The sequence below is a fragment of the Emydura macquarii genome, unplaced genomic scaffold (assembly GCF_026122565.2).
Source record: "Emydura macquarii macquarii isolate MOO-44397 ecotype Brisbane River unplaced genomic scaffold, CSIRO-AGI_Emac_v2 contig_1483, whole genome shotgun sequence".
Lineage (NCBI taxonomy): Eukaryota > Metazoa > Chordata > Testudines > Chelidae > Emydura > Emydura macquarii.
This window is the reverse complement of record NW_027131620.1, coordinates 21,856,988-22,145,345: the sequence shown is the minus strand read 5'-3', so window position 1 is coordinate 22,145,345 and position 288,358 is coordinate 21,856,988. Positions and strand designations below refer to the sequence as shown.

General features: G+C 49.3%; 2 protein-coding genes and 2 long non-coding RNA genes across 16 annotated transcripts; all 4 read right to left on the bottom strand.

The window, feature by feature from the left end:
* Positions 1–51,653: 51,653 nt before the first annotated feature.
* Positions 51,654–71,442, bottom strand: LOC137157193 (uncharacterized). The gene is made up of 3 exons (XR_010921028.1): positions 71,194–71,442; positions 52,134–52,245; positions 51,654–52,036 (listed from the first exon to the last, which is right to left on the bottom strand). It is a non-coding gene; the product is annotated as an uncharacterized lncRNA (long non-coding RNA).
* Positions 71,443–78,474: 7,032 nt separating this feature from the next.
* On the bottom strand, positions 78,475–87,056 carry AAR2 (AAR2 splicing factor). Of its 2 annotated transcripts, XM_067554441.1 has the most exons (4): positions 87,014–87,056; positions 85,519–86,321; positions 83,073–83,302; positions 78,475–80,936 (listed from the first exon to the last, which is right to left on the bottom strand). In XM_067554441.1, the coding sequence occupies exons 2-4, from the start codon at positions 86,273–86,275 to the stop codon at positions 80,769–80,771; spliced, it is 1,155 nt and encodes a 384-aa protein (XP_067410542.1). In that variant the 5' UTR covers positions 86,276–86,321; positions 87,014–87,056; the 3' UTR covers positions 78,475–80,768. The 2 variants fall into 2 exon arrangements, with proteins under 2 accessions (XP_067410542.1, XP_067410541.1); XM_067554440.1 differs by lacking the exon at positions 87,014–87,056 and having other exon boundaries at positions 85,519–86,616.
* Positions 87,057–91,593: 4,537 nt separating this feature from the next.
* On the bottom strand, positions 91,594–246,187 carry EPB41L1 (erythrocyte membrane protein band 4.1 like 1). Of its 12 annotated transcripts, none has more exons than XM_067554429.1 (24): positions 246,111–246,187; positions 231,660–231,709; positions 157,166–157,374; positions 152,604–152,768; positions 136,556–136,660; positions 136,379–136,421; positions 134,723–134,798; positions 133,906–134,124; positions 133,227–133,314; positions 130,769–130,921; positions 130,154–130,251; positions 128,454–128,629; positions 125,964–126,112; positions 124,608–124,643; positions 121,721–121,912; positions 119,310–119,408; positions 106,526–106,924; positions 104,596–104,706; positions 103,510–103,590; positions 103,118–103,180; positions 101,512–101,607; positions 100,449–100,529; positions 97,206–97,322; positions 91,594–95,095 (listed from the first exon to the last, which is right to left on the bottom strand). In XM_067554429.1, exons 3-24 carry the CDS (start codon positions 157,352–157,354, stop codon positions 95,087–95,089), a joined length of 2,745 nt encoding a protein of 914 aa, XP_067410530.1. In that variant the 5' UTR covers positions 157,355–157,374; positions 231,660–231,709; positions 246,111–246,187; the 3' UTR covers positions 91,594–95,086. The 12 variants fall into 12 exon arrangements, 11 of the variants coding, with proteins under 11 accessions (XP_067410530.1, XP_067410529.1, XP_067410528.1 ...); XM_067554428.1 differs by lacking the exon at positions 246,111–246,187 and adding an exon at positions 245,148–246,003; XM_067554427.1 differs by lacking the exon at positions 246,111–246,187 and adding an exon at positions 245,278–246,003.
* Positions 246,188–248,874: 2,687 nt separating this feature from the next.
* On the bottom strand, positions 248,875–268,533 carry LOC137157395 (uncharacterized). The gene is made up of 4 exons (XR_010921111.1): positions 268,458–268,533; positions 267,798–267,952; positions 252,351–252,446; positions 248,875–249,265 (listed from the first exon to the last, which is right to left on the bottom strand). It is a non-coding gene; the product is annotated as an uncharacterized lncRNA (long non-coding RNA).
* Positions 268,534–288,358: the final 19,825 nt, after the last annotated feature.

Genomic DNA, 288,358 nt, shown 5'->3' with positions numbered 1-288,358 from the left:
TTTTACACTTCTCTTCAGCTTAACGGAACCATTCTCATGTGTAAAGTGATTTAACACATGAGTCTTTGCGGGATCAAGGCCCTGTATATATTTATACAGCACCCAGCACAACAGGGGTCAATCTCACTTGCAACCTCTGGCTGTCACAATAATATAAATAATAATAATACATATTAATTAATCTAGATTTTAGGTGAGGATTCCTTTATTTGATCATGTTCAGCTGTCTCATTTTTTTTCTGGTAAAAATAAACTACAGTAGGCCTGAGACAAAGGCAGTGGGCCTGGGCCAGAAAGAAAGTAGTTTCCTGGAGGGTCTTGAACATGTCCCTTCCAACCCAAGTTCTGCCTGTCTAACATCCTGGAGACCCAGGTGACCTGTGAGGCACTGCATCCTCCCAGCCTGGTTGAGGGCTGCCTGCTGGAGGTGTCTGTAACTTTCCTGCAGCCACCAGGGCAGACTTAAAGTTCTCACTCAACCAACTTTATTGGAAACCCCCTGGTTTGATTCTACAGCTGGCGTCAGGCTGCCCAGTCTGGATACCTTCCATCAGCTTCCTCAGGAGAATAATCTACTTTTGAATAGGCCATTTGGAGATTTTTTCATCATATTCCCTACCTCTTCTCCTACGATATTTGGGCTATCTTATGGGTAGTCCTACTGATACTTACTTTTCCAGTTACTTTAAAGGTGACCTGCAAAAAATATTTTTTTAAGTGGGCTTATGTCCATTTTTTTTGCTTCTCAGTGATGGATTAATCAACCTGAAACATGTGTGGGTTGTGGGATTTTTCTACTTGTGTTTTACCTTAAGACCAGAAGACTAGAGTTGGTATGTCTGTTAGAGTCTCATATTATGTTTATACCATGAGTTCACACACTTTAGCTGAGGAGTCAGCGATGCTGACCATTTAGCAAATATGTTCCTACTCCAGCATGTTAATGCTTATGTAACCTTAATGACTGACAAAAAAAAAAAAGGGGGGGAAGGGCGATACAGTGACTAGAGTCCCATCCCCTCCCCTCCAACTTGTGACTCTTGTGGTTTCCTAGTTCTCCAATTACCAGGCTAGCTGGGACCTGAATTGCTAATGCAAAAATAAGCATGAAAAGAACCAACATTTACTGCTTCTTTTATTGCTCACAAAGAAACAAACAAGGACACACACATTTTTCCCCATTTGCAGATCAGTTTTACAGCAAAAATGAGGAGAGAAATAAACTCTTGAAATAAGGATCACTTTTATGAGTTCCCCGAAGACCGGCGAGATTCCTGAGGACTGAAAAGCAGCAAGCACAGCAGCTAGCAAGATCCCTGAGCTATCACAGGCAATTAGCATAACATCAGTGTGGAGAAAAATCAAGAAACTTTAGAAGCTATTTTGTTAAATGAATTGAGAGAAGAGCATATTCAGAGGCATAATTTGATTAAAGGCCACCAGCTTGGGTTTAGGAGACTAGGGCCTTTCTCTGACATGCTTCCAGTTCCACGTGCAGGGCCAATTAGACAGGCAGAATTGCAGGCTCTCAATGCATGGATGAGACAATGGTAATCAGAGGAGGGATTTAGGTTTATTAGGAGCTGGGGAACCTTTTGGTGAATAGTGTGGAGAAAGTGTATAAAGAAGGGTTATTTACACCTTCACATAACACAAGAACTAGGGTCACCCAACAAAGTTAACAGGCAGCAGGTTTAAAACAAAAGGAAGTATTTCTTCATGCAACTCAGTCAACCTGTGGAACTCATTGCCAGGGGATGTTGTGAAGGCCAGAAATACAACTGGGTTCAGAACAGAGTTAGATAAGTTCATGGAGGATAGGTCCATCAATGGCTATTAGCCAAGATGGTCAGGGATGCAATTCCATGTGCTGGGTGTCCCTAAATCCAGAAGCTGGGATTGGACAACAGGGGGTGGATCACTTGAAAATTGCCCTGTACTGCTCACTCTGTCCGAGGTATCTGGCACCAGCCACTTGTCGGAAGACAGGACCCTGGGCTAGATGGACCATTGGTCTGACCCAGCATGGCCATTCTTAGGTTGTTACTTACGTTACAGCCTGCTGTAAAGACACAATTTCATAGCTTCTCAGGCTAGGTCCAAAAATTAACTCTCAGGCATTATGAAAACCTAATAGAAATAGCATCTATTCTTGGTTTTTAAATTCAGTTAGAACCAGGTGTCACAGCTCAGGGCAATCACACCTGGATTCCCCCTCCATGGTCCAGCAAGGACACCACTCAAAAGCTTCCTGTTTTCCAACCATCACCTCTCGGGCAGAGATTCTCTCTCTCTCTCTCTCTCTTTGCTTTTCTCCTCAGAGGCTATAGACAGCGTAATTGCACACACTTTTATGTTACCCCCCCCAGCTTTTTCTAAGTAAGCATATTTATTCTTAAGGTAAAGCACCACAGAGAAAACATTAAAAACAATAAAAGAACCTACACACATGCCAATAAGCTTACCACAGATCAGCCCCCAGTCTCCACAACAGCTCTAGTCAGTGTCAGTCCTGTCAACCTTTCCCTAAGGATTGGGGCCCTGCCCTTTGGACATGAGTCATTTTAAATTGAGACTATTTATCCAAGAGTCCTTTCTTGTCTGGTGGTTCTCTAGAGAACACTTTGACCCAGTATAAATGAGCCTCTCGAGATGGTGGTAGCTCTCCAGATGTGAGGCAAATTCACTCAGGTTGTAACACCACCCGTCACTGTTCTCAGTTCCGGGAGGGTTGTGTTCTCCCTCTCTCTTGGAATTGCATACAATCCCCGGCCCACAATGATCCATCAACTTAATTCAATAAGGTTTGTCCAGGATATTGCAGGAAATTGCCATAGCTGTCACAGCAGGATCTTCATTACAGTTCATTATCTCTTTGCCATGCTGGGATCCCACAGCACCCAGAAGCTTGCTAGTCAGTCACTTTTTATAAAGCAAATAAAAAGACGTGGCAAAATGTTCACAAGTGCACAGGTTACAAAAGTTCCTTCGGCTCCTAACTCACTGAGGCACTTTTGCACACTGTACTCACGGTCCCTGCCCCAAAGATCTTACAGTTGAAGGTCACAATTCAAGAAAGGATTTAAGGATGTATTTAAGCGCTGTCCTAAATAGTCATGCTCTCCTGAACCAGGGCCATAGTCTCTGATCCTGCAGTCAGACCCCTGCTGCAATGTCGGACACCTGTACAGCTTCAGGATCTGGGCCCAATTTGAGACCTAGTCTAACAAGCCGGGGTAACAGTATGGGGACATGCATTGAGACAATACAAGGGTTAATAACAAAGTAATCAGAAAATGGTCATGTGACAGGGCTCCGCTCACTACGGTGGCGCCTCCTGCTGGCCGCCTCAGGTATTAACTCTACCAGCTGGTGCACCTTCTCCTGGTGACGCCTTGCCTGTGGTTGTCACTGCCTGCAGACCCACCTCAGTCCAAGTCCTGCAGTGTCCTCTTCACCCCTCGGCCCGCCAGCCACGTCAGGGTCTCCATTTTATACCTCCATTCTAGAGTCCAGTCACTCCCCCAGTGGTGCCAGCACCTTCTTCGCCCTCGCCTCAGGGCCTCAGCCTGCCAGCCCTAGCAGCCAGCCCGGAGCAGGCAGCTGACAGGACGGAACCATCAGTCGTCCCCCCTAGAAAGGGAGGGCTGAGGTTTACGACCATGGCCAGCAGGGGAAGCATTCCCCCAGGGAGGCTAGCACCCCAGCTCATCTCTTCCACCTGCAGCCCTGCCCCCTTCCCACTCGGCCCACCCATTGCCATTTCCCCTACCCGCTCGGTCCCCCTCCTCTCTTCCACACCCCCCCCCCCAGCAGGGAGCGACAATGGGGAGGGGCTGAGCAGGGAGGAGCAGAGGAGGGATGTGGCGAGCAGTGGCAGGGGGCGAGCAGGAGAGGAGGAACTCATGTGGTGAGGGCTGGGGGGCTGGGTGAGGAGGGTGGGAGGAGGGTCACGGTGAGCAGCGTTGGGGGGCGAGTGGGGGAGGAAAGGAGGGACACATGCAGCAAGCGACGGGGGTTGAGCGGGGACTAGAGACACGGTGGAGGGGAGGCCAAGGAGGGGTGGGGTGTGGAAGAGAGGAGGGGGAGGACACAGTGGCAAGAGGGCCTGAGTGGGGGAGAGGGTGGAGCTGAGGCCTGGGGCAGAGCAGGGGCGGGACAGACTGTGGGCAGGGCCACAGGAGGACGAGGGGGGAAAGGGAGCTAGCCTCTCCAAGGGAAAGTTTCACCCGCCGCCCAAGGGCCGGGTCCTTTAAAAATCATCAGGCCCTTGGGCAATTGCCCCTTTGCTCCTCCCTCCCATTGGTGGGCCTGGCCAGGAGCACCTCTTGCTCCCCTAATCCTGCCCAGCAGGGCCCTGACCAAGGTGCTAGCTTCCCTCCACCTGCAAGGCATCCAATCCTCCCTCCTGGAGCTCCAGGGAATAATGACCCTACTGCCTCCTGCAGCTCTTTTTATATAGGCCTGCTGGGCCATGATTGGCCGCTCCTCACAGCCTCTCTCTAATTGAATGCTTCCTGTGCAGCCTTCCTAGGACTCTATTAACCCCCTTCCTTGCCAGTGTGGAGCAGGTGCCCCATCACAGGTCACCGCTGGCAAGTGAACATCTGGATAGTTCTGTTAAATGGAGAGAATCAGATTTTTAAAATTCTGTCTGTTTCAGTAACCAGCATGGGTTCTTTGCGAGATGGGTAAGAACCTCTCTCTTTTAAAGACATGATTTTCATTTTAACAATGTCCCTTTAACTAACTTGTTGGAGTTTTGTATCTTGGCTGCCATAGTAGACAAAAGAGTTGTAGTGGGTGTTGTTATATAATGTACTTGAAGTGTCACAAAGCATTTGGCTTCGTGGGATGATTCTCACAACTGGAGTGCTAACACTGATGGGTGAGATCTCCAGGGGAAGAATAGAAAGGGAGGACAAGATGGAGGGGTGCTGCTGCATGTTAGAAGTATCTGCAAAGCCAGTGCAATACAAACCAATGCTGAAAAAGCTGGCTTAAAGAAAAAAGAAAAGAGGAAATCACAGTGAAGATCTGTTAAAGCCATAAGGACTCAAGAAGAATTAAAATTCCCTGTAGCATTTATACTGAAATAACAGACTATTGCACTCGTGGGGGAACTTCAGACAGCAGCCAGGCATCACAGAGATTCTCATGTACGTAGAAAATAACTCCAAGACCTATAAGTAGTAAATCAAACGAGGGAAGAAATCCGCCTCAATCTACTTGTTATGAATGGGGAGGAGCTAAGTGAGACCGAGGGTTACAGGGAAGCTGGGTGCTAGGGACTATAACCACTTTAATTCAATATACCAAGGAATAGGGTTAACAGAACTCAGCAGTATCAAGACACTAGATTTCATGAAAGCACATTTGGAACCTCGTGGGTGTGTTACAATGGGAAGAAATATTACAATTTATAAAGACTAGAGAAGCATCCTAATCCTACACCATAATTTAGGAGTAAGAGCTGTCAGCTGCCACACACCTCCTGGAAGTGGGAGACCCAATGCAACTACACAGGTGACATAGGCTAAAGGCTGCCATTGGCTGTGTTCCAAACACACATGCGCACACACACACACTCAAGCAGGGCTGGCCTTAGCTCTCTCATGCAACCAATAGGGCTACTCAAAGCTCGGGTACAATAGGGCTACTCAAGACTACCTTTTTTCTGCTCGGGCCTGCAACCCATGTCTGCCAGCCAAAGCACCAAATGGATTACAGGACAGGCTTCCCACTCTCAGCATGGGAAAGATGGTTCCATTCCTTCCCTCTCAGCCGTTGTGGGAGGGTCTCCCCAGAGGCTGCAGAGCCTCAGACAGGGGTGGGGTCACCACCATCAAAGTGGGAATCACAGACTGCCAGGAAGGGACATGGAGAAGGGTGGGGAAAATTGTCCAGCTGCAGGCAGGCAGAGGCCTACATGGGCCCCACGAAACCTAAGGTCAGTCCTGCACACACCAACCTTTGCTAAACTGGGAGCCAGGTGGGTACTCACTTCGGTAATTCCAGAGTTCCCCAGTATGGCAGGCGCTCCAGGAGAGATTAGGGGGTCTCTGTTTCCCTTTGGAGAAGGGAGGAGGGGAAATGAATGAAACCAGGCCATTGTGGACCATTGAGTTTGAATGGCCATTCCTTTCACAGTCCCATGTGGCAAAAGAAGCTACCGGAGTTGTTCTTGCAATGGGGCGGGCTGATGGCTGCAACTCACAATGTGGCCCTTAAAGCAAGGCAGGGCCTGGATACATCCCCCGAGGGAGGTACACCTCTTCAGTTAACCCTCTGGCAATGCCCTTTTTACATAAGACTTGGAGGCACAAAGCCTGATTCTCCATCACTCTGCACCATGTGCAGTTATTTACACTAATGCAAGGTGGGTGGACAATTCTATCAAATCCAAATGGTAACAGACAAGGAGCAGAGCAATGGGGAATTAGGCACCCAGGATTGATTCCTTGGGTCGTCCATACGCTGGGCCACTTTGAAATGGGATGCAGGTACATTCTCTCTGTCCCCATCAAAAAAAGTTAAAGACAATTGTCACTTAAAAACGACAGAACTTTTTTCCTTTTTTTAAAAAGGACATTGACTATAGAGCCAGTATTTAAGAGTGGAACTTTTAAAGAGACTAAGGGAGTTAGGCACCCAAATCCCACTGGAATTCCATGGGAGTTGGGAGCCTACATCACTTAGGGCCTGTCTTCATGCCAAAAAAGCCTAGAATAGGTAGGTTAAACCACTTTGGAAGTGAGTTACACTAAAGCAGAATCATAGTATCCACTGGGGCAGTTAGTGTGAAACAGCTGTTTCACCTTAAATTCACACCCTAGCTATTTCACATGAACTTCCCCATGAATTCCTTATGTAGATGACCCCTTATACAGGGCTAACGGTGTCTTCCTACATGAATCCATTTCTGGGCCACATTGCTCCCCCTCTAAGTGCAGATGCCTGGTCTCTTTGGGGCTAGTCTAATCTTTCTACATAGGAGAAATGCCTTAGAGCACTCTCTATTCCCCCATGGCATCTGTAGGATACTCAGCACCCTGGGGTGTATGTGTTCCATGCATGTGTTCATGAGTTCTCTTTCCCTAGAGAACTTGCTATTTGTCCTGAAATGATTTCCCCTTTCTAGGGCCTGAGTCAACTCCCGCTGAAGGCAGAGAAAGGATTTCCATTGAGTCTGATGAGTGCTGGAGCAGACCGATAGCTCGGAGAGACGACTTTAACTCACCACCTAATCAAATCAGTTGTGGATTTGTACAACTTCTGTTTCTAGTTATCCCTGTCTGTTTTTACAGACTCCATCATTTCAACCCCTCAAAATATAAACAAGCCCATAAATCCAGATTCCATATAAAAGGGACTAATCAGGCCAGACATTAAGGCTAGGGGAAGGAAAACAGACTTTTTAAAATTACCTTGCCATTTTTACGGACAGTTGTGGGTTTTTTGGGGGGTATTTTTTGCCTTTACTGGCAGTCTGTAAATGTACTGAGATTGGAGCTGCCTGCAGAGGATCCAGTGGATTAAAGAAGGCAGTTCAGTTGAGTCTTTTGCTTCTGCAGAGACTATTTTCCCCACTCATTCTCACCCCAACCCCAGCATCTTTGAAAGAGGTATTACCCGGCACTATGGTCTGATCTAAAGTCCATTGAAGATTTCCATTGACATCAAATGACTCTGCATCAGGACCTGCATCTTGATGCAGCCTTTTTTTTGAAAAAAAAAACCCCCAAAAAACCCACCTTTTTTTAAAAACACAGAATCATAAAAATGCCAGGAGCCCCAGAAGTCTTGACTACACTATGGCACTCACCACCACTAATGCTGATTTGAATAACTTCTTGAAACTTGTTATTTAACCCTTGCCCTCCTACTTGCTATCGGTCTCGGGGTATGCAAGCCTTCTATGGCTCTCTTATGATATGTGTAAGTAGCCACAGGCTGAGGCTAAGGAGTTTAGGCTGGGAGCATCAAAAGAATCTTAGGGAATTAGATGCCCAGATCCCACTGAAATTCAATGGGATTTGGGTGCCTAACTCCTTTTGGCTTTTGAAAGCCCAGCCTTAATTCCCTTACTTTTGTCTTTAGTAGAGCTCGCTGACATGTTTCAGATGAATGGTTTATTCACTGAAACTGTTTTTTCAGTCAAACTATTCACAAATTTCCAATCACAAATCACCAATTTGTTTTGGCTGGGAAAACCTTTGCCCTGGCCAGTTTCAGAAAGTCATGCATCTGTATCTATGTCCTTAGACCCTTTAGCCAAATGGTACCTGCAAAATAAAAACTCATTTTCTTACCAGTTCTACTCAATATCATTGTCCGCATCCAGAGATGGGTAATGTAACCTTGCTCTGTTTGGATTCTTATGAATTAGGCTTTGTATCCCTAATGCACAGTCCTCCTTAGTGGGCATGTCACTAGATCCTTTGGAATCTTTGAATTATATAGCGACTTCCCCACTTTTGCACCCAATCGGTCCTTCCTTTATAGGTGACAGCCAGTGTTACAACCCTCCATTGAGTCCTCACTTCCACCAAAGCTCAGCTTCTCTCCCATAGCCAGACATCACCAGCATTCACCTTTCAGACTCTCACACTGGCAGAGAAACACTTGCAGTGTTGCTTTTTTTGAAGCTACACTGGGGTAAAACTGATGCTCCTTGTACGATCTTTCATGCCAGTGGAAAGTAGAACTATTATTCCCTGCTCATCCACTCTGAATGGGTATATAGAAGCCCATAATCTGCAGGGCAGGGGAGAACCAGACCCAATCCCGTCCCCTCGCCTCTCTCCACTGCAGATCACATCTTTCCCCACCACCACTAAGAGCTCCTGTCATCATGCCCATGTTACACCTAGGTCTCCCCCCGTCAGCTCAAAGCATTGCAACTCTGTAACCCAGGCCACACCACCTTGGAAGGGGATATGTTACAGCATACAGGCTCAAGTTTTGGATCAGGCACACGCAGTGGAGGAGAACGAAAAGGGGAAAGTTTGAAATTCTTGATACATATCAAGAATGAACTACCAATCAGGGGGATCCTCATTCATTTCTAACACCACTTCTACACTAGTGTCAGTGGGAGAGGAAAGCTCATGGGACTGCACCAGGATTCAAGCCTTCTGCACTGATCTCTCCTTTGCAGTGATCAGCAGTAAGATTTTAGTCATGCTAATTTCTCCAGATTCAAGGGGGTGGGGAGAAGAGGGATGGTTCAGTGGTTAGGACACTAGCCTAGAACTTGGAAGACCTGGGTCAAGTTTTGTGCTCTGCCACAGACATCCTCTGTGACCTTGTGCAAGTCACTTAGCCTCTCTGTGCCTCCATTCCTCAGCTGTACAATGGGGATCTTAGCACTTTCCAGCTCAGGGGGTGTTGCAAGAATAAATATATTGGTGAATGTGAGGTTCTCAGATGCTACAGTCATGGGGGCCACATAAACACCTATGACAGACAGATCCTCAACGTAACCCAGAGTATTTATGAAAAATGGTAATTAAATTATAGTCAAATAATTTAAAACAACAACGATAAGGAAGTAGTTGTACAGAGCCCTCCTGCCTAAAGCTATTATAACCACAAGTCTGGTTCACGTTGGAGTTTCAGGAGGACATTCATTTGCCTTTTTAAAATAAACACACCAGTAGCACTTGGAAGTTTCTAATATGTTTTGTGGGTGGCACTGGAGAGGTGTGTGCATCTGTATGCGTGTGTGAGAGAGAGAGAGAAGAAGGGGTGCACATCTATCTGAGGAATGAAGTGTTCATTTGGCGGGGGGCTGTGTGCTTTAATTACTAGATTCATACAGTGGTCCTGTACAGCACATCAGCTTTTTCCCAACTCCATGAATGGCCTAGAATTCTGGCATAATCCCAGGAAAACAACAGAGGGAAATGGATTGCTACCCAACCGAGGTAAGATGAATGGGTTACATATCCCAGCCAGCGACTACCTGCTTAGCATATATATGAAAAAAAGCCATTTGAATGGAAAATGGCCTGCTGTCCTCTGCCCATCTATGCTGTGCAGTAGAGCTCCTGGGCTGCAAGTGCAGCTCTCTGTGGGGAGTCAGACACAAAGCCCTTCAGCTACACCTTTGTCTTGGTGGCGCTGCAGATCTTTGCCTCTCACCTGGTCACCCTAGCATCGCTTGGAGTGTAATAATAATAGACTAGCTGTTCTGAGACAGAAGGAACTAATTGCATCAGGGGGTTCTGTGACATCGTAAGCAGTTCTTTATGATGCCACCAGCGCACTTGAGATTCAATTAAGGCCACGTGTCTCATCCTGGCTCATTTGCTGTTTCTTCCCACAGTGTATGGGCTGGAGAATGTTTTTTTTTTTTTTTTTTAAATTAATGCAATAACTACATTAGCAATGATTGAATGCCGGGCCATATTCTGTTCTCATTCAGACAGGTGTAAACCCAGATTAATTTCCTGACTACAATGGAACTATCCCTGATATACACCTGCATAGAAGAGAGCAGAATCGGGTCCAGTTACTGTAAGAGATAAGGTTAAAGGATTTTAGTTACTTTCAAAGATAGATAAAACTGTAACAATACACTACATCTGTAGAGGATCCCAAAGCACTTTACAAATTACATATAAATCACTTCACCTACCTCTGGGGTGGGAGACAGCAGCTGTTTGATGGCAAACGGTTTAAGATAGAAAATGGAGAATATAGTTCCCAGACAGCAATGTGGTAAGAATTAAAGAAGGCAGAAGGTAGATACTCAAGTTGGCATTTGATCAGGACACTGGGACCAAGGTTAGTGCCCTCAATTCTTGCAAAAAGTGCCATTTAATCTCAATTGGGCTGTGCCTCCAGGTTCCACCTGCTCTGTAAGTGTGCGAGACGTGACAGGTGGGATGTCTTCAGGTTTGGCTGAAGTCACGTGTGCTGATGTAATTGACATGCCTGAACTCTGTTCAGGGGAAGCCTCAGTTCTTAGATCTGGTGTCTCAGTCGGGCTTGTTACAGGAGCAATAACATGGTTCCTGAGATAACTACCTATCTCTAGGACTCATGGTAGGTGCATTCAGCAATCAGATGGGGGCCAATATTTTCTTACTAGCCACTTGTGATAAAAATATAATGGTTTCATAGGAGCAGGCTGTCTAAAATGACAGCTTTTACGTCAGGATTTGAGCCAGACTGCTCATCACTCAAGGCTTAGTACACTGCCCAGGCATCAGCAAGTCACCCACCTCGACTCCTTCCAGCTGGCAGCAATGGTCACACTTTCAAAGTTTGGAGGAAGGCCTCAGAGTCATCTTCTGGGCCCAGCTTTACCAACCCAGGGCCTGGCCTGCCTGAGCCAGGGCACATCACTGTGAACCAGGCTTAGAGCTTATTGGGAGCACATATTACGGATGAGGTCATAGCAGCACTAAAGCAAGCTGGGAAAACAGCCATGGTGGGAAATCAGCACTCAGGCTACATCTGTGGCACAGGGCCTCATACGCAGGTCTGGAGAAGCCCCTCTGGGTCATCAAGTCCAGGCTCCTGATGTTGCAGGGAACCCAGTCATATAATCCTGTTAATGAATTTATCAAGCTTCATCTTAAAATAAATTAGGTTGTGTGGCTTTTCCCGAACCTCCCTCCTTGATGATTAGAAACCTGCTTCACATTCCCAGCCTAAATTTATTCCTGGCCAGTTTCTCCCCATTTTTCTTGTGCTGACATTGTCCTTTAGCTTCAATAGTTCTTCTGCCTCCCTGAAGAGTACCTCCTGATGAGAGCCAACAGATCCCCTCTCCGCCTGCATTTTGCTATGCCTTGTCTACTCTCATAAGAGAGGCTGTTAGGATGAGCAGGGGAATGCAGAGCCTTTCTCTGCTCCTGTTCCAGTTGAAATTAGTCTTTCTTGAACACAGGTGACTAGAATTGTCCATAGAAATGTAGCACTGCAGAAGAGTGATCTCCAGCCAGCGTGCCCCTTTGTGGCTGGGCATGGAGGAGCAGGCGGTCCTCCTCTGGCTTCTCTCTGCCTACTGAAACTCTGACCCTGCACTGGGCTGCTGCTTCTCATGATTCGGGCCTCTGGCCAGGTTACATTCTTCTAGTGTAAAAGAGAGTCCCAGGGAACAATAGTATAATGACCTTACACCAGGTCTTAGTCTGAGCTGCATGGTTCTTACACCCCTTGTATCAGGCGCTGTCACGCCACCTTCCTTGGTGGCTGTTAGGGGAACCCAGGCCCTCCTTCTACTCCAGGATCCATCCAGGGACCCAATAACAAAGAACTAAGGTCTGCTCCTTCAGACTCCTGGCTTGCTGTTCTCCTGGGGTATTGCCTACCGCAGCATGTCTCTAGGCCATGTTCCCCAGTTCTTTCCTGGGCTCACCCTTTCCCAGGCTCTTCACCCTTTCCCAGGCTCGACAGCGTTCTTTCCTGCTCTGGTGCACAGCCCCACCTCCCAGAAGCCTGGCTCCTTGTTTGCCTTTCCTGAGGCTTGCTCTCTCCTGAAACCCTGCCTCCCTGGTGTCTGGCCTTTACCAAGGCTCACAACAGGAGCTCACTGCACTCCTGCCCTTTCCCAGTGCCTTTCCTGGCCCCTTGCCATAGCTCCCTTCTCAGGAGAGGATCCTGAGGCGTACTCTCCCCCCAGGGCCTTCTACTGCCCTGAAGTGCTTCCTTTATTAGTCACCCCACTCCTCCGTAATTCAGACACCTAATCCTAAACTAGGCCTAAACTAGGCTTAAACCAGTTGGGCCTAGTCCTAAACAATATTCAAGATGTGGGCGTACCATGGATTTATAAAGAGACAATTCAATATTTTCTGTCTTATTATCTATCCCTTTCCTAATGATTTCCAACATTCTGGTAGCTTTTTTGACTGCCGCTGCACATTGAGTGGATGTTTTCAGAGAGTTATCCACAATAATTCCAAGATCTCTTTCTTGAGTGGTAACAGCTAATTTAGACCCCATCATTTTATATGTATAGTTGGGATTATGTTTTCCCATGTGCATTACTTTGCATTTATCAATATTGAATTTCATCTGCCATTTTGTTGCCTAGTCACCCAGTTTAGTGAGATGCCTTTATAACTCTTTGCAGTCTGTTTTGGACTTAACTATCTTGAGGAGTTTTGTATCATCTGCAAATTTTGCCACCTCACTATTTAACCCTGGTTCCAGATCATTTCTGCATATGGTGAACTGTACTGGTCCCGTCCCCGAGGGACACCACTATTTCCCTCTCTCCATTCTGCAAACTGACTGTTTATTCCAACCTTTGTTTCCTTTCTTTTAACCAGTTGCTGATCCAGGAAAGGACCATCCTTCTTATCACAGGACAGTTTACTTTGCTTAAGAGCCTTTGGTGAGAGACCTTGTTGAAGGCTTTTTGAAAATACAAATACACTATACCCATTGGATCACCCTTGTCCATATGCTTGTTGACCCCCTCAAAGAATTCTAGTGAGGCACAATGTCCCTTTACAAAAACCGTATTGACTCTTCTCAACAAATTGTGTTCATCTATGTGTCTGATAATTCTGTACTTTACTATAGTTTCAACCAATTTGCCTGGTACTGAAGTTAAGCTTACTGGCCTGTAATTGCCAGGATCGCCTCTAGAGCCTTTTAAAAAAATTGGCGTCACATTAACTATCCTCCAGTCATCTGGTACAGAATTTAATGTGATAGATTACATACCACAGTTAGTAGTTCTGCAATTTCACATTTGAATTCTTTCAGAACTCTTGGGTGAATACCATCTGGTCCTGGTGACTTATTACTGTTCAATTTATCAATTTGTTCCAAAACGTCCTCTAATAACACCTCAATCTGGGACAGTTCCTCAGATTTGTCATCTAAAAAGAATGGATCAGGTATGGGAATCTCCCTCAAATCCTCAGCCATGAAGACTGATGCAAAGAATTCATTTAGTTTCTCTGCCATCTATAGAATGTGTATCTGAACACCCATATACTCACACCATCCCTTGCAGAACAATCTAAAAGGTTAGCTGTTATCTTTCTCATCACCATCACCATAACCATCCTCATCATCACCAGTGGTCATCATCCTAGCACCTCCCAAGGGCTACATTACTCTCTCCTCCAGCACACAGGCTGGGATACAGTTTTTATGACATGTGTTGCTGCTGCCACTATGCCTAATGCATATTCAGTAGGGTGTTGTTTTCCTTTTCTTTATTTGTATTTTGTCACCATGCTAATGTGTGTTTGGGTGCCCTATATACTATAATAGGTTAGTATATTAATGATCTCAACTTATTATCATATATGTCAATTCGTTGCCATGGCACTCTTGTGGTCAGACATCTGCAGATGTTCCTATCCTAAAATATCCAAAAGCATATTCCTGTGACTGCCTGGGGTCCTTATGTACAAACTTCCCCCTTACGCACTCTATTCCCAGTTCCCCAAGACTCAGGGGTGACCGTTGGGCCATTTATCTTGTGCCAAAGTTCATAGACCTCAAACCTTATGCTTACTGCTGAAGCCAATGTCTTAAAGGCCTGTCGATTCCTTGTGTTACTGCTAAGTAAAATAAATGCTGACACTAGCTCTATGGGCTACAGCAAGCAGTGCCATGGGTGTAAGTACCAAGAAACTCTCAGCACGTCCGTGGAGCCAGTTGCAGTTTACACTGGGTAACAGAGCAGAATGTGTCCCTCTGGGCCTCAGCTCCCTTATGTGTGAAAGGAGGCCATGTCCAAGGTTGTGTGTGCAGTCCCTTGCGGGTGGCCCACTTTCACCAAACTGGCTCTCCTCTATTCAACTCACATTAAGCCAGTCCATCAGCTTCACATAAAATGAATCAATTAACCCCTTGAGCCCCAGCACTGCAGTCTTCCCATTGTTCCTTGGAGGCAGGCTGGGATGGGGCTGTTGCTTCTGTGCTGTCCTAGGCCTTTGTGCCTCCCCTTCTCTCTCTTTCTGTCTGCCTTTACAGCTCAGCTTGTTTTTCTTTTTGCTCTGAGCTGTGGGGGCTTTTCTCCAGGACTAGCAATTCTGGCAGCTGGACGATGGTCAACCCGGTTGCCTGTGAGTGGGGCAGGCTCTCTTTTGTCTTCTGCCCGTGTTCTGTATGGGGTCTGTAAACCTCATAACAGTCCAATAACACTCACCCACTGGTCGCACCTCCTAGAGGTCTCACAAGACTTGTTTTGTTAATTGTTGCCACATGCTATATATTTTCTGGACAACATTTTCAAAAGTGCCTAAATGATTTAAGAGCCTAAGACAATGAGAGAAATTAGGCTCCTAAGTCACAAAGGCACTTTTGAAAATTTTACCCAAGTATTATGATTGAGAATGACCAATGGTGCTTTCAATATGCTCTGTATTCTTTCGTCTGACTGTGTAAGACATCGCCACTCTCTCAAAACATCCAGCTATCCTCTTGAAACTAAGGCAGTGATACTCAGACCTCAGGGGTTCAGGAGCCAAATTAGTGGTCTACATTACCCAAAAGAGCCAAAGTCATGTGAATTCATGGTTTCATTTGCTATTTATAATAATATATAATTCTCATAGCAAAATGACTGACCATGTATTGTTTTATCAACTATAGTTGGTTAATAACATAGTAAAAGCCTCCCGATTGGTTAATAATTAAATCACACATTGTTTAACTATCATGTGCTGCAAAGAGCTGCAGGAGACACATTAAAGAGCCACTTGTGGCTTACAAGCCTCAGTCTGAGTATCCCTGCTTAGGGGATCCCCAGGTACATTAGATCTGCATCGCAAGCTTCTTAGTGGATTGCATGGAATTGTCTGTTCTTCACCTGGCCTTTCTTTACCACTGGTGCCACCTGATTGTGCAGGGCTAGTGATGAGTCAAACAGAACCCTGGCATTTTGCAACACTTTGACAAATGGGTGGGATGCTGCCTTTGATAGAAGAGAGGATAGAGTCCTGGTCAGTTTTTCTAAGAGTGTTTCCTACTCCCCAGCAGCTTCACTCTGGTGTTGTCTGAGCTGAGTTTGATCCAGTCCCTCTTCCTACAGGTGCTGATCGGTACCTAGGCACTGCAATGTCCTGGACATGCTCTTTGTAATGGGATATACGACTCGGAGACAGCAGTGTATTGTTGGCATCTCCCCATCTCTTTCAGTGCTCTCATATGTATATGGAGCAGTAGGGTGGGGAGAGGAGGTGTCTCTGTGGGACTGTCCAGGGCCACTGGGAAAGAAGAACTGTTGTCCATCAAACCTCTACGGGTCCTGTTGGAATTGAATGATTGGACCCATTGTAGTTCTGGAAGGTCTGCTCCAGCTACACCGTGTAAGCAGGTCATCAATATCCTGTAATCAACTGAATCAAGAGCTGCTGAGAGGTTGAACACGAGTGAGATGTTCATTACCACGTTGCAGGCCTTACAGTAACAAAAGCACATTGCAATAAACAGCTGCAAATTATAAGGCATAAATACAATCACAGAGACAAGACAAACCACTGAAGAAAAGCAATAGCAATCAGCCTGGGCCATTAGACCACCTCCCCTGCTGCCTGAAGCATGAGACTTGCAGACATCCCTCCAAGGTATCCTTGTATTTTCCTTAGGCTGATGAATAAATCCAGCAGGCTGATCTCCCACCCCCTCCATTATTTATAAACGAGGTGTTTTTCATCTGCGGCAACCTCAGCTCCTTTCCACTTTACCAAGCCTTCATTATAGGAGTTCAAAGATTCCCCCTCCCTGCCCCCACAGACATACACACACACACCTTCCTCATAATGAGTCTTTCAGCAGCAGAACGAGCACTAGACACCCATTTCTTGAACATATCGGCTCCTAGGCCTCAGTGGGGAATTGTTCAGTGAACAGGAGTGCCGCAGAAGTCACTTTTTTCCTGCCATTTGTTATTTGTGGCTGGAAGTATCCTTGATGAAGGGATTCATCATTCATGAAAGGCGACAATCACACTCAGAGTATGCAGACCTTGACTGAAACTCCCAGCCTGGTTTTCATGTCCACTGCTCTCCCTTGACTCATTCTGGCAGAGAATGGTCTTTAAACCGGGCAAGAAATTAAAGCCCTGATTTCTGATCCAATCCAAAGCCCCTGGAAGCCAGTGGAAAGACTCACAGTGACTTCACTAGGCTTTGGATTGAGCCGTCTGTTGAAGTGCTGAGCCGCTCTGGCGAGGTGATGAGCCATCTCAGCTCACCGTGACGTTCATGGGACTACATGCATTAGTAAGGGTTGTAGGGGTCCCTGGAGCCTGCTCCTGCTCCTATAGAAGTCAGGCGCAAAGCTCTGAGGCAATCAGAATGTACTGGTGATGGGGATCATATACACGCAGGACCTAGAAGGACAGATGGGATTGGGCTCTTATGTAAGAGGAAGTCTTTACCTTATGCTTGACAAAAAAGTCTTCTGATCAATCTTAGTTCGTCATCCCTCTTTATATTTCTCTGTCCGAGCTCACCATCTCTACTATACACCTTGTCCCTATCTCTCAGACAGCCACGTTCCTCTCTTTCTCCCCTATGTCAACCCAGCCATGTACTTCTTTTTCTACAGATCACTGTCCATCTCTTCTTCTCTTTTACCCTCTTCTCCCTTGTTTCTGTACGTCTCTTATTTCCACTTGAGACGGGAGAAATATTTAGAATGAAATGGAAAAATGCTCTCAATCTGAGTTTTTTCATCCTTCATTATGAATGCAACAATCGTCCTGTGTTCATGACAGATTTGCCAAATGTTGCAAATATTTTTGCTCAGAAATGTCCCTGTTTCCCATTTATTAGGGGGAAAATATAATGTATGTTTTCAGATGTTCTCAGTGTGGAAATATCCATTTTGCAGAACTTTGTGAAACAGCCCAAATTTCAAGAATAAAAATCCCTGAAATGGCAAAAATGTGTGCATGAAATTTCACAATTAAAAATTATTCCACTTCCACACAGCCTGATACCCACCTCTTTGGATCTCATCTCTCTGTTTAATACAGTCAGGTTCAGGCATTCAGGAGACAAAAGGCACTAACTTTATTAATCAGAGACCTCACCAGCCCTCCAGACAGATCCTGCCAAAGATGCATCACTCACATTCCTGTAGCTCACAGAGAGAGCGCTCTTCCCTCTCTTGGTGAGATCCTTATTTATTGCATCACAAATGAACCATGAAAGCATCTTTAATATGTTTCCACCTACTGATCAACGACTATAGCTATTCATTCTCTGTCTAGCTAACCTTGTACCTGTCTAGCTGTTGTCTGTCTGTATCACTATTGTATCTGCCTAGGTAATGATTTACCTTCCTGTCACTTTACCCAGAGATTTGTCAGTGTCACAGACACTTAACAAAAGTGTGTGTGTGTGTGTGTGTGTGTGTGTGTAAAAACACCTCATTCTGTTATTCATCATTTCCTTGGCTGCTATCATGTTCCTGGACAAAAGGATGCAATCCAAAGATTTGTATTGACATTTATGACAATCTAGGAATTAACTATTGGGGAGAGTCAGGACCATTCTGGGATCAGTCCATGTTTGTTGTCTCACATCTGATTTGTTTAATTTGTGTTGATTGTGGGGAGTTTGTCTAGACAGCTGCTGGATTGTGTGGCTCAGAAGCTCATACAAGTCAGAAGAGAAGCAATCAAACCATGCGAAAAGCTGGAGAGCGAACTCTAACGCATGTCACAGCTGACATGAAAACAAGCAGGGTGGGGAGAAAGTCAGTTAGCTGCAGCTCTTGTGAAGAACAACAACCAGGAATGTCTGAGAAACACCCATCAAAATCCAACATGCCACAGGAACGGTCTCACATCAGCTAAGCAAATCAACCTTCTGGCCCTTAACATCACAAATAGAAAGGGCTTTGTCCTAGAAAGCTGTGAAAGGAACCAATCTGTCAAAAGAATCAACTGCCAACATGGAGCCAGATCTTGAGCCCCTTCCTCCAGGCCACACAGCGAGCAAAGGCTGAGTGTGTCACGCTGGACTGAAGCTGTGCGGCTAGGTGCTAGCCTGGAATACTGGAACTTTGGGTTCAATTCCAAGCGCTGCCACAGGCTCTCTCTGCATCCTTGGGCAAATCATTTAACTTCTCTGTGCCTCCAGCTGTTCCATTTACTCTGCAAGCTCTGCACCAGTGACCATCTCCAATGTACAGTGCCTAGCACAATGCAGTTTCAAGCTGAGTTGAGTCCTCAAGGTTTTACTATAATACTGGGTGCTGTAAAGTGCCACTTACTTAGTTTAAAACAATGCTGTCACGCTGGCTAGATTTGGGGGGGGGGGGGCATTTATTGTGTTGTTGAACATCAATATGTCAAAATCATAATAATTCATGTGAGATATGCCATGTCAGGTACCATTAGAAAGGCTAGAATGTGCTAAGTAAGATGATAATGTTTATGTTCATGTGTTATATGTGGAATGGAAGTTATGGATATGTTTGATATATCTGTATTTCAAATTGTGCTGTCTCCACACAGGATGGCTGCAGCACTAGCCTGCTTAATGGCCCATTAAGAAATTCACAGGTACAAAGGGTCCAGGGGGAGAAGCCAGGGATATACCTGATGAGTCACCAGGACTTACTCATGTGACTCTGGACTCCTGTAAAATTCCACAAGCAGCATGGCAAAGACCAAAGGATATAAAAGGCAGCTGCCCAACATCCATTTTGTCTTTAGTCTGCCTTCAGCCAACTACCTACCTCTGGATCAACTCATCTACAACTGAACTGTCCTCAGAGGGGGTGCTCCAGCTCCAGGGCAGGACCCACTGGCAGGACCCCTCTACCGCTGTGCTGTGCTGCTCTATCAATCAGTCAAGAAGTACAAGGAGCTGACGGCATGCCTAGGGCTGCCCACGTGTTCTACTCACTAGCACAGAATACCATGAAAACAGAAGGCAGACTGGATAGGTGACAAGTCCTGAACTGGCTCTGGGGTGGTCATGAGCCTTTTGAGCTGCTAATTCACTGGTGGAAGAGGTGCTTACGCAGATTGCTGAAACCCTCTGGACCAGATTTCTTAGACTAGGATCCTTACCTTTTAACTCACAGGTTAGATAGAAGCCCCTGCTGGCTAACGTCAAGCCATTGGTGTCAGGACTTAGTGGCTTAGTATTGTTTAAACCCTATTAATATTTAGGCTTCTTTCTTATCACTAGCTGATAGAAGATACGGCATTGCCATCAGCCCACCCAATGCTAGCCCTTCTAAGCTCTGCTCTGTCCTACCCCCATGAGTCCGGGAGACATCACAGTGCCAAGCTTCTACCTCTGAATCCTCTCATGGGAGAAGATGTGGGCATGAAGGGGTAAAGAGGGGGAGTAAGGGATGGGGATGGCGCTGAATTGCCCTGCTCAGAGCTTGCATAGATCTGCTATTAAAAATCAACTAGAGAGCAGGATCCAACCATTAACTAGTTATTACAGGACCATCTAGAAGCTCAAAAGAAAGATCAAGGCCTCCATCGCGCTAGGTGCTGTACATACACACACACACAGGGTACACATACACTGCCGCTGGAAGTGTCATTTTCAGTTCAGGTAGACGTACGCGCACTAGCTTTTATTGAACTAGAATGCTAAAAGTAGTACTTTGGCTGGGATGGAACAGGTGGCGGTTTGGGCAGCTGTCCAAGCACAACCCCATCCAAGATCCTAGGTCCGTACTCTAGGTGCTAGCCTGAGCCACTGCCTGTAGCTGTATGGCTATTTTTAATGTATGCTCCAGCTGCAGAAGAGATGTCCCCACAGGGAATGTGGGACAGGGGAAAGGCACTGCAGCCTGGAAAGAGTTAAAGGATCTTGGCTGGTCACATGGCTACTCAGGGCAGAGTAGACAAGAAAGGAAAGGGGGCACTTTTTTCCCCTCCTGGCTGGCTAAAGTGGCGAGAACCTCCCGGATCTATTGCCCAGTGTTGTCCGTTGATTTGCTTTTTGTTTTTGAGACTCTTTGAGAAGCCCTCAAGATAGGGCCTTAAAAGGACTGAGGCTTGGAGCTGTATTTCCATCCCTGGCTGCTGAGACCATCCATCAGTTTACCTGTCCCAGCCCGGAAGAGCTTACAATCCAAATAAGCAAGATGGACAAAAGATGCACAGACTCCAAAGCCAGAAGGGAGAGTGTGATGATCTAGTCTGACCTCCTGTATAACCCAGGTCAGAGAACTGCCCTCAAATAATTCCCAGAGCAGACCTTTTTGAGAACAGCCAGTCTTGGTTGAAAAATTGCCAGTGCTGGAGAATCAACCGGGACGCTGAGTAAATTATTCTAATGGTTAATTACTCTCCGTTAAAAATTAACACCTTTTTTCCCAGCCTGAATTTGTCTAGTTTCAGCTTCCAGCCATTGGATCATGTTACACCTTTCTCAGCTACACTGAAGAGCCCATTATTAAATATTTGTTCCCCACATAGATAATTACAGGCTGTAATCAAGTCACCTCTTAATCTTGTTTTTTGGTGGGCTAAATAGATTGATCTCCTTGAGCCTATCCCTATCGGGCAGGTTTTCTAATCCTTTAATCATTCGCATGGCTCTTCGCTGAACCCGCTCCTATTTGCCAACTTCCTTCTTGAATAAAGGTGTCTCCGTGCTACAGAAGGGGAGCGGAGGTCCAGAGAGAGATGTAGCGGCTTGTCCAAGTCCACACAAGGAGTTGGCAGCAAAGCTAGACATTGAACCCCAATCTTGTGAGTCCCAATCCACTGCCTTAAACACAAGACAGCCTTCCTCTTTCTGCTTTGGCTTTGCTTGGGTGGGAACTGAGTGTTATCTCACGCCACGTTCCTGTAGATTACTGATCTCGGGCTCATTCTTCAAGCAGAGCCTCTGGGACTGCCAGCTGGAGCTGGCTGGATTGTTCTGTGTTGTCCCTCTCTTTAAAGAGACTCATCTCACATGTGAGTCTTGGTAGGGATTTCTGGGTGGTAGGGAGACGGTGAAGGAACACAGCTCACCCCTCATTTCATGTCCCAGCACCCTCCCAATTAGAATAAGATGATCCTGATCCAAACTGAAGCCACGATGAGCAAAGCAGCCTTTAACCTGTCTCTAAAATATGTACTAAAAGCTGTATTTCTAGAGCACATCTCTGACCTCATTTGGTTCTGAAAGGCAATTTGCTCTTGCTTAGCACAGCAGCTTGGGAAATGAAAAAGCCAGTGACAGCCAGAGACAAGAATTGACTGGAACAAGCACTGCCGTAATCAGAGTCCAGGAAGCCAGGAACCTCTCAGCCTGGACTCTTGGGGCCAGGTGCAACTCTGGCAGGATGGTGTTCCAGCAGGGATGTGTCTGTCCTAATAGCACTGCTTTAGAGAACTGACTGTGTCTGACTTGACGCAGCTTGGGGGTGGTGGAAATGCCAGGGGAAGAAAGATCAGTTCTCATTTTTCACTATCAAATCCTCTCTCCATCCCACTATGAAATGATAAGGAAAAGGGAGTAGGATGCCACCTAGTCCCATTTTGCCTAGGAACACTAGTCTCCCAGAACTAGCAGAAATGTGAGATAAGATTGCAGAGCTCATGTTTGCTTTTTAAAATAAAGTTGAGTTTTATGTCACAAGAAGCCAAATAATTTGTTGCATTTCCCTGTGGATCTCAAAGCCTCTTATATACATGAAGCTTCCCAGCACCCTTCTGAGGAAGGTGGAAGCATTATCATCTCTATTTACAGATGGGGAAACTGAGGCACTGGAGTAGGGGTGGGGGATGAGTCGCCCAGGGTCATGCAGCAAGTCAGTGGCAGAGGCAGGAATTAGAACCCAGGTCTCCTCCTTCTGTGCATTTATCACTCCATGTTGCCTGGCTCTCCTGTGTACATAATATGGTATTGCTTATATGAGTGGAGCATGAAGGTTACCAGCAGTAGATAACGTACATCACAGTGGAACAAGGAAAGAGGCCCTCCCTGATTGCCCCTGGCATAAATAAGACGAAAGCATCACCCAGCAAATCAGAAAAACCCATGCAACTAGCAGCAGCGTGCGGAGAGAGGGGTGGAGGAATAATGTGCATGTCCAGCATGGGCAGCTGCCTTCTGAACTGCAGCAAAAGTCAGCCACAGAAGGTAAAGAACAAATACGTATGCAAGGCAGCAGGGCTGTGTGCGCCCAGGGTTAGGGCTGTGTGGATTCCGGCACCTCCTTTCAACCAGGCCCCCTTCCCACTGCCATGTGTCCTCACTGTACTTGTAGCGATGCTCCTGCCTGGGTCACCGGCAGGGACTGAGCCTGAGCGAGCAGGCCAGCTGAGAAAGTGCTAGAGGTGGTCTCGCCACTAGAGGGGGACACCGAGCAGACTGTGTTCGTCCCAGTTCCGTAGCCTGGTGCCAAGCGGAGAGCTGGGGTTTGGTAGCATTCGATCACTCATGGTGGCTAGGTGTGATGGGCTCCCCTGGGGCAGGGAAACATCAGGCTCAGGCCAGCTAAGTGAATTCAGTGATGGTAAAAGGGGCAGACTGACAACCCTTTAGATCTATGTTCCTGGATCGACCGCAGAAGAGGTACGGTGTGGGCAGCACCCCCCACCCCCCAACCGATGTGTCTCACTCTTGCATAGCAAGGACCGTGCCCACAAAAGATCCAATCAGTGCTAGCAATGGTGGCGGGGTTTTCTGTGGACACGTCTGCTGGGAATTGGTCCGAGACCCTGATTCCTTTTGCAGGACCCTCTAAGCACTCCTCGGAAGGCCAAGGATCCCAGACCCAGGCTGGACTGGGATCAGTGACCACGTGCTCCATAAGCTGCAGTTTTTAACCTCCTCCCACTGCACAGCTGGAAAGGAAACCCAGAGGGGTAGTGACCTTGTCCCAGACCTGCACAAGGAGCACATGGCAGAGCCGGGCTCTAAATGCCAAATGCCCTTCCTACTACCATAGCATGTAAAGGCCACATGGTGTGCTCCTGTTCTTCATGAAAGTAGTGGCTTCCTCGCTTTCCCAGTGGAACAAGTAGTGAGAGAATACAGCCGTGAAGGGAGGAAACCCAGCCCAGCCAGAGGAGGGAGGGGTGCAGGGAAGGCGGGCTGGACATGGTGTGTCAATTTGTGTTCACTGGCTACTCATCAGTCTTGTCCTCACCTGGCAGCCACAGTGTAAATGCCAGACCACAGCTGCACAGGGTCACGGGGTTGCAGCCACTCTACACAGAGTGGTGCCGCAGCCTGGGACCATGGAGTTCCAGTCTGCAGAGTGTGTCCCATCACTGAACATGAGGGCCTATGGAAAGGCTGGGTGAGAGATCTTGGGGGCAGCTCACCCCTGAACTGTGACAGCCCATGATCATTTCACTCGCTTCAATGAGCAGTCACCAGAGGATAATACATTTTTGTCATTGCCGGATTCAAAGAGCGTCCCAGAGGTGAAAAAGTCAATTGCCCATTGTCATTCCCACCAAACCATCCAGTCCTTTAAAGCACAAATATTCATATAGGGTCTTGGTTTTGTTACATCCATAGACACATAAAAACCAGTGAAAATGCTTTCTATTTAAAGGCCCTGTCTCTCTCTCTGTTCCTTCCAAGAGGATTCTCACATCATCGTATTGCACCAGAAGCAAGAAAAGATCCGAGTCACTTGGAAACCAAATCTGGATTTCAAACACTACACTCTTCTGGGTGTCGGGTTTCAATGCATTGTGAAGTAAGCAGCCATAGGATAAGAGGGAAGGTCCTCTCCTGGATCAGTAACTGGTTAAAGATAGGAAACAAAGGGTAGGAATAAATACTCAGTTTTCAGGTTGGAGAGAGGTAAATAGTGGTGTCCCTCAGGAGCCTGTACTGGGACCAGTGCTGTTCGACAGATTCATAAATGATCCGGAAAAAGGGGTAAACAGTAAGGTGGCAAAATTTGCAGATGATATAAAATTACTCAAAATAGTCAAGTCCAAAGCTGACTGTGATGAATTACAAAGGCATCTCACTAAACTGGGTGACTGGGCAACAAAATGGCAGATGAAATTCAATGTTGATAAATGCAAAGTAATGCACACTGGAAAACATAATCCCAACTATACATACAAAATGATGGGATCTAATTTAGTTGTTACCACTCAAGAAAGATCTTGGAGTCATTGTGGATAGTTCTCTGAAAACATCCACTCAATGTGCAGCAGCAGTTGCGTTGCTGCTCTAATAACCGGGAGATCATTCAGCAATGTTTGGTCGCCACGTTGACTGCATTCTTTGTGAATTCTCATTTAACAGAGTGGGCCGCATGAAGGCTGCCATGCTGCACTCCAGCGGCAGTCAAAAAAGCTAACAGAATGTTAGGAACCATTAGGAAATGGATAGATAAGACAGAAAATATGATAATGCCTCTATATAAATGCATGGTACACCCACACCTTAAGTACTACATGTAGATCTGGTCACCTGAATGCAAAAAAAGATATATTAGAATTGGAAAAGGTGTGGAAAAGGGCAACAAAAATGATTAGGGGTATGGAACAGCTTCCATATGAGGAAAGATTAAAAAAACTGGGACTTTTCAGCTTGGAAAAGAAACAGCTAAGAGAGGATATGATAGAGGTCTATAAAATCTTGACTGATGTGGAGAAAGTGAATGAGGAAATGTTATTTACTCCTTCACATAAACACAAGAACTACTGGAGGTCACCCAACAAAATTAATAGGCAGCAGGTTTAAAGCAAACAAAAGGAAATATTTCTTCACACAACACACAGTCAGCCTGTGGAACTCATTGCAAGGAGATATTGTGAAGGCCACAACTATAAAAGGATTCAAAAAAGAACTAGATAAGTTAATGGAGGATAGGTCCATCAATGGCTATTAGCTAGGTTGGGCAGGGACGCAACCTCATGCTCTGAGTGTGCCTGGCTTCTGTTTGCCAGAAGCTGGGAGTGGACGACGGGGGATGGATCACTCGATGACTGCCTGTTCTGTTCATTCCCTTTGAGGCACCCGGCATTGGCCACTGTCGGCAGACAGGGCACTGGGCTAGATGGACCATTGGTCTGACCCAGTCTGGCCATTCTTATGTTCTTAGATAAAGGGTGGCTTCAGTAGCTCAGATGCTGGTTTGGATTTTATCCCCCAGTCCAGGAGTGCTCAGATATGGAGTTTGGGGGGGGTGGGTGGGTGGGTGTGTGTTGTGTGAGTGCAGTGGCAGAGCTGAGACCAGACCCAGGAGTCCTGACTCCCATCACTAAGCTAACCCCCTCCTGGAAGGGGAAGGGTTGGTAGGGAGACTCTCCTCAGGAAATCTGCAACCCAAGAAATGTGAAGCCTCTGAAGAAACTTCAGAGAAACATCCCAACTTGCAGGTGTTTAAGTCTGCACTTAAACATCCCCTCTAGCTCCCGCTCCGCTGACTGGTGCTGCGAGGGGACAGAAGGCCTTTGGGGAAGCTCCTTGGAACCAGAGAGAGGCTCAAGCCGCAAAAATTCAGAACCAGGATCTTGATTTCAACCTCTCTCCTCCCCCCACCCAAAAAAAAAAACAAACCCTCATGGCTGCTTGGGTCTGGGGTTTGCTCTGACCCATCTCTGCTCACAGTAAGGTTCCCACCAAGCGCATGCAAAAATGGCTTTGGGGGCATTTCCCTAATAAGGATCTATAGTGTTTCAAAACGTGTGTGCGCATGTAAGACCTCATACAACCAAATCTCCCATTAATTATTAATTGTTATTGTTATTAGTAACTTGCATTGCAGCATCATCTAGAGACCCCCAGGATCCCATTGTGCTGCGCACTGAATGGGCAGAGAGTAGGAGATGGTCCCTGACTCAAAGTGCTTGCTGTCTAAACAGACCAGGCATACAAAGAGTGGAAGAAAGGGAAACAGCCTTCTTTAACTTTAACTCGCTTCACGGCACAGATCGAGCCATATCTGCATTTGCACAGTGGGTCACAATACCGACTGGGAACAACTATAATAAAATAATAATCATAATAATTAATAGCATACAATGAATTTGAGCAAAAAAATTGCCACATATTTTTCCCAGTTCTGGGTCACAGACGTTTCTCTTGCATATATGTTTGTTGCAGGGGTGGGGGGATGGCTGGGGCACAAATGAGGAGCCGTTTGGGTTTTGGGGAGTGAATAAATCAGGTATGTGCACACATGCATTTTTGTGCATGAGGCTAGGGGTGTGCAAATCAGCACACAGAACTGTCCAGATTTAGCTTTAGTTCCCTGACCCTATAGTCTGTTCCAGCCAACCTCTAAAGCCCCTGTAGTTTCAGACGGATAGAGTATCCTTCGCTCTCTAACTGGAGCCTGATCCAAAGCCCATTGAAGCCAACACACTTGTTGACTTCAGCAAGCTTTGCATCAGGCCCCTGTTGCGTGGCAACAGCTGTGTGTGGTTAGAAAGCTGTCACATTTCACCCCAGGGACAGCCGCATTTCACCAATTGGTCAGACAATCCCTGTATACAGCACCATGCTTGCAAAGTTCGCCAGGCAGATGGATATCACAGCTTGCTCCCTGGCAGAGGCCGTGTGCAGAGCACAGGTGGCTTCTGGGAGTAGTATTTTCACTTTTGCAGGTAACAGTATGACGTAAGGTAACAACCCCCCGAGCACTGAATGTACAATTTTCACATACCCTCTTCCCTCGCGGAGGGTTGAGCTGACACAGTGATGAGTTTGAAGCAGGAGATGCTTCCAGTGAATGAATGAGACAGCTAATGAATATTCATATTTAGCAAAGCGGATCACTTTCAGCTAAATTTGATCATAATACAGGGTAAATTAAGCTGCAGGATGAACACGTTAGAAATAAAGATGAAAAGAACACGCTGTACAGAGTCAGAAAAGTAGGATTAGCCAAAGTCTGACAACGTACACAAACAGACTAAAATAAAGTTCCTTTCACCCAGGAAATAATGAGAACTGGATCAAGGATCGCAGTGGGTTCCTATGGAAACATGATCTTTTTTATGTAAAAAAGGGAAGGGTGGGGAGAGTGCCTGGCAGATAAAAGATACGCAGACGGTCTAAGAATAGAGGGGATGTGCTCAGAAAGGGTTATATTTAACAAGACACCCTCATGTGGAGCGAAGGTCTGAAAGGGAAAGGAAGGATCCACTTCGAGTTTTCCAGGCAAAAGCAGCTCCGTGGCGGAAAGGCAATGGGGCCTCGGATTTGCTGGGGCTCTCCAGTGCTGGAGCTGTGCAAGTGTTCCAGCCCCGGGCGTGGTGGATGGAGGGTAAGCATCGTCTTGGACCCTGACAGCAAAGCCACCAAAACTCACCGCATGCCCCCGCGACTGCTGGGATGACAATGCTTGCCCGTCGCTAGCAGCTTTACGTGAAGATCTTAAAGCACTTTGCAAGGATTAGGGCTTAAATGGGGCCTAGGCACCATGCTGGTCCTCTGCCCAGGGGTGAACTTTCCCCATTGAACTGCACGGCCGAGAGAAGGGAAGTGTTCGTTAGCCCTATTTAAGAGGTCAGGTTAAGTTCTAAGCCATCTAGTTATCAAGAATCATGTTATAAGGCAATGAAACAATGGCAGAACCCAGGAGTCCTGGCTCCTAGACATATCCGCTAACCACTAGAGAGCAGGGCAGCATGCCAGCCATTTTTAGCTTAGGTTTGGAGAATCAGATTCTTGCAATCTAAGAGTCTAGAAGATTTGAGTGTTTTCTAGGGCACTTTTGTCAGGGCCCAAGCATAATTTTTTCAGGCCCAGTACAAACTTGTAACATGGGCCCCTTCCCACACACATACCATGGGGTTGCAGCCTGGGCTGAGCCCCCCAGGATCTCCCATGTGGGGTCCCTGACTCTTGCACTTATTAATGGTTACCTTTTCCTATTTAACAGAGCAGACACTCTCCCAAGGATAGAGGCTGTGACAGACCTGCTGGCTTTTAGTCGTAACCAGGATCCAGGTTTTCATGAATGTCCGTGCCCTTCAAGGGGTTTCCTGAGCAAACAACTAGCACATTTTCCTTCCTTATACCCCAAAGTTCATTGTCTTTGCACCCCAGACACATGACAGCCCCTGTGGCTTTTAGTCTCTGGTGCTCTCCACATTGACATGGAATGCTGATGTTGCTCCCATTGGGTGTGGCTTTACATTGCTTAATTACATCAGAGACCTAAGTGAACAGATGATTCCACATCCCCTTGTCTGGCAAAGCCCTGCCTAGAACACAGACTCTAACATGTTCAGCACATGCATGCAGCTCCTTACACACCAGCCATATGTACATCTCACAATGCTTATGATGCTCGGGGTGATATAAGCGTTCATTTGATACCTCCCACGACAAGTTGTATAGTAAATACTATGGCAGCAATGTGTTAGGCATAGTGAATCTCTCAGGCCTGATAGGAGCTGCTGACACAGCAGTGAACCTTCAGCTGGCTGGCACCAAAGGGCTTCTGTGCCATATCCATCAGCCCAGACCTCCTGACCATCCCTGGGGATAGGAAGGGAGGATTAACTAGATCAGATCTGTGCAGCATTTTGGAAAGAGAATGTGTGACATTATTGCCAAGTATTACTTACTCCCCAGGAAAGTTAATATGGCCCCCGCACATTAGTTACTGTTACTTGTGTTCTAGTTTCAGCTGCAGGCTGCGCCCAGACACACGTAAGGTTTTGTCTACACACAAAAGTTGTACTGCTTTAACTATCCCCTGACAGATAAAGTGGTACAACCCACCGAGGAAAGGGAACAAGCTATGTATAAGGCAGCTTTATAACTGCACCTACACTAGGGGTTGTACTAGCATCACTAGATAGGACTGTGATGGTTTTACCAAAGCCACATTGTTAAACCGGGACATAAGTGGATGTAGGCCAGGCCAAAACAGATGGGAGGGGAAACTGAGGCACATAGCTGTATGGTCACCCAGCAGACCACTGCCAGAACTGGGACTAGAAGCCCCAGGCCACCTCACTACCCACTGCGTTATGCTGCCTCTTCCAGCAGATTGCCTCATTCTCCCGGTGTGTTCTGCAGGAAGGGGACAGTTAGAGGCCTGTCCATCAGCCTGACATGAACAAGTCTCTGAGCAGCCCCTGCCAGATGAGATACGTTTCAGCTGGTGGAACTGGAGGCGGCTTGTCTGGGACTCTGTCGTGACTGTGCAGACAGGTGGAACCAAAGAGATCACAAATAAATCCCACGCACGCTTTTTTTTTCCCTATCAATAGTTTTGCCGGGTTCAGGAATTCTGGGCAGGTTCGTAGCAGCTGCAGCAGGGCTGAGAAAGCTGGTGAGATGACAGAAGAACAGAAAGGGTGAGCGAGGGGGGACCGGACTAAGGGGAAGGGGAACAGGTCATGAAAAGAGAGAAAATGCAATAAAACAGCAAGCTCTGCTGATAGACTGAAGGAGAAATGACCAGGAGCCTGGAGTGCTTTAAATCAGCCTGTTTCACAGGTAGAGGGGAGTCCCATCCCACCTCACTCCTCTGGGCAGGGGGACTGTTTTCTGGCACAACAGGCTTTGATCAGTTACTATAAAGAGGACAAAGTAATAGCTTTGTATAGCAGGGTCCAGTGATGGGGCACTGACGTGGGAGTCAGGAGAGCTGGGCTCTGACTGGGGACCACCCCCCCCACCTTTCTCTTGCCTGCTTAGATCATAAGCTCTTCAGGTGTGTTTACAACGCCTAGCACAATGGGGCCCTGACCTCAGCTGTGGCCTCCTAGGGCTGCTATAATATGAAAAACAATCAGCATGTAAATGATTTCCATGCTTGTTAAACTACAGAGCCTAAAATGGTGACCCACTTAGAGGATTGAGGCCTTGAGTGCTAGGGCCATAGACAGCTTTCATAGCACAGAAGAAGCCACAAGTGTCACGGATGTCAGCAAAATTTTGGATTTCCTTTGATTTCTGAATCCACCACTCATTCTTCAGTTCCCATGTTCTCCTCTTCACCTCTGACTTTGCTTGTTGATGTGCATTTTTCTTACTGGCAGAATTGATGTTGTTCTGCCAGGCACAGAAAGCTTTCCGTTTTCTGTCGATGAGACCTTGAATTTCAGTGTCATTTTCGACAAACCAGTCTTGATGTTTCCTGGTCTCGTATCCTATTGTATTTTCATAGGATAAGAGAACCGCTGTCTTGAGTCCCGTCCAGTGCTCCTTGACTCCTTCTGAGTGCTCTGTTGGTAATGTCTCACTCAGGAATTGCTGGAATTCTCTCTGCTTGAGTGGGTCCTTAAAGCACTCGATATTTATCTTGCATCTGATCTGCTTCCTTTGCATGCTACATATAGGAGCAATTCTGATGGACATGCATGAACGGATGAGGTGGTGGTCAGTCCAACAGTCATCAGTGCTAGTCATGGCTCTCGTAATCAGGACATCCCAGCGATCACGAGTCTGAACAACCATATAATTGATCAAATGCCAATGTTTTGATCTAGGATGCTTCCAGGACATCTTGAACTTGTTCTTTTGGCAGAACAGGGTATTTATAGTGACAAGTCCGTGTTCTACGCACTTTGTCAGGAGAAGGACCCCATTAGCATTTAAATTTCCAGAAACTTCTTTTCCAATAGTGCCATTCCAAAGTGATGAGTCTCTTCCCACTCTGACATTGAAATCTCCAAGAAGGATGATCTTTATCTTCCCTTGGGATATTTGAGAGGATTTGTCAAGCTGCGAGTAGAAGTTTTCCTTCATGATCCGGTCAGCACTGAGAGTTGGGACACATGCACTCATAATCGTCGCCTGTTGGTTTTTGGTGAGTTTCAGATGGAGAGTCATGAGGCGTCCATTGAGGCCAATTAGGAGTTCTGAGAGTCGGTTCACAAAGTTCGTTTTTGATGGCAAAACCAACTCAATGTATATGTGGCTCTTCTTCTGCTCTCCCTCTCCAAAAGAAAGTGTATCCTCCACCTTCTTCTTTCAGACTTCCTTCTCCAGCACATCGAGTTTTAGATAGAGCAGCAATGTCAATATTGAACTTCCTCAGTTCACGAAAGACAATTGCTGTCCTTCACGCAGAGCAATCACTATTTGCATTGTCCATTAAGGATCGTACATTCCAGGTTCCAAAAACCATTTTTGTTCTTTTGTGACCATGTAGAGGTGATCCCACTGGATGCAGTTATCCAGTCAGGAGTTGATCGAGGCAGACTATATTTAGGGCACCTTTTCTAGCCCCGTCCCCATGTGGGTGAGCAGAGTGAATCCTAAATAGGACTGCTCAGGTGTGGGTGCAGCTGCCAAACTGCTCTTACTGCTTCTGTCCTCGAGCAAGATGACTGAAAACAAACATCCACCGCCTATATGTCGGTCCGTGACTAGGAACTTCCAGATCTCACAATCCTGTCCCCGTCACCACTCGCCGATCGCCATAGGACTTTCTTGTTGTGCAGAGAAGATGTTGATTCCCATATGGAAGACACCCGTGTATGACTTCTTTTCGCGTGGGGATGTTGTCACACACCAACAAACACACAGTCCTTGACAGATAAGGGATCTGAGTTCAGTGGCATGGAATCAAGATGATTGGAGACCCTTAATCTGCTGCAGCCTTCATCCACCTTCACAGCCGCTAGAAAGGGGGTTCCACTTTTCTTCTGCCTCGTCCGCCATTGAAGTCTTCTTGGATCGCTTAATCAGGAACCTCCCCCTCAACCTTGCCACCATGGGTATTGCTGCCAGGAGCATGAATCTCTAGACAGCCTTGCTCTCAGGATCACTGGTACATGCAAGCCTCTCCACCACTACAAAGTGATGATCTCCAGAGAAGGACAGAGAATCCATCAATGCTTGCTGGAAAGAACATTTCCAGGATCTCCTGAACCGTGATTCATCGGTCGATGAAAATATGATAAATAACATCACGCAAAAAGCAATTAGAGAAGATCTTGGTTTGCCGCCTACCCTGGCAGAAGTCGGGAATGCCATTAGGAAAATGAAGAACAATAAGGCAGCTAGTGTTGATGGAATACCTGCAGAGATTTTCAAAGAAAGAGGAGAACAACTACACATCAGCTTCATGTCCTCATCCTTAAAATTTGGATCAAGGAAGAAATCCCAGCCAACCTAAGGGATGCCTTGATTGTTATTATTTTTAAGAAGGGGACAGAGTTGATTGCAGAAACTACCGAGGCATCTCCTTGTTGGTCACTGCTGGGAAAGTCATCGTCCTTATCCTCACCAACCACTTCCTTCCACTTGCAGAAGAAATTATTTCAGAATCTCAAAACAGTTTCAAATTATCTTGAAGAACTGACCTTCCCAACCAAGAATGGCTTCCCATAGCAAAGGAAAAAAGGCAAGAAAAGTCACTGAATACAATGGGTGCCTCAGCCTTATAGGTCTCCTACACCACAACACACACTGATACCCTTTGCCAACATGCTACATGATCCTGCTCCACCTGCTGCAGCTAGCTGCAGTCCATCAGAGTGCGTGGGGCTAGCAGCACACGTGTCATCCCCGTGGTGTCAATGGGACTCTTCTTCTGTTTCATGTGCGTGGGAGATTGGGTAGGTTGGGGCCAAAATGCAGAAGGAAAGGTACAAAAAGGTGCAACAGCCACACCCCTGTAAGTTCTCAGAGGGAGTTTGTGCTGGGATGCAATGAGGCTGAATGGGTTTAACAGGACTGGTACAGTGGTAAACGGGCAAGCCAGGACCATAGGATTGACAGACAGCTGGATTGTCCTCCTATTTACTCTGGTTTTACACCAGCATAACCCACTGAATTCACTGTCGTTACTCATCATTGACACTGAGATCAGGCCCTAAAAGTCTTGCATACCCCGGTTTGCAGAGGACAGGGGAAAGAGCCAAAGGGGCAGCATCTGTTTTCACCAATGGCGAATTTGGCTTTCCTCCACCTACCCTCCACTGAGACTAGTCCCCACCCCATGTATGAGTGTATGTACTGCTGCTACAGTGCCCTGCAGTTAGGCATGTTCCCTCCTTCACTGGGCTGGTGCAGTGGGCTGTCAGTCACATTGAGTGACAGCCTTTTGGATCAGGCGGTGGGCTGGCCTTTACTGCACTTCACTCCTTGATCTAGGGCTGGTTGGGATTTTTCTGGGGAAACAAGGCTGAAATAAATTCATTTATGTCCATCTCACTGTGGCTTTTCAGTAAATGGACCTTCTTGCACACATACAACAAGCACACAGCAAGGGTGCACGTAGCTGTACATATGTATCAATTGATTGATCTGGGTTTACTGTGTGTCAGTCTTTCCCATGGGTGTTGATTTATTTTGAAATCGCTGCCTATGTTAACAGTTTTGGTGATTAGTGTTGTGAAATGAGCGTTTTTAAAAAGCCGCGGCTCCGTAGCCAATGTGAGCAGCACTGTATAATTAGCATCCAGCCAGCCCTGGAAAGCTGCAGTAATCAACTGCAGGAGTGGGTGGCTTTGTTGTTTTAGACTCAGACACTGGCATTCGAGTTAGATTGGGAGTGCCACTGCATGAAGCAGTGACCAGGTAATTAACACAAGCACTCACTTGCATTTCAGCTGGGATTTAGGCACCTAAAGAGTCAGGTGTCTGAAACCCATTGAAATGCAGTGGGAATTTGGTGTCTAGCTCCTTTAAAAATCCCAGCCTAAAATACTGGTCAGCAATAGACACCGCCTAGCCCTACAGTTCTATCACAGCAGCCGCACAGAATACCCCAATGATAATTGTATGCATAGCATTATCTGCACACACGTGGGTACTGTTCCCAGCACAGAACATCCTCCCCCAGCTGTGCAAACGAGTAATTTTGTGTGTGTGAGAGGGTATGTGCTTGAATAAACACACTGGTGTGTGCATACAGTGTGCACCTGTATGGCTGTTTAGGGGCTTTAGGAGCGCATGCCTAGGAATGTTTTGAAGCAGGTGTATGGTTGTGTACATAATGGGATGGGTTGTGAGTGGGTGTGTGTTTGTGGACATTCTCTGAGCGTGCATTTGCCTCCATGGGTATTAGTTTGCTGCAGACGGGTGTAGCCTGGATGTGTTGTATTCATAGGGTGGTCTTGCAATGGGCTAATTTTTCACTTCACTTATAGGCCAGATCTTCAGGTGGTGCGATTCAAAGTAGCTCTGCTGAAGTCAATGGAGCTGTGCTGATTTGCACTAGCCGAAGATCTGCCGCATACAGTGGAATTCCAGAGTAATTCTACCAACTCCAACACGGTTACTCCTGATTCATTACAACAGTGTAATTGGGAGCAGAACCTGGCTCAGTATGTCTGAGCTGGTGTTGCCTGAGGTGTTCTTTGCCCAGTATAGGCCAAATTCTGCTCTCAATTACACTGATGTAAATTCAGAATCAGGGCCAAATCCTCATCCCACTGAAGATGCTCCCATTGACTTCAGTGCAACCGGGGTATGAAACCTGATCTCATTCAAATAGTCCAGGTTTACTCTGATATAAGAGAGCAGGATATAGCCCTATGTGACTATTAAGCGTGCAAGTTTGCTGCACTCATTGTAATGAGTGTCTTTGAGCGCACTAATGGTCAAACATGGAAACACCCACACCATTTACAGAAGAGCGATCCATGTTTCCAAATACAGGTGCCTAAGCTGTGCTGCCCAATCTGCATGTGGATGTACATCCAGGGCACGTCTGCATACGGAGTTACTTGTATGTGCGGGAGTGCAAATAGATTTGCGAGCACACTTCAGCTGCCGCTGCCAAGATAATTGTCCTGAATATATGTTCATTGGTTGAACCCCAAGTGGCGCACAGTTGCCCTGCCCAGATTCCAGGTTAATCCCAGAGAAAGTCACATGATGGAAATAGTCTCCATTTAGGCACAACTCCGCTCTCAGTTACACTGCCATCAATCTAGAGTAACTCCAACATTGACTTCAACAGCTCACAATCTGTCCTTGTAGGAGGACACTGCAATGTCTTTTCTACCTTCTGTACCCACATGGTATTTCCTCGAGAGACCTGAGACCATCTCTGAAAAGCGTTACTGCACCATAAATATTTATTAATCTATTCTTTATTTTAAGTAGAGGTTGGGAAAACAAAGGTGTTAATTATGTCTTTTCAGGAGCTCTCTGCAGTCAGGGGAAGGAAAGAAGTTCAAAGCGATTTAATGGAAGAATTGGCTGCAAGAGAATCTCCTTTTCTAAGTCAGCCTATCTCAGCTCATTTCCATTTATCTCCGCTTAGCAGCTCCCTGCTCAATCAACACCTCTGAAAGCTAGAGAAATGCTCAGAGGGTCTCACCTCTACACTTCCTAGATATTCTTTTCTTCTCTTCATCCTCTTGGGTTTTTGTACCGTTCTAATCTAAGACCGAATTTCTCTCCTCTCCCTGAGATTTCGCCTTTCATCAGCACTGAGCCAGGGTGATAAAGTGCGGAGATTAAAATCGATGACAGATTGTATCTGCTTAAGTCCAACAAGAAGTTTATGGGCCGCTATTGCGCTTCACACCGCAAGAGAGTCCTGGAGATCTCAGTATCAGTACGGCTTTTATTTATTGGCCTGTTCCCTGAAGTTCTCACGGAGGCAAAGCTGCCACTGGAGTCAGTGGGAGTTCACCTGAGTAAGGACAGAGTAAACTCTAAGGACCTCACACCGCTGCCCTTACTGATGCTGGTAGCACTTCCTTCTGCGATTGAACCTCTAACCCAAGGGCCGCTTTGGGTGGGGAGGATCTCAACGGGCCTGTTCATAGACCCAGGTGTTACTCAGCATCAATAAGGGGGCAACCTCAGGACCCAAACAAAGAAGTCAGGATCTGGCCTATTGGTTGTTCACAGCGTTCCAACGTTGGATTCTCAGGTTAGCCCTGGGGCTCCTCTGGCTGCAACTTCATCAGACAGCAGAGAATTTAGGGCAAGAAAGGACCATTATGGCCTCCTGCATAGCACAGGCCAGATAAACCCACCCAGGGAGCCCTGCCTGGACCCCAGTAACTTGTGGTTGAAAGCTACTGGACTTAGATCCACTGGCTCCACCCTCCTTCCACTGGTGGCCTGTGCTTGTCATAAGTCAGCTCTCCCTCTTGGTTCTCTTAGCACGTCTTGTGGGTCTAAAAGGCATCTGTCAAGCTGCCCACCAGCCCGAAGGACACTAATTCAGGCAGCACTAGGGCTGCTGGTGAGGTAGAGCACCAGGCCAGGAGCTAGGAGAACCTATATTCTGCCCCCAGCTCTGCTGCTGATCTGCTGGGTGCACAGTTACTCTTCCTCTCCTGAACTTAGTGAGAACTTTCCTGTTTCTCCCTGGCTGGGGTAATGAGCCCTGGCCTGTTTCCATCTGTCTTAATCATGGCTTTGGTAAGTCTCCCAGCTTCTTCCCCCTATCTCCTTCAGAAGGGTGTTCTGAAGCTCCACTGCCACATTTTGGAAAGTGCTTTGAAATCATTGGGTGAAAGGAGCCAAATCTGTGGTGCCCAGCAGAAGAGCTACTGCTCATTTCGGTTTTTTGGATTCCCTAGAGAATAGGGCCAGTCCAGCACACCGCATTAGAGCGCTGGCCCTGTAAAAGAGGGAAGCCACAGTGGCAGCACACTCAGAGAGTGGGCAGTATAGTGGAGGGGGTCCCGTGGATCAGTCCGTGACGTTTTCATTCTGTTCAGAATAGGGGCTGCATAGATAGCTTAGCAGAAGCACAAATGCCCAACAAGTTAGCATAAAACCCTTCCCTTACATACACGGAGATGGCTCATGGAGCCTACTGACCCGCAGTCACTGCTGCCCTTTGATTACAGTGATGTATAACAGGGGATTGCATGCAGGATGCTGCAGTCTATATCAGCCATATTATGGATGAGCCTGACCACGGGCCATATTGTAGAACTAGAAATAGAATGCAGTAGTCCTGAGCCCAATACCTCCTTAGCCCCAGCCACTAGCCTCATTCCCTATTGAGCCTAAAAGTCACAGAGTCATCCTCACCTGGGTCATTTGGAGAGCCACAGCGACGTGCAGTTGCTGATTTTCTGGTTCCTGGTTAGTAACAACTGGTAGAATAAGTGCTACATTAATTATTGCAGGGCTGCTATTTGCCCTCCAGTTTCATCAGGTCAGAACCCTGACGTGAGCAGACATCTGCTTCTTGGAATTCTTCCGAAGGCCAGCATTTCATTTATCAATCCACCAAGGCAGCCCCCATAGTCCCTAGCCACGCTGTTCTCTCCTGAGCCTGAGGGAGCAGGCAGGGGTGGGCCAAAAGGGGACATGTTGCACGTGGGCACTTAGGCCCAGATCCTCAAAGGGGTTTTGGCACCGCACACTCACGGCTTTCACTGGAAGTCCGAGGCGGAAATGGCTTTGAGGACGTGGACAAGAGGGCCAAGGCAATCCCACGCCGACGAAATGGCTGATGACACTGCCCTCTCTCGTCGGGCCACTGGCGCATTAAGCATTCAACTTGCTCCTGCTTCTCCGCCAGCAGAAGGGTGGCTGTCCCATCCCGCCCCTGCTTGGCACAGTGCTGGATGAGAGAGCTCAGTACAGCCCAGCATCTCCACTAGCATACAAGGACTTGGACTCCTCTGCAGGTCAAATTCCTGGCGGGGCAGAGGGAGCCTGCCTTGCAGGACAGCGAGAAGCTTCAAGTTCAATAGACTCCATTCTACAGGGAACCCCAGCCAGTGGCTCTTCAGTCCCTCCCTCATCTCGAGCTGGCCCCCTGCCAGCACCCATTGTAGGAGAGGGCTGCCAGTGAGTGGAGAAGAGGTGACTTTTGGGAGGAGCATTTACGCCTGCTTTCAGGCCCCAGGATGCTGCCAGCATGAGACAGAGGAGCCCTAGGCCTGCTCTAAGCAGGCAAATTGCACCACCATATCTTATTTCAGTAGGAGCAGGTAGCATGTTCATGCTCACACCCACCCTTCTGCTGTTAAATCAGTGTAGCTGCCCCACCTTCTAACTTGGGCAAGAGTTAGGAATGGTTGGCATTAAACTGACAAGCTTTCCATTTCCAGTAGAGGAGTCCTCCCATTGCTATCCCACAGTGCACCACTCTCTGAAGAACTGGCCTATCTGCATTCTGCTGCCAGGGGTCAGCATGACGTGAAGTCACCGCGGGTATTGAGAGTTCCTGCAAACCCCAGCAGGCCCCCTGCACAGGCTGTCAGCATAACAAACAGCTGCTAATGCTTGCTCGACCCTAAGGAGTTACAGCAGCGCAGTGTACGTTAGTATGGGTGTGGAAAAAACCACACCCCTGCCCAGAGTAGCTATGCCAACCTAGCCCCCAGTGTAGATGCAGCTATGTTGAGAGACAAGGGCTTCCAACAACGTCGCTATTGTCAGATGGGGAGGTGATGTTCTCACACCAACGGAAAACCCCGTTCTGTCTGCGTAGGCTGCAGCTACGCTACCAGGCTGTATCTCTATGGTCTCCATAGCGAAGACATACCCTAGTGCTGGAACATTTGCAGGCTCAGGCCCTTACAGATTTGGGGCCAGATTGGCATCCCCTTTCTCTCACTAATCAGCAGCAAAATCTCTGGGACCACACCCAGGAGTCACGGTTCCTGAATGGGAGCAAGGGGTTCAACATGTGGCCCTTAGGGCTTGTCTACACATGAAAGTCCCTCTGGCATAAGGCAGGGTGTGAAGTTAAAGCAGATTAGCTACTCCCAAATCAGAACAACCACACGTGGAGTTAGTCAGTCAGGAATGACTAGTCTGGAATAATTCCCCTTTGAGACAAGCCCTTCCTACAGCGGGAAGCCAGGGTGGGCAGACACTGCAAGGGAAGGATTTCCATGTAGCGCCAAAAGGCCTAGCATAAAACAGGAGCAGTGTAGAGATAAACCAGGCTTAGGCTATGGAGCAGGCATCCAGGAGACCTAAGCTTTGCCACAGAGTCCTATGGGACCTTGGACAAGTCACTTGTCCCCTCTGTACAATGGGGAGAAGCTACTCTCCCCACCTCACAGGGGGTGGGAGGATAAATACATTAGAGATTGGGAACTGCTCAGACACTGGGGTGATGGGGTCATGTAAATAGCATCAATATTTGGTACTGGGGGAAAAGAAAAAGCCCGGCCCTGAGTGCTGGGGTAGACGAGAGATCTGTCACTAGGCAATTTGAAAAGGAAGGGAGAAAACATCAGCAAAGCTTTCATGAAATCCACTTAGCGAACATGTCCAGGCTGTGCCTGAAAAGAAATGACAAGAGAAAAGACAAGAAAGCACCGAGGTCAGCGCAGGCAGCTGAAAGCAAGAGTTCAAGTGCAGTCATTGCTGAAAGATGTGAAATCCCTCTGGCAGCTCTTTCCATTCAAGGCCAGCACAGCAGAGGAAATCTCAAGAGGCTGCCGGTTTGGGAGGGCAGATTTTCCTTCACGTCTGAGAGATTGTGCAATACCACAATAAGACCTTCTGCATCAGAGATCCATCTAATCCACCCATAGCCCATGCTAGCTGCTTCACAAGAAGGTGCAGATGCAGAAACCTTGTAATGGACAATTTATCAAATAACCTGTCCAGAGGGGAAATTCCCCTCTCAGCCCCTGCTGACTGGCTTCTGCCCTGAGGCATAGCTCTTCTCACAAACGTTGGCCTGGTCTACAGTGGAAATGCTCCAGCTGTAGTCGCACCCCTGTAGCGCTTCAGTAGAGACTACCTATGCAGATGGGAGGGGCTCTCCTGTCGGCGTGGGTAATCCACTTCCCCAAGAGGCAATGGAGGAATTCCACCTGTGCCTATATTCAGAGGAATTCTAGAACGTGCCCACAGCTCTACCAGCCGGAGGTTCCCCATGTTCCATACTTATTACCTGCGTTTTATAGCCGGGGGGCAAGACTTTCAAACGCCTAGGCACTTAACACCCATTGAAAGCAACAAGCGGTAGGGGTGCCTAGACACTGCTGAAATCCCACTAGACACTTAGGTGCCTTTCAAAATCTGGCCCCGCTGCTGTGTGAAAGGGGGTACAGGTGTGACTTCCTGGGGGTTAGTTACTGGGGAAAGTGGGTTACGCTGCTCTGAAAGTCAATGGGCCTAGTGTGGATGGTCAGGCCCAAATGGACAGGCAGACAGGAGAGAACACAAACAGGGATTCACAACTTGCCTTTGGGGAGGGAGCTGCTAATTGAGTGCCTTGGACTCTATTGTTTTAAACTCTGAACGCCCTGCTTTCCTAGCTCATGTCAGCCTGCCGGCACCAGTGCAGAGCGCAGACACGAGGTGGTCTCTGTCACTTTCCTAGGGGTACCTAGGCCTGAGAGGCGCCTCACCACCACCTGCCCTTAGTGTGAGGAAGTCTTGTCTGTACCTGCTGTGGATCAACTCCCTGAAACCATCAGTCTCTGGCAACACTAGCACGGCTTCCAGGCTTCCATAGGCCTCACACTCTCTATAGGTTAGCAACAGGCCCACACCAATCCCCCTCGAGTCCTCCAAGCATTCTCTGTAGCATCCAGTCCCTTATCCATGGACCAACAGAATTGCAAGGCCTGCCACTCCCAGAGAACGGCACACACCAGTTTATTAGTTATATCTTAGAACACAACTTTGCTAAACACATTATGGGATTAGGGGAGACTTTAACTTCCCAGATATAGACTGGAGGACAAGTGCTAGTAATAATAATAGGGCCCAGATTTTCCTGGATGTAATAGCTGACAGGTTACTGAACCAACAAGAGGGGATGCCATTTTAGATTTGGTATTGGTGAGTAGTGAGGACCTCATAGAAGAACTGGTTGTAGGGGAAAACCTTGGTTCAAGTGACTATAAACTAATTCAGTTCAAACTAAATGGAAGGATTAACAAAAATAGATCTGTGACTACGGTGTTTGACTTCAAAAGGGCTAACTAAAAAAATCAAGGGAATTAGTTGGGGAATTGGACTGGACCGAAGAACTCATGGATCTAAAGGTGGAGGAGGCTGGGAATTACCTCAAGTCAAAGTTGCAGGAACTATCTGAAGCCTGCATCCCAAGGAAAGGGAAAATATTCATAGGCAAGAGTTGTAGATCAAGCTGGATGAGTAAGCATCTCAGACAGGTGATTAAGAGAAAGCAGAAAGCCTACAAGGAGTGGAAGATGCGGGGGATCAGCAAGGAAAGCTACCTCTTGGAGGTCAGAACATATAGAGATAAAGTGAGAAAGGTCAAAAGACAAGTAGAGTTGGACCTTGCAAAGAGAATTAAAACCGACAGTAAAAGGTTCTATAGCCATATAAATAGGAAGAAAAGAAAGAAAGAAAGAAAGAGAGACTGCTAAGCACTGAGAATGGGGTGGAGGTTAAGGATAATCTAGGCATGGCCAAATATCTAAACAAATACTGTGCCTCCATTTTTAATGAGGCTAATGATGAGCTTGGGGATAGTGTAAGGTGGCTAATGGGAATGAGGATATGGAAGTAGAAATTACCACATCTGAGGTAGAAGCCAAACTCGAATAGCTAAATGGGGCTTAACTGGGGGGGCTGGATAATCTTCACCCAAGAATATTAAAGGAATAGCACATGAAATTGCAAGCCCGTTAGCAAGGATTTTTAATGAATATGTAAACTCAGGGGCTGTTCCGTATTACTGGAGAATTGCTAACATAGTTCCTATCTTTAAGAAAGGGAAAAAAGTGTTCCGGGTAACTACAGGCCTGTTAGTTTGGGATAAAATACAACTTGGCTTTACAAAAGATAGATCGTGCCAGACCAACCTGATCTCCTTTTTTGAGAAGATAACAGACTTTTTAGACAAAGGGAATGCAGTGGGTCTCATTTACTTAGATTTCAGTAAGGCATATGATACGGTTCCACATGGGGCATTATTAGTTAAATTGAAAAAGATGGGGATTAATGTGAAAATTGAGAGGTGGATAAGAAACTGGTTAAAGGGGCGACTACAATGGATCATACTGAAAGGTGAACTGTCAGGCTAGAGGGAGGTTACTAGTGGAGTTCCTCAGGGATCGGTCTTAAAAATTGAGCTTGATAAATTTATGGAGGGGATGGTATGATGGGACAGCCTAATTTGGCAATTGACTGATCTTGGACTACTGGTGGTAGATATGCCAAAAGCCTATGAAGGGATGCTAGCTGGGGTGGGTTCAAGTTCCTACAGAGAATTCTTTCTTGGGTGTCTGGCTGGTGAGTCTTGCCCACATGCTCAGGGTTTAACTGATCGCCCTATTTGGGATCAGGAAGGAATTTTCCCCCAGGGCAGATTAGCAAAGGCTCTGGGGGGTTTTCACCTTCCTCTGTAGCATGTAGCTCACTCACTGCTAGATTCTCAGTACCTTAAAGTCTTTAAACCATGATTTGAGAACTTTAATAACTCAGTCATAGGTCAGGAGTCTATTACAAAAGCGGATGGGTGAGGATCTGTGGCCTGCATTGTGCAGGAGGTCAGACTAGATGATCATATTGGTCCCTTCTGACCTTAGAGTCTTAGTCTATAACACTTTGATACATTTATAGTGAAAACCAGAGTGAGTTTATCATCAAAAGGAGAGAGATTCAAGTGATCGTGAATAAGAACATGGGAAAAAAATGGTTGCTACAAAACAAACTCATAACATGTTTTCTAGAGACTAAGCTTAACTAACAAGGCATTCCCATCTCCCACAAGAGAACTTACCCCCCCATTCATTCCAAGATTTGACTGAGACCCCTTCTCCTAAGATCAAGCCCACTAACAGATTGTCCTCCCAGACTGAAGAAATAAATCAGGGTTCATCTGCATCTCCTAGAAATATTCCCCCAAACCATTGTTTTAGTTTGCAAATACCTCTCTGACCCAGGGCTTGTTTGTTCCCATGTGCTGCTTTCATATTGATTTCACATCCCTCCATTAGCATTTGACTTGTTATGGAAATAGACCTTCATTGTAAAGCTTACAATACTTCATTTACATGTAGCCAGAGAGAGAAATATTTTTTACTTCCTGTCTGGTGGAACTCTAAGGCATGTCACCTTACATGCTTTAAGAACATATGCATCTGTACAAAAATTAACTCCTTAACTATCACTCATACATACATTTTGCAATGATTAAGAGGAACAGTGTGACAAGCTTTTATCAGAGACCTTACATGACCCCTTCTGGTGAACCCTTGGGATCCCTGTACCCTCTGCCAGTGAGCACCGAGAGGTCCTTGGGTTACACCAGCCTACCCCATTCAGAAGGTTGGTAGCTTCACTCTGCACAAGTCCAGCCTTCAGCGTGGCTTTCCTGATCAGTCCCAGCTAGACCTCATTAGCTTTAGTCTTGCCTCTAGCAATGAAGATGTGACTGGCAGAAGTGAGGAAGGGGGCATGCATGGTGTAGGATAGCTGATAAAGTGGGCTTCTGGCTACCAATGCCATTTGGGAGTCTCAGAGCAATGATGGAGTCTAGCGAGAACCTGGAATTGGCTGTTTTTAAATCCCGACACATCAAGCAAGATAACAGGGAGATAGTAAAGGTTCCAGCCAAATCATTTCCCATTTTCTCCCCCCTGGACTCACAGGCTGCACTGGGACAAACCAAAGCCAAGCACGGTGTTTAGCAAGTCAGTGCCTAATGAGATGGGAATTAATGAGGTCTGTCTCTATGCATCGTCAAGGGAGCTAATGGATCCATTAATTCTGGGAACACGCTTTAACAAGCTTCTCTCTCCAGAGGGAAAATGGTGGGGGACTTGTCATAGCTTGACATAATTTGGTAAGCAAAAAAGTCCCACACATGCAACAAATGGAGCTATAAATCTCAGAGCCAGTGACTCTGGCTCTGAAACAGAACAATATAGAGCAACTCTAGGTAGTGAGAATAAAAGCTCCAAGTTCACTTATGAAAAGGCATAAGCTACAGAACAGCCTGAAGGTCCGTGTGTCCTGGAAAGATCCCCTCCATAGTCTTGATCTGGACTTTGCCAGAGGAATCCACCCCACTTTAATTCAGGTGCAAATTACAACTGCAAAAGGACAATTGACCCTTTGAAAGTTTAGCCTAGTATATGCTCAGCTGACCTAGCCCCAAAAGTGGGACTGCACCCAATTTGTACATGCAAAGCCAATGCTTTGGGGTCCAGAGACCAATTTTGCATGCGCAAATGAGGAATTTGCCCACCCAATGTGTGTGTGTACTGTACACCACCCAACCCACTGCTGTATATGCAATCAGTTCCCTGTGCAAGAGTGACCCTCTCTAGGCCTCTGGGCTCTGGTATAAAAGGGCTGCTCTGGGAAGGTCTGGGGGCTACGTTCAGCTCCAGAGGCATGATTTTATTTTCCCAAGTCAGTTACGAAATTACTGTTTGGGCCCTGAGTGTCTCTCTGAAGTTTGCCCATATAGATCTGAAATAAGCATTATCATTAGTCTGGACATGCAGCCCTTTGCATCATGGAGCCCAGTTCATCACCTCTGGACCTCCACTCAAGCCCATCATGTTACCCTACAGCCAAATTTTGGTCCATTAGGTTTTCGGAGAAGTGTGTGTGACAAATCGACTACAGCGGATTAACAACCCCCTGCTCGAAGTAAGAATTTTTAGTATGAATACAAATCCTGCAGTTGGATTCTGGAACTTGAGCCCACAGGGGGAAATCCACGTTCTCCCAGCCCTACCTTTTAGGGCACAACTCTTTATGGATACTTTTGGTTGGCCACCAGCTGCTGACTTTCTGCTGCGGTCCTCTTTTGCTAGTAGGTGATAGGACACGTGCTGTGCTGAGAGCTTCACTACTTCCTTCCGTCCCTGGTTCTTTGGGTTGATCGGCTCTGTCTGCATACTCTAGTTCTTCAGCCCTGCTCTGCAACGAGGACTTCTGAGGTGGCATATGCAGGACTGAATAGCTTCTGAGGGAGATGTAGCACCGCTCACCCCCCAGGTTTATCTGAGCGCTTCAAAACAATGGATATGGGCAGTGCGACTGTGTAAGAAAGTGGAACTGCCCTTACTTGCCCACCAGCAGCTTGGACAGCCCTGAGCATCGTTGAGAGGCAGGCAAAGTTGGCCAGGACATAAGGATTATCTTCTACCATTAACCAAAAGCATCATGGGATCTTTAACATCCATCTGGAAAGCCACCAGGGATGGGTATAAGGGACTGTCTCAGCAAGATGGGGTATTGTTGCTCAGCTCTGTACTCTGCAAGGTTTTGCTTTAGACCCTTTGTTCTGTACCCTCCAGGGATGACAATCTCATTTATATTGAATGCCTTTATTCTTTCAGGAGGAGGAGGACATTCATTCAAACCTGGACTTCTCCCAAGGAAATTCATTTGCACATTCCAGCCTGGCTCAGAGATGCTGGAATGCTGACAAGTCGCAGGACAAGGAAGGCTTTGAACATGGGAAAGGCAGTAATTTAATAGATCTGGAATGAGAGAGAAGGTGTCAGAGGTGAGGCAAAGCAGCCTGAGGCAGGTTGGAGGCTGATGAGCCCTTTAAAAAATAGCTTCATCTGAATTGATTCTTCCTAGTTACACCCAAGGCTGGAAAGCTCACAGTCTGCCATTTGTTACATTTCAGCATCCATAAGCCAATGGCTATCTGCAAACACCTACCTGAGTGTTGATGTCTGAGTGACCTAATTGATAATACGGAACCTATTTTCCCACTGATGCAAGAAGAATCCAATTCCCATTAGCAGCACTGGCGGACAGATGTAGTGGCACTATTGCCACTTTCACTCGTGGAGGCCCAAGTTCAAATCTTCTCCTAGGTTGTGAGTGAAAATGGGTTTGACGATTCTTTTGTCCTGGTCCCCATTTTTCTATTAGTAGAGAGCCACTACCCCTGTCTGGTACAATTCAGCAGGGCAATTCTTTTTCAGAGGCCCATGTGTGAGTGTGTATGTGCACGTGCGCGCGCACGCATGAAGAGGATGTCAGACATACCAGTATACAGTCCAGACCAGTGAATAGCTGTGCCACTCCTGCCCTCAAACCTGGGGTGCCCTTTACAACACCTTGCTGATGTAGCCTCCAACCCGGACTGCTCCAGCATGTAAGTCACACCCAGCCACGTCTGTGTGCGCGTCAGCCAAGCAGCCAGCCACCACTTTGACTCCTAAGAGCTTTAAAGATTACCAAGGGCTGACTCCACCACACTCCCCCCCAGAAACATATGACCTGTACTGCCCAGCCCTCTCCTGGACAGTACAAATATACTGAGTTCATTATTCCTTTAAGCCTTAAGGGAATAATACAAGCACAGCTTGTTACCCCAAATGGATTTATTCAGATACTCCACCTTGAACACACTGGATTAGATAAAGCAAGTTTGCTAACTACGAAGAGATAGATTTTAAGTGATTGCAGGTAATGAGGCATAAGAGTCAGGAATGGTTGTAAGAAAAATAAAGATAAAACCCTTACTGGTGCCTAACTATATTAGATTCAAAGCAAAGTTTTTTCACCACCTGCTTTCAACAGTCTTACTGACCAACCTCTTTAGGCAGGACCCTTCCCCCAGAGTCCAAAAGCTGCTTCCTTTATCTCGTCAGATGCAGTAAATGCGATGGGCAGAGAGAGAGAGAGAGAGAGAGGGGGGTGTCTCTCCTTTCTTTTTATAGTCCTGTCCCCCCTCTGAGAAGCATTTCCAGCTGGGAACAAGGTGACAGACAGTCTCTGTGGAAAGGAAGTCCAGGCTGTTTATTTGCTAAGATGTACATTTTTGCTCCTGCCCCACTTCCTGCCAAAGAATGACCACTTAGCAGACAGTGGTTTGTCAGCCTTGTTTACACCTGGCTGAGGCATCAGCTGGTCCTTTGTCTCTAACGAACTGGCTTAGCCGCTCCCCAGACTTATCTGGAAAACAGACTTTTGGTCATGATTTCAGCTTATTTTATAACTTCACATATTATGCTGCTACGTGTGTTTTGCCTTGATACTACTGATCAGCAAATTATGAGTTTTTAGTGATACCTCACAAGGCGTCTCTTATACAAACATTACAACAATAGTGTTGTAGGGCGTGAACACAGGGGTATCTTTTGTCCCAGTGCCATAAGGTAGTCCAGTCATGCAATGGTACAGCAATATGGATATCACACACGAGATCAGGGCCCCATTGTGCTAGGTGTTGTACGTACACACACACGACAGCTCCTGCCTCCACGGGTGAGACGGGAAACAGGCACAGAAAGGTGAAATGAACCAGCCAGGGTCCCACAGCAAGTCACTGGCAGGAGACCTGGCTCAGAATACCAGTTGGATGCTGTAGGCACTGGACCAGGCTGCCTTTGTTTGGAAGTATGGCAGATGGGCAGAGTTGGGGGGTGGGGGAAGCGGAGAAGATTAATCAGTGCCAGAGGCATTGCCCCCTCTCCTCCCCAAGTACTACTGTCCCCACACACAGCATGCTCCCTGGGTCACTATCTCCCCAGCAGGATGGGCCCCACGGTACCTGTGTGAACAGCCATTATTATGCGCTATGGTGCGGCCCTGGTGCTGAAATTGCTTTGGAGAGAAATGCGACCTTGGCCATACTTCAAAGGCTATTTTTCATCTGCAAAAATATCCAAAGGAGGGCAGCAGCCACAGGGAGGAGGGGAGAGGAGCAGCTGAGTAATGAGCAACAACTAACACTTTCCATGTATGCTGCACCTCTTGGCTCAGAACCAGCTGCCAGCGGGTTCCCAAAGCTGTGGGTGTGCATAGCTACACCCCCTGCTGGCAGGCACTATGCACTGCCCCGCAGGGGAGCTCTTCCATCAGCTGGTGTTTGCCTCCAGGCAGGCCAAGGGGGCTCTGGACTCCCCTTCTGTCTGTGACTGCTGCTGCAGGCTGAGGAAAAGGGGAGAACAAAGGGGCTATCCTTCCCTCAGTCTCGACTTCTCCCATGGGAGGAGAGAAAGTGCCAAGCCAGAGCAACAGTGAAGAGGCAATGCTAACGAATGGAGGACAGAGAGTGAGTTGATGGAGAGGGAGCGAAGGAGTAAGGGAAGCAACAGGAGCAGGAGATTTTCCCAAATGGAGAATAGAACCCAGGACGCTTAGCTCCCCATCGCTTGCTGTAGACACTAGACCCCACTTCCTTCCTTAAAGGAAGAGTCCCCATATCTCAGCTGGGTAAAGTCCCCCAGCTAATTCAGAGCACGGTGACCAGTGGGAACACAAAACACTGGGTCTTCTTCCAGTCTTACGTTGACTGTTGTGTCCCAGGTTTTTGGGCACCTGAAATGAATCAACTGTGCACAATCACTGCAGTATATACACAGTGCTGCCAGCTCCCACCAGATTTAGTGTGGTTTTTAAAACCCCAGTTCCTGGGAGTCATGTGAACATCTCATTTTTTGTTTGAATGAAAGCTAAGTTTCTAGCTTTCAGGATTGCCAAGGAAAGCCTGAAAAGGAGACCTGAGACCATCCTGAAGGCTCAAAAACCAGAATGCAAAGAAAAGAACCCAACATATACAATTTAAAAGAAAACTCATGATTTTTAAGCCAGTCTCAGAATTCCTTAAACACCTGGCATTTGTTATGCCAAGAGAAAGCAGATTTACTGACTACATTGTTTTACAGGAGTCTTGCCAGGACTATGCTCCCAAACTGTCGTCCTAGGGTGTACTTATGTAAGTCCTGGGGTGGATACTTTGGAACAGGATTTTATATGGTTGATCTGAAATGCTGGTCAGGGACTCAGACATCTGCTTGCTCATATGAGTAGAACCAGCAGGGAGCATCCTCTAAAACATTTGTCAGTGCTCCATGTGGTACAGCAAGGGATTTAGCACCAGATTCAGGAAAGTACTTAAACACGTGCTTAAACTTTAAATGCGTACTTAAGAGCTTTCCTATATTGGGGGCTTACTGATGCTGCATCCCTGGTTTAGCGGCTCTGAGGGGATTTTTTTCCACCACTATCAAATAAACATTTAAAAAGAAGAAAGAAAATGAAGTCCCTGGAGGGAGGTTGTGTTCTGGAGCTGATGTGTTTGGTTGTCTCACTTTCTGGTAGGTCAGGTTGCTGAAGTGCAGGTCATTTAAGGGCAGAAGGAAAAGTGTCTCTTCACTTTTCCACTAGAGAAACAGAAAAAACTCACTATCTCTGCAGATTTGCATAACTGAATGTTTCTCAAGAACCAAGGACAAGCCGCACTCATCTCCAAGCTGCTTGCCAAAGAGAACAAAGATGGAAGACAAGAGCAGAAGGGAATTAAAGGAAGCAGAAGCATCAAGCTTTTCTGAATGATTCAGAAAGACCTTTATAACTCGCCCTAGAGACAAGGCTGCCCCTAGGGCAGATTGTCCCACCCGTAGATGGGCCAAGAAAGCTACAGGCAGAGACAGTTAGGCTAAAACTGTAACCCTGGAGTGGAACCCAGATCTGATCCAGCCCTGGCTTTGCATTTATGAATCTGAAACTGCCAATCTCCAGTTTCACTAGCCCAGATTCATCCCTGCCAGAACTCCAGTGAGAACTGGAAAGACAGTTACACTGGAGGCAGCAGGGAGATTATACCAGGGATGAGTTTAGCTCAACACATGCAAACCGGCGTATTTGAGCACAGAGGCACGAAGCAGCTTCTGCAAGCAACTGCCCTGGCAGGTGCAGTCGCCCGTGGTGAAAGGCTTGTGGGACAGATTGGGTCCATGCAAAGAGAAGCGAGGCACTGCTGGCTATGGAAGAGAAGCAGCACCAAACGTGGCAGTGTAAGTCACTGGGGAGCATGTGTGTTACACAATTGTTCCAGTCCCCAGAAACAGACTCTGAGCTCAAACTGCAGCAGCTCATGGTTTTAGTGCTGAGGTTCCCGGTTCAATTCCCAGTGTATCAAGACGGCAACCAACACAGCAGCAGACAGCTGTCCTCTCTCCAGTGTGCTCAGTCACACAAGGGAGACCCAGTGGGCAGGGAAATCACAGCCCCCTCCCCAACGGCGGAGGTTCGGCCAGAGGACTAGAACAGGCAGCGCAGAGGGAATGGCTGCTTGCAGTCCAGCTAACCTACGTCGGTGCCGCCGGTGGCTCGCTGCAACACAGCAGCGGGTAGCAACAGAATCACCGCTATGCAGGAACTCCACCATTGCTTGTATCCACTGACCTGCCACCCATGGCAAGAGCCAGTGACACTCAGGTCCCCCAAAGCAACACACACAGCTGCCCCGGGTCTCATTCCTCACTGTCTTGCCCCCAGAGCTGCAAAGGGGGCGTGCCAGATGCCCCGCTCAGTCCGAGAGTGCCTGGCACCCCTTGCACACCAGGGGCAAGGCAGGTCCCATGGGTTTGGGAACAGGGCCACAGACTCAGCCAGACAGTTCCAGAGTAAGAGCTAGACCCCTAGCAGCCTTCACCAGGGCGTGTTCTGCTGCTCACATCCCAAAGGAAATCCTTGCTCACCCCTCAGCAGCCATGGAGGGCAGGATGCAGCAAGATTATGCACAGGGGCCCCTGGACATGCGGATTCCCAACTTGGACAGTACTTGCTAGCCATGCTGTACATGGGCACAAACTGTGTTTGGAGTCACCTGACTTTGGTCCAGTTGGCAAGTGCAGGTGAAGTGACATGGTCCAATTCTCTACAGAGGCCTTGGCGCAGTGAACTGCTCTGGTGCCGTATGCTTGAGACCATTCCCTGAGCAACCAGAGCTACTGCAAAGTCTCTACGCCTGTGCAGCTCCCAGCCTTGCAGCACAGGGCTACGTTGGGGCATGGCTGGTCCAGGGTGCTCCAGCTAGACTCTGCATCTTGGGGCCCATGGGAAGCAGAGCACAAGCTAGAGCAACCCTGGAGTCCCATCCCCATCCCCCCCGCCATGCCCCGCTCATTTTAATCACCAGACCCCCCCCTCCTATCACAGAGCCAGGAAGGAACTCAGGATCCTGATTCCCAGGGGACTAGACAGACTGGTGCACAGCCCCAGTAGCCAGAGAGCAGAATGGGGTCTTAAACACACCTTCCCTTCCCCACTCTGTGCCCCAAACGCAGGACGAGGGACTGAAAATCAGGGCTATAGCACAGAAGCAGGGAGCAGAGAGAGCTCCGATACTACCTTTGGAACAAAGAGGCGTCTAAGTGGATCCAGAAGCAGTTTTGTAGCTAATTATTTTACAAGGGGTTAGGTTAGGTTCATCATTAATATTAATGGTTTGTAAATTATGCATGTGCATGTAAGCGTCCCCCAGCGCGGCGTGTTTGAGGCCACAGCTCCCTCCTTCCCGTCTTGTTGCTCTTGGTTCTCCCTAATCAGCCTCCTTCCCTTCTCACAGGATCAGTGGCCATATGTCTAAATGCACCATCCTGTTAAGAAAACAAACCCAAAAGCAAAAATAAAAACATCCTCTCCCGTTCACGCAAAGTGGAGGGAAAGGAGCGGCGAGGAAAATTAATATTTCACCTTTCAACTCAGCCTCAGGGATTTGGGGAGCTGGCCTCCGCTGCAGACTGCTCGGTGGGTAGAACCACTGCACGAGAGGAGGGGACTTGACATGACAGGTCCGAGTGGGCTCCTGCATTAGGAGACAATATTATAGGAGCCCCAGCCTCTGCTGCCCCACTGTCTCTGTGCCCACACCCCATCCCCTCTAGCAGGGTTGTGGCTCCATCTCTGGTAAGTGGAAGAATGGTGTTTTACCCCTGGATTCTCTAGGCCCCCCCTCCCCGGGGCAGGGAGCGCAACCCTTTCCTCCCCCCGCACTTCTTGCTGTAGCCCTTCCCTCCCGTGGTGCCTCGCTTCTTGGATTCTGCTCCCATCTCTCCTTAAGGCTTGTACTAGCCAAAGCTGTAACATCCTATCACTATCAAACCCTGTCCAGGACTGGCTGGTACACGGTGTCCTCATCAGGCGGCAGCTCCACTGAGCTGAGCACTTGATTTGTCACAACTCAGACACCTTTTGTTGGTCCCTGTCTGTCACCCGCGCGAGCGGTGCTCACAGATTCAGTCCATCTCGGTGCATTCATGTGTGCCAGTGCCTCTGAGCCACCTGCCTGGGGCTTGCACGCCCATGACAGAGACTCGTGCTTTGAGTCTTCTGTGCGTGTTTGCACACTTGTGTGCATTTGCCCCTGGGCACATGGCTGTGCACATCCATGTCCCTGTGCATCTACACGGACCATCTGGGCTTGGACATAATCCACATGCCCTCACAGAACAGGCCTGTGCTCTGAAGCTCAGAGTCATTCGGCGTCTCACTGAGCAAGGCTTGGGCAGCACGAGTTGAAAGGTCTCTCGCGCACGGTCACTCTGATTCCCCCGGGTACGAGCAACCTTGGAGCATTTCCCCAGCGCCTGCATTTCTCCAAAAGATGGCTCCGTCCCCACGCACCTGGCACAAGTTCCCTAGGGCAGGGTGGGGAAGCAGTTTGCTGCCCTCTAATGTGAGATGCCTCTGTGCGGGGCCCAGGACTCCTCCCTGATTTCTCTGGGTTAGAGAAGGGATGACAGGAGATGGGCAGGGGAACCATCACTGAGACTCAACTACCCTCTGCATACACGGACCAGCCCCAGTTACTCTTTGGTTGGTTGGTGGGATGCTCATCATGGCGAGCACGGGGTGTTTAGATGGAGGATGAGTAGCAGCCATCTACTCACAGTCCTAACTCCTCAACATCTCCCCCCTTAGCAAGCAGCCTGCACTCAAACACCCTCCAACTCTCTCTTCCCCTCCAGAGCTACGGCGCGGTGCCCGGCCGATTCACTCCTTCGCAGCTCCTACTGCTCAGGTTCTTTCCTTGGGCTGGTGAAATAGCAAGAGGCAGGACCAAACCAGGGCTACCCACATAGCCCAGGAGCTTCTGACCCCTCTCAACCCTGCGGGATGCTCAGTCCTGGCTCTCGCCGAGCAACACTGCCATTTCCAACGTTACCACGGCACAAGCTGTTTGTAGGGCACAGACCTGCTTCTGCCTGCTGGGCAATGGCTGCTGCCACCACCACCACGATGTGTTACCCAGCTAGAAGAGGATGCTGGGTTTCAGTGTCATGACGCTGCCATCTGGGCACGGGCAGGGGTTTACTCCTTTCTCTAGCTAAGTCAAGGGGTTTGAAAAAGAGAATGGACGTAGGACATTCAGGAGGCATGGCCGCTCTAGCTCGGCATTTTCTCTGTGTAGAGAGCACCCCATCACCTGGGCACGGCCGAGAGAGAAGCTCTGAAATCCCCACATCAGTTTCCAAGGCTCGTGTCTTTGCCACTCCAGACTTCCTGCAACAGGATGCTGTGCCAGGAAGTGCTTGCGCCACATTCACTGAGCTCTCATCCAGGGCCCTGGATCCCATTCCCTGATCCCAGCACGAGTTCACATTCCCCCAGCATGTTGGGGAAGTGGGCAGCTGGGTGCCAGGACAGATTGTCCTAGGTGAAGCGCACACTTGGTGAAACCCCAGATTATCCAGCCAGGAAGCGCTAATGCTGACGAGACAGGCGTGGAGAACAATGACCCTTTGCTTTCCACCAGGCCACGGCAAGCAGGCCGAGGGAGGAAAAACAAACCGTGACAGAGTCAAATCCTGATGTAGGCTGCTTATGCAGAGACCCAGGCAATCAAAGGGAAGTGATGGCTGGGTGAAAAACACAGGGATGGCAGGGGAGGACAAGCACATACCTGGGGCTCGGGATTAGCTGGTTGGATCAAATGGAATAGCCACAATTCCTCACTTCCAACAGGCACCTGGATTAAAAACACCCATTTTCCACTCCTACAACCTGCATTTGATGCATCTCACAATCCACCAGGGCAACAGTCCCTGCTGCAGGGAGAGCCTGGACTGGCATAGCAGGAGGTACTGCAGGGCCACACTACAGCCGGGCGAGGTGCCCAGCACTGGAACAGAGGGTCTGGCAATGAGGACTGAGGTGCATTGGCAGAGCTGCGCAGGTGAACTGCATTCCCATACGATCCCTCCACTCTGGCCAGCACCATCCCCCTCTCACAGCCCTAAGCACTGAAGTCACAAAGTAAAATAAAACCCCTTTAAAAAAAAAAAAACAAAAACAAAAAACCCAGCAGCCGATACTGGGCCAAGATGCGTTCTCTGCAAGCCAGCCGCTGGTCCAAGATTTCCGTGGGAGGTGCACTTAGGTAACCAAGGGCAGGGTTTGGCCCAACATAGAAAAATCAATTTTTAGTCACAGATATGCAGCAGATCCACAAGTGGATGGATTATAGCATCAAGGTGCTAAGTGGAGAGGGGGGGTGACGAGGCCCCAGGCACTGAAGCGAAGGAGGCGAGGAAGATAGGAGACTGATGAGCGAGCCAACTGCAGTCACCTTGAAAGGTGCACACCCTGCCCTGGGGAATTACTGCAGGTGAGAGGCTGTCAGAGGGAAACAATCATTTGCTTCAGCTCGTTCGTCTGCTGCAAGCCTACAAGTGGATCTGAGGGATTCACGTCCACCCGTTTACACACAGTCCTTGCTGACGACCAGTGGAAGGGGATTAGTCAGCGCACTCAGAAGGCTATTTCTGTATGGCGTAGGTGGAGCAGCGCAGCAATTTTTCCCCAGGAGATTGTATTCTTTGCAGAAGTATCATTTTTTTAATAAAGAAATAAACATCCTAGCAATCCCTCCAGGTCCTCGGTTTTGCACAGGGGTGGTCCCTCCCAGAGGAGCCCTCAGTAGTTATCCACCAGCACAGGTGAGCTGGGTGTGGCTGCTAACTCCAGGCCTCTGGACAACATTGTCTGGCTAGGCCATCTCACTCAGATACTGACAGCTGCCAGTCCCACCCCAATTTTGCCAGATCCAGTGTTGACAGGATCGATGACCTGCCACATTGAAATATCTTCCAGGCTGACGCTTGGCCAGATTCAGTGCTGATGCAAACACAAGTGTGAGCAGCAAACCAGATAAGTGGCACTGATGGTGCCATGAAAATGGTAACTGGGGATATCAGATAACCCAGCGGGGAGGGAGGCTGCTGTGTCTCACACCGTCCTGCACAGTGTTTTCTCTTCTGCCTCCTTAGCATGGAAGTTACTAGGGAGGGTGCAAACAAGTGTGCCAAGTCATTCACGGTTACAGTTCTCCACCATTTATACCCACTTCCTGAGCCAAGTACGCCCACCGTGTACATCACCACTCAGCTTAGCCCAGCGGGTTCCACGGGAGTTGCACCTATTTACACCAGGTCTGAATCTGGCCCAGCATTATGTTTCATTACAGCTGGAAGTCTTTGAATCAGTCTTCGTGGGGGACACATCACCGGAGTCGCTTTCTTAGAATCAGGCTAAGCCAAATTAAAGACACAGTCCACACGCCCTCAGCGAGGACAAGCCCGAAGTTCAGCAGTGGAGGAGATGGACAAGGACAGAGCGGAGCTGGAGGGCTCCCACCGCGCCCCTGGGAACTAGACTGAGAAGCACAAAAGGAAGCTGCTCCTCGGAGGAGCTGTATGTTAGCACTGTGTCCAGCGTATGCTTTGGCAGCCACTCTTGGGTCTCACCTGCATGAGCTCAGGGCTTCCCTGCTGAGCATCCCTCCGCCCGGACTATTAACCCCATGTGTGCTGATGAAGCCAACTCACAGCATGAGGCATTAGTGGGACTTGTCTGTGCTTTGGTGCTGAAGGGCACATGGGCTTCTTGAATTCATGGAGTTACTCCACGAGCCAGGAGCTGTAGTAGGCTGTTCCATTAGATGGATTAGCCATCAGAAGGAGACAACACACACACTGTGCAAACACGTTACTCTGGCATGTGGTGCTCACCCGGCAGCCACAAGGGGGTCAGGTAGCTTAGTAAATTCAAACACCTGGTGCTCAGGGACCTTGCATGCAACCAGGGCATGGGAGCAGGCAAACGCACGCTGTGTATGGAGCCAAAAGAGAAACACACCGGGAGGGTCAGACCTTAGGCTGATGCCAGCCTGTTAGACTCATAGCTTTTAAGGTCAGAAGAGACCAATACGGTCACCTAGTCTGACCTCCTGCACAACGCAGGCCACAGAACCTCACCCACCAGCCCACTTTCGTAATGGCCTCTAACCTAAGACTGAGTTATTGAAATCCTCAAATCTTGGTTTAAAGACATCAAAATACAAAGAATCCACCAGCAAGTGACCCGTGCTCCATGCTACAGAGGAAGGCGAAAAACCCCCTGGGCCTTTGCCAATCTGTCTTGGGGGGAAAATTCCTTTCCAACCCCACATATGGTGATCAGTTAAACCCTGAGCATGTGGGCAAGACTCACCAGCCAGACACCCAAGAAAGAATTCTCTGTAGTAACTCAGAACCCAGCCCATCTAACATGCCAGCACAGGCCATTGGGGGATATATACTACTGATCTGGCCTCTGCTCGTGGTACTCTGTCTCTGTAGGGCTTGTGTGTTTTATTCTTCCTCAGGCTCTCTATTAAAGGTGCTGCTCCATCTCTCCATCCCGATGCACCTGCTTCGGCAGCACACAGAGCACAGGACGACATCTTTCTTGGGAGATCATGGGCAATGCAGGCCCAGGTGAAGGCAATGCATCGCTCAGCACATATCCCCTTGCAAATCACAGTTCCGGGCCAGCCTCTACGTCCGCCGGACCAGCTGCACAAGAGCACACTCAGTACCGAAGGGGTGCAAGACAGAACTTCCTCTGTGACGCACAATCAGATCTCAATTTTAACAGCTTGGCAGCAGCGGTGGGACCCGTGGGAGTAAACCCAGGCTCACACACAAGTGGAGGCTTCGCGTTGCTGCAAGTCCCAGCAGTCTGCGCCTCCCTCGCAGAGCTCTGGCACCAGACTGCCTTCCAGCAATGGAGGGGGAGGGGATTCGTGGCCCATCCTCCACTGCGCTGTAACCCATTACAGAAGCCCAGAGTAAAAAGGAAGACAGGTGCATGCTCCACATTCAGAACTAGGCAAGATCGGGCTTCCCTGAGCAGGTGCTGCTGGCGTGTGGTCCTGCAGTCACCCATGGAGACTTTGCTGCCGACTTCAGCGGGGGCAGCACAGCCCTCTCCAGTCAACCTGGAGGATCTCTCCCAAGCAAGACTGAGCACCCTGGAGCTACCTCCCTGCTAGCCAGATCCCAGTTCCATGCCCTTGAACATGCTAGTCTCTTCCCAGGCTCTGGGAGGAAGGACTGACCCCAGAGGAAGGCTACCACTTTACAGAGAGAGCATGGAGGGGCAGGATGGGCCAGATCAGATTCAGCCCAGCTGAGGATCTGCCCTGCTCAGTGCATTTCCATTTTGCCTCCTACTTAAAGCCCCAAATGGATTAATGTGGTGTTTGTTGGTCTTGCCATTTACAGGCAGAATTAGCATCATGGTACCTGATTTCATGAAGGCTCTCAAATTACTTGGCCCACCACTTCACAACTGCTGCCCGTGAGATGGAACATGGCATCTGTATGTGCTGCTTTGAGTTGCTGCATTCCACCCCAGAGACGGCTGCATCTCAGTCCTGGGATGTCAATCGGTAATGAATGAGACATCCAGTCACTCAGCCAGCATTTGTAAAGACACAGTGAAAGGTTACACGGAAGCTTGGAAGGGTCCCTTATGACATTTCCTGTGCTAAAATAAACAGTAAGGGAAGAAAACAAGGCTCCCAGTTGCAGATAGATGTTGGGCAGATTTGTATCCACAAATACAGGAAATGGAAGGAGGGCCATGTGACCAAGGAAGCATACATGGGAATAGCATGACCAGGTAGGGACAAAAATCAGGAAAGCCAAGGCAAAAAATGAGTTACAGCTGGCAAGAAACATTAGAGACAGCAGCAAAGGGTTCATCAAATATGTCTGACAAAAAAAAAGGAAGAGCAAGGGCAGTTTGGGTTTGCTGCCCACTGGAGAAGGTGAGCTGGTAAGGAAGATGATAGGACGGCAGAGCTCCTCAATGCTGACTTTGTTTCAGTCTTCTCACAAAAAACAACATGTGACTGGACAACTAGCGAAGTTACCACAGACAATAAAGGGGGCGGGATAAGTAAAGAACATTTCAGAGATCTGCTGACTAATTTGAATGAATTCAAATCAGCAGAGCCAGATGCTATTCGCCCAAGGGCAGTAAAGGAATAAGCTCAAGATATCTCAGAGCCTCTGGCAATAAAATTTACAAACTCATGGAAGACAGGAGAGGTCCCAACATAAGGGCTATGGAGAAGGGCTAACCTATTGCCTTTTTTTTTTTAAATAAAAAGTGAGAGAAAAAGGAGGAGCCGGGGAACTGTAGACCAGTCAGCCTGACTTCAATACCTGGGAAGCTACCAGAGCAAACATTCAGTTTGCAAATACCTGGAGGATGAAGGGGTAATCACTATCAGCTAGCATGGATTTACCAAGAACAAATCATGCCATATCAGCTTGATTTCCTTCTTTGACGGGGTAACTGGTTTGGTGGATAGGGGGAATGCAGTGGACATAATATACCTGGACTTCAGCAAGCCTTTTGACAGTCCCACATGACATTCTGATAAGCAAGCTGGAGAAATGCGAGCTCAACAGAACTACCATTAAATAGATACATAATTGGTTAAACAATTGCAAACAAAGATAACTATGAATGGAATGATGTCACATTGGAGGGAGGTCTCCAATAGGGTTCCACAAGGATCTGTTTTGAATCAGATGTTGTTTAACATCTTCATTAATGACCTAAGCATAGGAATAGAGAACAGATTGATCTAATTTGCAGATGACACAAACCTCAGGGGGGGGGGAGGGGGTTGTTACAAACACTGGAGGATAGAGCTAAAATTCAAAGGGATTTTGATAAATTGGAGAACTGGGCTGTAGACAACAGAATGAAATTCAACAAAGACAAATGTAAAGTGCTACACTGAGGGAAAGAAAACCAAATGCACAAATACAGAATGGGGGATAACTGGCTTGGCAGTAACACTGCTGAGAAGGATCTGGGAGTTGTGGTGGATCACAATCTTAACATGAGTCAGCAATGCAATACTTTTGCAAAAAAAATGCAATTTTAGATTGCATTAACAGAGGCATAGCATGCAAGTCACGGGAGGTGATGGTACCGCTCTACTTGGTGCTGATTAGGCCTCAGCTGGAGTGCTCTGTCCAATTTTGGTCACCAATGTATAGAAAGGATGTAAAGAAACTGGAAAGAATCCAAAGGTGAGCAACAAAGATGATCAGAGGGATGGAATGAAAGTCATGTGAGCAAAGGCTGAAGGAACTGGGTATGTGTAGTTTGGAAAAGAGATTGGGGGAGGGGGATATGATAGCGTTCTTCAGATACTTGAAAGGCTGCCATAAAAAAAACATGGAGAAAAGTTGTTCTCTCTTGCCACAGAGGACAGGGCAAGAGACAATGGGTTCAAACTACAGCACAGCAGATTTAGATTAAATCTCAGGAAAACTTCCTAACTGTAAGAACAGTAGGACAGTGAAGCAGACTGCCTAGGGAGATTGTGGAAGCTTTTTCACTGGAGGTTTTCAAAAGGAGGCTGGATAGCCATCTGTCAGGGATGGTTTAGTCACAACAAATCCTGCATCTTGGCAGGGAGTTAGACTAGCTGACCCTGGCAGTCCCTTCTAACCCTATGAGTCTATGAAAAGCTGACAATGATACACCTTTTCCTCTTGCTGATAGAGCCCCGTCTATCCTCACTTGTAAAAGTAAAACCAGCAGGAAAACATCATGCCTGTCTTTTTTGCAGAATAACCTTCTGAAATTAGCTTGCAGAGCACATTTTAAGTGGAAGGTGGGAGTGGGTGGTTCAGAAGCCTTTACCAGAGAAAAAGCAGGAGATTTATAGTGATGGGAGAAACTATTTTGGAAACAGAGGCCGTGGGAGGAGTCTCTCTCTCCCTCCAAACATAAATGGTTACCCATACAGTTTTGAGTACGACTCCTTTAATAACAAGGCAAACCAATCCTGCAAATCATGTGCCATGCAGATACAGCAGGGCACCCGCTACTTTTCCAGTTCTTTTGTTCTCTGTTAAATCAAGAGTAACAGCTGAGAGAGAAGCAGCAGAGACACAGGGACACTTCCTTTTCCTACCACGGGATTGGCCAATCTCCTTTAAAACCAGAACCCACTGGCCAGCAGCCCTGCTTCAGATCCTATGGTAAGTAGCTAGATTTTATAGTATGGACCTACTAGACCATTTGGTGGGTAGGGCTCTCAAGGACCTAGGAGACTTGAGGCCTGCTTTCAGCTGTGCCATTTACTCACAGCTCAGCATTGCCCAGATCTCTCTGTCTCAGTTTCCCAGTCTGTACAATGCAGATGGTGACGCTTAGCCTACCTTTGCGTGGGGCTTTGCGATCCACAGGTGAAAAGCACGACGCAGGTTTGCCGTGAACAGCAATGCTTACCTCCCCAGAATCCAGGCAGAATCCCAAGAACAAAACAGATCGAAGTTGATGATGCTGTTTGCTAATCTGCCAAGTGCCAAGCTCAGGATTCCCCTGCCAGAGCTGACAACAAAGCAGATGGACCAGAACCAAAAGAAAAAAGTCCCCTGCTCTGCTTAGGAGCACTCATCAGGGACTGTGGGGGACTCAGCTCTGTGTGAGATCCCCAGGATGTTAGCCTGAGCACATTCTCCTCTCAGGGAAACGGTGACTAGGTTTAGAAATGATCACCGCCCATGTATCAAGAGTGCCACAAGAACAATGCCTGCCCAACCTTCCATCTCTTCCCCGGCCACGCAGATCCTGGGGTTCATGGAGCACGCACGTTCAACCTCCCGTGCCTGTATGCTTGCACATCATGTTGTCAGGCAAGTCACTGGTTTCCTCAGCTGATCTCGGGAGGTTCTGAGCACCCACTCACTGCCCAGAACCAGCATAGGCCCGGTGCAAGCTGCAGGCACTCTGCAGCATCTAGATCAGGCCCCTAATCAGCCCCGTTCCCAGGCAGTGCAGGTGCAGTGACGGCATTTGCACACCACGGCCACGAAGGGACAGGAAATGGAGATGTTCCCCTGGGCCTGCGAGTAACAAACCTCCCTACAGCATGAAGCGAACGGCAGAGGGATTGGGCCGGGGAGTGCACAGGCTCAGAACAGCCAGTCATGACAGGGAGGGAACGAGATGGTGCTGGGCTCAGTCTGTGGCTATTTGGGGCCTGTCTGTCTTTTTCCAGTTCCCGAGGTGGAACCAGGGGATGGCCCAGCCCGACTGCCCGAAGCAGGCACTGCTCCCGCTGATGTTGGTGGGACGTTTGCTTGTGTGTAGAATCCACGGTAAGGGCCTAACATGGTCTGTACGTAGCAACCGAGGAGAAGCATCAGGTTTACTCAGAGACTGAGACCAGAAGGGACCACCAAGGTCATCTAGTTGGACCTCCTGCGTAAGACAGGCCGGAGAACCTACCCATGACCCCTGCCTGGAGGGTGATTGATGGGCCAGCGGCCGGGAGCTCTTTGAGGCAGGGACCATCGTTTTGCTCTGTGTTTGTAGAACATCGACTGCAATGGGGCCCTGATCCATGTCGGGGGTTTTTAGGTACTATGTCATGCGATTGCTACTAATAGGGACTGAACTGAAGGGTTGGGTGGGGAGATGACCCCATGGATTGTGACTATCATTGCCCCTCATCAAGGCAATGCTGGACACAAAAGTGTATGAGCCGCAGCAGGAAGCGTGAGAAGGAAGAGGGGGAGGGAAGAGATGTGTATGTGGTGGAGGTACGCCCCTCCATCACTGCTAAAGACACACCATCTCCCGGGCCTGGCCTTGCCGGGAGCAACCCGTCACTGGCCTCTCTTTGCCCTGTAAGTAGAAAATCTGCTGAAATAGGAACAGGAGGAGAGGAGAGAAGAGCTGGGATGTAGACGGAGGGAGAGCGATCTGGTAGGCATAAGCGCTTGTTCCAGATACTCGCCTTGTTCAGCTGCTGAGAAGGAAAGCAGGATTGGTCCACCAGCTCAGCGGGACTGGAGAGCTAGATAGAGGGAGTTCATGTGGGCGAGGGATCTAACGATAACTAGAGTAGGTTACAGCCGTACTCTGCTATTTTCCTTCCTTCCTGTTGTCCTTGCTAAACCCCTGCACTCAGCATGCCAGCTAGGGCCTGCTGTGCCTTCCCCAGGAAATGGAAATCATTAAATTCCAATACCGGGAAAGTGACACTCAGCAGACCTGACAAGCCCCAGTGATGTGAGCAGAGAGCACCTTCTCCAGAAGGAGTCATTCAGCATTGGCAGAAGAGTGTGAGTTTAACCCCCACTCCGCTGGGCTGCTCAGTGGGCAGCAGCTAGCTGGGAGGCTGGTATCAAGGCAAGAGCTTGCTACTGTGAGCATCCGCATTTGCTTGTGCAAAGCCCCAGTCTGCAGGGAGGGCAGTGGTGCTTTGCTTTTATAGAGCACCTTTTATCCAAAGGTCCCAAAGCACTGGGAAAGGGGGATCCTTGGGGCATGTGGGCACAGACAGCTTAGGTTACTGTCTATTACCCAGGCTGTTCCGAAGTGCTTTATAGACACAGATTTTGGCTGTGATCTTGCTGACAAATGCAGCAGCTGCAAGAAACTGGGATTCTATTTCTGGCCGTTACAGGGAACCCATCAGCACTGAACCTACTCCCCACATCTAGGGGACCTTGGCTGTGCAGGTGAGCGCTGCGGAAGGGAATGTCCACACCACAGTAAAAGAACTGGGGCTGGCCTAGGTCGGCTCACAGGCTCACGGGTTTCAGAAGGCTGCAGGGCTATAAAGCTACAACATAGACATTCAGGTTCTGACTGGAGCCCAGGCTTTGAGACCCTGCAAAGGTTTCTGCCCATACACGGGGGAGTTGTTACCTTCCTTGCTCCACACAGGGTCTCAGGGTCGTGTGCACTCTCAGCTGATGAGGTGCTGGGACTCCTTGTTACAAGGTGCTTATTTGTCCAGCAGTCAAACAGTTTAAAGATGTGACAAATTAACCATTTGTGTTGCCCTGTAAAAGTCAGGAGGGAGAAAGGTTGCCTCTAACCCACGTAGAGGCCTATGGTACCAGCACTGAACTCAGCCAACATACTACGCTTTAAGTGCAGGAGAATATATAGGGCACAGTACCCACGTTGGACATTAGCCCATGCTCTGCTCTAAAATTGGATCCAACTCTGATCAACCCTAAAATACAGGGAAGTTTGGACCTTGTGTTCCAGTCTGGGCCCCATCTTTAGTCTAAGAGAGCAAAGAAGCAGCTCCTCAGACGACACTTGGCCAAGTCTAATCAACATGAAAGCAGAACAGCTCTTGGAAAAGCCATCTATCTCCCCCTTTCCACTCTCTTCCAAGTGCCGGATCCCACTGCTGGTATGGGCTCAGGCCCAGAATCTCACCACCACCACCACCATGTGACACGCTAACGGTGTGCGGCGCTACAGTCCAGAAGCCAGGGAGGGAAAAACCACCACAAGTTACATTTGCTGAAGGGAAAATTTTTGGCGCTTCCACAGAAATTCCACTCGCAACAGCTGTCCAGCAAGATGTCAAGCGACACCACCACTCTCACCCAGCAGAACACCACATTAGAGCATTGCTCCATCAATAGTCTGCATGTAGGATAGTGTTTCCAGTGCGTTTGGAAAGCTGCCTGTTTCAAACTAACGCTTGCATGGGCATCGCACGTTCCAGCTTGCATCACTGAGGCTGTTCTGCTGTTCCTGCTTATGGAGATGATGCTCGGAGACCTTCCGAGTGCTGCCGGGCTTCCAGAAAGCCAGTCAGAGAAGTGGATTGCAGTCACTTGAACACATACAAAGACACAGGTCCTTTTCCAGGGAGGGCCTCTCCTGGACAGCGTTGCTACATATTGGACAGGTTAATGAAGCAGGTTAATGCACTGGCATGTGTTTGCTGGGATCTACCACTCAAATAAGCTCACAAGTGCAAGTGAGTAAATTGGGTTGCAGCCTATTTGTCCATGTAAAATGACACTCATGTAATTCCTGCACAGTGCAGCAGCATGATGGCACCATGGGGTCCCAGTAGACCACCCCCCCCCCTGTTCTTCTGTGTGTGTCCCCCCTCCAGTGCATTATTTTTTACTCAGTCCGTTGCAGCCGGGAAAGGCTAGAAGCTAGCTGGGACACGCAGCATGAAAATGGAACCTGACAGAAGCCAAATCACTTCCAACAAGCTCTTTGGTATTTATTCCTCACATCTGAATTTCAGATGCACCGTTACCCTCCTCCTCATTCCACTCCAGGGGGTTCTAACAAGGCCCCGTTATTAGTTCGGGTAAATAATGTGTTGTGTAGCTGAGATACAAGATGCAACAACTTTCTACCCCAGGGAGTGCAATAACAGAGCCTGACCGAGATTGGAAGCCGGGTTTTCAAAAGCATGTTCACTGGTTCCCAGGCTACAGGCGACAGCTTCCAGGAACACATCCAATAGCGCAAGTTCCACAATGGGAGGGATCTGCTGCCACCTGGCTACATTTCATTGTCACTTCAGGGAGGCTGGGGGATGCAGAGAGAGGTTTTGCACCACAGCCTTCCTGCACTGACAGCACAGAGGTTGGAAGGATTCAATGGGCGTCAGGCAAAGAACCCAGCCCAGGCTGGATGACCCACAGGAATATGCAGTGAGAAGCTATTAGCATCCCAGCTGGGAAAGACTGATACAGTGCCAGAGAGAGACCACAGAGACCCTCCCTTGGCCGCCAAGTGAAACAAAGGCCGATGTGTAGTTGTCTAGCTCCGCTCTTAGCTAGGCCAGATGACGACACCCCTGCTGCATTGTGTTTGGGTCAGGTGCCCTCTGCTGCACACCACATACTGGGGCAGTGTTTTGTTGGACAGGAGCTGCATGTTGGGTAGAAGGAACCTCTTCATCTTCAAACCCCCTGCCCCCAACTATGACGCAATCTGCTTTCCTTTCAGGTGCCACCAATGACACCCACCTTTACATCTCTTCATCTCACACAAACACCCCCAGGAGGAGGCAGTATGGCCTAGTGAATATAGTGCTGAACTGGGACTCGGGAGACTGGAATTCTACTCCTGGTTTGGCCACTGGCTGGCTAAGCATCCTTGAGCAAGTCCCTGTCCCACTCAGTGCATCAGTTTCCCCATCTATAAAATGGGGATAAAAAGGTACTTGCTTCCTTTGTAAAGTGCTTTGAGATCTACTGCTGCAGAATGCTAGATGTGCTTAGGATGATCTTCCAACTTTTCACCTCCCTCGAATTACTTCTTAAACTGCCCATCCACAGCACCCCCGCCCAAACAGCATAATTTTGCCTATACAGAAGCACCAATATACACAGTTTTCTTGACATCAAATAGCTGAGTCTGTGTAAGAAAAGTGGGGTTTTCAAAAGCTCTCAATTGAGCAAGCATTACTCCTTACAAAGCCAATGGGCATTTGAGAGCTACACCATTGCAAAAGCTTTTGAAAACCCCACCCCTCAGTTTATTTCAAACCCTCAAGACTATTGTACGGCTCTAAGAAACCACATAATCCCGTATCTGTAACCAGCGTCCTTCCTTGTCCAACCTCCTTGGTGTAATGTACATTCTCACGTACCACTCACACCCTTTATTTAGCTTGTCAGCTCTTCAGGGCAGGGACCTAGTCTTATTATTTGTATACTGTCACAAGGAGAGGTTCTAGCCAAGATCAGAGCCCCACTGTGCTCAGCGGTGGACAGACAGACCCCCAGTAAGACAGCCCGTGCCCTGAACTGCTGACACTCCAGGATACACAGAGTGGGAAGGGAGGCACAGAGCTGTAAGTAACTTGCCTAAGAGGCACTCAGCAGATCACTAGGAGAACCAGGACTCTAGTGGACTGGGACACTGGACACCTCTCGCATGCATTGGCCATGAAGTACCTAGCACACTTACAGGCATGATAAAACAGTAAGAGTATATCAGCTGCTCCGATACGGTGCTAATCTGCAAGACAACGTCCAGAGCATCTCGCAGCGATTCTAAGCTGCTCTGCCTTGATGTTCACTTAACAGAACATGCACTGGCTGATCAGGGTGTAGCAGTCAAAGCAGGGTCCTTAAATGGGGATTGAGAAGGGACAGCTGCTCATGAACAGCCAACACTTCAATAACTGAGCCATTTGCCATGGGAGGGGCCTCCTGACTGCCTGGGAAACCAGAGCGATAAATGGAAGGAGCCCCAGGCACTCAGCCGTCCACTCTCAGAGTCATTCATTCGGGGAACAGATTGGGATGGGGGAAATCAACTATAAAGATCTCGGGGCTAGAGACCAGTCAATAAGTGGTAGGATTCAGACAACCCTACACAAGCAGCGGGGGCGGGGGAGGAGATTAACATTAGGCTATGGCTTGCACACCCAGGGTTAGGTGTGGCCGAACGGGAGTGCAGCCCTATAGCATTAGACTCCTGGGTTCTGTTCCCAGTTTGTCCATTAACTCACTGGGGGAATCTAAGGGCTGGTCTGAAAGTAGGTGTTTTGCATCAGTGTAACTCAGTGGATTTAGTTTCATTGATGCAGCTCCCCTCCCCCGACATGCATACACCAGTCTAAAATCAGGCTTAAACTGGTAATTGACCACGTTAAGATACACCAGGATAGAAGCATGTCCGTGTTAGGGGTCCACCTGCAAGTAACTGCAGTGAATTCAAATTGGGCGAGTTGCACTGGTGCAAGTTTTCCAATGAGACAAACCTTAGGCACGCTGGGCCCGAGTTGCTATTGCCCTTCACCTTGCGAAACACCAGCGCGAAGGGAGCATAAAGCACCTACTATCCAGCTTTAGGAGCACAAGGTGCAGCGTGCTGGAGAATCAGCCCCCACGTTTCTACCTGGCCCTGGGTCTCTAGACATCAGCAAACTGACAGGAGCGATTTCCTTCCCCAAAGCCCTTTTTACAGCTTCTTGAGAGTCTCTTCTACCTACACTGTACTGCTCTTTAAATGAATTAAAGCCACTGGGATTATAATCCCCCATCCCACCCTCATACAACATCGTAAGGCAACTGGCCAGGGAGGAGAAGCAACCAGTCCAACTGTGTTAGGGCGGTGGGTCTCCAACCATCGCACCACTCGTAAACTTCAGACCGCCTCTCTTAGGGAATATTTTTGGCTACCTGCCTCCCACCTTGCGATGGGGGATGTACGTGGGCACGGCTGTTGTCTGCTGGACGGAATGTCAGACCTGCTCCAGGGTTTGTGGCCAGCTTGAATTCTAGGGTGGGATTTTCCCAAAATGTTCAGTGTTGGTTTAACTTTGCTTTCATTGACTAACACTTCAAAATCCTGCCCCTAGTGGCTGGAGACTATAAATGTTCTAATATGGAATTACCCGGAGATTCACTACTATGTGAAAGAGTAAAAGGCCTGAATATTGGAGGCTGAAAGTCATAGGTTTCTACTCCACAAGTTGTCAATTTAAACACACACAAACACAGAATATCTGGGCACGTAGGTGACTACAGATCACACAATCTTGTTCTATACATAAAATTGGCCAGTTCTCCCACAGGAAACATGTCCTGACACATGTAGTTCTTTAAATCACGGTTAAAAGCAGGTGAAAGGATGTTGTTTACTCTGTGGCAACCAGAACAATATATGAAAATAAACTATTAAAGAGAAAAGGTGCGTGTGAAAATATCACGGTCAAACCTTTGATGACTCACAAGGGGATACACATTAGAGGGTATTTGGAGGAGGCCCAGAGTTTGACGTGCTTTGAGAATTGTCATTTCAGCAGGGAAGATTCTCCAGATTAAGTATTTTAATTCCAATCTAAGAATCCACACCATTATTTTAAATAGGACCTACAATGCGCTGTACTTTGTTATTGTGCCAAGTCAGCTGAAAAGTAAGTTCCCTAACAAGCCTTTTTCCTCACCTCGTGTGAGATGACAGACGATGCTGGGGCATAAAAACATAGGGCCAGATCCTCCACTGGTGTAAATTTCATGCCTCTTTATACCAGATAATCATCTATCCCATAATTCCTTACATTTTGTAAAGATCTCGGTTATCAGCTACATAGAGAACGTACAGAAATACTCCAACCACCACCAACACACAGCAGCTAGTTACACAGAACACTGCAACATGCCACAACAATTTAGAGCTAGTAAAGAAGCATTCAATAGGCAAGGGAAACTGCAGCATTAGGGAGGCAGGATGTAATTAGTCACGTTAAGATTTGGCTAGGACACACACGAAGCAGGTCAATTTCACCTCTATTGAAAGTCATGCGGGGGAGGAAGAAATATTTTGCCAAACGAAAAGAACTGACAAAAATCAATGAAGACAGCCATTTTCTTTTTAAGTTTAAAAGCATGCCTTACAAAGAGCAGCGGATAATAAGAAAGGCAGAACACGTAACGCAGGAGCTCTTGACCTGCCTACTTCCGCCAAGGAGTGAAGTGAATAAAAACCCCATACGGAACATCAAACCATAATGATTATTAGCCTTGTTAAGAGAATAAGCCTGTTAAACGAACACATCTAGTCAGCATGAATATGTATCAACATGATGTACGCTGAGCACTTCTCCCAAGCGGATGCCCGCTAATGAAAGCAACCTATTAAAGACCCTGAATGAGCTTGCACCACAGCTGAGTAATATGTTTAACAGATCCCTGCTGGATTGCAAACAAAGTCTCTTATAAATGTTTGTAAGGCTCACATTGACGCTCCTCAGTAGAATTTAAAAAAGCATCATTTCAGATAAAGTGGCTGTTCAAAAAATACCACCACACACACAGATTTTGCTTAACCCACAAACAGAAGAGTTGCACAGGCAGGGCAAGTGTGCCTTTCCTGTGTCTGAGCCACCTTTTTCTCTTGAAGCAGTCAACCTTGCTGGTTGGCAACCCTGTCAAATCCTACCTAGAGACCAAATCCACCAGACAAGTCACACCTTTGGTGATACATACGGAACACTTGAATGGCCTCATCTTGCAAAGACTTATTGTGTGTTACTACCTTAAACATGTGCATGAGTAGTCCCTGGGCCACATACTCGATTAGTGGGAGTTGGTGCAGAAGTCATTGGAGTGACACCAGCTAAGGATCTGGCCCATTGACTTTAATGACACTACCCAGAAGGCATAAAGTTAAGCACATGATGGCAATCTTCTAAGAATCAGGGCCTGAGGCCCCTTCTAGGCTAACTTGCTAGAATGACTGGATGGCAGGGTAGGGCCAGTGTCTCCCAGCTCCATTTCCCTCTAGAATCTCACAAGACACATCTTGGTCCACAACCACCATAAGTACTTTGCCAGCCATGCATGCACATCTCTGAAGTGCAATCTCAGATACCCCTGCACCTTTAGGCAACTGTTATCTTAATAATAAAAAAACAGGATGTCTTACAATTCTGGCCTGTCCCTTCACTAAGATAAAACTGGTCACTAAGCCCATAAATAAGCAGATCACATTAAACACATTATTAATGGAATAATGGCACTTGCTGGCTTAACTATGTGCAGCCTGCTCTTGAACTTTTTATTTCTAAAATGGAATTTCCTAGAGCTAATAAAAGACCTGTGTTATCTGGACCTATCAGACTAGACAAGAGCAAGTAATTTAAGGGCTCTGACTCATCCAGTGTGTGTAGAAAATCTCTATAAAGACAGGTTCAAACAAGTGTAGATGGTGGAGTCTCTGTAACGTGAAGTCTTTAAATTGTAATTTGAGGACTTCAGTAACTCAACCAGAGTTCAGGGGTCTATTACAGGAGTGAGTGGGTGAAGTTCTGTGGCCTGCAATAGGCAGGTCAGACTAGATGATCATGATGGTCCCTTCTGGCATTAAAATCTATGAAATTGAAAAGCATGGGATAGTTCCCTTACAGGAGCCATGATGCAAGTGTTCAAAAAAATGAACAGTGCAGAAAATGCACATCAAGAACTTTTGTTGATCCTCTCCCATAAACACGAGAGTAAGGAAGATAACAGCCAATGAAATTTAGAGAGAGCAAATTCAGAACTGATAAAAATATATACTTTTGCATACAACATACTGTGGAACACACCACCACAAAACATCATTGAGGAAGAGAACTCAGTAGGAGTCAAATCTGTGTTTATGTAGCAGACGCACACAAATTGTAATATTCACATCAAGGCCAGTTTTCACTAGAACACTCAAAAAGGCATTTCTCCCTCAATGAGGACTATTTCCTTACTAAATTTCTAGACCTAAACATTTTGGTGTAAGGCTGGTTACAAATAAAATTCGATTATAAAACAAACAAAAAACCCACCATGAGAAGTATTTTCTGTCACTTTATTACCTAAAAATAACTGATTTATTTTTCTCAAAATTTCAGAAGAAAGATGGGGAAAGTGCACCCTCAAGCCAAGAGCAGACCCAGAAAATGTTAATCCAAAAGCTGGAAGTCTGTAAAGTTATGAGTAACAGAAAACCAAGAGGGTTTTAATAGAAACAATTAGGCAATCCTTGCTGTTCCTAGCCCTCCAATTATAGGATTAGCTTTGCATACCCAACATACATTCTTAAAAACAATCAGGAATGGTGCCCATCAGAGCCCAAATGAAGAAATAAATGCTCTTGCAGGGATGAAAGCCTGCAACCTACTCACCAGTTCCCAGAGGAGTTCTGTGCTGCTTGGAGATCAATTCCAATCCAGATATAGCTTCTTTTTTCTGCCCAGTAGCTTTTATTAAATCATTACTGAAGAACTGGTCCCTCCCACCTCTAATCAAAAGAAATGACTGTCTTACAGGATTTTACACTGCAACTGACACATGCATACAAGAGCTCTTTCCTCCTAGCTGACATAGGATCTGTGTTCCAGACCAAGTTTTCCATTAATAATGTAGTTATTTTCTTAGCAAGATGCACCTGCTCCCAGTCAATATACACAGAACCCATCCACCCACCAGCTGGGGCCATGTGTAATCAATGAACTAAATATGCAAGGCTTTTCCCATACAACTTACTTACACTGCTAAGTAGGTCCAGAGTGAATAAAACTGATTTTAAAAATAAATTGGATTTTTAAAATTTAAATCAGCTTTTTATTTAAATTAAATCATTTTCTTTTTTAAAATAAATGTATTTAAAATTAAATTTTAAACTGACATCCTGTGTTAAAGCCTAAACTTTCTATACTCTATTTAAATAAATAAAAAAATATTGTGCATCAATGAACTTTCCTCAAATTTTAATGAGTTAAAAAAGGTGCTTTTTAAAATTACATATAGAATCAAGGGAAAATGTTTAACTTCTGAGGTCAACTCAAGCTTTATAAATGCATTGCAGGGTCATGTATTGTATTAAGCATCTATATTATTTTGGAGCAAATATTGGTATTTACACTTCTCCAAATGAAAGTTCTTTCACTGTTTCCAGCTTGGGCAGAAAAGCTTTTGCCTTTAATTACTTCAGGCTTCAGTTTAGCTGCTAGGTGCAAATGTAGCATTGTTTTCATTTGGATTAATTTGTTCAAAGTTGAGAAAGGGATGGGGAGTTGAAGAAGCAGGAAAGCTCATTGTCCCCCAGCTGATTGCTAATCATAGATTGAAAATCTTTTAAAAATTCTACCAGATGTCTATCTGCACCTCTGAAACTCTGGTCTATGCTGACCAGAAACAACCCCCCAGTTTACTAACTTCAGTTAATACCACCTTTGTTTAATATATCTGTTAGTTTTAAATGCAAAACTTTTTTTTAAACTTATATGCATCCAACACATTTAATGTAGTTTAACTAATACAAAAATTTAAAATGTGCAGGTTTTGCACATTTCTAATTGAATTTATCTTAAATAAATTCCCAGTAAAAAAATCTTCACCTAATAAATGGAAGATTGAGTTATGCACTATCTTCTAATGTAACAAAAAATGTCATTATTAAGAATCTAAGTAAGGTATGTTAACATATATAATTGGTTAAATAAACAGGGTATCCTCCTGGCTAGCAAAAAGAAGTACCAAATGTACTGTAAAGGCTATATTTAGTTGCAATTCAAATGGCTATATCAACCATTGAGAGCAAACCTTTTGTTAGGAAAAGAACTAAAGTACAAATGCAAAACAAAATTATTTAACTGAAAGTTTCCTACTGTGACAGAGCCAGACCTGATGACTACAGGAGAGTAGTACAGGGGGTCTATATTAGCCCAGAAGGAACAAATCCCTGTTCCCTGGGTGATCCAGCTGGGGCTACTCTGGGGCAATTAGGCCAATTAGGCCAGCTGAGGCCAATCAAGGAGCTTGCCCCAGCAGTTAAAAGCCTTCCTGTCAGGCAGATGGCAACAGCTGGAAGGGAGGTAGGAGAAGAAGTAGAGCTGCCACATACTACAACCCCAAAGGTACCAGAGACAAGGGGAGGTACCTGTCTGGCTATGGCCAGGGACCCAAGGCACAGGCCTGAGGGAGAACTCTCCCCACCCAGTTCCAGGAAGCAGACTGTGAGCAGTAGGGCCAAAGACAGGTGACCCAAGGAAGGGAGTAAGTCACAGACTGGGCAGTTTGAAAACTACTCCACACAGAGTCCCTGTGACTAGGCCCCCCCATTCCCACCCAGGCACATCATTGTTGTAATCAAAGAGGGCACAGTACCCATGAGAGTGCTAAACAAGCTGCCCTCACCACAGGGGTGTCAGACGTGGGATTGAGCAGGGGGAGCCTGGTTCTGCCCTGGGCCCTGACTCAGAGACCCTGTGTGGAGTAGTCTTCAAACTGCCCAGTCTGTGACTTACTCCCTTCCCTGGGTTGCCTGTCTTTGGCCCCACGGCTCACAGTCTGCTTCCTGGCAGTGGGTGGGGAGAGTTCTCCCTCAGGCCTGTGCCTTGGGTCCCTGGCTGTAGCCAGACAGATACCCCCTCTTGTCTCTGGTACCTTTGTGGTTGTAGTATGTGGCAGTGGTTGCTCCAAGTCATGTAGCTGCTCTGCTTCTTCTCCTACCTCCCTTCCAGCTGCCGCCATCTGCCTGACAGGAAGGCTTTAAACTGCTGGGGCAAGCTTCTTGATTGGCCTCAGCTGGCCTAATTGCCCCAGAGTAGCCCCAGCTGGATTACCCAGGGAACAGGGATTTGTTTATTCAGGGGCTAATATAGACCTCCTTTACTACTCTCCTGTAGCCATCAGGTCTGGCTGTGTCACGCTACTTACTGATTTAAATCAAGTCACCTTGACTAGTTCCAGTTCTAAACTGGTCACCACACAGAGCTAGCCCTAGCAGCTCATGCCCCTACTCAAGTAATCTCCTGTCACCCCAAGCTGTTTTAGAGAAAGCTGGATATCAAACTCCCGGTTTGGGAATTGGAAGCAGCTGTGGACAGTAATGACCTCTTATTTCTTTCTTTAACCCCTCCCTAGTCTTATATGGAAAAGAAAGGGGTATTATCTAGAAGCAGCCAACTTCACTAGGTGCAAGGGGGAGCAATGTGAATTCCCAGTAGGGTCCCCCCATTCCATCCTCGTTCTTTGACTAGCAAAGAGGCTTCTGGGGGGAGTCTAGGGAGAAAGTGCTGTGGAGATAACTGTCCCCCCACCCTTCCATACAGGACTGGGGAGACCCACCCACAGAGCACCCTCTCTATCTAGAGATCCAGGGACACAGCACTGATCCTTCTTGCTTTAAGTGCTTGAGTTTTGTAGCCTTACCTGAGGAGAAGGATGGGTGAGTGGTTAGGCCTTGAACATGGGAGACAGCTTCAATTCTCTGCGCTGCTCTTTCTGCGTGACCTTAGGCAAGTTACAATGGGGACAATAGCGTGGCCTGCCCTCTGAGGGGTGTTGTGAGGATAAACACCTTAAAAGTTGTGAAGTGCTTTGAGATCTACTGATGAAAAGCATTGTATAAGAAACAGGCATTAACTGGTTTATTAAATTACTCTTTTGTGGGACAATTTTTCCAGGATGGGCAAACCATGGCCCAGAGGCCCAGTTCCTCCAAGGTATTTAGGTACATAAATCCATTAAAATCAACAGGAGTTAGACAATTAAATTCCTTTAAAAACCTGGCCCACAGACACTCAGTAACTGTCCTAGTCAGAGGCAGAGCTGCAACTGGCACTTAGGAGTCCTGGCTCCTAACCCTACCTTCCTACCACAAGACCATCATTCCATGTCACAGTTCAATGGAGAAAAGCCTTGCCTTCCTGTCACAGAGTTGAATACAAATTCCAGAGCCATCCAAGTGCATGTGGGGGATGAAGTTAACACTCCAGCTTCTCCAGGTTTGGCTTTGCTATCTTGGAAATTTTTAAGTATTTGAGAAAAAAATAACACTCAGCTCACTTTGTGCGTGAGGGGTTGTTTACAGAGCACTGCACGGGAATTACTCCCTTGAAATAGGTCTATTGAAAAGGCTGCCAGGATTCCAATGATGTTTTCTTGGAAGTTACCCCTCTGTCAGACTCGCCTTCCCCTCCCCCCAGCCTATTTCCTGGCTTTATAAATTTGAGAGCTGTCAGCAGCCAATTCAACTTGCAAAGATGCTGTGACAAATGCAAGCCCTGGCTCTTTGTTTCAAATCCCTGGAGGATCACAAAGCTCTTCCAGCTGAAGTTGATGCACACCACTGCAAACCAGAGATAAGCTCCACTGGGAAGCGAGCAAGGCTCAGCCCTGGCACCTGACTGGCAAAGCTTCAGCAGCATGACCTATTTCTGCAACTGCGGAGCTTGGGTGGCAACTTAAATGCAAACGTAAATGCAAAACTTTCCAAGCAAGTTAGCACAGAGGTAGGTGATCGAGGAAGCTAAATTGACAGAGCCAAAGCATCAGCTTGGGATTGATGTATATAGATCTGTCATATTGATTATGCTAGCCTATTTGGATTGTCTGGTAAAGTTGACTTGTGGCTCATTTACTATCTCTTAATGAGGCCCCTAAGGTGACAGGAGTCAATGTGACTCATAGATTAATTACATGCTACAGAGTGATCATGTTGTAGTTAGCCTCCCCCCCATGCTCCAATTCCACTGGCTAGTCTTACAATACATGCCTCGGTGGGCCAGAGCAGCGATGCAGGGTTACTGCACAGAGTCAAAGGCCAGTATTGTAATGTCAGAGGCAGAATGCGGTAAGAAAGCCCTGAATTGAGGGATGTGTATGGGGCATCAAGCAGTTCCCCCAGGGGGAGCAAAAAGAACTTTGAAATTCCAGTAGCTCACATCACGTTGGGACATCCATCCACAGCATGTACACTTTAAAGCAAGTCAAGGGGGTTAAATTCCACAGTGTAGGTGGCAGTTGGATAAGTTGGTGTATGATGACACTTGGAAAGTTTATTTTCATTCCTCTTTCAGAGGAATGGACAAGAACAGATCTCTGCTCTTCCTAAGGCTCTACGCTAACCATCCCTCACAAAAGGACCAGCTGCAGGCTCTGTTCAGCGCTACTCCAAGCACTGACCATAAAAGGAGAAAAAATTACTCTAGAAAGGTATGTGGATATAGATAGATGCTTTTTCTTACCCTCATCTAAGCCACGTAGGAAGATGGAGAGAGGTGATGGGGGGAGTATCAAAGGCACAAACGATAGTCAGGTGCTTAACTGCCATTTGTGCTTTTCAAAACTTCTTCCTAAAACTAAATATTTTTTAAGTTGAATCAAAGAGACAGAGCTTAAAAATATTTAAGTAAACAAGAATCAGAAAAGTCTGGAATTGAAACAAAACAAAAAACTGCAGGAAAGGCTAAGGTTAACGTTAACAAACAGAGAATACGGTTATACTGAAAAGGCTGAAGTTAATCATTAAGAAAAGGGCTACAAATTAACTACAAACAGGAAAAATACGATTAAAAGATTTTTGAAGTTTAAAAAGAGATTAGGCTTAAATATTCATACAGAATTTTAAAAATATGGATCTTCACCGTGACTTCTTTGCTTGTGTTTTACAACTTGTCCCCTCTCCTCATCCCACTTTTTAAACTCTTTTGGACAGGAGCAATCTCTTTTTATGTGTTTGTATAGCACCCAGCACAATGGCATCACAAAGTTGTTCAAGGCCTTTGGGAGCACTACTGTAATACAAATAATAATACTGCTCAGAAAGGAAGCTGGCCTTATAAAACAGCTTGGACAGATAAAACAGGCTAAATGGATGGATCACTGGTCACCACTGGCACAATAAAGAAATTGGCACCAATCCACCTGAAAACACAGAGACAAATGGACTTTGTTTTTCAGGCAGCTGGAGAGGAGATGGAAATCACAAAGGAAGCCTCATGCACACAGATGGGATGAGATGTGCAATTTTTGTCACTGTTCAATTACACCTGTCTAAGGAAACAGATTGACTTGAAGAGTGACAAGCAACATGAAAAAGGGGAAAACACTTTCTCCCATCTGCAAGGGGCCAGATCATCGTGACAGAGCAGCTCTATGGTTTTCTTCAACACAAATTTGTTTGACTTTTTCTTTAAATTTGCAGAGTCAGGGGGCCGAAAGCAGTTTATGACTTCAGATGCAGGAGGAGTATGTACAGGCTTTTAGCAGCAAGGAGGAACCACTGAATATAAACCTTTTTGGTCTAGCACACTACATTAGAAACAGAGTGAAATGGAAGATGAGGCAGCACCTGTCACCACTAGAAGTAGGCGTGTAGGGATCTGCATTGCCCAGGCACATCCTCCAGTCTTGTGGAACACTCAGGGTCATTGACAGTTCAGCAGCAGTCACTACAGAGCAAAAGGCGGCTCACCTCTCATTCAGGAAAGAGTGCATCACACCCTCCCCTGATTAGTAGCAGCAGCAACACAACTCATGGGACACACGAGCCATCACTTCTTTTCACTCAAGCACCTTTGGCAGCAGAACAGTGCTCCGGGCAGGCAGGAAGCCAGCACAGCCAATGGGGCACTGACAGTTCACGACACATGAAAAGCTGCTATCCTGACCCTACTTTTACTATATCAGTGTTACAAACTCATCATCTATTACACTTCATTAGTTTCCCATAACTACATACATACATAACGATGATCTGGGAGAGCAAGACTGCTACTGATCAAGTTTAGCTATAGCAGAAAAGACTACAAAAAAGTAGGTGGTAGTCACTTTTTCTTTTCTCAATTACTGGTGGAAAAATTGTTATCTGATCATTGCTAAGAGGTAAAAAAAAAGAGTCATTTTTAAAGTTATTACCAGCATGTAGAATAAAATCACATTAACACTAACAGGACGTTTTGATAACACAGCACAGACAACAGAATATTGTGCAACCTTAGGTTGTTCTGTATCCCTCAGTGAACGGGTTCCTACTGAGAACTGCCTTTCCCCATCCCTCTCAAGGCACCATATTGAGGCTTCCTTCCACATGAGAAGAGACAGGAGCTCAAAGTGGCCCTGGATTCCATCATTGCATCATCTCTTCAGCACTGAGCCAAGCATGCTGTTCCTGCAGCACTCCCAGGCCAGTGTGGATGGAGAAATCAGATATGGTTCTTTCGCTTGGTACTGCAGAGCACTATCAGGCCAGTGAAAACAAAAATAAAGTTCTCTATGATGAAAGCATTTAAACACTGATTATGGGTTTTTTGAGCACAAAATAGCTGCAGGGAGAATACCCCTCGTACATACAAGTATGTGAAGGATATAAACGTGCAAGGTGGAGGGGGGGGAACTACTGTGTGGTATAAGAAAGAGCACTTGGATTAATTAGATGAAATTGAGCAAAGGAAGATTTAGGCAGTAAAACTTTGCTAATGGTGCTACCTGTTAGACTAAAATTGTCTCCCCAGGACCTCAGGGGAGCCTCATTATTCAGCTCATTTAAACTAGACAGAACAAAATCACTAGATAAATACACATTAGAGAACAATCCTGTAATGCCGAGGATAGTGGATGAGATTGCACTTAACCAGGGGGGATTGACTTAAATCACCCAGTAGAAAGCCTTGATTTAAATCATCCATTTTAATCAACTTTTTCATTTGTACTTCCATTATTTTTTAAAAGAAAGGTGCATTCTTATTGGTGATATAACCAATATATAGTTATACAGGAGGGTACTCTATAACGATATACATTTATTTAAGCAATTATATAGCTTAATATTTTCAAATTCTTAATTGTACATATTTAGTATGTTAGAAAATGCTTATTTACTAGATGATTAACTTTTTCTCACGATTTGTATGAAGCTGTAATAGGATGACAACCGGAATTTTATTAAACTCAAAAACAGATTTCTCTCTCTCTCTTTTTCTTTTTTAAAAAAATCCACTTTAAATGCTTTGGATGCATAAACTTCTCTTATCAAAACATGTTTCACATTTATAACTAAATGATTTATTAAATAGAGGGATTAACTGTAGTCAATTCAATTAATTGGAATTAAATGGATTATTTCAGGTCAGTCTGGGAAAATTTTCAAGTATGCCAAAGTGAAAGTCACTGCAGCTTAAATTCCTACTTACCTAAGACTTCTGAAAATGAGACAGTCTCTTAAATTACTTAGGCTGACATACTGTGCCATATTTATAATGCTTGATCTGAAAAGTTGGACATTTCCCCCCGATTCTTTCCTTTATATAGAAAAAGCAGCCTTTAACTCAAAGTTTTTGATAAAGGCTCATGGATTCAGCATTTTTTTAAATTTAAATTATTTAAGAAATTATAAGTTTAGTCCTTAACATATTTTGTATTCAATTTATTTTCTTTTTTAAAATAAACTTGTTTAAAATGTTATTTCTATGACTGGTACCTGGTTATTCAAAGGCACAGTATCACATTTCCCCTCTCACAAACAAACAGTACTGTGCATCAGACTATGTTTACCTCCTAACATGAGCTGTCCCTGGGCGAGAGAAAAAAAATCATTGATACTTTACTTCAGGATGATGAGTACAATAACTGACACTGCTGTGGTACGGATGGAACAATAATAGACTAACATACACCTCAGCTAAAATAACACACACAAAAGACTGTAGGAATATTTTTGTAGGAAAGTAACATAGGAAGATTTATTTTGAACTACCATTGTGAAAGACTAATATGTAGGTTATCATGTTAGACATGCATACAACAAATTCCTGAAGAAGTCTAGCTGTCTAGAAAGAAACAAGCTAGTTGAACAACAGTAGGGATTCTTGTTTAAAAAAAAAATGCTGTCTTACACAGAATAAGAATTACATGACAACGATAGGAAATCAGCTAACACATTGCGAATTATTTTTATGGCATGTTCATTGCTCTAAATGAACATCACTGAGTCCTCACACGATTATAAAAGAGATGACCAGGGAGAAGCAAAAAACAGTTACAGGAAGATTTCCAGAGTCATAAACCACAAGGGCAGTCAGTGGAAAATCTGACCTTGTATCTCATGGCTGGTTTTTTGTTTTGAATACCAGGTGACCAATGCCCCAAAATTCAGTTGCTGGTTACCAAACTGTTCAGATTCCCTTGCACCAGGCTAAGCAGATTCAGTCTCTCTGCCACCGAAATGATCATGTTGCCAGTGTCTATATAAAGGGGTTATCCTACTCCTCCAATCTGGTTATTTTAGTGTCAGAGCTATGCAATAGGAGGATTTAGTAAAGAATATGTTTTTTCAATCACAACACGCTATTGCAAAAGTACAATCAACAGCATAATTATCTGACACACCATTTTCTGAACTGTTTCAGTTAAGACGCCCATAGATGAGAACTCAGATGAGTTGAGTGGAATTTCTCCATTCATAATGTAGGTACAGGCTGGAGTAGGATGTAGTGATCACAAGATAGTTCAACCTACCTCCTAAATTTAAAAGCATCAAGAGAGAGCACAGTTCCAGACTCTAAAACGCGAGTGCTTTCACATGGGGCTTCTTCAATCAAAAATGGCTAAGGCCACCAAACAGGCTGATTGTGTCCACCAAGCAGGAGTTGCAGAAGAGCTAAGGAAATACAAGTTGCCTGAGTACTCAAAGGGACCTTGGATGCACTGCATCGTGTTGATATATTCTGTCCTGATAGCTCCTAGAAAGATGCCCGAGAACACAGCGGAAGAGCTCTGGCCTCGAGACTGAATATGCAATGTTTCTGGGCCGCCCAGATCTGCCTTTATAGCAGGAGAAGGAATCGTCTGGGGATCACCACGTTCATTTCACAGGATGAGATACAGAATTCAGAAATCTGGCAAATTCTGGAAGAGGAAAGAAAAATAAGCTACAAAAAAACAACAGGTGCTTGGTTCCAAGAAAGCATTTCATTCAGTCCAATAGCACTCCTTCTGGTAGCTCCACTACCACTGGGGCACAGTCATCTGGCTCAGCCTCAAAGTCCCATTTGAATTTCTTAGTTAGGTGGGCTTTAAACTTTTCTGCCTTCTTCCTCAGCATCCTGTCAATGGCAGCACTGCAGGTGTAGGAAAAGAACACCTAAAAGAACACATTAGAAGTCAGTAAGATGATCACAGAGATGGCATAAAATGCATGTTTTTCCTGCCTTGACTGGGGCCAAAGTGCTCATCCATGGAGTGGGGCAGATTTAAATCTCAGGTTAGTCTGACTTGAGAGGAACTTTAGCTGCAGGGTTTCAGAAATGGCCATGGGGCTACAGGTGGCTTCTTAACAAGGCACTGCAGTCTCCATCTTCACATAGCCAAGATGAACATTGCCTTCATGCCACACAGACACCATTAGAAATATCAGCACTATTTAAACTTGATGATAGTCAGGGATTTGTAATCTTTGAAAGCAGAGGAATGAGGGGAGTTGTATGTCAAGTAGGGTACGCATAGAGTTAAACATATATGGTGGAATTTCCAAAAGAGTTGAAGTGATTTGGGAGCACAAATGCCATTGAAAGTGAATGAAACCTTTGCTCCTATGTCACTTATTTAGGCACCTTTGAAAATTCCATCCACAAAAAGAAGTCAACAGTGGAAGAAAAGGCTAGCTCAATCACTAGAGGTTGAAACCCAGTCTCTGAAACCAAAGGGCAGCCATGAGACAATATGTCTGAAGGCACCTGGTGCAGCTTTAAACAGCAATGATACAGGCAGTACGGCAGAGTTCTAGGTAGGCATTAGAAGTTAGCAGTGTGAACCTTGAAGATTTGAGACTTTGTTTTGTTTTAATTTAAAGGGCAAAGTCCAAGTTTCATGTGATCTCTTGAGACCAGTTTCCCACATGTAATGGTTTGCAACCACTAAACAGAAGGAGAGGTTTAGAAGCACCAGTCTCTTCCCTTCTAGAGAATGGGATTTAAATAGGATGGACACCTGTGAAAGCGGGAATTGCCCATACCACACAATTTCTGAGCAGCTGGCACCACAGGCTGAGGAGAGACGTAGGCCCAGACTGAAGTGCACTGATGAGGCTTTTTCCTCAGGAGGGAGCATGCCACAACGGTGTCCCCTTTGGCCCAGGAGTTTTAGTTTCTCACTGTAACAAATGCTTAAAAATAAAACCTCAAATATTTTAGGCAGATGAAACCAAATGCAGAACTAGCTGTTGCATGATTGAGAACTCATAGCATAAGTCACAGAGCATGAGTTTCTGACCCGGGAGTAGCACCAGGGGTGTGTGACCACCCTCTCTTTCTTTATGGCTAGCTGTGGAGCGGGTCCCCACAGTTTTGCCTGTTGTAACATGGGACCACAGTGTGGTTCTCCAGAATTTCCAGTGTCTTAGAGGACAGGCAGGATCTCCTAAAGAAACTGCCTTGGAGCCTGGAGAAATGGAGTTCCCTAAACAGCTGTTTGAAAATTCAAATTTCTAATCCTCATGTACGTTAGTCACCCCCTCAAGATCCTTGAACACAGGTAGCTGAAAAGACCCCTAAGAACAGATTTTCTAATGTCTCACACACAAATCTATTAACTTTTTACACATTCACTATTTTTCTGTGGCACTTCAGATGGTTATTGCAGATGTGTCTGATTAAACAGGACTTTCAGTCTCAGAAACCATCTCTCCTCCTGCTTGATCCAACTACCATGCTGAATTTGTGACACGGAACTCATTTCCACAGCAAACTAATATTCTAAGCCAAATAATTTCATTTCAGGATCATGCTGAAGGTAAAGCCCCTTTGGGAAAACCAATGTTATTCAAAAGAGATCTACAGACAGCAGGAGAAAAACACTGAAAACGAACGGAAAAGTTCATTGCTTTGTGTATAACTGTTTGCTTTTTCCTTGTTAATCCTACTGTGAAACTGCCTTTTCACACAGAAACATTAACAAAGTTCTCCTATAAGATCAGACTGGTGTTAAAAAGGGGACTACCAATAAGCTCATGGGGTTCTACATTTATAGTTACCTATTAAATGTGTTCATATACAAGTCAAAATGTTTTATTTCAATTTTGACCTTTTAAGATTTTAATTTGTTTTCACATTTTACTGTATATTAACTTACATTTCTAAATGGAAATGGTTTTGAAATAGAAAAACTAACCCCAACTCCCCCTTTCTGAATTTAGTTGAGTGTGGTTTTGTATGCCCCCTCATTTCTCATGAGAACCCTTATATTTCTGCTTCCTAAACCACCTGCATAGCTGGTAACATACCTGTAAGGTGCTGGTTAAAAAGTTGTCCTGGGAGACTATGTCCACAAAGAAGTCAGCTGGGATTTCGCTGAGCTGGTAGTACAGGACAGAAATGAGTTTGGTGTAGAGGACCTGATGCTTCCCTATGGCATCCTCTGATCTGCACAAGACATTCAGGAGCTTTTTCCAGTGCTCAAATGCATCATACACGTTCCCGATCAGAAAGCAGATGAAAGCGAACTGCAGCTCAGCTGGAAACACCCCGTCAAGGAAGGGCATGAAAAGAAGAGACAGGGAAGGACTTTAGTCATTCAGTCAGAAGTGGAATGGATGTGTATATTACTCTTGTGGACAATGTTGATTTTTGCATACACTAGCTGGGTTTGTCTTGTTGACACAAACAGCACCCTGTACTCCTGATGGCTACCTCAACAGTTGTCAGTTCTCCAAGCACTGACCGCTCCCAATCCCCTTGACTATTTGACTGAGAAGCAAGCATAGTACAAGCAAAGAGGACATGTCATAGCAATGACCATTAACCTTCTCATCATGACCATTTTCAAATGGAGTCTGAGAACAACGTCACTATCAAGTGACTTCCAGAGATTGTGTTGCGATGTTTGGATTGTCACAAACGAAATTGCTGCTGCCACTGTAACTAGACAGTGATGTGGGTACCACAGTATGAACACATGCAGACACAAGAAGAGCAATATATGATACTACGGGAGCAGACGATAATGTTTTTTTGCTGCTATAATAGTTTTGCTTTCTTAGGCCTGATCTATGCTTAAAAGTTAGATTGACATAGCTATGGTGCTTGGGGTCTGAAAAATTAATGCCCCTGAGAGCAGTAGCTATGCCAACCTAACTCCAGATTAGGTTAAATTGATGGAAGATTCCACTACCACTGCTTAGAGAGGTGGATTACCAACAGCAGTGGAAAAAAATCCCTTCCATCACTGTAGGTAGTGTCTACACTATAGCACTGCAGTGCCATAGCCCACAGTATAGATGTAGCCTTATTTTGCCCATCAGGGTTCAGAATTACCAGATGTTTAGACACTCACTTTGTCAATAGTGTCCCCTCATGCTTCTCACACAGCACTGGGAAATGTTAGCTAGCTGGGAAGGAGATTAGCTGTTTTCACCTCCTTGAACATTTCAGAATAAAGTTCTACTCTTTTAGAAGGTAGAAAGTTAACAGATGAAAAGACGAGGACAGGAGAAGAATTTCTAGTAAATACCAATCATCCAGGGTTTATCTTGAGGGTAACAGTGTCATCTCAGCTTGCTTTCAGAATCCTCAGTAGAGCTGGCATTAACTTGTAGCAGATGTTGCCATTATTTCCAACAGAGTTAGCAGCTAATTACAGCAATGCTATTGAGGGACACCAGCTGGTAATTTCGGATATGTCAGTAAATAATGCATGTCACATTGTTCGGTACAATGCATCCACTTTTTATTCACAGCTTTTCCTTACAACAATCCCCAAATCCTACCAGAAGGCGTCACCAGCAGTGCACAAGAAAAGGTTTCAACTTCCTAAACTCGTTTCTTCCCTGTCTTTTGGCCACTGCTGCTCTAATATGGGAGTGGTGGGGGAAAGAAAAGATGACCATATTCAAGATTCCCTGCTGCTTAATTATTTTAATGAAAAATGGAAGTTGTTAATAAATGACTACAGGTAAAGTTTTGCAGCAGTCAAAACCAACAGCTAGCTGACACTAACTCACCAATTTTTGCACGTCCCTATGATTTCCTATTTGTAGCAGCTTTGTACTTCTAGGATAACCCATTTTCCTTGTTCATAAATTAAATAATTCTGTTGACATCCCTCAGGCTGCATATAATGATTTCAATGCGCTGTAATTGCACCATCCAGCCTGTTCCCAATGATCACCTTTTTCAATCAAAATATGTGTAGACAAAGGGTGACGGTTTACTTCCTTTTAAAAAGCAGCATTTTTATTTCCTTAGTCAATAGACAGGTTACCAGCAGAGGTGGAAACAGACAATGTAAGATAGAGGAATGGACCCCAAGACCAATGTAAAAGGAACATCAGGGGAAAAGGGAAAACAGAGATTTCTATAGCAATACTGAGAGTTCCATGGCTAACATTCCACATGCTGCTCTGAAAATTCATCCACAGTAAGTTGCACAGTAAAGCACTTTTCTTTTACAGATCTCAAAATGCTTTATAAACATTAAGCCCCAAAACACCCTGTGAGGTACGGAATGTATTATCCTTGTCTTATAGATGGATAATTGGAGGCACAGAGAGGCTAAATAACTTGCCAAAAGTCAAAATGCTGGTTTATTGGCAAGAATAGAACTAGAATCTAAGTATTCTGATTCCCAGTTCCATACTATAGACTATAATGATTGCTGGACACCATTCCTGCTGCTAAGTGTTCAAGACTGCTTTGCAATGACTCAATTTTTGGGACAGCCTTTATACTCACCGAGCACATCCTGGGGCTGGCTGGAGTACTGCTTGTTAATCATTGTTTCCAGAGCATAGCTAAGGTCCATGCTGTGTCTGGTTATTTCCTCAGGACTAGCACCATCAGGATACATCTGCTTTGGCATCTCTGTGAACCGTATCTCAGTGCCAGCTTTCAGCTTCATTTTGGGCAGTCGGGCCAGGCCTTCTGCATAGCTCTTACACTCTGTGTCATACGGGGGCAAGTTCTGTTCAGCTCGATCTTTGGTGTGCTTCCCAGGCAAAACTGGCAGAACTTCTGCAAAGGCACAGATCTGTCCATTCTCTGGCTGCAGTTTCTTCATCACTGGTTCACTGATGAAGTTAGTGAGGGAGATCCATTTCTTGAGGGTCTCGTATGGGTAGGGCCCAAGAAACCTATCCATCTCCTGGAGGTTTGACCTCATTATTTCAGTCTCTTCTTCAGATGCTGGGGTGAGGTCCACTTCCTCATTGGATGAGTTCCAGTGCAGAATATGCAAGTCTCGCTGTTGCAGACATAAGAAGAAGCCAGTGCGAGGACCTGTCTCTTTGGTGTTGCACTTGTTGACAGAGCTATAGTGGAAGAAATGGATGCCTGGAGGGATCATCTTGACTCCCCGGAACCTGGGGCCCACATGCCATGTGTTGTAATCAATGCCAAACTCTGTCCCCTCAGGCATGTTCAAAATGACAACTGTGGCACCTTCAAAAAAGAGTCTCTTGGCCAGGTCTGGATCTATCTGCATCTCTGCCATCTTGTCTGCTGGTCCTTCTATTACTTCAGAGCGCTCTACCAGGAATCTAGGATAGGGCAAGCACATTGTATTTGTATTACATAAATACACAGGTGCTTCCATCGAGCATATTTTATGAAAACTTTCGCAAGTTAATGTAGCCTGATGCTGTACTTCTGGACTGCACACTCTCTGCGGCAGGGCTGTTTTGATATCTGTGGCTCACACAGTAAAGAGCAGTTAGTGCTTAATAAATAACAACAGATAGGTGCCTAGGCATCCAGACACAGTCTTCTGACCAGTCCCTGAACTCAGAGCAGCAATTCCCAACACACCATCGCACTAGCCAAGACAGGAGAAAATACAATGATATTTAGCAGCTAGACAAAGACAGCCCTAAAACATTACCAGCACAAGAACAAAATCTACTCACAGTCCTTCCCTCCCTGGCCCTTCCAGTAACGAGAATAGGAAAAGCCACAGATTACACACCTGGGAAACATACCCTGCCACAGCATGTCAGTAAATGAGAGAAGATTTTACAAGGTGGATTTATAAAAACATTCAACACAGAGAATTCCCCCCAGGCTTCCCCCCCCCCCCCCCCCGGGCATAACCCCCTTAGACCCTCGGCCTGCGCCCCCCGGGCATAACCCCCTTAGAGCCACGGCCTGCCGTAAACTCTCCCCCTCCCCGGTATAACCTCCCCCCCCGTCTAACCCCCAGATCCTCTGTCTGCCCCCCGACCCCCATACACACTTCTCCTCCAGGCTATAACCGCCGGCCTCTCCCGAGTACAAACCCCGCTTCTGGGGGGGGGTTAAATCTCCCCGAATTTGACCCCTCCTCCCCCGGACCCTGGGGGGGTTCCAGCTCCACTCCCCAGGCCCGCTGCTCACCCGAGCCGCGCGCCGTGTCAACTTCAGTCCCAGCCCCGCCCCCAGGCGGTGAGTGGCAGTCAGCGCCCGGACCGGGCAGGCCGGAAGTCAAGCCCAGCTACTTCCGCCGGCCCAGCGGGTCCCACTGGGAAAGCGGCCCGGGCAGCCCCGCGCGCCCCGGCACGAAGGGCCCCGCCACCCGCAGGAGCCTGGTGCTAGGTTTGCTTGAGCGAGGCGTTCTCACCTCCCGGGCCACTGACTCCCCCGCCTGTTCTCAGCTCGGGGGTGGGTGGGGATCCAGCGCATGCCCTGGCACCGCAGGCTGCCCGCGGCTGAGCCGGGCCGAGCCCCTCCCCGCGTGACCCAGCCCTCCTGGCGAGAGGGGGAATTGGAGCCTCTGTCCCGGGCCGTTTGCACAGCTGGGGACACGGAATCGGGCACCCCGGAAACCTCGCCCAGGCCCCGGGGTGTCTGTGTGGCTGGAGCAGGCCTCGCTGCGGGGGGGCGAGGCGAGGCCTGTGCGTGGAGCCCCCTCCCCCATCCTCCTCTCTCTGCAGGTCCTGCTCGGGCTCCGCTGGGGCGAAGCGCTTTCTGGCCAGGTTGCCGCCTGTGACACCCCCCCCCCCCGATTTTGGATTGCTCTCGAGGTCTTCAAACCCTGGGGTCGGCCTCGGTTTTCTCTGAAAACAGCACAGACCCTTCCCTGGGCAGGTCCCGTAAAGCCCCTGGGACCCCTTGCCCCACGGATTGCAGCCCAGCGCTCCGGTGCACGGCCAGGGCAGCCTGCGGTGAAGACCTCGCTACAGATACCCACTCAAGGCACTAGGAGAACTCCTGCCCAGTGTCCTCCGGCAGCGTGTCTCTGCACTTTAAAAAGGAGTGTCACACGTTACAATCAGACCGGCCCAGCCGTGCGTGCTGGTCTGCAGCCCTGAGCTGCTGCAACCCCTAGAATAAACTTGTCCACTGAACAAACCTTTTTTTTTTTTTTTTTTTTTTTTTTTTGGGCATCTTTTGATTTGGGGTTTGCCCCCTGTTGCCCTTGTTCCCCTTCATGGGCTGGGGATGCCACCAGAGCAGTGGGGGAGGGTGGGTGGAGAGATGAGAATATGGGAATTCAAATCCCTAAAACGACACATAGTATTTGTGTTCATCCCTTTTTGGGATGGGGGCAAGGACAAAGAGGTCTGCCAGAATACCTTAAGAGGGTCTAGAATTGCCTCGTTAATGGGTAAGGCCATTCTCAAAGGGCCTGGTGTAGCCAAAATATCAACATGGCAGGGTGAGGATCCTTTAACCTCCTCCACCTATAGCCCCAGGCTTATGGCCATCCTCTATAACAGGTCTTAATGGGCCTTATAGTCATCTGGGGGAGGCAAAAGGCCCCGAGGAGATTTCATCAGCAGAGGAAAAAGAAGCCAGTACAGGCCAAGGCTGCTCCTTCTCTACTCTCTTCCCCTTGCTCCTTCTCTACCCCTGCAGGGTCCTCCTGAACCCCCTCTTGCTGCTTGTTACCAGGCCCAGGCTCAGGAACAGGTAGTGCCTGGTGAGTAGGTGCCTCTCCAAGGAAACAGAACAGGAATGTCTCATGTTTGACCTAGAAACCAACAAGAAACACCAGAGATTCCACAAAGGCCGGTGGACGGCCTCGGTGACCCCCTCCCTCCCGCTATCACCTTGATGGTACTCCCACCGATGGCTCCTTAGCATGGTTGTAGTGCCTTAGTGGAGAGTAGCGAGAGCAACTCCAAGGCTGGGAAACTTAGAAGCCAACCTCCAATTCAGGGGCTGACGACTCTCCCTCTGCTGCCCAAGTAGGGGCTGCTCCCGAAGGTGCCAGAGGTGCCAGTGCTGAGAAGGAGAAAGATGCAGCGCAGCAAACCCCTTTGATGGTACTGACAGAGGTGCAGTTTGAGGCAATGGAGGTTGACACGGTACCGAGCGCTGATATTGCTGGCAAACCCTGTCTGCTGGCACCGAGTGCACGTCTCCCATACCGCCAGAGATACTAGCAGCATAATGCTCATCAAGCCTCTCAGTGCTGCAAACGCATGGTTGGTACCAGGACAGTCTCAGGATGGTGCAGTGCCACCGATGCAGGAGGTGCTCCCTCAGGTTTCAGACTCGACAGCACTGCCTCGGTGCCGGAATCAACGGTTCTGGCTTCTGCAGTACCAGAGAAGGGAAGTGCGTAGGTTTCCGCTGCACTCTACTCTTATCCCCATGCCTACGTGGCTTCGGTGCTGGCGACCTGCCATTCTTGGCAATCTGGTTAGGTCTTCTGCCTCTTAGATACTGGGGAGGATGAGCGGTATTGGGACGTAGGCAACAGAGGCGGCACACTGCTGCCGAGTCTGGGCTCTGACAGAGGTTTTAAGGCTGCCTCTATGAGCAAAAACTTTAGCCTGGCTTCTCTGCCTTTTCTTGTCCGTGGCTTAAAGTCTTTGCAAATCTGGCAACAATCCTGAATGAGTTTATAAACACTTCAAGCAGCTTGAATGTGGATCACTCACAGGCATCGGCCTAGCGCAAGAGACATAGAGCTTGAAGCCCAGTGACTGAGGCATCCCTCCATACCGAATAATGGCAAAAAAAGAAAACTTACACCCTCTGTACTGTAAGTACTACCACTATAAATCTAGAAATCTATCTCACTGATTTACAATGAACACACTGAGAGCACTTGTTAAGGCAAGCCAAGCGATTCCAATGACTGTCACGGGTGGTAAGAAGGAACTGAGGGAGTCGGGGGCCCGGCTTTCTGTTAGCATGCAGCAGCAGAGGGCCTTTGAGCTGCTCTAAGAGGTACCACTGAGGAAAAAATTTCTGACGACTGTGCAAGAGGTGCATGGACACTCAAAGAAGAACTACGTTGAACAAAGACTGAAGATTGTGAAGTTAGGGCTGAGCCATTAGAAAGCATATTTTAACTTTTGTTTGTTTGTAGCCCTTTCTGTCTGTATTCCTTATACCTGAACTCATTTAAAACCTGATTATTTGATTGAATAAACGTGTTCTATTTTTTTATCTAAACCAACCCAATGCTTTGGTTGAATAGCAGTGATTGTAAACTCCAGTCAAGGTATCAAGCTACTGCCTCTATTTCATTAAGCAGCAGTGAATGTAATAACTAGTCTGAGTGTTCCAGGAGAAAGGGCTGGACAATGCAGGGAGACTTTGGGGGAAATTTGGGACTGGGAGGTTTTGGAGTCACTCTGCAAACAGTAGCTGGGCAGTGGAAGCTGGGTGGAGGGGGTGGGACAGCATGCTGGCTGTTGGTGTCTGGGCTGTGACCGTAGCATTTAAGGCACCCAGAGTTGCAGTGCAGGTGGTTAGCACAACCCCATACTTGTCTGGGTTGGATTTCAGAATGTCACATCCACACAGCATTAAAAACACACCCTGACCATGGAACCATCTCCAAAATAATGTTTCAACATAAATATTGTTAATAATTGGTAGCATATCATTGACTTGGCTAATAGAAATCCACCTATGGCTTCCCATCATGCCGTCCATCCTAGTCCAATGGAGAAATGAAGACAAAACGTGCCCTTCTCCTACAAAGACGGACAGGATATTCCTTCCAGCCCACTCCTAATTCCCAAATGGATAGCAGTTTTACCCTTCTTCCCCTCACAGTGCTGATCTTCCTACAAGTTCACCCCTCCAAACTCTTCCTCCCAAGTCATCTCCAGGCTTGGATTCAGTTAGTACGCAATGGTGTGATGTACTGGCACCTCTCTCAAGCTACTACCCCGTTCTCCAGAATCTCAGCTTTCATAAAACTATTTCATTCCTCATATAAGAAAGAAGGTCACAGATCTGCACAACTTATTGTATTGTCTCATTCTGGTGCCACAGGTAGCTAGCATTTGTGAGATACCTCCATAGCCACCCCACCCCCACCACCGTCCAACCCCAACAAGAAGGAGCCTGACCTAAGAGCCCATGGACATAGTCAAGCCACACCAAGGGGGAACCACCAGCACTTTCATATTTTGAACATCTGTAGAATGTCTTGTAAGCAGCATCTAGGGTGACCAGATGTGCTGATTTTATAGGGACAGTCCTGATACTCGGGGCTTTGTCTTATGTAGGCGTTCTATTACCCCCCATCCCCGACCCGATTTTTCACACTTGCTATCTGGTCAGCCTAGCAGCATCTCATTGTGGTGACTTGTGTGGGTGGAGCTTATTTTGTGGATGGAAGCTTGGAAGAAAATTAGGAACCCCTTAAATCTCTGAATTAAATAGACTCCTGAATCGTCACCATTCTGCCCAGCCCAGAATGAATGGTCCTTGCTCTGCATCCTCTACCAGGGCCAACTAGGGGAGAGCCTCTCTCTCTCCTCCTCTCACTCAATACTGCCTCCAGGCATGCTTTCATCCTGTAAAGCACCTAGGCCTAAAGCTTCTCCATTGTCCTGGTCAGAGAAAAGTCAGTTTCAGGCCACAAGATGGTTGAGCATCAAACACATTTATTCCACTTTTATTGAATACAAGAACAGTGAGCACACACGCATACACCACCAAGCACTGAAAAAGAATATGACTGAAAGGAGTTAGGGGGGAGAAGAGGAACAGGGGAAGGAAAGGGGAGTTAGTGAAGGAATGACAGAGCATTGCAGTTGGTTGGTAAGGTGCTTTTCAAATAAAAATCATTATTATTATTATTATTATTACTCATGCAATTGCAGGCCAGTTTTGAAATGAACTTGCAGGTTTAGGGACAAACGGGCACTCATGTCTCCCACCCACTTCAATGGAAAGGCCCCCAGGAGAAAGCAAAATAGTGATTAACTATCTTAAATGTCAGCGATAGTGATGAATAAGGAGGAAGCCAAGGCTTAGAGCGGTGCATGGCTTCAACACTATTGCAAACAATATAAATATATAAAAAATATAAAAAGAAAAAGCTTGAGTCTACTGCATACCTGGCAAGGTGCAGATAATATATATCTAGAAAATCCACATCTTGCCTGATGAGCAAAAGGCTCATGGTTTTTTTTTTCCCCGTTGTCACCCATCAGACAAGCCATATGAGGAATCTAGAGAAATGGGTCCACTGTTTTTTAGCTCTGAACATGCAGGGCTTGATTCTGTTCTCGCTTCCCCTGGTTTTACAGCAGGGCAACTCCACTGATTTTAATGGAGTTCCACAGATTTTACACCAGCATGAGTGAGATCAGAATCAGGCTCCTGGAGTTTCAAAGTAGTCTCCAATTCAGTTTCAATGGGATCAGGTTTGTGCCAGCTTTGTTTGTTTGAAATTCAAAACGTGCAGAAGAACAGCCAGTGTGACGCACGGGGGAATTTACCCCCCGATGACAGCAGAACAGACAGGCTGAATGCCTTGGGAATGGGTCCTCTGGAACGGGGCTTTTCCTGAAAGCGCAAAGTGTTTTTGACAGCTGACATGGGTGTGTTTTAGAAAAAGTCTGTGTGCAATTGCATTCGCTCCTTTTTGGTGCTGGTGGGCGTTGTCCCTAAAGCAGCACTTTCAGGTAGAATCCAGGGAGAACACACGTTTGGATTCATCAGAAGCCTGCTGAAATGACCCTCCCTGGCACAAGTACATGAGTCAGCACTAATGTCAGGGAGCCTGTGCTCATGCCTTTAATGCTTACAGGAGAAATCCATGCGCCAAACGGAGAACATACTTTATGGAGACAGCAGAAGACAACTGGAAAGACTGAGGCTCACCAGAGACTCAGGCTTCCCTGCTATGTCAGGAAATTGATCATATGAGGTATGCCCACTTGATTCTAAATATTCTAGTCATCCGTTTTCAGTAGGATTCCCAGGTCCCATCATGGGGACGAGTGAGATGCGCTTCCTTTCTGGGCATAAAGTGTGTGTGTGTACACGTGGGTGGAAATAAAGGCAAAGATGGTGCAATGTTTGTGAGCCCTTCTATAACTTCAGGAGCTAGTGACAATTCCATTTAGAAATCAGTTTGGTTTTTTTGGTTCTAAGTCTGCCCTAACCGCCTGTCTCACACAGTGCCTCAGGCCACAGCCTGGGCCCAAAATCCCCACTCGAGAGGCAGCAATGGAGGAAACCTTTATCTAAATGCCAAGTTCTGATCAGTTGTGGGGAAAGCAGCCTCCCTGCACTCACTGCTGTCTCATCAGCATCTGCCTTCTGAGTCCTGGATGACTGGGCAATGCTATTTAGCCCTGCGAACCTGCTATTCTCTATACCGATGCACATTTATCACATGGTGTCTCCCCTTCCTTGTCAACTGCTGATGGACAGGAGGTCAACTCTAAGCAAGGGTACGGGTGGACAGTACCAAGGAGGCGAGGGATAGGGGGGAGCCGCCGTGTACTTGTCCCCCCCAGGACAGCTGTTGCACAGCCTACAGCCACCGTGGCAAAACGCCATCATGCAGCTTGCTGTGGAGTGAGACAGAGCAGAAAGGCCTACTTGCTTACCTCAGACATTTCACCCAAAAGCTCTTGAGCTGGGGTTCACAGAAAGAAAGCTAAAAAACAAGTGTCCTAGGCTAGGGGGATGGGGGGTTCACTGTATTGCTCCCTGAGCCCTTGTGCCTGGTTTTCAAGAACCTGCTGACAAGCCTGACATGATACCTCTCCTGCTGCTAGGACCCCAGATCTGAGGAGTCAAAGACGCCTAGAGGCTGGAAGCATGTGAATCAAGCAATGTAACCTTGAGTCTCCAAACCAACCTCAACATCTTTGGATTGGGGGCATGAGGAGATATTTTCATCTGATGCATTTTGGTAATGCTAACTGGATGTGGTCCATTCCTTCTTTCCCAGTCCCCCACCTGTCCACGTTGCTGAGTGGTCCCTTACCACCAACCAACCAATTACAAACACCATATACTGTATCACTACACCAACCCCTCCTGCCGCAGTGCAGATCAAGTCAGTGGCAAACATACCATACCCCCTCCCCCCAAAGAGCAGCGGCTAATGAAATGTTCCTGGTTCTCTTCTTGTGGGATATCAGTGTGATCGAAGATTTTCAGAGTATATCAACCACAGTCAATCAAACAATTATAATTTAAAAATGTCATCATCAAACTTACCAGCACAGTTTAATTATTTCAATATCGTTTCCCACCCCCCACTCCACACCCCCAGTTATATATAATATACATAACTTAAAAGCACATCCATATGAAACCCCTACAGACTGCATTTTTATAAATGAGAAACCATATACATATACTTTTTGTTTTGTTTCAAATGAGATCTGTTCTTAATTACCTTCGGCAGAACAAGAGATCAGACACGGGGACAGAGGGAAAAGGAAGGAAGGACAAGTGGGGGGAGGATAATAACAGAACCAAAAAATGATGTAACCAAACGAGCATGGAGTGGGAAAGAGGGGTGATCACCACACATCCCAAAGCAAAAAATAATTACAAAGTAATCAAACAATTCAATGGTTCTCTCTCTTCTTTCCTTAGGTGGGGAATAGTTTTGCATCTGCTTGTGGGTTGTTGGAGTTATTTTGTTTGCTGCTTTGTTGCAAAGCACGTTTCCTTTCCATTCAATGTGCAACAAATGAACCCATGAGTTGTGTATCCTTGAAATGTAACATGCAAAATGGTGGTTTATTGTACTGTTAATAATATTATTGTTGTTGTTATGATTTGTTTTTTTGTTTTTGTAATGAAGCCAGTCAATTCTTCAATTTGTCTGCAAAGGCTAAAGTAGGCGGTTGGTTTTTGTTATTGTTGATGTTGCTGTTTACAATTCACCTCCAGCATATAGCAGCAGTGCAAGGATGCGTTTTGTTTCCTGTATATATATATATAATATATTTACTATTCCTTTTTTTAAAAAATCTTGTCTCTCGCCATTAACGTTGCAGCCAGGACATCTAGGTCTCGTTGAGGAATCCAGCATGAAGGCCCCTTCTTCATTGTTCTCCAAGTTGGGTTTGACTAGAGATGCCAACTTCTATGAACATGGCGGTCAAGATTCCTGCACAGAGCAGACAGAAATGATTGATCATGGAGCATTTCCTTTCTCATTTGCTTAATATTATTTATTGGTTTATAAAAAGCTTCTTGCATGTATTAAGGCACCAGACAATCAAGCTGCAAACACAGGGGGATATATTCTACTCTCAGTTACGCTGGTGTGATGCCACTGAATTAAATGAGGTTGCATTGGTGCAAAAGTCCAATTCTTCAAGGTCTTCCTAAAGACACTGGCAGATTCTCCATTACTTGAAGTCATTACAGAAAGACTGGATATCTTTCTAACAGATGTACAGATTAGTGGCTGGGTTCTCTGTGTTGTGAGTTATGCAGGATCAAATGATCATAGTGGCCCCTTTCAGTCTTACACTTATGAAAGCAATTGGAATTGATGGCAAACAGCACCTTGCAGGATTGGGCCATGACTAAGGACAGAATGTGAAGGGATCGACATGATATTGTAGCCGCACATTTTCTAGCTTTCAGGCTTCCTTTATTGTCGATAAAATAATGATGCATCCCCTGCTATTTGTTTTTCCTTGTTTGAGTTCCCTGTGCTGCCTTATTTACTCATCATTGCTGTTTCCTTGTAGTTTCTATTGTGATGAAAGCTTATGTGCTGCTTAGGTGCAAAAACAAACCCCGCCCCCAAACATTTAAGACTCGACAGATCTTGTTTCCAGCTATCTCTGGTATCTGTGCCAATGTCTCTGAACATTCGGCCAAATTCATCTCAGATGCACGTCCTCTGAAGTTGACAGAGTCACACCATGGCTGCATTTGGCCCATTGCATCTATGTATAATAGAGTCTGTCAGCTTCATTTATGCTCTCAGGATGCCTGTTTAATGGATGACTAGCACATGGAATGAGATATTAATAATACCCATTTTTCAAAATTCCAGCCTCCAGTCCTGAAATTTAAAGCAAGATTTTCTAGATCAATTAGAAATAGAAAGAAAAACAAAAAAGCAGAGCCCCATTTTCCAGAAACGCCTGGAGTCTGTGAGAGTGCATCTATCTGCACATGTGAAACACACGCTTTTGCACTGGCAAATGGACATTTGCAAGGAGGCAACTTGGAAACTGGACAGGTTTTAAAAAAGCAATTTAAATAATTATTCCTGGTGAATGTAGTGCTGGGGCGTGGTAGCAGGCTGGCAGAAACTGGAGACTGAAGTCGTCAGTTTACCCACAGAATGGGCACTTGCAGTGCAGTGCTAAGTCAAGTTCTGCTGAGCCTCTCTGCTAAGACAGACAGCTAGGAGGACAATGGTATGGTGGGTTTGGTGATGTGGTCACAGGCCTTCTCCCAGCAATCAGATGGTAACATCCTTTGGTCACCATCAAACTGGGCTAGATTTGAACTGGGGACCAAGAGGTGAAAGGCTCTCTGGACCATCCCCAGTCCTCTGGGCAGGGCAGTCCAGTCCAATCCCCTGCAGCATACACAGGATCCATCTGCAGTGGCAAATGTAGGTTCCCAGAATGTACAAATAGGCTCAGTCACACACAGGGCCATTTTTGGAAGCCCTTTGCAAACCTGCCCCCTAGTGTCTAAGAAGGAAGATGAGTGAAGCATCAGACGCTGGGGAAATGGTGAAGAGAACTGGCAGCTAGCGGGTTCCTGTGAAGGAAATCTGAGGCTATTTGGAAGTGAGGAGCGGATGTGCAAGAAGAAATGGAATAAAACCGGGGCCCTGCAGTATGATCTTTGGAACAGTCATTGTGACAAACCGAGATAAAACCCTGAGCCCCTGGTGCAGCTCACAGAACTTCTTGGCAAGTAGCCAGGATAATTGTCCAGCAGAGCACTCCCCATGGCACGTCTCAGCAGTGTCTAGGAGCAGCTTTTTGAAAAAGCATGGCACTTATCTACACTATTTCCTACTGTAACTGCTATAGGAGAGATGCTCTGCCAGTATCACCACCATTGCTGTAAGAGGTTCCCTGCCTGTACTGTTGTCTATGTATCACATCTGTGAAGGACTCCCTGCTTGTACTATATATCAATACCAGTATATTGCACCAATGGCTGATGCCCTGCCTGCACTGTAACCTATATATATTGCACCAGGGAAAGGGGCTCTACCTTGTAATTGCTATACATACCTGAGGCTTCTTGTCCCTTTCCTCTGGAGATGGTTCTGTTTCTCTATAGACCACAGCTTTGGTTACCAGCATGTCAGGGTGCTGCAGTTTTGCCTCTTTGATTGCCAAAGCTAATGCCTGTGAAACAGACCAATGTCAGAGCATTTACCATGACGTCAGTTACATCTTTTGTTAACAGCCAACATTAGCATTACTTCTGGAACAAGCCACAAGCACATCAGAAAAGGGGCCCAGGGCATGTGAAACTACTCATGGCTAAGGTTGGGCACATAAGGAACTGGGTTTGGATTGAATTTTCAAGAAGCATAACCATCCCTGCAACCCCAAATACAGAGATTCAAAGCTGAATCTGTGGGTAATGATCTGACAGCACAACTTGCCTATTAGCTGACCAAAGATTGTAAAATCCTAGGATGTCCTATTCATCATTCCTTGCTGGATGGATTTTCTGTAGAATCTAGAATCATATGGTTAGAAGAGACGGCCAGGGTCATCTAGTCTAACTCCCTGCCAAGATGCAGGATTTGTTGTGGCTAAATCATCCCTGACAGATGGCTATCCAGTCTCCTTTTGAAAACCTCCAGTGAAGGAGCTTCCATTACCTTCCTAGGCAGTCTGTTTCGTTGCCCTACTGTTCTTACAGTTAGGAAGATTTTCCTGAGATTTAATCTAAATCTGCTGTGCTGTAGTTTGAACCCACTGCCTCTTGTTCTGCCCTCTGTGGCAAGAGAGAAGAACTATTCTCCATCTTTTTATTGGCAGCCTCTCAAGTATCTGAAGAACGCTATCACATCCCCCTCTATCTCTTCTTTTCCAAACTAAACATACCCAGTTCCTTCAGCCTTTGCTCACATGGCTTGCATTCCATCCCTTTGACTATCTCTGTCGCTCATCTCTGAATCCTTTCCAGTTTCTCTACATCCTTTCTATACATTGGGACCAAAACTGGACACAGCACTCCAACTGAGGCCTAGCCAGCGCCGAGTGGAGCGGTATCATCACCTCTCATGACTTGCATGCTATGCCTCTATTAATGCAACCCAAAATTGCATTTGCTTTTTTTTGCAACAGCATCACATTGCTGACATGTTAAGATTGTGATCCACCACAACTCCCAGATCCTTCTCAGCAGTGCTACTACCAAGCCAGTTATCCCCCATTCTGTATTTGTGCATTTGGTTTTCCTTCCCTCAGTGTAGCACTCTACATTTGTCTTTGTTGAATTTCCTTTTGTTGTCTACAGCCCAGTTCTCCAATTTATCAAGATCCCTTTGAATTTTAGCTCTATCCTCCCGTGTTGGCAACCGCCATCCTCCCCCAGCTTTGTATCGTCTGTTCTCTGTTTCTATGTCTAGGTCATTAATAAAGATGTTAAACAACACTGAACTCAAAACAGATCCCTGTGGAACCCCACTGGAGACCTCCCTCCAATCTGACATCATTCCATTCATAGTTACTCTTTGTTTGCGATTATTTAATCAATTCTGTATCCACTTAATGGTAGTTCTGCCAAGCCCACATTTCTCCAGCTTACTTATCAGAATGTCATGTGGGACTGTGTCAAAAGCCTTGCTGAAGTCCAGGTATATTATGTCCATCGCATTCCCCCTATCCACCAAACCAGTTACCCTGTCAAAGAAGGAAATCAAGCTGGTTTGGCATGATTTGTTCTTGGTAAATCCATGCTGGCTGCTAATGATTACCCCTTCATCCTCCAAGTATTTGCAAACTGAATGTTTGATACATTGCTCTAGTAGCTTCCCAGGTATTGAAGTCAGGCTGACTGGTCTATAGTTCCCCAGCTCCACCTTTTTCTCTTTTAAATATCAGCACTACATTAGCCCTTCTCCAGTCTTCCAGGACCTTTCCTGTCATCCATGAGTTTGCAAATATTATTGGCAGATTTCTTCAGTTTCTTCAGCTAGCGATGTAGAACATCTGAGTCTTCACCACTGAACTCTTAACTGAGGAACTTCAGTAATTCTTTGTGTTAAGCTAATATTTTAGATTCTGCTCCATTTAAGAGAATTTGTTTTTACATTTATTTTTTTTATGTACTTTGTCTTGTTGAGATTTTCTTAATGGTATTACAAAAAAAAACCCCAAAACTAGGAAGTTTGTCCTGGACCAATGCATGGAACACAGCTCTTCTGTCCAAGAGACGTGTGTCAATGTCTGCTACTCATTCACAAAAAGGGAGAGCTTCAACACTACGAATACATTCAATGGAAGCCACTTGGCATGAGATGGGCTACAGCGAAACTCCATAAAGGAAGAGATGGAAAGGCCAGGTTTGCTCCAGAGAGTGTTGCAATATGCAAATGGCAACTCCAGCTGTAAGAAACCTCTGCTTGTTGGAAAAAAACAAAACTTACTTGACTCTACGAGTGTCTACAATACAGCTGCAGGTATGCTCGTGTAGGTGTACCCCTGCTAGATGTACTCTAGCTAGCTTGCTAAACATAGCAGTGAGGACACTGTGGTGCGGGCCTCGGACTGGGCTGCAGAAGTCCAACTGATCCATCTGGGTACTTACTTGCTTGTACAGCCAGCACTGAAGCCCATGTGGTCACGTCCTCACCGCTATATTCAGTGAGCCAGCTAGAGTACAGCTAGGGCACTTACCGTTCGCACCCTGGGCTGCAGCGTGAACGAAACTTCAGTGTATTCCATAGCCTGACTCCTTGTCTGAATGTAATCCTTATTTTGAAATTATTTTTAATTGTGCTTGGCTTATGCATTCAGCCCACTCCCTCCCTTTGCGGTTAGAGTCTATTCTCAATTACACCTATGCCACCGCAGCAGCCGGGCTATGTTCACAGTCCAAACTGCTAGCTACACCCGAGGAGAACAATCATCTGCTGTTTCCTCATTAATTAAAGTGACCCAGATGGCAGACTCTCAACTGGAAGATGCTATTGGCCACTATAAATCAAAGGACCGTATTGTTTTGATTGTAGGGCCAAATGGGAATACCATCTTTCACATCACTTGCTCACGGCACAGATAGGCTTTACTGTGAGTGCAGGGCTTGCTGAACCCATATTGCACTGCCACCCCAATTGAGCCCCTTTTCCATACCCTGGATAGAATGAGCCATTCAGGGAAACAAGCACTCCCCAGCGATATCTGGGCTGTGGACAGACCAGCTTTTATAGCAGAATAGGAAATGAGCACAAGAAAGAACCAATACTGAAGGTCCCCTGACGGTAATGAATGGCCTCCCGCAGGTTTCCCTCCTACCTGGTCTTGATCCACATCTTCATCGCCCGTAATAATGATCCGCTTCTCTATTCTGGTCTCTGCAAACCCTCCTTTCACAGTCTGGAATGGAAAAGGGGGCAGGATGAGTCCACAGATTGGACAATTCTCATGCAATCTACACAAGATGCCTGCCCTGGAGGCTACTCAAGCTTCAGCTAGTGCAGATCACAGCTGCTGGATTGCTTTGTGGGAAGGGTCAAAGGGAACATACCGTGCCAGGGCTTCACAGACCGCACTGGCTTCCTGTTCACTTGGGGCTGCAGTTCAAGGTGTTGCAGTTGATCCTTAAAGCCCTACATGGTCGGGGTCCTACATTAGCTGCTGAATCTGAGCTCCTACCTCTCCCTGGGCGTGATCCCTGGAGCGGAGATCAGCTGATGGGACTTTTGCCCCAGTATCGGGCACCTGTGTGGAGGGCTCTTGGGCTTGGAAATGGCTCTCGTCATTGGTTTTGCGTTAGGTATAGTGGGTGGGATTTTCAACAGTGCTCAGCACCGACTTAACTCTGCTCCCAGTTGAATTAGTGGGAGCTGGGCCAATGCTGAGCACTTTATAATCCAACCTGACATGGACCATTTCTCTCTTCCTTGCTGTTTGGATGGCAAAATCCCCCCATTTCCTAGTAGATCTGCCTTGGCACTGATGTGTATAAATATATGACACACACACTGTGAATTGCCTTCCCTCCCAAAAGGTAGGGCACAGCCAAAAAGGGAAGAAACACATTGGCCCAAACTCACCCTGATGCTACTGGCCCCAAAGAAGCTGCATCCACTTATACCAGGGCAGAATTTGCCCCATTTACTTTACATGACAAAGGGCTCTTGGATGTTCAATTGCTAGGTAAATGGCGCCACTGCGGGACGATGCGTTGGCTGTTTCCAGTCAGTGTATGGAGCCATGGGATTTGCTCCCATGCAATCGGCAGTGCAATTCCTCCTCCTCCCCATGGAAGCTGCTTGCCTTAGGAACCTACAGTCAGCCCACAAGGTGCCATTTCAGAGATGTCCCACTCCTGACTTTGTGCCTTTGTCATTCTTACCTTGGTAACGTGGGTAGTGGTGGAGGTGGAGAGGGTTTCGGCGGTGGCACCAAATATGCTGGTGAGAACTTCCTTCCCAGCAGTGCTGCTGGCGATCTACAGAACATGCAAGGAACAGCTGTGTCAACAGGACAGAGGGCAGTGGAGCTCTGCAGGTGATGCTGCTTCCCCTAATGTGCCATCAGTGTGGGGCCCTGGGAGGATGCCAGAATGCCTAGGACCTCCCGGTTTTCAGGACACATCATTCAAACATCTCTATTCTTTCTTCATTCCTTTTCTCTCTTGTGCTGTGTCTTTCTGGCCTGCTCTGAGTTTGGCTCTGTGCTGTGCTATGCTGTGGAGGTTGGGAATTAGGGCTTGGATCACCCACCACCACGGCCTTTGTGCTTCTCGTGGTCCTTCCACATGGCATGAGTGCAACCAAAGGGAGAGCTGCTCTAGCAGGGGCTGGCCGAGTCCAGTCCAGTCCAGCCCTCCCTGTATGAAACTGGGAGCCAGCCCATGATGGGCAGGGGAAGAGCAGAAGGGAGTGAAAAAAGAGAAGTGGGGCTCTCAGAGCCAAGCTATTGCTCAGCCTGTGAAGAGCTGCTTGGCTGTCAGACTGTCTGTCTGCCGTGCGTAGGGCATGCCAGGCCAGAGAGAGGCTGTACTATGCTTACAACCGGTCAGAGAGTTTTTGTGGGGACAAGCTATCGTCTTGACAGAGCAGCAGAGAGGGCCCTTCCCAGTGGGGAATACAATCCCATTCCATTGCATTTGTCTGTTTTACATCCATCTCCAAACACAGATGAGTTAAGGACAGGTGCCATTTTCCTCTCAGTGTCTGGCCTGGGTTGCACCTCCCCCTTTCTCAGCTGCAAGCACCCCAAGTGTCTGGGCTCCTTTGGGACATAGGCCCTACTAAGTGACCAACCTAGAACAGGGGCAGCACCTGGGCGGACTTCACCCCACCTAGCAGTCATTCAGGGGGAAAGCAACTAAAAAAAGAAAGTGCTGCTCTAAGGGCCTGATCCTGCCAGGTGCTGAGTGCGCCCTGCAAATTGCTGACCATGGATGCCCATGGCTGTCAATGGAAGCTGAGCATCACCCCACAGGATTGGACCCTACAGGAGCGATCTGCAGCTGGTGCATGAAACTGACCTCACAGCGCTCCAGGCCCTTAGTGACATGGGACCAAGGGAGGCTGCTCAAGCAGGACTCCCCTGGCATCAATGGACCTTTGCCTGAATAGGAGATAGCCCAGGGAGCTCTCTCATCTGCATTCAATGTGTGCTTGTTCCGGGCACTAGAGGCCCCAAGCGGCAGATTCCTGGCCCTGCCTTGCCCTGCATACCTTCAGCAAGTGGGATGGCCAGCCTGTCTGCACCACAGAAATCTCTCAGCCCCAGGAGCTGGTGCTCTCGGTTCCCATGCTGGAGGAGGGCATCTGCACCCAGGAAAAGATAATGCAGCAGGTGTACGAGCCACCCACTGAGAGAGTCTAAACACCGAGCTAAGGGCCGGCTCCAAGGAGTGACATTCTGCAGCCAGCCAGCATCCCTGCAGCACCCCGAGGGCCTCTGCCCAGCACAGAACCCTGGGAAGCAGAAACGCCTTCTCGACTCACCGGAGATATGGAGCGAAGTTCCGTAGCAGGGCCTGCCCCCTTTCCAGGCTTGGTACTGTGATCCTAGATGAACAACATTACACTGGGGCATTGGCACAGACACAAGCAGGACAAACAGCTGACTGCCTCTGGGAGGGGAGCACCAGAGACATGGCAGATCTTTACACCTCTCCCTTCATTTGCTGGCACCTTCAAGTGGCCAGGGACAGAGTGTCCTTCCATCCCAGTCTCCAATGGAACAGCGCCCCCCCCACAAGTCCCCATCCCCCATCTCAGGGACGTCCCTCTCACCCAGCACCCGGGGATCAACCATCGAGGGAGGATGCAATTAGGTGCCACCACCCAGGGCCCCCAGAAGAAGATGGCCTGGTTCTGCAGAGCCACATGCTTACTGAGGTCGTTGATATGCTTTCTGTGGTGACGATGTGGGAGGTGGCTGTTGTCTCTTTTCTGTCTGTGATGCCCCTGTCGACCTGCCAAGGGAAGGGGAGACCCGGTGAGTCTGCGAGGATGCAGCTGGGTGGGGCATGAGCCAGCTGGAAGGCAGCACTTAATCTGCTTTGTCCGCACTTGCTGACAAAACGTTAGTGCCCTGGAGCCGTGACACACTGGGAGAGCCCTGGGGGTAGGGAAACCATTATAGGCCCCCCATGAAGGCAGTCTCCTGTGGGTGGAGCACAGCAGTCAGATAGCAATGCACAGCAATGCTGCACACCAGTTTAGGAGAGGACGCGAATCCTGTATTCAAGTGATATGTGCGGGAGGCAATGGGGTGTTGTGTGAATGTGAAAAAAGTGCTGTGGGTTCTTTAACAACCAGGAGTGAATGGGGCCTGATTTGATGTCCCTAAATAAGAAGAAGGCTCATCAGTCTTTGCTCCATCTACTTTGTGGTCTCTGCTGAGGAAGGCCTAGCATTTTAAAGGATTAAAAAGAACCGCACAAAACCAATCAGTACATTTTAAAAACCTCACCTGATCTAAGGGTATGTCTACATTATAGTGGCTAAGCTATGGCTCTGCATCTGGGCCCCTGTAGCACTACCCCTGTAGTGTAGATGCTTTCTACATCAATAGAAGGGTTTTTTCCATCAATGTAGTAAATCCATTTCTCCGAGAGGTGGTAGCAAGGTCGACCTAGCTGCGTCTGTACCGGGGGTTAGGTTGACCTAACTACATCACACAGGGCGTGAAATTTTTCACAGCCCTGAACGATGTTTGTAGCTAGGGTTTTAGGTGCTGATCAGGCCCCAGAAATGAATCCCATTTGCATGGCCAGGGGTCTCCAATCCTCGCAGGCTGGGAGGAAGAACCTGCGTGGTTTGCTTTTATTCCCCTGCACTCTGTAGATTTTGGAGGGGATTTCGCTGCTCCAGGCTGAGGCTCCACAGACAACATGGTGCTGCTCGCTCTCACGCTTTTTGACTGGCAGTGCCATGCCGTGGAGTAAATCTCGGGCAGGTGCAAAAGGGCAAGTCACCTGTGTTGTTTCCACCGTGGTGACTCTATGGTGCACGGAGACCCCTGGTTCCACCTTCTTCGTGCCAGTCACTGAGCTGACAGTCACGGCTTCTGTTTTCAGAACGGATGACTGCAGAGGGAACACAGCAAGTCAGCAACAGACTGTGTGAAACGATGTTGATTCCAGGGGTTTGGTTAAAAATGCAACAGCAATTTGGTACGAGCTGAACTGCGCCTCTTTCACCATGCTGCACGTTAGTATCTCCCTCCCTCAGTCCCTGGACCACAGTAACACTGGCTGGGAAGAGCTGTGGGTGCTAGCTAGGAGGCATGGGCTGCATTTGCAAGGGCACTCTTTTGGAGAACTGTAGGCCTCTTTACACTGAGAAGCAAACAGTACAGACCAGCATCTCCCATAATGCACACAGGCCCTGGGCAGGCTTCCCCACACAATTAGCCCGGGCATCCCAATCCAGAACTGACGCTCCTTCAGCGGGCCGTCTCCAGAGCAGGCTTCAAAGCATGTCCTGGTTTAGGACAAATAGCCACTCGAGATTGGAACGAGACCTACCAAACTCATTTCACTGGTGGCCTAGGGAAGATTTGTAATGATGGATTAGATTCACCCAAGTGGGTGCATGACGGGGTAAAAGTTACATCCCTGGAGCCAGCCTGACCCTCAGGGATGCAGGGCAGAGGGAGACTAACCTCTGTGGGACAGACACAAAGGTGGTGTGGCCAGCACCAGCCCATGCAGCTAGAACCCTGCTGGTGAAGGTTGCTTAGGGGAGGCAGTGATCCAGCACTCACCCACTTGCCCTGTCCATGCCCTTTCTCTCACTTTATGGGCTGTGCTAATCTCTGCAGGCCATCCTGGCAGAGGGGAGGTTGTAGCCATTTCTCCACCTCTGCCCAGAGTGGCACTGGGGTGAATTCTAGGCCCAGGTCTCCAGAATGTACTTTTCCCATAGCACCCATGTTTAGAGGATACTCTCTGAGCACAAGCTTCAGCTCAAACACCCTGAGGATGCCTGCGGAGAAGTTCGTTTAATTTCTTGGCCTCGGCCCTGCTTGAGTTTGGTCCTAAAGTTTGGCTCTGCAGGGATCTGGTGTGAATTTCTTTGGGTGGGAAGGGCTTGGTAAGCCGCACGTCAGTTACACACCATTCGGGAGCCTGGGCCCAAGTGGTGAAAAACAGGAACTCTATCAGGATGCTATTCTAGGAGGACAGGGCACTGGCAGAGGGGGCAGGCCTCCCCAGATTTCAAATGCAGGGATTTGGGTTCTGCACAAAGTAAGATGTACAAATGTGCTGACGATGGGAGGGACTCGGGAACACTGAAGGCCAGAAGACACAATCCATGGTGAGGAATTGTGGATGTGGACCCAGTTTCACCTTTAGTTTCTCCAGCAACTCCATGTGCAGTTTGTTTAGCCTATAGGAATCATCATAGACCTTTTTGCCATGTCCCACCAGCCCTTATGTAAGTTGCTCATCCCCCTTTATGACCACAGGTTAGCTGGCAGGACACGTTTCTTCAACACGCATGCTATTTGTTGAATTCATGCAACACAAAGAAACAGAGATTTTGGTTAAGAGACACACACCACCCACTCATACATACTGCTACAGTATAGGCAGCGTGGTAGCCAGCTAAACAAGTGCATTAAAAGACGACAACAGCTTTTTTAGTTAGGAGATACACAGACACACACAATATAATCATGCACCTGGAGGAGTCAAAAACAGCCATGCAAAACAGATGACAACATTCATTAGTGGAAGACAAAGACACTCCAGAGGATTTCTGGGTTGTTTGAAAGCTGGCATGCGCTTCCAAACAGATGCAAGGGGCATGCTGATCAAGGGATACCAGATGCCAAGACAGATAACACTGTGAGATGAGGACACAGAAACACAAGTCTTGTGGCATGGCTCCCCATTGTACCTCCAAGTGGGAAACTTCTGGTACATGGTGGGAGCCTTTCTCCCCTTCCTTGGAATCTTCTTCTTGGCCAGGAGCTGCTTTGTCAGCATCCTGGGAGGAAATCAGATCCTCAGCTTCCGTTTCACTCTTGTCTTTATCAAGCTCAGGCAGACTTCTGGAGAAGTCTTCAAAGGCTGTGCCATGGAAGTCGCCAATCACTGTGAAGTCCACCTCGGCTTCCAGGCTGGAGGTTGAGCTGACCGTGATGCTTGAGCACTTCCGCTCGATGGCCAGGTGGTTGTCCTTCAGGAAGACTGAATCCCTCTCCTGGTCTTGCTCCTCATCCCCAGTGTCGCTCTCAGGAGCCCTGTGACGAGGTGGCTTTGCTTTCTCCTCTGCGCCCTCCCTCACTCCTGCTCTCTGAATGAGACACAATGGCAGAGAGAGGCTAAGACTGTAAGTATGAAGGGCAGGCTACAGCCAACAAGAGAGAGGGTTGAGGAGGCTGGGGAAATGTCACAGGGAGGGATTCAAACACAATCAAGCATGAAAACTGAAATCTTTTTGACAGCAGCAACTTTGCAGGGGGAATTTATTTTGTCTGATTTGCAGAAAGGAATTAGAAAATAAATAATAATCATAATCATAAAAAAAGAAAAACAGTCCCAAAGAAATTCTGAGGCATGTCGCTGAGCCTGACGGAAGCAGACGTGTGCAAAACAACAGGTATGTTAAAAGACATTTATAAACGGCTCAGACTGCAATCTCATCAGGTGTCAGTAAGTTTGGCACCAAGACAAACAAGGAAGGGAAAGGGGGAGAGGATAAGAGTTTGAACGAAAGAAAAGAAAACAGAAAAAAGAAAAAAGCTCCATCGGCTGCATGGATTCAAGGAGAAGCGAAGGAGCTTGTCAATTTCACTGAGATCACCCCTATCGTTTTACATTCATTGTGTTGGGGCATCACTCTAGGTTTTATGTGCTCATTTTAATCCGATGCATAGGAGTAATGGTTAGCGTTCACCCACAAAGGCCCTGTGAATGGTACGGGACAAGGGATCACCCTGCAGGGGATCCTGCTGGGAGCTGAACAGAGCGCTTGTGTGAGAACCTGTCCGGACTCCGTAACGCTTCCCAAAAGTTTGCTGCACAACTGGAGTTGATCCCTTCAAGATTAGTCAGCTGCATGTTTAATCAGTGTAATTGACAATGAGATCAGAGCAAAGAGATAGCCTTCCTCTGCAGGCTCCTCTCGAATGACATACATACCTCTCAACTGTCCCAGCACAGGGTAAATTTCACCCCACCCTGCTTGCCACCTGGTTACTGCTCAGGAATCAGAAATCTGGGATTATTCATTATTTTTAAGTTTTGCTTTTTGCTCAAGGAACGGTTTCACTCTTCTATAAAGATCTTCCTCTATTAAGGCTGAACCAGGGGCGTGCGCAAGAACTTAAATTTGACCCCTTTTGGAGGGGCACATTCTGTGCCCTCTCCCCCTGCAGCCCTGTGGCTGGAGGAGCTCACTCTTCCTCCCCCTATCCTGCTGTGGCCCTGGAGCCAGGAGGAGCTCACTGTCCCACCCCCACACCCCCAGCGGCCCTGGGGCCAGAGGGGCTGACTCTCCCTCCACTCCACTGCAGCCTAAGGGCTGGAGGAGTTCTGTGTCCCCAACGATTATTGGGGGGCCTGGATCCCTGCTTGCCCCCTCTTGTGCTCACGCCTGGCTTGAGCCAAAGCCCACTGATGTCAATGGAAAGCCTTCCAGTGACCTTGACACGCTCAGGATCGGGCCCTCACAAAGTCAGAGATATTCCCCACTTTGTTCAGACGGTTCCAACTCGGTTGCCTTTTCTCCAGACGACTGGTAGATTGAGAGGTATGAGACATGGGGTCTCCAACAAATTCGTGAGGAGCATATACATATACATATACATATATATATGTCTGCAACAGGGGAAGGAGACAAAAGCATACAGTCCTCAGCTGGTTAAGGTGAGCTTTCATGGTTCGGTCAGAAGCAGTTAGTAAAACAGCACTGAGACCTGACAGACCACTGGAATAGCAGTCCTTAAACCCTCTTCTTTCAGGGTGGCTTTTACTGATGGGCCAGATAAATCCTTTTCTTCCCAAAATGGTTCCTGAGATTTGCTCTGGATTAGAGAAAAGGGTTAGTCTTTAGCAAGGAACTTCAAAAGGAACTGAGCCAGTGCTTACAAGAGCAGTAGAAAGCTATTTCACCCTCTAGCCACCAGCTTGCCAAAGAGGGGGGATGAGGGGGACTCACAAGCCAAGCAAGAGGGGACATCAAATTAAGAAGTGCAAGGGACAAGCTGGAAGCATAGGAATTTTGCTGCTAGGTGTGTGTGTGTGCGCGCGTGCGCGCGATATAAAAGCTGTCTGATCCTACACCCCCACCCCTTTGCTCCTGGGCATGAAGCACATGTGCCCAGTTTCATATTAGCAGCTGACATTCTCCAGGTGGCCAAACCGTCAGGAGTTCACAAAACAAAAGCTGATGGACCGACTGCCCAGCGGGTCTGCATTCAGCCTAGGAGCCAGGCCACATACACATACATAAAGGACAGGGAATGCAAAGCGGCCGTTCTCAGTCAATGGATGTGAGAGGTGCCATTGAACATGATCATAAATAAAAGAGCCACGCAACATGCTTATGAACTTTCCATTGGGACAGTTCATGGGAGGAGTTACCACAGCTTCTGTAAGGGTGATTTCACAGCCGGAGTCAGGAGAAGCAAGCCCGGTGTCATCTTCTCCTTCCTGCTCTGAATCCGTGGAAACATCTTCCTTCAAAGACGGAGGCTGGGAAGGCTTTCCTGTGGCTGCCCGTTGCGCAGGGGTTAGGTATCCCACACCGGACACTTTCCCAGGATGCCTGGCTCTGCCATCAGAGGCGACCGAGGGCGTGGGAGACATGGCTAGGTCTGTGGCCTGTGGCGGCTCTGTCTGCACCTCTGTTGGTTTAGATGGTCTCTTGGTGTCAAGAGCACCGTCCTGGGGCCGCTCTTGGGCCACTCTTTTTCGCTCATCTGAGACTTGGCTGCAAGCACTACCTTGTTCAAACAGCTTAATTTTAGAAGCCACTGAGGTTTTCTCATATATCACACTGTCATGTCCCAGCGAGCCCTGCCAGCCAGCGGTGAGGAAGGGTGAAGCCAGCTCCATGGGTGCCTCCTCAGGCTCCTGAGATGTGGCTTCCACCCCACCTGCAATGGACTTCAAGGGCCCAGACTCTGTTTTTTGTTTTCTGTTGGTAGGTTTCCCGCCTTCCGCCATAGCAACAACAGGCTGTGACAATTCTTTGTCCCCATGAGGTGATCCTCTTACAGGAGAACAGGTAGGGAAGGCTTCAGCTTCTTCTGAACGGGGTTTATCCTGCAGTGGCTTGTCTGTGGCAGGGCCTTTGTCCTGGGGTGGCTTATCTCCCTTTAAGCCTGTGTCCTGCAGTGGCTCGCCCACACAAGGGCTTTTGAACTGGTGTGGCTTTCCCAGAGCAGGACCTTTGTTCTTTTTCTCCTGAGGCGCCCCACCCGCCTCGGGGCCTGCATCCTGCGGCGGCTCACCCATGGTGGGGTGGCTTCGTTTCTCTTCCTCTGGACTTTCTCTGGTGCTGGGAGGATACTGCTGTGGGGGGCTCATAGGGGATGCTTTAATCTCTGCAGTTGCCATCTGAAGAACCACTTTTGACATTTCCTTTTCTCCCGGCTCAGTTGTTTCCCTTCCAGTCCCTGACACACTTAAAGTCGCTTCCCCTTTCCCCATATCCTGCTTTTCTGACCCTTTCAAGCCTTCTCCCAGGATGAAGCTTTCTGCTGCACTGTCCTTCTCGCCCCACTGCTGAGAGAGCTCTGTCTCTCCACCTTCCCTGGTGAGGGAACCGAGCGTTAATTCTGTCATCGGTTCTTGCAGGTCCTTTTCCCTCAATTCCTTCGCTAAAGAGCATGAGTTGGATTCACCTCCACGTTTTGTTTCACTGCCTATTGACCCAGCAGACTTCTTTTCCTCTGGTGCTGCTGCCTCTTCCTTCTTCTCTGCAATATAATGTCCTATAGGGTGTGTCTTCTTACTAAGCTCCAGAACCTTCTCATATTGATCTGATTCTATACCTGGTTCATCAGTCTCTGACTTTCCTTCACCACCTGCTGAGGAAGTGGGTTGGGACTTGTCCTTTCCCCTTACAGCTGTTAGGTCAGATGCTGGTTCAAGCTCAGAGCTCTTCCCTTTTTCATCTGAAAGGTCTGGTTTGGGTCCCAGTCCCTCTTTTTCAGCAGAGCAAGGCTTTTCTTCCTCTTCCAGTCTGAGATGGTTTTTACTGTCCTTTTTGTCTCCCTCTATAGCTCCGAAGAAGACGACCCTCTCTGCAGCTGAAGACTCTGTTTCATCATCACTAGACTCCACTTTAGCTCTAACACCTTCGGAGGTCGGGCTAGGTATTTTAGACTCTTCCTTATCTGAAGCTGGTGAGACAGACCCAGGCCCTGGCATGGTAGCCTTGCTTTCTTCCTTTGGAGGTTCTGGCCCAAAAGGCTCAGACCTTGGTCTTTCATCTGCTTGGGAATCTTCAGGTTGCTGACTTTGCTTGGCTTGGCTTTCCAAAGGGCCAGCTGGTTGCTCAAGTTCACTAGTGATTGCCTCTTCTTTTCCCTCCTTGGATTTCTGCTCTTCGCCATTCTCAGATGGCTGGCTTTCCACCTCCAAACGGGGTTCTTCTCCGGTTTCACTCTCATACACTTCATCCTCCCACACAGACTCAAAATCCTCTGGACTAGCGATCATTTTGGCTCTTGCACGGGTGTCCAGTTTCACACTTGCTGGCTCCTCTTGTGCTGCTGCTTCCTCGGCTTTCCCTACTGCAATATCCACTTTTGAGAAGCTCACACTTGTTTGCTCCTCTGAAGTACCTGCGCATACGTCTTCTTTCTTGGTTCCAACAGCTTTCTCTAGAGTGAGCTCTTCCAGCCTAGAAGTTTCTCTCTCTACAAATACCCAATGCTCTGAATCCTGTATTGCAATTGGAGCAAGAAGAGTTAGTATCAAACATAGTTTACCTAAATAGCTGATCACTATTTTGTTAAGTAACAGAAGGCTGCTATGCAATAAGAGCCTTGGCATTTACATGATACTGACTAAATCATTATCACTCATGCAACAACTGAGGCAGATGTGTGTATAAAGGCGCTGGCAAGTAACCATCTGATAGCAGGTATTGAAATCGAGGGGCCTGATCCTGTGCAATTGGTGCTGAAATCGATGGAATAGAGGGTGCTTAGCTTTTCATTGAGCTGGGCCCCTACCCCTTTTTGAATGTTTGGGGCCAAATTCTACTTTTGGCTATAGCTGATCAATTTTTTTAAAAAATGTGCAATATCACAGGGGGAGAAAAAGGTCTAAGCTTTCTGCTAAAATATTAGCAAATCTATCACCATGCTTTTGAACATCTGTAGAATAGAACTGGTTGAAAGATGCTGAAATTCTACCTTTCAGCATTTTTTACTGATATTTTGAATTTAGATGAAAAACAGCATGACATTTTCTTGAAAACGTTCATGAAAATTATGCTCTATTTTTCAACCAGCTCTGGTCTGAGCTATGCCCATGTACCCTGGCTGCAATGCAGCCGTGTCAGATTGACACGGGGCTAAGCAAGGAGAGAATTTGACCCATATTCAGCTCTATCAGCATACTACAGCTCAGACTGCTTCCAAAGCCAATCAAAACTTTGTAGAACCTCACAGAAGATTTTCAAAGGAGAAGTAGGTACAGGACTTTATGTACAGTGAGAATGTTTTAAACTATGCTTGAAATCTCTGATTTCCTCCTCTGTCCCTGACTTTTGCCACACTTGTTTGACAGAAAGCATCACATCTGTTCAAGAGCGTTTGTGTCTATGCTAATTCAATCTGTCTATAGAGCTCCTTCTCCTTTGAGACAGAGCCCACCACACAGTTAGCCAAGGTCTGCGACCCCGAGTCAATACCCAAATTTTTGGTCCCAAGATAACACCACTCCCTAGACATCCTTGACACCTAGGGACAGTTTGGTACTGGCACACCAAGTCACATGAGCATGGACTGCAGTTAGCTCTTCCCCTAATTTCCCAGCTCTCCAGAAAAGCCGGAGACAACAACTTATCTGAGTTTCTAGCAAAACGAAATACAATCTAGAAAAACAAGGATTCAGGTCACGACAGCTGGGATAGCCACAAGCACTGCATAAGGACCAAAGAAGGGCAGTACCACAAACTACAGTATACTGCAAATAGTTAGCATCCTTCAGCAGGGACATGGAAAGATATTTGCTATTCAACACCGTGCATTTAGGCTGTGTAGATCTGTTACACACAGTGGAGTAGACTGCCAGATCATTCTTAATTATTATTAGGGCTGTCAATTAATCGCTGTTAGCTCAAGCGGTAACGCACAACATATTAACTAGATTTAAAAAAATAGTCACGATTAATCGCAGTGTTAATCGCATTGTTAAACAATAATGGAATACCAATTTAAATTTGTATTATAAATATTTTTGGATGTGTTTCTACATTTTCAAATGTATTGATTTCAGTTACAACACAAAATACGAAGTGTACAGGGCTCACTTTATATTATTATTTTTTATTACAAATATTTGCACTGAAAAAAGATACAGAAAAGAAGCAGTATGTTTCAATTCATCTCATACAAGTACGGTAGCGGTAGTGCAATCTCTTTATCGTGAAAGTGCAACTTACAAATGTAGATTTTTTTCACATCATGGCACTCAAAAACAAAACAATGTAAAATTTTAGAGCCTACAAGTTCACTCAGTCCTATATCTTGTTTAGCTAATCGCTAAGACAAACAAGTTTGTTTACATTTACAGGAGATAATGCTGCCTGCTTCTTATTTACAATGTCAACTGAAAGTGAAATTAGGCATTCGCATGGCACTGTTGTAGCCAGTGTAGTAAGGTATTTACATGCCAGATATGCTAAACGTTCGTATGCCCCTCTACGCTTCGACTTCTAAATTGCACTCTCTTTTTTACAGTGCAAATATTTGTAACAAAAAATAATAATATAAGTAAGCCCTTTACACTTTGTATTGTGTTGTAATTGAAATCAATATTTAAAAATGTAGAAAAACATCCAAAAATATTTATAATACAAATTTAAATAAGTATTCCATTATCGTTTAACAGTGTGATTAAAACTGCGATTAATTGCGACTGTTTTTTTAATCTCACAATTGCGATTTTAAAAAATCATTTGACAGCTCTGATTATTATTATAATTAGTATACAGGTACTACATTTTACACTTTTCATCTCACAGGACAACTAAACACTTTACAAGCTGAATACACGCAGCACTGCTGGGATGGAAGGTGGAAAATAACCCACTGGAATGCAACAGCAAGAGGATGGGAATTTTCTTGAACAAGGAAGCCCCGCTAACATCTCCTCCTATGTCGTGGGATTTGTACTGCTCATACAGAGAGGCAAGACCTCAGGTATGTTTATTTAAATCTCTCAGTTGGTATGTATTCTCTGATGTCAGAATACTGCTTTGCTCGAGCACATTATAACAGATAATGGATTAGGTTGCAGCTGAACCAAAACAGTGCAGCATCTTAGGCAGCAACTGGTTTGCTCAGTGTAGTATGCTACAGTGAGCCTGTGCTGGGATATGGATTACATTGCAGTATATTTCCAGCACAGTGTATGTATTGTGGGACAGGCTGAGTCTACATTAGTGGAACACAGAGAAATGGTGTGCCCTAGGCTGGGCTGCTGCTGGGATGGTGTCTCGTAAGACAGATCATGTTGATTTTCTGCAGCGCAAAACAGCCAATTTCAGAACCAAAAGATTTGCAGTTGGTTGCACTGCTCCTCTTCCAATGGAGAAAAGAGTGAGTCGGAAAGAGACCTGAACTAAAATGAGTGGAAACTACTGTATCCACTATGGGCCTGGGTACTGGTGGGCACTGATAGGGGCAGGGGAGATAGCACTGTGTGGTTGTGTTGAACAGTGTACAGCTTAGTCACGTTGTGTCATTCAGACCAGAAGGTGGAAACCTAAGCCAGAAATACTAACTGCAGAAAGAGGGAAGGAGAAGGAAGAGAGCGAGCGAGAAACAGAGAAAGAAAACTGGCAAGGGGGAGAGAAAAACAAAAGGAAAGCGAAAGGAAGAAAATGCTGGATAAGGCCATGGGGATTTGGACAGACAGAAAGCTCATTTCTCCCCCTGTACTTGCACCAGCTGGGGCAGTTACAGCCCTGGTGAGTTGCGCCTGGAAGTGGGGGTGGGGGTTTTTGCACTAGCACCCTCCCTTGGGTGTTCTGTCAGAGGAGGGCAGCTTTAAAAACACTGGCTGGCCCTCGCTAGGAACACTGCCTACCTAGAGGATGCTCTGACTCAGTGTGTCTCCTGGGCAAACCCTCCTCTGCCCTGCTGCCCTGGCAGCTTGCTGTGACTTTCAGAAAGCTTCTGCAGGCAGTCTGAGACAGAGAAGTCAGGCTTGGCTGGGCCACGTAGCAGGTGGCAGCTGGGGTCAGATGTGGAATAGCTAGGTCACTCAACTGGCTCATTAGGAGATGAGACAACAGTAGGCAGGGGAGAGGGAGGTGGAGCTGACAAGTCCAAAGTGGCTTTCATGATGGATCTTTCAGTGGCAGGTGCTGCCACTCTTAGCATGAGTGGCAGAAGGATTTTGCAACTGTGCTTTTATCACCATGAATTCCTCAGTGAAGACAGACCAGGCCAGAAAGAAGGTAAAATAACAACCCCAGGGGAGAGCCAACCTGCGGCAGAAGATCAATGGCTCCTCTCTGGCCTCTGATGAGGCTGTCAGATACCTCCATGGCCCACAGCTGTGGCACCTAGGAGGGTGGCAAGAAAAGCAGAGGGATCTGGTCAGACCAGGTTGCACGACCTCACCAACGCTTGTTCTTTTCCCCTCAGTCCCCTCCAGCATGTCTGCCATCTCCTAGGCCCAGCTGGATGAGAAAAAGAACTAGCCTGACAGGAGCTCTGCAGAACTGAGGCGAGAACTAGTTACTCATTCTCATTCCTGAGACAACCTGAGGTGTTGCTCTGCTGGCCCTCTGGCCACTGGCATCCACTCACATGTGACAGAAGCAGCCCCATCTAACTGGAGATGGAGCCTTGCCAATCAGGCCACATTTGGTTGCCTGGCTGTTGCCACAGATCCCACCACCACAGAGGATGTGGCCCCTTGGCCCCGAGTGTTCCTTACAAACAGCATGAACACAAAGACTCACATCCTATAAAGGGGGAAGAGGGGTTTCGGGGGAGGGGAACACAAGGAGGACTTGGACCTTTGACTCCATGGGAGGGGGGGAAGGAGAGAAGGAAGTACAGAGCACCACAGGGGCGGGGGTGCTTCCATCCACATCTTGAACACACTCCAAACTAAAGAACTCAGTGTTGCTCATTAAGTGCCCAGGTTGCACAAGGACGAAGCTGCAGCAGCCATACATCAACTCCCAGCCACAAACACTTGGAGTCAAATAGAAAACAAAACTTGAAATCAGTCCAGTGCTGCACTGGAGTGTTTCAAATCACCAAATGCCCCCAACAATCAGAATGAAAGGTTACAGTGCTAAATGCACTCCAGTGCTTTTATGGTCCTCCACTGTTGGGGTGGTTTTCTTGTTTTTTTTTTTTAAAGCAAACTCTGTGATGGAGGTTTTGTGTCCAAGCTCCATTTCCATTCTAGGGGTGAACAGAGGTAGCAAGTGTGGACATGTTTAATAAATAAATCACCCCAAAACATCAGGATGCAGAAGAACACAGCACTGATGGGGGAAGCTGCCATGCTGCCTGCATCAGTCTGATCCTCCCAGCCTCTCCTGGGGTGATCAGACCTTTTCAGTGCAAACCTGCTTGAACAACAAAAATTCTGGGCCGGATTCCCCATGGTGTGACTCCACTATTATGCTGGTAACACTACTGAGATTCAAGATGCCAAACTGGAGTAAGGCAGTGGCGGATCAGGTCCTTTTGCTAATAAAAGCCATTGGCTGTTTATGTTCTAACAGCCAACCCATTGCCTAGCTATTCTTCTAACAGCCACCAAATCCAGAAAGACAATTACGCCCACGTTCCCAAAGGCCTGCACTTGCATATCTGCCAGTGCATCCTTTTGGCATACACAACCTCCTGCACTTGCATGGCCGGAGTGACCCTCTTTGCACAAATTCAGCATGTACCATTAGCAAGGCCCTTGGAAAACATTGCCCCTGTGGTTTACTGGACAGCCATTGCCAGGATTTTAAGAGGCTGTTTCCAGCGGGCAGTTGTGATGAGTCCTATATATGGACATCTGCCTTGGTGCGCTGTTCTGAGTTAGCAGGGGGCAGAGGATCTCTTGGCTTAGATGCTCTTGCAGTTGGTGAGCTGGATACAGAGACAATTACATACACCTTGGGGAAGGAAGATGGGGGAAAATCCAGAGCAGCTTTCAGATAATTAGAGGCAGTACTAACTGGGATGAGGCATCCACCTGTCCAGTCAGGGTTCTTTGATTGGACAGAGCAACAGAAACTGAGCCCCTTTCTTCTCCAAAACAGAGCTATTTAATTACAGCCTCTTCTGTCCTGCTATTGTGGGCTCCTCTGCAACTGTACTTTGTTACGTGTGACTCTGTTTATGGCCCAGTCCTCTCTATGGCTTGAACAGTGCTAGACACAATCAGATTCAGAGACAGCTGCTCAGCCTTGTGCTCCCAACATATTTTTCCAACACACTTGTCCACGGAGGATAGGAGGTTTTACCAGCTATGCTGGCCCCCGCGGGGCCAGAGGGCAGTTTCTCAGCAGGGCGATTGGTAACCACATTAGAGGTGGATGCAAAGCAGGCTGTAATTATGCTCGGTTGTAGTAGTGCTTGAAAACAATTTCCAAAAACAGTCACAACCTGCCAGGTCGCCAGGGGTTGCCAAGACCTGAGTTGATGGACAGCATCCCGAAGCTCACCATTGCTAAGCCATATCTTAACAGGGTCCAAAGACCCCAGCCATCCCCTCTCCCGGCTCCAAGCACTGACTGGCTTAGCCTCACATCTTCTCCCCTCGTCTCGGGAGGGGTTAATCAGAACATGTGTCTCAGCTCCACTTTGGACCCGTCTAGGTGGCAGAAATCATGACGTTTAAGCACAGCTTTGCCCTAACCACGCTAGAACCTCATTCACTCTCACTTGTGTGGACAGAACAACTCATGTTAGGGGAACCATTTTTGTAGTCTGGTTTTCTTCTGCCTGGTGGAAAGTTCCCTGGTAACATTTCCCCTATGCACACCCCACCTCACCAGACCAAGAAATCGATACCACATGAGAAACATAAAAAGTAGCGGCACCAACAGACTCATTTCCCTCCCAGAAGGGCAACCACCTGTGGGTGAGGCTATGCTGGATTCCACTGGGGCACTCGCTCCAGTATGTGGGGGGGAGCTCTCTTTTACAGGGGTTTACTATAGGTATAAAACAAATATTTCAGAAGCATATACTGATTTGGGGGTGCCCGACTTGACATGCCAATGGCTTGATAGGCAGCAGTGCCGAGAGGCAGCAGCAACTCCATTTGAGGTGAAGAAGTGGGTGCTCTGGGCCTCTGGAAATCAGGCCCCAACATGGGGTAGTAGCAATGCTCTACTTCACAGGGGTGTTGTGAAGGTAACTACGTTAAAGATGGTGAGATGCTCAGACACTATAGTGACGGGGACCATGTAACTACCTATGACAGCTAAGACAGACAGACAGGAGTTGTCCCGTGTTTTATTCTGTTCTATACCATGCCCATCCCCGTGGCATCTGAGTTCCTAACACATGAGGCCCTCCAATTAATGGACCCTTGGAGAATGATGGGCATAGCCCATGTGTTCTTATAACGCCCTTCACCCAGAAAGGCCCCACTGTGTTTCACAAATGGTGGGTCAAACCCTAGGCCTTGCTCAGATTGTACTCTGGCAAACCCCCTTTTCTGGAATGGAAGCTTTGTCTGAATAAGGACTGCGTAAAAACAGGGTCTGCAGGTGTTGGCCCAATATACATCATGTCACTCATCACCCAAATGGAGCCATCCCCTGGGAGCAGAGCAGCAACTGTTTAAAAGCACATAGCAACAACCCTACCCAACACTTTAGGACGGGAGGTGAAGAAAGTCGCCACAATCAAATGCAAATGCAGAGGAGCTTTAAGTGGGTAGAATGTACCGTAATTACCCAAACTGGTCTTTGGCCAGCACATCAGGATTAGCACCTTCTCTACTGAGAAAAACGCTCAGGGATCATTAGGGATGACTGGTCTGCATGTCTAAGGAAACATGCACCTGCGGCTCCAGAACAGCACCTAGCTCTGTCCTGGGTCACTGGCATAAAGAGAACCCCCTGGTGAATTACCAGCACCACTTCTGCACACCTGATTTCCTTCGAGGGTTCCTATCCAACTACTGACTAGTCCCAACTCTGCTTCGATTACCAGCTTCAACACCGTAGCCTAAATGGTATAATGGAAAAACTGCTCAACCTCACTGCTTAGCTTCCCTCATCAATACCGCAGCCACACCTGTTCCAGAGATCAGTGCAGGACCTGTCTATGCCTTTAATCCTCCTCCTCCTCTCCTCATCACTGGCTTACGATGGGAGAGCCAGTTCAGAATATGCCCCTTTAGCAGCTGACTGGTGCATTGGCAGGAAACCTTCCCAGAGGTGGATTACACAAGGGGCTACAAATGGAGACAAAGAGGGGGTGGGGGAAAGAGAGAGAAATGGAAAGGCTGATGATAACCTCAGGAGAAGAGGCAAGGATTTTCTGGGTGAAAGATTCCATGGACAAGGCAGCTCCGTGCTCGGCTGAAAATTCTTCTAGGGAATCCTCTTCTATCCTCTGATTCAGCAAGGGAAGCCCAAGCACCCAAGGCCAGGAAGGAGGGAGAGAGAGAGAGAGAGAGAGAGAGAACGAATGAATAAATGGATGAATGAATGAGGATCATGAATATTGCAGCTCTGCAGTCCCCAGCTGGGGCTTTGGGCTGTATCCATTTGTTTAACATTCTCATCTCCCCTCTGCGCCAGTGACTGCAGAGCTGCTGAGCTGTACACTCCTTCCTCTGCCCTCAGCTCACACCAGTCTGAGCCCAGGCACAGCCATCTAGCCCAGCACCCCCCGGGTAGTGTCAGGGCTAAGCGCTAGAGGGGCTGATCTGCAGGTGGTTACTCCCCCACCAGTGACAAGCACCCTCATAGCTGCAGAGCCCTCTCCCTGACAGCTACTCTGGAACGGGGGCTTGCCCCACTAAAGGCTCGAAGCCTGAGGCTAGGCAGCCCTGTTCACTCCTCAGATCTAGCTCAGAAGGGGACAGGGGTTCCCCTTAAAGAGCTGCAGGAAGCTGCTGGGAGAGGGAGGCTGTAGGAGAAGCGAGGCTTCTGCAGTAACCCCTGAGGAAGGGAGATGCCAGGTGGAAGCTCGGGGGAGAAGGCCCCAGCTGGAAGTTTTGCTTTTCGACAACAAACGGAGCCCAAAGGCAAGGGGTAAAGACGGGTATGGCTGATAATTCTCCAGGCTGCCTCCCTTCTCGTGCCAACATCCCCTCAGCCACCCTCACTGCTGACCCAACCTCACCAGGTGCCCAAATCTTCCCCGACGCGCCCCAATGCTGGGATCTGCCTGCAATCAGCAGTAGATATGAGGAGCCCAAGTCAGAGGCATCTCAGGCCATAAAACCTCCTTAGCCTGGGTTAAACGCCCGTTCCTGACCCCACTGCTGCTCTCCAACCTCAGTCAGCTGAGACAGCAACGGGCCTGGCCTCCCGGGCCTGGCCCCTGCAGCATGAGGCTTGTCCAGGCTACTTGCTCAGAGAACCCTTCCCCATCTCCAGGTTGAAGGGCCGGGCACCGCCAGCCCCACTATGGCTATGATCAGCATTGATACAGCTCCACCGGCGTGCACGGCGCTGTACAGACAAAGCAGCCCACAGGCATCCAACCCAGGATAAAGCAGGCCATTCAACTGGGGCAGGGAGGGGGGACTGAGAGAGAGGGCCTTGTCATTTCAGTGCTGCTTGTGTCTCCTGTCCTCAGTCAGGAATTGAGGGAGTCAATGTTTGAAGCTGACGGCAGGTGGCACTCTTTACTTGCAAAGCCCAGACTCCCCCTGTGGCTTTTCAACCACATCTCCCCCTCAAAGCCAGTCTCCCCCTCCCAGCCCACCTCATGCTGCTTCTCCACATGCCCAAACTATTGCCCCTCTATGGGAGCTGCCGGCAGGACAGCCCTCGGCAGAGCACAGTGCCCACTGATTTCACCTGCCCTTCCTCATCTCTGGGTCGCAGCCCAAACAGGGCTTAGCCTCAACATGCCATGGCATCTGCAGCTCCGTCCACCTAACACCACAAGGGCTGTGTGCAAGATCCCAGCATTGCAGAGCCATCTCCTGTGCTCCCACGCGGACAGAACGGAGCGTCACTCAGTGAGCACAGAGCCGGGGAGCCCTGCCACACCCCACTAACACCTCTGGAGCAGGGAGCGCCGGAAACCCTGCTCATCAGCCAGAAACAGCCAGCCTCTGCCCCGCCTATGCCAGCGAGCCGATTGAACTGGCATCTCAGCTCTACGTCACACATGGAGGATGCGTGCAGAATCCAGCCCAGAACTGCACACTGGCACCAGCGACAACTCAGCTGGCATTGTGCGTTCACTTCCTTCTACGCTGCAAGCAGGGGGACATCAGCCATAGACAGTTCTCAGGTCTGACTCCTCTGCAGGCATCGGCGAAGCAAGCAGAGAAGCCATCATGATAGGAAGGAAGAGGCAAGACCCCTGTCGGGGTCAGATAGGCGCACTGGCTTCAGCCCAGGGGAGGGGCAATGGAGCCAGGTTAGCCAATCCCAGGGACAGGAAGGGGTTAGGGTTAGAAGTACTGAAGCAGCAGCATCTGCATGAGGAGGATGGGGGTTAGGCCCCACTCAAACGCCTGGGCATGGGGGCAAGCAGTGCCTGACTGCAAGGGCCAGGGAAGAGCTCAAATTCGGAGGCCAACGGGGTTGCTGCCATGTGCACACCCTTTACTCAGAGCCCACTGAGCTCTTTCCTGGGTAGCACAGGCACCCCAGGGGCACGAACTACACTCACCACCCACAGGACCACACACACCAATCAACAGAAAACCCCCTTCAGAAAACAGACTGGACAGAACGAACCTCACTGGCCTTCTCCGGGGTCCCCTTTGGCGTCTCATCCTCATTCTTGGGGGAGGAAGAGGCTGGTGATGAAGGCAGCCTCCTGTCCCGGTCCCTGTGAACCAGCTTGCTGTTGGGTTCCTTCAGCGTCCTCTTCAGCTCATTGATGCTGGCCTGGTGCTTTAGCAGAACATCTTCTGGTTTGTCTAAAAACTATGGGAGGGAGACGGGAAGGTAACTAGTGAGGCAGAGATCGGATCGCAGCGGGAAGGGAGAGCCTGCTTCATGCTGAGCCTGAGTTTGGGATCTCAAGAGCCAAATTTGCTGGGAATCACCCCACAGACTAGGGCAGCTTCAGGGCACAGCTGAAAGTGAATGGCAGAGCTTACACACACTTCCTGGTACTGATCAATGAGCCCCTTTCCCATCCTAAAGCCCTGGGATCCAAATGTCAGACCAGGACGAGGCCGATCCTAGATGATTCTCATTAGCGGAATGATGGGACTCAAAGAGGAGTCACTTCCATTCCCTACTGGAAGTCCAGATATCTCTAGTCTCTACTGGCTTCTGCTGGCATCTGTTGATTTCTGCTGGGAGGTCATCAGTGGGCCCTGCCAAATTCATGGCTGTGAAAAATGCATCATGGACCATGAACTTTGGTCACCCCCGTGAAATCTGGTCTTTTGTGAACTTTTACCCTATACTAGAGGGTAAAAGCTTACAAAAGTGCACAGTGTTTCTCAAACTGGAGGTCCCGACCCAAAAAGGGGTCACAAGGCTATTGCAGGGGGCAGGTGGCAGTATTGCCACCTTTACTTCTGCACTGCTTTCAGAGTTGGGTGCTCGGCCAGCAGCTGCTGGTCTCCAGCCGCCCAGCTCTGAAGGCAGCACAGAAGTAAGGGTGGCGATACCGCAACCCCCCTACAATAGCCTTGCGACCCCCTTATCGGTCAGGACCTCCAGTTTGAGATATGCTGAGTCTTAAGGGCTTTACATGTTTATATTTCGCCATTTTTAAATACACATTCGTGCTTTGTTACAACATTGTGAAATTTAAGATTTAAATATCCAAAACCGTGAAATTCAAGATTTTTAAATGCTATGACCATGAAATATATGAAAATGGACCATGAATTTAGTAGGGCCCTAGTCATCAGGCATGAACACCCCTGGCACCCGCAGGCCAGGAAAGCAGTTCTGTTCCAATCTACTGCACATAGTTGGTAGCTGGAACCTGTTGAAAATGTTCTACTGGAATTTCCATAAGGCTTCCCGGGAACTTAATTATGGCGATTGGTCCAAACTTGGACTTGCCTTCCCCAGAGTGCTAGGGTGTCTAGAGATGTGGTTTGGGTTTGGCCCACTACAAAGATAACAGCTCAAGGGTGTTCAAGCCCACGTACTGATTCAGGCCCAATCTCTATTGCAGAGCCAATCCCTTTCATGACATCAGGAGGGTTGTGAGACCCCCTACTTTTGCACTAGGGATGAGCGAACTTATTCAAAAAGAACAAGAACCAACCCCAATTTTTGCCCCAAACTCAAACCTGTTTGGTGGTTCAAAAAGGTTCAGATAAACTTCTTCCTTGCCCTTATTTTTAGTTCCTGTAGCAGCCTGTATATTCCTGGGTTCTGTGCAGGACTCCAAGAGCCAAGACGCCTGAGAAAGGCCATTCTCGTGAGAAGTCCAGCCAACTTGCAGACCCAAGAGGCTCAGCGAAGTTTAGGATAAGAATCCAGAATGTTGTCTGCAGCCTAGAACCAGTCATCCTGAGGTTCGCTTATCGCTAGCACAAGATGTGGCTGGGGTGGGCATGACAGAGATGGAGAATGGCACATGGAACATGCAGAAAGGAATGAGAGATGAGACAGGCTGTAGGGGGACCAGGACCAGGCACCTGCAGGAGCTGGGAAAATAAACCAACCAGCTCGGGCTGAACAGCAGATCACGCACCAAAGGGGCTTGCTCTTGTGTTGGGTGGTGATGGCAGGGATTTTAGCTAGAGCATCTCTTTTGGAAAGACACCCCGTCTTGATTTAAAGACCACCACATCCACATGTAAATTGTTCCAATGGTTAATTACCCTCACAGACCTCCAGCAAAGACGTGGCAAGAGCAGCGTGTGGTTCTGAGCTGATCCTGAACCAGGCAATAACCCTCCCTAGCAAGACCCATCTTTCCAAGAGCATTTCTCACTAGTCCTCCTGCTCCCCGTTAACAGACGGGTGAAACAGACAAAGAAAGATCTCAAGGGACTTGCTGGAGGCCAGTGCTGGAGAGGAACCCGGGGAACAGCTCTGCTGGCACAAGGGTTCGTATTTGAAATAACGCCTCACTGTGGGGCAGCATCTCTCCATGCTGCCCCATGCCTCGTCCATGGAATGAAAGAGCCCCAATAGGAGCCACCATGGAGTGTTCTGAGCGGGGCTGGCATGGAAATTACGTGACAAACTGGAAATCATGGGGTTGAGAGGGTGTATCTCATTCTGCTCTGCCAGAGAGAGCCGGGCCCGGAGGGAGGGGGTTGGACAGAGAGACGAGACACAAGGAGATGTAGAGGAGTCAGTGAAGAGAGCAGTCGCCAAGACATCCCAATGACAGTGACCCAGTGGCAGTGCCTTGGGAGAGCTCTTGCTCACACACACGAGGCGATGGGAGCTGCCTTACTTAATGGGATAGAAGATGCAGCTCGTGCTTTGGGGGAAGCGTCTGTGTGCTTGGCCACTGGGTTCATCTGACAAGTCTCCAGAGCGGGAGGCTCCCCACTGATGATTGGGTGCATCTTGTATTCCAGTAAATAGGGTGACACACAGGATGGGGGGATGCAGGGTGGGGTGCTTGTTGTTTTAAAGGAGATGGATAATGCGATGCACCAATGGGCAGTAAGATGCTCCAGAGAAAGAATACCTCCTGCTTGTGCCTGGGGGTGGTTTCCTGCTCCGGCTGGCAGCAAAAAGAGGGGTGAAAGTAACCGGCACGGTCAGTCACAGATACTTGTCACATACATCACATTCAGTTTAATACAGGACCCTGGGCAATGCCAGGGGCAACAACAACAGCATGGGCTTCCCCACAGTGGTGCCTTAGCAGTGCCAGCTGGGACTCCTGCCGTGTGAGCTTCCCCACAGCAGTGGCCTGCTGATAAGACTAGGTTTTAGTCACGAGCTGATGTGGAACTTCAGAAAACCCACCCCCCGGTTCAGCTTGGTGGGGTGGGGCAGGGGGAGCTGAGGAAGGGAGGGAGCCTGGCAGCCCCTGAGAAGTGGAGATAGAGACAGGTCACAGGGCTGGATGCCTCCCCGAAGACCCAACTGGTGTTACAAGGATAGCGTATGACAGTGTGTGTGTGTGTCTGCGCGAGCAGATGTATTTGTAGGTGTGTATCTGGTGTCAATGGCTGTCTGTGTGTGCAGTGTATGTGCAGTGCGTGTGTCTGCATGTGCAGTGCATGTGGAGGGGAGGAGGACTGGGAAAGTGGACAGCGCTCAGTTCCTTGGTCAGGGCTACGTGCCCTTCCCATGTAGGCCGGGCAGAGAGCTCAAGTGTTTCTGCCGTTCCCTGCCCCAGACTTCCCCCCACTCAGACAGTGGCCACCTCCGAAATGCTCTGCCTCTCCCCAACGGCAGCTGCAAAGTGCACTGCACCTTCCAGGCACGTCAGAGGGGGAGCTGCTCCCTGTCCCAGACTGAGCAGTGCAGCCGTGAGGCCAGCAGAGCTGCTCTGGAAATACCTAGGGTGGGTCTCCTTCTCTCCCATCACCTAAGAGCCTGGCAGATTCCCCATGAGACCCCCTGGGAATCCCGCTGGGAAAGCCCTCCCTGGTCAGCTGTATGGGAGACATCTCATGGGTGGGCCCCAGGCGGATTAACAAAGCCAGGAGGCTCCCCATGCAGCTGAGCAAGGAAAGGAAGAGAGTCCCTTTCCCAGACGAAGATGGGAGAGCCCATACCTTTAGAGTACAGGGGGTCAGAAGCAGGTATCTCAGGACCCGTGCCAGCCACAGAGCCCCACGGGGAGGTCTTGGCATCTCCCAGCAGGGATCGACACCGCTGTGTGGCAGACATGGATTGTGGGAGGCAGCTCCTCCCCTCTGGGGTTCAGAGCACCTGCGCCCATGTCTCTAGCACCCTGGGGGTCCTTCTCTCTCCAGGTGCAGGCTGGGGGTTGCCCTGGCCAATCTATGTAGGGGGCATCCCTCTAAGCCAGCCTCAACATGGCCTCACCCCTGACATCCTCATAGTTTCCGCCCAGCGTGTCCTATACCTTCAGCTCCTTGATTTTCGTCGGGGTCGTCACTTCCTCATCCTCCACCTCGGACCGTCGCCTCCCATCGTACTCGCTGTCCTCATCCCGCCTCTCGGACTCCGTCCCTCCGTCATAGTTCTCGCTGACGGAGGCTGGGCGCGAGAACTCTACAGGGTGCAGAGGAGAACGCACAGATCGCAGGGGTGAGAAGTGGAAGAGATCGAGATGGGCCTCGCTAGCCCCACACCGTCCCCAGCCACAGCCAGTGCAGACCTGGTCCTTACAGATATTCTCCTATGGCTATGACCAGCCTTGTCTAAAACATCCCAGGCAACAAGGTTTCCACCCTTCCCTTAGGAGACAATTCCACAGCCCACAGCTCTCTATAGCAAGGGTACTGCCCTGATGTCCAGCCCACGTTTTCCTTTGATTTCTTCCCTCCCATTCTTCTCCCTCCTTGAGGTATAAACTCTTCACTGTGGAGCCATTCTCACACTGCCCTACTGGCCTTGCCTAGACTGGTAACTGGGCTAGCTTAACTCCACCAAGTGAGGTCTGCAACCACGGTGAGCTCGCTCAGCTGAAAAAAGCACCTTCCCCCTAATCTAGGCAAGACTTTAGGCCCAGATTTGGAAAGCTATTTAGACACTGCTCTGCTCGGTGCTGCAACGCCTAGCTGATTTAGTCCAGGTCTCACTGGAAGTCCACAGGACTCAGGCACATGAACCAGTTAGGCATAGCAACACTGAGAAGAGCAATGCCCAAATACCATTAAACATCTGAGCCCGAGCTCTAGCGGAGTCAGACAAATTGGATGCGAGTCTGCTACACCTGTACTTTGCATTGTCACTTATGCCCCTGTGAAATGTGTACAAAGCGGGTGCTGCTAAATCAGAACAAGAGGGTTTTACATCCACTCTGCGCTGGGGTAACTGATCCAAGGTGCAGGGCTGGGGTGAATCCTGCCCATTTATCTCATTTATCCTTTCCTCTAAATCCAGTATCTCAAGCTCTCTGATCATCCTGCTCTCTTTCCAGCGTGTCAGTATCTCGCTGGTAGCAGGGTGCCTGGCCTGGATGCAATCACCCCAGAACCTGCTCTACCTTCTGATGCCTTTGCAATAGCCTCTGCAGGGGTTGGTCCTGCTTTGAGCAGGGGTGGGCTAGATGACCTCCTGAAGTCCCTTCCAACCCTGATCTTCTATGATTCTATGACATGCTGCCCAAAAGTGCATCAGCCTTTGCAAGCTTAGGTCTGTGCCTAAAATCCCCAGAAGTGATGTCCACTGGAAACAGCTCCATGGACAAATCCCTGGTCAGCAGATTCCCCCGCAAAGAGGGCTTTCCCCATTATCTTTTGGCAGGTCACCTTCTCCAGGCTGGGACGTTCCCTACCCCACCAGAAGGAGTATTCAAATCCCCAAGCCAGCTAAATACCGGGAGGGAGCGCTCAGGAGATCAGGGTAGTCTGAGGAGGAAAAGGCCTTCTTCAGATCTTGGATCCCACCCTCCTGCCGTGAGTTTTAGCTAAGGCATTCCTCATGCCCTCTGCTGAACAGGCATTTAAATAGCCCTTGGGACTTGCCTGGCTGCGTTAGGCCAGATCTTTGCCACCAGCAGCATCTGGATTAAATGGCTGGCTGAATAGGGGTGAGGAGTGGTTGGTGTCCTGCCTCAGTCCCCCTCCCTTTACTGCCCTCTTTCTTCCCCACCATTCTGCAAGCCCCTCGCCCAGCAGCATAAGGTCTGTCCAGCCAGCCCAGGAGGGCTACATCCACTGTTGTCCATGCAGCTCAAAGAGAGATGTGGAGGGGAATCAGCTGGGACTGCTGGCCTGGGAGGTGTGCTGGAGGCTGGGGGGTTTAAGAGGGATGCAGCATGTCAGCATCCTCTGCCCCAGTTAGAGCCCAACACTGCATGTGAGCGACCCAAGGGAGGGGACAGGGTAAGGAGGGAGGAGCTCAGCGGAAGGGCTAGGGGGAGAAAGCTGCCATGCCGGAGGATCTGGTGGTTAGCCCAACTCTGTCTATTAATGGGACAGAAAGAGCCTAGCACCAAGGGTCAGTCGAGGCCCTGTCTGGTCTGGGAGGGTTTAAAACACTTTCGGTGCATTGGCAGATCTGCATGCACACCTAGCACTGGCACAGTGAGTGAAGCCGCAGTGCTGGAGTGAGAAGTGACGGAGACATGGGCTGGAATAGCTGGAGGGGTGCAGGTCAGGACTAGGGAGGCCCGGCAGAGCTGGGAAGAGAAGCTGCGGGCCAGGATGGGGAACTGGCAGCACGGTGGGGGCAATGTTTGCCCGCTGTACCCCGCCAGTACCAATCTCCCAGCTTCCTGAGAGCTAACCCCCTGACGCCCAAGATTCGAAAGCAGCAGCAGGAAGCTGCGAGCTTGCAGTGCCAGAGCCCAGCCACCCCTCGCCCACATGGCCCCTTTGTCTAAGGCTGCCCTCCCCATTCCCATCAGTGAACCAATCTCCCTCCCCCTCCCCAATTTGGGGCGTACCTCCGTCGAGGCTGCGAGACATGGTGTACCGTTTGCTGGAGGAGCGCTCGAAGAACGGCGCAGGCCGGTCAATCAGGGCACTGGCCTGGCGGGTCTGGGCCTGTGTTCGCCCGCTGTAGCGGAACTTGGAGCCCATCACCAGGAAGCCCTTTGGGGGTGGCTCCGGGGACACCAGCCTGCAAGTGGAACGTTTCAATATTTTTGTTGCCAGCGACTTTTCATTTAGAAATTTCCTTTAACATTATTTAGGAAAAATTTTAAAATGTTAAAAAAATGCTCAAAACTGTGGACAGAACAGAATGGGTCCTTCGCCCCCAAATGAATTTTTTTTTTAAACTTTTCAATTAGCCAATAATTTTGAAAAACAATTCATTTTCAGTTTGACCCAGTTTGGCCTTGTGGGTAGGCATCAGACTGCAATTCAGGACACCTGGGTTCAATTCCTGCCACTGCTACAGACTCAGTGTGTGACCTGAACACAGGCGTAGTTTGATTTCTATATCTGGGGGGGGCGCCAGCACCACCTCCACCTCCTGCCTCACCTCAGAACACCACCCAGCCTGTCTGGCTTGGGAGACAACCCAAAGGGAGGGGCTCAGCTCAGAAAATGTGAAAACCACTCAGAGGGTAGCTCAGAGTGCAGGACGGGGGTAGCTAGGGACTGCGTGCCCTCCTCCCCCTGAGGTGGCTGCTCCCTGAGCGCTTTGCCGACCCCGGAGCCGGGTCCCCCTGCCTGGGCAGTTCTTACCAGCTTCGAAAGCAGCCAAAGGGGGCTGGCTGGAAGCTGAGAAGCAGCCGCAGCTCCAGGCACCTGCAGCAGATTGGGGAGCACCACAGCCACCCACTACACAGCAGCAGCCGCCCTGCACTGCCTGACCTGGCCAGGGCAGGGACTCAAGAGGAAGGTGGGCGGGAGATGGGGTGGAGCTGTCACCGGGGCTGTCCCACTCTGGTTAAAGCACTGTAATTTGTGGGGGGGCAACACCCCTTTTTACTCCCACAAAATCCACCCATGGACCTTAGTCAAGTCACTTAACCTCCCTGTGTGCCCTGGTTTTCCCATCTCTGAACTATAGATGCTGATGCTTCCCTAAGCACAGGGGTGCTGTGAGTTGCTGTGGTGAGAGGATGGAGGTAGCTAGACGAGACCACCACAAGTCAGGCGATGCAGAAGCTAAGGTCTCACGGAGCAGAAGTGGAGAAACTCAGCTCCATACTGCTTTTCTCTCTAAAATCCTTAGTGACGGCATTACAGTCACAATGTGCTTCTCATGGCAGTCTGCTTGGATTCCCACTGTGCAAGGCAGGGCGATTGGGACCCTGCTTGTGTTCTGCTGCAATGTGTCCCGGTTTGGTTGGTCGGAGGCAGGTGAGAGTGCACTTTGTGTAAGGACACAGGGGGAGGGGTAGCTCCCAGGGATATTGGGTGGGGCTGGCCAGGGAGCTCAGGCCAGAACCAGGCCAGGGAGAGAGTTGAGAGGCCCGGAGACAGCCCCTGCCCACGTGGGGCAGAGGGGGTGAGAGATATCAATGGGGCAAAGGCAGGAGAGGAGTAGTGCTAAGGAGACCACCCCCGCCCTCCCTCCACATGGCTCCCCCGTGGGGCATTACTGAAGAACTCTCCACAAGTGAAAGGCACAAGGGGGGCTTCCCTCTCTCTGAGGCCTGCCCTGTCCATGGCGGTTCCTCCCCGTCCTCACCTGAAGAAGGTGTGGTGCTCAATGCAGACTTTCCAGAGCCTCTTGGCGGAGCGGTGGTTGGGCAGCTTGAAGCCGATGGTGCTCTCAAACTGCTCGTACTGGAAGCACAGGAGACAGGCTTGTGTCACGGCCAGGATTCCTGCTCGTGCCCTGCCTCATCCTGGGGACGGGCTCCGAGCCAAGGTCCCGACAGGAGCCTGACAGACCAGGTGTCTCTATAAACCAGAATGCTCTGGGGATGCCCCGCCCAACCCAGGCTCCGGTGGCTATTCTGTCAGGACTCTACTGGCGGCAGGGCAGGGTCAGAGCTCACACTGCAGCTGGATGGCGTTTGTCACTGATAAAAGTTTTCCTTGGCCCTAAACGGACGGAAGGGGAATTTCCTCACGGAAGGAGAATAAAATTCTATTTCTTTTCCTGCTGGGGGGAACAATCCCACTTTCTCTCCCTTTTTTAGACACTTTCCCCCTTTCCTTCCAACTGGAAAAAAATGAACGAGACAGTGGGTTTGGTTTGTTCTCTGCTGAAATTAATTTTGGGGGCCTCCTGGCACTGGTGAGATGCAATAACGGAGCTTTCCAGCACACAAGCAACCCTCGTAAGAGAGACACCCACCTCGCCGGGGCGGATTTTGATGTAGAAGTTGCTCCTCTTGTAGGAAATCTTGAGGATCTTGGGCCAGGCAAAGCGGTTTATCCTCAGCCTGTCCCTGTAGATCAGCAGGCCATTGGCACAGACGCCCAGCATGATGTCGATGCCTTCGGAGTCCTGATGGAAGCCAGAGTGGAGGGTTAAGGAAAAGGTAAGGATTAGCGCTCTGCAAGCAAATAGCCCCCCTATTACCGCCTCTCAGTGGGGTCTAGCAGGGTCTTCAGAGCCAGCCCCACACCAGAGGACAGTGTTTGTGGGGCCACAGCCTGGCTGGTAATTTGTATCTGAAACCCACTACAAACGCTGCAACCGCATACCCTCCAGAGCACGCAGGGCCCCTGGGCTGCTACCACACATCACATGGTACTCAGGACCCTGATTGAGATGCCAAGGGGGAGAGGCTGGTAGGAGGGGGACATTCCCACTCAGGACAGGTGGGAGGTTAGGAGAAACACTGTGCTCCGCGGCAGCCTATGGGGTGGAGCAATAGGACCACTCCGGCAGCCGCTCAGCCCGCACAGTGGAGCCCTGTGTGCAATACACTGACCACGTGATGTTTTCGGAAGCATCTAAGTCGCTAAAGAGCCTAAGGCCTTGTCTATGCGAGGTGTCCGCTGTCACGCTCAGGGAGGGGGTTGGAACCTGGTTCAGATGGCATCTAAATGGTCACAACAGGGGCAGGTCGTGGGGTCGGCCCCTAGCTGAAGACTGGGCTCTTTTGTCTTCTGGTATGCCTGCCACAGCTCCTTCGCCTTTGCCTGGCATCAACTCTTGTCTCTGCTGAACCTCAGGTTCACCATGGCCTTTGCAAGGGCAGAGGACACCTCTGTATTCCCGCGGGAATGCCGCAGCGGTGCTCTACATCCGTTCCTCCCCCAATAGGTCGAGCAAATCTAGGACCTCGCTCCTGGACCACACAGCAACTGGGGCTGGAGACAGAGCCAGGCTTGTCCAGGAGAACTTGCAGAGATGGCCGGGAAAGAGGCCTTTCCAAAACACGCTGGGTATACTGAACGGGAGGCAGGCCTCCCAGCACTGTGAGCCCCGATCACTGTTGCAGTGACAGGTGCATTGCGGGCTGGTTGCTGGAGGACTGCTTGCACCGGTTCAGGCACTGCAGCATCCACACAAGCCTTGCGCCGGTAGAACTGTGTTTAGTGGAGGGGGCGAATGTTGCCCTGGGGAGCTGGTTGAACTTTGCCGGCAGCAATGGAGGGTTTTGTCAGCAGGACTCAAGGCTGAGTGAGCACGGAGGCAAGGGCCAGTGGGAACGCTGTCTGGCGTGCAGCAGGCCTAGATGCCGCTTTCTGGACTGAGCCAGGGGCCAACAGGCCAGGACAGGGTTAGCCTCCCCCACCGCTCTGCTCCGCATGGGTCCAAGAGAAGCTAGTTCAGTCTGCATGCCCTTTTCAGCCCTTGGCACCTCTGCTGAGGTAGCTAATGAGGGGACATAATTAGTGCCCATGGGCATGTGTCTCCTGTGAACTGGACTGAGATCCATCCACTGCATTTTCTAGGCTGCCAAACAGCCATTGCCAGCATGGGCTGGATTCAAACATGTGCCTTGTGGGTGAAAACAACCATCCTGCCCCTGGCCTGCTTTGTTCTTGTGAGCAGGGCAGACACTTTCCGGCCTTGTTCTTGGACAGGCCTGGAGGCTCAATCTGCCAGCTGCTGCTTGTAGCACGGGCTGCAGCACACCACTAAGGGCAGCCACACGTGGGCCCCACACCAGCCAGCTTGCTCTGCAAGCACCGGCACTAGAGGGCAGCACAGAGCCGTGGTGCTGGCTCAGACAATCAGGGTGGGCAAGGTGTGGGAGCGGGCCCCAGTGGATGGGTCATACTGTGGGATTGGCAGCGTCTCCTAGCTGGGCTCCAGCTCCGGATAACAGGGCAGCAAGGTCCCCCCTGAGTGCGCAAGGGACTCTACTTCTGTTTGTTCTGGCTCAGATGACACCAACGGCCAACTTCTCAGTGCTGTCACCGCCTGAGAACAGAAAGCCGCCAGAATCCTTGGCGTCAGGGGCGCATGGGCACCATGTTATCCAGAGACCCCACAAGGGACAGGGGTTGGCAGGGGAGAGACGGAGAAAGGACAGGAGGGAGAGAGGGACGTCTCTGTTGTGATCGGGAGGTGGGCTTGCCGCACATCTAGGCAGAGCTCGATGAAAGTGAGCTCAAGTGACAATGGCAGTGAACTCATGGCTGCACTGGGTTAGCGGCTCAGGTTTGTACCAGGCTCTGGGTGGGCAGGACTAGCTAGATCAGCGCTAGCCCATGTTGCAATCGCAGCTCCTGATTGCAGCACAGGCCTGCCCAGAGAGAGGGAGGGAGCAAGGGGAGGGCGTGGAGCTCTGAGGAGAAATGCAGGGAGGATCTCAGGGGGTTACGGTGCCCTCCACCCCCGTGGGCTCAGGCACCTTGGCGTGGTGCAGGTCGACGCCGTACATGGAGAGCTTCTTGGCATTCTCCAGGAAGTGGATCTCCGCTTCACCTGGTGTCATGCCCCTGGGAAGCAGACGGGGAGCAAAGAGAGGCTGATTAGAACCCACCCCACTGCTGCCAGCTACACCCTGCGGGCAGGTGCCTGGTTAGGGGGAATTGTTCAGGAGATGCGCACCGGGATGCTACTAGCAGGGAACCCAGGGCTCCCTTTCAGCTGCGGTACGAGCAGCTCCTTGCGGGATGCAACCCTTTGGATCCCTGCCCAGAAGAAGAGTGGAATGGTGGGGCCAGAGGGGAGCCAACCTGCAGTGGGGTCTCCAGCACCTGGGGGCCATACTTACATGCTGCACCGCCCCCCCGCCCCCCCCCCCCCCGAGTTGGCAGTGCCACACAGGGAGGAGGTGGGGGGTGGGGTCTGCGGGCCCATTTCCCGCTCTCCCTCCACTGTGGGGGCACTGGGGGGCTGTGACGGGCTCTGGTCCCCATGGCTCCCTCATTGTGCCCAGCGCAGGGGTGGAGTGGCTGGAAGGACGCCCTGGCTGCCTGTGACAGGGGGCAGCTCCTCCGACGAGGGCCTGGCTGGTGCCCCTCCCCAGGCCGGCACCCAGAGGCATGCCCTCCCCCCACATCCGCCCTTGGTACGCCACTGCCAACCTGTAGGTCTTGTGCAGCTCCATGATGCGCTCCTCCAGCTCCCTGGTCTGGTTGGGCGCGAAGTGCAGCTCGCTGACGTAATTGCCGACGTGCTCCTCGGAGTCGTAGTCCCCCAGCTCCGCCTGCACGGCGTAGGAGCCCAGCAGGGCATGCGTGACAAAGGAGCATGGCAGGCGCCCCGTGATGATGTCAGCTCGCAGCTGCAGACACAAGTAGTATCTGGGGCAGAGAAGAGGGGTGGCTGGTGAGATCGGGGTGAGGACACAGGGTCATGTTCTCTTCGGACAGAAACACCTGGGTGAGCGCTCCGGGGGGCCAGGCAGATTCTAACCAGCACTGGGATCTGCCCATGGCAGGGAGACCGTCATCTATATGGGGTGCACAGTCAAAACAGCTCAGGCCCATGAAAACAATGCGAGACCATCACTGCGCGCCCCCCACTCAAACACACTCAGGATGGGCCCCCCCCTCCTTGTGCCCCTGCCCTCAGGATGGCCTCCCCCACCTTGGGCCAGGGATGGACCCCATTGCCCATGGCCCCAGACCTGGGTCAGACCCTCCCACCTGATTGCCCCCGCAATACAGCCAGTCACAGACACACATGGCCGGAACACAGTCACACCCGTGTCCTGCACTCCAGCACACTTTACCTCCCAGGACAGCCCGCTCCCCGACACAAAGGCTGAGCCCACCCGACACATACAGGTGGCCACGTCCTACACACGCTGGCTCTCTGGACAGACGCTCTCTGCCGGGGAGGGGAGGAAGATCCCGGGGGCGTGGCAGTGTGCCGAGTGAGTGCCCCATTACCCCTCACCTTGTGATGTCCTCGGTGAGCTGGGCAGGGTCGGGTGGGTAGAATTTAACAGTGAAGGCAAAGTTCCAGGGGCCACCTAGCGAGAGGAGGAGAGAGAAAAAGGGGGAGCCTGTTCCTCATGTGCCTAGGACACGTCCGCCCCCAGGCACCCACCCCCCAGCCCAGGCCCAGCGCGCGGAAGGAGCCTGTGCCTGTGTCCCACCCCTCCCCAACACCCACGGACCCTGGGGCAGGAAGAAGCGAGTCCCCGAGGGCTAGCACCTGAGCGCCCAGAGAGATTAACTTGCCGAGCGTGGGCGGCTCAGGGGATGCGCAGAGACTGCGCTTCCCGCAGACCCTACAGCTGCCCAGCCCTCCTCATGCAGGGACACTGCCTCTGCCTGTTGCCACGGCAACAAGCCCCACATTTCCCAGCAAGGTCCCAAGGTGCACCACCGGTGAGCGCCCCCCACCCTGCGATGTCTCTGCAAGCTGCCGAACGGCCAGCCCTCTTTGCCCCCCGCACTCCTGACCAGCCCAGGATCCCCTGCTTCTCCAACCAGCCCCACGCTGCTCTGCCAGCTCTAGAACCCACTCCTGGCCAACCCGGGCTCTCCTGATCACCCAGCTGGGTGGAACCGGCGCCCCCTCTGGGCGTCACATCCATCCAGCCTAGCCACTCCCCACCCATTCCCTGAGGCAGCAGGGACTATGATGAGGACATGTGTTACCAGCTGGGCTGGATCCTAAGGCACCGGTGTTAGCTGCTGAACAGCGTCACTGCTGTAGATAAGGATGGGGATCCCCACCCCACTCGAGGAGCTCTGCGAGCATCGTACAGTAGCTGGGAATCCAGCTGCCAAGGGCCTGCCCATCTCACCAGCAGCAGGCAGCCACATGCCCTCCGCAGAGGGAGCAGACATCACCCCCTTCGTTCCCTCCATCCTCGCCCACGCCAGGGGGCATTGCCCCTGGCACAGCCACAAGAGATGCAGACAGGAGGCCTCATTCTCCCCCATCTCAGAACAGTTTCCCGCTAGGCTGCCCGCCGACATCAGGGAAGCGACTCCCGATTGACAACGATGTGAGTGAGGGGAGGACGAGACGGGCAGCACTCCAGAGAGATGCCCAGCTGTGTGTCCACTGGAGGGCTAAGGGACAGCAAAGCCATCCAGGCTGTTGCCACAAGAAAGGTCCTCCACAGGAAAGGTGGCACACTTGGTCCGTCGGCTACCAGAGCCCTGCTCTGCATGCCGGCGTGCCCCCTCTGCCAATGGCGCACACCGCACCAGCCACGTGTTCCCCAGTTTTCCCTGGCCTTCCTCTGCTAGGATGTCAGTGGCCCAGGGTTTAGAGGTGCTGAGCAGCATTTGCTGCTCACATGCACTTGCAGGGGCATTCCAGGCTCTTGACACCTCAGAATCAGGCTCCAAGCTTTTTCTCCTGCCGCAGCCTCCACCTTTCCCCTTGCTTCTCTTGCTGCCCTAGGGAAACTGGGCTGCACCAAAGGGATGGCGTTCCCACCAGGGTAAGCAGAACAGGGAGCTAACACAACAGAAAGCAATGGGAGCGGCTGAGGGCTGAGTTCCTTTGAAAGGCTGGCCAGCCTGGGGTACGTTACAGGCCTCACCCACGGGGTGGGATGGCACCTCCCAGCTCACACACTGGGCGACTTACTGCGGATCTGCTTTTTTATTTCCTTGGAGGGGTCCAACCAGTTCTGAAACAAGAAGAAATAGCACAAAGAGGGGCGGTCATGGCTGCTGCCTGGAGGGTGGGGTGGTGTGGGGTGGGGCTGAGTAGGGTGCAATGCAGCGAACGGGCCCAGCAAAGGGATCAGTGCCCCGGCCTTACCTTCTGGCTGTCAGAGTCGCAGAACGTCAGGCCGAAGTAGTCCTTCTCCAAGAGGTTGAGGTGCTCGCACACCAGATCGAAGAGCACCTGGCCTCGGGCGTGTTTCTACAGGAGACAGACAGGGAGAGGAGTTGGAGCCAGGATTCGCATCCCCCTTTTCAAGGAGCTACCCAACAGAACATAGGCGAAAGCAGGACCTGGGGGTCTGCCCCTTGCTTCCCCCTCCCACGACCAAGTGCAGTCACTGCCCCGGTGTTCACCTGGGCTCAGAGACCCCTCTGGGAGTGCCCCTGTGGGCACCAGTCACCCCAAAGGGGACGGGGGGGGCTGGGGAGAAGGTGAAGCAATGACTTCATCACACAGGCATGCTCCCCTTGGCACAGAAGGGCACTGTGCCTTCCAGACAATCCCCTGGGATTATCCTGAGTCAGCATCCAACTCCTCTCCTCTCTCTGCCCCCCTCCCCCCCCCCACCCACACACACACCCTGCTCTTCCTGGGGACACAAACCACATAGCACCAAACACAACCTGGCTCCCTCCCTCAGCACGCCCGCCCCTCAGGGTTTCCCCGAGACAGCCAGTCCCCAGGCCCCTCCCATCGATTCACGGGGGAGATTCATTCCATGAACTGATCTCGCCACAACGAGGCAGCGCAGCTTTAGCAGCTTGGTGCAGAGCTTTAACACCAGCAAATTGGGCACAGTCCACAGATGAGCCCTAGCACCACATTACAGGACAGTGTAAGTGTTCAGTGCTCTAATGTGGGATGTAGCCAGGATCTGGGTGACAGAGACCCACCTAGCTGCTGCCATACCTCCCACTTGAAAGGAACACAGGTGCACAGTGGCTGCTATACTGGATCTGAGCAATGGTCCACCAAGCCAATGCCAGACGCCTGAGAGGAATGTGCAGGGAATTCTGCAATAGCTCACTTGCAGGGGTAGTTCCTTCCTGACCCAGACAGTTAGCGGCTGGCTAACACCCTGAAGCAGGGGGGTTATACCACTTATATTCCTATGTTTATCCTGTCTAATAGTGGGTGTTCTCATTATGCAGTTATGTTCCGTCCTCTTTTGAATCCTATCAAGGATTTGGCCTCTTGCCATCTTATGGCAGTGAGTTCCACAGCTTAATTATGTGGATAGAAAAAGAATTTCCTCTGATCAGTTTTACATGCCTCACCCTCCAATTTCACTGAGTGTCTCCTTTGTCCCTGTAATATGACACTGGGTAAACTGGTGCACCTAATCTACCTTCTCTAGACCATGCATTCTTTTATATACCTTTATCATGTCCCCTCTTATTTATCTCCACTCTAAACTAAAGTACCAATCTTTTCAATCTCTCCTGATGAAGAAATCTTTTTCTGCCTCTAATAGTTTTAGTCTCCTCTCTCTGGACCCCTTCTCTTTCTTCCTATATTTTTTTGACATAAGAGTACTGCAGATCAGAATTTGTTCAGGCAAGGGTATTGGATCTATGTGTTTTAATGTTGTCAGGTGTTGGCTGCGTGTGTGTTCTTTTAGCATGCCATCCCAGCTCTGCTCAGATAGCTGACACAGTAGAGCTTAATTTAACTGCCCAATAAATCCACACAGACCCGGATTCAGTAGTGAAGGCGCCCGGCCAGGTTTATTGTAGGTGAAGCACGGTGCTAGCTCCCTGGATCAATGTCTACAGTTATGCTAGTACATGTATGCTCGTTTCAGTGGACCAGCTCAGTGAACAGCGGGATTTTCCATTCCCCCTAAGGCCAGCCAAAGATACTCCCTTTGAGACCCATTTTTATACATGGATATAAACAAGTTACGTATCGCCCCTCTGACGTTGTCAATACCACCCTTTACCTTTGGTTCAACAAAAACATTTCTCTCCATCATACTGCCATCCTGACCTTATCTAAAAGAAGGGTCAACGTGTTCCTGTTATCTTTGGGGAGTGTGTTTGTACCATACCAGGAATTTGGGGTGTTCTGGTACCACCTTTCTGGAATGTGCCTGTGTGAGTGTTCTGTACCTACTGCTTCTTTAGGAATGTGTGTTTTTGCAATACCAGCTCTGTTCTTGCCGGATTCTGTGAACTTGACAGCAGCTTCACAGCCTGACTTCTGCTAACTTTGCTCTGTAACAGCAGGGCTCAACTACTGCTTTAGTTCAGGCTTCAGGCCTCGTACCCAGCCTGTTATACTAGGCCTCATGTCTCAGGTCTCACTTTTTACTACATTAGCATTGTCCAGAATGCACAACTAAGGCAAAAATACATACGAGGGGAAGGAGAGAGGGGTGAAAAGGGGAAAGAAAGAAATAATAAATACAGTACAAGCCCCTTTTAATAAAGCAATTTCTTTTTTCCCCAAAGAGCTTTTCTCTGAGCAGAGGTCCCTCACTAGCCATAATTACCATTTGCATAGTGCAAAACGTTGCAACAATCTAGGACTTCAACTTGACTCCACTGTGAATGGAATCTCATAAGATCAGAGTTTACTACTGACAACTTCTACTGTAAACAAAAAACAGTAGCAGAAACAAAGGGCAATAAGATACCAGGAGACTGCGGTTCCCTAAGCTACATACAGGAGTAGTATTCTGATGAGGAAACAGCAAGATATGGCATATAATGCAGATATTTGTGGGTGTGCGCTTATGTCTGTTGTTAGGTAAATATTAATCAGAGACACTAGGGAAGGCTGATGAAATCCATGTGTTATGTCAGGGCTTAGAAAAACTCATCTCTCCTGCATTAAGTGATCATTTCAGTTGCTATAATGATCCCTTCTATTTATTGGTTTGTGACAATCAGTGTTTCTACAATAAATAAAAACGTAGTTATTAAAAATGACAGTTAAAGTATGGTGCTGCTGGAGGGCTGAGATCAAAGGAACAAAGATGACTCGGATTCCTTCACTCTGATTGCCAGGCTGCCTTGGGAGACTTAATATTCCCGTCCATCTATGGAAAATTCAAGGCCATGGTTCTTACATTAATTAATCTCCACGCAACAGAGATCTCTCAGACCCATGACATGAACACAGACTGATGTCCTCTCTGTCTGCTGAGCTCCTAGACCACCAGCAGCCACTACCAGTGCTCAAAAAACCCAGTCAAGTGTGAAAGCTTCCCAAGTGAGCATGGATTCAATTTCTGCAGAATCTCGGTTTTTATATTCTGGCTCACAGACAATCTTCCAGACATAAACAAGAGTGTAACTCAATTAAGTGCCATCTTCCTGAGTCTGTAGACTGGCAGCTCCAGTGCCTCTGCTGCTGCTCAGAGCCTTGCGAAGCAGCAGCTGAATGACATTAACAAGAAAGGTCTGTTTCATGGCCGCTGTCCACAACAGGAGGAGAGCAATGAGGGCAGCAAAAAAACACTCAGTTTTATGCCACTATTTATAAGCTGCTTGGGATAACTCCAAACAGCAGCAGATACAGACAGGAGAGCCATTTACAGGGGAGTGGAAGACCTAATAAACAGAGGCTGGGGAGGGGTAGAGAAGTGCAGTCACCCTACTGTAGTGCAGCAACCAATATGCTCTCTACTGCCTCACTCTACTGCAGGCAAGCAGCAAACACCACTTCTGCTGAACTATTTAAACTCAAGGCACACTTAACAACCCTCCCTATAGTCCTGGAAAGAGGAGTCAGGCGCTCCGGTGACAAGAATACAGTTTATCTGGCTAGCAAGGCTGGTGACTAAGTGGACATTGATGCCTGAAAATCTCACACTGTTAAAACATTCACTTTTCTGTGAACTTTTTCATATTGTTTAAAATTTTTCAGTTTTCCACCGAAACAAAGCAAAAAGAAAAACCGTGTTTTGATTTGATGCAAAATGAAAAAACAATCAGTGTACAGATTTGGGCATTTTCTCCCCCTTTCCTTTTTTTTCTTATTTTCCCCTTTTCCAGAAGAGGAGACATGGGGGGTTGACAAAAATAAAAACAATTGAAAATTTGTCATTTCCGTTCAAATCAAAATGATCAATTCTTTTATAATTGATATTTTCTTTTCATTTCAAAAACTTCAGTGACAAATTCAGAGGAAAATTTTTTTTTTTTCATTTCTTTCAAATTTTTTCACAGAAAATACTGGGTTTTGGCCAGCCCCAGAGATCCAATCCCAGCTTGGGCAATGACTCGCTCTGTGGCCCCAGGAGAGTCACCTCCCACCTCTGTGCTTCCTTTTCCTGTCTATAAAATACTAGGGGCAGCGGGGGGTATTCATACTGACCTAACTCCTGGGATGTGGTGGGGTCCGCCAGCTCAGGGCTTCCAACCTCTTTCACAGTGGGGACCACATCTCTATAGAGAGATTGCTCATGACACTGGCCTCCCATCAGCAACCACTCAGCCCCACCACCCCTCCCACTCACCATCACACCTGCCCCCACCACACCCCACCGCCCCTCCCATTCACTACCATGGGGACCCCACCTCTCCCCCACTCAACCTCCCCTCCTCAACTAATTACATGGGCCCCACCTCCCCTCCCAGTCACGGCCACAAGGATCCCAACAACCCCTTCCCCCTTCTCCCCCCCTCCCCTCCGCTCTTTGTCACCACCACTCAGTGACAGCTCTGGCAATTTCCTGCAGTATCCTGGACTAGCCTTACTGAATTATGTTTAGATGCTATTGTGGTACGCCCACCTGCAGAGGCTCGCACATACAGGTTCAAGATGGATTCTCTAGAGAGTCAACAGATGAAGAAAAGACTTCTGGATAAACAGCCTGAGTTTAAATGGACTCAAGGCCTTCTTTCTGATCCAGCAAATGCAGATCCACTTCCTGGAGATTGCCAAGAGCCCATGCTGAGGCTTCGGTGATCCCTGGTAAACTCATTAGCATGCGTGTAGGTTCTTGTATTGTTTTAACGTGTTTTCTCTGTAACGCTTTACCTTACAAATAAATGTGCTTGCTCATAAAGAGCTGTGGGGTAACTTACACTCATGGCAATTCATAGCTGTTCATTGCCTCTGATGAGAAAGGCAAAGCAGGCCTGCTTGGGCAGTCTGACTTGTTGGGGAATTCACAACGTAGGCAGGGGACTGTGCCGCCTGGAAATACCCCAGTCAGGAGGGAAAGAGACGCAGGTCTCCGCCCAAGAGCCAGGAGCCTGAGTGTGGGTGCCCTTAATGGACCACAGAGAGGGAATACAGAACTATGACATATCACCTGGATCCTGCTTTCCCCACAAACACTGGACTCCACCACCCATCCCAGTCACTATCACATGGACCACACCTTCCCCCACCAGGAACGCTGTCTGCAGCCATTCACTCCATCTCTCCTCTCATTCACTGTCACACGCATCCTCCTTCCCCCGTCCCCACAACCACACGACCCTGCCTCTCTTCCCATTCGCCATCAGGAGGCCCTGCAGACCACCTCCCCTCCTGGACCGTCCCTGGAGAAATCGCAGCTCTGGTTCACCCAGCAAAGCATCGGCAAAGAATTGACATGTGCTTAGCTATCGCTCAAGGCAGCGTAGCAGCTGGAACGGAGGAGAAGGAACCAGCACCACGCGACCGGCCAGCTCTCTGCAGACCACGGCGAGAGCACCAGTGGTGTTCATGTCTGCAAAATGCTTGGGATGTACTAAACGTATTCTGATACAGCCCCCCCCCCCAGGGGGTCTTCTGAGCCTGGGAAATGCTGAGCTCCTGTGGCTCCCACTGGAGTCTGTGGGGAGTCTAGGGGAAAGACTCAATGAAAGCAGTCCAGGGAGAGGGGAGGCTGCAGTGTGTGTCAGGGGTGTGCCTCTCCCAGTCTAGGAGGTTCTGCCACCCTTGCTGGGTAAAAGAGCCACCCTCTGCCACCCCAGACACGGCAGACGGCTCCGCTGAGGACACCTGTCCTCTCCCATCTCTGGATTTGTACACAAAGCCTCAACAGGGTCCATCTCAGCTGTCAGCCTTCCAGACGGGGCCTCCCTCTTTGCTGCTAAACCTCCCTGAGAGTCTCCGGTGCCCTTTCAGCCCAGACTGGCCCCGGATTTGGCGCTGATTTCCACAGCGTAGGCTCATGCAGGTCAATGGGCCTCACGGAGGCTGAATCAGCAGCAGAGGTGAAACCAGCACTGCAGCTGACACAGCAGCCTCCATGAGGATCTTTAGGCCTGTCAGCAAACAACTCTGAGAACCGTGCAGAAAGGAAGGACCAACGTTCCAGGCTACATGCTAATGCCAGAACCTGGAGGCTGCATTGGCTGCTGTGGTTCTGCCCACACCCCCTTCTCTGTGCTGGGCCAATCACACTCTGCATGCCACGAGAACTCCCTCCCTCTCTAACAAGGCCAGCTGCTATCACAGTGACACAGCTTCACTCACTCACTCATTCTCTCTCTCTCTCACACAAACACACACGCACACACCCACACTTCATTTTCACCATGATACACAAATAGCAGGCAGCCCCTGCATAGAAATACATGAGTCAGACTGACATTCTGACCTCCTTCTTGTCCATGTGTACACAGACGTGCGCACTTGGGGTGCATCTATGTCTACGTGCAAGTATATTTCTGTTATTGACCCAGATGGCTCTCACAGTGCCTTGGGTGCCTTAACGAACCAACAGGCAGAAAAGGCTTCCAGCAAGGCAGTGCTCTGTTCCAAAGGTGGGAATCAGAGGATGGGGGATGAGATACATAGCTGGCTTGTTCCAAAACTTATGTGCTCATGTATCTGCATGCAGGTGCACAAATGTGTGTCTCTGCATGCATGTCTGTGCACATGTCTCTGAAAGTGTGTCTGTATGTGTCTATCTGTGCATATGTACTCACGTGTCTCTCTCGTTGCACATGCATGTGTGTCTTTGTGTCTTTGGGTGTAGGAGTGGGAACATGTACATGTGAAAACATGTGTCTTTATATGTGTCAGCCAATGGGGGGGACAATACTGTGATTGGACAAGGAGCCCAAGGAGGGAGACTGGGACTGGGAGCCAGTGAGGAGGGGAAAGGTAGGCAGGGAGGGTGCGACTGGAGACAAGGGGGAAGGAGAGAGACATAACACATGAGGCACTGGGAAGAGGGAAACTAGAGCAGGCTGGCCAAGGAGATTGGGGCTGGGATGAGAACTCTGAGGCATGGAGACTAAGATTGCTAGGTGAAGAGAATGGGACTGGGACGAGGAGCCAGGGAATAGAGAAGAGATAAGACTGAGACAGGGACAGGCTGGAGGGGATGGGGCAGGAGGGTTTCAAGCTCGGAGGAAACAGGGAAACAGGCAAAAGAGTCTGTGCCCACCAGATCGCATTTCCCTCCGAAGCCTGGAACGCAACCCAAGCTTCCTGAATTTCACCATTTCGCTGCTATCAGCAAATAGGTGAGAAACCCACTGGCAAAGTGTGTGTCTCATCCCCCATCCACATACAGGATGACAACCTACCAGTGCTATCAGTTATTCTATTAGCTCAAGCAGCTGGATCTAAAGGTTCCAATCCTGCTGATGACTCATGTGGATGTTGATATGATCCCACATGATGGAATTTCTGTTTTTTCAGTTTGCCTTTTTCAAAATCTACATCCAAAAAAACTATGTTAAAGGAACATGCTTAAGACTGCAAAGTCAAGCGCTCAGAAGTTAGGAAATGCCAGAATTATGGTTGCCTGTACCATTGTGAGCATGTATTATGATAGTCGGCAGTTACACAATCACAAATATTTTGGCTGCAGGACCCCTGCTTCATGCCACAGACAGGATGGATCGGCGTGTGGGGATGAATCAAGGTTATTAGTGAAGGCGACTGTTGTCTGTAGGACCGTTGTTTCAGTTGCAGAAGTTGGAAGACGTGAGGCGAACAAGATAGGGGAGAGTAGGAAGTGAAAGGATGGGTCTCAGTTGCATGCTGCCCTGGAGAACTGGATTCTGTTCCTCCCTCTGCCACAGAATTCCTGTTGGGCAAGTCACTTAAGCCAAACTTGTTGGGGAGGGGGCCCACTAACTGCATATTCTTCATTTTCCTGATGCCTGATTGAGAGCCTGCAGTTTGATCTGCAGAGCACACATAGCTGTAACTGGAGTCAATGGGAGCTTTGCTTTGAACACCTGAAGCGCTTTAGGAGAGAAAGTGACTTACCTTACAGTAAGTGGAACTCTTCAAGGTGTGTGATGGTCCCTGTCTGCATTCCACTGTGGGGTACACATGCGCTCTATGTGCCTGGAGCTGGAGGATTTTGAAAACAGTGTCCATTGATTTACACATGCATCCTGGATCACCTCATGGCCCCCACCAGGGGGATCAAGGACAAAGCGGACCAAGCGCCTCTCCAGTTCCTTCTCCACCGTGAATCAGAGAAGATTCAAAGCAGGGGGGGGATGGAGGGCAGGTAGTGAAATGAAGAAAGGGGCCACACATCTCAAAGAACTTCCCGTTACTATAAGGTAAGTAACTTTCTCTTCTTCGAGTGCTGGTCCCTATGTGTATTCCACTGTGGGTGAGTGACAAGCAGTACTCTTGTCTGAGGAGGGTGTGATGTTGCACAAGATGCATCAGAGGGGGAGTTCTGTACCAAGGCACAGTGTCCAGCAAATAGGGACTGAGCACCACTTAGAGGCCTTATAAACATCCAGCAGAGGCACCTCTTGAAGCGACACCATACGTGTTGCTTGCACTCTTCTGCAATAAGCTCTTAGTCCATGAGGAGGGGGAAGATTAGACAGCGGATAGCAGAGCAAAAATAGCCTGAAATCCATTTTGATATTCTTTGAGAGGATACGGCTTGATCCCTGACTCTCTCCACCACAGCAACAAACAATAGGGGATTTCCTGGTTGTTTTTGCTCTCTGAAGGTAAAAAGCTAAGGTTTGCCAAAGGCCGAGGGAATGCAGCCTCCTTTCTTCTGAAGATGTGTGAGGTTTTGGGAAGAACAGGTGAGTGGATAGACTGGCTCAGGTGAAACTAGAGACCACTCTGGGGGGAGGGGTTAATTTAGAGTGTAAACATAATGAAACCTTCTCCTTATGGAATATAGTGTAAGGAGGATCCACCACCAGTGCCCCAAGTTCACCAACCCTTCTGGCTGAAGATGGCTAGCAGAAATGCGACCTTCATGGATAGGAGAGATATGGAGCAAGAAACTAATGGTTCAAAAAGAGGCTCGTGAGTACTGAGAGAACAAAGGTTCAAGTCCCATTGAGGAATAGGCCTTTTTTATAGGCAGAAAGGTTCTGATTAGGCCTTTCCAGAATCTGCTAGTCAGAGGGCGTGTAGAGACTGAGTGGCCCTGTGATGGCAGATGGTATCCACTGATTGCTACCAAGTGGCCTTGTAAGGAACTGACGGACAAACCTGCTGTCTTCAAGGAAAGGATAGAGTCCAGAACACGGAGAATATCTGTGGCTTTTGGAGAAATACATCTTTGATGCATCCACATAGAGAAATATTTCCACTTGGCTATGCAACATTTCTGGGTGGAATCCTTCCTGCTATGAGAAAGAATGCTCTGTGCAGCTTCAGAACATGGTTGCCCTAGGGACAATGCCAATCCAGAAACCAAGCTCTGAGATGAAGTGGCTGTGGGTTGGGTGCCAGATCTTGCCATTCCTCTGAGTCAGGAGATCAGGAACTGTAGGAATAACCATTAGTGCTGGAGACAACATATGTAGGAGGTTTGGGAACCAAAACTGTCTGGACAAGTTGGGGACAATGAGAATAACTCGTGTCCTGTCCTGCTGAATCCTGTGCAAAACTTGAGGTTTGAGCTGTAGTGGAGGAAATGCATAGTTCAGATGATCTGACTATGGAAGGAGCAGAGTGTCACCTTGTGAGAGGCAACCCTGGCTTCTGGAATGGTGTATGTCGCACTTCCTGTTTCGTTAGGAGGCGAAGAGGTGGAGGTCCCCCATAGAGTGAAAACATTGTTTAGTGCAGAGTTGTGAAGCTCCCATTCATGACCAACCACAAAGTGTCTGCTGAGAGTCCATTAGCACATTCTGGTTTCCTGGGAGGCAGACTGTGGACAGGGTAATCTGATTGCTGATGCACCAGTTCCACCGCTTCTGCACACAGGGGGCAGATCTTGCTCCTCCCTGACTGTTCATGTAAAAGATAGTCATGATGTTGTCCAACATTTTGAGGGCACAGTGACCTTGAATGAACAGGAGAAAGGATTCGCAAGCCCTTCAAACTGCCCATAGCTCTGATGTGCATCCTTGAGATGTTCAGGAGCCTTGCTCTGTATGGTTATTTGTGTGAGCTTCCCGTCCCAACAGGGATGTGTCGATAATGATCCTCCTGTCCGGTGCAGAGGTGAGGGAGGGAATGGCAATGCAAACCTGATGGGGATTCTTCCAGCATGACAGAGATTATATCACTGGTGGGAACAGTCACTACAATGCTCATGGATTGTTGGTCTGGTGAGCACACAGTTTGAAGCCACACTTCTAGGCAATGAATCTGGAGTCTTGGAAAAGGCATGACATAAGAGCATGAGGCCATACGGACTAGAGAGACAGGTCTTGACAGGCACTCTAGGGTTGGTTATGATCAGGTCTAGGATAATGTTCATAGGCTGAACCATGTCTCTCGGCAGGGAAGCCCATACTGTGATGGAATTTAAGGATGCCCCAATGAAGTTCAAAGTCTGTGTAGGGGTGAGATTGGAGTTTTCGGCACATACTCTGACCTCCAGGGAGGAGAGGAGTTGTAGCATTGGTAAAGTCATGCTTGGTGTGACCTGGTGACAAGGAGCCAATTGTTGAGGTAGGGGAAGGCGGTGAAACCACGGTGTTGGATATAGGTTGCTAAGATAGAGAACACGTTAGTAGAGACCCAGGGGGTGGTAGCAATGCTGAAAGGGGATGGAGCTGACTAGGAATCCGGGAAAGCATTCGTGAGCGGGATGAATGTCCATGTGAAAATAGACATCCTTCATGTCAAGAGCTGTAAACCACAGGCCTTTTCCCAGACATGGAATTTGAGATACCAACGTGACTTTACGAAACTTGAGTTTGTGAACAAAGCGGTTGAGGTGGCGGAGGTCAAGAACGGGTCTCCAACCGCCTTTCTTTTTGGGGACTAGGAAATGTGTTGAATAAAAACCCCTCCCTTGGTACTGAAGAGGAACCTGCTCTTTTGCCCCTCACTGTCAGAGAGATTCTACTTCATGTTTGAGAATGTTCTCATGAGAGCAGCCCCCGAGGAGGATTAGGGGGACAGGGGGTAGGGATGCAAACTCTACTGCACAATCAGAATGGATGACACTGATCACCCATCTGTCCATTGTTATTGCACTCTATGTGTTGACAAAGAGTGCTAGACAACAACCAAAGGGTTGGGAGGTGTTGGACTCAGTGGTTTGCAGCTCTCATGCTCCCATCAAAAATAACATTTAGCCAAGGGCTGGGATTGGGATACGGAACCCGTTGCAGAAGGTTTGGGGAAACAGGTCTTTTGAACTCTCTGCCTCTTACAAAGTGGCTTATAAGGTCTTTGGTGGAAGAACTGCTGAGCCATTGGTCTAGGCTTGTATTATAGCTGGTGGAATTTTCTCTTCAGGGCAGGTGTACATATTTCCAGGGAGTAGACAGTGGCTCTGGATTCCTTTAAAGTGTGTAAGGACCCATCCATCTTCTGACTGAACAGATGAGTCTCATCAAAGGGCAGGTCCTTACTGGTGTTCTGAACCTCCCTGTGGATCATAATGGCAGCAGCCACTGCCCCGGAAGCCCTATTAGCTGCATCTATTGTTGACCGGAGAGCGATCCTAGCAACCATTTGCCTGCCTCTATTAGAACCTGGAAACAAGCTCTGTCCTGCTGTGGGAGACTGTCAATGAAGTCCACAGGTTCTGAATAGTTCAGGAAGTCACACTTAGCCATTAGTGCTTGGTAATTGGCTACTCTGACCTGCAGACTAGAAGAAACGACCTTGCTTCCTAGTAAGTCAAGATGCTTGCCCTCATTATTAGTCGGGACAGATCAGGAGCATTGCTGCCTAGATCACTCTGCAGCAGCCTGGACCACTAAAGAATTAAAAAGCAGGGTGACAGAACAGAAATTCCGCCCCCTTGGCTGGAACATAGTACCATTTCTTTGCCCTCTTCGGATTACGGATGCAGGTAGCTGGAGTATATCAGGCTGCTCTAGCTGGCATCAGGACGGCTTCATTAACCGGGAGTGCTATTCTACAGGAGCCAGAGGACTGAAGGATGTCCAGGAGCCTGTGGTGAGGATCCTGAACCTCCTCAAGAGGAATCTGCAGCTGCTGCAATTCTGCCAAGGAGTTCCTGGAATTGTTTATAGTCACCGGGTTGGGGGGGGGGGGGAAAAATATGAGTCACCACCTCATCTGGCAATGAAGACAGCAGTCTCGTTGGTTCCTTCAAAGGGCAGGGAAGGGTGAGTCCCTAGCAGACCAGACCGACTCTGCAATACAGTACTGGTCCGCCAGTATGGCCAATAGGCTGAGTTGAATGGGGGCTGCAATGGTCCCCAAGACATGGGGTCCCAACTGTTCCAAGGCAGATGATGAGGTGAAGATTGGTCCCAAGCTGGCCCAGGTCTTCTGACCAGGAAGGTGTGTCTTGAAGGAGGAAATAACTGTTCATTGGGCAGTTCAGAATCTCCTGATGAGGTGAAAACCAATTCCAGTTCCAACAGCGATACCAGCAGCGCCACTGGAGGGAAATCATAGCCCAAAGATGTCATGGGAGACAGATTCCTCTCAAAGGCTGGAGTCACAATCTCTCTCAAGAGGGAGGGACCCAAAGGAGTGGGAGACTCCGGGTCTTGGCAACTCAAGATGTCCTCAGAAGGAGCATAGGTCGCGGCTCTGTCTGCCGCGAGGGGTCCTGTCTGCCTGAACCGCAGCAGAGACAGTTGCCACAGTTGTGGAAGACAAAGGCTGAACAGTGGGTGACCAATGCTCTCTGGCAATTGGTCTTCATCTTTGCCAGTGGATCCTGGGGTTTGTGCTTGTGTGGTACCAGAGGCAATGGGGCTGGCAGATCATGATCTGGTGCTGATGGAGTCCTGGATTTGTGGGCTTTCTTGTCATGCCTCTGAGACCTAGGAGGTACTAAGTTCTTTTGGGCTGAGCTAATGCTTGGTTTAGGCAGGGCCAGAACCGGCTTCTTAAAAGTGGGTTTGGAAGAAGAATAGCTTCATGTTTATGAGAATGCTCCCTGCTCTCCCAACGGGACCCTGCCAAGGGATCTGTGGGGCTAGACTCCCTCGCTCCCGAGTTGGATCTCATGGCAGGAGGCATTCTCCTTGCTGAGTCAGGCCAACGTACTGGGGGTCCCCCAGCCTGGGTCTGATTGCAGCCTGAGGGCCTTTTCCATTAGGTGCTTCCTAAGGCAAAGGTCCCACCCTTCCCAGGTACGCCTGGGGAACAAAGGGCAGATACAGCACCTTGTCGCGATGTGGGCTTCCCCGAGGCAGTACAAGCAGCATTGGTGGTCGTCACTGGGTGAGAAGGCGTGCAGGCAGGAAGCACAAATTTTGAAGCCCGGAGTGCTGGGCATAGTCTAGTACCCAACAGGAGTATGCGGGGCAGGGTATTCTCCAGGTCAGGGAGACTGACTGACTAACTAACTAAAAAACACTAACTCTACCAGATAAAATCCATTTACAGATATCTAAATATACTCACAGAGAAAGAAGAAAGCCGAAGCATCAGACATCGGAGGTTTCGACCTGGATCATGCTGTATGGAGAAGGAACTGGCCCGGCAGTTGGTCCACCCTGCCCCTTGTCTCCTCAGTTGGAGGCACAAGACGAGCCAGGGCACACGTGCAGACCAACGGACGCTGCTTTCAAAACTCTCTGGCTCTGGGCACTTGAAGCGCATGCGTACCCACAGTGGAATACAGCTAGGGACTAGCTCTAGAAGAATGCTAAATACTCTGAAAAATGAGGTCCCACGTGTCTCAAACTGGACACCCAACATTAGTGGATACCTTTGACTTTAATCTCTCTGTGTCTCAGTTTCCCATCCATAAAATGGGGATAATACCCTCTCATCTCACAGGCGAGTTGTGAAGATAAATTCATTAGTGCTTGTGCAGCTCTCATACACTGTAGTGATGAGCACAACAGAAAAGCCCACGCAGAAACGATTAATTCTGGTTTTTGAGCAGGGTTGGAACAGTGGGCAGTAAACAAGGGCTGGGGCCTCACACTGAAGAATGAGGAGACAACAAACATGGAAGGTCAACTCACTACGGCTACATCTACACCAGGGGTTCCCAACCTTTTTGGCTCGAGGGCCACAGATATCATTTTTACAATCCTGAAGGGCCACCAGTCTCTCCCAGCAGGCCCTCCTCCCCCCACTGCAGTCAGATGGAAGGAGATCAGCGAGGAGGCTGCCTCTTCGCTGATCTCCCATCTCCTGGGCTGCAGCAGGGAAACTGCACGCATCCTATAGCCCTGTGCATCCCATGTGGGTCCCTAAGCAGCGGCTCCCTTCTGCAGCCAGGGTGATGGGAGATCAGTGCTCCCCTCCCTCTGGCTCCAGCAGGGACCCCAGCACCCATGGACCGAGGCGCAGCGCTTTGCCATGCTCCCTGCTACAGCCAGGGGGAGGGGAGCGCTGATCTCCCGTCCCCTTGGTTGCAGCAAGGAGCCTGCACTGGTCTTTTAGACCCACGGAAACGCGCTGCACCTGAGTTCTTAGGCAGCCGCTCCTTTCTGCAGCCTGTGGGAGGGGAGCTGTTGGACACTTTGAAAGCCCCTGCAGGCCACTTTTGGCCCCGGGCTCACAGGTTGGGAACCACTGATCTACACTTTGGGCTAGGGCCCATGCTAGCACTTATCAAGTGAGCGTGAGCAGAAACAGCAGAATATCCACAGTAGCACGGGTAGTGGCAGTGGAGCCATGGCTTAGCCGTGCTGAGTACATACCCACTAGTTCCAGGCAGGTTTATACGTGGCTCAGCTGTGCCTCGACTGCCGCTAGCCATGCTATTACAGGCACACGCTGTGATTTATACTCACCCCAACTCAATGAAAGCTAGCACGAGCACGTATGCGTGGGCAGGGATTACACCTCCAGCTCACAGTGTAGACCGTAACCTAAGTGAGCACCATCCATCCTGTGCAATGAGTGAGGCAGGGGTCCAGTGGAAAAAATAGCCTGTGATCATGTAATTAGAGACTTTATCATAATGCATATGCATGAAGGGGACAAATTAAGGCTGCACAGGTAACCTTTACTCTGGCATTTCCTAACTTTTGATGGCTCGACTTTGCACCCTTAATAATGTTCTTTTACTGTAGCTTTGTGTGCGTGTGAGCATAGGTGTGTCTATCTACCTACATGGGCGACAGTGAGCACGAGTCTGTGTGTCCGTGCCTATCCACGCGTTTCTCTTTCCCTCCTGAGCCCAGACCCTGTTTCTGTTTTACACCAACCCTGGCAGTTGGACACGCATGGCAGGGGCCATTGATTTCTGCATCTGACATTCTAGTGTTGTGAGAGGGACGAGGCTGCTATAGTTCAGCCGTCACCTTCTTCCCCGACCACGGATCGCTAGTCACGCAGGTTGCCATGCTGCAGTGGCAGGCCTGTCACTGTTACACAGCCTGAGGAGTGGCCCAAAGCCAGGGGCTGTCTAGACCTCTCACCCTGAGAACTGCTGCCATGTCCTAGGTGCAGGGGTCTAGATTCAGCCAGCTGCTGGCCAAGAGCAGGGAGCAGCCTCCCCATCCCGCGCAGCCTCTGGTCTCCTCTCACACAGCTACAGAGGGGGGGACGGCCACACCTTACTCCTGCTGAGCTGCCAAAGCTTTTCTCTGGTACAAAGCAGGGTCGACCTCCCACTATAAAACCACCAAGGGAGTCACAGATCACAAAGCCAGAAAGGCCCGCTGTGAGCATCTAGTGACGCAGGCCGTAGGACTCCCCTGAATTAAATCCTGTGAGAACTAGAGCATCTCTTTCAGAAAAACATCCAAAACTTGGCAGTGATAGAGAATCCCGCCCAGACAGTGCAGTGGTTGGTTACCTCCCTGTTAAGGATGAGAAAGTGGATGATGGCCAAGCAGGACCACGCTGAGAGGAGAGACAGAGTGACACAGACAGACCCGTCCCAGTTACTCACCTCCACTTCGCATTCATACTCGGAGGCGTCAAGCAGGGTCACCCTGCAGATGGCACTCTTGAGCTTCTTGGCAGTTTTCTGTGGGGATTTCTGGGTCTTGCTGGGCGTGGTTTTCTCCGACAGCCCATCAGTTTCGCTGTAGTCCTTCTCCTCCAAGTCCATGCCCTGGAGGATGGGAAACACGCGTTACCCTGCACCTGCTGGGGGGTCTGGCCGGTGCACCCGGCAGTGCCACGAGCGAGACATGGGGTCTGGGAGCTATCGCAGGGTGTGGCGCGCTGGGCCGGTGGGAAGCAGAAGGGCTGGGAGCTGCACTGTCCTCACACTGGCTGATCCAAAGAGACCTCTCTGGCTTTGGGCTGCACCGAGGGGCCTGGAGAGATCCCTGGGGGGAGAGAGGAGGCTGGAAAAATCAGACCAGGGTGGAAGGAATCCCTCCCTCCCAGGAAATGGAAGCTGGCGGGAGAGACCACACCACCCCTCCCTCCTGTCCCTCACTGTGCATGAGGCGACGGCAGCGCTTTGGAGTCCCTGCTGTCCTAGCAGTGCTGGGCAGTGGTTCTCATTGGCACATGCCAGAGAAGAGGCATTTTCAAAGCCTGGCCCATACACCACCATGGCACCTGCACCCCCATGCACGGCTGAGCCCAGCCGTCATTCACCAGACGCTGAACCCAGTCGCTGAACTCTCTGCGGCGCATCACCAGTCAGCTCTGGGCCCAGGGCCTGCGCCGACTGGAGGTTTGTAAATAGGCAGGTGCTGACCAGTATGCTGAGCGCCATCAAGCTCTGCAGACCACCTGCCCTCCAGGCTAGTTGGAGCGTGCATGATAGTGCCAGTAGGTGCCAGCCCAGTTTCGTCCTGCCGCCACTCCGGGCCTCGGGGAATTGGAAGCACAGCCTCTGAAGGACGAAGCTGGCTGGCATCTCCTGAAATCAGGGGTTGAGGTCTGCAGTGGCAGGAGTCTCAGTGCAGAGCTTGCTCCTTGGATTCTCCAAGAGATTTCTGGTATCTCCCTACCTGCCCCAAGCATCAGAAATCAGGGCCGGGCTGCAGACAGCAAAGAAGGGTGTCCAGCAGGGAGTCCCTCAGATACACCACTGCTGATCAAAATAACCCCATGGAGTTCAGAGGGGTCAGTGTGCTTTGGCACGGGTGTATCTGAGATCAGAATGCAGCCCTACACCCATTGGCACTCAATACACAGAAACTGCCTCCTGGCAAATCCTTCTGGGGCTTGGGTCACGCACTTGCCGATGCCAGCTGCCTGACGCTCCCCCAAAGTAATGTGCTGGGCTGCGGACAGAGGCAAAGCTCTGCTCAGGATGGGATCTGTCTGCCCCGCAGCAGCGGGAAAGGCACATCCCTCACAGTGTGAGGACTCGGTGCCAATCTCAGGCTCAGCGGCCCCTGTTGCATCCAGAGCCCCCTATGAGGACATGACGCAGAAACGGACCCTCAGAGCCACAGCGTAGCTGCACTGCAGCTATCCCTGGGAGGTGAATGGCACCCTGACATAGCGAGCTCCCATGTCTCCTCCCCAGATGGGGATTCAGATCTAGATCAAATCCTGGCTGCTTGGTGTTTGCCCACATCACGAGACGAGGGAGGAAGCCAGATCAGTGCTCTCTGGAGACTAGCATTCAAGCTCTGCTATGGGAACGTTTCTCAACCTACTCTCTCCTTGGCCACATGGACCAGGGAGCTTTCCTCTCACCTCCAAGTCTGAGCCAAGGCAGACTGAGAGGGTAGGGCTGGGGGCGCTTTTATCACCGCTGCCCATGCAGTACCTGTGTGGCTCAGGGTGTCAGGCACCCTTCACAAGCGTGACACGCTCACCACCCCGAGAAGCAACTCTTCCTCTCCTGCGTCTTCTTCCTCTTGTGGCTTTAAGCAGCTTCCAAGGCCGGACCAGCCAAGCCCAGGGCAAGCAGTGAGGACCTCACCATGTGGCCGCCGGAAGCAAGGCCGCTCATGGAGATGACAAGGGGGCCCACAGGAGCTCTGACTGCCATCGCCCCAGATGCATCTGCTCACCAGTGACCCACGGCTCTCTGCAAATCCCCTGCATTGTATGTTTGCAGATCCGGCAGCCAAACTCTTCTGCTGCTGCTCTCTGTTATCCTAGCACAGAGAGGCTCTCGGTCCCAGCACTGGGGTATGCTGGAGTGGGCCCAGCATTACACCAGTGTGACTGAGAGCAGAACGTGGCCTGTGGCCAAGCACAGGAGAAGGGACTGTGGGAACTAATTCTACTGTAGGGCTAAATGGCTTTTTCTTGGCAGCTGATGCCCAGCATGCACTGTGCGCTTCCCCTCCACCTGCTGCAATTAGCAACTCTCCTGGTTTTGCTTCAATTATTTACCGGCTTGGAAATACTATTGGCAATTTTCCCCTGGGCAGGGTCCGGACTGTCCCTTTCCATTGCAGCAGGAAAGACCCTACCTCCTCTGATGACACAACTGCTCTGGCCATGGTAATTGACTCAGTGGCCTGGGTAGACGTTGCCTCTGACAGAAGCCAAGACTCCCCTTCCTATGTCTTAGATTCCAGGTCCCGTTATCAGGTCATCACACTTCCCCTGTTCCTTTCCCCCAAAAAGAGACCCAGGGTATGTTAATACTGCAAGGCCAAGTGGGACTGCAGCTTGGGTAGAGATACCCCCACTCGCTCTAGGCACAGCTCAGCAGGCTAACGAGCGCAGAGTGATGCTACCCAGCACTTCCGGACACGAGGAATCCTGCAGCCAACTGAAACTGGATGATTATTTTGGTGTCTGATGAGCCAGGCTCAATTCTTCCATCCCGTGTCTGTCTGGCAGATGGTCAGGTCAGAAAAGTGACCCTGGGAAAACGACACCTGTGAGCTCCACATTAATTCTCCATCACAGACGTCCACACTGAGTTATCTTCTTCTGCTAGTAGGGAGATGACAGTACGGCCGGGCAGCTCAGCCAAGTGCGATGGAAATGGAGCTCTGCCCCTCCTGCGTCAGACGTCCCCTGACGCTGCTGATCCTGGGTTCAGGATCTAGCTGGGAGCAGGGCTGGCAGCGGGAGAGGTAGAATGACACAGAGCTCCCTCCTCCACGGCTGAACTCGCTTTACCAAGGGGACCGAGAAATCGTCCTCAACAGTAAAGTACTTCTCGAGAAGGCCTCATCTGTGTGCAGAAGAATGGGCTTGTCGGAGGAGCCAGCTCCCTCTTCTGGCTCAGCTCAGGCAGCAAAAAGCAGCAGGAGGGAATCCCCGGAGGACACGGCGCTAGATAGCTGGCTCCACACCACTCACGCCTTTCCACTCCACTAGAGGGGTGTCTGGGGTGGGGCTGGCGAACACAGGCCTTCTACTGCAGCACAGGTCGGAGCAGCCCTTGGGCAGCTTTCAGTTCTGCCAGGGGTTGCAGAGGTTCATTGAGGCACATGGCTACTTGCCGCCCTCAGCCCTTGACCCTGCTGCTGGGCACTGGGAACTTGGCAGCTGCTCAGCAGCACCCTGTTTCCTGCACGGTCAGGTTCCTTTGGGTGCCCAGCTCCTCACTCTTTGCCTGGGGCTCCCAAAGCCATGCCCCAGTGCTGGGCACCATCAGCCCCAGAAAGGCCCTGCTGCTCTGGCCACGGGCACTCTGCTGCAGGAGGGTGGATGGAGAGAGCGATGCTGCTCTAATGGGGAAACGAAACACATGGCCCCGAGTTTGTCAAGTGACGCCCATCGCATAGAGCCCTGCAGCGCTAGCCCCTGTGGGGGTGACCCCACCACACCCCTCTTCCTGTGCATGGAGCAGCCCGGATCTATTCGGTTGCACAGCTGGGGGAGCCAAAGCAAAGGCAGCTGCGGCTCAGCCCAATCTGGCACAGATCAGCTTCTGCGGCCCTCTCCAAACCCCTCTGCAGGGCAGGTAAGCAAGGGGGTGTGGTGAGCACACACCTCAGGAGAGCCAGCACCATCAGGCTGCCCCAATGTGTGGGCGCTTCTGAGACATGCACTTCCTGGAGTAGGTCTGAGCCCCGGCACAATATGGGGGCAGCACGAGAGGCTGCCGGGCTGAGATCCTGGGGGCCAGCTCCAGGCTGCATGGTATCTCTGTGTACAGTGGCTGGATGGATGCACTGGGCACTGTCTGGTGGCAGCTGGCTTGTGGGAAGTTAATAAAACCGCTGCTCATATCCTCTGTGCCATCCTAGTGGCAGAGATGTGGAGGGGGCCGGAGAGACAGATGGCCCATCCAGGCCCAGTGGGTCTAGCTTATCTCATTCTGCAGGGGTGCCGCCTTTATCGGCAAAGTGAAAGGGGCCAGATGATGCCAGCCTTGGAGACAAAGGCCTCCACAGAAGAGATGCAGCACAGACAAACTTCTCCCCGCCACCTGTGCAAGGAACCTGCCCTGGAGAGACCCCTCGAAGGAGCTCAGGCTCCATCTCCATTACCTCACTCTGCTGAGAGCGGCCACCGACGGGGTGGGCACCTGCCCCGTGGGACCAGGCAGAGTCCCACCCAATACCGAGCGCTCGATCCCCTGGGACCGGACACTGACTGGCACTTCCCGGCCCACCCCCCGCTCACCGGCTCTGCACTTCTGGAGTCAGCGTGGGCTCCAGGCTTCTCGTTGGCCTCGGCTTCCTGGTTGTTGGCCGTGGGGCCGGGGCTGGTGGCCGCCGTGGTCGGGCCGGTTGCTGCTGTCTCCACCTGCTGCTGCGGGGGCTCCTCCTGGGCGTTCTTCACCTCCAAGTCTGGGCCCGTCTCTGTCGTCATGGTGACTAATTATTCTGCAGCTGCATAGGAAAGGACAGGAGAGGAGAGAGAGAGAATTACATGCCATCCTGGCCTTTGAAACCATCTCCCCAGAGCCTTCAGGGAGGCGTACGCCCAGCAGCGCTAACCATCGCTTGGTTACAGCCACACCAAGGGCTTCTGAACTTGATGACACTTTGCATGGTGAACGAGCCCGCTGTCCGGGCACCCCAACAGCAGCCTCGCAAGCCTCCTATCCTCACAGGCCCTGCCAGGCCCAGCCTCTCCCTGGAGCTGCGCCCCATGGTGGACGGACAATCATTGCCATAGTCTTGATCGGTTACCAGCCCACAGAACAGTGCAACCATCACACTCGCCGGCATTCCCTGGCGCCGCCCTCCTTCCTGGAGCAGCTGATCCTGGAGGTCAGTACTGCAGGGAAGGAAGGTGGGGAGACCTGCAGCCAGCATGCAAAGAGCAAGTGTGGGGAACACCTGACCGGCCCAGGGCCCTGCTGACTCGTTAATCACTTGGAACAGAAAGAAGAACCTGAGCTGGAAGGGACTCTGGGACCAGCCCCTGGGCACAGGGAGAACCCGACTAGGATCCTATGCTCTCCTGCAATGGACTTTCCTTCTCCCTGTCCACACCAAGGTTTCTGTGACATCCTCCTGTGTTGCTCTAGCACTGATGTGAGCCCCAGGGGAAGCATTAGGAAAGACTGCTGCCAGCAGGGTGGTTGCTGGGTGTACTGTCTGTACAGGTGCTAGAGTGGTGATGGGCGAATGTCCCAGAGCCCTTGGTGCAGACACAGCCAGCGGGCCCTCACTTTGGCTGGGGGGCTGAGGGAGGGGCAGGAACCGGGCCAGGAACCGGAAGACTTGGCCACTTGTGACACTCAAGCTTTCTGTTCTCCTGAGCTGGAGATGGAGAATCTGCGTGATGACTGGCGTTCAAAAGCAGGCCCTGATGGTCCCTGAGCCCCGATTTACAGCTGTCAGGCCTAACGCAGCCCACCCATTGTCAGGCAGGCTTAGCAAGATGGCAAACACAACAGCACACAGGGGCAGGGATTAACATCCTGGAGTGCAAAGTCAGCAGCAGCCACCCAAATGACCAGCGTGGCTACCAAGCACTCCACGTTAGGGCTGTCGTCTCGTCTCCAATACAGCCAGCACTGCAGGGTTCAGCTCCTGGGGCTATCGGATGAGAGATGCTTGCTCCTACCCGCCCTGCCTCACATCCACCACAATACAAGGATGGAAACACTTCCCCCAATGGATTCTTCTCTCCCTCCATCCCAAGCAATACAGCTCAGCTCAGCCCAACAGGAGGGAGATGGGCAGAAATCAGTCCGCACCCTGCCCCAGATTCACCCTGAAGTTCCCTCCTACCAGGAGACTTGGATCCCAAGGACCAAAGGATCCAGCCTTAATCTGCCCTGGGGCAACACTGGCCTTTTCATTTAGTGAAATCAAGGGGCCAGTTGCAGGCATTTCCTGAGAACACACCCTGCAAATGGAGCCTAAACCAGTGCCCCTGGGCATCCAGCCCGAATCCTGGGTGACCCAACAAGCAGGACATCCCAGCTGGCAGGCTGCCTGTGACATCAGCATGTGGGCAGCCTCTTAACACCAAGCGGCATTGCCTAAAAATACCCAGAGAGCCTGGAACACATTTTTGACTAGGAGGTGGTTTCTGCCCCTTCCTAAAGGGGGTTCCGACCCCCTGGGAACTACAAGGGGAAGTCACCAGCCCGAAAGGATCAGAGGGGAGGGTGAGAATTCAAATTCAAAGCAAATAAGCCAACAGATTCAGTAGAAATCAACTTCAGCATCACGGCTATTCGGGGCACTGACCTGGTATAGGACCCAGGAGGCACCATGCCCTGAACGGGCACCGGGCCTGGGCAGTACCGGCACAGGGCACCTTCTGTAGCAAGGTCATGTCCCCCTCAGCATGCAGTAAAGAAAAGCCCCCAGGGCTGCAGTCAGTTGGATCTGATGTGTGACCATAACACACTTTCTGCTCCCTACGGTCTGACCCACATGGCAGAGTCCCTCGCTGCACTGGGCGCCATGGGGCCATGAAATTACATGCATGGGAGCACAGTACCACCCTAGATACAAGAGGCAGCTGCGTGTGCCGGTGGCCCCTGCTATCCTGGCAACAGTGTAAATTTCTCTGGGAGAAGGGAGGCAGCCTGCACTTTTGATTCCCAACGGCAGGGCCCTGGCAACCAGGCCAGACATCCCTGAATGGGGCCCCTATGCTGACCATGCTTTGGCTCTGTGTTCAGGCTTCTAATGCCAGGGACAGGATCTCCTCAGCCCCTTGGCTTTCATTTCTCTGGTCTCCATAAATCACTCCTAGCTCCACAGTGCAGCTGAGCAGCAAAGTGCTCCACAAGAGTCACCCTAAGGCACCAGGGAGAGGGCCCATCTGGGCCAGCCGCCATCCGGCCTGTGCTTGGCCCTCCATGCTTCTGAGGGAGGCAGAAGCAGAGCTCTCCCTCACCTCACCCAAGTGGCTGAGCAAGATGCAATGCCTAGCGAGCCCTGCCCAGGCCATCCGCTAAAGCATGAGATTAGATTAACCAAATTGTTAGCTGTGCTTGTGCATGTGTTATCGGGGATCAGAAAACCACCCAGCCTTGTTCTGAAATCCAGCCCCAGCCTTTCTCCTTAACAAGCTCCTGCAGTGCTGAATTCCACAGATGGGCTACACCCCACAGGAAAACCTGCTGCGGTTTAGTCTGCTGCCCTTTATAGGGGACCCACAGATGGTGGAAAAATAAGGCCTGACCTGTTCTCTTAAGAAGTTTTTTATTTGGGTTGGGTTTTTTAATTTTGGAAAACTCCACTCTTGTCTTTCTCCTTTTTGCTGGAGAACTCCTTGGAAGACTGGAGAACTAGTGGGAATACAACTTCGCCAGAGAGTGAAGTTATGAGCCAACGGGACAGGGGAGAATTTTTGGTCAGACTGTTTAAAACTCACTTCCGTTTGGTTTTGCAGACACTTATTTAATTCAAACACCTGACACACAGTTGGGAAAAGGCTCTCTTCGTGAGAGACGTCACCATGCCTCTGGCTCCTTCATTGGCGGGCTGAGGAAGCTCCCACTGCTCCAGCAACACAGAAGGAAAGCAGCACAAGAAAGTTTTTATCTTTCTAAGGTAAATAACAAGTGAGGAGGTGTGGGGGGAGGGACAATCTTTAAAAGCCTCTTTCCATGGCATGAAGAGTGAAAGAAAACAAAGGAACAACCCCTCTCCTGCCCCGGCTGGCTAAGCAGTTCAGCAGTGGGCAATTAATTGCTTACATCCTGCCTTCCTAAGCATGGATTTTAGGCCCAGGACCCAGGTTCAGATTCCCTGCTGCTCCAGCTCCGTTCAGCCCATCAGTGGTCCCGTCAGGGAACCGGGAGCTGCTCTAACCTAGGACAGAGGGCAAAAGCCCCCAACAGACCATCTGTCAGCCGGGGATCACAAGGGCTCAGTGTGTCCTGGCCGTGCCTCTCCACATCCCTCCTTGCCCCAGCATGTCCCCACACTAGGGGATGCGGGGAGAGTCATGTGGGAATTGATTAGACTAGCCCCATTCCAGGCTTCCAGGTCATCTCGCTCCTGGATGCTGTGCTGAGGGCTTCCCACAGAATGACGGGGCTGGGCTAATGCTCAGTTGGCTGCACCACCCCAGTTTCTGGCTGTCTTTTCTGAGAGCATCAGGCCGGGCCAGTGATGTAAGGGGCAGAGACCAGGCCAGGGAACACTGATGAAACATCTGCAGGCACGATGTATGAAATGCACTCAGCTCCACCAACAAGGGCATGCGGATCTCCAAGCGCCCACTAACCTCCCGCCAGCGGTGCTGGGGGTGTCCAGAGCAGTGTGCTGGTCCTCATTCGCTTAGGGGGAGTGGGACACCTTGAGACACCTACCATGGTAAATCAGAGAGAAATTCCCCCTGGCTCTCCAGCTGTTTGGGCAAGAATCCTCCTTACACATTCCCCAGCTTGATTCCCTTCTCAGCAATGGGCAGTAGGTTGCACACTGCATGCTAGGTTAACTGGCATGGTAACAGGACCCATGTGCCTGCAAACTCAGCTTCTTAGCCCCAGCCAGCCCTGGACACATCCCTGCACTCCATGCAGGGGTAGCCACTGATACTTCCAGGGCCAGCTCAGAATGAGCCCCATTGGGCCATGCCCTGGGGCACAATCAATGCCTCACACCCTTTGGAACACACCGTCCCAACACTACTCCAACCTTGTCTACAGTGCAACTTTGGTCCCTGACGTAGCTGCTGTGGGAAAATCATGTCCACACTAGCTGCGTGCTACCATGTGACGTGATTGGTGGTTTCTGCTCAGGAGGGATCCAGGACTGCGACAGATTTAAGTGCATCAGCAGAGCTGTGCAGAGGCCCAGCTCTGGCGGTGGTTAGCAATGAAGTGCATCAGCAGAGCTCCATGTGCACTTGGGGATACCTAGGACTAGGAGAGCAGATGAGGCAGAAGGAGGTCTGGCAGAGCTGAAGGATTTGGTCCCCACAGCGTGATAGCCGGCACAATCACATCTCTGCAGCTCCAGACTTTCCCAGGGCAATCCCCAAGACGGCTGCATTTTCGGACTGAAGGGTGCTAGCTAGCGCTGCCTCTTCTCTGTGCCACCCCATCTTCAAACCCACCCTTCGCCCAAAGGCAAGATCTGAAATACGACCCAGAGAGATTTAAATCACTCTCCCCCATTAGGAAGGGAAAGGGAGAGAGAGGAAGGAAAAAGGACAAAAAGTCAGTGTGACTTGATCAACGCCTCCTGGCTGCCACACCAACCAGCTAAACTAGCCAACAACTTCTCTCTGCCACTCCGTGGCCCCACTGCAGCTTCCCCAGCTCTGTGTTCTTTGTCTGCCTCTGCCCAGGGAGATGGCACTGCTGCTGCTGCTGGCAGGTTCCCTGATGTGCAAAAGGGGTTCTGGAACATACTGTGCAACGCCCCCCACTCCCGCCGCACTCTCTCACTTTCTCTGTCAATTTGTCTTGTGCTGAATCCCACCTTCCAGCCCTTTGCTCTCACTCCCTCGATCTCCCCCTCGCTTCCTGGGCTTCTGGGCTCTACTCTCTTCCCCGTCCTTCCTTCCTCTCTCCCCATTCCCACTGTCTATTCCCCTGCCCAGAGGTCGTGTGGCTCACAGGCAAGCAGGACCGTCTGGAACTTTAATCACTAAAGTTCAAATGTGTTGTCACACCAGCTCATCTTCTGGGCTGCCCGCAGAGCAGGCCCGGACAGCAGGAGATACCTGCCATTTTCTGCCTGAAGCAAAGCTGAGCAACTGGGTTTCACCCCTCACAATCGATCACACACGCACAAACACACACGCACCTGCACGCACACCCCTCCCTGCGTAGGATAGGCTGTCCTTATTTTTAATAAAGCATTTACCATGCTACCACCACTGCTTCTCCATCTCTGCCCTGCCCCATGGATTTCGCATGCACTGCAAGTTCTGTCCTTATTTCTCTCCCCAACATGTCCCAGTGCATCCATGTCAAACGCTGACAGATGTGGGAACATGTCTGGCCTCTCAGGGCCACTGCAATGAAACATCCAAGGCAGACCCATATCAGTGGGCTCGGGCTGCAAAATTGCAGTGCAGCCCAAGCCTATACTCTGGGACCCCCACAAGGAGGGAGGATCTCAGAGCCCAGACTCCAGCACAAGCCTGAACATCTACGCTGTAATTGTACAGCCCTGCAGGCCAAGCTCGAGTCAGCGTAATGTGGTTAAAAAAAAGTTTAAGAACAACCTTGAAAATGGTGACCCTTTTATGTCCAGGAAAGCTATTTTTGGTTAGTTTAGGGGGGTTCTTTTGAAAACAATGATTAGTTCTATTTCATTCTGTCCCTTGCCTGTCTGGGCAGTCGATAACATTGCCCCTGGATCTTATCTCTGGAGCGATATGAAATACAGTCCCCAAACTCTCCACACCCTTTCTGAAATTGCAGTTCTTAATGTATGTGGCATACAGAGGACACAGCACAGGGGTGTCATAGTTTAGTATTAGTAATTATTAGTATTTTGGTAGCACCTAGAGAACACAGGATGGGGTAAGTGGGCATGTGAGAGATATGGTTTTACTGTTGCAGGAAAATTTTCAAGGTTTGGAACATTTTTCCCATCCCAAATCGGGACAAAACAATTGAAATTTCAAAAAATGTTGCAAACTGAAAATCCAAAAAAAAAAAAAAAATGTAGTTCAAGTCCATGGAAATGTTTAGTTTATTTCAAAATGTTTCTGTCAAAGATGTAATTTTAAATAGTTTTTGACATTTCAATTAATTTACTAAGTCATTTCAAACCAAAAAAAAGTAACTTTTGGTTTCAAAAAATGTCAAAATGTCCTAGTTCAACAATTTCCAAATTTTCAAAAAATGACCCTTTCCCAGGAAGAGCGTCTATTTCAACCAACCTGCATTTTTTGATAAAACCACCTTTTTGTCAAAAAATTCTTGACTGGTTGGAGTATGAAGGGTTACCTTGGACTTGTGTAGGAAGCCCGGCATAAGCTGCTTGCAGCTTCACTGCTCCTGAGCCATGCAACCGGCACAAAGAAGTGCTAATAAAACTTTTAGACCACACCACACCTGACCCCTCTTGTGTCAGAGCACAGCACACCCTCTGCACGGATCACTCCAGCAGCGGAGCAAGGGCTTTCGGGGTGCCCTTTACCGACCCACAGCAAGCACTTCTACAATATTCCCTACTGTCCTCCTTCTACCCCTTTTGAGTCTGGAGCAGGTGTGACCGCCTCTGTGGCTGCTGTTCCTGCCCCGTTCCATACAATGACTCCTGCAGGAAGGGGCAGATACTGCAGCTGCCGGGAGCTCTCCTTGTGCACCGACACACCATTCCCAGTAGGGCTGGCGCGTGCAGGGAAAAAGGTGAATTCTGACTCTACCTTTAACCACATCCTCTGCACTACTCATGCTGCAGATTCAAATGCCGTGCCGACGGCTGGCAGACAGAAGGGTTTGTTTCCGGCCTTCAGAACTCCTGAAGCGGAACGCTAGAGCAGCGGGTGCACCTGGCCTGCTCCCCACCTGGCTGCAGGGATGTGAGCACATTCATATGTTTTCCACCCAAAGGGAACTCATTTCCTTCAGAGGCCAGTGCTGCTGCAGAGGGGATGGCACAAAAGCCTGCCAAGAGAGAGAACTGCCCAGGGCTGGCGTGTCAGAGCCTTCAGAAATGGCAAACATCGCAAGTATCTCTGCAGAATAAACTCAGAACGCTCCTCCGCCTGCATTCTCCCCTCCCTCCTCCTTTTCCACCTCCACACACGCCTGCCTAGCCCTGCCTTCTCTCCAGTATGCCTAGCAGCTCTCCTCCCCCCCCCCCCCCCCAAAAAAAAAAAAAAAACCACTCAAAAAATAAAGGCGGGCTGAATTGTTTGATGAGTTTCTTCCAATCAGCGTCTGGGCCAGGGAAGTTGAGAGACAAAGCACAATTATACAGGCAGTCAATTCACAGCTACCCCAAGCCTGGCACCGCCTGGCTCATGGCTCTGGTGAGGGGCATCACATATGGGAGAGCCCCAGCTACTCCAGTCCTGGCCTCTCCCAGCAGGAGTCACTGGAGGAAATATACAAACACTCGCTAAAGGCAAAATCCTCACTCCTGCTACGTCCTCGCTGCAGCCCGGGCTGCCTGCTCCCTGGAGTCCCCCTTGCCACCTGCTCCCAGCCTCGCCCCCTTGCCTAGATCTGCTAGAAACCAGACGAGTTAAATACTGATGTGACAAGAGGGGTGGCAGAGGCAGTTGTGATGTGTGCCATGCAGGCTGGCATCCCTGCACCGACAAACATGCCGCACAGAGGCAGAGATGCCCCCCCCCCCCACAGCCAGCACACAACCAACCGGGGTGCACAGAGCCAGGCTCCCTGGAACGACCCAGCAAGGGAAGGCAGGAGTGGAAAGAACCAGAGCGTTCATCTCCCTGCAGGGGGGAAATCGCGTCCCTACAGTCCACACGCTGCCTCTGAACCACTCTCCTCCTTCCCCCCATACCCTGTGAGGCAGGAGAGGAGACAGCCCCTCCCATCTGCCTGCCAGAGCTGTGCCTCTCTCTTTCAGCACTACCCATCCTGTGCCCCCAGCCCCATGCCCAGCATCCTCTGCCGCTCCAAATGCTGGCGCTGTCTCCCCACCTCACAGCCATGTTGTTCATAAATAACGAGCGTCTGGCTTTTCTCAGCTCCCTTCTCCGCTCCAGGCTCAGCCCACAAAATACCGAGCGTGTCTGTGATGGAGACGCCGGAGGCTGGCAGAATTCAGAGAGCTGCAGCCCCGGGGCTCCAGCGCTCCCCACCTGGCACAGCTCAGCATGCTCAGGCGGTGTGTGTGTGTGTGTGTGTGTGTGTGTGGAGGGGGTGGATCACAGGTCACTGGGGGCAGAATCTGCAGAGGGCTATCATGGCTATCATCTGTATTCCAGCCATGGCTCGTAGCCCCGACTGCAGTCACAGTCCCGGGGTGCTGGGCCCTGCGTACACACATAGTAAAGAGACAGCCCCGGCCCCAGTGAGCATGCAACCTAAATAGATAAGGCAGAGAGGGGAGAACAGAGAAGGGAAGGGACTTACCCAAGATCATGCAGCAAATCTGGGAACAGGACCCAGCTTTCCTGCCTCTCAAGCCTGTGCCCTGGACCGCCTGGCCACTCATAATAGAGGGCACCCTCCATGTTGCACATGAGGCTGGACAGAGCCACTCGCACCACTGGCTTACAGCGTCCTGGTGGGTACGGCTATGCCAGGCAACCATCCAGCACGGTTCCAAGCATTGAACAGCATCCGGGTTAGAGCTCAGGTTAGGGCTAGGCTTCTTCTCTTCCCGTAGTACCTCATGGCTACGTAACTGCACCTTCTCCTCCACTGCTATGCAAACCCCTTCTGGCATCAGGCACCACGCGGGGCAATCAGCCTGGGGCTTCTCTAGCCAGAGCTGTATGGACACACAAACAAAACCCTGTCCTGACCTATGGCGGCACGGCATATGCCAGAGCTTTCCAACAAGGCAGCGGAGCGAGGTTCTCGTGGGCTTTGGCAATGTGCTCCCAATGGGCATCCTCAGTAGCATGTCTCGGTGCCCTGGTCCTTCTGCCCTCTAGGTACTGATATGGCCCCACCACCGTCAGATTGGAGCACTGCTGCCATCGGAGACCAGGGAGTCAGATGAAGGCCAGGGCAGCAGATTCAGCTGATGAGGAGAGGACGTGGCAAAGCAAGGGGGCAGGGGTGTAAGTAACAGTTGGGATCCCCCTCTCATTGCAAACACTGCACAGGCATAAGCCAGAGGCATCTTTCAAGTACCTGCTCCGCGGTAGTGCAAATCACTCGGCAGCGTGGGTCACATGGCCCCTCTGTGCCCAATCCAGCTGTCGGGCCTCACAGCCTTGCTCTTTCGCTCCAGCGGTGGCAATCCATGCTTTTAGCTTGGGAGGAGGGCCTGCTTCACTTCCGGGTGCGAGCTAACATGGCAGCAACCAGAACGCGCTGGCCTTCTGCTGCACGTGACCCTTGTGCCGTTGGGATGCTGGGCAGGGGGGAATGCCTTCACTGGGGTTCTTGTCCTCAGCAGCTCCTTCTGGGTCTACAGATCCCGGCTTGAAAAGTTGCATTTCTGTCACACCAGCCCTGTGCCTCTGCCAGATAGCCAGGGTGTGCGTGCAGGCGCCGTTGCCCTATGGCCTGAGTAATCTACACAAATACAGCTACAGGAAAGCAGGCTGGGTTCCAATCCTGCTTGGGCGTCACCCACAGACTCTTAGCTAGTTTCTGAGGGCAGAGCCTTTGTCATTGGCGATGCATGAGCCGGAGCGACCCCTGCTCGACCCTCAGCCTCCAGGCTTGATCTGCAGGGCTGGAAGTTATTGTGGGGTCCCTGGGCAAGGCTACAGATGGAAGCCAGGCTGCCATTTTACAGAGCAGGGCCATGCTGTGAAGGTCCTGGCTCAGTGGTTCTCAACCTATTTACCATCGTGGGCCGCAACACAGCTCTCTCTGTGTTACGTGGGCCGCATCCACACACTATATAGACTACCCACACGGCCCTGAGGAGGTCACATGGGCCGCAGCTGTGCGCTGAGCGGGCTGCAAGAAGCCGTGGACCAAGAACTACTGGGCTGGCTGGTGTTATGAGCCCCCAGGCTTGGATACTTATCCACAACTCACCTTCCTGATGCCTCCCCCACCCCTTCCTCTGTCCCCCAGCTCCCTCTGCCTGACTCCTGGAGTGGCCTGTCCCCACAGAGGGCCCCTTTGGTAACGCTCTGTGCCAATGGCCTCCCTTGACGTCGCACAGCCACAAGCGTGTTTCCAAACAATCCGACAGGCAGGAACGTCCCAGCTGGAAACGATCCCAGCTTAGGTTTGGCACGTCAAAGCAACCCGACTAATATTGACGTGTCCTGGCATTACAACAGCGACAGCGCGGTGGCGACAGCATGTCACGGCGACATGATATGCCGCAGTACGTGACCCCTTTCTGGTGCCGGCTGGGTAGCGGGAATCTTCAGAAACATATGGCCCCTCGGTGTGTTATTCCCAAGGGGGGGGGGGGGGGGGGGGGGGGCCGAGGGGAACCGCAGCCACCTACCCGCAAGGCCCTGAACTGAAAGTGTCTGTCTTTGGGGTGGGCCTTCAATGTATCCCTCTAGTACCCTGGTCCTTGAGTGATAGCGGAGTAATGGCTAGGCCCTCTCGCCTCTCCCACTCATTCCCTGCCCCAACAGAGTTACCTCCACCTCATCTCCGCCCCTTTTGGTCTCTGCTATTTCTTTTCCTTCTCAGCTCTTTTCTTTTCTGGTTTGTTTTTTTCTTAAATCCTGGTTTCTTTCCAGTCTGCTGGCTGTCTTGCCCCCAGACATAGTCATGGGTCTGCAATGCAGGCAGGCTGGATCCTGGCTCATATAGCTTCCTCCATCCTCAGGCCCATCTCCTCCACCAGGCCCTCTTCCCTCAGCTCCGCCACACCCCAGGAAGGGAAGTACAGCTTTCGTACAATGCACACCTGACTGTAGGTGTCCGTGCCTGGCTGAGGCTCCTGTGAGCAGTCAGCACGGAGGCTGCACCATCTATGCATGTTTCCAGCTTAGTCACACGCTGAAGGCAGGGCACCACAAGGACTGTCGTGCAGGGGAAAGAATTCCTTTCCGTCAGAGGCCCGAATCCTGACCCAGCCTCACACCCCTGTTTTGCAATCCCTAGGATAAGACACCAATCATGACCAAAAGAGATGGCACCCTACCAGATCTGAGCCGGCAGGAGCAAGTGAGGGTGCGGAGAGATTGCTGGAGGTGGAGGACACCAGTGTGGAAGGGTGGCCTGGAGGCCCAGCTCAGCTCTCATGTACATCACTGTTTGGGGGTCAGGGTGGATAAGCAGCTGAATAGGAGCTCCCAGTGCTATGCAACAGTGCTATGAACAGGCTAACGCAATCCTTGGATGCATAAACAGGGGAATCTCGAGTAGAAGCAGAGAAGTTATTTGACCTCTGCATTTGGCCTCTGGTGTGATCACTGCTGGAATACCGGGGCCAGTTCTGGTGATCATAGTTCAAGAAGGATGTTGACTAATAGGAAAGGGTTCAGAGAAGAGCCGCGAGAACGATTAAGGATTGGAAAACCTGCCTGATAGGGATAGACTCAAAGAGCTCAGTCTATTTAGCCTAACAAAGAGAAGGTTAATGGGGGACGTGATTGCAATCTACAAGTACCTGCCTACATGGGGGACAAACATATAATAATGGGCTCTTCAGTCTAGCAAGAAAAGCATAGCATGATCCAGTGGATGGAAGCTAAAGCTGGACAAATTCAGCCTGGAAAGTAGGCGTACGTTTTTTGTAGTGAGAGAAATTAACCACTCAACAATTTCCCAAGGGTCATGGTGGATTCTCCAGCACTGAAAATGTTTAAAGCCAGATTGGCTTCTTTTGCTTAAAGATCTGCTCTAGGAATTACTTTGGGGAGATTCTTTGGCCTGTGTTGTACAGCAGGTCAGACCAGATGATCACAGTCGTTCCTTCTGGCCTTGGAATCTCTGAAAGTGTGGAGTAAGCAGAGGAAGGACGGTCCAAGGACCAGAGCAACAGTCTATGAATGGGGAAATCAGGGTTCAATTCCCTCTTCTGCCACAGACTTCTGGTGTGACCCTGACCAGCCACTTAGCCTTTCTGGGCCCTAGTTCCCCATCTGTACAGTGGGGTAACAGCACTGCCCTGCCTCCCAGAGGTGCTGTGAGAATAGAGACATTAAAACTCGCAAGGTGCTCAGTTACCATGGTGATGGGGGCCATATAAGTACCATAGATAAAACTCCACCGAAGTAATTTGGCTTACCCCACATTCCCAGTGGTGTGAAGGAGAGCAGACTCCAGCCCCAGGGAAGCATGGGTTTGAAGAAGAGGGAATACATCCTCAGCCAACAGGGAGAGGAAGCCTGTCATGGACACAAGGGCAGTGCAGTATATACATCCCCATACATTACACCAGTGACTGAGTTGGGATACTCCTAGCCAAGGGGCAATGCTCTTGGAGCTGGGGATAGCAGAGAAACACTCCTGCAGACCACGGAGGAGAAGGGCAAAAGTGTTTGGGGAAAGGGACCATCTCCCTGGCTTACCAATAACAAACGTGGCTGTATCCTCCCAAGAGCTCTAATGTTACCATAGACACCAATTCCCCAGTGAGCACAGAGACACGGCCTGTACATACAATCCCATTATGTCAACAGGAAATCACTCTTGGAGTGGCTCTGCCTGCCTCCCGTGCCCTCTCCTCTAGGGCCAGCTGTGCTGCTGATGGGCAGGTCATGGGGACAACAGGAGATGCAAAGGGCTGCCCTCTGCAGAGACACAATTTTGGACTCTGAAAGCCCCTACAGTTGCTATTCCACACAGAAGGAGTCGAACAAACGTCCCACTCAGGGTTACTGGGGTTGGTTTGGTTTTTCCTTTGCAAAAAAAACATGAACAAGGACAGCTGCTTTGTGGGAGGGCAAGGCCCTGAGCACCCCGTATGCTGCCATTCCTGCTTTTACCAGTCCCATAGCTGCCCTGTCTGACTATCAGAATATAGGTATCTACCCATCTTGCTTGGTAAGACCCCACCGTGAACAGATACTGCTCATCCATTCTCTGCTGAGTCTGTCACAACCAGGCCCCACGGATCCATTCCCGCAACCCCTCCATTATCTCCTAGGTCTTTCAGAACCAGGCCCCACGGATCCATTCCCCCAACCCCTCCATTCTCACCTGGGTCTGTCAGAACCAGGCCTCAGGGATCCATTCCCCCAACCCCTCCATTCTCACCTGGGTCTGTCAGAACCAGGCCCCACTTTTTTCCTCATCTGAAGCTTTGGGTTTCTCTCGCTCCAGTTTGGTCGCACTGTCTCTCTGCCTGCGCTGAAGTCACTCCTGATTTACAGCAGTAAGAGTCAGAGGGGAATAGTGCAGCGACTCAAGCCTAACCCTCCCCTTGCTCCTGAGCAATAAGTCACCTCTGGCTCTAAACATCATGAAAGCCGCAGTCTCCTGGATGGGCCGAGACATGCCTGATGTAGGGCTGGAGACAGCAAGGCTGCGATAGCGTGGGCGTGAGAAATGTCCCAGGGGAAGGGTCAGCACTGGCAAGTCTGTAACCGTGACTCCTAACTCTCTGATGATTTCCCAAGCCTCCAGAGGCATCTCTGGGAGCTGTAGCCTGTCCAGTCCCAGCTCCCGTCCCCTCATTCCAGCCCCTGTGCCTAGCTCCGGAGGGCCTGACTCTGCCCGGCATGGCACCCGCATGAAGCAGGAAGCGAGTCAGAGGAGGGCCCCAGGTCATCGCTGCACGGACGCTGAGCCCACCACCCCTCTGGAATCTTGGGCTGCTAGTTCAGCCCCAGCACGTCTGAGCAGCCTCGAGGTTGCCCTGACTTGCCCTGACAGGTACTGTGCAGTTGCAAGGTCGCAGGATGGAGGAATGCCCCGGCCATGCCCCTAACACAACCCCTGCACAGAGCCAGCTACTAACGACTGTCACGTGGAAAGAGGGAGTCAGAGGCACAAGTGTCAGGTTAGACTCCCTGGAACCAGAAGGGCCCTTCCCAGGCAGCTACGCGGAGGGGCAGAGAGCCGTCGGGTGCTAGCAGCACGCCAGGGGCTTTACACCCAGGTGCGTGGCGAGGGCAGCTCATTCAGAGGGGGCACTTAGCCCCAAATCCTCCTGCTCAGCCAGGTAGGTATTCGCTGTAAAGGGCAGAGCTTTGCCCCACAATCCTCAGCCAGCTCATAACATCACCCCTGTGCAAGCAGGGTGGGATTGTCACAAATGCCTGGGGGAGTTGGGTGCCCCCGCCCCTTGTTCCTTGGCAAGTCTGCCCCACAGTCAACTGCCAACCGCCTGCCCCAGAGGAGGCTGCATTCCAGAGATGCCAGGGGCACGGGGAGAGAGTGTGAAGAGAGCCTCTCTCACACAGTGCAAAGACTGGGGGGACGGTGCTGGCTGCCACGCCAAGAACAGCAGCCACTTGCTGGCAAAAGCCACCCGTGGCAGCCTGTCACGTCCCGCTCCCACACTGTGCATGTTCCTCTGAGACAGAGGAGCTGTTGGAGCAACATGCATTGGGCACAGCAGCCAGTGTCCCACCCCAGGGTACTCCTCCCTACAGCACCCCTCCCCTCCGAGTGCTGCGCCAGCCAGCCCCAGGATTACCCCTCCCCCCCCACACACACAGCCTCTGTCTCAGGAATGGGTGCTGGAAAGGGGCCTACATGACTTCACAGCCCCCAGCTGTACCTATTGGGGGATATGGTGAGACAGGCTAGAAATCAGGAGCAGGAAAGATGAAGCCAGGGCAGGGGGGAGGGCCAGGGAGCAGCTGCCGGCCCATCTAAGCACCCCGGTGCTGGCAGAGGGACCTGAAGCCAACGTCGGCCCCTGCTGTGCAGCGCATCTTCCAGCTGAGCCCTGCAGATGCGTGCGGGGCTATTAGCTGACTCTGCAATGAAACAGCGCGCTGTGGCAAGCACTGTCTGGGACCCATGCTGGCACAGCCACACTCCAGGGCCCAGCGACAAGGGCTGCATTCAGGCCCAAGCCTGCGGCTGCCTGCCAGCCCCAGGCAGACAGTGATCCTCCTGGAGGCGATCAAGGGCTCACTGTCCCTCCTGCGCTGAACCAGGCCTGCCGCCCTAAAGGCAGAGCGCACAAAGAGCCCACTGCACACCAAGCCACCTGCCCGGGCCTCAGCCCATCACAAAACACGGCTAGGGCTCCAGGCCGTTGCCCCTGTGAAAGTAATCGTGACAATACTGATGTCAGCGGCTGTGCCTGAGCGTGAGGCTGGCTCCACTGGATAGGTGCATTATCCTCTGTCTGAAACATCGGGAGGAACTTCCCCCTTCTCTCCAGCACAGCATGTGGCTGCTAGCTGGCAAACCCACCCAGCCCATGCAGGGAGGTCTCCAAGCCAAGACGTGATTCAGCGTATGGGAATAACTTCGCCATGCAGGCCACACGCCCACGCCCCAGGTGGGAAGGCAGGTTCACTGCACCTGAGGGTAAAGGTGCCAGCACCCGGCCCCCACTAACGGTGCACGCCCCAGGGCTGGCTCTTCGGGCTCTGGGGACGGCAGCTCAAGTCTTCTCTTCCCTGCTGTTCTGGCCCCTGCCCACCTTCCACTCCTTCCTGGGCACTCTGCCTTCAGCCTGATCCAACCCCGGCAGCTTCAGTCAGCAGGGTCTATGGAGCTACACTAGCTGGGGATGTGGCCCTTAGATACCTTGCCTTCCCTAAAGAGCTCACCCCTCTCCATGCTCCTGTTCGCACCATTCCTTCCCCAGCACACACATACACACACACACCCGCGCTTCCTTTATATTTTCCCAGTTATCCCCCATTACACCACATAGCAGCAGCCATTCAGCCTAGGAACCCTGGATGTGCATTTGGCCCCACTGCCCCCAGTCTGTCTTTCCCAGGGCGCCAGGCCCCTCAATCACACTAGTCTTTTGGCCATGCCTACAGCTACCCGTGTGCCATCGCTATACTTTGGCTCGGTCCAGCTCATCTCTAATGGCCAGGAACGGGGGAAATCCGTCATGCCCTGATGAAGAAATGATGGAGGGGAACCAAGCACATCCATGGTGGGTTATTTCTGCTATGGCTAATGCACCAAATCCCTGGGAAAATCATAAAGAAATAACCGGAGATGTGAATGCAGTACCACCACCGCCAGGCATTCTGAAAGTACGAGTCAGGCTCCCAAAGTCAGGCAAGTCACTTAAAAACCACGAGGGTTTTAAAAAAAGATAATGCCCTGGGGTTCTTTTATTGTTTTCTGGTTTCCAGCCTTTGGGGTGCACTTGGATTGCATTTTCCAGCTTTTCTCAGCAGTCACAAGGGCTAGAAGCTCACTTCTTTTTAAATGAAAGCGGAAATTTCACATGACCCCAGGAGCTGGGGCTTTAAGAACACCCCCTTGTGATAAAACCATGAGTGTTGGCCACACTGTGACTAGTACAGGGCAGGATCCAGGGGTACGTGGGACCCTGCAGGAAGTCAGCTGGGTCGATGAAGTATTCAGTCGATGAAGACCACCTGGCTCTGTGTTTGGTGGTGAGTACAGGGGCTGTTAGGCAATCAGTTCAGCAGGCGGGGATGGTGGCTGTGGATCTGCAGTTTGCACTGTGTACCTGGGCACAGACATTTCCAGCATCTCCATGGGGTACTGATCATCACAAATAACGAACAGAAGGCCTCCTTCAACCCAAACATCATGGGTGGGGAGGGTTTTGCATCTGGACAGGTTTGGAGACAAGTGCAGGGTTTGAATTTGCAGGAGGGGTTAAGGCATGGGGCCCTACAGACCTGGGGACACTGATTCCATGAGTTGGGAACGTGCTGGGATATAGTTTAGGGCTGTGTGTAAGGACTAAGCGTAACATCTGGAAACAGATCCATCTGCAGAATGAAACATCTGACCCAGAGCTTCCGCTGGGGTCACCAGGTTCAGTCACTGACCACTCAGTTGAAGCCAGTGGACCTATCCCTATTCACACTCGCTCAGGATCTGGGCATCTATATTACATTCAAACAACGGCATTACAAAACATTAAAGCTGCAAAGTCAAGCACTCCAAAGTTAGGAAATGACAGGTTGCTGGCGCAGCCTTGATTTGGCCCCAGTGTCCATGTGCGCTATGATACAGCCTTTAATTACATGATCACAAACAGAGTGACAACATGCCCTAGAGCAATGTTTCTCAATTGGGGTTCCGCGGGAACACTGTTAGGGTTCCGCGAGAAAGTGACATTGCGCCGCTGAGAGCAGCTGTTCTCCGCGCCGCCGAAAAAGGGAAGATGTCCCGGATTTTTCAGCGGAGGGTATCGAGTATGAGTGTAATTTCCCCGCGGAGCCTAAAGGGTTCCACAGGGAAATTTAATTGAGAAACGCTGCCCTAGAGGATAGATCTCTGCCCTGGGTCTAAATGAACTTAGTTCTATTCTTGGCTCAGCGGCTGGGTGGCCTGGGGTGAGTTATTTCACCTCTTTGTGCCTCCGTTTCCCCATCTGTAGAACGGAAGTGATGATACTGACCTCCACTGTAAAGCAATCTGAGATCTGCCCACGACATATCAGAGCTACATATTAATACTTTTCTCCAGGAGCCCTGCCTCATTCAGTTCATAGGATGGATGGTGCTCACTGAATGAGCAGCTCTTCCACATTCTCTTTCCTCCTTGTTGCTCAACGTGCGGCCCCAGGCCTTACTTACTGCCCACTATTCATCCCTGCGTGGAAGGTGGAATAATTCATTTCCTCATGGACTTTTCCGGGGCACCCATGATGACAGTATCTGAATGCTTCACAAATATTAATTCATTTATTTCCACAACACCCCTGTGAGACCTGGGAGTGTTAGCCCCATTTTACAGATGGGGAACACAAGCAGAGAGATGAAGGTCAAAAGTATTCACTAATTTTGGTTGCCCAATTTGGGACACCTAGGAGGTTTTTCAGAGTTCTTAGCCATCATACAGCACTTCATACATTCAATGCCCTCAGCCACTGACTTCAGTCACAGCTTGGAGTGCTTGGCATTTCAGCAAATCAGACCCCAGGGTGTCATGTTGGGCTCCCAGAAAATGAGGAACACACAATCAGTGACCACGAGTGAAAAGTTTGGTTCAAGTGACTCGCCCAGCATCACACAGGAACTCTGTGGGCAGGGATAGAATCCAGTTCTTCAGGGCAGCATTCGACTGCCTTAAACATGGAGCCATCCTTTCGTCCTGTCATCCCCTGCCTCATGCACTACACACCTTCCAACTTCCGCAACAAATGGCATAATAGCCTCCTTCAGTATACAACCCTGACAGATCTCCACAGCAGTCAGTCCTGTGCACTGAATGTAAAAAAAAAAAAGCATGTAATCACGTAATTAAACTACTGTATCCTAATGCATATTCACAGTGGCCGAGGCATCCGTAATTTTGGCATAGCCTAACTTTTGAGTGCCTGACTTTGCAACCTTAAGAATGTTCCTTTAACACAGGTTTGTTTTTTTAAAATGCTTTCCTAGGTTTTTTTAAAAAGCCAACTGAAAATACAGAAATTCCATCACGTGGCAACATATTGACATCCACATGGATCATCAGCAGGGTTGGAACCTTTAGACTGATCACACAGACCTCGGTCACTGGAGCTAATAGAGTAACTATTAGCAGTGGTAGGTTGTCATCCTGTATGCAGACTACTGCTGGAGGGGGATGAGACACACACTTTGCCAGTAGGTTACACAGATATTTACTGACAGCAGAGGAATGGCGAGACTCAGGAATCACAGAAGCATAGAAGTATAGGGCGAAAGGGATTCTGAGAGGTCATCTAGAATCTTGGGTTCTATTCCAAGCTCTCAAGGGCAGTGTTCTCTAGTGGTCATAGAAGATTCTGCTTCTGCCCTCCCATGCCCAACTTCTTGCTAAGCCCCAGTCTCTCCCCAAGCTCCTTGCCCAGCTAGTTCTAGTCCAAGGCTCGACAAACCCCGGGCACCAGGTCACCATGGCACCTAGAAATTTAAGTCTGGCGCCTAGTATTTCTCCAGGGGAGCAGCTGCCGCACTCCAGCCAGGGCACCACTGCGCCCATGTGGCAGAGTTAGGAGGGGAGAGCACTGCGGCTGCCACGCTTCAGCCAGGGCGACCTGCTGCTGAGCCCACGTTGTGGGAGAGGGGTGGGGGGAAGGGGCAGGGCCAGGAGGGGAGAGTGGCTGCTGCGCTCCGGCCAGGGCGCCCCGCCGCTGAGCCCACGTTGTCTGGCTCCTTAATTTTTGGGCTGGCTCCTAGCTCCAAAACAAATTTGTCAAGCCCTGTTGTAGTCCCTTTCCACCCCTGCCTCCAGGCTCCCATCCTATCTGTCTTCCCTCCCCTCACAATCCCAGTCCCAGTATCCCCTCTGCAGGCTCCTTGTACCAATCTATTGCCTCACCCAGGTCCAGATCTTGTCCCCGCTGCATCTGAGTCATGCTGCTTCTTACTCCATGCTCCTCAGTGCCTACAGGGACGATGCCCCCCAGGGGAGCAACTGCAGGGAAAGTCCTGCTGAGCCCATGAAGCCTGAGTTGGAGCATGCTCAGTGCAACAGAAGCTTTGGAGAATTTAGCTGCCAAACTCTAACAAGTTTCTACTGAGCATGTGCAAACAGATTTTTTCAAGGGCTTATAGCTTGGCCAAATTTGGGCAGTTTTTCACAGAAATGTCTAAGGGGACATCCCTGCCATCTCCACGCTAAATTTAAATTCCCAACTCCACAGCAGAGAGCTTCTCAACAAAATGGTTGTCATTTTTTTTAACACAGCAAACAAAACAATGGGTTCTTCCCTCATCTCATTCTTGGAAATAGCTGAGCTGGTTTTGCAGAAAATTCAGCCTGAGTCAGACACCAGGCATGAAAAATTTCAGTCCAAATAATCGAAGTCTGGCAAAGTTATAAGCAAATGAAAACAGGGTCTTATAATGAAAAGTGTCAGCCAACCTCAGCTACATGCAATGCTAGCAGCTCCACTTATAATCTATTAGTCCTGTCTGCTTCTTTGTTTGTTTTCTCTTCCTCTCTTCTTTGTTTCCTTCATTCTCCCTTTTCTCTCCAGTGCCTGAATTCACATTTCCCAGATTATCTCAGCACCCGTGCTTCCCCAGACAGGTTTCACACCATCTCTCACACATTTTAATTGTCTACTGTAACTATTCCCCTCCAGAACCCTTTCCTTCTCCTCTTCCTTTAAGAGACAGTTTCTTCTCTGATCCAGCCTTTCTATTTTTACCTTTCCTATCTCACTCCCTCACTCTCATCTGGGTTATTTTTGAATGTCTCTCTCTTCACTGTGCTAAATTTCTTCCTTCTCTGCTCAGTCCCCCACCCCACCCACTCATACCTCTCTCACTCTCCGCATCTCCCTTTTCTCCAGACATCTTTCTTCCCCTTCCAGTCTCCTCTCTAATGTGCTTACCCATGTCTCAGCAGCATCTCCTTCTAGTGTGCCTATCGGTGGGGCATCTGGGCAGGACTGTGCTCTCCATATCTCTCTGGTACCATTAAGGGGTGCGAGGAAGTGGCTGTGAATTCCTCTCTCTCCTTGTTTGGTCCCTTGAGCATTCTCACCTTCCCCCAATCTCTCTCCCCTCTCTCTCCTGGCCCCTGAATTTCCCTCTCCCAGGCACCTGCTCTGCCAGCTAGAAGTCTGAGCACAGGTCTTTTCCGGCCAACTAGCCAGACACAGGATGCGGGGACCCCCTCCCTAAACCCCACGTCCTATGTGGCTGTGCATTCTGCACCTTCCCAGTGCATGGTCAGGAACAACATCATGACTAACAAATCTGTGCCCCTTCTCCTTGCTATCTCTTAGAACCATTTGGCTGCTGTTAAGTCTCCACCGTGCTGCCATCTGGACTGGCTGTGGCCATGCAGGGCACCCCTGTCATGCTGACATCTGGACTGGATACATGCAAGGCACCGTGCATCTACCAGGATGCTGACACACCCACCGCACAGCAGCTGTGTGCCCCTGCAGTGACAGTGCCGGCAGCTCCTGGTGCCCCCTGGAATGCTGATGGATGGCAACAGCGCAGCAGGCACAGTGGGGGAGCCAGCCGTGAAAGGGTTAAGTCCCTTTTAATCTCTCAGGGCTGGTCTACACTTAAGATTTAAGTCGACATAGCTACGTTTTTTCGGGGTGTGAGCACTGTAGTTAAGCTAACCGAGGTCCAGGTGTAGACATGGCTGGGTTGACGGAAGAATCCTTCCTATCAACCTAACGACAGCTGCTCGGGGAAGGGGGATTGCCTACAGCGACGAAAACACCCCTTCCGTCGATGGAGGAAGCATCTACGCAACGACATGCCAGCTTCAGAAACAACCACTAGCTTCCCGCAGCGGAAAGCTGGCCCTTTAAGAAGCAACAGCGAGTTTGCGAGGTTACTGCTCTCCGTCCCGGCAGCAAGGAAGGTCCCAGTGGCTGGGTCTGCAGCTGTGTTCAGGACCCAAGCCGAGCTGGGGAGAAGAGGGCGAGGCAGCTTAGTGTGTCACCCTGCAGCTACCCCCCTTCATACTCATGCCAGCCCTGCCCGGCTGGTAGCACAAGATGTTCCAGACCAGGCCTCAGAGGTGGTGCAAAAGGGAGCCCTGCACCGTGAGGCAGCTTGGAGGAATGCAAGGAAAGCTACCTGCTTGTCCAGCCGAAGGGTCTGAAACCCCATCCCTGGAACCCCCAAACCCTGCACCCTCCTCCCCCTGGAATAGCCTATGCCAAGTTCCCAGCAGAGAATTGCCCAGCTCCAGGGTGGTTAGGGAAGCTTCCTAAAGTCCCCACCAAACCCTGAGTTGGAGTCCAGTCCGTCCTGCGCCTTCCCCCACACGAAGGCAGCGTGAGAGTCACTCTGCACTGGGCAGGACAATCTCTCTTGCGATGCATTGGCTCTGCGGCGGGGCCCACGGCAAGACAAAGCCATTGCAGCTGCCTCGGTGGGGTGAGCCTGAATGTGCTTCCAGCTCCTGGAACACGACCGCAGCCGCTCCTGCCCAGGGACCGACAGGGGCTTGTGAGCTAAACAAGCCCCAAAAGCAGCACCTTCCCTGACACGGAACACCAGCGGGAAAACCGCCTCTGCCCCCGCTGCAGCGGAGGCTCAGGAAACTGCATTGCATGCAAAGACACAACTGTGTCTGCCCTCATATGGCAGCCTCTGGCTAACCCCCAGCCCCTGTGTATGTCTGTCTGTCGGGGACGGTCTGGGGAGGACTGAAGTGGTGCTGCCACAACGCAGAGGATCGACTGGCTGGAGAGTTTGTGCTGCCTAAAAGAAGTCCAGCATTTGCCTTTTCTCTCTCTCCCCACCACTCCCTTTTGCTGGGCATCTCCTACCTTGGGAAGCGCTGTCTGTCCCCATGCCTGCAGCGTTGCTCCTCTCCCCCGGACTGGTGCTGGGAACACACCGCACTGCTTTTTGCGGAGCAGCCTCTTCTCTAACTTTAACACCCCCACGCATTGATTGATGCCTACTGCAGTCGCAGCAGACCTCAGCGCACAGAGCAGGAAACTGGGCTCCGTTCCCACACTGCCAGGCCAACTTCCTCACATGAAAACCCTCAGCGTCATCTCGCCCTCTCCTGGGGACCCCACTCCTCAGACAAACCAGCAGGCGAGCAGAAAGCTTCACTCTCACACAAGGTACGCAGGTCTGCTTTGCACTGCGCTGGGGGTTCAGCCCACTGTCCCTCCGCCTCTCTCGCCTGCAAACATCTGACTCATTGCAGGTCAGTCCCCAGGGAAGGAGAGCTGATTGCTCTCCTAGAATCCATCCTCCCCGCACGCGCTGGAGGAAGGGAAAAGTGGCCTTTCGCTGCACAGCGCCAGCCCTGACGATCCAGTGACCGAGATCCTGCCTTAACGGGCTCTCTCCCTATTTAAGCTGGGATTTCTCCACCTTATCCACAAGCTTTGAACCCGTTCTAAGGAATAAACAACAAATACCTCCAACCTAAAAAGCACATGTCATCCAGAGCTAGAGGACAGGAAGGGCCCTCGTCACTGAGTTCAGTCTGCTGCTGCTGCTGCAGGCAACCCAGTCAGATAAGCTCGTTCATAAATCTATCAAGCTGCACCTTAAAACTAGTTGGATTGTTTGGAACCCCCGCTTCTGAGTGGTAGGCTGTTCCAGAACCTCCCTCCTCTGATGATTAGAAAGCTTCTTCTCATTTCCAGCCTAAATTCATTCATGGCCAGTTTATCGCCATTTGTTCTTGTGCCAGCACTGGCCTTTAGCTTCAATAGCTCATCTTCCTCCCTGGCGTCTACACTCCTGAAGGATCCCAAAGTATTTTATGTTCCATATACATAGGCTTGGAAAAATTCAGTTTTGATCAGTAAATGTCGATTTCACTGTACACACAAAAAACATTTTCACTGATGACAATCAAAATTTACACATAGGCAAAGTAAGAAAAATGCTGTTCGAGAACTTAAGAGTTTGATTTAAGGATATTTACTTCATATATTTGGACATGTAATGTTGATAATGTGTGTATTAACAATTATAAAGCTGAAACTTTTTGAATCTCGAGGTCTGCTGTCATTAAATAATTGTCTCACCCCTCTGACTGTCTCGTCTACCCCATAATTTTCTACAACTTTGAAAATTTAATTTGATAAAAATTGAAAAAAGGCTTAAAAACAAACATCAATATCCATCTAAATTATTTTTAACAAAAACCAACCTCTATTTCTGCCAAGCCTTTGTAGACAATATATATCAGAAAGGTTCAATCTGCTTTGAGATCTACTGATGAAAAGTGCTATGTAAAAGCTAGGTGTTATTATTATCCCCTGCTGAAATGCAGCCACCTCTGGGGTGGAGCACAGCAGCCATTATGCACCAGATTACTGTACACCTCATTCTTTAGTGTATCTCTTTCCTGGAGGTAATAATGGAAATCATAATTAATGGGAGCTGTGTGGCTAATTCCCCAAGGCAGCTGAAAATCTCAAGCAATAGCACTGTGCCCATTCACAACACCTTTAAACCGAGGATCTCAAAGCGCTTTCCAAAGTCAATAACATTATCCCCATTTTATAAAACAGGAAAATTGAGTGGGGTGAAGGGCCTGATTTCCAGAGGTGCTGAGCACCCACAATTCCTAATGGAGCTGAAGATGCTGAGCAGCTCTGATAGTCACACCGTAAGGGCCAGGATCTGACCGCTTTTAGTCATGCTCCGTAGTGCCTTCCTCCACAAATACTCACCCTGGAATCCACAGGGTATAAATCAACATAAGGCTGGCAGGATCCGGCCCTAAATCAGTGACAGAGCCCAAGGAGCCAGTGGCGGAGCGAGGAAGAAAACCCAGGAGTCCCCTGCGCTAAGCCCATGGCATGCCACACCCCAGCGCCCCTGCAGGTTAACATGAAAAGCAGGATGCGCATCTGCATCCGCGTTTTTCACGGACACAGGAAGCACATCCCTCAGCACCTGGCAGACTCTGAAGCAGCAGGGCAGGTGGCTGGCCTTTCACAGTCCCCCTCCCTTAGCAAGCCTGCTCCATCCCTGTGAACACACTGCATGTAAGTAACTTCATAAATATGACAGAGAGGTTATTTCCCAGTCACTCGCTAATTACGGCATAAATAATGGCCTTTGTAATATGGCAGCACATCACATTCCCAGGCAGGCACTGGAAACTCGATGAAAACAACACAGGATCCTGGAATATCAAGAGTTACAGGGTCAGATCCGGTTCTCAGTTACTGTGCTGTTGCTGGTGGAGTTCCTGCCGGCGTAAATGAGAGTGGGATCTAGCCCTGAGCCTTTCCATGAAGGCCCAAGGGATGGTAAGTCAATCAGCTGGGAGAAAGAGCAGAACATTCGCACCCTGCAGTTCCACATACAGCAGGGGCCTCCTGCTGAGGAACTAACAGCTCTGACATTGCTCCTCTCAGAGCAGCTGGGCTGGAATTTCAAAGTCTCATGGAAGGACAGTAAACCTCATTCAATGCAAACATGTCAGATCACAACTTTCAGATCGGGGCCCTGGCTGCTCTTTGTCATCAGAGAGCCCACCATTCGCTACAGCAAGGGCATCAACCCCTGCACCCCGACCATATTCCAATTTGGTGATTACAAGTCGCTAAGCTAGAATCCCTCTAGTGTTCCTCACTTTCTGTTCTAAACTGCTTCTGTGCAGCACTGAACAGTTGCCGTGTTCCACCCCAGCTGTTACTGCATTTCAACGGCTGATGAAACGATTCTGTGTTTCCATATCCCATAAGTATTTTTGAGACACTTAGTTGTGTAACAAACAGAACAAGCCACTGAATTAATGTGCATCCCTGGTGAAGACACAGAATTGTGCTTTCCCACCACTGCATCTTTAAGCATCACCCTTTTACTTTTGCAGCTGCACGAAGGCAGGGTCAGCTGCTGTGTGGTGTAGCAACCGTGACACATGTACAGAGTGGACTGACCCCGTGAGAGTGCACTGTGACGTAAAGGTTTCACCAGCAACCATGTGAGAAGGCAACATCACCCCCGAGCAGCACATGAGTTATGCAGGTCAGCTCACACAAGACCCAATGACAACTTCAGACCGTTTCACGCCATCGGGAGTGCTGCAAAAACCACACATTCTACAGGGAAACTCTAGAGCATGTGAAGAGTTGTTGCTGAGACTCTTCTGCGTGCTGCTGCCTGTCAGACTACGGATCCTGTCACTGCAACAGCCAAGCACAACCGGCTGAAGCTAATGGGGCTCCCAATGGCACAAAGGTCCACCCATGTGACTCTGATTGCAAGACTGGGGCCTTAAATTATTAGCCGTCCAACCATGCAGGCCTCTGGATAGAACATGTAACTTGACCATCAGGAAGCTGTAACAATTAGCTAATACAGACTTCCCAGACACAACAGTGCCACAGCTGTAAAGAGCCAACAGCCCATAATGCACCAGGGCCAGAGCCCACAGAGAATCTCCCCTTTCCTCTGATTTCCAGCCCTGAGAAAGCAGAAACTAAGGGCCTGTCTACACGTGAAACTGCAACTGCACCACTATAGAGCTTCAGCATAGACACTACCTATGTTGATGGGAGAGATTCTCCCATTGTCTTAGGGAAACCCACTCCCCGAGAGGCGGTAGCTAGATAAATGGAAGAATTCTTCCTAGCACTGTCTACAACAGGGGTTAAATCAGCTTAACCATGTCGCTCAGGGAAGAATCCACACCCCTAAGCGACGTAGCTGGGTTAAGTTAACTTTTAGTGTAGACCAGGCTCCTCAACAAGTCACTGGGACAGGATTGTATAGTGCCCAATGTGGGTCATAAACAAATGGCTTTTTGGGAGGGGCGGGGGAGAGGAGGGTGCAGTGGATGGAACAGTTTTATGTTTGAAGCAGTCTAAGGATTTGGAGTGCTAGAAATGAGCTCCAGGGGGAGTAGGCAAAGTGCAAGGGAGAAAGTCAAAGGGGCCTGCACAATGCTATTTATCCCATGGCTCTGCAATACATCTGTTTATCACATGGGTATCACCCACTCACGTGGGCTGTGTATAGTACATATGCAACTTGAACTATGGTGTTGCGATGGGATCCATCATAATCTGTAGTCTAGAGAGATCTGTATCACTCTATATTACACACATACATGCAATACACAAACCATCTGCCTCTCCTATTTAAAAGGTGGCAGCTGGAATTAATTCCTCATCAGTTCCTCTCTGTCTCTGGCTCATCTCCGCAGTGGAGTTTGCCTCTGCACTTCCGCCTCAGTTTAGCAACGTGGCTGCACAGCCTGCATTGATTTCCCTGCTTTTCCCTCTACGATTTCCATGACCTCCGGCTCACAAAGGCCCGGCTCTGTTCTCCTGTATAACGAACACATCCATATGGTAAACGCACCCCTCGGAGCCTCACTTAGTCGTCAGGAATTCCAATGCATCTAGGAGCACTGCAGTTCTCAGGCACAGCGAGTGCCATTTCATGTATGTCAGCAAAGCTCTGGCCCTCGTTATCCCTCTCTGGCTAGCATTGTGCTGAATTGAGACACATTCATCCCAGCCTGGCATACATGGTGCTGACGGGAGTCAATTGCATTCTTGCAGTGGGAATACTGCTCTCTGGAAGTATCATGAGGCGATGATAATGATAATGACTTCACATTTGTATCATGTCATTCTCCCCAGAGGCTTGAACAGCCAGTATACATAGGGACTTGCTTGACTGGAATGCAGCCACCTCTGGAGTGGAACGTGGTTGCTATTTAACAGCCACACAATAGCATCACCACACAGAGTTCAGGATGGGAAGTGAAGCAGAATGCTGAATTCAACTGAAAGCCAAGGAAGAATTTTAGATGTGTAAACTGTAAGCACTCAGACTGAAATTTAGCCAGCACATTGGGGCTAAGATTCTTGCAAAAGAACCCTGGATCTGTAATGACCATAAGTGGCCAGGTACTGGTTTCAGCCAGCTGTAAATTGGTGGAATGACTCAGCAGAAGAAAGGTCTGCCAGATGTTCTCCTCAAAAAGCCTTGTAGCAAGAGAGCAGAAGGATGTTAACATCATCAGAAAGTAAACAGGAAAGATCCCCAGTCAGGCGTAGGCCCCAATGCTGTGATGCCTGAGACAGCGGGCTCCTACCTTCCCAAAAGCATCTCACCCACTCCTAGAGCCGAGTCCAAAGCCCACTGATCAATGGGAGCCTTCCCGTTACTTAACTGGCTTTGGATCTGCTCCCTGAGCAGGGTGGGGGAAGCTGAACTGAAGGTAAAACTGGGGGATCGGGTAGCAGACATGGAGTTTCCAGGCCAAGCCCTTCTGGAGAGATGATGGGCTGGAAAAGACAAAGTCAACAACATCTTCACACCCTGAAAGCCTCCATGTTCTTTTAATCCCCATGGCCTGTCCTCAGCTGGTGGAAATGGGGCAGCCCATCGCAGGCAACACAGGGTCGCCAGTGCAGTTGAGCAGGTCCCTGGTTGGTCCGAACCACCTCGTTCCCTTTGGAACCGAACCTTTCAAAGCTGTTCTACCATTGCTTAGGGTGAGCCTGGTGACACGCCAGAGGGACTGGTTTAATTTTTAGATAGGTTAGATGGGTGTGTGGAGGGGAGGAATGTAGGATGAGACTCAATAATATGGGGCTAGTCACAACCTTAACAAGAGAGACTGACATCTCTGTCATTGATGTCTCCTCCAGAGAGGCTGTCCCCTAATCCTATGTCAGACACTGGTTCAGCCACCAACTGAATCACTAACCCCACTACCTGGTTAGGAGGTCTCCCATCTGAGTGCTGATCGGTGCCGCACCTTCAGATGTAAGATCTGACACAATCAAGAGCCCCATGTGACTGCAAAATTGCTTAAGGTTGAACAAACACGTACATTGTGGCCCCGGCGAGCCCCACGCCGTGGGGATCCACCACCCAGTGTTTCATGATAGAACCTGCCCCCGTCTCCTATACTGAAGCCCGAGTCTGGCAGCCTGGAATAAGATGGGAAGTCTGATGAAATAAAGAGTCAACCATGTGAGCGGGAAAGGAGGAATGAATCCCTGGGTGCTTTCTTACAACTAGGGCTTAAAGAGTCATCCCACATCTCTGAGCCAAGGGAGAAACAGATGGAGTCAAAAAGGAAGAGTGGTAAAGAAAGGATCAGATGGGTGAGGAGAGAGAGAGAGATGCAGAGAAAGAGAGGAAAGCAGAGAGGATGCAGAAACAGAAGAGGAGTGAGAGACACCCGACACAGGAGCAAAGAGGCAAAACAAGCAACAGAAAGAGTGTAAGAAAGAAACAAGGGAGGAGAGAGATGGAGATGGACAAAGACCCCACTGCTCTTGCACCGGCTAGAACTGGTCTGACACCTGATGGGCTAGAGGTAATTAACCATGTTATTCATATCTTCCTCCCTCCCCAGTTCAGCCCCTGTTTGGTTTCTTCCCCGTGTGTGTCTGGGGGCGAAGTTCTAGGGGAGAGCGAGCGTTTGTTACTTCTACCCACTACTAGGAGGCAAAGTGCACCTCGTGCAGGGGCATCACAGACTCAGACTTTAAGGTAAGAAGGGATCATTATGATCATCTAGTCAGACCTGCTGAACATGGCAGGCCACAAAGCCTCACCCACCCACTTTCCTGGAATAGGCCCCTAAACTCTGGCTGAGTTACTGAAGTCCTCTAATCATGATTTAAAGACTTCAAGTTACCCCCATTTAGCGCTGTCTCCGCAGGGCAGGTTGTCTTGAAATGAGACCCTAACACTGCAAGCCAGCCTGTGCCAGGGGCTAGGAATGCCAGACGGGTCAATAATCCCCACGACTTGACCTTTCACTTTAATCAAATGAAACATCTTCCGTTTCCCTCTCCTGTGCGGCTGCCGTCTCTCTGGAGCAGCATGGGAAAGGGGTCTGTGAACGGCACTGGCCAAGGTACTGGGGCGAAGCTTCTTGCCAAAGAGTCCTGGGGCCTTTTGGTGACTCAGTTCCCTCGTACAAACACTCACCTACTTCCGGGGGGGCGGGGGAGGAGTTTCATTCCTGATTGGAAGTGCTTGGCCGCCTCAAAACTCCTTCTGTGTCGCTAGGGGACACTGCAGAGAGCGGAGACAGTGGGTGGGCTGGGGCTAGCCTGGGACGGTCGTTTGTACAGGGCTTGATCTGGCTTGGTGCTGAGCATCCTCAACTCGCAGTGACTTCTAGAGGCTTTCAGCCCCGCACAGGACTGGGCCCTTCCCTCGCTCAGTGCTCGTTCTCCGGCACTGCTGCTTTGAAGAGGAGCAGGAGAAGGAGAACACTAGGAGGCTGGGGTGCGGGGAGCAGGCAGGGCCCAGTACAAACTTGTAACACGGGCCCCCTCCCACACACATACCACAATCCCTCGTCCCATACATACAATCTCATGAGCCATGAAAAACATTTTCTTCGTGGTAATGGAAGCTGCAGCCTGGGCCGTGCCCCCCAGGGCCTCTGGGCCCCGGTAAAGTGTACCCTTCCCTCCCCATGTGGGGGCCCTGGGAACAGGAGAGCTGTTCTGCTGGCTAGAGTGCTGTGCGTGGTAAACGCAGCTGGCTGAGAATCAGTCACCAACGGCACCGCAGGAAGCTGCTGCCACAACAGGCCATGATGAGGAGGGCGCCAAGGCAGTGGTAGGGATGTACCCAGGCCATCTCTGGGGGACGGGGCTGGGAGAATCATGTTTTTCAGGGAGCAGGTGGAGACCTAAGTCTTTCTCAAGCCTGGGAAAAGCTTTCCTCTCCACTCTGGAAAGGACAGGACGATGAATGGTTTGAGTGCAGTGAGGATGGAAGGAGTCACGCAGCTTGGGAGGACAAATCTGAGATGACACAGAGGCGGGTTTCCAGCTGGGTGAGTGGCTGGTTAATTTACAGGGATAGGGGAGCCCATTTCAGTCCAAAGATCAAAGTAGCTACAGCAAAGTCCTGGGGAGGGGGGAGACAGGATGGTGGTGATACACTCAAAAGGAGAATATGGGAAATAGGGCAGATGGAAAATGGTGACACCAACGTGGCTGTGCGACAGAATGGCCAGAGGGGACTGGGTTTGTGTTCTGATTTTTTTAATTATAAGATTGGCATCCAAGGAGGACATAGGCAAAGCACCTGAGTCATCCTGCTTCCCAGTGACTCAGCAATCAGCCTGACCCATCACACACCTCCTGTCTGGCAAGGAACAGACCCTGAGAGATACAACTTTGCCTGACCTCTCAGCAGCTGTTTGCAATCGGGATGCTGGGGGCAAAAGGGGGGACTTTGGGGGAAATAAGCCTTTTCCAGAAATAAAGCAGCAGAAACAAGGTGTCTGCTGTTGGTGCATTAGCCTCTGTCCAGTGCGGTGCGATCGTTGCAGAAGCATTTAAGGCCGGACTCCCATGCTGCAATATTTTTGCTGCATTCCCCACAGCCAGCCCTGCTGAGAGGCTGGGGCTGGCCCAGGTCTGAATCCTCTGCATCATTTGTTAGAGTGACCCCTGCTGCGAGAGGCTGGCACTAGAGCAGCCATGAGCAGATCCGCTCCGCAGCCCCTGCTCCTGCACTGCCCCTCCAGCGACATCCACTAGCAGAGTGTGGTACTTAAACCTTACTTAACCAGCATCGCTTGTCAGTTACATACCAGGCTAAGAGACAGGTATAGAGCTGCCTGTTGAATGGCCAAAAGAGATGATATACAACTGAATTATACACCCTGTATTAATGGAAACCGGGCAGTAGCAGGTTCCAGATTATAGAGGCATTTGTTGCTTGACTAGCACCAAAGAATCACCTGGCTAGTTAGGAGGCAGTATAGACCTCCTAAGTTGTAGTGTATCTTGCAGAGCCCACCAGCTAGACCCTAGGTGCTGAAGAACCTGACAGCATTTAGAGCATGCCCAGATGACTGAAAACAATGCTCTTTACTGTCCAGCAGCACCACTTACTCCTCCCCCCATCTCACTGGGCTGTTAGAAGACAACGGGGGCCTCCAGACAATGAAGTACAGAACCTCCAAGGACGAGTTCTTGTTCTCCCAACCAAAGCCACAAGACCTGGGTGGGGGTATGAGGAAGAAAACCTCCCCTCCCACCGCTCAAGCCCTTCTTGGGCTAAGAGATGAATGGTGCAATCTAGAGATCCGACCAGAGCAATAATGGGAGAAGTTCCATCCCATACAGGGTGCAGGCTGAGGAAGCAGCATCTCCCTGCCACTGGAAGTGAACTGGCTAGGCTGCCCTTGCTGTTCTCCGGCTCTGCTGATATGGCTGACCTGCAGCATAATTTTCTTGTGTCCTTGCAATCACAACCTATGCAGGAGTCTATCATTTGTATTCTCCATTGCAACCAGAAATGCTTTTCGATGACTCAGAGGCTTTGAAATGGAGCCAGCTTCCTCCAGTCTACGTGGGATGCAACTTAAGATCTCAGTTTTTACGGAAGGTCTTAGCTGAAACTGGGTTTCAGTTTGTGTTCAACCATACCAGTGTCGATGGCAGCACATTCAGCCTCCCAGGAGTACTGTAGGCTACCTGGTCATGGCAGAAGGTGGGGGGATGGATGGGAAGTCAGCCAGGTCTGAGTGGGGAGGTGAAGAGGGAGCCATGTGCTCTCTGTCACTGGTTGGAAACCAACACTTCTGGGGATCCCACAATAAGAGGAAGCATTTGAGGGCATCTGCATAACAAGGTGCGTTTACCTGCAAGCACAACTCAAGAGGCTGCATCTCCCCCATCAGAAACAACGGCTTCCTGGGGAGAGTTGGTAGAAAATTCTCCATTAAAATATCTTTTTTTCAGTGGAAAGCAGCTCTCCTGGCAAGGCAGATTTTATACAAAAATGTACATTTTCACCCAACACTTTTTGGGTTATCGGTAAAATAAATTGTTGGGGGAGGAGAAGGTTGGATGAAGCCCTCAAAAATGAGAACAGCCCCACGGGTGACTAGAGAAAATACCAAGTGCACCAAGTCCCACAGACATGCTTATTTCAGACAGCAGCAAGATCTCCCTGGTCCAAGCCAGGATCGCTAGAGCTTCCTGCCCTGCATCCATTACACAAAAGAAAGGATCTGGTTCAAGCAAAGAGGTTCCTCCCCAACAAGCCCCTGCATGCTGCCCCTTGGACATGGCTTATGGATTTTGCAGAACCAATTTGATGGAGCAAATGTCACATGACTAGATACCTGGGATGTCAAAGGTGACTCCTCAGCAGTACTTCGCTGCTGGGTTTCCATGCTAATGCTCAAGGCAGCGCCTATAACCCTCTGCCACCCAGCTGCACCCTTTTATAAGGCCCTCAGCCGGCAGTCACGGGAGACCTGGGGGAGGAACAACAAAATTGTGGCTCAGGCACTAGACCGGGATATAGGAGAGCTGGGTTCAATTCCTGGCTCAGACACACACTCACTGCCTGACAGTGGGTGAGTCAGTGAGAACAGGAGACAGGAAGGCCCAGCTGCTCACCGGTATTTAGGTACCTAACCTCCACTGATTTCACTGGGAGTTAAATGCTTAAATGCCACTGAGGATCTGGACCTGGGTCTGGCTATTAATTACTCAGTGGCCTGGTTTCTCACCTGTAAAGGTGTGAGAGGGGAGTGGGAAACCCTTCCTTCCTTCCACCCTTAGTCTGTCGTATCTACGTAGACTGTAAGCTCTTTGGGACAGGGCATGTCCCTGCACAGCTGCCAACACAATGGGGCCCTGATCTCAACCAGAGCCTCTGGCCATCACTGCATTACAAATCACCCGTGGTACGCTGGTGCAGAGGTCACGTCTAGGCTTGTGAGGCCGTACGATGAGTCAAACACTCACATGTACGCAGAGCAGAACGCTCCACACAAGCGCATTACAAGCTGTGGCTGGCGCTAACGAGACCATGCACTTCTCTAGCATCGTCCATCCCAACACCCTGCTGTGCTTTGCATACATCTGGCCAGCCTCCATACAATCCCGAGAGCTAGGCAAGGGCAACTATCCCCATTTTAACACCAGGGAAATTGAGGCACCCAGAGAAGTGATTTGCCCAGAACAGTGGATTTGTGACAGGGCATGAATAGCAGCTCAGGTCTCCTGAATTTCTGTCCAGTTGCCTGTCTGCAATGGAAAGAAATGCCATCCTCCAAGTGATGTTTTCATCTCCCTGTCAGCTCTCTAGGCTCATAATCTGCCTACGGATCTAGGACGTGTTGTAGGAGATCAGACTGTTAGTCCATCAAGGCTGGTATCTTGCCTCTAGCACTGACCAAACTTGACGCGCCAGAGAAAGGCAAAAACACTCCATATCACACACAGCCACCTCTGACGTGCGTAGGTGGGGAAGGGGAAATTCCTCTCCTTCACACGCTGAAGTCTGAGCTGGGAGCCAGACACCTGTGTTCTGGGAAGCGTCATTTCACCCCAGTTTGTAGCTTCCCTGGTGCAACAATCAGGACAGTGATATACACCAGCCCCCTAGATCATGGCAAGGGAGAAGCTCCTCTACACAAAAGGAAACAAGGATAGTGGGTAGGCTGAGTGGCCTACCACAGTGACTATAAACAACTGTCTACATCAGCCGAGCTCTTTCTTCCAGAAAACTCATGAGCCTATTCTGGAGACAGCGACGTCTAGTGATTAAAACAAAGGCCTGTGAGACAGGACTCCTGGCTTCCCTTATAAGCTCTCCCACTGACTGGTTGCATGACCTCGGGCAAGTCACTGAACCACTCCCTGCCTCAGTTTCCCCGTCTATAAAATTGGGATATTAGCTATTTCACAGACAGATATACACTGGGGGGAAAGAGGAGAGAGAGACAGAGAGAGAGAGAAGTTTAACAAATGGATGTTTAAAATGTTTCAAAATCCTCAGGTGAAAGGGCTAAGTGCTACATCTTATGGTTTGTAACCTGTAGTGGTCACTGCTGACCTCCCACCAGGGATTTTAAAGCCAGAAAGGACCATCCAGCCTGACACAGGCCATAGAATTTCACCCAGAGATCCCTACATCCAGCCATAACTGCGGGCTGATTGGGCTTCTCTTTCAGACAGACAGACAACCTTGAACTTGAATTTAAAGATGATCCAGAAGTCACAGCAAGTAAGTGAGCCATTAATCTGGGGCTGGTGAGAGCATGGTTTGGGAACGAAAATCAATTTCTCTCTGGCCTAACCCTTTTTCTATTCATCCCGGGTTTAAAGCTGTCCATTCTGCAATGGAAAGGCAAAGGGAGGAGGGGAAACTGCGAGCCCTGCACTGAATTACTGCCACGGCAGCGACAAAAATAAAAAGAGCGCTGCCTCTTTAAAGTCTGGCCTGGAGCCAGCTTGAATATATAACCACAGTAGCTATGATTCAGTGGGTTTTTCCCAGCATTCTCCTATTTGGGCTGCCAGGAGCAAAATGATTGAAAAATGCCTGAGCAAACAGCCAGGGCTATACAAACCTACCGGCAGAAAACAAAACGTACACTCGGAATGTCTCTCTCACACACACAGACTGGTACACACAATGACTGGTACACACACACATGACTTATTACCCACATGGAGAAAGAATGGTACACAAGCAGGTATACACACAGTTACACACACACACACACACACACAAATAGTACACACTCAGGTAACACATCCACTCACCAACTGTTACACACACAGAGAATGGTACAAGCAGGTGTACACACACAGACATTGAAGGGCAGACATTCAGTTTATTGCTCCTGGTTGCATAGTTTTGTTTTTTTTAAAAAAGCTCACAACTTTGTCGGTCCAAACCCCTTCTCTAGACTGGTTTAGTGTCATTGCTAACGTTCCAAACAGTGTCCTACTGTGATTCCCATCTCCCATACTCACTGCCCAAAAGTGATGCTCGGCTTCAAAAAACAGTGAGCACGCAAGGAAAAGATATGGATGAATGAGGGGGAGCACGACCCAAAAGCTGAAGAGGTGACGCTGCAGAGAACAGTCCATCCAACCTTCACAATTTTACCTCCAGGGGCATAATATTTGGTGTTTTTCTTACAGCTGCAGCTTCAGGAGTCCCGTGAATACGCCATACCCGTTTGTTTTAAAAGTCAGTCGCCCTTGTGGTGTAGAGAAATTCCTGAAAATCTCAAGCATCCTAACGGCTCATAGCATGGAAGGCAAACAAAAAGAACCCAGCATTTATCTATATTGGGTGGGGGAATGGGACGGTGGGGTGCGGAGAGGGGGATTCTCTGCTGCTTTTGAGCGCTTGGGACTAGCCACACGGAAGGAGTTTCCAACTCGTAAGTTTTGTTCTTTTCTGTTGGACCCTCTTTTTAGTTTGGCTTTTTACTGTGAGGAACTTGCGTTCTGAAAATGGAAACAATAAAATCACTGTGGAGGACCCAGCCTCCCCTTTGGCGAGCTCCCTGTGCTGCTATGCAGCAGATCTAGGCTCAGTTCCCATAGCCCAAGCGCTCACTTTCCTGGCTGAGAATGATGTGGGGTCCTGCCTGCTGCTAGCTAACATCAGCCTGCTCAGAGGTGAGAGAGCTGGCTTTGATTCCCAGCGGCATTGCTAGTGTGACCCCTCTGGAGCCACGCCGGATTGGTACTGTGCGAGCGATAGCACAGCTCCACTAGTGGTAGCTACTGTAGCTCCAGTGGGGTGGTAGAGGAAGAACAATGAAGCGGGAGAAGCAGAGCAAGACTGGGCCTAGTGCAGCCAGCTGGTGCTTTCCAGCTGTCACGTTGCAAGATCATGATCCACTGTGTCATCACTGATCCAGAGCAGGTGAAAGGTGACTGTCAATGAAATGTGCCGCAGCCCCCAGCGAGGAAGGACAGCAGTGCTGAGCAAGGATGCTGGAAGGAGGAGCTTGGGAAGACATTTCTCAAAGGTGAAACCCTGCCCGCCTAGCAGAAGTTACACCCCTTGCAAATATGTCCCACCCTAGGGAATCAGCTGCTGTAGAAGAACATGTGCAGATGGACCAGGGTATATGGGGTGAGGCTGTGCGGTGTAGTGGTTAGAGTTTGGGACTGGAAATCATATGCTCTGTCCCTGACCTTGCCTCCTCACCTAGACGTGCGCATGATAATGTTTGTCCAGCTTCGTGGAGAGCTTGGAGATGCTGACTGAGAGATGCTAAACATAAGATGTCAGCGGTGGAAGATCAAGGCTGGCTTGGGGCGACCAGCCAGCCAAAAAGGAGAAAAAATGGTCTCCCACTGAATGAAACAAAGTCCTTCCAAAGCCTTGATGCAGCTGCAGGAGAGCTCCCGCTGCACTGCAAATGGCTGCCCGTTGGGCAGATCCCCTTCAGTCTCTTTGAATGTGCCCTTCCCGGCTCCCACTTGGAGTGTGCATGGGAGAGTCTCTCTTCCATTCTAACTGGGCGGATAACAAAGCAATGGCAGCACTGGGCCCTAGCTGAGTTCTCGCCAGGTGGGCAATGAAAGAAGGGAAAGGAGAAAAAGAAAGAGGGAAAGGACAGAGAGGGAGTAGAAGAGGAGAGAGTGGTAAAGAGGAAGCCAAAATAAAAGAGGAGGGAAGAGGGAGAGAAAGAGAAAAAAGAATACAGACTATAAGCTCTTTGGGGAAGGGACCGTCTTTGCTCTGGGTTTGTGCAGCACCAAGCACAGGGGTTCCTGGTCCGTGACTGGGGCTCCCAGTACGAAGTACACTCTACAGTAACACAGATACTAAACAGCACCAAGAACCAGGGCTACAAGAGAGAAAAAGAGTGTGAAAGGGGAGAAAAAAGGGAAACGAGTTCCTGCAGCTAAACCCTGCTCCTCCCCTACATAGCAGCAGCTTTAAGCAGTGGGGGAGCCGCAGCTGATCAGCTGTGACCTTCCCTCTGGGGGTCACTGCCCTCAGTGGGAAATCCTGCACAGGGACCCAGGGCATGTGAGCGAATCTGGGTCAGGCCTCAATGCTAATGAGAAAAACAAAGGCCTGGTTTTTCAGCTGCCGTGAATGAGAATGTGCCTGAACTCTGTAGCGCGTGGTGCCTACGCTGAATCTTCCAGGCAGGAACTAGGAGGAGGAGGGGATGGGAATCTGCTTTACATACAGTCCTGGGAAATTAAAGGGCTGACACAGCTGTCTTGGCTCGACTGTGCCTGCACTCAAAAGGTGGTTGGGACATTTTTCGGGATTAACTGAGGTGTCCGGGGTGAATCGCTATCACCTGTTTACAGCGTGAGGAAGTCTTCTCTGTACCCATAGGGGGAAACTCTCCCAAAGCTATTGGCTGCAGGTAACATAAGCACTCTGCACTGGGCTATCGCAGCTCCTTCCCACTGCATACTGGGAAATTACACACCCCACTGTGTTACACTCGACTGCCCAGTCCCTTGTCTTCTGGGCACCGAAGCACACAGATATGCTGCCTCTGCGGAAACCATGCACCATTATTTACTGGCTCCCCTCGGTTCCATTCTCTTTAGCCCAAGGCACTTAGCTGTGTCTATAGTAAAAACAAACTGCAGATTATTTAACAAAGGCAGGGTTAAAGAATCAAATAAAAGCCAGTAACAGGGTTTGGTATCATAAGATTAGAGGGAAAAGAAAAACATCAAATACAATCGAGAGCCTATATTTAATAACAAGTCCCTGCTCTGTGTAACGTGGCATTTCTCATCCCATGGTCAGTCTTCAGAGCACCTGGCCAGCCCTGAGAACTGGTATCCACTCCTCAGGATTGGCAGTGTTGCCTCTGTGATGGATGACATCTTGTGTCCTTTCTTCTCCTCCCATACAGTCCCAGACTTGTCTCTTTTCATAATCAGTGTGTTTCATTAGCTTCAGCTCAGCCTGGAGAATCCCCTATTCAGTCTTTTTATGGGATTCTTTTGTCTTATTGCATGCTCAGCCTGCACCTGGTCCAGACAGAAAACACAGGGCTGGGCCGAGCCGAAAGATGTCGACTGTTCTCACTCCGGACTAAGTTAGCCGAGACCTGCCCCATGTCAGATGACATGCTTTGTCTCTGGCAGCTTTAACGTAATATTCTATATTTTACACATTTCAGAAAATATTTCCCATACAGACCTCTCGCAGTAACCAGGACGATCAGCTAGTCCTTAGCTTCCGGCAGAGAGTCCACAAGACCCCTGTCGGTGTGACACTGAGAAGGTGGTTGGACACACGTGTAATTTACCTACCTGGGTGTGTCTGTGTCACAGTGCTGCTCTGCTAAGAAACGGGTGGCAATGCACTGCCAAACTCAAAGGGAAGGGGCACAGCGTACCCAACAGCAACTGCCAGCCAGGCTAGAGCTCAGGCTAATCTTGCAGCCTGAGGTCTGTGACTTCCAAGGAAAGAGCACCTTTCTGACAGAAGGAGCCCACAGCGCCCTGCCACTCATCCCTCTCCCCCACCCCGGTCCCCTGTACAGCAGCCAGGCAGCTGTTTCCCAGGGCATCACAAATGTCCACACGTGACATACGGAGCCGGACGTGCACCAGCTCAGCATGGAAGCAGAGGGCAAAGCGCCTGTTGTTGAATCACCAAATACTCGACCCTCCCTCCCTCTAGCACCAGAAGCTCAGATCCTCAGCTCTCGGCTGCGGGGCACTCTCCTCTCCCCTGACTTGCAGAATGTGGTTCCTGGGAAGTCTCTCGGGATCCCCAAGGGGTTCGGGCTGCAAACTCTCACATTCCTCCTGCTTTCCAGTTTTTGTTGGATGGCATCCCGATGCTAAGGGCTCCCGAAAGCCCTCCGTGCATACCAGGCCTGATCCACAGCCCAGTGGAATGAGTGGGAACCCCGCCATCAGTTACCGGCCCTCACCCCACCCTCACTGGAGCATCTCCCAGCACAAAGCAGGGTTGGGAGCCAGATGTTCCCGGGCTTGGAGTTAAAGCAAGAGCTGTACGATCACTAGCCCAGGCTGTCATTTTGCATGACCAGGCTCCAGGACACCAGGCAGCCGCTGGGCAGCGTGGCCATCAGGCAAGAAACAAGAAACGGCCCTGGTCCACAGGGTGCAGGGGAAGAATTGAGCTCAGCCCTGAGTAGAGACAGTTCACCAGAGCGATGTGGCCTCTGATAGGACAAATCTTCCTGCAGCTCTTCGCCTGGGGGTGGGCATCTCAGTGGGGTGGGCCCAAAAGCGGGGCTGGAGGGGAGCAAGGAAGGGGTGTCCCCATCCCCCCTAAATACACACCCTTTAGAACAGGGTTTTCGTAAACACATGCAGCCTGGGGAGCCACCGGGCCATGCTTATATCAGCTATTCTTCACCCCAGCCTGTTTCTTCTTCACCCCTGAGGGCTTGTTCTCCCCGCCCACCTGTTGTGGTTCCCAGGAGGATCTGGGATCCTATTTGGTTTTTTCCAAGGGCCCAGCATTCTCCAGGCTCCTGGGACACAGGTTCCCCACCCACGTTTTTGGAGAGTTGTTTGTCTCATGGCTGTTTTGCATTGTGTCTTTCTCCCTTTGTGGCAGCCCAGCTCACCTGTTTATTTAAATCCAGAGCCCTGAGGGAGTGAAGGAACTGGAGCTGGCAAGAAGTGGCAGAATGCAAAGGGCCTGGCTTCCTTGAACAAGCCCATTGAACCGAGCCCCTGGCTAGAGTATTTCACACTGCAGTCTCTAGCTGGGATTGCAGCTGGCACACGGCCCATGCAATAGAGCTGCTGGAGACAGGGAGGGAGGTTTTCCCCATACACTGGTTTCACTGTAGCACAGGCAGCAGGAGGAATCTTTCCTTCATAATATGATTTTTTAGAAGTTTGGCCTTGCTTTTCCAAAGCCTGAAATCATACACGACCTACTGCTTAGGAGCCAGACGACTGAGAATAAGGCCTAGCTCCAACTGCGTTACCCACGTGCTCTGATGGGGACAAGGTGCAGGGGCATTGCCTGGTCCCTGGTCAACAGTGGGTTAACTTCAGTTCAGGTTCCCCAAGAGGCGGCAGACTCACCAAAAACGTTTTTTATATCAAGCTGGGTCACTGCGGGGCAAACTTAAGCACCGTCTCACCAAAGCTGCCGCTTCTAGATTATAAGAGATGCCACCACCACTTTTTTTCAGGCCATTTTAAGCACTGACTAAGCTAAACCCCTACCAGGAAAGGTTTCTGCTTTGCTGGCTTGTGAATGTTTGTTGGTTTCTGCCAAGTCAACTGACCAGTTTACAATGATGCTGAGCAGATCACTTAACCTCCCCGCCATGCCTCAGTTTCCCCATCAGCAAAAAGGAAGCTCACAGAATAGAGTTACAGCAGGAATGCAACTGACCCCAGGCTTGTGGAACACTTGGATCCTCTGGTATAAGGATGCCATAGAAGTGAGACTAATTATCACACCTAACCCTGCTCTGGCTGACCACAAGCACTGGCTTCTATCCCTAACAACCAGGTCCCAGGTTACTCAGGGCTTGCCTGCACACAAAAGTTGTGTGGCACAATGAAAGTGGTATAGCCCTGCTAGTGTGGATGCAGTCATACCAGTATAAAGGCGCTTGTCCTGCTATAGTTTACTCCCATAAGAGATGGGGCATATAACTGGTCTAAGACACCTTTATACTAGTATAACTCTGTCCACACGAGTGGTGGTACTGGTATATCAGTTAAAAAGACCACACCCCTAAATGACTCAGTTCTACAGGTTAAAAAATTAGTGTCGTAAGTTTTTCAGCAGTACAGGTTTATTACAGTTTCCTCTCTCTCCCTTGGTCCCCCTTTGACTGTACTCTGATTGTGTTTCAGGAATAATCAGCACTGCCTGTGTTATCTGCCCTTCTCTAACTACTCTATGTGCGTATTTTATACTCAGGACAAAAATAAAGCCAAATTAATGTAGCGCTGTGACAGAACAGTCAAGTGGGCCTCAAGCCAGGAATTCAAAGATGGCTTCCAAAGTTTCTGCAATGCTGTTCCCACCCCCAACCCCCCATAAGACTGCAGCGATCTGGACTGCGGTATATGCCGTTAAATTGATGCCCTGCTATATATGTGCCATGTGGCCAAGTCACTTCTGCTGTGGGAAGAAGGATAACTTGGAAAGCTCCATGCTCTAAAGAGTTCAACTGTTGGCATCCTGCATAATACACTGACCTGGGCAAACTGAATGCACGTGCAGAGCGGGTCACATATCTAGGGCAGCCTCTTGAGAGCAGCCGCTTCACAGCATATTCCTGCCAGGCAGGAGTGATGGTGGCGTGGAAGGGTTAAATTCACACCTCACAGCACTGGCCTAATGAACGTATTTGCATCGGATTTCCCGGGCTTAAAAAACAAACAGATGGGAGGGGAGGGCAGGGAGCACTGGTGAATCAAAATGAATGCATTATATCAGTTAATTGTAATGCACCTAAGAACCAGACTCCTGGCCAGGCTCCTGTCATGGCAGCAGTATGTAAACACAGAACAAAAAGACAGTCCCTGCACTGCGAGTTCACAAAATAAATACATGACACATCCACTGTGGGTACAGCAGCCCCTCTCATTGGAGGATCTCAAAGTGCCTTACAGACATTCATTAACAAACCCTCACAATTCACATGGGACATACAGAACTATTAGTATCCCCGTTTTAGAGACAGGGAAACTGGAACCAAAAAGGGCGTGAAATCACACAAGTCAGTGAGGAATAGAACCAAGCAGGCCTGGCTCCCAGTCCTGTGTTCTAGCCACTGAACAAAGCTTCCTGATGGAAAGAACAAGAAAGATCTCACATTGAAACAACCACACTAGGCCAACTTTGGCTCACTAGTTCCTGGCTGGGGTTGCATGAAGCTACAGGCAAAATCTGTCCCATTACCTGGGTGAAAATGGAAGAGGCAACAAACAACCTTCACATATAACTAACACGTTACAGCTACAAAGTACTTCACAAGCAATGGATGTGCGAGTACTCATCTCATAGGCCAAGTGCGAGCATACGTGGGGAAAGCCCCAACTGCCATCAAAGCTCATGAAGTCTTTCTATTGACTGCCCACATACCAGGCAGATAGGTGCTATCCAAACACCTACACACTGAGAATACTTGCATTTATTCCACTGTGTAGAGCCCCATGTACACAAGGGGTGAATTTCACCACAAGTACTTAAATACGGTCATGGAAGGCCACATGCTCCCCAGTGCATGATTTTTAAACATGTGTAACCCAGTAGTGAGTGGATTACAGGTCCCCCTCTGCGCCTGGTCCTCAGCAGGTGAGAATCTTTTACTGGCACAGTTAGAGTAATCTAGACCAAACTGTAACAGCTCACACTTTGCGCTCTGGAGGTCCCCAATTCAGGCCCTAGTGTGTTGACAAGATGTGCCCACATCACTTTGTAAATAGTGGAGTTAATGATAAATTTGACTACTCAAGATATCAAAGGTGTGAGTTGTCACCGAAGATAGAGTCTGTGGCAATTCTGACAACTTAAATCCCAGCTGGTCTGGAGCTAACCGTGCCTAGAGGAAAAGCAGAAGGGAAAAAGCCTGAGTGATTTACTTGACGGGTAAAACACACCTTTCCCTCATGCTTCAGTAACTGGAGAATGGCTGAGCAGATTTCACACACACACACGCACACGCACGCACACAGTTTATCTTTGTGCTGAGGACAAACATGAGCTTTTTTGTAATGTTATGAGTACCTGAAAACAGGATTAGAGTGAGGGCGGCACAGCTACAATAGCAAATGGCATTCTAACTAGGGCCCTGTGTAAATTACGGCGTGTGTGTATTATATATTAGAAAATTTATGATAAATAAAAGGCAAAATACTGAATTTTACAGTTTGCATGGAATGAATATAAGCAGCAAACTCAACTTCAATTGCTCCTGCAGACATTTTTTTAGTTTTCTGGACAACACATCCATTCTGTTTTTTTTTCCCTGCTTAGATGTTTCCCACACAACACTCCATTCTGCCACACAGAAGGCTAAGCTAATATTTAACAGATCATGGTTTGGAGGCATTTTTGTGATGTCGATGCCCTCTGCAAAATCCTGATTTACACAGCGCCCTAACTATAATTCAGCACCGTATGAATCTGTCCATTGCAACCAGCCCTCCATTCAATCTGCAGTCATCTGCATCTCTTCAGCTTCTCTAACCGTCACTGCCAGAGCTCAGATTGGGGGATACATGGCAGCACGATGCATCACCACCTCTCCCCACCTTCTTTTGTGTTTGAATCTCAGCTTTCCTTTTAAAAATAATAAAAAATCTATGTACTTATCTGGCCTCATTCCCGTAGTGTCTGAGCACCTAACAATCTTTAATTTACTTAACTTCACCACCCGCCAGTGGGACAGAGAATTGCTACTATGCCCATTCTGCTGAGACTGAGAGAGAGGATAATAGCAACTGAGGCAGAGAGAGACTTAGCCTTGCCAACATAGGGTTTCATTTGCACTGATGTTTTGCACACTAAGTGATGCATTTGAGCTGGAACACAATCATTACATACACACCGTCAGCTGTTTCTTGATTCAATATGGCAAGCCATGTCTACACAGCAGGGAGTTGGTGCAGAGCAAGCGCATACCATTCTGGGCTTGCCCACGGTCACATATGAGATCTGTGGCTGAGCAGGGAATTGAAGCTGGCTCCCCGAGGTCCCTAAACATTGGGCCATCCTCCCTCTCTAGCCCTTATGGTTGCTGAGAAAATCTTCACAGCATGAACCAAATGAACTGACAGCAGTGTATGCAGAGCCTTTTGAGAGGATACAAACAACCTTCACACATCCAGACTCCACCAAGGAAGAGCCCATCAGATCACGTACCACCATACTTGAAACATCCGCATAATCTGTAGGAGGAGTCTCAAGTGGTGGAACTTATTTTGTGGGCAGTGCTTGGAAGAATATGCCGAGCTGTGTTTCCCCCCACCCACTTTGACCCCAACAGTTGCTATACGTCTGGTCAATGTTTTGGAAAGGTGACTAGGATAGAATAAGGAGAAGTTAGACTGCACCGCTCAGTGAAGGACTGCTCTTGTTCCAGAGGGAGATTTATTTCAGTCCTACACCAATTCTGTGCTGTCTCACTCTTATTGCTGTGAATTATCAGCATCTGAAATGCTGAATCAGGGAGCTAAGGTTGTAGACAACTCTGTGGCTGCTAAATAAATCTTTCCCACAACTTCTTGCACTCTCCTGTCTCACATCCCTTGTTTTGTCTTGGTCCCACATTGCAACTTTAGCAGTCCGAGAAGCATGGCCACTGCATCCAGCCAGCCATCTGTAACAGCATCTCCCAATCCTACTCTTACAGACCAGGCAAACTGCTTTGAAAATCTGGAAGAGCCACTTCATCAGAGGCAGTCACAGAAAGAATAGCGCCAGTTGTGGTGTAACTGTGTCCACACTGAGACCAATAGAATTAAGCTTGGCATACACACAGACTGTCCTGTTACGGCCATAAACCTCCCAGCTCTAGGTCACAACACTGCCTGGCCAGGAAAGCCCCATTCCTAGAGGATCAGGCTCTTACTGGGGGCAGGGAGTGCAGGTGGATCCCAGTGGCACTTGTCACTTTGCTCAGCACGCGCCCCCACTGCCTGGTTTCAGGAAAACGATGAGGAGTCCCAATGAGATTCCTGACCTTCGTAAGAGCCTTTCCTGGAGCCCCAAAGAGATGTGCATGTGACTAGAGCGCCCCAGGGCCAGTCATTAGACAAGTCATTAGTGTGTCTGTTTATAGTGTAATGAGTGGGCTGGTCTGTGTGCGCAGCACTGCCCTTTGCTGGGCAGATCCAGAACTGCTCAGCTGTGTGTCATAGGCCTTATTTGGCTAACAGCTAATGCAGATTCTCTTTTAGCTCAAGTGGGCGGGGTCTCTCACTTTGGAGCAGTAGGATTCCAGTCCTAGCCGCTCTGTCACTGGGAGCTCTTAGGTATCCACGATTGCAGCACAGCAACGCTCAATAGCGGCTATGGCTCTGGTGCAGTTATACACTGGCTACAATCCCTCCCTAACGATGTATGCACGTGCTGGCTAGTTATCCAGCTCCTGGTACCTTTTTTCCATCTCTTCATAAAGTAGCCAGCCTTTGAGTCCATGGTCCGTCTCAGAAGCCATCCACCTCTCAGTCCATTCACCCAGCCAGTCACGGTCTATCTTTCATTATAGACAGCCCTCTATCTTCCATAAACTGGTTACCATTTCTCCTCCCGCCTACAAACACCTTGATGTCCTAGAACCCTCTCCAGACCTGCATCTCTGCTGCCCTGTGATCATTCACACACATCAGGCTAACCACCTCTCTATTCATCCATTGACCAAGCCCTATCATTAGCTGCCTACCTATTCACCTATTTGATTATGCACTAATCACAGTGGATTGATTTAAACCTAAGTGATTTAAATCACCGTTTTTAGTCATTGATTTTAAGCAGCAAGCAGGAAACATTGATTTAAATCACCGATTTTAATGTTATTTTGCACTTGTGCTTCAATTATTTTCCTAACGAAACACTGTTTCTCACTAGTTGATAGCCTTTAAAACATGCTGCTATGCAACTAAATATAGCTTTTACACTAAATTTGGTGCTTCTTTTTACTAACCAGGAGGATACACTATATTTATATATATTACTCAAGCAATTATATAGCTTAATTTACAATTATTCAAATTCTGAATGTTAAATTTTTCATTATATTAGAAAATGGTGAGTTATGCATTTCTTATTTACTTAAATGATGATTTTTTTTTACTTGTGATTTGTGTCAAGCTCTATTAGGATGGAAATCCAAATCCAATTAAAATGCACAAAACCAGCACCTTATTTCATTAAATAAAACTACTTTAAATGTGCTGGATACATCAGAAAAAAGGTTTATCAAAACATTTATCAAATATGTTTTGCATTTAAAACTAACTGATTTATTAAACAAAGAAAGTATTATCTGTAGTTAGTGAATTGAACAGATGACTTCCACCAGTTCCGTAGTTTGACTCTCTTTACAATCTGGTTGCAAACATGGGTTTTTTTCATTTAAATTATTTTAATAGAATACAGTAAGTTTAGGCCTTAACATAGGTTGTCATTTTCAAATTTAATTTTAATTTAAATTTAAAAAAATCTGATTTAAATTTTTTTAAATCTGATGTTTTTTTCAAAATAAACCACTGGTTTTTAATTCACCTTGGCACTCAATCCTACACCACTCTATCCACTGTAATCAGCTCTCTTCCTCACCATCTCTGAATATACTTTAAGTTGATTTCATTTATTTTTTAATGGGCCTTACAGTGAGCGAGCTCTTTGCAAAGAGGCAATTATCTCCATGAGTAAGACATTAGGCAGACAGTTCAGTTTCTCTTTTCCTTCCGGACAACGAAATGGTGTAAACCAAAATGCGTCAGGACAGAGCACCATAGATTGCACTGATACTGCCCTCTTTACTAATAGGTAAAAGGTTGCTATAAAAAGAAGGCGGTGATCAATTGTTGTGCATGTGCACCAGGGGTAGGAAGAGATGTAATCACCAGCTTAATTTGCAACAAGGCAAATTTAGGTTGGATATTAGGAAAAACTTTCTAACTCTCAGGATAGTTAAACCCTGGAACAGGTTACGTAGGTTCAAGGTTGTGGAATCCTCATCATTGGAGTTTTATAAGAACAGGTTAATCCTGCCTCAGCATTGCAGTGGGTGGGGGAATGGTTTAGATGACTTCTTGAAGGCCCCTTCCAGCCCTACATTTCTATGATTCTATTCTCCCTTTGTTCTTACACCAGATTACTTCTCACCCGCCCATAAGCGGGGTGGGGCTGCAGGAACCTGTATGGAGGCATTGCCCGACCAGCCAGGAGCAGGAAGGTCTCCTTACCACCACTCAAGAACATAAACAGGGAATGTGAAGTCAGTCCCTTGCTCCTATGACAACAGGGAGTTAGGAGCACTGTGGGAAGAGCATCATGCTGAGCCCTTGGGGAGAAGGAGAACCCCCCTCCAGCATGTCACTCTGAAGCAACCACCAAGACAAACACAGGAGAGGTGCTGACAGGCTTCATGTGGACTGGGAAGAAAGGGTGAGCTTGCTTCTACCTGCCCCGGCATAAGGGATGGTGGCTAGGGATGGGGGCGTGTGCCCAGAGCATGCTGTTTGGCAATCCCTGGCCCGTGGAACAGTCCCTTGAAGACTTGGCCAGGGGGCATTCCTGCCAGTATAGCTTAGAGCAGCCCTTAGGGAGCTCTAAATTAAGCCAGGAGCAACCTGGCCTCAGTCAGCTCCAGGACTAGGGTGGGAGGCAAAGAAGTGGCTTATCAGAACCACCCACTCCCTGAGATCCTGCACTGAGCACAGCTAGGTCCAGCCTGGGGATGTGGCCATAGGTCTTGAAGGACAAATAAAGAAGAAATAACAGGATCCCATAAGGGAAGAATAATAACACTATGAGGGAACGAATGCAGGGCCAAGATCTCCAAACCTGCCTCATCCCCACAAGGGCCAGGGCCACCAGGTGCAATGGCATGAGCTCAGCTGCTTCACAGCTTTCAAACCCGCCCTGGCTTCTTCCTTTGGCCACATTGGGACAACCGACCCTTCTCTCATCGGGGGCTGCCGGGGAGAGAACACTGAATAGCACCATTTGTGCAGCTCGGAGAGGGGAGGGGATGGTGAGCGTGTGCTGGGATCATGGGCTTTTTAACCTCTCTGAATAGATTTGGCCAGGCTGCTCCGATGCAATGAAATCAGAATTAATTGACACGTGTTGCATTTGTGTTTGGGCAACCTCAGTATTTATATTATGTCAGCAGTCGCCAAGAGCCTGGACAGCTGCTTACTCAACATGTGAGAGCAATGCAGCTAGCGGCCATTTGACCCTGAAGCTATGTATCTGCAATGTGTCTGAGGGAATGAAAGGAAAACCCTTTCCCCACGTACTGTAGTGCATGCACATGCAGACCCCTGTGGGCTACTGTATGGCGTTGGGGCATGGTAATCCTAGAACATTTGGCCCTCCTGTGTCCAATGCTGGCACCCTTTGGTACATCTGTGGCACTCTTTCAGAGGACAGACTGCAGCCTAGCCTACCCTTTAACTGTACTCAGCCCTTGCTAACGTTCCCCTCTCTACCTCCTTTGGAAGGGTGGAAAGAATTCCTAAGGCTACCCCATCTGGAGGATGGGGTAGATTGCACCCTCAGCAAGTTTGCGGATGACACTAAGCTGGGGGGAGTGGTAGATACCCTGCAAGGTAGGGATAGGATACAGAATGACCTAAACAAACTGGAGGATTGGGCCAAAAGAAATCTAATGAGGTTCAACAAAGAAAAGTGCAGAGTCCTCCACTTAGGAAGGAAGAATCCTATGCACAGCTATAGACTGGGGACTGACGAGCTAGGCAGCAGTTCTGCAGAAAAGGACCTGGGGATAACAGTGGATAAAAAGCTGGATATGAGTCAGCAGTGTGCCCTGGTTGTCAAGAAGGCTAATAGCATATTGGGCTGCATTAGGAGGGGCATTGCCAGCAGGTCACGGGAAGTGATTATTCCCCTCTATTCGGCATTGGTGAGGCCGCATTTAGAGTATTGTGTCCAGTTTTGGGCCCCCCACTACAAAAAGGATGTGGACAAGTTGGAGAGAGTCCAGCGGAGGGCAACAAAAATGATTAGGGGGCTGGAGCACAGGACTTATGAGGAGAGGCTGAGGGAACTGGGCTTGTTTAGTCCGCAAAAGAGAAGAATGAGGGGGGATTTGATAGCGGCCTTTAACTACCTGAGGGGGAGTTCCAGGGAGGATGGGGCTAGGCTGTTCTCGGTGGTGGCAGATGACAGAACAAGGAGCAACGGTCTCAAGTTACAGGGGGAGGTCTAGGTTGGACATTAGGAAAAAGTTTTTCACTAGGAGGGTGGTGAAGCACTGGAATGGGTTACCTAGGGAGGTGGTGGAATCTCCATCCTTAGAGGTTTTTAAGCTGAGGCTTGACAAAGCCCTGGCTGGGATGATATAGCTGAGGTTAGTCCTGCTTTGAACAGGGGGTTGGACTAGATGACTTCCTGAGGTCCCTTCCAACTCTAATATTCTATGATTCTAAGGCAGTTCATCAGGCATAAAAACAATTCGAGTGAATTCTACTGAGATTAAATGAAAGGGGCCAAAGTCCATCCCCAGTGCAACTCCATCAAAGTCACTGGAGCAGTATCAAAAATAGATTTGGCCCAATAATTATTCATGGAAAACTTAGAGGGGGAAGCAGAAAGTAAAAGGATTGCTGAGTTTAAACCAATGAGATGGGGTTGGCATGTATCTTCAAGCTAGCCTGACGCTTAAAAGGGACTGTCGTCTTAAAAATCCCCTTTCTCCCTGAAGATACCTCCCCTGCTATAGTTACAGCCGACCCCTCCAGTTATAGTCAGAGAAAAAGAAGTTCACGGGAGAAAAGCATTTTTTAGTTTGTTTCCTTTGTGCATTTGACAGTACTTTGTGGCTAGTCAGTCTCCCTGTCTCCATTGTATAGTCAATTAATCACTTTCTCCTTGCTTTAAAAAAAAAAAAAAAAAAAAAAAAAAAAAAAGACCCTTATAATCAGCAAGGGAAGCAGAATCGACACTTATTTGGGTGCCTAAACATGGACTGAGACTAAGGAGCCAAACTTTAGGCATCCATTTTTTTAAATCTTGTCCATTAGCATTTAATTACAACATTCTCCTCTTTCAAGTCAGTTAGCATGCAAAAGTATCATTTCTTCCTTCCTGATACCAGACACAGAGGCAACACATGATTACAGCAATCAGTCATCTCCAAGGCCCTAGTAGCTTAGGGCCATTTTAAACAAGTTATTTAGCTACCAACGCTTTTATCCTTTTGGGTGACATCTTCCAGCTGAATAAATAAATCTGAATAAATTGCAATTCCCTTTCCTTATAGATCACTGGAGAGCTCCAGTAACACCTTCCACAGAACTTCATTAACATGTAAATGAAGAGTCCCTTAACTGGCAGGCCATAGGTACAAAGCACAGTTCAGCTGTGTAATAAATGCAGAGTTTTCAGGATTAGGATCAGGAGAGAAGCTGAAAAAAAAGCAGGTTGGACTGGTTCCGTTCTTGGCTCTGCTAACAAACTGCTGCAACAGCTCCAACACAAGTCCCTTCACTACTTTGTGCCTCTGTTTCTCCTCCCACTCTCGACTGTTTGGATTGTAAATGCTTCAGGGCATGCATCGTCTCTTCCGATGGGTTTGGACAGAGCCTGGCACACTGGGATCCCAATCTCATCGGAGGTTTCTGGGCACTGCTGTAATACACACCACTATCACACTGCTGGGGCAGCCTAGGAGGAGCTTGGGTTGCATGGACCGCGCTTTGTGGCTAGATACAGGATTAGTCTCTAAGGCTGTTTCCCCATCCGGTCCTGTCTGCCAGCACAACACACACTTTGTTGGCTTGGGGTTTTTTAATGTTAACGTGGCTTTAATGCAATTTGCAGCCTTGGAAAATGAAGGCCTCTCTGTAAAACAGGCCCAGCAAGAGCAGCGACCAGGCCTGCCTCCCCACACACATGCCAACGTGCTTCAGGCCTCACATCGCTGAGCTACCATTAGGGGCATGAAGGTCGTTTGGTCTCTGTGCCTGCTCTGTCCTGGGTCGCAGACTGAGTCCCAGCAAGCCTGCCAGTCAGGGCCAGCAGTGGTGGCAGTCTTCACGGTTTGGAGAGCTAGCCCCTATGAATTCAACCCATGCCAAAGCCAAATTATTTTTCAGCTGCCACTGAACTGCCATCAGATGCCAGCATCTGGGTCCTACTGACCGAGGCTGGGTTGGAGCTGACCAGCCCAGAAAATAAAGGATCTATGCCCCACTCACGAATTGCCGAACAGAACGCAGGCAAGGGACCCAGAAATGCCTGTTCTTTACAGGGGCACCAAGAAATACTATTTGATGTACCTGAGGTTGTATTTTTAGACCCTTCCATGGGTCTCTGTGTCTTTCCATTACTTTACATTAGGAAGCAGCCGCCCAACGCAACGCTGAGCAATTTTCACTAAAAGGGCTGGTTATTATTCCAAAGCACTTGAATTTAAACCTGACTTCTTCATGCTTCATCTCCCCCACTTCCTCCCCCTGACCAAAGTCAGCTCGTTATCATGGAGTGGAAATGCCTACCTGTCAGGGGTATGCGGAAAAACAACCACTCCATGCTACAGGCACGGCTCCACTCCCTGTTTAACTGACACTTTTAGCATCACTGTCCTATGATGTCCCACGCCCATCTATCCATCAGCCCCACAGCATTTCAACAGGGCTAAAGAGGGGTCCGGATCCCCGCATGGCCCTCCAAACATCCCTCTTGACCGCCTCTTGGCAGCTGGAGAAGGGGTGCTGACAACTGCCCTTCTTGTTTTCATGTCTGGCACCCAGCGCCTCTGGGAACAGAAGGGGCTCAGGGCTCGTCTGCCCTAGGAAGTTGTACCACTTTAATGCTTGGGGAAAATGAGAACAGAAGAATGCCCACTCCCTCCCCAAGTGCCTAGTCTACGTCAGAAAGTTTTACCAATATAACTATATTGGTAAGGGTGTCAATTTTACTGAAATCGTTATCCTCGAAAACGCCCTAGTGTGACTGTAGTTACATTGGTATAAGTGGGCTTTACGTTGGCACATCCCTTCCTGGACAGAAGCGACAAATGCGATACCAGGTTACAGCACCTTTGTAATGGTACAGCCTGTGTCCACGTCCCAGGCTGCGCACTGCAGACTCAGGGAGGCAATGCAGCGCCAGCTGCTCTCTGAAAATTTGCTTTCATAGCATTTCCTTACTTAAAATGATGGGTTAAATTCTGCAGAAGCTGATAAGCAAGGCTCTCATTCCCCCAGAAAAAACATGCTACCCACCCCCACTGGCAAGAGGATTGGTCGAGCCCTGTAGGTACCATTATCTTCATGTTATAGATGGGGAAACTGAGGCACAGAGAGGGACTGTGCCTTGCCCGTGGTCTCCGACAGAAACAGGAACAGGCCTTCTCCAACTCGGATCTGTGATTTCACCACAAGATCATCCCTCTCAAGACATCAGACCTTCAAAAGGATTTTCTCTCCTCTGGCTGCCTGTTTTCTAAAGCAGAGAGGGAAGGAAAACGCACGGTGCTTTAAGGTTCACTAAGGCTTCTTCCTGCAGAGAGAAATGTAGAGCTCATCTCCTCTGTCACATCAGGCATCCCTGAGCAGCCAGGAATGTGCCCGTGCGAGGCACACATGCTTTTAAAAGGCATGTTTTCGTCTGCAGTGGAGTTCAGAGAGGGCTAGGAGCCAAGGGATGGGAGTCCTTTTGCTACTGAGCGTTACAGCCAGTGCCTTCAACAACATCAGCTACAGTCACTGCACGTACCCCAGACAAGCAGCGCTGGTTCCGGGCAGTGACCCCAGGAACAACACGGGGGTTGCTTAATATTCAGCACGCAGCTTCCCAAGGAGTCACAGTGCAGTCCCAGCTGCTTCACTGCACAGATGTGCCTCGCTGATGGCTTTGGAGATTTTCAGCCCCAGATCAATACTGATGGTACCACCACCTGGGAGCACGGCCCTCCTGGTACAATCCCTGGGCATTTCCACCCGTTCTCGGCCCTGCTCCTTGAAGCAGTTACTCCATTTTTTCTATTATACTTTCTGCTTCTATCACATGATCTCCAAGCCCTTTACAAATACCATTCTGGAGGGGTGTGGGTGGGATTATACCCATTTCCCAGATGGTGAAACTAAGGCTCAGAGAAGTAAATGCAGGGAATGAGAGATACCAAGCTCCCACAGCAGATTAGCGGTGGTGCTGGGAATGGAACCCAGGAGTTCAGTCATAGCATACTGTGCTGTAACTACAAGACAATCCTTAAGGCCGTTCAAATCCCCTAGTTCAGAGGTTCCCAACCTTTTCTTTGCTAAAACCCATCAGTCCCTCTCCCCAGTGGCAGACGCCCTGTCAGGAGTGGGGGAGGTTAGAGCAATGCAGCCCCACTCTGCCAAGGGGGCACATATGCCAGGGATTTGGAGACCTTGAGGCAAGGTATTTACCAGGGACATTAAACACCCAGGAGCGGAGAAGCAACGTCACCCGTCTGTGAGCGATCCGAAGATGGGCCCACTGATCTGCTCTTGGCACCCTCTGGAGCGCCACTGGGAAGAGACATCAGCAGCAGGCCGGAGGGGCTTGGGCTTCAAATCCACCCCCAGCTACAAGAAGCAGCTTTGGATCCATCTCTGAGCTGCTCAGAGCAGAGGGCGGCGCTTTCTCTCCTCCCGCCAGCACACAAAAGCAGCCTCACCGGCATCAATCTCAACAGAATTCAGGTCGTTCCAGGAGTCGGCAGAGACACCACTGGGGCATCGCGGCAGCCCAGAGAGGCGGCTGCCTTTGACAACAAGCAATCTCTACCTCCGCCAGTTGCTTGGCAACCAGCCTTCCCACGGGATATTTACCTCAACCTCTGCCCCCTCCCCGGCTCACATCCTCCAACCAGAGCCAGCCCACTCCTCTCCCAGCCGGCATCAGGCCGAACCAGCTGGGGGGCGGAAGGGGGGGTACAAGGCTTGTCAGGGGAGGCTTCAGTCTCTGTGCCACCTTGTGATCACTGGGTCTCTTCCACAGCCCCTGAATACACTCAGTAAAACACATGGTGCAGAGACGGCTCCGCCATTCTTAGCCTGGGCTTGCCGGCCTTCCCATCTCCTCTCTTCTGGAGCCAGGATTTTTCCCACAGGAGGGCACCATCGATTTGCTTGGCATAGGGGCACTGGAAAGGGTCTGCTGACAAATGCCACGGGGGAAGCAGGGAGAAGGCGGATTCCAAAGCGCTCCATCAGTACGGGGTATGGCCCCAGCATCACTCCGGCAACCCAGCTGGGAGCCCAGAAGCCTGTGCATCCAGGGGTTCATCTCACTCCCATCACCGCAACACCGAGCCACCTTCCCACAGCCTCACTCAGGGCTCACAGTCGGATCTGAACGATGCCTCCGTCTCCCCCCCATCCAGGGCAGGTGGCTATTGTCTAACACCCCAGTCCTTTCTCCCCACCCCCGAGCTATGGCGCAGAAAGCACCTAGCCCCACAGGGAAGACCTAGTGTTTCCCACGTTGGGGAATAAGCTTGCTCTTTACCCAGCAGCACAGTCAAGCACCTGCTCAGCCCCCTTTCCTCTCTTGCGGCCCCCCATGCAAGTGACATAGCTCTGCACACCAGCCTCTCACCCCCTGCATATTTTTCTTTTCTCCACTGTGCAGCATTCACCCTTTGTGCTTGACAAGTTCCCCCATGCCCTCCCCCTTGCTCCAGGGTCCCAGTCAAGTTTTCAGTGGCAGTGCCTCCAGCAAGAGCAAAACCCAGTCCACGCTCTCCATGAAAACCCTTCCCAGGAAACTCACGCACCTCTTCCATGGAGAAAACCAGGTCATTTTTTGCTTAAAGAGCAAATGACAGGTCCCCATCTTATTTTCCAGTTGATAAAGGATCACAGCCGTGGGGGGATCCCTCTAACCTACCGCAGACTCCTCACTGCGGGGGAGACTGGGAAAGGGGAGGACAGATTGTAGTAATAACCACAAAAAGAAAGCAAAAGAGCAATAAATAGAAGGAGGTCGAGTTAGGTTTGCAAAATGATTTAGCTTCTTTTTCTTCTTTTGGATGGCAGCAGCAATCTGTGCTGCATTTCAGCCTGTCTCAGGACTAAGACTGATTAGCTGGCTGGAAAGGGTGAAGCATATTGCTATGTTAATCATAGCATGTCAAGCCTGTGTTAAAAAAAAATAGTTGTCCCTCTTGTGAAAAATTGGTGTGAGCACAAGTATTTTGGGACAGCACCTTTTAAACAGGATGGGGGGTTCGACACATTCTAGTTTTAAGTTTAAAACATTTTATCATCATAAATTCAGCTTGTGTATGGATTTCTGTCCTAGAGAAAGCAAGGTGCCAGGGACACTCAAAGGGAGTCTGGGCTGGCATGTGCTCTGTAAGCCTCCCTCCACAGCTGTCCCAGTATCACCTGGGTCTGACTTGAAGCACCCGTGCTAGCCTAGTGCTGGGCTGCTAACCCAGTTCTGTCAATGCACAATCTGGATCCCCAGCAGCCCTGTTGTTCTAGTCTTGGGCCACTATCTAGAGCTGGTCGAAAAACTGGTTAATTTTCCTGTGGAAAACTTCAACGAAAAGGAAAACAAAAAAATCAAGGAAAATTTTGATTTTTCATTGAATGCAAAAAAATTCTGTCCAAAACCCAAAATATCCCAGTTATAAGAAAAAGTATTTCAGCTTTTCAAAGTAAGAAAATTCTGTGAAAAGCAGATATTACTAGTATAATTGAAAATCCAATTTTCCATCAAGAGACAGTTTCAAGGGAAAGTTTTCAACCAGCCTTACTGCTACCACAGTTCTATCAATGAACAGTACGATTCCACAGCACCTCGGTTAGCCGAAGCCTGGGAGGTTTCTGTATGGATAACTTCAGCAATACATTCTTAGGGTGATCCTAGGGGCTTTTGGCAGCTGGATAGAGTACATCCAGAAAGCCATAAGAGATGGCTGTGGTTGTGGAATAAGCATTTTAGCTGGATGATCCTTCTAAATTTATCAGCAGCAAAACGGTCAACAACATTGACAGTTAGACTGCCATCATTAGGCTTCAGAGTTAACACTCTAGTTATATGAACGGGCAGTTCACATCTCTCAGCACTATGGTTTCTAGCTGGCTGCAGTCTCAGGAAGATGTCACCACACTGGTTTACATTCCATTCATTTTTTAAAAGGTTTTCTTCCAACCATGAGGGTTAGAAACTTTTTTTTAAATGAAAACAGATTGCAGAGCATGCTCAAGCCAGGCTGCTGAGCCAATTTAAAATAGATCTTCCAGTCACTGCCAGCTAGGACAGGATTTGAACCAGCAATCTGGAGGTGAAAGGGTACCATCCCCTGAGCCAAATGCCCTGTTCTGATAGCATTGACCTCCACTTTATTCTAGATGTCCACTTGAAATCTCAGCAGTCTGGGACAGGAATATGACAAACCCTGACCCCCTGCAGGTGTCTGAAGATCCCTGAAATAGATTCAAGCCATGTCTGGTGGGCTGACTCCTTTCTATTTCTGACCCAAGGTGCCCCACTGCGCACATATGCATGCAGACCCAAGAGATTCTGAACTAACTCATGGTGGTGAAATCAGGAGGAACCCCATTTACGTCAATGGATTTACACAGGTGTAAAAGCAGTGAGAGGATAATCAGAGCTGCAGAGCAAAAATAGCACACAAGCTTCCTTTTCAGCATCACTTGAGAATGAATCATCAGTAGGGCCAACTCACTTTGAAGAGCAACATTTACCTCTTTATTATTCAGAGGAAAATGCTGAGGCTGTTATTGTCAAGGGAAAAACATTTGGGGTGGAAAGAACAATAATTAACATTTTCTATACATCCAGAATCCCATCACAGGGTCTAGTGATAACAAAGAACTGAAGCCAGAACTCCAGTCCCCAGAACCCTGCTCGGAAATCAGTGATGGAAGAGACCATTGGGCTCCCAAATCATTCCCCTGTTCGTACAGCAGGACAGATCCAGATGGTCTAGTCCCCAGGGCCTCACCCAGTCTAGTTTCAAACATGCCAGGTTATGGAGTTCCCCCATTTCCTTTGGAAGGCTATCCACCACCATGGGGGGAAGGGAGGCAGGGCAGAGGGGATGGACATTTATGAATATTCAGACTGGATTACTGGATTGCTCACTTTCATCCCCTTACTCCCAAATTACAGCCTCTTCGACCAATCTAACAATCCCCTTGCTCCCAGGGGCCTGAGGATCAGCTTTCAAGAAGCAGGTGACTAAATCCCATCTTCTTCCCTTCCCACTTCTCATCCAAAAGACAGAAGCCCAGAGCAGACAGGAGCCTGTAATGGAGCGATTACTGATATTCTCTCTTCTTCCAGCCTAGGTGATTGGTTTCTAAGTGATATGATAAAAATGCCAACCAAAGACAAGGTCCCAGTCTATACTACAGCAACAGCCATGTCATGACAAGTGGCAGGGCCTAGGTCCCGGGCCCAGCATACAGAGCTCTTCTGCAAAGACACCCCAAATTCAGGGAGGGACTGGGATCTGGCACAAAGACAGCAACTTCCGCTGACTCATGCTGGCAGGTGGCTCTTGTTAGCTCCATCCAGGCTCGAAGCATGCTGAAAGTAGCTCTCTGTGGCAGAAAGAATATGGGGCTGGTACAGAGGGGATCAGGGAATGGGCAGACTGGCGGGAGAAAGCTTGGACTGAGGCTTAAGTTTCGTTATTGGAGTTGTCAGTAAAGCAGAACTCCGGGAGGGGGATAAATTCGGGCTATCTGGGGTGTGAACGTTACCCGCTCACATGTTTAAACAGGATTAGAGCCAGACCAGGTGGTAATACATGGCTTTTTTCTCCTTGACATTATAGGCAAGACACCACACACATTATAAGCATTGATAAAGATCTGTGTTTTAGCCCAGCTGTCTGTCTCTCAGGGTCAAAACATGGCTCTCTGCCATAAGGGATCTGGCTGGTGTAGCAACACCAGGAAAGAAAAAAACACAATGAAACACACACATCACAATGTGGCTCAGTCACACTCATGTTCTCGTGGTGTGGATGGGAGTGGAGAGAAGCCACCTACCCTGCTGTCTTACCTGAAGGCATTTTAAGCCCAGTTTGAAAACCCTTCGTGGTAACGGGTCAGACACAGGTTTGGCTGATGAGGCTGGCGCAAAGCAAGTCTGAGCCCAGTTTAGAGGACATGGTCTAGCCCAGGTAGAACTCTAACCTCAATTCCCATTCACCTCAAGTGTTAATCCTGAGAAAACCTCCCCTTCAAGGCCTTGGCTCCAACAGGGGGAAAATGAAAAAGGTGTTTTCTTAGCTGGAGTCAACTAACGTGAGGTAAAATCCTAGTGACAATGAGGCAGTTTCTAGTTATCACACAAGTTAGCAAGTCCAAGTACAGACAGTGGGAGAGCCGAGGGTTTACTTCGACCTGTGAAGGCACCTTCCGAGTGCAGACACACACTTCGACTCTACACTATTCAAACAGAATTAGCTACGTCTACACTGTAACCAGAGAGGTCACTGTAGCATGGGTAGGACAACCCCACGCAGAACCCTGGGTAATTTCTTGAGCTCAGCCTGCACTGAAGCCCGTGTGTCACAGCTCTTGGCGTCCAAGCAAGCTAAGTTGGAACTAACTGGGATGTGTCTATACATGCTGCAATCACACCTCGGACGGCAGTGCAGACATAGCCTTAGTCTGAATCAGCCTCAAGTCAGGTTGAAAGCTGGTTAGCTAAGGTGGCTGCTATATATCCATGCACATGAGGCTAGAGGGAGCAAGAGAAAAGAGTTCAGGCAGACAGCTGACACTCACTCACAAAAAGCCCAAGGAAGTCTGATGCCATCGTGGTAACCATGAGAGTGTTCCCATCAAGGCCTCCCGACAGACAGGGCTCAGAGCACAGCAGACCAGCCAGCTGCCTCTTATAAATGACAGTGATTGCTGATGGGTCACCAAAGGACACTGCCTTTACAAAACAAACCTTCAAAGAGCATTAGAAAGGCCGTCCATCTCTTGCAGATGTGAGGAAGCTGCACTCAAATGAGAAACAGCAGCAGCAAAATCCAAAATAGGGGCCCTAGCCTGAGAAATCTGCAGGTCTGAGGGGCACCCACCAACGAGATAAAGCACTCCATCCAGTCTGGATGTTTGACACACATGGACCGCCACACATCTAGCAGACATCTGCGATGTCCCAGAGAGAGAGTACTTAAACTAAGCCCATCTGGTTTGTATCCACAGGACTTTGATGACCATCAAAGCTGTGACACCATTACAGAGCGGTTTGCAGCAGTCACCAGAACTCAGATCAACAATACAGCCTGCAAAGAGGTATCTGCCGTGCGCGGGGAGGGGGAATAAAATGCAAGCCCAGATTTTCCAAGAGGGCAGTGATGCATTATCCATTTTACAGATGGTGAAACTGAGGCACAGAGAAGTGAAGTACCTTGCTTGAGCTCACACAGCAGATCAGCGGGAGAGCCAGAAGTTCTGACCCCCAGTCCCATAATCACAAGATTATCCTTCCCGCCTAATCAAATTTCTTAGTGGCATACAAACCCTGAGAAGCGTGATCGGGGGGGGCAGCACACATGCAGGTCAGGTGATTTTCAAAAATCTAGGTCTCGGGGGCTCCAAGGAAACTTTAAAATTATTGACTCAAGATCTGTCTTTCTGAACACATTCATATTCATTTAGTCTCCCATCAGTTTCACTCTCTCTTGAACCTGGGGGCTTCTGAAAGTAATTGGCCCATGTATGAATAACCTACGTTCTCTTGGAAGCTTGAGGGGGCTAGCTAGCATGAACAAGACCGACCTCATGGGGACATCGCTCATTAATGCATATATGAAACAGCATTTGGAGATCCCCTGCTGGAAGATGCCAGAGCCACGCTGAGCCTCAGCCCAACGCTGTGTGCCTGGCATCATCCTTTGGCAACAAGAGCTGCGATTGGTGTATTTCTTGACATCACTGGCAAATGCGAAGGGTGAGGCTTTAATTCATAAAAAGAATGGCTGCATAGCCAATCAAGTGTCTCCTAATGGTCTGAAAGCCCTGGTTACCTTGGCAATGCAGGTTTTTTGCCGGCAGCCAAGTGGTCTTGTGCAGAATAAGCCGTGCTGCATCCACAATAGAATTACAACAGCCCACCTTGGTTCCTCTCTCCCTTCACGTCCTTTTCATCTGCAATTGGCTATTAATAGAAAATTCTCTAGCGAGGAAAAGGAATTGTTGCATCTCAGTTTTGGGGGAATGCTGCATTTCCCCCACCCCAGACCTAGAGCTAAGTAGCGGGCTGGTTTCCTGAATTTAGACCGGGGAAAGGCTTGTACATGAAAGGCAAAGAGAGGGTGTGGAGTCTAGGTACATCTACACTGCACTCTTCATTAGGCAGCTTGTAGAGAAGATACCTGTGTAGGCCCCTGGCACGGGGATAGATCAGCTGTGTTGCTGGTGAGGCACTGCTTAGGTGAGTAAAGACGCGCCTTGCTTTTCATGCCCCTTTCTACAAGAGCCTCATCACTGATGAGTCCCCCGCCCACAGGGCTCAGAGAGCTCCTCCCACCGACGCAGCAATCCCGTTCATGGGTCTTCCCTCTGCTGGGTCTGGATTGCTGGGCCCTAGCACCAGTGGCTATTCTCAAATGGTGAAGGATCCAGGACCAGAAACCAATACGGGTAATTGCACATCCTGAACGGGGGATGCTATGTGCTACTACAATACAGGTACGAACTGCAGGGATTAGAAGAGGCCTCCCTAAAGGGACTTGTATTTGACTGCACATGGCACCATGCCATGCCCTGGCCATCCCTGATACAAGCCAATGGACACCAGGCACTAGCCCGCTTGGCATTCTGACTCAGCCACAGCAAATCCCAACTCCGGGCAGCACAGGTTAACAGGCAGGAAAGAGCCACCTGACTGAATGATGCAACATGAGCTCGTGGCATTCCCTGGTCTGGGGACCAGTGTGCCATAGGGAGACAGAGGCAGCCAGGCCCCAGCCTCACAGTATGTGCCCCCCGCCTGCACCCACAGGCACAGCTCGTTAGCTGGAGACAGATGAACCCAGCGCATGTGGCCAGCTTGTAGGGAAGGTAAACGCCTTTGCAGCCTGCCCTGCATGGCTAGGAAGCTTTTATCAGCCAGGCCTTTCATCTGTGGAGGAAGAAAGTGGCCCAAGTGCTCCATTAACCAGCAGCAGAGGAGGGGAAGGAAGAGAGGACAGTAAAAAGCTCCAAGGCAAGGGGAGAGAGGAAGCAGAGATGAAGGAAAAGAGGAGTGTGGGGCAGAGGGTGCAGTAAGAACAGCCCCACCCCCATTCCCTTCCTCAGCTTACAGCTGGTGAACACCCATTGACAGGTGTCATTGTCATAGCTCTGCCCACGTCAAGGGCACTATGACAATTGACAGTCTCCCCCAGTGCATTCCCCCCCCCCCCCAGGCCTATACAGGTGGCCTCCAGGGCCTTGGCCAGGCTGCGTAAATGACTCAAGTGGGGAGGCTAGGAGACAGCCCCATACCCCTGCAGATCTCAATCCCAACCTGTTTTACCTGATACTCAGCCTAGTGTTTTCCATTCCTTAGGACCTGCTACACAAATGCAGCCCTGGACACCAACCCAACAGGGCAGAGGGCAGGTGGGCCCTACATTACACACACCACTCCACAGGGAATGTAAAAGGACAGAACTTTTCCACCCCACCCAGCCTTCTCAAAGTCCTACACAAAGGAGCCCATTGCAGCCTTTGCTTTCACTGCCCGTTGAGGTGGAATGTTATGATGATGCAGGCACCTCTCTTCTGGGCTGAGACCTGCCAAACTTATTATTTCACACAGGCAGCTGCATACCCATCAGAATGGGAGAGGGCTTTAATAAACCAATCCGTGTCAAAGGAAAGCAAATGATTCCTTTAACCCCTTGGATGCCAGCACGCACAAGCAAAGCCCAAGACTGGGCAAGATGAAGGCAGTGCCAGTATTTGTTTCATAGACATGAGTGTGTAGAACACACACATGCAGGGTGAGAGGGGGACATATACTGTGGACCAAATCCGGCCTGTCTGTCTATAAGGCATAGAAGGGGTTAAAATGCCCATTAACAAGTAAGTGGGACAATTGGCCAGGTGCTCAGTCATTTCCCAAGACGGGTGCCCAGTGCCCTATCCTAGCCCTTAGCAGAGGAGTATCCACTATCCAGAATGCTACTGCACGATTTGCTCAGGAGAGGGCAAAAATTGCAGAAGAAGTTGCAGATGAGCAGAGAGGTGCATTGACAGAGCTGTATGCAACTCAGGGCTAGAGCAGCGGAGGGGCTGCAGGTCAGGATTGAGGATGGAAGCATGTGCACCCCATCTGCCTCTGGCACCTGGGCCCAGGCAGAGCAATGAGTCTCTGTTCCTTATACAATAAAAGAAATCAAATGTAACGGATTGCTTTGCACGTTTTCGGCCATAGCACACTTGTACTGTAGTCCTGCCAGGTCTCACAAGGTAAGCAGGGTCAGGCCAGGTTGGTACTTAGAGACTTCCCAGGAGCAGGTAGGTGCTGCAGGGAGCAACAGAGGCAATTCAGTAGTGGCTCTCCTTATGCTGAGTTAGCACTGAACTAGCATCCTAGCATGGCATGTAGGGCTGTACCACGAGCCCCAGGCTATAGATCCAGGTTCTGAGATTCACTACTGCTGGATGTTTGGTTTTGGGGGTCTTTGGGCTGTGTAGACATACCCTCGCTGTACAACCCTAGTAGAGACAAGCACAGATAGTCTTTAGCTCAATGTAGCCAGGCAAGGTCAGCTACCTGGCATTTGTCTAACCTGACTGCATGGAGGCAAAAAACTAGAGAGTCTTGTCTCCATGAGGAGTTTACAGTGAGAGCGCAAATGGGGGATAATTATCTTGCTACAGATCCTTGCTTTTTGACAGCTGAGGTAGCCTAGCAGATAAACCACACCCAGAGATTCTAAATTCCTCAGCCTAATATGGGATCAGGGAGACAGAGAGGGGACAGAAATCACAGAACTGGATGCACAACCTTTTGTGGCTTTTTTATTCCCCCCTCCCTTGGGATTGTCCCATAGACAGGACACTGGACTGGGACTCAGGAGATCTGGGTTATTGTTATGCTAGGCACTGTACAAATAAAAAATGACAAGGCCCCAACCTTATAAACTTACAAGCTGGAAAAGGAAAACAGACTGAGACAGAAGGTAGGGGGAAAGAGAGACAAACAAGGAAGGTGCTATGGAGCTGACTGGCTCATAATATTCAAACTCATAATACAAAGTTTTTAAAAGGAAAAACATTGTGCTACTGAAATAAGCACTATCTCCCACACAAAATTGTCCAGACAATCCCAGATTACCCCACCAGCCTGCCACCATGGGTAGCTAACAGCTGTGATCATTAGAGCTGCTTGAAATTTTTCGTTTGACCTTTTTTCCCCAATGAAAAATGTTTTTTCCCCATGAAAATGGCCATTTCCAGTTCTTTGTGAGTCGGTGGAGGGGAAATGTTCACTAAAACTAAAAATTGTGCTTGACCAGCTGTAGTTTTTTCACTTTTGGCAGCTGTTTGTGAGGCGTTGGGTTCTCCCTCCACCCTGATAGAGAGGCAGAGCAAGGAGGAGTGGAGTTCACACCAGCAGAAGCTATCCTGCACAGGGCCCAGACGAACATGCCTGCCGACACTCATCCACACCAGGCTGCGCCTTCTGAGCATCTGCTGGTGCAAGCAGAAAACAAGTGGCTTTGACAACTCCCCTTCTATTGCAGTGGGATCAGCCCTTCCAGTCGCCACCGTCCCAAAGATTGCACCGCTGCACAGCACAGACTGCGAGTGGGAAGCTGGACTGGGTTGTAAGGAGAAAGAGAGCTAAGGCAGGACCTATCTGGAGCTCACGGGGCTTTCGTTTACTCAATACAAATACTTTCAGCTGTGACAACGGCTGCTGCTGCTCTCCTTTAAGGGGGTAGTTCTGTAAACTCATCAGTCTGGGTTTGGGCAAGAGCTAAACTAATAACCACAGTCAGAGGCAGACACACTCTAGAGGGGGGTCAAGCAGATGGCAGAGCAACTGGCCCCAATGCAAGCCTGGCTCTAACATTTCCGGGGGCAGACGGGAGCTGGTATTTATTAGCCATCATTCACATGCAGCCCAACAGAAGGAGAAGAGCTTACGAAAAAATGCTGTTGATAGCAGCCTTCACTGCCAAAGCCCTTTCTGAATCCATTCTAATCCCCAGTGGAATGCAGTCACCTCTGGGGTGAGGCACAGCAGCTGTTTGACAGGATACGGCGACACCATGTAATAGTTTAGGACAAGTTAGGAAGTGAAGAATATTGCACCCAATGGGAATTAGGGAAATTTTAGGGATGCATAATATAACATGAGCTGAAATTTGGCCAGGACATCAGAGTAATCCCCTCCCACTCCACTCCTATGATCTCGCTGAAGACTGCTTTCCTGTGAATGAATAAAATAGAGCAGGAAATAATCATTTCTGTTAGATATACTTATCTGGCCCCCATAGCATCCAAGCATCTCACTGTTAACGTATTTATCCTTGCAACACTTCTGAGAGACAGAAAAGTGCTATTACCCCTATTTTACACATGGGGAAACGGAGGCACGGAGAGGCTAGGTGACTGGCCCAAGGCCACACAGGAATTTTGTGGCAGGGCAGGGAACTGAATTCAGATCTCCCAAACTCCAGGTGAGCACCCTCACCACGGGACCATTCTTCCCTGCCTGTCCACATCACAGTCAAGTATTGGTCACGTTAGTTGCTGAGATGCTTCAAGGGAGCTTGGAGCAGCAGAGAAGACTCAGGAAGCAAAGTCTGAGGAGCAGGCTGAGCCAGAGGATAGGAAGTGCAGTTGCTGGGTAGGATTAGGTCTCTCTAAGGACCAAGGGAATGTCTGACGAGCAGGATGGCTGGGACAGAGGGAGGGGGACAGGAGGGGACTCATGGGAAAGGGGTGTTTCAAACAATCTGGACCACAAAAGCATTACTGAGTTTTCTCCCTCCCCTTGGCAATTGCCCAGGCCAGCTTCTTTCCCCACCATTCAAGACACACGACACCACTGTGACAACCCCACAGCCTCTCATATGGAAAAGATTAGGAAAATATGTAATGTGGTTGTAGCTGTCTTGCAAACGGGACACAGCAGCTGGAGAAGAGGAGGAAAGCCGGCACCAGTGTGAAAAGGGAATATCCCTTTAAGAGCAAGGCAAGCTGGGAGCCATGTCCAGGATATAAACATCAGAGTTAGAGGAATGCCAGTGAGGCAGGCAGTAGTGGAAGAAACACCTACAGGAACTGCAGTAAGAGGGGCCTCAGAAGGGAATCCAATTTAGAAGAATGGGTTGTGCCTGTTTTTCTTCTCTCTTTTATTTGGCTTTTCTTTTGTTGTTGCTGGGGGGGTGGTTTTCCCATTACCATAAACGTTAGAATTCAGCTTTGCATCCCTTGAGTCTACGCTCTGGGAAGTGGACAGTCCCATGTCACAGCTAGCGAGTGCTCCAAGGGCCAACGATGGGTCTGTAGACCAGAGCCTCAGAACTGTTGAGTTACAAGATCTGCTGTGCCATGCGCACGGGTGCCATACATTTCCTCCAAGGTTAAAATAACGTCCCGTCTAACCTCATGGGCAGCCTCCTCCAGGGAACACAACCATTACCTTAGAGCAGCGGTTCTCAACCTTTTTTCCCCCCGAGTACCACTCGGGCCAGGTACAGTCGGGGTCAAGTACCACTTGACCCCGACTGTACCCGACCCGAGTACCGCTCGGGAAAAAAAAGGGAGGGGACTTGCGGCGGGGTTTCGCGGCGGCGGGAGGGATTCGCGGCGGGGTTTCACGGCGGCGGGGAGAGACGGACGGCGGGGTTTCGCGGCAGAAACAAAACCCGCCGCCGAAACCCTTCCGCCGTTTCCCCATTTTCGGCTGCAGAGTATCGCAGGGGCGGGTGGGAGGGCCCATCCGGCGGCGGCGGATTCAGCGCCGCGCGTACCACCCAGCCGTCCGGTAAGTACCACCGGTGGTACCACCGGTTGAGAACCGCTGCCTTAGAGAAACTCTGTCAAGGAGACTCGATCCTTCCCTTTATCGTTCTGCCTTTTGATATACAAATGCAACAGCAAGTCCTACATGATATTCACAGGATGATAGGTATTATATCGGCTGCGCAGGTGCCGTAGCATGAACCCAGAGAGAGATAACCAGCTCATCCGCCAGCTGATAAACATGCCAAGATAGGAACGTCATTCCGCTCCTTATACAAAGGCACTGAGATGCTCTCAAACAGGATTACAACTTTCCCAGATCATTAGCACACGTGCATACACACCTCTCACACAAACACACGGAGAAACCCCACCCAGTAAAAGGTGAATGAAAAGGCACTCTACCTGCCCAGACCTGAGTGCAGACCCTCAGGGCTCTGTGTGTCTCAAACAACAGTGAACGATCAAGGAACACCTAGGGTGCAGTGCGTGTTGCGGCTCTTTTCTCGGCGCTCCCTTGAGCTGACGGGGTGTCAAATTAGTTATGGTTTGTGGGCATCCTCTTGATCTCATCAGCATGTTCGTGTCTCGAGGTGGTGAGAAGAGAGCATCTTGCTAATTGGAGAAGAAAGCAGACCACACCTGGGCACCGCCCAGCTTGCACTGCTGTAGAGCATCAGCTGGAGCAGGGATGGGGGAGCCGTTGGCGTCTCTGGAGCAAGGGACTATCTAATTCAGAGTCCATGGCAGCCTACGGCAACACTCCCACCAGCTGCTGCAGGGCAGAATCAGGTGCGGAGTGAAGGCAGAACTGGGCTTTCACTAATCTGGGGTTGAGATGCATTGGCTGCCAGGGTTATCGTACAGGTAAGAGGTCTAAGACAGGGTCCGATCCTGCAGACAGTGGGATCGTAACTTTACTCACGGGAGCATTGAACTCGGGGCGGTGATTTGCATGAGTAAAGCGACTCGGGTCTTTGCAGGGTGAGGCCTTGGAGCACATGCTCCATGGGGCAGCGGCCATGGCATCTCCTACCTGGTTAGAAAGCAGCGTATGCACCAATGGCCCTATCTGGATCAGCCTGTCAGTAATGCCACTTGGTGCATCTGTTCAGGCCACATCCTGGCTGCACAGATCCCAGGAGAATGGAAGCAAGCTGGGGAGCTAGTGGAGGGACCCTCTGCCCCAACCACGCAGCAGAGCCCAGGCCCAGCCACTTTGAAACCACCAGTACAGCCCCTAAGGGCTCTGCCTCTCTGGCATCTCCCCGCTTTGCCAGCTGACCTGCGCAGCCAGGGACCCATTGGCTGCAAGAGGGCCGCAGAGAAGCACGATTAAGTTGCACATAACGGGGCAGCACCTTCAACGCAGTCTGTCTCAGTACACAGAGGAACCATGGTGGCTCTACCCTTCAGCCCCTGTGCACTTGCTCCAGGGGAGGAAAGAGCTGAGATGTGCCCCGTAAAGCTCCCCCACTGGCAGCACAATGCTGATGGAGTAGACAGAAGCTGGCAGGAGTTTGAGCTGGGTATTTACTCGCACGTGTAACTGCAGTTTAGCTTTAAAGTCGAAGGGCAGCTGCGGGTAGAAATGTCACCTATGGGAAGAGACGCATGGGCACGGACACCACACACCCACTGAGAACTGTTGGAATGTCATGACGACGATGTGAAACATGAGCACTAGAATAAGCCGAATGAGATCCCTGGGCCAGGGGCCTCCCAGGGGGCAGGTAACTGGTCTGCTGCTGCCCCTGGTGTAAGAGCAGGGCTGAATGCAGCCCGTGATCTTACATGCACACTGCACTTTCAAGCCCCAACAATCTCGGAAAGCTGCCCGGGGAATTGCTTCCTCCTCCCCTGAGGGGCACAGCAGCCCATTAGCCTCACCCAGCAATGGTAAAGAGGAGTTTGGGACAGGAAGTGAAGAGGAACGCTCCGTCCAGCTGAATTAGCAGGTGGAGCTTTAGGCAAATGGACTGGTCCACGATGCCTCCATCATCCACTCGTTACATTTTCAAACCAGCACCTTCCTGCTTTCTCCCACACTGCCCCTCACGCCTGAGCAGAGCTCCAGGTAAACCATCTGCAAAACTAACGCCTAATCCTGCTTCAAATCCCTCCTCGGAAGTCCCCTTCGCCACAGTGCCTTTAAAAACCTTGACAACAGCTAGGCTGCTGGTGGACTGTGATCACTGCCCATCATGCTGACAGCATCATCTCATGGTTTCCTTGAACGCCCTAGCAGGCAGTCTGTACCCATCTGTAGTCTCTCATCTTCAAGACTGAAAGTTTTTCTAAAAAGATTTGCTTCAGGGATCATCATGGGGAAGTTCTCTGGCCTGTGCTATTCAGGAGGTCAGACTAGATAACCCCAGTGGTTTCTTCCATCTTTGGAATCTATGACTGGATGTTACTAACGTCTTATACTTAGATTGTAAGCACCTTGGGGCAGGGACCATCTTTTTGGCTGGTGTTTGTACAGCGCCTAACACCCAAGACCCTGTTGTGTTACAGTGATAAATAAAACAAACCAAGCCACAAGTGATGAGCATACCATGCTTCAGCATGGGTTTAACTCCGGGGCAAGGGCAGCATAGACACAGCCAAACACAAGTACCTATGGGCCAGCCCACTAGCTCTTACACCCCAGATCTCCTTCTGCCCCACCTTTATCCTCGTACACCCTGCCACAGGGTCACTACCCTTCAGGGCCTCCTGCACTCCAGGCAGGGAGACGGCTGCCTGTCTGCTTCTCCGCTGTCTCCAGAGCATGCCCCCTTTAATTCATTTGGGGAGGTGACTGTGCTTAGCACGTGCTTTTGTAAACATGTGTGAGAACCACTGGGAGCAGGATTTGGACCCTTACATGGAATCACAGAAATGTGGAGCTGGAAGGGAGCTCCTGTGCGGAGGCAGGATTAAGTAAACCTGATGATCCCTGGCAGGTGTTTGTCCAACCTGTTCTTAAAAACCTCCCATGATGGGGACTCCACAACCTCCCGTGAAAGCCTGGTCCAGAACTTAACTGCCCTTATAGATACAAAGCTTTTCTGCATATCTAACCTAAATCTCCCTTGCTGCACATTAAGACTGTTACTTCATATCCTACCTTCAGTGGACTCAGAGAACTACTGATCCTCATCCTCTTTATACCAGCCCTTAGCATATTTAAAGACTTGTTATCAGGTCCCCCCCCCCGTCTTCTTTTCTCAACACTAAACATGGCCAGGTTTTTTTAAACCTTTCCTCACAGGTCAGGTTTTCCAAATCTTTTCTCAATCTTGTTCCTCTTCTCTGGACTCTTTCCAATGTGTCCACATCTTTCCTGAAGTGCGACACCCAGAACTGGACACAGTACTCCAGCTGAGGCCTCACTGGTGCCAAGCAGAATGGGATAATTGCCTCCTGTGTCTTACATACGACATTCCTGTTAATACACCCCAGAATGGTATTCGCCTTTTTCACAACTGCTTCACGTTGTTGACTTATATTCAATTTGTGATCCACTATAACCCCCCGATCCTTTTCAGCAGCACTACTGCCCAGCCAATTATACCCCATTTTTTACATGGGCATTTGATTTTTCTTGCCTGAGCATAATACTTTGCATTTATCTTCACTGAATTTCATCTTGTTGATTTCAGATCAATTCTCCAATTTGCCAAGGCCATTTTGAATTCCAATCTTGTCCTCCCAAGTGCTTGCAATTCCTCCTAGCTTGACGTCATCAGCAAATTTTATAAACATATTCTCCACTCCATTATCCAAATCATTAACGAAACCACTGGCAAGCACCAGACCCAGGACTGACCCCTGCAGGACCTCACTAGATACCTCCTCCCAGTTTGACAGCTAACCATTGACAATGAGCCTTTGAGTATGGTCTAGCAACCAACTGTGCACCCACCCTATAATAATTTCACCTACAGCACATCTCCCTAATTTGCTTATGAAAATGTCACGTGGGACTGTGTCAAAAGCCTTATTAAAAATTAAGATATCATGTCTACTAATTCCTCCCTATCCAATAGACCAGGGGTTCTCAGACTGGGGGTCATGACCCCTCAGGTGGTCATGAAGTTATTACAGAAAGGTCGCAAGCACTCCGCCCTGGTGTATGCCACTAGGGGTGACATGGCATGGCGGGATCATCACTTTTTTGGGGGAAGGAGGGGACTGTCACAGCCTGAAATCTTTTCAAAGGTGGTCCCAGCAAAAATAGTTTGAGACCCCCTGCACTAGACCAGTAACCCAGTCAAAGAAGGAAATTGGGCTGGTCTGATATGATTTGTTCTTGACAAATCCTATGCTGGCTATTCCTTATAACCCTATTACCCTCTAGATGCTTACAGACTGATTGCTTAATAATTTATCCCAGTCTCTTTCCAGGTATTGAAGTTAGACTGATCGACCTATAAATCCCCATGCCCTCTTCGTTCCCCTTTTAAAAGCTGGGCAAACATAATAACCTGTCTCTAGTCCTCTAGGACCTCACCTGTCCACCATGACAAGGGCACTGGAACAATTTTTATAGTGCAGGTGCTGAGAGTCACTGAACCAAACTGTAAACCCTGCATATAACAGAAACCACTTCAAGCCAGGGGACACAGCTGCACCCCCAGCACCTATGACCATGAGTTCTCAAAGATAATCGTTAACAGTTCCAAGATTTCTTCAGTTAGTTCCTTATGTATCCTAGAATGACTTTCACCAGGCCCTGTCAACTTGAACATGCCTAACTTATCTCAATATTCTTTAATCTGTTCTTCCCTTATTTGGGCTTGCGTTTCTTCCCCCTTGTTGTAAATATTAATTGGGTTAAGGATCTGGTCACAGTTTACCTTTTTAGTGAAGATTGAAGCAAAAGAGGCATGGAACATCCATCCCATTTCCACTTACAGCACTCCCTGGTGAAATTAAACAGACTGTATACAGCTTTCGACAGTCTCCTAGGTCTGCTGGGAAAGACAGGGTTAAGATTCAGACTCTCAGCTCTCTGTTCGGCAGCCAGAAAGCTGATCAAAGTCTCTCTTTATTCCAGCTGATTTTTACTAGTCTTCTACTGGCCGCAACTCCCCCTGTAACCTTCCCAAAGCTCAGACCTGCTCTACTATGCAGTGGTTGGGGAGGGGGGGGGGAGGGGGGGGGAAGAAAATGCAGTGCATTCTGGAACTTGTCAGGGAGATGCATGAATATGCACCAAAAGAAATTACACCATGCAGAACAATTATGAGACAACACAGGAGCGGAGAGGGAGACACGCGTGCATGCGCACATGCAGGAGGAAGGAAGAAAGAGACACGGATACGCACAGCCTCAGGTGAAGAAAGTCACATACGTACAGGGGTGGAGGCTGTTCCTGCGGGTTACAAGCAAGTCCCATGGATTTGTCATACCTCGGGCATGGGGGAGAAGTGGACCAAAGAAAGCCAGAAAGCACGAGCATGCAACGAGTGGGGGGGAGGAGTAGGAAGACGTCTACACTAGGGAAATGTCCCTCTCTTGCCAGCAACCGTTCAGCTCCTCCAGCGTTAGCACCTTCAAGAGCCTGGCACAGATGGGCCAATGACTCTGGCAGCCCCAGATGGTCTATCTCCACTTCAGTAAAAAAATCTGTCCACACATGGAATCCATCCCAATGCTACCACCTGCACTGAAGCCAGGTCAGTGAGAGATCTGTTCTCTCTCCCCCTCACATCTGTCCAGCCGGGTATCCCTTTCTATACCCGGCTCCCCTCCTGAGCACCTTTCCAGAGAACTCTGCGAGGGCAGACAAGGCTAGAGGGGGCAGGGAGAAAAGCAAAAAGGGAATTTTAAAAGTCCATTAAAAAGTCAGGCAAGGGTTTTCAAAGGCTGGTACCAGGCTCAGCCGGCTCTAATGGGATAGCAGCTTCTCACAAATTGATCCTGGCACATCACCTATTGCTGACAACCACACACAGAGCGAGCTCCCCTGTCACAGATTCCATGGCCAGAAGGGACCACTGTGATCATCTGCTCTGACCTCCTGTATCCCACACCCCTTCTCCCATGTCAGCTGAAACCTGTACGAGTTCAAAACGTGGCCTCTCCGCGTAGGCCTTTTCATCTGGAGACCTGAGAGCAGAGGTGGGCAGGCATGAGCCTCATCAACAGAGAGGGAAACTGAGGCACATACAGGCCACATGGCAAGTCAGTGGAAGAGCTGGGAATAGAACCAGAGCTTCTTCCTCCACAGCCACTGAGCCATGAAGCCTCCCTAATACACAGAAGGACTGAATGAGAGACTCAGCACATCCCTTCCTCATCTCTCCCATTCTCCACCTCATCTGTATATCCCCCCCACATGCCACGCTCACAGATGCCCGCAGCACAGGCCAAAGAGACTGCACCCCATGCGGAGACAGAGCTGCCAACCAGCGCTCAACCATTGCAACTGTACATGCAACCCTCCTGAAGGATGAGCTGATTGGAATTACCGAGCAGGATTTGCTCATACATTTGCTTTACAAATTGCCTTGGCTGAGAGAGAGAGAAAAATCCACTGCCCTGAGGGGCGTGCATGCTTTACACTTCAATCAATGACAGTGACCCACTTCTAGCTTTCCTCAAAGACACGGCTCTTCCCGCGTGGGTCATGTGCACAGTAGGAATTTGCTCTGACAATAATGCATCCATGGCCCCATGTGCAGAGAAGTAGTCCTGTGCCTCGGGAACACACGGTCAAACCGACTTCAGGCTCCAGAGAGAGTGAGCACGGAGAGCTGCGCTTAGGACACATCGCAACTGCAGCCTACAGAGTCATGCAGCCTCAGGGCAACATAGGCTGGGCTGGACTGGCAGGGAGAGCTGTGAACTGGCATGGAGGAGCATTGGCAGAGGGGCACGTTGTCAAAAGACTTGAAGCCATGAGGATTCTGAAGAGCTTTTTCTCTAGAAAAGAGAGAGGCGTTCAAGGCCCCTAATTTTATCCCAGGCTGAGAGTGGCATGTGACTAGGCACTTACCATCCCCTCCCCATCTCCCTACATCTACACCTCACCTCATCTAGCTCTCCCCATGATCTCATCACAAGGGGTTGCAACAGCATCCTAACAATGTCCCGCGAGTGTAGAGAGCCATCCCAGAATGGCCAAATTGTGAGTGAATTCACCCACAGAGTCCCTGGGGCATGCTAGGGCTTCTGCTGAGAACAATACATTCATTGCACTTAAATACAACAGTGAACTGCACAGTTATCCCCAAAGAGATGCAATAACCCAACAACCTGCATCAAGCACCTCATCACCCGGAGGTTAAACATTTCAGGCACACCCGTGATTTCATAGAGAGAGTTTCTCCATCCGTTCCCTTGTTCCATTCCCATTCCAGTGCACAATCAGCATTTCAAGAAGAAATATCAAATCAGAAATCAATCCAAACCATCCTTACACAGCCTGACCTGAAATCAGGGAATCCGCGTTCCAAGCATCTCAATAATCAAATACAAGTTTTCATTTCACAAAATTTAATGTCACATTCTTGCTGGTTTGCACCAATTTTGCGTTCCCTAAATTTCACTTTTTGCAAAATTTCACACCAAACACACACACAGAAATTCAACGATTTTTCTGTTTTTAAATGCAGAGCCTCAAAATAGCCTCGTCCATAGGAATCAGCCCATTTTCAAGTTCATAGCTAAATGTGAGTAAAACCACACACAGAATCATAAAAAGCACCATTTCTGAGCTTTGCACTTCACTAGTAGTTTTCTGCACCTCTGTTTCCAATACTGCACAGTCAATCTGTGGAACTCTTTGCCAGAGAATATTTTGAAGACCAAGACAATGATAGGGTTAAAAAAAGAACTAGATAAGTTCATGCAGGATAGGTCTATCAAGAGCTGTTAGCTAAGATAGTCAGGGATGCAAAACCATGCTCTGAAGTGTCCCTAACCTCTGTTTGCCAGAAGCTGGGAGTGGACGACAGGGGATGGATCACTTGACTGCCTGTTCTGTTCATTCCTTCTGAAGCACCTGGCATTGGCCACTGCCACAGACAGGATACTGGGCTAGATGGGCCATTGATCTGACCCAGTATGGCCATTCTTATGTTCTTTAGGTGCTCCCAGTGGGTTTGGGGGGATCTAGTCATTTATCATCTTGGCCCATTATTATTATTCAGACTGCAACAGCACCCAAAAGGTCCCAGTCAGGACTGGGATCCCTTTGAGCTACTGAAAACCTGCTTGCTCCTAAAAGCATCAGTGTACATGCTGCCTCTGGCTAGGGAAAAAAGAGAATACAGGGTCACTATCACAAAGGACAGACTCACCGTGTCTCTGCTCTTGGCTCTTTAACTTCTGTTCAGGCACCGTTCAGTATCTGGGGGAGAAAGTAAAAAAAAAAATCATCCAAAGTGTCTTCTCAAAAATGATCAAGCCCATGTATGTTGCGGAGCCACACGAAACAAGCATTGCTCATTTCATCATTAGTTTACTGGTGTCTTGGTAGCTTGAACGCTGTATTGTGTTCGATTATAATTAATTCATTACTGAATTTAGGCTATACATCACTTTAGGTGCAGCTCTATTCTGAAAAAGATCTAGGTGAAACAGCACCTTCTAACTGAGCTGGTTTGCTCCCTGTGTATTCAGAGGCAGAGCTGCTAATCTGAGAGATAAATCAAGTACTGTATTTACTATGGGCAGCCCTGCAGAACCAACACTGCTCAGAGAAAGTGAACTGGATACTTTCCTGGTTTGCACAGTGAATCATTAACCAAGCTCTAATTTCATGGCCATCTGTGCGGTGCCATTGTCTTATATCCCTCAGTCTCACTTGTACAGCCCCACTCCAAGACTGCAGAGTTGTCCAGGTGTCACTGAGGACAACATTTGGTCTGCAGTTTTTATTCTAGGTGATAATGCATGAGCTAAAAAGAACCCAGCTGGACTCCCAGATGTCAAAGAGACATTTGCAGGACTGGCACTTTACTTGTGAACTGAGCATGTTTGATATGAAATACACTGGGAAAATCAAACAAGTCCCACAACTGCATTTTTTAGAATAACTTTTAAGAGTAGAACAACATTTTATGCAAAACAAAGGTCAGAGGAACACTTGCATCCATATAATTGTACTAGACACCAGAACATAATCTGGATGTATACATTATAGGTTCTTAGTCAGATCAGAGAGAGAGAGAGAAGCTTATTGGGCCCATCTTGGGAATGCTACAGAAGAGCTGGGGTAGCTCCCACTTTTGCACAAGAAAGGTCTTTTACACGAACGGGTTAATTTTCCAATGGGCCTCCAACATGTGCACAGGCAAAATTTGTGGGTAGACTCACATGCAAAGCACTAATGCAAATCAGGTAGAATGGCACCTAATCCATTGGTCCAGCCATGCAAAGTGCCATTCGCATGCACAGAGCCCATGAACAGAAGCATGTTTACTAACAGGAGCTCCTTTGAAAATCTGACTCCATGAACCTAAATTGCATCAACTCCAAGTTTCATTTTTATTTAAATGAGGCCACTTAACTGTGTCCAATGTATACCATGCACTTTAACCACCACCTCACAGGCTGACTGAGAGCAAACTTTGGCCAGGTATCATCGGTATAAATACAGAATAACTTCACTGAAATCAGTGGATGTAGGCTGGGTGCAACAGAGCAGAATTTGGCCTGCTCTCTGCCTTCCGCTGTGACGCAGTCAGGGTCCCACCAAATGCAGCCCCATGGAAATTTCATCTGCAACCTTCTGGCCGCCACATCACAACCACATTTCAGTCCCATTAGGGCCTGGATTGTCTGGATCGTACCCTCCAATCCACAAGGTGCACACTCAGTAACAGAAGAGGAACCCTCCCTAACTCACCTCACTTCACTTCACTGACCTGTGAGAAGACAACACCTAGAGCAGAGGCAGTGCAACCATTTCTGCACCGCAGGCTTGGGTGAGTACGGTGACATCTTTGATACTCAAACTCCCCGGCTACCAGAGCCTAACAACGAAGAGGTTCTTGGCGAAGAGGATCCCACCCTTGCATAGGTCGCACTGAAGAGCTCATGAGTCACAGCAGGCCCAAACCCACAGCCAGGGCCCTCTTCTTTATATGTGCTGGAACACAGCTGTGTGTACGTACGTACGCACGCACGCATGCACACACATGGCTTCATAAAGAATAACACTACCCCAAAAAAGCTGAGCCAGTTTTACTCAAGCTTCCAAGGAGAGAAATGCACCGACAGGCTAAGACAAAGCATGGAACAGGAATGAGAACTCCACCTGAATGACAGAATGTAGGAGGCAACAGTGAGCCAGGCCTTTCTCTGCTTCTGTGTCAGTGTAACGCCCCTGAAATCAGAAGCCCAGTGGAATTACACAAGCATCCGTCTTGAGTGGGGCGGGGGAAGAATCAGGACTGTTTTATGCCCTAGGATGTTTTTCAAACCCATAATTCACATTACTGGTAGCCATAGCGTGGAGAAGTCTTGGGCGTTTACACTGCTCTGGCGTCTAGCTGTGCTCAGAGCAGAGCTGGGCAATATGGTGGTAAAAGAGAAAACCCTTGAGGATTATCTACATGACAGTTCCCACCAGTGCAGCTGCAGTTTGGGGCACGAGTGGTCTGAAGAAGCCTGATGCAAGCTTGGCCAGACCCATCCAGTCCCTTCAGACACCCAAGTGCATGAATGATTTGGAGAGGCAGCGTGTTACCTTGGATAACCCCGGCCCAGCTGCCCATGCCACAATGCCAGCTACCTTCAGGGGCCAGTCCGCTCCCTCCTTTCATTTGTAATCCCAGTGAAGATGCAGGCATTTAAAGCCCACAAAGCAAGACTCCCTAGCACGGCTCTGCCGACACGCTGACTGCCTGACCTGAGGCTAACCCAGCTACTACTGTTATTAGACCTCTGCAAGCACAGGCCGCACTCAGCTGCTCAGGTGTTAGTGACATGACCGAAGGGGACAAGGCTTAGAGTTCAACCACCTCATTGTCAGCTCTGACCTAAACAGGGATTTGAACCCACGGCCCCAGTAAAAAGATCAGTGCACTACTCCTTAGCCAGTAAGCACTCTCCCCCCAACCCCACTCATTTATTTTAAATAGCGACCTGACTGCTTCTCTGCAGCTGGACGCAGAAGATCCCCACTGATTTAAAAGGGCATTTAAAAAGGGCTGGACAGAGAGCATTCGTGTTCAGCATCAAAAGGGTTAACACGCAACAGCCTCACTACGTCTACACGAGAAAGGGTCTGTCTGTCTCGGGCACTTCTAATGGGGCCTCCAGCTTCCGTCTGTGCCTGGCGGAGGTGCCAGCTATTGGAGACACAGCACTGAAGTGCTGGAACAACACTGGATTTCTAAGGCAGAGCTGAGCTCACTTCAAAACTAGACCCTGGATCCCAACTCCCTGCTGGGCAGTTTTCTGCCACCCCTCCTCCCTCCATCCCCCAGGGTCTGCCACCCACCCCCCAGTAACTTGAGGGTCCAGCCCTTGTTTTCTTCTTCGAGAGGTCAGGACGCTGAGACCCAAACTCATCACTGGCCATTCAGAGGCTATCCCCCAGCTCAGCGTTAGTGGCTAGAGTCAGGAACTGGAGGACTCCTAGATGCTCTTTCCAGCTTCGCCAATGACTTGCTGTGCGGCTTTGGGGAGCGATCAAGGCCTATACCGACAAGAGCCCTCAACAGGTGAGGCAGCCAAAGAGCCGGGACGCAAGTTTCCTGCTTCTGAGGTGCCACGTGCCCACAGTTCCCAGCAGCGTGGCCACGTGGGTACGCAGCATCTCCAAAAAACCAGGTTCTAGGTGTCTAAAAATGGGCCCTCAAGAATGGACACAGCCAGACTTGTTGAACACTTGGAAATTTCATCAGGGAGTGGGGGAGAGCCCTCCATGCCTCAGTTTCCCCATCTGTAAAATGGGGAGCCGAGGGTCACTTAACAAGTGTGCATGCAGCACTCCCAGCACCTCACGCAGAAACAATTCTTCATCCACTCCCTGTGCTTGTGCCCTGCCCTGTCAAACACTAAGCCTTTGAAATGCTGCCTCTCTCGCAACGGGACAGAGACCCACCAACTCATTTCACGTAGACCCTCTCCCCCCAAACAACCTTATAGTAATAGCAACACCTGACCCGGCCCAGACCAGAACCACTGACCCGGCGCTCTCACACACTGCCTTCCATTCCCAGAGCCGTCCAATCAGCCCTTCAAAGTAGACTATGATCTATCCAAGTGCCAGACGCGCTAGTGGGGTTTCTCTTGGCTAGACACTTGCTACAGTGACCCCAGAGTCTGGGGAGCAATGACGATTTGCTCCCTTTCCCCCCCAGGCAGGAAGGGGCCCCCGTGAGTCTGATGGCAAAGAATCTACACATTAGCGCCTCTTCCCTCTCCTGTCAGCGTCGGCATCAATGGCCTTGCAGCCATGGGGGAGGAGGGGGGAATTCCCCCGCCCCACACACACTCCATTCTTTTTTAGGCCTATTCCCTGTCTAACTCTTCATTGATCCCAACTCTAATGCCAGACTGCAGCACGCCCATCGCTCGCTCACACTCACACTCACTCACGCTCACGCTCACGCTCACGCTCACGCTCACGCTCACGCTCACACTCACACTCACGCTCACACTCACACTCACACTCACACTCACACTCACACTCACACTCACACTCACACTCACACTCACACTCACACTCCCTCCTTTTGGAATACAAACAGACACCAGGAATGGCCTCTGCCCTCCTAACACAACTGCCTGGACTAGGGGGACAGACATGCAGCAGGAACACTACACACAGGAGATTGTTCACGCCCGTCTCTAGCAGCGAGAGCACGGATGCCCCATAGGGCGGCGCGAAGCCAGGGAGCTGACCTTCCTAGGGGCGCCCTGCATATGAGCCCGTCCTGCATTCAGTGCAGAGGTCGAGAACTTAGAAGGTCTATCGGTCAGGCGCGTGCGTGGCTTTCGGTGGGATTCCTTTCTAGCTAGCCCTTTCTCCCCAGTGTTTTTATTAGGAGTCCAAGCGCACGGCGCGCTGAATCTGATTTAGCAAGGCAAATGCTCCCAGCAGGATCACTCGTTTCGCAGGGCAGGGGCCTTGCCACCAGAGAGCAGAGCCCTGGCGGATAGAAGGCAGGCTCCAAGAAAGCCACCTTGGCTGAGACATGACCTGAGAGGGGCAGGCGGTTTGCTCTCTCTCTGCTGAGCCTGAACAAAGTGCATCCCGGTGCATAGATGTGAGACCAGAGCGAGGGATGCAATAGAAAAACCTAGAGTAGATTCTTCTCAATCCCTTTGCAGGGCTGTGGGATGAGTCCGAGTGGCAGACAACACATGGGGACAGCACTGACCCCTCAGGTGTGGCCAGGGGCGTGCACAAAGGGGGGCAAACAGGGGCCCCAATAATCAGCAGAAGCACAGAACTTCTCCTGCCCTGGGAGCAGAGGAGCTCTCTCTCTCTCTCTCTCTGCCCCACTACAGCCTCGGGCTGGAGAAGCTGCCGTCCCATCCCCCCCACCCCTTTTGCTATAATGAACCCCTGGCTGGAACAGCCAAAGGCGTTGGATCCCCAGGGATTCCTCATAGCAAGGGGTACCATCTTTCAAAAGTGGGCCAATTTAAATTCCTGTGCACTCCCCTGGGCATGGCACAACATTGCAGTCACGCCGGATCGGAGGGCTTCTCTCCCCATAGGAGATGGGGCAGTCACAGCCCTGACCAACATTATTGCATAGGTCATCACTCCATTCTGCTAACCAAAGCTCCCGTGCTTTCCATTAGACACAGAGAAATTTCCCTTCCTGCCTGCCTTATGCAGCTGTGTCACGTGGTCGTCCTGAAGGCTGGCTGAGTTTCGAGATCCCTGTGCTTAACAGCTCGGAAGTTCTCTGGGATGCTTCAGGATGAGAATCACTGTATCAGTTAAGATCGTATTAATTACCTGCCCTGGGACAAGACCGCCTGCTGGCTGCCTACTCTCTCTGCTGCCAGGGAGCACCCTGCACCCCCTGCTGCCAGAGACTCCTGCCCTTCAGCTCTTCCCATGCATGGAGCTGGGGCGCACACGTTGTCTCAGCCTGCAGAGAAATCCTAGTGTAGCGTGTCACACGCTGCCACGGCATCTTGGCAAATAGCCAGCCTGCTTCGGCTGGGGGAGGCATACAAACCAATTGGTGGACCAGCCATTTAAATCCTGGCCATAGGTCACAGCTGGAAGGAGAACAACTGGAGCAGTGCTTCACGGCATGGCAGATGCAGGGCTCCACACAACGGACATAAGCAGGCCCAGGCATTCACTGGGGTTAGGAGCCACTTGACTAGCCCACCTGACTGAGATCTTGGCCAGTGCATCGTGAAGCTGACATTTATCAGCCTAGCAAAGCACAGGCAGGACAGGGATTTACAGTACCTCCTCTTCTATCAGCCACTGGAGCAGAGCAGGCACATGAGCAAGAGCAGCACATCAGCCCCGAGGGCAGCTCGCCCAAGCACCCCGCTCAGCTGGGTCAATTACATTTGGCCTATGTACAGCTCCCTTGGCAGTTTCAACTGGATGTATTCTTCACTGCTGTTTAACACTGCTGCCATGCCAATAAGTTTCACCCCAGAGTCAGCTGCATTTCACCAGCAAGGGACAGATATTACAGAAAATATACCTAGACAAAGAAGATATACAGACATATAATATACTTTGCCAAATTAATCCTGACCTCAGCAATGCTACATCAGGGATGAACTTGGGCCATGGTATTTGACTGTGATTTTCAACCTTGGGACAAAAGACGCTATACAGCACAGACATTAGAGATGGAAAGATGTAACAAGTCCTGTTTCATCCACATCACACCCACCCACATCCAGGGCAGGACTGCATCCTATAGCAAGTTTTCTTTTGTTCTGTCCAGTCTAATTTTTAGAGTCCCAAGAGATGAGGCTGCTACATCTTCCCTGGAAAGACAATTTCACAGCTGGATCCATCAGAAAGGCTGAAAATTCCCCCCACCCCAACATTCAGCCTAAATTTTGCCTGTCTCATTTCCATCCCTTACCACGAGCAATATTCCTAGTGATGCTATTGTTTCTTATAATCAGAACTCCAACCCTCCCACTTTGAGAGCCATCTGCTAAGCAGCACCCCTCCCTTGGCTGGGAAAAGGAAAAAAACAAACACCACAAACAAAAAAAACCCAGAAGTTCCAACTGCCCAGTCACTTCCCATGCTATCCAGTATCGACAAAAGCTCCCGCCAGCACAAACGGTGCCAGATCAATAGTGCATCTAATTAGAACATTTAATTACTTCCATTATTCATTTGTTCATCGCTTCTCCAACCAGAGCATTAGGAAAACCAGCACCGCCCCTTTCAGTATTGCAGCCCCTTCACAATCCACCTAGACGGTGGCTCCAAGACCCCTCTGCGATAGGCAGGATTAGTAAACAGTCTGCGTTTCCCCTTCCCAGCTTCAGCCTCCCTCCTAGTCTTGACACACCCTCCTTGCTTTAGATGCTTCCCTACCAGCAGCAGCCTAGATGTGCACACACCTGGCTGCCTGTGTCTAAGCCAGTAATGCTTTCCACTGGCACTAACTGCAACAAACAAGATTAGTCAATTACAAAAGGATGTGTCATTAAAAATGCACCCTCAGCTTCCTGGCCTTTGGGCATGTAATGAAATGGCTTGCTCTCTCCTGTCAAGATGCAGCTCCTTTCTAGACTGGGGACACAAAAAGAATCAAAAGCTAAAAATACCTTCCAATTGTCGCTACCATGGCACCTGGCACAGTGAAATGGGGGGAGGAGAAAAAGGGGGGGGTTGTGATTGTATTATAAACCCCTAATGAAGCGTCACAATGCTGTTTGATCACTCCTTATTTACCTAAAATTTCAAAAGGAGAAAAATAAAACCGAACAGACATTCCCTTTGTGCAGCAAGAGAGAGACGACTCCTTCCTGTCTGATGCTCACTAAGATACCAGCATATGCATGCTAGATCCCACTGCTAGATAGCACACAGGGGAGGAGGAGGAGGAGATAGGGAGAGAGGAGAGTTAAAAGAGGAGGTTGGTTTAGGTTTGCAAAGATTAAGATCACAACTGAGTCATATTTGGGATTCATTTTGTGCAAGACCTCCCTAGATCCTGTTCAGTCCAGGGTTTTACCTGGTCTCCAATGCCATATACAAGTGTGTCAGTCTCTCATGCACGTCTTGGGGAACAGACCGGGAAACAGGAGCAGAGCAATAAGAGATGGCAAAGGTCCACTAGACCATGGTAGAGTCCACTGACATCCAAAAGAGGAAGGATTGGATTTATTAAACTGCTGCCACATCTCATTTTAGCCAAAAGACCAAGAGCCCTAGTAAAACTACTGACCTGATGAGATTCGTCTCGTGTTTTTAAACACAATGGGTTGCCGTGGTGCCCTTTTTTTCCCTAGGGCTTGGTACTGCCATGCAGGGGACCATTTCCAATCGCAGTCCCTGACTCTCTCAGTAGGTATAGGGACAAGGAGAGCTGCAGATGCAGCCCCAGGAATGGGTAAGCGGCAAGCCCCACACAGAATCCAGTCTTGTACTTCAGGATCAGAAGGCTGGTGGCCTCGAAGGTAAGGGCAGATTAAAATAGCAGCATGACAACAAAGCAAAGGTAAGTTCTCCACTCATGGTCACACATGGTCTGCCCTTGCTACAAAGCTCTGCCCACCAAGCCCCATCCCCTCTGGCACTAATCCAGAGCCACCCGTGTAACGTTTGCCATGCTGTAGTTAATCCTCAAGAGCACGTATTATCCCCATTTTTTATCCAGGGGAAACTGAGGCACAAAGCATTTACAACAAGTCAGTGTCAGAGCTAGAATTAGGGCTCAAGGATCACTGGCTCCCAGATCTCTGTTCAGCCCACTGGTCCATATTCCCAGTCTGCTAGAAGGCAAGTATGCCTGGGCTCCTGTCCCAGCTGCACGATAGCTCAGCCTAAGCACTCGTCGTCCTGTATTTCCAGGTGCCTGGGAATGCTTCACTCCCACGGAGGGGCTCAGAACGACAGTTGCTGGTATCACACTGCACCCTTGCAGATGAGACACCCGCTGCCAGACCCTCCAAGGAATAGCGCCCTGGCATCATGCTCTGTTCCCAAGGGAGGCCATGCCAAAGCGATGAGAGAAGCAGTAGCCCAGGTTGCTGCCAATCCCCCTTTTCGTATGTTCTCGTGTGCGCACGCTCAGGTCTCAGGCAGCGCAACAGCTCCCAGCTCTGGATTTAAAGGGGGCAGATGAGTGGTGTTTGACAGCACACCTGTAAAACATCATCCTGCTCCCCTATAAGGGTGGGCCCATCTGCCTTCGGTCCCCATCACCTCTGATCAGGATATAGCTACCAGCCTCCCCAGGTGTCAGCCCCAGCCCTGCCCAGCAAGGCGCAGCCCTGAACAGGATGAGATGCCCAGCCATTTCCTTCCACCGCTGAAAATGCTAGTCAGGTTTCCCTGTAAAAGTCATATGCTTCTTTTTTCCCCTCCGTGACTACAATGAAAACCTGCTGACTCAGAGACATCTGACTGCTCGATGAGAACAATAGGCCGCTCAGCTGAAGCTGTCACGGTCTCTATGCAAGACATGTATTAGAGTAGCACACTGGTAATTGTGTGTGTTTGTGTATACGAGCACGGGGAGGTTTCCAGTACAATGGGGCTGGGGAATCTTCTCTGATTCGCGTCTCCTCTCGGAACAACACTGTTGACCTGGGAATGGGTTTAGGTTGTAAAGTGACAGACACTACATCAAAACCTAGAGAAAGGGGCCCAGCTCATCTCCCATCTTGGATCTGCCATGAAACCAAAACCATATTAAAAGTGACAGCATTTCCCTCTAAGCTCTGCACACTCCCCACACACCAATCACTGTAGCAGCTGAAAGCCTCATAAATAATTAGATTAGCCTCAACACCCTATGAGGGCGGGAAATATTGCCTCTGTACAAATGGAAAAACAGGGGTATAGGTACAACACCCCCAGGGAGCTTAGGGGAACTGGGAATTGGAACCTGGAAATTGAACCTAGCTCTCATCCAGTACCTTGCCCTCAAAGCCATCCTTACTAATGTCCTAACAATTCATATGCTAGATGGAGGAGGAGATTTTCCAAGGCACAAATGGGAGTTCGGTGCCCAACCGCCCTGTGTGCATTTGAAAACCTCCTTCTAAGGGGCAAGTACATTGCAGCAACACTAATGCAAGTCACAATGTTTGGGAATACTAGTGTAGCATTATTTTAATCCACAGAGGACTAGATAATGCTTGTTATTGCTACTCCGCTAACCCCAGGATATAACGGCTATTATCTTAATCAGAGCGATACCTAAGAGGTTCAGAAAGAGAGAGAGAGAGATTTTCCTCTCCCTGGCCTGAAGGCCAGCAAAGTGGATCTGCAACGTCACCATGCAATTGCAGTGACAGAAGAGAACGGCACTCGCAGAGATGATCAGACCTCAGCCCTGACTGCAAATGGACGGCAGATTCACCGACAAGCCGCGCAGCACACCTGCCTCTTGAGCCACGGTTTCAAACTGTCCTCTCTCCCCAGACAGATGTGCTCCCCCCACACTCCTAATGAGTGGTGGGCCCGGCTTTGCTATTTATAGTCACGGCTAATTCCGTGCCTCCATTATCACCTGAATTTGCTGTTTAAGCAATAAACACACTGATTGTAAACAGAAAAGACAAATACCCCACTACCGTGCGTGCGTGCGTGCGTGCGTGTGTGTGTGTGTGCGCGCGCACGCACACTGAGTGAGAGAAAGGGGTCAACTGCAAATCTGGCACATGTCATTACAATCAAGAGCTGGCACTAAGAGCTCATAGCACAGTTCCTGTTCTTATTGCCAGGGGCCAAAGTCAGCATTCGACAGAGTCTGCAAACCACCAGTCCCATTTGAGAGCATGGGCCCTAGGACCAGGAAGTTACCTATCTAAACAAACAGACTCCAGTTCAGTGACCACACGGGATCGAGGCCTTCCTAGGCACAGGAAGTTCCCCAATGCTAGCTCTCTCCCCTAAGCCTGCCCTGGTCTCTCCCCAGTTCACATTGCTAGGCCTTACCTTGTTTGAAAAAGACAAAGAAACACCACAGCGAGCTGCTACAACAACTCCCTGTGTGCACAGTCACACTACAGGCTGCGTACAGCCTAGGCAGTGAGAGGGAATGGGATCTGACAGGCACAAAGCTCTTCAGTGGGCTGCAGTGAGGCAAAACACAAAGAAATAGGTTTACGTGCTCACTCCAGCATAGCAGCATCACTCGTGTGCGAATATGTATACATATAACGTGGATATGGACATTAACACGTGCAGGCAGGCTGCCACTGTGGACTAGAGCTCCCATAGATAACGGAGACGGGTAAAGCCACCAGAGAGAAAGAGAAATCATTTAGGGCAATCCAATGGGCATAACTCGGGTTAATAATACACTTTTCACGTCTCTCGCTCCTTATAGCTTGGAAGCAGAAAGACATCAAGCAAATCTAATGGTAGAAAACTGAGGAAAAGGAATATTTATGCTGAAGATCAGGGAATAACATCTTAACAGAGAAATTGGGAACAATCTCTCCGAGGAAGTGGGGAAACCCGCTCCTAAGGGGACATTTGAAACTAGCCTGGGAAAAGAATAGCCAGAGAATGGACCATAAGGAGCTGGCTCACACCAACCACTAAACGACCTAATGAAGCTTTTCCATCTCTAACTTGTATGATATATTGTATAAATTAAAGGGCACATTCAATCTGTTCTTTGCTCAGGAAAGAGCCCATAATTTCAAATATTGAGGGAAGCATTAGAAACGCAAGAGGGGAGCAATGCCATGGTGGAAATAATCCATTTGATAAATACACCAATGATAAAGGAAGGGGACTGGCAAGGTCCCATCTCTTTGTACAATCTCTCGTATAAATGGCCAATTAAGAAAATGCTAAGCTTTATTATACCTCCACAGCCTACCTCCTGCCATATGACAATATTCCAGAAATAACCCTGGATGTATGCAGGGACCCATTCCAAGTTGTTCCTCACTCCCTGCATACTCTCCTGTAAAGTACAGTATCCTCCTGACAACAATACTCCTGCAATTAAACATTATTAAGGGCAAAACAGAAGCTCCAATTTCAGAGGAATTCCTGTGGTCAGATTTCCTTCTCTAGAATTCCCTAATATGAATCTGTTCCTAAAATTCCTTAGGCACCCTGGCTTGTACTTGACAGTGGGGCTCTAGAATCAGAGGCATTTTTCACCCCCACTTTCAGTTAATTGCTTGGCTAAGGGATTGTTTAACCCCTCAGATACCAGAGACTGGGAAATATAGTCTGAACTGTTATGGACCTACACATCAAAAAGAGCACTGGCTTCTCCTGAGTGTAGCGTAGAATAATTGGTGCAGGTGCATGGAGAACTCTTACAAATCAATAACTGTGACAATAAAGCCTGAGAGAGATCAGACTCGAGGTCCAATCATGCTCCCATCTAAGGTGGCAAAACATACCCAACCATTTCATTGCTGCAAGATAGAAGCCCTGGTGTTTCAATAGTAAATGCACATGGCTTGCTATTCCCCGATGTGTGTACATACACCTACCCCTATACAAAGCTGTGGGGAAACAAACAGTGTTTAAAGCTCCCACCCCAGTGCACGTTAAAGGAAATGAATTCAGAGCTGTATAAGAAACTACAGGTGGTGGCAGAAAGAGTATTTATATCACAGCCACTAGAGGAGCAGAGATCTGGGTGTGGTGGCCATGAGGCTGTCAGATCTGCTAGTATTTCAGGGCCTTCCAGCTCTCTGAAGGAGAAGGGGAAGAGATGCCAAGGCCATCTGACTTTGGCAGGGGAGGGATGCCTTGATAGATCACCTGCTCAGTATATACAAAAAGAAAGAAAAAAGCCACTCCCCTGAAAGGTTTCTCTACCTTCCTGGCTGGCTCACCACTCCCCTTTCCGCCCTGCTACCGCTCAGGAAAGCAAATCAGGCAGGTTAGATCTGGCTGTTCCCAGAAACTTTCAGCATCAACATTATCTCCTGGCTTAGCCCACCCCGGGGGGATTTTCCCTGATGGTTATTCCTCCCTCAGTGTAACAAGGTTCTCTCCAGCTTCTCCCCCTAGGGCAGCGCCAAACACACACACACACCTGCACTTTGATCTGCGCTCTGAACCAGAGCAAAACGCGCGTGTGAGACAGAGACAGAGCAGCTGCCAGAACAAGCTGCATCCGTCGCCCCTTCATTTTGTTCCCTAGCAAGTGACTTGCCCACCTCCCAACCTAGACCGAGCGCATCCCCTCCGGGATAGAAAATTCCCGACCGCTCCATGATCTGGGGGAGGGAGATGATGGCTGTGATGGTTACGATTTCGGGGGGGCGGGGGCGAAGACGGAGGGGAGAAGATGAGCCTTAAAAACGAAGCGATCAAGAGGGAAGGCGCCCGACCTGTGCCCCAGAATAAACGAACGCCACTCGGGCCCAAGACCGCCCCGCTCTCCTTTTTAGCAGGCAACACCCAGGGGCAGGAAGGCGCTGGCTAGGGAGAGGGGAAGAAAGGAACACACCGCTCCGTCTCCGCCAGGCACTCAGAGGGAAGAAGATGGGGGATTCTGCACAGGCAGCACGCGGAGAACGGGGGAGGATGCAAATCTGATAGCGAAATGGCAAGCAAGCCACCTGCAGGCGCCGGCACCTACCGGGGGGACCGGGCAGACATTGCAAGGAGAGGGGCTATTCGGCGGCAGACCCCCCCCCCGCCCCCCAAAAAACCCAACACCCACCGACTAGGGAGAGGCTTTGTAAGCAGGGCTCCTCGGCGAGAGATCGCGGCTCAGAGCAGAGGCTGCCGCCCGCATCCGAGGCTGCAATCCCGGGCGCCGGCGAGGTGCACGCAGGGGGGGAGCCGCTCACCTGGCTGGCTGGCTGCTGCGGTGCGGAGTCCGGCTGCGCGGGGAGCGGCTCCAACAGCAGGAGCGGCCCAGGCTCCCCGCCGCCGCCTGGCTCTCGCTCTCCCTCTCCCTCTCGCCCGGTGGCAGCGACCGCTTCCGATCCCCGCCCTGCAGCGGGACAAATCGCTCGCTCGGCGGCGGCTCCGCCAGCGGCGGGGCGGGGAGGAATAGGAGGGCCGGGAGCACAGGCTGCCGCCAGGCGGGCGCGTCGGGAGGGGCGGACCCAGCCCCAGCACGGAGGAGGGGGAGACACCGCCGGCATACAAGGGGAAGTGGCTCCGGGAGACCACCTAGTGCCAGGCCCGGCCCCTCGTCTCGCCCTGCCCGCCTGCCCCCCGCGGCTGGCCGAGCCGGAGCACCCTGGCTGGGAGCGAGCGCGGGAGCTTCCCCCGGGGAAGGGAATCAGGGATCCAGAACCAGACAGCCCCTGGTTCCATGCTCCAAGCCAGGCCACGCCCAGCGCCAAGCGCTCCGCCGCCGGTGTTCCAGCCGGACCTGCCCCCGCCCTGGAATCAATGCCTTGGGGGGATGGGCTGGGGCTGGAGCAGCGCCTGGACCCCGGGTGGGCTGGCGTGACACGTGCGGCCCCTGGAAAGCCAGCAGCACCTGTGACAGAACAAGCTGCAGCCTCGCGGCGGGCTTGTGGCGTTCAATCCTCAGTCCCCGGCCTGGAGCCGCCGCCCAACGGGCCTGCAATGCAATTAGCACCACTGGCCTTGCTCGTGGGGCAAGCAGCAGGGGGAGGGGAGGAAGCAAATCCAGCTTCCACATTTGGATTGGGACATTTCCACATACCTCTAGTTTTCTTTGCTTTTGCTTCCCGGGTGGGGGATTTCAGACCCACAGTCCAGACCTGTTTAACTAACCAGATTTACTTCCAGGGTGAAATGAAAAGCATTTTGGACAGAGGTAGTTTGTGAAGGTTACATCACTCAGTGAGGGAATGGAAACTCTACAGGTGCCCTAGGCACCCAATCACCAAGCTCTAATAGTACTGACCCCCTGGATTCTCAGGACAAACAATCCAGAGGCTTAGGTATGTCGGGGGGGGGATGAGCAAATGCTCTTTGGGACAGGGACTGGCTTTTGCTCTGTGTTTGTCCAGTGCCTCACACAGAGGGGTCCTGATCCTGACTAGGCCTCCTAGACACTGCCACAACACTAAGAATATCCAAAGTAATCAAAGGGAGAAAGTGCTGTAAGGTGCTCATCATAGACAATTTGCAAATAGGAAAAAAGGCAAACCCATTGAATAAATAGTACACAACATATTCAACCAGCCTTGTCCAAAGCACACTGCCAAGAGACGGACACATGATAACCTGCACCACACACAGGGTACCTTTCATTTAGGATTTGGTTCTTTTTTTCTGTCAATAATCCTTAAAGAGCCTGGGCTTACTTCTGCTTTTCTATCAAGGGCTGACTTTAAGGGCCTATTGTTCTTTTATTGTAATCAGTTCTATCTGGATCACATCAGATTTCAGGCCAAGCATGTTAAGTTACTGGAATTCCTTATATGGCTCTCAATGCTTTGTTTTATTATCTAGTATTGTGCCTGTCATAAGTTACTGTATTGATCCTTGCAAAATTTAAAAAACCAAATGCATCTATGTAATCAACATCAGGTAAGAGGAACTACAGGAAGGAAGAGTATCTCCACCCAGGGATAGCCCATGCAGCATTAAAGTGTAGCTGCTTTTCCCAATGTAATTTCAGGGTAAAGACAAAGCTGGTAGGCAGCAGCTATATTATTGCTGGAGAACTCAGAGAAGAAGAGCCTTGTGATAGATCAAGGGAGGTAGAGGATCAGACGAAGATTTGACCCAATTGCAGGTGGTTTTTAAATGTACATCCATTTATATACAAATCAGGTGTTGGCCTCAGACTCCTGACAAGTTGCCAATGTGGCACTAGGCATCACCAAAGCAGTGGGGCCTCATCTACACCCTATTATTAATAATAGCCTTTGGGAGCAGACCTGGCCATTAAGGCAACAGCTACGTTACTGGAATAAGCTGTACTAGTATAAACCCTGCTGTGGTCTCATGCAGTGTCTCTATGATATGGAGTTTGCACTGGTGTGACTTGCCTTATGTGGACAGGGCCTTAATCTGTTCCACACAGAACTATACAGCTTGCCCCACTGGGTTACACATGTGCAAACCCAGAAGAAATCTGACATTTATCCTAACACAGAGAACAGGCATAGCCCCAGCCCCTGACTTGACATTCATGGAGCCACCAGCACACACTTAAATGAAACAGGCTTATTTTACTGTTGTATAAAATGCCTCCCTTTATTAGTCACACTGAGACTTTTTCTTTACAAACCACATGCCAGCAGGCAATACTGGGAACAAAACTAAGCTGCATGGTCTAGTGGCCATAGCACAAGGAGCCAAGAGGATACACAGGTCTAGTCCCCTACTGAGCTGTTGACTCACTGTACCAACTTGGGCAAGTCTTTGCCTCTTTGTGCCTCAGTCAAACCCAGCTGGGAAGTTGGGTAAACAGCAAAAACTTTGTGGAAAATTCAGACACTGCATCAGAGCCAAGCTTGAGAGTGCTTTCATCTACAAATACATTTCAATTTACTACTCAAATTCCCCCTGCAATCCCCGTTGGATATGTTCTTCACTTCCAGCCCTAAACACTCTTGTATAGTGTTTCTGTGCAGGGTTAAATAGCTGCTGTGTTTCACCTCAGAGCTGGCTGCAATTCACTGGTGAGTGAAGTGAGTTGTATATCACACTTTGCTAAGTTTGTAAAGTACTCCTGCATGAAAGAAACTACAGCTTATTATTGCTGTAAGTATACAATACTGCAGCTGCACTCACACTGTATTCTCATGAGCTATTATTATCCTTACAGTAGAATTTTTAATCTATCAGGCTGTCCAATGGAAAAATTTTTTTTTTTACTGAACTGATCTGGATATGCTATGCACCAAATGAAAGCTCAAGACCTGTACATGTTAGAAATGGCTTTGGGTATTCAAATCAGTCAATGGGTAACCCAACTAGTACAACCACGAATGCAGATTCTTTACTGGCTGCTTTGTGATACACACAGGAGCATGAATTTCTTTATCAAAGCCATAGATGGCAGTACTTGGTTTCAGCAGATGAAGTTTTTTCAATGATTCCTTCATTCCATTTCTTTCTTGCAAAGGAAACAGACCACACTGGATTTTCTTGTAATTATTATGGAGTTGAGGAGAGAAGTTCCTGACCAGGTCCAAAGCAGTGGAACTGTGCACACATGCACACACAACTCTGTAACACTCTGCCCACTGAACTGTGGGGAAAGGACTTGTAAAATAATCACCACTGGCACATGATTTATTGATTACACCCCTCATGTGATTACACTACTCTGCTCATTACTCAATAATAGTTAAATGAGCTTTCAGGCATGCTTATCAAAATACCATTGGAGTAGTGGAAGCAGTGGAGACGGCTAGCAGTGGAGAGATTCCATATCAGGTATCATACAGGTGGTTGGAAAATGAGTATTTTAGTCTAAAAAAAAATGAAAAAGAAATGAAAATGTTGGAAAATTTTTATTTCCAAAAGAAGTCCATTTTCATCAGAACATATTTTGTACCAAAACCATTGACCAGTTGCAACATATCATCCTGTAGGAGCAGCCCTCTGTTTGCAACTGCTCTTGCTTGGCACCAGAGCTGCAGCCTTTATCACAAGTTGCTGGGAAGGTAATTAAACTTAACAGAAGCTGCAGTTGGAATGGAAAATCTTTGCTAGGGGTGCACATTGAAGTTCCACAGCAGCAGTCTTCAGGCCCAATGTTTCACACTGCCAGACAGCAGCTTAGCAGAAGAACCCCGTTAAACCTTCTCTGGGGAATCAGGTTTTTGTGGTGCAACCAGAATGAAGAGAGTCACTGGCCAAATTCTCACTATCCAGCAGAACTAGCTTAAATAATAGCTGAGGAAAAGACAAATACCAATCAGAACAAACAAGTAGGGCTACGAAGCCTGGATGGCCCACTCCCTGAATCTGCATTGTTGGAGTTCCTCTTCATGCTCATTACATTCCAAGAGGTCCTTCCTTTGCTATTTGGTTATGTCACAGCACAGATTCCGACTCCAAGGGGTAGAAAGCAAGGAAGGCCAGCTCCTGCTTCCACCAGTACCCCTGGGTGCATCTCTCCACTTGGAAACCTCCCTAGTCCCAGGAGGCACATGCTGCAGAAAGTGGCTTCTCCCTGGCTCTGCCCCCTTACTGAAGCCATGGAGCCCCAGTGAGCCATGTGCAGCAGGATCTAGCTCTAGGTGGCAGCTTGTCATGAAGCAGCTTTTCTGCCCCATTTTCCTTTCCTGTTTTGTGCCCAGGGAAGTAAGCATGTGGACTTGTGACACTGTTGCATGGGATCACTGGTACCAGCATAGGTTCCTTGCATTAGCAAGGAGAAATCTGCACGTGAGTGTTTAAAACAGTTTAAAACAGCCCAGGACTCCAGGGGAGTTACTCCTGATTTACACCAGCATGAGAGGGGAGTTGGGTTGAGGGGTTCTGTGAACGTCCTTGTTTTCCTCCTGCTAGTGTTACTATAATTATTTCCCTTTTCTCATTAAGCACGTGCAGCCCCTATGGATGAGTTGAGGGTTAGCAGACATCAGAGATAACTGCTTCTCTTCATAACTGCACTGACTTTCACTCAGTTTCTTCTGTCTTTTTATTATTGCTAATTTCCCCCTTAAAAACAATAACCCCTAGCGCTTACCATCTCCAAGCATGGTGCAAACATCTGCTAACTAGTTCTCTTCCCACCACCCGTGTTAGGGAGATGCTGCCCAGATGTGTAATTATTGTGATGAACCATTCTTCAACCGAACCTGAAAAACCTCAAGAATGGGGCAGAAGTTGAATTGTGCTTTCATTCTGCTCCTTTCCAGTGCAAACCCACATGCGCACGGCAGGACAAGAGCCCCAGCTGCTGTAAATCAACATTATTCCATTGACATGAATTCTCATTTCCACCAGTTGAGAATCCAGCCCCCCTATTTCTAATGTCATCTGTGACAATGCAGGTGGGAACAATATGTGCTGTGGGACCCACCGCAACTGCCTCACTATATTACAGTGGGGGTGAGGGGTACTCAGAACCCAGCTGGATTTGGGTCTTGGGCAAGTAGCCGCCTTTCCATCTTTCTGACCAGAAGTTCCTATGCTGCAGTACATCTCCACAGTGGCTGAGCAGTGAGCCCCTAATGCATGTTAATGCAATTACCTTCACAGCACACCTGGACGGGACCAAGCATCATTGCTCCCATTTTGCAGTTGACACAGCATTTAACAGTGCTGGCTGTGGGGGAAACTCACAGCTACTCCATTCTAGCCTCTCCCAGCAGGAGGCGCTGTAGGGAATGGTGTAATGTTGCTGTCTGGGAGGCCGCTCACAGTTTATAGAAATCAACCAGAAAATCCAAGTGTGCCTGAATCCAGCAGCCCCCAGCCAGCAAACCATGGTTCTCAGAAAGCTGCCCATTCCCTCTCCTTGCTGTATCTCAGCCCAAACAGCAGTCGATAACGCCCGGCTTTTGAGATTTCACGTCTGTATGTTTGCGGCAGGCGGTTATTTTGGGAGCCCAGCCTGAGCTGCTGCTAGCGTCGATGCTTTGCGATAACAGCCTTGCTTGTTTATGCTGGGCATGAAAAGCCCTTTTGTGCGGCGTGGTGACTGTAGCCAGCTGGGAGCTGCAAGGCACTCTCTGCGTGGCTCAGATCCCTGTCACCCTTGGCACAGAGTACACTCCCTCCCTGGCAGTTTGAGTGCTAGGCTCAGAAGCCAGGCGACCGAGAGCTGGGAAAGATCTTTCCAGAGATGTTCAGCTCCAGAGAAGGAGAAACTTGGACTCTGACTCCGTGCCTGCTATTAAAGGGACATTGTCAGGTGAAAAATCATAGCGGCCAGATGCCACTCTCTTCCGTGACGGTAAATCAGGAGAAACTCCGTGAACCTCAGTGTGACAGCCCGGAGACATGGGCTATGTTTCTGAAAACCAACCATCCATGTCAGTGTTTCTGACACCATCTTAGACAATTAAAACTGCAGGAAAAATTCAAAACAGAATTTTTCTTCAACCCACCCCCATCCTCTCCCACCTACATTCTTCCTTTGCTTTCCCCATTTCACTCCCTCTGGAGAATGCAAACAGACTGGTCAGTGCTAGTTTCTAGTCGGTTTCGCCTTCCAGGTGTCAATGTCTGATTTGCAAACAGGTAGGGAATTCTTTACATCCAAACAAAACAGCTGCCATGGGAATTTCAAACCCCACATAATAAACACATGAATATTGCTCATAGCCTTTGCACAACCTTGTTGCACAAAAGCTAAATTTGGATGCCAAAAGCAATTAGACGGTAACTCTCTGGGCATTTGAAATCTGATTCAATACCCGTTGGAGTCAATGGGAATCTGATTTCAAAGAGCTTTGGATCATGCCATTGCCTTTCCCCAAGTATCTTGAGTATCTAGTGTCACTTTTGGGACGGAGGCAAGAAGGCCGTTGCTTTCCTCACACACACTTCACCCTCTCTTTCTCCACTCCCAATGCTCCTCATTCTAGACTCAAATGCTCCCAGCCCTCCCCCGCCACCCTGCTGTGATCTCACTTACATCACGAAGGGTAAGTCTACACCGAAAGCAGAAATCAGCAGCAGTGATTCTCAGAGCCCAGGTCTATAGACTTGGGCTTGTGCTAGGGCAATAAAAAAAGCTGTGTAGATGGTCGGGTTTGGGCTGGCGCATGAGCACTGGAGCTCACTCCCCTCCTTAAGCTTCAGAGCTTGAGCCTCAGTGTCTATACAGCTATTTTTAGCACCAGCCTCACAAGCCTGAGTCTATAGACCCAGCCTCTGAGATTCCCTGCTGCAGGTTTCTGTTGGCGATGCAGATGTACCCTGAGTAATTTACATCACCAATGGAGAATTAGGTATGCAGAAGCTTTGTTTTGGTTTTAAAGTTAACCTTAAGAAAAGAATGAATGATCCACATCAGTGTACTTACACGTGGAGCCACATCCACATCTTCACAGAGACTGGAGAGCAGGGTGGGGAAAAGGGGATCATCAGCCTTCTAGACTTGGGAACTCCTTCAGGACTCCTGAAGCCCAGAGAAAAGAGAAAGGTTAAATAACAACATTTAATGCTTTCCCTCTCCAAAGCCCTTACCAGCACTGCAGTTTCACCCCACCCCTGTGAAGTAGGGAGGGATTAATATCCCCGTTTTGCAGATGGGGAAACAAGGAGGCATGGAGGCACAAGGAAGCAAGGTAAATTGCCCAAGGTCATGCACCGAGTCAGCAGTGGGATCAGAACTGACCAAGAAAACCAGCTGGACTAATCCTGTTTCCAGCAGATCCCTACTGGAGATCGTTTCCATGTTGGGAAAATGGAAGTTGCTTTAGGATACTTCTCAGGGAGGTAAGAGCCTCTGATTGGTGACTAGTTGGGGAAGGATCAACACCCCCTACGGGGAATTATAACAAAGCAACCGGCCAAAGGAAACATGTTGGTTTATTTCCTGCTCCGCTGATTCAAAAGACAGTACAAAAGAGACCATCAGTGACAGACCCCAAGCACAGATGATATACCAATGCCCTCTCCCAGCTCCCCTGCCCCTCACCCACTCACCAGGTGACCACACACTGCACAGGTTCTGCCCAGCTGCTGTGTGGAAAGGAGAGAGATGGCTTGGCTCGCTCATCTTGCTCCTAAAATGGAGTGAGTGGACCCCACCCTGGGGCTGGAAACCCTTGGCAGCTTAGTCCTTCCCTAAGCCCGAGGCTGTAATGGTGAGTCTGAGGATGGGAGCTGCGCATCGAGGTAGCAGTGGGTCTGTCCCCCCTTGCCATAGAAGAAGCTGCTCCCTGAGAATCATTGGGCAAGGCCCCTGGTGTGGTTCTGACACACACCGATTAAAGGTAAGGATCTGACAACTTAATTAAACACCAGTCTGAGAATGCCGTGCACTGAATTAAATCTGAATTAAATTAAGTCTGGCAACACCCCTGTCCCACAGAGAGTGACAGCCAATATCCACCCAGCATCGATCTCCCTGGCACCAGAGGAGAGAGAGAGAGAAAGCAGGAGAGATTAGGTGCGATGCATAAATCAGGAGCAGAAAGATAATCCAGGTTGCCATCAAGCACAACGCAGCTAAAATCAGCCAACCCCATGGCACACCTAGACCCAAGCCCCAGTCCCCACCACAATGAATCCCCCTTTGAAATGGCTGCCCCGTTCCTCCACTGTCTCCAGTTATGAGGGACGTTCTTTAGTGTAGATCCACATTTAATTCTGTCCTAAACAGCTTTGGTTTGGGACATGGGAGAGGAGGGTGTTCTATTAATTACTGTATTACAGCAGAACTGGTGATTCATGGGACTGCAGCGCTAAAAAATGCTATTTCTGCTTGAGAAATTGACCTTGTGCTATTTTGTGCTACCTGGGCTATTAGTTATCAGTGCAAACATTTTGAGACCATAAGAACTTTTCTGTCCAGAATTATGGGGGTGAAGGGGACAGTAAAAAAAGGGCTTAAAATGCAGCACTGACAACTCCTTTGAACAGCATGTTTAATGGTTATTGTCTTTAAAGCCTCAGCTCCTTCAGTCAGGTGGTTACATGAGACCCTCAGCTTTCATTTTAAAAAAGAATAAGTTTCTAGCCCTTGCAGCTGCAGAGAAAAGCTGGAAAATGTGAACCCAAGAGGTTAAAAAATGTGGAGGCAAATAAAATGAACCCATCAATTCATAGATGTCAAAGCCAGATGAGGTCATTGTGATGATCTTCTAGTCTAACCTCCTGCTTGCCATGTGACTCCTGCATCAAGCCCATAACTTCCTTGAGCAAGAGCAGTTCTTTCAGAAAGACATTCAGCCTTGATGTAAAGGCTTCAGTTGATGGAGAATCCACACAGCTCTAGGTAAAGTTAACTACCCTCACTGCAAAACAACTGTGTCTTATTTCTAGTCTCAATTTACTAGCTTCAGCTTCCAGTCACTGGATATGTTTTACCTCTGTCTGCTATCCTAAAGAGTCCTCTATTATTATCAAAATCCTTTCCCCTGGCAGGTATTTATAGACTGATCAAGTCACTTCTGAACCTTCTCTTGGATAAACTAAATAGATTGAGCTTCTTTTGTCTTTATAAGGCGTGTTTTCCAAAGGCGTGTGTTCCTGTAGTTCTTTTCAGAACCCTCTGCAACTCAACATGTAAAATCTCGTGATTCTTAAGCCGCTCTCCTGACTGTTAGGGGCTTGATTGGCTTTTGAAGCCTTGGGGCTGGCCGTGCTGAAAAAGGAGCCCTGTTTCCAAGTGTCTCTGTGATTTTCCATGTCTCCTTCTCCGTCTCTACCCCAGACTTGGGCCTTGGTGAATCCCCTTTCCTCCCTTCTACGGAGGAGTCTGCCCTCCCCGATGAAGCCCTTGCAGGAATTGTGGATCGTAATGAATGGTGGCATCTCTGTTTTCCACAGAATGAGCCTCCTTTTCTGCTGATCAAGGCAGGAATAAAATCGAGGCAGACACATCAGCCCAGACAGTGGAAGAACCAACCTTGAGCCGCGCCCCCTTCCAGGCAATGTTCCGAGCTGTTGGACAATGGGTTACTTACTGTACAAAGCACAGGGGGAGAGAGCGTCAAGAGCTCTCCAAGGTGAGCAGCAGTGTGATCCGGGTTTACCGCCAGTACTGGATGGGCAAATGAACCACACCAGCCGCATTGCAGCAGAGCATCGTGGTTCTCTCTTTATTCAGTCCCCAAAGGGGAACCCAAAGAATCATCCTCTCTTATAGGCTATCACTAAGCCGATTACTCCCCTCCAACGTGAGCAGGTCAGGGGGATGAGTGTGGGATAGGCAGATTAGATAGATAGGATTAGATCAGAGCACGCCAGGAGGTAGGGGGAGGATTTATTTCAGGCTAATCCACCCCTGCATCGGCCGCTCCAGCAGCATCTCTAAAATGCAGTGGCCTTAGTCAGCGTCACACTGCCAGATCCACAGCCCAGGGGGCACCAGCAAGACGGCCGCTTTGACATCCACAGCCACGACGGGGGCTGGTGCGGGGCAGACTTGGGAGGCAAGTGGAGAAGAGGGGTGGGGAATAAAAGGGAAGCATCAGGAAGGGGACGCCACTTGCATCTGTAAAGAGGAGACAGGGAAAGCGCCAAAAGTGCAGACAGAATCAGAGCAGCTGCCTGCCAGTTCCCCCTGACACCGAGCCTGTGTAGGGCGCAGAGGCCCTTCCAGACACCTCCCCCTGCCTTGTTCCCAGGGGCAGCCCTGCCTTGCTGCCAGTGCAAGATCCCCTTGCGCCACCCACCTGATCTCTCCCTCAGCCCCCTCCACCCGTCCTCCGGTCAGCTCTGTGCAGAGTCCTTAGGCTGAGGCGGAGCTGAGCCTCAAGGAAAGGGGAGTTTCCCACTGGTAACAGCTGTGTCCGCATCTGTCGGCCTGCCTGGGCAGGGACGTGCACACGGAGCCGGGAGACGAGAGGGTGTTGGCAGGGGGTGTGCCGTGCTGCTGGCAGGTCCGGGGGCAGGAAGGAGGGAGGGGGCAGGATTAGGAGAAGAAACAAATACAAGGGAGGGAACCTAGCTGGGGAAGCCACCGGGAGAGTGTCCTGCCAGCGACACAGTGACTCATCCTCAGGCCCCTGCTGAGAACTTGGCTACTCTGCCCAGAGCATGAACTAAACCCATCCTTGTCCCCAGGCATGCTGAGACATGGGACTAGCCCAATGCATCCTGGGACATCCCCACAAAAGCAGGGAGTCAGCGATGGCAAGGGGGGGGGGGGTGAGGATGGGTGTCCCTCCTCCAGGACTGTGGGCCTGACCCAGCCCATCTTCGGGCCTGAAAGCTATTGCCCTCCACGGGCCGCTGATGTGAATGAGCTGATGCCTTCCTGTCCAGTTCCTACTGAAGCAGCATGGGGCTGCCTGGGCCACGAGGATCTGCCCTCTCCCACACAGCACGCCGTCTGGGTACATTGCCAGGCTGGGGCCACTGATGCTGCCTGTCAAACTGACACCCACCAGGCCGCAGGCTCAGGGTTCAAGAGGACCATGACAGGAGTTACAGAGGCTGATTGTCTTCATCAGCTGGCCGAAGGCTCTGTCTCCACTGCCTGCTAATGGCATAGAGCTACTTCTGACAAAGTGGGACCGTTAGTGCCAGGCGTCCCTGTTCTAGCAACACACCCGAGGTGGGGATGTGAAGCAATGGGTATGCGTTGGTGTATTTCCATTGTATTTGGTCTCCTCTCACTTCTGAGTCAGTATGCAGCCTGTGGACGGCACATTAGCACCTTTTAAATAACCCCGGGCTCTCTCTCCATGCACTTAGCAAGGCAGGGGAGAGGAGGCAAGAAACAGACACCCACAGTGCTAATGAAGAGAGGCACTTGGTTTGGAGCAGCAGTAATGCGGTACAGCCGTGAGCCAAACTCCTGCAAAACCTTCCATGTGCGGGGGCCAGGACAGCGGGTGCAGGGAGGAGACGTCAGCCGGGCACGTACTCTTTGGCCACTTGGCAGGTATGAACAGTTCAAGGAAAACTCCTCCAGGACGGCTGGGGTACAAGTCAGGCCATGTGGCCTGGGCAAGGGATTTCCCCTGAACTGCTCTGCATTCTCCGAGCTCTCCAGTGGCCTTGATGCCCTGAGCAATGAATGACTTCCACACACCACAGGCACGGCCTGGCTCCATGCTGCCCACTGCGCCCACAGCAGGACAGGCCTTCCATGCCACCCAGCGCACCCCAGGCCACTGAGCAGATCATGCTGCTGCACCCTCCCCCAGCTCCACAAATCCAGGCCTGTCAGATGGAACACCTCTGTCACTTCAACCCAGGGCCACCCAACAGAGCGTGCCTGCTGCCTCGCCCCAGCCTCCCCAGGCCGCCCAACACAGCGTGCCCGCCGCCTCGCCCCACCGTCCCCGGGCCACCCCGCAGGGCGTGCCCACCGCCTCGCCCCAGCCTCCCTGGGCCGCCCAGCAGAGTGTGCCCACCACTTCGCCCCACCGTCTCTGCGCAGCCCAGCAGAGCGTGCCTGCCCAACATCTTTAACATGCCCCTGATTCTAAGGGCTGTCAATGTACAAAGGCAGCAGAGCGGAATGGCGGCTGGTGACAGCAAAAGATCTAATCTTTCTAGTCACCTTGAAAGGACATCCGTAGCAGCAGCAGCTCTGCGGCTCCCCTCACTAGATCAGATACTAGGGTTTCTCCCTGCACGGCCAGCACGTTGAACTAGGCTGTGCTGATATCAGTGATATAACTACAAGAGCACCCAGAACCCACGTACCCCCTGGGGTGGGAAACCTGCACGTGACTTTAGGCCACTGCTTTAAATCCAGCCTGGCAGGTGGGGCGTACCCAGCATTGATCAGGGCAGTGCCCCGTGGGAAATGAGGTGAGAGTTCCCTCTCAGCCCAGCTGCAAGCTGAAAAATGGCTGATTGCCTTCTATGAAGAGGTGACTGGCTCTGTGGATGTGGGGAAAGCGGTGGAAGTGATATACCTGGACTTCAGCAAAGCTTTTGATATGGTCTCCCACAGTATTCCTATCAGTGAGTTAAAGACGTATGGGTTGGATGAATGGACAATAAGAAAGCTGGCTAAATCATCGGGTAGTGATCAATAGCTCAATGTCTTGTTGGCAGCTGGTAACAAGTGGAGTGCCCCTGGGGTCAGTGCTGGGGCTGGTTTTGTTCAACATCTTCATTAATGATCTGAAGAATGGGATGCATTGCACCCTCAGCAAGTTTGCAGATGACACTAAGCTAGGGCAGTGGTAGATATGCTGGAGGGCATGAATAGGATACAGAGTGACAGACAAATTAGAGGATTGGGCCAAAAGAAATCTGATGAGGTTCAACATGCACAAGTGCAGAGTCCTGCACTTAGAAGAATCCCATCCACTGCTACAGACTGGGGACTGACGGGCTAGGCAGCAGTTCAGCAGAAAAGGACTTGGCGGTTACAGTGGACAAGAAGCTGGACATGAGTCAACAGTGTGCCCTTATTTCCAAGAAGGCTAACGGCATATTGGGCTGTATTAGTAGCAGCATTGCCAGCAGATCGAGGGAAGTGATTATTCCCCTCCATTCGGCACTGGTGAGGCCTCATTTGGAGTACTGTGTCCAGTTTTGGGACCCCCATTATAGAAAGAATGTGGACAAATTGGAGAGAGGCCAGTGGAGGGCAACAAAAATTATTAGGGAGCTGGAGCACAAGACTTATGAGGAGAGGCTGAAGGAACTAGGCTTGTTTAGTCTGCAAAAGAGAAGAATGAAGGGGGATTTAATAACAGCCTTTAACTTCCTGAAAGGGGGTTCCAGGGAGGATGGAGCTAGGCTGTTCTCAGTGGTGGTAGGTGGCAGAACTAGGAGCAATGGTCTCAAGTTGCAGTGGGGGAGGTGTAGGTTGGATATTAGGAAAAACTTTTCACTAGCAGGGTGATGAAGCACTGGAATGGGTTACCTAGGGTGGTGGTGGAATCTCCATCTTTAGGAGAAAGGGCCTGAAAGATCCCAACTATCTATCCAGCCTCTTGGGGTTCCCCAGAGTTCTCCTCTCAGCAGCACCTGGCGCCAGTTGCCCTGGCTGGCACAAAACCTGGCGGGCACTCTAGATTACCCCCTGCTTCTCCCTGCCCCAGCTGGGAGTGGTGGCCCTCTCCTTGGAAAGGAGAGCCCCTTGCCATTGGACGGGCTGCTCACTCACACCTGCGAGCAGCCCGGGAGACGTTAAAAAGAGAAGCTCCAGCCAGTATTGGTAGAGTCCAGTTGTCTCGCCTGCCGGGCCCGAGGGGATTACAGCAAGCGGCTCGTTAACTGCTAGTCAAAACAACACTGGAGCCTGGGAAGAGCGGGTCGAGAGCCCATGCCCACGCTACTTCAAACAGCCACCAGAGTCCAGCGAGGGATTCTCTCCTGAGCCCACGTGAATGAGGTGAGCACGTCTGCTCCCTGGCTGGCATCAGCATGGGCACCGGGCTGCGCTCAGTCACACACCAGCCTTCCAGCTCTACCATCCCCCCCCACCCCCCCCCACCACCACCACCACCACCACCACCACCACCACGTGACTTGCCTTTACCTCACCAGTGAGATTTCCCTGGGATCTACCTTCGTCCTACATTTCGAGTCCTGCAGGCAGAAACAGGCTCCCCTCCCAGGTGGGAAGGGTCAGCCATTCTCCCTGGCGTCAGTGCTCTCTGAGCTAGATTCAATCCAAGGCCCTGGCCATGAGCAGGCTGGGGCCTGGCTATCACCATCTTCCCGCACCTGTCCCATCATCGGTGATGCTGATGTGTGGGCAGCAAAGTGTGAAACTAGTTCACGCTTTGGGGCTCGCAGGGATGGTGGTCCATCTGGCAAAGGCTCCTTTCAAGCCGAGCTCGAGAAGCAAAAGGCTTCTCGCAGCCAGAGCCCCAAGGTGGGTCTGGGTCTCAGATCTAGCCAAAGCCCTTGGGACAAGTGACTTAACAGCACTCCTTGTGCTGAACTCCTCCAGCTGGAACAAATCTCTTCATCTGCTCCCACCCCTGTGCACTGCTAGGCTGGATTCCCTGGAAATCTCTGCAGAGAGGGGCATCACTGGGGTTAGATTCTATGCACATCCCCTCTGTGACAGAGTGCACCTGTGTCCACACCCCACACACTACTGCAGTAGTCTTTGTATCAAGTCTGCCATGTAGGATGTCATTTGAAAACTCAATTTGCTGATCATTATTGTCCTGATAAAATGTGTATGGCAACACTGTATGTGAAGTTATCATATTCCACTGTATGGTGTTACTAACACATGTTCCAAACTGAGGTTAGCAGACAGGTTCATCTCAAACAAAGGAATGTGTACTCTGCTTAATTTTCCCTTAAGCAGTAAATAGACTCATTAAACAGGAAGGGAAACAAAAGAAGTATCAACAGGTGAGGGAAAAGCAGCAGGGAACATCCTTCCCAATAGACGTTTGTTTCCTGGTACCCAGCTGGAAATGTTTTTCAAGAGAGGGACTGAAACTATGAAAAGGAGGGACAAACACACAAGACACTCCTTTGCGCCCCACCCATCACAACAAGCAACAAGACAAAGGAAGCATTCGTTAGATCTGGGGAGAAGGGGGCCTGACCTAAGAAGTTTGGTCAGTAAGACTGCTGAAAGCAAATGGTGAGACACTCTGCTTGAATCAGATACAGACCAGTAGCATTTTAACGTTATTTTCTTGTAACCATTTCTGACTTTTATGCCTCATTACTTGTGCTCACTTAAAATCTCTCTCTCTCTCTGTAGTTAAAAATAGTTGTTTTATCTAATCCAGTGTGTTTATATCGAAGTGTCTAGGAAACTCCATTTGGGGTGACAAGTTGTGTGCATATTATTTCTATTAAAGCAATAATGGACATTATAGAAACTTGTATTGTCTGGGAGAGGGCTGGGCAGTGCTGGACATATATTTCTGGAAGATAATCTAAGACTGGCATTGTGGCGGGGTCACCCTGTGGTAATCTTTAAGGTTGGCTGGCAGCACCCTCCCCCCCCCCCCCCCACACACGGGAGTGATTTGCATGCTGGAGGCTGTTTGTGAGCAGTCCGGGCTGGAGGCCACAGCTCCCCAGGTTAGAGGGCAGGGGTGACACAGCTAGTCATTAGTCAGGATTGCACGCTGGTATGTCACACCCTCCCACCCCCACCTTCACTACTGCCGCTGGCCAATTCTGCAATGCTCTTTCATGAGAGGGAACGTTTCTTCCCTGGGACGTAGGGGCTGGAGCTCAGGGACTGGGACTCGGAGCAAATACCAACACAAGTGCAAAGAAGCAGGCAAACCCTATTTTTTTCTTCATTTCCTCCCCTTCCCCCACCCCCCAACCACCTTGGACTCATTATGCCCTTCGCAGCAACATCGCACATGACCTCTCCCCAGGGCAAGCCGCCAAGGCGGCAGGAAATGCAAAGACAGCCCAGCTCAGAGGCTTGATCTTCATGCAGGAGGGGCTGCTGGGGAGGTTTATTTTTTCTACTGTAGAAGAACTTAAGAGAAGACAGCAGCCAATTTGCTCAGCCCAGGGGTGCTGGCGGCTCCACCGAGGAGCGTCCCTCGTCAATATTTCTCATCACATACAGAGGAATAATTGGAAAACAGAGGCGGCGATCCAGTCAGATGCTGTGCACTCTCTTACTTCCACTAAGTCCCGCAGGAGGCAAGGCTGCTCAGCACCCAACAGAAGCTTCGTCGTGCTGTTCAGGATTGGACCCGGTGTTTGCAGTGGAAACAAGGCAGGACCCTCCTGCTGGAGTTGCCAGGGGCTGGAAAGGCACCCCATTGATAGCCGGCTAATTAAAAGTCACAACATGCCCCCTCCCTGCAGCTGGCTTGTATCACCAAAGTCCTGGACAGGGGCACAGGGAAGTCATTCGAACAGGACAGCCTACTGATGAAGGGCCTGGGGTTCCCAGCTTTGCCACAGACTCCCAGGGTCACTGGGGGTGACTCACGTCGAGCCAGGTTGTCAAAAAAAATGAAGCCTCCCACGTCCACGCCTCGACTGCAGCACTGGTCCCCTAGTTGGGGACGGAGCCGTTTTGAAAACTCGGTGTCTAATTTCAGCAGGCCGGGGCTCAGTTTGTAAAACAGGGACGTTGCTTCCCTGGCTCAAGTAGGGGCTGAGTGGGTAAATCTGCAGCCTGCCCAGACACCCCGGGCGTGGGCATCATGTCCGAACTTGATCAGAATGGAATGGCTGTTGGGAAGAGGGCAGGGTGCTGGGATCATATAACTAAATGGGTGACTAGCATTACAATGGAGGGGGGGGGGGGCGGGTGCAGTGAATGGTGCCAACAAGAGCTCTAGCCAGCAGACAGGCCCCCGCCATCTCTCCATCCAAATATCCAGGGTATCTTGTGCAGCTGGCTGCAAAGACAGACCTGGCTGGGGCAGCCCCCTTTAGCACAGCAGCCAGCCTGGCACAGAACCTGGCTCCTCGCTCTGCGAAATTCCCCACTGCTGCTCTGACCCCACCAGAGGCCACTTTCCTTTGGGAACCAGTTCTCCCAAAAACTCCCTGCCTAGCAGCAGCCTCACAGTGACACGTTACAGGGGACAGAGGCTCAGAGACGTGAGCCCTGATGTCAAAGGTATTTAGGACGCTCAATCCCCTTGAAATCAAATGAGAGTTAGGCACTTTGAGGATCTGGGCTAAACGACTTGCCCAAAGTCACCCAGGGAGCTTGTGGCCAAGCAGGGAATTGAATCCAGGTTTCCAGCTAGTAGCCCATGCACTGGACCAGCCTTCCTCTCTTCCTGGGGACAGTATTCCTCACCCACATTCTCCTCTGAGAGGGCAGGAGTGGGTGCCGACAGTCAGCACAACCCCCACCCGGTGACAGAGCTGATGAGGAAGGGCTGATTCAGTGCAGCCTTTGGGTGATCATGGCCCCTATGGAGCTGTGAGCGCATCACAGACACCCCCTGTGCTAAACTGCACTGTTCTTCCAGGAATTAATCCCCACTGGGGCTCAGTAGCCACCTGCCGGCACACGGAGGTACAGCAAGCCACGGCTGCTTCCTGCCTTCCCTCTGCAGAGCCGTTCCCATGGAACAGACATCTCCAGCTGGACACAGGAGTATTGTGTGAACTCTGAGTTGCATGGCTGAATGCCCTGCTGTCCTGTCTAAAATCCAGGCCATTGTGCCAGTGACCCAGCCAAGGAAGGAGAACAGCAAATGCAGAAGGGAGATTATTTTCCCGTATTAAAAAACAATTGCTGTGTGCTGAGAATCAGAGGCACCAAGAGTTCCCCTTTCCTCCCACCCGGATCTGGGTCTCCCCTAGGAGATCTTCTCCTCCAACACACGTTCTCAGGGCATGGAACTCTGGGAGAAGCAGACAATTTCCCATTTGCTCAGGCAGCAGAAACCCCAGAGCTGCTTCTGTCTAGGTAAAGCCCCAGACCCCAATGACACATGCCAATGGGAGTGTGCGTGCAATGTGCCGAGCTTTTCATCTGCCAATCCCTCCCTTGGCCAGGTTGCTCAACCCAAGGTTGACGTCACCCTCCCGTGGCACCTGAAAGCTAATCACCTTTCCCTCGGGCCTGTGCCAACTCTGCGGGCATGTGGCATCAATGCTGAGGCCTCATCAGACCTGTGACATGGGCGGGTCTTCTGACAGATCCCTGGTGTCTAGGTGAAGAGAGAACAAATAAGGCTAATAAATTCTTCTCAGTTGTGCCACCTGGTCCCCCAGCGTTCGGGGCCATCAGTTAACATGGACGGGGACTGTTCACGGCCTCTGTGAGCCCCGCAGCAAGTGTCAGTTTATTTGGGCAGAGGAGAAGGTTAATGGCTGCTGATATGGAAAAACAGCCAGCAAGCCCTGTTAATGTCAAGGACAGTGCTGTCAGCAGAGCTCTGAAAGGGCTGGAACAGACTGGACAGCTCTCCCCACCTCCCTGCAAAACATGCAGGAAACAATGACACACAAGCAATCAGTATCTCTCTCCATCCCTCTGAAATGCAAACTCCTGGACAGCAGCTACAATTACTCTGTCACTGGACCATGCATGCTATTAGTAATGGCATGAATAGGACAAACTTTCGACCAGACATGCTATTATTCTCTCTACTTATGCTGCCAAGATCTGCACGCAATAATCACACTCTGACTTGCGTGTCATTAGGGCTCAGTTGTGTGCACTCTAGCCAGTGGTTTGGTAGATTTTGGGAGAGTCTGCCGAGGGCTGACATCGGTGAGTGGATGTGCTGTTAGGAGTCTCCAACTGATGTCCCCATGTGCTTAGATTAACTACTGATCAATAATCAATTGCATCAAAACATCAAATATATAAAACAATCGCCCACTGGAACATTAGGAATCACCAGCTCGGATCAGAGCCATGGTCCATCTAATCCAATATCCTGTGTCTGACAGTGTTCAGAATCAGATGTTTCATAGGAGGGGGCAAAAAATCTGCCCCCAGATTAGGTCTCATTCGAATCTCCAATAGTTAGAGATTGGCTTAAGCCATGAGGCACGTGGATTAATATCCCTTCCAAAATGCATGTTAGCGTTAACTCTTCTTGCTCTGGAGAGTCTTGTTACTGAATCACAGAAGTGTAGGGCTGGATAGGACCTCAAGAAGTCATCAAGTCCTGCGCTGAAGCAGGACCAAATAAACCTAAACCACCCAGACAGATGTTTGTCTCCAGGATTTAACTATCCTTATGGTGAGAAAGCTTTTCCTAATGTCTAACCTAAATCTCCCCTGCGGCAAATCAAACCAAATGTCTAGTTCCTTTTTGGCCTTAGGGGATGGATAACCTGCATCTTACTAGATCATTTCCATTTCAAATTGCTGTAAATATGAGATTATAATTTCTATTAAGGAAGAAAGTTGGGCTGAAAATTATTACAATTCTTTAAAATCCAAAAGAAACCTTTCCAGATTTCGTCTGTAAACATTCCACTGCAAGCCTTTGTGTAGCAAACAGACATTGCTCTCTGACCCTGTATGTAGCCCAAACACTGCAGCTTGGCACTGAAGCAGAGGAACTGAAATTAGCTAGGAAGTGACTGGTAACCAGCCTTGCTAAATGGCCAGGGAAATTTACCAACCCAAATGCAAAACCTCCCATTCCTAAATGCAAAGCCCACTTACCTTCCCATGATGGTGAAGAGAGGGGAAAATCTATTGATATTTTAGAGTATCTGCCAAAAAGTATTGCTTCTCCAACTAGCCACATGAACGAGGAGAATTAGAAACTACTCTAAGCCAAAGTGAAACTGATTATTGGTCTGTTTGTATTGTCCAAATGGCAACAAATGAAAAAAGTAGGTGAACAGCACATAGCAAAAAGCAAATAAGACTGCAATAATTCTGTCCCTGTTGAGAAGCTAATGCACCATTAGTAACACAACTAAGGACTTTTATTTTTAATATATGAAGTTTATCCCCATACTGCACCTTTTCAGACAGGGCAAGAGAGAACCCCAGTGCCCACATTCCTCTCACAGGCTGTGGCTAAACTATTGCTGGGCCCAAACCAGATGGTGCATTTGCCTGAATCATAAGAACCCTCAACTGGAGGCCTCAGCTGGGGTATTGCGTCTAGTTCTGGGCGCCACATTTCAGGAAAGATGGGGACAAATTGGAGAAAGTCCAGAGAAGAGCAACAAAAATGATTAAAGGTCTAGAAAACATGACCTCTGAGGGAAGACTCACAAAAATGGGGTTTGTTTAGGTTGGAGATGAGAAGACTGAGGAGGGACATGAGAACAGCTTTCAAGTACACAAAAGGTTGTTACAAGGAGGAAGGAGAAAAATTGTTCTTAACATGTGAGGACAGGGCAAGAAGCAATGGGCTTAAACTGCAGCAAGGGTTGGATATTAGGAAAAACTTTCTAACGTCAGGGTGGTTAAGCACTGGAATAAATTGCCTAGGGAGGTTGTGGAGTCTCCGCCATGGAGATTTTTAAGAGCAGGCTAGACAAACACTTGTCAGGGAGGGTCTAAATAATGCTTGGTCCTGCCATGAGTGCAGGGACCTGGACTAGATGACCTCTCCAGATCCCTTCCAGTCCTGCGATTCTATAACCCCACACATCTCTCATTCGTGTGCTTATTAAAGTATCTTGGGACACCTTGGGTCAGAGAGGTGCTATTATAGACCCACCCTCTGTTCCATCTGCACCATTCCCATACCGAGAGGGGTGTGGGGTATAGCTCTAACACACAACTAGCCTTTAGAATTGATAAAAGAAGAGGGGACAGTCTCTGAAGTGCCCATCGCTCCTACCGCATCTACACCGGGGGGCTCCCCACAATTGCAGGGTCACTGTGTCAGCTGAGCAGCAGAAGATCCACGCTGTACCAGTCAGCACCCCACTGGCTCACATTCACCCTACCTGTGCTCTCAGAGCCCTTTTCAGCCATTCATCTCCAGGAGAGTGACCAAGGAAGGAATGTATCACTAGCTCCTTTTGGCAGAAGCACAGGGAGTAGTTTGTCTATGGTCATCCAGCAGCTCAATGGTAGGGCAAGGAACAGAACCCATGTTGCCTGAGTTGACCCACTGCACTGCACACCATGCAATAGCATATGCCGTAAACCAGAAACATCTGCTTTGACAGTGGTACAGTCCCTCCTATGCCACTGGTCAGAACAGCCATTCTTGAATGGGAAAGGGGTGATAGCAATGTACCAAGGCCTAGCCTAGAGGTGCCTCATGGAAGTCCCAAGCCTAGAGGCCCAGTCACCAATAAAGGCTATAGCAGCTCTAGGGTTGGTATGGCTGGTGAGGCAGAACTAGACAGCAACCCCCAAAGAGAAACCAACTATCCATCCAGGCTTCCCCTGTGTGTTAAGACTCAGGTACAACTTCACTAGCCTGTTCTGCAGCCTCGCCATCCTGCACTGAACTGAAGCTAATAACACCATCACCACCTACTGCTTTTCATCCACAGATCTCAAAACCTTTTGCAAAGGAGGTGAGTGCCATTATCCACATTTCACAGATGGGGAAACTGAGGCACAGAGCAGCAAAATAGTTTGTTTAAGGTCACCCAGCAGGCCCATGGTAGAGTTAGGAATAGAAACCAGATCTTCTGAGTGCCAGGCCAGAGTGCTAGCTACTTAGCCAAACTATCACTCTGTTAATCTATTTATTATAGAAAAAGGAACCACAGTGTGTGGCAGGGGGAGGGAGGAGGCAGAAAATGACCATCCACTTCTACCCAGGTTCAAACCAATGGTGCAAACACTGGCCCTCTCAGCGTAACGTTAGCAGCTCTCCAGCCTCAAATGGCACAGACCTGTCTGCACAAGTGGGCACCAGTTCTGCTTTCCACCAGGAGAAGATGATCAGAGACAAGGCACCAAGGGGTTAAAGGAAAAGTCATGTGACACCCTGTTTACCTGGAGGAACTGAAACTTAATGATTAATCCGCTGCCATAGGGGGAGGAAATGCCCTGGGAGGCTGGGAGCTGTTTGTGTGGGTGTCAGTGCTGGGGAAGATAATAAATCACAATTAGGCAGAGAGGACGGCTAGAATAGACGGGCCAGATTCAGGGCCATGCAAGGCTGAGCACCCAAGTGAGCTTGGAAAGAAGACAGTGGTGGGTGCCAGGAGAAGCAGGAAGCTGCTGCATTCACCTACCCTGCATCCTCACCTGTCCATAAGGGCCCGATTCGCCTCATTTCCATCCAGACTCCACCAGAGTCTATCTGGATTGTTCCCAGTGAGAGGTCAGAATCAGGCCCTGGTGTCTGCTGGTCACAGACTGTCGATGGAGCCCAATGTAATTGGCTGCTAGGTTCTTCCATGAAATGGGATGATCGCTTTCCCTGCCTCTTGGGGAATGGGGGGAGGGGGGAAACGGGGAAGCTGAAAACCCAGCCAAAGGATGCCACCTCTCTGTGCTACAGAGAATCAGCTGACTGACCTGTCTGTGATTCAGCACCCAGCCTTATAACACCATCTCGATTTAGCAGCGGGGGAGGAGAAGGAGAAGCTCCGCATTCCCTGGACGGCCTGTTTGTCTTTGGCAATCAAACCCCAGTGCTTCCAAGTTCCACGTTCACATCCGCGCAGCTCGGCCTGGTGCAGGAAAATCCATGTGTCAGAAGCAGGATTATTCCCCCGGCTAGACACAATTACAGAGAGGAGCTTTGTTCGGAGAAGTTCTAATTGCTGCATGGGCCATGCCACCAGGCTGCCTGGCTGAGAGGGCTCCTGAGCTCATTGAGATGAGGCTGACGAGCTCCTTGAATATTGGGGTTTGGCTGGGCTAGGGGAATTCCCACCAGTACAACTACAGCCACATAACCACCGTAGTGCACAGTCCTAATTCAGACATGACATGGGGTGTGGCTCGGGTATGAGGCACCAGTGCAATCTCCATCTTACCCCAGTGCACAGTGCATCTACACCGGGGAGCTGCCCCCAGTGTAACTACATGGGGGTAGCCATGGCAGGGCAAGAAAACCCCAGATTAGGATGGGCTGGCCAGGCTGCTCCACCAGGCCAGGTATTTAAATGAATGCCTGATTAGAGAAGTAAATTTGCAGAGCGACACACAGCTAAACGGAAGATGGAAACTGACCTGATCAGGGACATGTTTTCCCACAGCTCCACCCTGCTGCATCCAGTACCGGGGAGCTATTGTGTTTGCAGACACCCTAAAGCTGGGGAAGAGGGCATGTGCTGGCCAGGGCTGATTACTGGAATGCTCACATCTGTCTAAGGAATGGGGGGGTGAAGTCTTTGGAGGCAGCCATATGGGATTAGTTAAAAAGCAGATGAGATTTGCTGATGAGGTCAGTAGGGAAGTGTGGGCAGGAGGCTGAGGATGGTGGGAAATAGGGTGTTAATTATGGTCATTCTTACACACACTGATCAGGTTCCCAGTAGCAGGCTATGTGGTGGCACTTTACAGGGCTTAAATTGGATTGTTAACATTTCCAAATAAAAGCAGCAAGTCCCCACCTACCCCCCAGTCACCTGTGTGACGGAGGTGGTGGTGTGGGGCTAGAGACTGTAAGCTAGGAAAGTGGCTGAGTAGTTAGATGAGAGTTATAGACCCGGCGGGGATCTCTAGAGAGGAGAGCAGGGTTAGATGCAAGTTGGTAGGAGCAGGTGCCTTCCACCCCAGAGGTGGTGGTATTTTAGTGGTGGGCGATCCTATTGTTATAGTCTGTTCAGCTGTCTGGGGCTCTTTGGAAGGAAAGGCTTGATATGAGTTATATAGAATATGATGATTTCAGAGCATGCCCTCACTCTCCACCCAGAAGGCTGGTCAGCTAGCACCTTAGGGATGAGCTCCAGATGGCTATAGAGAGAGTCCCTCCTGCCCATCTCTTCATTGTTCGGCATCAAGCTCTTCTTTCCCCATGCTCAGAACAGCACCTGTCCCAGCTCCCAGCAGGGGTGGGTGGTCTGTTCCACAGGGAAGGATGGGGGTGTCAAGGGACTGGAACACAAGAGGGAGGGGCTCCTCTCTCAGTCTGAAGAGGAAGCAAATGGAGTGAGTAACAGCTCTCTAGGCCTCTCAAGACATCCTGCTGGGATCATATGCCCCCCTGGGCTTCATACACAGCAGTCTGCCACACTCCTTTGCTCAGGTCAAATGAACCTAACGGACGGCAAGAATGGCTGCGGAGAGTGCTGGGACCGTCACTCATGCAGGCTGCATCACCTGCAGCACTGCTGGAGCTGAGCAAACACCCAAAATCCTGTCCCACCTGAAATGTCAATATTTGAACATTTGTTTTTATCCTGAATCTGGAAGAAAAGCCAGAGCATTGAAATTTCTCACAGAAATATTGTGAACAACTTCAATTCAGAAATGGGGGGGGAAAGCCGTTCATTTGGCATTTTCAATCAAAATTTTGACATTCCCCCAGATCAAAGTGTTTCATTTTAATTATGTGAAATGACCTGAAACTTTTTGTTTCAAGCCACAACAGTATTACACTGCATTTCCCTATTGCAGTGCATTGTGGGCTTCAGGAGTCTGATATCCCCTTCTCCTCTGAGATGGGCTTCCCGGCTGGACTACATCTCCCATGATGTACTATGCTACTGAGAGGGCAGACTACATTGCATCATGGAAGATGCAGTCTGGCCCGAGAGCCTGGCCCATTGGGGAGAGTGGAGGCCTAAACTACACCACCCATGAAGCAATGTGCCACAATAGGGAAATGCAGGTTAATGTTGAACTGACCCAGAACTAAATATTTTAATTTCTATTTTCCTGATGGAAAAATTGAAAATGTTGGTAAAATTGAAATGTACCCACGGCTTATCTTCTCAGAAAAGGCATGTTCTGTCAAAGTCACTTGGATGGAAGATTCCCAACCAGCTCTAGTCATGATTTGGCGTGACACGGTCCATAAGGCAATGTCCCTTGGAAGGTTTGGGGAGGTAATGCTGGCTGGATCCCAAACATCTTCCATGAGAGGGGTTGGGGGGATTAATAGAGTCAGTGGGGCACTCACCAGTGAGTCCCTGGAAACTAGCACCCAGGCTGAGCAGATCGGAAGAACCACTAAAAAGCTTCTCCGTGGGGATAGGCGATTTCAGCAGGAGTCACTTATACAGACCTGCTGTCACCAGGGATTTGCTGCTAGCTGAGGATAATCATCCCCTTTGCTCTGTGCACTGGGCAGATCCTGCTTCTGCAACAGAAGGGAAGCACGGCCCTTTCAAGCACCCTTCAGCTGCTGTCGAGTTGATGCTGGGCTAGATTGGAGCAGACCTCACAACTGGTCAAGAGTGTACATCTGAGCCATTAGTCCCCCCACGTGTGATGGAGCAGCTGAGAGGCATTCAATAGTCCATTTTTAGAGGTGATGGGAAATGGCCAGTGACTGGAACAGGGGACTGGGAAGCAAGATTCCTCGTTCTTTCACTGACTCAGCTGGGCAACCTTGGGCAAGTCACTCCCTAGCTCACTGCCTTAGTTTCCCCATCTGCCAAACAGGAATAATCACACCTCCCCCTCCCTGTGATGTTGAGGGAATTGAGCTACTTATGGAGATAGGCCCATGCAACAAGAGCGGGATGTCAGGCTAGATTCAGAATACCCCAAGGTTTGGATAAGGAGCTCTGTAACTGCCTCTCTGAGGGCTAGGAATGTACGTGGAAGAGACCCTGCCTGGAGATGGCGATACCCCTTTATTGTCCTGACATGGTTACACTTCCATAACATTCCACACTAGATGTTTTTTTGACCGCACTTGCTGCTTTTGCTTGAGACTGCCACCCCGACATCATAGATGGGTGCTGGCTGCAAGGATCTGGGCCCCATGCTCCAGAGGAATCCCCAGCAAAGCTGCACACACCTTAGCAGAAACAATAATGTATGCCTCAGTTCTTGGATCTGGGCTACTTAGGAGACTGCTCATGTCCTGTCTACCCCCCTGCAGGGCCCAGTACTCCTCTTCATGCGCTCTGGGGGCAGTGCAGGAATCTCCTGAGGCAGCTGCAGTCTCTCTAACAAGGGTAGTTAGTTCTTCTCATCCATTCATCACAAAGCACTTTGCAAAGGATGCCAGTATCTTTATCCCCATCCTACACAGGAGGAAAGTGAGGCACACACAGGTGAGGTAGCTCACCCAGGGTCACTCAGCAAACAAACGTGGCTGGGACTAGAACACAGCTCTCCTATATCCTAGCTCGGCACTCTATCCACTAGGCAACACTGCCTTTCATTTCCCTTCCTCTCTCCATGACAGCCTCAGGAGGATTCTGCAGTTCCTTCTCTTGGCCTAGTGCCTTCTGGTTCCCACTGCTTCACTCTTCTGCCTCACTGTTGGCCCCAGCCCTGAGGTCAGGCAGAGCCCCCTGGGACTCCTGGCTTTGCTCTTCCTCAGGACTAGAACAAGCTGCAGGGTTTGATGACCTTTCCTAGCCAGTGTTAGCCAGCACTAGTTGCACCCGGGGCAGAAAAGCAGTCCAGGCTGCACTGCACAGCTATTGCCCTCCCCCTGGCCAACGGACTCTCAAAGCTGACACTCTCCCGCTGTCAGTAGGGAATTTATTAAAGACAAACACCACACCTGGGCTCCAGAGAGTAGGGAGAAAGCATGATTAAAGGGCCTGGGAAAGCACGGTGCTCCCACCGCTGCTGGCATTTCTACAAGACGTTCCAGGGCAATTGCTATTTACATTGCCAGCCTGGTGATGGATCCTGGGCTGATTGCACTGGGCTCAACAGAGCAGATCTCGGAGCCTGCTCTCCCTCCGGGGGAACCCGGGTGTGAAAAGGCTGCCAGTTTGTAATGGGCTCCGACTACCGCCCATTCTGTAGACGCTCAGCTGAGGTGCAGGGCAGTAGAGACCCGGCTGCCAACTGTGTCACTCAGCTAATACATGCAGTCTGGGTGAGGAGGTGAGGTGCCTTCACTGGCTGCTGTCTCAGGAGGCGGGTATAGCAGCCCCTGCCATGCCTACAGTGCAGGCCCTTCCTGGCTGGAGAATGGTTGCCATGGTAGCAGCGGATGCTAGGAATGGGTGAGATGGGGAAAAGGCTGAATGGGGAGGACGATGGGACAGGGCAGATTCCAGGGACGGGAGAGTCCATTGCTTTAGAGAGAAGCTCTGTTAGAGTGGAAAGCTTGGAAGGAATGGCGCTCCTTATCCCTGGGGTACGGGCTTCCTATGGCAGGTCAGGTACCGTCCGTAGCAAGAGCCTTAACCCTGTCACTCCCCCATGGAGCCTCATCTAGCTCGAACCCCTCTGAGCACTGGGGATGCTCTGGTTTTTATCTGAATCCTCATCTGAACTCCACAGCTCAGGCCCATCTCCCAGCAGTATGAATTTCAGCTGAAACAATTAGTTCCTTGGGGTCAGCAGAGGAGTTATCCCCCCCTTCCAGCCTCCTCTCACTAATCATTGCTGCAAGCAGCTGAGCGCCATAAGGAAATGGCTACATCTACTGGGAGGGGACTGGGCACTAGGCTGCCTGGGGTGACAGAGCTGGGGGTTGAATGCATAGGGGTAAGGCCTTATGTGTCTGCTGCCCCACAAAACAAAACATTCACCAAGGCTTAACTTCTGCCACCTGTAGACTGGGGGGCCCTCCCAGTGCAGTTCATAGCCCTTGCTCAGGACTCCATTCATTGTCCCACACACGCGGACATGGAGTAACACTAAAGTAATAGCCCTGTTCCCCGAGGAGGTTGTGGGGGGGTGTCACTGGCCTCTGGCAATCTAGCCGTCAGGGTCTCCCCTTAGCCTAGGTTCACCCACAAGGCCCTCCTCCATTGCACAGCTTGCACTAGTTACAGTTGTGTTCTCCAAGCCCCCCACTGGTCCCAGACTTCCTCATGGAGCTGGGCCCTCATTTCTTCCCCCTAGTAATCAGCAGGCCAAGTCACCTGATGCTGCCCCTCTGGGTCTGCTGATTGCCAACACCTGCCTGCAGGGCCAGCCCTAGACCAAATGGCACCCCAGGCGAGGAGCATCTTTGGTGCGCCTGCGCCCGTGCCCCCCCTTTGTTAAACTTTTGAATCCCTTATTTTTTATTGGCTTTGTAGCCCATTTTACAACTGATATACGATTTGCACGCATGATTTAACCATCATACAGAACTATAAATTTGCATGCTAGATGCTGTAAATCTGTATTTATTCATGCCATATGTAAGCAAATTAAAAATAATGTGTTTCCTCTAAGCTTATAGACACTTAATTTTAAGAATTACTGAAGTGTACTAATGTCAGGAAATTGACCTGTGCCCCAACCCTGGGTGGACCAGTATTAAATATTGTTGCAGTAGGTGACAGCTTTACAGTGTTAATTAGTCCTTTAGTTCAAAAGGTTGTTGGCATCTCATTAAATATGTCCTTTATTAGTCGCTACTTACACTCTTCAAGTCCTAACACACAAGTGCACTTTCACCGTTACAGAATAAAACAAGGTTCACACAACCACAGCCAGGCTCTCACAGCGCTTCCATTCCGTCTTACGTCTCACTGACAGACTGGCGGCGATGCCCTGTCCCGTACATACCCACGAGGGCCTGGCTGACAACGTTCTGGGAGGTTTGAGCAAAATGTAGTTCTCAGAAAGTCTGGAAGGTTCCATGAGCTTCTACAAGGGTCCAGAACATTCTAGGAGGTTAGTGAAAAATGGAATTCCTGACGTTTTACTTCAAACCTTCTGTTTTCCCATTTGTCGCTAACAACAACAAGAACAGCACCCTGAGCCCGGCACCCCAGGTGGTCGCCTTCCCCTAAATCCAGCCCTGGCTGCTGGGTTTCCTCCCCACCCAGAGAAGCTCGGACGGCCCTGTTACACGCCCCCTTGTTCAAGCTGAAGAGTTCCTTAGTCAGTTGCACCCCCTGACTCAGAGCTCCCGAAGGAGAAAGTGCTAGTCTCAGAAAATCCAGCCCTAAGTGTGTGTGCCTCAATGTACGGTGCCCCGTAGGAGACACCTTGACCAGAGTTTCAAGAGTGCTCAGTGCCAGTGCTAGCCTAGTGGGGGCCCTCAGCAGGAATATTTTGCCTTCCCCCCCACGCAATACTAAAAAACAGGCAAGCTCTTATAATAAAAAAATGAATAGGAAGCCCCTTGAGTTGGCTGGGGCCCTAAACACCGCTAATGCCTAGCACCAGCTCTGCTCGGCACCCACATCTGAGCCACATTGTCCAAGCGCTCAGCACCTACCATGCTGCACCCTTCTGAAAATCTGGCCCCAAGCGCAGGCAGGGAGCCCTCTTGGAAATTCCAGCCCATAAGCCTGGTTCCTGCAGCTCCCAGAGAGGTTCACAATTCAAGATTGAATGGATATACCAGCGTTTTCCTACCGAACGAAATAAATCCCATGGCACAGAGCTAGTGTTTGACTCTATCCTAATCCTAACTCCCACAATATTGTAAAACCACATCCTCTGTTTTAAAACAGCAACCATCAGTGTCAAACTACCACACAGTGTGTGGAACAAATGTCAGAAAAGCGATGCTCCACAAACCATATTTTCAGTTCCCTGCCTGGAAATGATGTTCCAAATGTGATATTTGAATGGCATAGAGGAACAGAGTTAAGCCTGTCTGGGTAGTGGTCAGTAAGAGTGTCTTTGTGAATTGGCTGTTGGGATGGTATTGGAATTTATGCAACATTTGTTTATTTTTCTGTAGATCTGATGTTTGGCTGACAGTTTAGTTACCGGAGAAAAGGTATGTCTTGTCTTGACCTGTATTTATCAGCCTGAATTATACACTAAAGTTTTTTTGCCTGGGCATTTTCCAGTTATAAAAAAACCCCTAACCTAAGAATCTGTGAAAGTCAAACCGAGTTAGGCATCTCGTAGCTCTAAAGGGACCTCCATGCCTAGCTCCAGCCTCTGCCCCATACATGCTCCGGTATCCCATTCCAGGTCCCCCATTCTCCCACCTCTCCGTCTCCTGCACCAAGACACACTCTTTTCTGCCTTAGATTTTCTTGTTGAATACTGTTGCTCCTTTTGGCCCTAGAGGTTAGCCAGTACCCAGGGTCTTGCTGGGTTGTGAGGAATAATACAGGTTACATAAGTTCTTTGGTGCAATGATGTTTATTTACCAAGACCATCTATAAAGTCCTGTTGCCCTATACACAACAAACAGGCTGGAAAGGCAGACTTGGATTTCTGAGCAAGCACTGTACCTATAAGCAGCTCTGTCTCTCAGCTTGCTCCCAGGTCTGTCTCATCACTTCTTCCTGTTGGCTCTCTCTCCCATTCCGCCCCCTGCCAGCTGCAACCAATTCCCTCATCCCTGGGCTTTGCAATCAGTCCCAGAGAAACCCCTCCACCCACACTTCGTCCTTTGCCTTGGGCTGTGGTTTTATTGTTTCCAGCTATAACTTCATAAGGATGCATTAATTGCTCTTTCCATTTGGCCTGAAAGAAGGGCATTTTCCCTCCCAGGTCGTTGATGGTCTTTAGATCAAAGATCCCCTTGACAGCAGCCATTAGCACCTTCCAGCAGAACAGCGCATTAAATGCCCCATGGTCCACTGCTGCCCACCTTCCATAAATCTCCATCTGCTCCAGAGCCCTTCCTATGCAGCATTCTGGAAGCAGGACTCCGGGCCACCTTTCCATGTTCCCATTACCCTTCCCATTCATCCTAGTCTCTTACTTCACCCAGGTAGTGTAACAGGCAGCACAGCCTAGAATCAGCAGTAGACAAGTCCGTGTCAGAGACCAGAACAAGGGCAGTAATGCCTAACGGTCAGAGCAGGAGTCAGGCAAAGGAGCCCAGCATCAGAGTCAGAGACCAGATGCCAGAGCCAAGGGTCAGAATCAAAGTAAGACAGCAGGAATCAGAGCCTGGGTGCCTCACCCCCTGGTAAAAACTGGGTCCATAGCACATCTGGGAGCTATCACAGCCATAGGTAAATACTTTGGACAGCTGCTGGGTTTAAGAGCGACTCTTCCAACCAATCCGGCAGTTTGGCCAACAAGGCAGCTCAGTTGGGACCCCTCTGCATGCATTAGGCTGGCAGGAGTAAGGCCCAACAGCAAGCCTGCTACCTGCTACCTGCTAGCTTGACCCCCAGACAGCCTTTGTTTTTCTAAACACGAAGTACCTGTGCATGTCTTACCATGTACATTTTGTGCACGCACTCATGCATGAATCAGATGCATGTGTCCTATCCAAATAACTGTTGTGCACAAGTGTAAATATCTTCCAGATCTGAGGATTAATTTCAAACACATTCAAAAGTAAAGTTCTCCAAGATGTGGTTTCTCTGGCATAAGTAAGTGTTTGTGAGATGCTGGATAGCAAAAAAGCTAGAAAAATATTGGGATGGTGACAGACGGACACTTCAAAGCATCTTATCTAACATTCCTTTCTTGATTTCCACCAGCCATATTAAATGAATTCCATCTGTCTCTGGAATACCGTCTGACGACTCAAGAGACTAGTTCTACCTTTGGAAGGTATGCATGCATTTAATTCAAGGCTCATTGGACTGGGAGTCAGGTGTACTAGGAGTTCTATCCCTTGCTTGTCACTGACTTGGTGTGTGAGTAAGTCACTTCACGTACTCCGTGCATGTGTTTCCCCTCCCACCCTTTCTGTCTTGTCTATAGCACCTTAGTGAGCTGGGTTGGTCTCTTACAACGTGTTTATACAACACCTAGCATGATGGGGCCCTGAACTCAGTTGGAGCATCTAGAAGCCTTTGCAAGACACATACTTAATAAAATTCAGGCTTATAACAAGGAGCCAGTTGCAACTTTCCTGTGGGAGAGCTCATGTTCTTGCTAATAGAACAGTGGTTCCCAGATATCCCAGAGCCACAGATATCATTTTTACAGGAGAGTGCTGCAGCAAGGAGCCTGCATTGGTCTTGTAGCCCCGCAGGAACCCGCTGCACCTGACCCGAGTGGTACTCGGGAAAAAAAGGTTGAGAACCGCTTTAATAGAGTATTTTTGTCCTGACCCTCAGCGTCCTTCTCTAGCTACTATATGAGGCCCCTGCTTTGGTGCTGCAGGAGAGATGATGGTGGTGAACTTTCCTGAAGATGACCTCTCTCCGCACAGCCAGTTAATTAATAAAGGACATGGACCATGTGATGGCAGCCCCATTAGTGTGGAGTACTAATGACATTTGAGAATGAGGGATAAGCCAGTAAGGGACCAGACTAGCCTTGAAATGGGATTTTTTCCCCCATCTTCAGCTCTGATCCTGGCTTTCCTCTGTGGTTTCCATTGCTGAGCTCTGAAGGGACAGAAGGAAATGCTGGTTTTAGGTCTAGAGCTGATTTAATCCTTTCTGACATGCCAGGACCCAGGCCTGCTCCCTGACACAAGGGCAAACAAAAGCAGAATTTGACCCCTCATAATCCAGAGTGGCAAGGAAAGCATCTGCATTATTCTGTCATCTATGGGTCTCACTGTACTGGGTGCTGTCAGTGTCAAAGCCAGGACTAGGTGTCAGGACAGCTGAGTTTTAAATCTAGCCAGCTATCCACTAAACCATGCTGCTCTATACAACAGCTTTCCATAGCCCTAGATGGGTGCCCTTTTGCAGAGCATAGGCAAGTGGTCTATGTGTCCTCCAGGAGTAACTCCGAGTCCCTGTGGTGAGTGTGTTGTCTGCTAGTTTGTTGTGTGCTTGCTTGATGTTTATAGTGGGGTCTGGTTTGGGGCTGTGTGCTGAGCCTAGCAGCCTCCTAGATGAGGCTGAAAGCTTCCTAACAGGCTCTAGCCTTCCATCCTTTGATCTCTAATCCCTTAACAAGGGGGCGGGGCTAACTCAGAGAGAACAGGGGTTCAAAAAGACTGCTCCTACCTGAAGAGGGGAGCTAATGAACAGAAGCAGGAACCAGCAACTCTACCAGGGAGTTCAGAGAGAAGTAGCATGAGCCAGAAACTCTCTTTAAACTTCAGCCAATAAACCAACTCACCTCACAAAAAAACCCCACAAACAAACCCAGAACTCCCCACAAAGAACCAAACAAAACAACAAAACCCTGCGAGAGTAAAAGTAAAGCAAGCAGAAGTCCAGCAGCAGAGTGGGAGTTTCCAGTTTATTGCACTGAATGCAGCATGTAGGATTACCTGCTTTGTGGGCAGGGGGTGTATATGTGCCTTCAGTGCAAGCAACTCATGGCCCTCAGAGACCTAGCACAGGCTCTTTAGGCCATAGTGGCTGAACTGGAGGAGCTAAGACAGAGAGGTACACAGACAAGACTTTCCAGGACACAGCAGAACAGCCCCACCCTCAGTCCGACAGCCTCTGTGCTGCTGAAGAGGATGAAAATCTTAGGGAAGGATCCCACAGCTGGGACTCATATCCTCTCACCCTGAGGAAACCCCTCTGTGGAAGAGGCCCAGTCATTAGGAAGAGATGGCAATACATAGTGGGTTCAATTATTAGAAATTGAAATTGCTGGGTTTGTGATAACTTGGAGAACTGCCTGCCAGGTGTGAATGTTACAGACTTGGAGTGACTTAAGTGCACTGCTGCGGGGAGCCAGTGGTTGTGGCACATGTAGGCATCAGTAACTTGGGGAAAGGTAGGAGCAAGGCTCTGGAGGGCAAGTTTAGCCTGCTAGATAAGAGATTGAAGCCCAGGACCTCCATGGTAGCATTCTACTAAATGCTTCTAGTTCCACATGCAGGGCCAATTAAGTCAGGCAAAACTGCAGGGTCCATCATCTGGGCCATGCATTGGGTGTTTGGAGGAGAAATTTAGGTTCATTAGGAACTGGGGAACCTTTTGGGAAAGGAGGAACGTATATAGTGTGGAATCAAAGAATTAATCATAGAACTGATTAATAGCATGCCTGGCCTGAAACTGGTCATAGAAGGCCTGGCCTGAAGTTGTAGCCTGAAACTGAAATAGAAGCCCCAGGCTAAACCATTAACAGAATGCCTCAACTGAAACTATGATAAAGATGCTAAAATCCCACAAGATGTCTCTGAACCACACCCCAAATGCAAGTTCTCTGTTATGAGCCTTCAAGCCTTTTGAAGTCTGTGAACAGACGTCACCTGTTTTGATAAATATCGGTACCTGCCCCCCTTTGTCTTACCGGCCCATAGAAACTTACTCCATACAATTAGCATTTTGAACAGGTATTGTGTAACCACCCATCTTCGGGTGTTAGCCAGGGTACCTGAAAACCACATTGTATAATCAAGTGACTCATTGGGCATTCCTGTGAAGGCGTCTGGTGTGCCCCACTGTGCATTGTGATTGTCTTTCCTGTTAAGTATAAACTGTTAATCAAATTCCACTATACGATCAACATGTAAATGAACCTAAGCAACCCCTATATAAGTCTTTTGTATCTGGTAGCCAGGCGAAGTACATTTGCCCAGTATCCAGACATGCTGCTTGACTTCCCTATAGCCACCTGGGTTTTCCCTATGGCTATAATATTCCCCATAGCTATGGTTATGTGATTGTGTGTGTTTCACAGTTAAAGCTGCACCCAATCCAACTCTAAAATGTAGCAGAGTGATTCTTTCCTCAACAATAGGAAGGATGGGCTCCACCTAAACCAACAATGGAACCAGGTTGCTGGCAAGTAAAATTGAAAAGATTGTTGAGGAGTTTTTAAATGAAAGGCTGGTGGAAAGCTGACAGATGTGAAGGAGGACACTGTTCGGACAGACATCCCTTTGGGGAGGATTTATTAATGGAAATTCTCTAAGTCCTGGTAAAGGGGAGAGGATAGACATTGATAAAGTACAAGTAGGAACTGAAGAGAAACAATCAAAAAAAAAAAAAAAAAAAAAAAGAAAGAAAGCCCCTTTCAATTATCTCACATGAAGGCAGACAACTAAATATTGACAAATTTTATAAGCGCTTGTATACAAATGCTAGAAGTCTAAATACTCATATGGATGAACTTGAGTGCCTGGAACTAAATGAGGATATTGGTATAACAGGCATCATAGAAACTTAGTGGAATGAGGATAATCAATGGGACACGGTAATATCAGAGTACAAAATAGAGGAGTACCAGAGTAGGTCATGCTAGTGGGAGAGTGGCACTATAGGTGAAAGAAAGCAAAGAGTCAACTATAGTAGAAATCTTAAATTAATCAAAAACTGTACCATACAATCTTTATGGACAGAAATTCAATGCTTGAATAATGAGTATAGCAGTGAGAATACCATCCTGGTCATGTTGTTGGTAGTGTGACTGAAATGCTCAGGGAATTCAGAGGCTACAAAACCCAGAAAATCCAATAATAATGGGGGATTTCAACTATCCCATATTGACTGGATATACGTCACCTCAGGATGAGATGCAGAGATAAATTGAACATCTGGGGGGGGGGGGACTGAGAGAGAAGAGAATACCACAGAAAACCCTCAGAGTGGCATTTGACTTTAAAATGGGGAACTGTACAAAAATGAGAGACCTAGTTAAACAGAAATTAAAAGGAAGAGTTATAAGAGTGAAATGCCTGCAAGTGGCATGGAAACTTTTTTAAAATACCATGACAAAGGCCCATTAAATGTAAACACCAAATTAACAAAACAAAAAAAACCCCAAAAGCCAGTATCATTCCCCCCCCCCCCTCAACCCCCTCCCCTCCCGCCCACACACACACACACACAGTAAGAGGATAAAAATGGCACCCTGGCTAAACAGAAGAAAAGAAGAGGCGGTTAGAGGCAAAAAGGCATCCTTTAAAAATTGGAAGTCAAATCCTACTTAGGAAAATAGAAAGCAGCATAAACTCTGGAAAGTGAAGTATAATTAGGCAGGCCAAAAGAGAATTTGAAGAGCAACTAGCAAAAGACAAACATTAACAGCCAATATTTTTAAAGTACATCAGAAGCAGGAAGCCTGCCAAACAATCAGTGGGGCCACTGGATGACCGAGGTGCTAAAGGAGCACTCAAGGAAGATAAGGCTGTTGCAGTGAAGCTAAATGAATTATTTTCATCAGCCTTCATTGCAGAGAACATGAGGGAGATTTCCATCCATGAGCCATTCTTTCTAGGTGACAAATCTGAGAAACTATCCCAAACTGAAGTGTCAATAGAGGAGGTTTTGGAACAAACAAACAAACAGTCACCAAGATCAGATGGTATTCACTCAAGGTTTATGAAGGGACTCAAATGTGAATTTGCAGAATCACTAACTTTGGTATATAACCTATTGCTTAAAATCAGCATCTGTAACAGATGATTGGAGAATATGTAATGTAACACCTTTTTTTTTTTTTTTTTTTAAAGGAGGCTCCAGAGCTGATCCTGGCAATTTATAGGCCAATAAGTCTAACTTCAGTTGTTATTCAAATAGCAAATATCACAGGATCTTTTTCAGGGGATAAGGCAACAAGCCACTTTTATTGTGAATACAAAAAAATTGGTAAATAGTATCAATAAAAAAGGTATAAACACTGTAACAACATCAATATTGTACTTTACTTAGTGAAATAGTATCAATAATGTAAATACTAGGAAAACAGTATCAACATTGTATCAATACTACAATTACAGAGATTCTTGTTAATAAAATATACTTCGTTGTCATGTTTCAATTGGTACTTTCATTCACACTCACACACACTGACAGACATACATAGACAGGGAGACAGACAAACATACATAGGGATCTCACAGATGTTGTAGTTACCAACCTCTTGGTGTTCATGGTAGTCACTGGCCAGGTGACTGTAGCATGTGGGTGAGGAGCAAGGTTCTGCCGATGCGCACCGGTACTCCTGGCTTGTGTGGTGATATAGACCCGAACCTCCAGCCTTCATCTTTCTGTCCCATTTTATAGGGAAAAGACCCCATGTAAGTCTATGAGTTTTTGCTCTGTCATGCTGCATCTGCATTTGGTGTGATCTTTAATCACCCACATTGATCAGATTTTGTTCTTTGAAGTGGGCTGACTCCAAAGTTATCAGGGTGGGCTCCTCTTCGGCCAATTGAGTGGTAAAAGTTATTTTCTTCGCTCCTTTCTTCCTCCCTCAAACGTTTTAGGTGAGGCTGGTGTCTTCTTCATCAGTTTTGACATCCCTTACTCAGACCAATTGTTCAATCACTCTCCCTGTCTACACTCACCTCGATTGCTCAGCCATTCACACTTCAGTCACTAAGTGCCAACTCCTAGCTGAAGAATTCACATATTATTTTTAAAGCAAACAGTATTTCATTTTTGCCAGTGTCTTTCACAATTAGGTAGATATATTACATTTCAGTGTGGCTTCTTATACTTAAAATAGGGTTTTTACAAATATATTGAAAGTGGGTAAAATTAACAGATAAAATGGTCAGTGGAGGGGTTTTACAAACAATCTTAAACCAAACAGAATTATACAAAGTACAGACAGACTTGAATTATTATGCAGTAAATGGATATTTTAAAAAGACTGAAGTGAACATTTCAAAGGGTAGAACAATAAGAGTCAGTTGAGGTTTTAGCTTTTGATTAAAGTTACAATATATCAGGCTGAAGTGTCTCTTGGTAGAAAGAGCGGGTGTGTGTGTGGGGGGGGTGTTTGTGGCTTTGTTCTTTCATGTATTTCATGAAAACAGGATTGGGCCAACACAATACCAGGCAAGTTGGTTGAAACTATAGTAAAGAACAGAATTATCAGACACCATGATATATTGAGGAAGAGTCAACACAGCTTTTGTAAAGGGAAATCATGTCTCACCAATCTATTTGAATTATTTGAGGGTGTCAACAAATATATGGACAAGGGTAATCCAGTGAATGTAGTGTTCTTGGACTGTCAGAAAGCCTTTGACATACTCCCTCACCAAAGGCTCTTAAGCCAAATAAGCAGTCATGGGATAAAAGGGAAGGTCCTCTCCTGGATCAGTAACTGGTTAAAAGACAGGAAACCAAGGGTAGGAATAAATGGCCAGTTTCCCTAATGTGGAGAGGTGAATAGTGGGGTCACCCAGGGGTCTGTACTGGGACCAGTACTGTTCAACGGATTCATAAATGATCTGGAAAGAGGGGTGAACAATGAGGTGAGGTGGCAAATTTTGCAGGAGATACAAAATAACTCAAGATTGCAGTCAGCTTTGGACTTTAAGAGTTACAGAGGAGCTCACAAAATTGGGTGACTGGGCAACAAAATGGCAGATGAAATTCAATGTTGTGAAATGCAAAGTAATGCACATTGAAAAACAATCCCAACTATACATATGAAATGGTGGGGTCTAAATTAGCTGCTACCAGTCCAGAAAGATTTTGGAATCATTGTGGATAGTTCTCTGAAAACATCCACTCACTGTGCAGTGGCAGCCAAAAACACTAACAGAATGTTAGGAACCATTAGGAAAGGGATAGATAAGACTGAAAATATCATAATGCCACTATATAAATACATGGGACTCCCACACCTTGAATGTTTTGTGCAGTTCTGGTTCCCCATCTCAAAAAATATATATTACAAGGAAAAGATACAGAGAAGGGCAACAAAACTGATTAGTGGTATGGAATAGCTTCCATATAAGGAGAATTTTAAAAGATGGACTGTTCATCTTAGAAAAGAGATGAGTGAGCGGGGATATGATAAATATCTACAAAATCATGAATGGTGTGAAGAAAGTAAGTGTTATTTACCCTTCCACATCACACAAAAATCAGGCGGTCCCCCAATGGAATTAATGGGCAGCAGGTTAAAAACAAATCAAGGAAGTACTTTTTCCACACAACACATTCAACCTGTGGAACTCATTGCCAGGGGGATGTTGTGATGGCCAAGATTGTAATGGGTTTCAAAAAAGAATTAGGTAAGTTCAGGGAGGATAGGTCCATCAGTGGCTATTAGCCAAGATGGTCAGGGATGCAACCCCATGCTCTGGTTGTCCCTGAGCCTCCAACTGCCAGAAGCTGGGACTGGACGACAGGGGATGGATCACTCAATAATTGCCCTGTTCTGTTCATTCCCTCTGAAGCATCTGGCAGCCACTGTCAGAAGACAGGATATTGGGCTGACCCACCACAGCCATTCTAACTGTTTAGGAATTCATAAGAACATAAATCTATTGGGTTTGTAATTTACCAGCAATGGGTTCCCTTTCCAAGGCTTTAAATCAGATTTCGCATAAAACATATACGGGAACATTAGTACAAGGATGAGGCATATTTCCCTTTGCCCCATTACAGCTGTGTGAATGGTACTAGGCGTCCATGGGTCTATAGAACCATTGGCAAACAAGCTTGCTGTGCATTTCACAAGGCTTAAATTCTTACCACTAACTATCTGGGTTCCAACATCATTTGGGCCACAGGTGATGTGTTTGCTGTCCATTTATACCCTATTGGATGGCTGTCCACATTTAAACCTCACAACATGGCCCAACGCAATCTGGCACGATTGCCTACGTCTGTCTGTTCAAGCCTTAGCCAGGAATATCAGAGCAGGGGGAGAGATGCAGTGCAGAGCGGAGGTGCCTTAGCAGGGTTGAATGGCAAGGTCCCAGAACTAGAATAGCAGGGATGAGGGGAAGGTGTCGGTTTAGGGCAGAGCAGTGTGGGAGCCCAGCATTGCATGTAGCAGAGGTATGGGATTCTGGAGGATTAAGGGACAGGACAGAACAATATGGCAGAAGCTTGCCTAAGAGAACAAAGGCACGCAAACCCATTGCACCCACAAGTTTGCATTTGTGCATGCAAAGTGGGTAACTGAGCCTGCAAGTGGCCGGATGGGATCATTGGCACCTACATGCTATTCATTTCTGCGTGCTTTCCTCTAAAAATCAGGGAGCCTGCCTGTGCTGAGCTGAGCTCCAGCAAGTCCTGTCCATCACTAACATGTGCCACGATTTAAGAGGGGTGAATAAAACACAGTGCAGATGGCATGGGAAAAAACTACAAAGCACAATCTGGCTTTGGAGGAAGAATATTAAGCAGGATTCTCAGACAAAGCTAGTTGAACGCAAGGTATAGGGCTCTTACATTGGTTATTTTTCATTGGGTGGGGAAGGATGAAATAGTTTTAGGACTGAGATGTGCAACAATCTAGAGAGGTGGAGGAAAGAGAGCGCACCAGGGGGATACCAGCCATAAGGTAGTTCATTCCTTTACAATGTATAACTAAATGACATAAAATAAGTCCATTATTAAGATCACAAAGCCAAGCACTCAAAAGGTAGGAAGTGCCAGAATTTAGATTGCCCCTGGTCCCATGCAGCCTGAATTTGGCCCCCTTGTGCATCTGCATTATGATACAATCTTTAATTGAATGATCACATACTATTTTTTCCACAGATCCCCAGCCTCATTCCCCGCACAGGATGCAGCTGCTCTGGGAATGAATGATTGAATCAAGTCACTGCTGTTCTAGCATGGGGCGCTAGAGCCGCTCAATGAAAAGTCACCAGGTTTTTGTTTTTTGTGCCCTTTAAAAAAAAATGTATTTTTCACTAGCCTTATTCTTGGAAACAACTGAAGCGTTTTGGCACCTTCACCAGCAATAGCTATGGTAATTCCTGCCTACAGCAGAATCCCCATGGGTGCTACCGGCCACATCACATACCCCTGCTCAAAGCAGGCCTAGACAACATGGGAGTGCAAAACCTGGTGGTCTATCTACATTACAGTCTCCCTTGTTTGCTGTGACACTGGTGCAATTGCCTAGACTTTGTCTCCACTAGAGAAACAAGTGATGCCCACCACCTCCAGGTCTGCTGCACATCTGTAACATGCCAGCTGCCCGCACAAGTAGTTTAACTGTGGGGCAATGTGGATCGGGGCTCTCATCAGCAGGGGGGTAGCAAAAGGTGTCATCGGGATGCAGATCTAAGGTTGGGGGGAGGGGAAACGGGGGAGAGAAGGGTCCATCATGGAAAAGGTTAAGAACTACTGCTCTAGATAAAAGACTCTCTGGTGGGGAAGCCAGGGGACCAGATTCTGATCTGAATTCTGTATGTATTAGGACTTTAATCTAAACATAAAGCATCTGTGCCACCACTCCAAAATACAGCACACACTTTATTACAATATCACAACAACATTACATCCTCCCTCACCTGTCTACAACCACAAGTCAGCAATACCACCTCGAAATCTTCCTAACCCACAAATTCCCAATAGAGCCCCTGCCTCAGCTTTTCCGATGCCCTGCTCATGGAAGGTATGCCTTGAAGGTGTCAATCCAGAATAGTTTGACTGAAGCCAATGGAATTACATTGCAGCATCGCTCAGATCAGATTCGGATTCAGAGAGTCCTGAAGATGAGAGAGGCAGTTTGAGGGCTGGCGTGGGGTTGGGTAGATGGGAACAGCTGGGAAAGAGCTGGATAGTATTCCCAGGGCCACCCTGGGTATAATCATTAGCACTCGGAAGGTGCTTTTCCTCTTCAAAGCACTTTTTGAACATTGATTTATTACAAGCACAAGTGAGGAAGGGTCTTCTGGGGAGATGAGAGATGAAGTGGCCCTTCGTTAGGGCAGATTGTGGTCCCTGTTCAATGGCACTGTATGTCCATGGAATTAGTCCAGTGTCAGATCAGAATCTGGCTCCAAAGTTACCCCATCACATGCTATATATCTTCACTGATGAGGTGGGGGGAGGGAATCTCTCTCCCGCCCACTCTCCCAGGACCAACATGGCTACAACAACATTGCGAACATATATGGTCACTGTTCATTAGATGCAGTGCTTTCATTTCCACCAGACCCCTAGAGCGTGTCTACACTGCACTTAAACACCCCGGCTCACCTGTGCCCGTTGACACGGGCTAGGGGGCTGTTTAACTGCCATGTGGCCGATTGGGCTTGGGCTGCAGCCTGAGCTCTGGTGCTCTCCCACCTCGCAGGGTCCTCCAGCCCAAGTGTCTGCACCACAATTAAACCACCCTGTAGCCTGAGCCCTGTGAGCCAGAGTCAGCTGGCCTGGGCCAGCCACGGGTTTTTAATTGCAATGTAGACACGCCCTTAAGGCGGGGTAGCCCATAGGATCATCCTGGGCCAAATGCAGACTGCCAAATGCTTTTGAACAGATCCCAAAATCTTTTATTTACTTATTATGGTTATTTTTATTTTATATCTTCTCTGGCATCTGGACCTTGACTATACCTAGACAAAAAAATAATAATTGACTACTCCTGCCTTAGGATGTGACATACTGGCTGTCTACACTAGCCATTTTTCCTGTTTTATGATTATATTTATTATTTTTATTATCAGAGCACCCAAGAGCCCCAGTCTGGGACCAGAACCCCATTGAGCTAGGTGCTGTACAAATAGAACAAAAAGACAGTCCCTGCCCCATGGAGCTTAGAATCAAAGAAAAAATTCTGGCTCAGATAAACTAAGTGAGTTGCATATGGTCCCATAGTCTGTGGGAGAGCAAGGAATTGAACATGGGTCTCTAACTAGTACCCCAACCACTAGAGTCGCCTAGCTGCCGCTGCCACCACTAGCATAGGAGTATAGCTATAGGCCATTCACTATGACCAAGTTAGCAGCTGACAAGTTGTGCTCACTCAAGGTTTAATCTATATCCCCTCCTGAGGGCGCCAGCTTGCATTAAAATCACCCCCATGCTCAGGGTAAGGGTTTGTGTGTGTGTGAGAGAGAGAGAGTGAATGAGCAAAAACAGGACTCCAGTAAGGGCAGAACTGAAGCTATAACTCAAGTTAATTTTGCAGTGAAGACAAGCCCCAAGTACTGAACAGGAAGATAACTGGGCATGGAAATTTGCCTAGGGTAAGATCTCAGAAAGACAATTTAGCCAGGGGAGGGGAGAAAAAAGTGGTAGAGAGAGAGGTGTTCAGGTAGAGGGAAAGGGCTCGCTTATTCCTCTCTACCTCCCTCCCAGAAGACAGAATTTCCTGAGGTCCAGACACTGCCTAACAAAAGCAGGGGTCAGGTGCCAGGGACCTGCTCTGCACTTCGATGAGCGGCTGTCAGTGAGCGACGAGAGCGAGTCTGCAGGAAAATGAATGTAAAGGGTGATTTTGGGCTGACTCCGCAAAGATAGCCTGGCAAGAAGTGAAGAACAATGAAAGTGAGTCAAGTGCTTCCAAGCCTCTAGGCTGGGGAACCAGGACATGGATGGATAACCGAG

Coding starts and splice junctions, on each gene's coding strand:
- AAR2 (XM_067554440.1), bottom strand. CDS start 86,377: ATGGAAGCACCTGTGTATTTATGTAATACAAATACAATGTGCTTGCCC. Junction 83,303..85,518: donor CCAGCCCCAGGATGTGCTCG/GTGAGTATAAAG, acceptor GGGTGTTTCCAG/CTGAGCTGCAGTTCGCTTTC. Junction 80,937..83,072: donor TTTTAACCAGCACCTTACAG/GTATGTTACCAG, acceptor GTGTTCTTTTAG/GTGTTCTTTTCCTACACCTG.
- EPB41L1 (XM_067554429.1), bottom strand. CDS start 157,354: ATGACGACAGAGACGGGCCCAGACTTGGAGGTGAAGAACGCCCAGGAG. Junction 134,799..136,378: donor AATAAAAAAGCAGATCCGCA/GTAAGTCGCCCA, acceptor TCCTCTCGCTAG/GTGGCCCCTGGAACTTTGCC. Junction 130,252..130,768: donor TCAAAATCCGCCCCGGCGAG/GTGGGTGTCTCT, acceptor CTGTGCTTCCAG/TACGAGCAGTTTGAGAGCAC.